Source organism: Caloenas nicobarica, chromosome 3, assembly GCF_036013445.1.
Source record: "Caloenas nicobarica isolate bCalNic1 chromosome 3, bCalNic1.hap1, whole genome shotgun sequence".
NCBI classification, from domain to species: Eukaryota; Metazoa; Chordata; class Aves; order Columbiformes; family Columbidae; genus Caloenas; species Caloenas nicobarica.
The window spans coordinates 121,100,894-121,318,386 of NC_088247.1; the positions used below are offsets into that span (position 1 = coordinate 121,100,894).

The following is a 217,493-nucleotide window of genomic DNA, read 5'->3' on the forward strand; positions in this document are numbered from 1 at the left end:
CGTCCTAAATTAACTTGTAAATACAGGTATCAGTATATATTCCAGGAAGAGACTGTGTTTTGCATTAAGGATCCATAGTGCGATGTCTCTTGGTCCTTCGTCCTAAATTAACTTGTAAATACAGGTATCAGTATATATTCCGGGAAGAGACTGTGTTTTGCATTAAGGATCCATAGTGCGATGTCTCTCGGTCCTTCCACCTAAATTAACTTGTAAATACAGGTATCAGTATATATTCCGGGAAGAGACTGTGTTTTGCATTAAGGATCCATAGTGCGATGTCTCTCGGTCCTTCCACCTAAATTAACTTGTAAATACAGGTATCAGTATATATTCCGGGAAGAGACTGTGTTTTGCATTAAGGACCCGTAATCCGATGTCTCTCGGTCCTTCCCCGTTGCTGGGGTCAGGCGCCGGGTCCTCAGTTACGTAAAAAACAACAGTTCGTTAAACGTTCCTCGCACTGACTGTTAGGAAAAGCGCTTTTCCATAACCCGCAAAGCCGCAGCAAGCGGGCTCTGAGTTCGGTGCCTCCCGGGAGAGCCGGGGACGCGGGGGCCGTGCGGGGGCAGCCGGTACCGCCGCCTTCCGCCGGAAGGGAGTGAGCGGGGCGGAGCGGCCGTGCCGTGCCATTCCATTCCGTTCCGTTCCCCGGTGTGTCGTCACGGCGCGCTGCCGGGTGCCCGTGGCGGCGGCGGGCGCGGAGCAGCGCAGCGCCGGCCATGGCGCCGCCGCCAGCGCAGAAGGAGATCGTGTACAACAAGCTGCTGCCCTACGGGGAGCGCCTGGAGGCCGAGGCCGCTCGTTTCCTCGCCCAGATCAAAGACAACCTGGCCCGGGCCGTGCAGCTGCAGGAGCTGTGGCCCGGGGGGCTCTTCTGGACTAGGAAGCTCTCGACGTGAGTGCGCGCAACGCGCTTTTCCCGTTTCCCCGGAGCGGGGCTTGCGGGCTCGGAGGGTGCGGAACGGCGGCGCCGGGCTCGTCCCTGCCCCGCGGGGCTCTCGGGAACGCGGCGGAAGGCGGGCGGGCTCATAACGGTTCCTCTCGGTGCCCGCACCCGTCCGGCCGAGCCGGGGCCGCTCCGCCCGTCGAGCCGGGGCAGCTCCGCCCGTCGAGCCGGGGCAGCTCCGCCGGCTCCGCTCGGCTGCCCCCGCCTTGCACAAGGCCCCGCAGCGCGTAGGGAACGGGGACAAAGGTGGATTCGTTTCCAAGAGCTCGCCCGCCGTCCCCGAAACTTTCCGAATTCTGCGAACGGTGGCCTTATTTGTTGTTTGCGCACCACCTGTTTCACCTCTTGCCTTTTTGAGCTAGTCGTGTGAGATACCATCTCCGTGTAACTTCTATGTAACGTGGAGGCTTTCCCAAGACAGGCTGTTAGCGCAGCGCCAGCAGGATTAAATTCTGACTTAACACTGTGTAAACACCGTTGCTGCCTTTGATAGTATAATTGCATCCTCAGGAAAATGCCACGAGGGTATCTGAGCATTATGGCCTTTCCTTATCACATTTGGATTTTTCATGGTATTTCTCCTCTTCACAATGTGTTTCAGCATTTAGTTAGCTATCTTAAAGAAAAAAAAAAGAAAAGCAGAGCTAGTTTGAGCCTAAAGATGAGAAAACAGGATTTGTACCATGTACGGCCTGTACCGTGGTGCAGTGTAGTTTATGCTGATGTTATGTGTGCTGGTAAGGTGGTTTTAATACAGATAAAACCATGGTGGTGTCATAGATAGCACATAGGTTTTTCTTAGTGGATTTCGTGAAGCATACTTATGCCTTTTTTCTAAACAGCCACTGTTTTGGACACTGACTCTGAAAACGACATCTTATGACAATGACTCCTCTAGCTTCAATCTGTATTACTGTGGATATTTGTCATGTTTTTTTCTCAATACTCTTTGTGTCTTCATAAATGGTGTTTCCTATGCGCTAGAAACGTGTGTTTTGTACAATTTTGAGATCTTCTCTTACAGTTTTCCTCCTTATATAAGTAATTTATTTTAATTGTGAATTTAATACATATTTGGCAGTCAAATCTGTTTGATACATATGTATTGAAATGTAAGCGCCTTTATATTTGCCAAGAGGCATTCTTAGATAGAATTACATCGGTGGTTGCAAAATGACTCACATGTTTGCGTTATGTGACAGTTTGAACCTGCTTGGAACCAGTTCAACACTGTTTCCCTTCCCCCTCAGCCATCTGCCAACTCATACTGATTTCAGTGCTACCTGTTGACTTTGTACTTGTGCTAGAACTTCACCTACTAGTCAAGTTGAAATAAATTATCAGTTCTTACTACGAGAACGATCAGCATTAGGTAAACAGGCTAATTGTGGCACTCGGGTCCTTTGAAGATGTGCAGGTTTGGGTTGGAATCACCCTGTTACTCTGTAAATTGCGGCTGGTACTAGTTTGGGCTTCAGGGCAGTGAATTCAGCCTATTGAGAGCTGCTGCTCAGCTACTTGATGAATCACAGAAAGGCCAGGAGGCTCTAATTTGCGGTTTTCCACCTACTCTTTGAAGTTTGGATTTACTGTGTGTGTTTGCAACTTGTCTGATGCCTCTGAGTCCCAGGATTTCTTGGTGGCATGTTATATGCAGTGAGACTCTGAATGTGTTTGGATGTAGGCAGGGAAGGAAACAGTGGGCTTGGTTTAAAAATAACCTGGTGTACTTAACGTGAGAGATGTTTTGCTTCTTAGTTTCACTTGACGAAGTGCTTCTACAGGATGAAATACATTAGAAGTAGTTTAGGCCTAGATGAAATGCTTCCAACCACATGGTGTTCTAATGTCACACCTAAGTCAAATTATAGTATAATGACAATAAAATCAAAGTTTGCTATCTGTGGATAGTGAGTGATTCATCTCCATATCAACTCGCTACCTTTTCCCTGCTAGCCAGCTGTAATAAATAGCACGTTTTTTTGATGGGGAAAAAAAAATACCCAGAGTCTTCATAATGATCACTGCTTAGCTTTGCTGCAAATTTCTGAATTATAAAAGCCAGTATTCTCACAATATTCTATGTAATAATTTGTAATTGAGAACCATGGCGGTCATGTCTTTAATCTATTACTTGTACAAATACGAATGTTAATACAAACATTGTATTGTGCACATACATATAAATGAGTAAAGAAAAAAATTCCATGCAGATAGTATATCTGTATAGTTACACCTCCTCAGACACTCACAGCTTTATACAACCTGCATAAACCCTGTAGAGTATGGGAAATGAAAGTGAAACTCAAGGCTTTTTTTGAGTTAAAAATTGGAGTATCGCTTACTGTTTTGTGATGACAGCTGAACCTGAGATCTTGTATTTCTTTTACTCTCAACAGCTGAAAACATGACTTGCACATAGTTATCCTAAGAGCAGCTGTTTCAGCCATCTGATGTCATGGAAGGAGTAGGGGGGAAAAAAGGCAAAATTGGAGGCTATTAGATATAATGTCTGTAAGGTGATCTGCATAATTCTGTTATGCATAATTTCCAGTGGCGCAAACTGGTTCTTGGGTTGGGATGCACGTGCGCAGCGTGGTGAGAGAACTTGCCTGTGAAGACAGGAACGGTGCAGTTTCTTAAGTAACTTACAGCTTAGTGGGACTTCACATGCAAGTAAAACTGCTTGCTTCAGATTGGCATTGAACTCTATAATTGCCCCAAGGTTCCACCAGCTTTGGCGAGTAAAATCTGTGTGTTCCAACGCCCTAATCCAGCTGCGAAGGCAGAAGGCTGGATCTCAGTTGTATAACTTGCTGCAGGGTGTGTGTGTGGGGGGGAAAGCAGGTTGCATCAAAATCATTTGCTTAAATGGGCTTGTGTCATACCCTTTTATGGCCTCTCTGTCAAAAATAGGCTACTGTTTTCATTTTCGCCTCTTCTGTGTTATAGAACATAGCCTGTAAATGAGCATAGTAGTATAATATTAACATTTAATAGTTCCCATACATGTAGTTGACTGCAGCCTGGAAAACACACAAGTGTCTTTCTGTGCTTTCTATTTCAGTAGGCAAGAGTAGAGTTTTTGGAGCTGGGGGACGCAGTTTCTGTTCCTGACAATGTTATTTTGTGTGCTTGTCAGGTATAGGCTTATTACAGAATGACATTTAACTGTCTGCTCGTAAGATGTGGAAAAATGCAGCTCAACTCTTCTGAATTAGAATGGCAGGACATAGAGTTCCAGTGAGGATGAAAACAGCTCAGCAGGACTTTGCAGTATTTTAATATTTTAATCACTGTTGTGTATGAATCCTGTTTTACATCTTTTTCCCTCTTTATCAGAAAAATATAAGCTGTCTTTTTGGATGCATAAGGGCTCTGTGTGAACACTGTGTACATACATGTGATTTTAAAGAGTCTTGTTGGGCACGATTCATTGTTTTTTGTATCATTTGTCAAAACCAAAGTTTTAGACAGATCATAATCCTGTCCTGTGTGTTGGAAAATGAAAATAGATAGGTAGGAATTTAGGAGAGTGATTTATTCAGCTTCACAAGTGACGGCAATTTTTAACTGTAGCAGAGCAGCGAACTTTCTAGGGCAATTTAGAATGTCCACTTGATACGATAGCACGTTTCCTAAAAATAGGTCTATTGTAATTGTGGAGTGAGAGATTGGACACCTAATACTTTTAGAACAGAGAATTGGCTTTTTGGTGTGGTTTTTTTGTTTTGGTTTGGGTTTTTTCATTTGTTTTTTGTTGTTTGGTTTTTTTTGGTACATCTCCAGAGACCTTGTACTCTGTGCAGAAAGGATGGAGCTGCAAACAGAATTTTCACTTTTCAGTCGCATTTTTTAGGGTGGGTGGCTTTGTTTTATTTTTCTCTCCGCAAAGCTGAACTCCAAATCAGAATCCAGTGGACCTGCTCAATAAAGGACAATTTCTTTAACCTTTTTGCCGTTGACTGTAGGGTATGGGAGCTCATGAAACCTTTGATGGTTTTCTTCAAGCAGGAATCAAAAGGGAAGTGCAATTAAGACTTCCAGAATCATTGCGATGTAGCATTGCCTACCTTCATGTAAGACGTCTTATTTTTGTTTTGCAGCAATTTAGTTCTAGAGTTAATTTTTTTTTCCCCAGTAACCCAATTAAGCGTGGTTTGTTGCTTTTGGGTTTTTAAATCCTGAAGAGCCGCCATTTCTGTGGTGAACAAGCACCTGTGTGATTAGTCCCTGGGCATCCTTCAGGATTCATGAGGTTCTGCCTATATCCCTTTATTTGGTAATGGCAATATTTCATCCTTTGTGAGGGGGATTCTGAAAATGTTGCAGTTCCCGTCTGTTACATTCTGCTTGTTTAATCTTGAGGAAAAGGTGATTAGTTCCATTCTAGAAGTAATTATTTTCCGTCTTGTCTTAGTGCACAGCTAGATTAAGAAATAATCGATCGTTTAAAAATCCACCTCCCCCTACATAAAGAAGCTGTAAATATGGGAGCAATTTGGCATCTAGTTCTGCTTCTTGGGCACAGCGACATCTTTGTGTTCAGTACGTTTACTCCTTCTGGTTCTTGATTAAACAGCACTTTGTATACTAGAACTGCTGGTGGCAATTTGCAAGAAAGGTAACCAGCCAAAGATTTGATTTTTTTGTTACGTATAACAATGCTGACAAATTAATTGGATCTCTGGTGCAGCGTTTCTTTGTAGCTAAAACTTATTTTTCAGGCTTCCGCAGTTTCTTTTTAATCATACATGAAGAAATGAAACTAGTATTCTTAATTACTTTATGCCCAATATTACGAGAGTGGAGAGTACGTGCAAGTGCATATGGGCCGCAGGGAAATGAATCGGAAGTTAGGAAAGGCTGAAGTTTATTTCAGAACCCTCTGTCTCACAGTGAAGTGACCCTTTGGTCTTGGATAAAATGGAAATGTTTTAAAATATTGCTGACTCATCTTGTGTTTTGTTTGTAGATACATCCGATTATATGGGAGAAAATTTAGCAGAGAAGATCACGTGCTTTTTATCAAGTTGTTGTATGAGTTGGTAACGATTCCCAGACTGGAGATCAGCATGATGCAAGGATTTGCACGCCTGTTGATAAACTTGTTAAAGTAAGTGCAGATTTATGCTGACCACCAAAAATTTTGGCTCGAAATAGTTAATCACTTCGCTTGCTTCATGTTGTTGTATACTTTAATGTAATAGTATGTCCTATGACAGGTTACTTCACTTAACTCCCCTGTACAGACGATGTTGGTTACAAAGAGTTCTCATTACACAAACAACTTGCCCCTCTCAGAGCTTTAGGACTGGTATCCAAACTGAGAGAACGTCAGGTTTGATTTCTGTGAGGAAAAGAAAACATCTCAGAGAGCCAAGTTCTGAGGCTGCATCTGGAACAGGGAGAAGATGCAGACTGTCTCACAACTTGACAATGTTTGTTGCACTGAGTCAGACTTTTCCCGGAGGCCTTGACAGGTTCTGTTGGTGCAGAACTGCTGCAAGTGGCTTTTTTCTTGCCTGACCTTCCTGCAGCTTGTGCTGAACGCTGGAGATAAGCAGAATTCAGAGCGATATCTGGGCTGTTCTGACATGCAGTGTGGCCATGCAAATGGTTCATGCTAAAGTGCTCATTGATTTTTATTTTTTTTTCTATTAGGAAAAAAGAACTGCTTTCCAGGGATGATTTAGAGTTACCATGGAGACCGCTTTATGAAATGTTGGAAAGGATATTGTACTCCAAAACAGAACATCTTGGGTTAAATTGGTTTCCCAAGTAAGTTTGCATTTTAAAATATTCGATAGGCTATAAGTACCTGTAATGCTTGAGAGTACCTTGTAATTTGCTTTTAATATCTGGAATTTGATCCACAGTAAATATTTTGCTTATGTTTTCATGAAGTGTATTTCAGTAATGGCATGTGAGACTGTACTAAATCACATATCCTTCTGCCAACCAATTGTGTGTGTTACGGTGTTTCTCTCTTTATGAATATGATTGAGTTCATTTCTAAATATGCTGAAACAGGGTCTTCATCAACTTATTTAGGATGATAACCCACAGTTTTAACTGATTTAATATTAAATTTTTAATGATACTCAAGCCAAATGTCTGCTGTTCTGTTTTATAACACAATAACGATTTGGGGGAAAAAATAATGCTGTTCTTAAATATATGTGCTGTAGTCATTCCCAGTGTCTGTAATGTAGGTGTAAATCAATATGCACACAAAGTACCTCCTATAGAAAACACGTATATGTAGTCAAGGTGATGATGTGATACGGACAAATTATTTTTTTCATAGCTAAAATTTTAGAAATGTTCTAGTGATTTTTAAAATGAAGACTTGTTTTCTTTGCTTTCTTTGCGCTGCCAATCCCTCCCCAGCAGTTGAATTTCCCAAATTACAGTTTTCCTAATAATTCCAATTAGAGAAGGTCCTGCTCTATAAATTAGTTTATGAAAAGTATTACATGGGTGACTCATTATGTTTGTTTAAATTGAAACTTCATGTAAAGAAATGTAGGTGAAAATACTTAATTGGCTTTAAAAAACCCATAATTTTCTGCCCAGGGCTTTTGCAGTGCTACCACTGATCCCTTTCACTGGGTGGAAGATCCTATTGCTGATAAATAAAATGAACAGAAAAATATGCGTAGCCTTGTCACTTGTTACAGAGCATTTCATGCTCAATTTCTCTCACGGCTACATAGCTGGAAAATTAATTTTGCTAAATTGCATTATTTTGCAAATTGTAGATATTACTCGTAAGTGCAAATCCAAAAGAGCAGAGCCTTTTTTGGTTGGTTTACGCATACGCCAGCGCCTACTGAAACTGCATAGAAATTACAAGAGGGAAAAAGAGGTTAAGCTGGAAGATATAAATTGTGATGGTCTGTCTGAAATGTTTAGCATTTATTAACTGCGTTAGATATCAGACGCTCCATGTTAATATGCAGTGCGATTGGTTCTCATACGGTGTTTTCTTTTTCTTTTTTTAACATCAATTTTGAGTGGTATCTTTTTGGTGGAAGTCAGGAGATACTTTTAAAAGCTGAGTCGATTTGATTTATAGCTGTTAATTTAACTACTGTTTTAATTTTCTTTTTTTATATTCAGTTCATATCGACCAGGCTTGTCTTCACCTAAAACATTTGTGCTTAATGTATTACATAGGTGGTAAGAAAGACTTTTTGTTCTGTTCAGCTCTGGCCGATGTGTCATCTTGTGCATGTTCTGTTGGATTGTAACACTTGTCACACAGGTGTAATCTTCTGTATAAATAATTGTATTGGAAAACCGACGTTAACCTGACACCACTGTTTATGAGAATGTCGCACTGTATGTAAACCTTTCTAATTGGGAACAAGATAGCGTGTGTGGAGTGGCTGATCAGCGGCTATACGCTAACTCATTTAACCAGCATATGGATTCCAGGGGGCAAAGGAAAGGTGAATTTAGTGTTTGAATTAGTGCTGAATATGGACAAAATCCGCATTGGTGCGGGAGTGGATGTCACTGGCTGTACCTTGCTATTAAAAACCATGAAATCATGGAAAGTGCTTGAGCAGTGAGGTCATAGGGTCTGGAAAATACACCCAGCAACAACTTGGGAGCTGTGAAGTGTGAAACAAAGTCTCTGTCAGGAGAGCTTACTCTCAATTTTTGCAGTGAAAACCATACCAGGAGTTTTGGTGTATGTATAAATGGGAAGTGGAGTTGCAGTGGTTTTTGCTTTGTTTGTGCTTTTTTAGGAAGAAAATTTTAGTTGTACTAACCCAATGAGATACTTGGATCACTGGAGTTAGTAAATCACTAAAATAATTTGTGAAAAGATAGCTGGTTGCTCTTTTCATTGTCTTAATTTCAGCTCTTTAAGTAATGGAGTGGCCACTGCAGGGCTAGAGTTTCGCTGAAGGCCTGAATCTCTCCTGAAAAACTGAATTGTGCTTTTACTGCTTTTTGATAACGTAAGAGTCAACAGTGTCAGTTTATATGTTAATTCTTTTAACCAAAACCTGTTTTTCTTTGAAAATGCATGGAAAAAACCCCAGATTTATAAATTAATACGGTCATTTCCAAAAGAAGAAGAAAATTACGTAGTGCCAAAATGATGACTAGTGACAGAAGTTAATAGTATTTTGGGTGGCAAGATATAATAATAAGCTAATAATACTTCAGCTAATAGGGAGGAAATAAACGGAAAGAAAACTGAATGGGATGAGCAATTTTCCTTGGTCTCATGAAATACATGTGTTTCAGTACTTAACAGGAGATACCATCCAGTGTAAATGGCTTCATTATCTCTCGATTATGAATGTTTTAGTACTTTAGATAAGCGGCCAGTGTCAAGCACCTGAGCGAGGCCGGGAGCACGAACCGCAGTTTCTGTATATAGCTGTTTGCTGCCGGGCTCTGTTAATCCAGAGCAGCATACAGGAATTGTGAGCACGGGAACTGTAGATATTTCTGAGCGATTCTGCAGCCCTGGCTGTGTAGAAACCCGAACCCAGCGTGGAACAGGAGCCGCTGTTAAACAGCTCGTGAGGGGCAGTTCAGAGCGATAATGAAAACAGTGACCAGCAGGGTCGGTTCTCCCCGGTATCGTCCGTGCTTTTCTCACTGGTAGCCATCCAGTGGGACTCTTGCAAGATTCCTTCTGGAGCTGTCCTGTGGTTTAACTGTGTCTCAGGTGGAAGTTGCCTTATGTACAAAATTGTCTGCTGGTGTGGTTTTGTTTTTGTTTTTGTTTCTAGCTTCCATTCTAAATTTGTGCTCAGGAAGGGACATCCCTTCCAGTCTTTCTCCCTTGCTCTCTTCCTCTAACAACCGTTGAGATCTGGCTGAAAACTTGTGAATTGGAAAGGCTTGGTGATCTCTGGCATCAGTGTTTCTGAAAATCCCTCTGTCCTTCAGGCTCTCCTTAGCACTGGTTGACTTCAGTGGGCTCATGGGGTGGGGAGAGCTTTTTGGGTTGGTTTTGTCACACAAGTATTTTTCCTGTTAATGCTCTTTAGGAATGTTGCTGGTTCATGCTCTATTTATCTACTCTTGGAACAACTATTATCTATTTCCTAACGCTTCCAAGGACAGTGTTCACTTTAACCCAGAATCTTTACGAGCTTCTTGCAGAGTTTGATCTTAGTTTTGTTTAATGAACACTTGGCCATTTTCTCTTCAAATTTTAGGTGCTGTCAGTCAGCTGAAAATTCTGGGAAAGGTCGTGGATTTACTTTGTCACTGTTGCATAAAACGTGCAGAATTGTGCATCTTCTGTAGCGCTGCTTGAAATGTGAGGGCTGGGTGGCCTTTTGCTGGCTTGCATTGAATGTTGAGGCGTTGAAGTGAAATAGTGATTTATCCACTTGATATTTCTCCTGCCTTGTATGGGATCAGTTTATTCTGTGTAGGACTAGAGGGGAGAGTGCGTGCATGCTCGGTATTGGTGTGTCTCAACATTAATTGACTTAAACTGATCTTGGGTGGAACTCTAAAGATGATACATTTGCATCATCTTTTTCTGATCAAAACAGCATTTCTGTATGTTAGTTTTTGATGATGAACTAAAGGATGCAATTTTTCTATTAAGAGCACAGAAAGTACATCTGAAAGATATAGAAAGTCCTTCTGCAAAAACTTTTTTTTTCATTCAGGGAGTGTTTTTTAGTAAAAGCGCAATTTAGTCTCGAGCTCGTCTTGTAATAAACAGAAGATTTGAAGAACGTGACAGTTTACGACCTTGATGACACCATTGATCAATCTCTCTCCTCCCCCTCCCTTTTATTCTTTGAGTTTATTCTGAGGTTTAGTCTTTTTTAAGTGGTTTGATGACATCTGTGACAGTTCATAGTTTTCTTGCTACGGATTAAAACACTTTTAAAATCAGCTGTTTATTGTGAGGGAAACTAATGAAACAACCATTGATTTGCAGATAGTACATATTTCTCTTTCTTCGAACCACTGGACCAAAAAACCAAAACCAAAATGAAAAGGACAGATATGGTATTTGGAGTCTAATAATAACAACTTTCTGAAGTCTCTTGCCTTTATTTGTCTTACAAATGTTTCTGAAATCCAGAAACCCATTTTTTTCTGTTTGCGTTTCCAACTTCCCCTAAGAAGTTACCTTGGTCTGCTGGCTGTTCATGGATAAAAAGCAGGATATTATTTGTAAGAAATTATACTAATTCTTCACTCTTCACTTAGACACAGTGAATACTGGAGTGGTATATGGAAAGTAGAACCAAGAGTTTAGCAGAGCAGTTTTAATCATTATGATTAGGTCTGTGTAAAAGACAATTAGCTACTGCATGTTCATGGAAGACATCTAATTGCATCAACGTTACCTTAAGCTCTTGAGGGAAACATCAGCAAATGGTTGTTTATTTCATGCTGTCGTTGAAATTTGGTAATATACTATCCCTGATGTTTCCTTTTTTGTTTCAGTTCTGTAGAAAGTGTTCTGAAAACACTTGTGAAGAGCTGCAGGCCGTAAGTGTTTGGGGTTTTTTTAAGCCTATATATTTAATATTAATTTAAGAGGGAGAAGAAAAGCATTGGGTTTAAAAAAAAAAAAAGAGAGAGAGACAAAAAACCCACCCCACCCTACTAGTTATTCCTTGGCTGATGTCCCAACTCACTGAAGTTTGGGGTGGAGGGTATAGACTTTTCTGTTTTACTGCATTATGATCAATACCTCGGGTTCATAGGTTGCTTAAAATGAAAACTACATGCCTGGCATGTTCCGTGTTGTAATATTTAAACAAAGCGTAAGGTTTTGTGTTTGGTGGTGTTTAACAGCCTTGGTTGAAGATCTGTTAACAGTTAGTTAAGCCAGGATGTCACTGGCTAAGGCCACCATGGCTTTTGCTCTTTTGTGCTGCTGGGAACGTGTGTGCCTGAAGCAGCCTCGCTCTCTGAAATAATGCATATATGGGTTTGTAGCTAAATAAAACTCCTTAGTTAGCACGGTTGATTTTCTGGTATCTGTTATGAAGACAGAAGTCACTGAAGCAGAGTGTTTGAAAAATAAAAATTTGATGTTTGTCTCTTGAAAATTCTGACTTAAGGTTAGGACACTGGTAAGGTTCCTTCCAGTTGGCCCCATATCAACTGCAATAATTACGTTGTCTAAACAGTTGTATCTGGTATGCGTTTTAAATACTGCATTGCATGGACATTTAGTTTCTTTTAAAATAAATTAAATAACCAGTATTGTTGTAATGTTCCCAAAAATGTTCCTCGTGCCTTAAGTAATCTTTTTTTATATTGCATCAAATGGGAATAGTAGTTGTTTGATTTTTTTGACCGGCCTTCACATTAAATGGTTTTGCACTGTACAGAATCTTTTGTGGTTCAACAAGGCAAAAATCTTGTTACGCTTGTGGTGTTAAAATGATGCACCATGGTGTCCTTGGTCTGAACTCTGTTCCGTGAAGGTGGAGTTGAGGATTGCCCCTGGGTACACAGTCTTACTATAAAGCTAAGATTGATGATCAGTTGGTAGATAGTTCTAGATATGTTCTGAAAAGACCCAAAAGTTAAAGCCAAGTCTATGTATGTTGAATGGTTTCCCTGTTTTCAGATACTTCCCAGAAGATGCCACTGTGGAGATGCTGGATGAATGGAGGCCGTTAATGTGTCCGTTCGATGTTACCATGCAGAAGGCTATTGCCTACTTTGAACTCTTCCTACCCACCACCCTTCCTCCTGAGCTCCACCACAAGGGTTTCAAGTAAGTGCAATTGTTGTGTCCGTATAGGGTTCTGCTGCAAATGCAAGCAGTTCTCTTTCACAAGACGACTTGAAGTCATCCAGCAAAATGAATAGTGGCTTTAGCAGCATTTTTGGAAGGGATTCAAGACTGAAATTCTGTCAGCCTTCCTCTTTTGTCAAAGTAACCTGGGGGAGTCTTAGGACCTATTCGCTACGAGTTCTCCCTTCTCTAGGGGAAAGCACACAGTATATAACAAAGCAAACTAAATTGAATTAAATGGGCTTTAATTCTGAAGGAATAGTCTCACAAGTAAAAATCATTAACCATAGCACAGCTTTAAGTCCTACCTTCTATTTAATTTGGGGTATCTTCTGATGAGTCCTTCGTGTAGGTTAAAGTACAGCTGTTACTACAAATTTGGGATTGTGAGGTAGAGGTCTTCAATTCTCTGTCAAAGTGTGGTGGTGCGAGACGGTCAGAAGTCATCCATAGGAAATACGTTTGAGAATTAAAGGAGAAACATTTGCGGGGTGGGACAGTATCTGAACCATCTTTAAGGGGAACTATTGAACTTTGAAACGCAAGCCAGTGATGTTTAGTACTTAGACTGGTTAGGTTAAAAGTATTTGTGCTGTAGGGTTAGTGAAAACTTCAAGGAAGGGACTGAATATAGCTTGTAAAGGTAAATTTAAGTAAGGGACTGGTATGGAGGATTTGCATCCTTGGCTTCAGATGAATTCAGAATAAATGCTACTGACACTTGTAGCTGTTGGTCAATAGGGACAAATTTAAATTTTAAGGTAGAGGGAAATGAAGCGCGAGTTATTTCCATCTGGTTTACCTGTATTGGGATGGCAATATGTGGTGAAGCACCTGGCAGAGTGAGGCATAAATATCCAGTGAGGGGGCTGCGCTCACAACATTATAATTATTTTGATTCTGTTCTCTTGCAGGCTTTGGTTTGATGAATTTATAGGCCTTTGGGTGTCAGTTCAAAATCTTCCCCAATGGGAAGGGGTAAGTACGTACTTTTCACCTACACTAGAAAAAAATCTGTTTCAATATTCCTACAATGTAATTGTAAGGCATTGAAGTCAAACAGTGTTATAATGGCTTTTTTTTCCTTCTGCTTTAACTAGTACAAGAAAGCAGAGACAATAATTTCATGATTGTTAGCAAGCAATTACTGGCTGAATAGATGAGGCTGCACTTGTGCTTGGTGACCGTTGTTTACTGGCCAGCTCAGGCAGCTTTGCTGTCCAGCCTTGGGAATGCTGGCGTTTTCAAACTGCCTGCTGATGCTTACAATGATGCAAAGTGATATTGTGATTTCTATAAAGTATAGTTCTGTAAAGTCTCATCTTTTATATCTTCACACATCTTTCATGATCCCTAATTTTGGGTAGTAATGCTTTGCCTTGACTCCGATGAGTTGTCATCTTTATTTTAGATGCAGTAAAGAACCTGTACCCCCCTTGGCCAAAACTACCATTGCACTATAGCTTTTAAGGAGAATAGTCTGCCCTGTACCTGTCTGCCTTCTTTGGTTGTCTGATATGACTAGGTACAAACTTGGAAAATAAAATTTCATTCTTGAGATGCCACCAGCAGCAGCTTAGGTGCTATTGTTGCCTTGGCTTTCCTGCAGTGAAACTTGGCGCATCACCAGATTTTTCCATCCTTGGTATGAAGATAAGCTCATTGACCATCTGGCTCCCTTTGCTAATCTCCTGCCTAGATACACAAGGAGGACTTTCAGTGTCTTTGGAGAAAGCTGATTTCCAAAAGAATGGTTGAATGCTACCTTTGTAGCACATTCCATTTCTGGCAACTTCCTTGTGAAAGGCTTGTGTGTAGGTCTTTCTGGTTAGAATTATGGTTCATCTCAAATAAAGGCAGGCAGTCTTTGCTCCGGCAGTTGGCAGTTGTCCATATTGGAACAGGGATGATTGCTGAAGTTTTACTTGAGATTGTAGGCACTTTTGCATCTTTTTGATGGCTATCCAAAAAAAATCACAGTTCTGTCTCCTCTTTCTGACAGAAAGATGACAGCCTGCACTTCAATATCATGATTTGGTTTGTTTCTGTCAAACAGTCTAACAAATAATCATCAACACTCCTTCATAAGTTCTCTGTGTTTTTTTTCCCTCTTCCACTCTATTCTGACAGTTTGTTCAGAAGACCCAAACAATTTTATTTTTTCCCCAAAGCTTTCACTTTCTGTTTACTTCGCAGTCTTGTCCACTTCTTAAGGGTAGGCTTGTTCATTTCGTCAAGCTTGGATGAAGATAATTAGACATACGGGTTCTGGCTATGCAATCCAATTCGAGCCTCTGTGTGCTGCAAGCTTGTTCTCAGCTTGCTTTGGCAGGAGTTAATTTGCTGTTCAAAGGGAAGCTATAGAACCAATTGCCTTTGCGCATGGTAAGGGGTTTTTTCAGTGAGTATTTCCTAGCATCAAACAAAAAAGGTAGGTTGTGTAAGAAGATGCAACCCTTGTCTTCAGGCTGTGTCAGATGTGACTATCCTGGATCGAATCTGCGTGTTATCTGTGAATATCTGTCTCTGAACCAGGCAGGATTATTTAAGACCTTTCCTTTTGGCTCCACCTTAGCTTCAGGCTACTGACAGAAGCATCAAGGCTCTTGGAGGCCTGACAGGTATTTCCCTGTTTGGACAAGCTCATAAAAGGCATGCTGGTGGATTATGTGGTCTCCCATGATCAGGATATGAGTCCTTTTTTTTTAGTCCTGATAACTCTTTCCTGAGCACATCTTTCCATTCCCTTTTGGACTCGTGAGACTGTCGCCTGATGACAGTGTCTAATTCTTCACAGATAGCCGCAAACCGCCATCCCACCTCACAGCTGATGCCTGTGACCTTTACAAGCCACAGATGTGTATAAACCAAAGCTTACAAATATGACAGCCCTCAGCACAGGCAAGCACACTTTCCATAGGCTGGATCCTGCAGAAGCTGAATAGGCTTCAGGATGCGTTGGTTGAATTTTCTTCAATGTCTATTTGGAGATGTTATTTTAGGCCAGTATCCACATCCATTCACATGGGAGAACTCAGCTGGTGAGGAAGCACCATGAGATGAGCTGGTGGTAGTGTTGGAGGGATTCTGGAGCTTTCTGCAGGTGCCTTTCTGCAGGATGCTACCAAGAGTCTTGTGCTCTGTGGAAGCCGTTCAGAAACGGGGAAAAGCTCGAAGCTGCTCAAAAGGGGAAAAGGTATTTCTTAGCAAAAGTTAAAGTCTTTGACATCACATAGCTCACGTATAAGTTTGTCTGTTGCTCATCTACTGCTCTTCAGAGTTGTTCTAACAATAAATGGTTGAGAATTAAAATGGTACTGAATGCATTCTGCCTTTCATGTTAATTCACCGAGCATGGGGAAAGGGCGAGCACGAGTATGCCTTCTAAAAGTACTATTAGTACGTCTTTACATTTAAAACCATGGAAGGGCTAGCAGTGTATATTCTGACAGACTGCCTCTCCCAGAACTCAGATCACAATTACCTGCTTTGTAAGTGCTCAGATGGGTAACAAATTGGACTCCTGAAGGTAGGAATTCAGATGCATCATGAAATATGGTATTGGTGGCTTCTGATAAAGTGAAATCTCCCTTTATAAATGCCTTAGTGCCATGGGTAGCTTTTATCTTGCATCTGTAAAGTAGATTGAGAGGTTTGTGCATCTTTATTGTAGATATATTCTAATGAATGTTTCCTTCCTTTATGATTGTTTTCAGCATCTAGTAAATCTTTTTGCACGCTTGGCTACTGACAACATCGGGTACATAGACTGGGATCCGTATGTACCAAAGGTAACATTTCTCATTTTATGAAATGATTTTGTTTACTTTGAGATAAGCCTTCAGTGTTACCATGCTAAGAATAATTCATATGCCCTGTAAGGGTCTTCTACTGCCGTGGCCCAGTTTTTCAAATGAGGTGCATTCATTTGAAGACCTAAGTTTAACTTTAAAAATCTGAGCCATCCTTTGGTACCAGACAACATTGGAAGTTGTTACTGTTATCGCCTGACTCCAAACCAAAGCAACAACGTACCTCACTATACAAGTACAGTCTGGTTGTGCAACTAATCCCGTGTTCTTGTGGAAATGGCCCTTAATGATATTCTTTCAGTAAAGAGCATATATGACCTTTGAATCTTTCAGCTTATGGATGTTTTAAAGATGTTCATAGCAGTTATATTGTTTTTAAAACAAACAAAACCACCCAACACCTTTCAATCAGAAAATTAATTTATGCCAGTTTTATGGCATAATTAATAAAATAATTTATGCCAATTTTTTTAATTATTATTTTTTCAGATTTTTACCAGAATTTTGAGGAGTTTAAATCTTCCAGTGGGAAGCAATCAAGTTGTTGTTCCAAGATTCTTAACAAATGCTTACGATGTAGGACATGCGGTAATGTGGATCACAGCCATGATGGTGAGTAACTTCATTAAGAGAGACTAAACTAATTCAAAGCTTTAAGCAAGTATGTATTTAAAATTAATGTCAATTCTGTTTAGCTCGCTGCAGAAGCATGTTTTTAGGCTATCGTTTGCCCAAGTTTTGTTTCCAAGGACATTGTTTCCCTGTCAGTTTGGGATGTGGGTGGCAAGGCTGATTTCACAGCTGCTGTCCGTGGCGTTCTGGAACGGAACGGCCACTGTGGATCCATGCATGGGGTCTGCTCAAAAGCCGACTCACTCTTTTGGGGTAAACCTCATCCTGTCAGATAGAGAGAACTTGCTTCTTAGTGCTGAGCTGAGGGTGGGGAAAGGAGGGAATTTGCAGGTGGGATTTGATGCTTTGAGGTGTCGCTGTGGTGAGAGTACTCACTTGTACTACTGTGTTACCTCTTCATTGTCACTTAGTCTGTGTAATAAAATTCTGTGGTTTATATTTTACAGGGTGGACCAAGTAAACTAGTGCAGAAGCACTTAACTGGGCTGTTCAATAGCATCGCCTCTTTTTACCATCCTTCAAACAATGGGCGCTGGCTGGTGAGTTGTTTGCATGTCAAGACAATAACTTTGGCTATAATTTAGTGGTCAAACCTATGAAATCAAACATGTTGATAGATGCAGTATGTGCTCCAACAGCCAGACTGTCTGTTGGTTGTGAAATAGCTTGAGGCTTTAATTTGCAAAATACATTATTGTACTGTCATTCAAATCATATTCTGATGTCAGGAACACAGGTAATGGGAGCATTCTTCAAACATCTAATCCAAATGCAGTTTGCAGTCCAAAACTGGAGATCTATTTCATATATATAGCTAGGAAAAAGAAGTCAGTGCTTTAAAGGAGAGTGATATGCAGCATCAGTATTACTTGTGTGACGTAGCTTTCATGTTACTGACCTACTGTCTCCAATGATTAACCAAAGCAAAAAATATTTCAATGCACATCTAGTTTGAACCATAACTTTTCGATGGTGCAGCTAGTGAAGTCCTCTGCTAGACAATGTGAGGGTCTCCCTCTGATAGCTGGTAGAAAGTACAGATTAAAATAGCAAGACTGGTCAAAGCAGTGCCAAAGGAGCTGACTTGTTCTAGAATAGGGTATTTCCTTACACATCAGTATACAGAGAGTGCTCTCAAAAATGTCCCAGTTACTGGTAAATAGTTCTTGGCTATATCCTTTATATATTTTTCATTATTTTTTAAATCATAAGGCATAATGCTGGCAACATAATAGTTAATATTTTGGGAACTGAAGGTTAATGACAAATTGTAAACGTATTTTAGAGCTCTTGTAAGTTTTCATTTATTGCAGTTGTGCAATTTTAAGACACTGGCTTTGTTAATTGTCTGTTGTACACTTAGCAGCTCAGATTCTGCTACTGCCAAGTAACTAAATAGCATTTCTTGTATATTCAACAGAACAAACTGATGAAACTACTTCAAAGGTTACCCAGTGGCGTTGTCAGAAGGCTGCATCGTGAGCGCTACAAGAAAACGACTTGGTTAACTCCTGTGCCTGCGAGTCATAAACTGACTGATCAGGATGTTACAGACTTTGTAGAATGCATTATTCAACCTGTTCTTCTGGCTATGTTTAGTAAAACTGGAAGCCTGGAGGCTGCCCAAGCCCTGCAGAACCTTGCACTGATGCGTCCTGAATTAGTAATTCCGCCTGTACTTGAGAAGTAAGTTCTACAGAAACATGACAATTTCCCTGTTCCCTTCCCAACAAGTAAATATGCAAAGCAGTCATGTACGTGATAAGGAATTGTCTTGCTGCAAATGAATTCTTGCAGTGAGGGCAGCTGCTATACACACCACTGAGCAATCACCTCAGTCAGGAGAGGGACCGAGGGACAACGTCGGGTTTTATTTTAATTTATTTGTTTTGATTTGTTTTTTATAACACCAGGCAAATGGGATAGTTTTGGGAGCTATTCATAGCTTCTGCAGTGTAGGGTATTCCTCAGGTGGTTTGTATTTCTGTTAGCATTTTGTATCAGGTAGTGGGTCGATCAGTTTTAAAGCAACTTTGTACTCTTTATTCATAAGCCTTCTCACTAGCTTTCGATTGGCCCAAATATAAATGATGATATTGCGTCTTTGTAATAAGCATGAGTTTTATATTTCTGTTTTGTGTCAGAGTATGTTACAGTTACAAATTGTTTAAAATTACTGTCATGGCTTCTGACGTTATAAGCAGATCACTAAAGTACGTGCGTATGTAAAATACTGAGTTTGTACTCTTTCTAATGCCTTGGTGCCTGAAATTCCAAAAGACAAATGTAACTGTCCGTCCCAGTGACAAACTTCCTTCCTAGTCCCTGTCTGTGTTCCTCCTCCTGTGCAGTCTTTGGTACTTTAACAACTCATATTCTAGAAACAGTGGAGATACGAGTTTGTCTTGAAAAGCCCTTCCCGAGTTCCATACCTTCCTGACTCAACCGTCTGTAAAAACTTGCTCGATCTGCTCTGGTACGAGACCATTTCCAGCAGAGCAGTTGTAAGCAGGCCGGCCATGGCCGCCGTGCTGGGTATGACTGCTTTTCTGTTCTGGGAGCAGACCGTGTGTCTGCTCGGTACTTCAAACCATCACTGGTATGTTTGCCTTGGCTGCAGTTCCAAATTCATTCCGTTGAGTGAATGTCGGTTCTTTGTGCTTCAAATGACGTAGGGCAGGGGTGGCACTGACTCCTGTTTGAACTGGAGGTTGTTGATAGCAGTGGGAAGTGTTGCTGAAAAGTTCTGAGTGTAAAAAAGGGTTTAAAAATCACAGTAACGTAACAGGTGCTTATAAAAAAGATATGGACGTATGTAACATTAATATATCCCTTATCTATTTAGAGGCACTCAAGGCAAGTTTTCATGCTCGCCACAAGAACCTTACACTTCTAAGTACACAGCTTGCATCGAAGTTCAAACATTAAAATCATCACAGCTTTGAGTCTAGGAGCCCATGCAGTTATTAATTCCTGTGCTGCAACTGCTAAAAAATTAAATAATCCTGAATTCATGTTGAACAAGACTAAACAAATGAAAGGAACGTTTTCTAACAGAGAAACATTAAGTCCATTGGAAAAAGATTAGGAAAAAAAGTTTCGGAACCGTTGATTAGCTTGACATCGTCTTGCAGAAATTTTTTACCTTTTCTGTAGAAAATAACACGTTCGATCCATTTTTATTTTCTTTGAAGATTTTAGAACCGTTATTGCTCCTAATCTGACTGCTCTTAAACTTCACAGAACATATCCTGCACTTGAGACGCTGACGGAACCTCACCAGCTCACCGCAACATTGAGCTGTGTGATCGGAGTCGCCCGCAGCCTGGTATCGGGGGGGAAGTGGTTTCCTGAAGGCCCAACACACATGCTACCTCTGCTCATGAGAGCCCTGCCCGGGGTGGATCCCAACGACTTCAGCAAGTGTATGGTGAGTGGATACACCTGACCTTTTTTTAATATTTTAATTTTTTTTTTAGAAGATAGTTAGCCAACTAGTTCGCTCTGAAAGCTTTTTCTTGTATTTGTACAAAAGCAAGTAACTCACGTTTCTGGAATTTCTTAGCCTGATTTTGTTCCTGCACAATTTTATTTGTAAAAAGTTAATACTACAAGCTGCTAACTTATGATAATGCTTTTGGCTTGTCAGACATGCCAAGTGAATCTTTAACAGCAGGTTGTGATTAGCATTATACTGACTTTTTGGGCAGCTCTAAAAACCAAGATAAAACAGGTGTTCCAAAGCTCCTAGCAAGTATTCCTAGTCTTTTACAATCAGTAGGAAGACCTTTATCACAAGGTTTTCATTAAATTGGATCCCAAAAGCCCACATCTTCAGGAATTCCTATTAATTGACTATTCAAACAGTGTAAAGATTATAGGGGTTTTGTAACTTTAAAGTTCAGCACAAGATAAGTGTTGCTTTGCTCATAAAATTGAGGTGTTTTTGCACAGTGGTGACTGGTAAGTTTTTTGTATGAAATCAGAAAAAACTACCGAAGTTTTGAGGTGGAGGAATTAGGCTCTGGATTTTTACTTTTATGTAATTTGCTTTAGCTCCCATACCTTAATTGCAAAAGCTTTTTATTGTGTAGAATACAGTAACACTTATTAAGGAGCTGTTTGCAACTCTCAACAGATTACATTCCAGTTCATTGCAACATTTTCTACTTTGGTGCCTTTAGTAGATTGTTCATCTGTTTTGCAAGAAAGAGATGATCTTTCAGAGGTAAGAGTGCTGTGCAGTTACTTTTCAATTTAATTTCTAGCACTGTAATAATCTCTTCAGAACTGTAACAGGTTTGCTATACTCTTTTGTACATAGAACTATGTTCAACAAAAATGCATTAAAAAAAACCAAAAATGTGGATCATGTTTGTTTCTGGGTAGTGTGGTGGAGCTGACATCAGTGTGCAAATTGACCGTGTATTCTTAGCATTGCTTCTTACTGAGAAGTCGTCGTAGAGATAATGTTAAATTGAAACAGTTTGATATTTTTAAGTGGAAACTCAGCTGCACAAGGCCCTGTGCAGTGTGATTTGACTCCGAGCTTGCCCTACTTGGAGTAGGACGTTGGTCTCCAGAGGTCCCTTGCTATCTAAATTTTTCTGAGCCTAATAAAATAGGAGCTTTGTTAGCATTACATTTTTGAAACTTCTTGTCACCATCAAACATTAAGGTAACAATTAAAAAAAAAAAAAAAGGCAGATGACTACAGTGGTGTTGTAAGATGTATATACCTCATTTCTAGTTTCAAACTAGTCCAGCTTAGAGTGAGATAAAAGTTAACTCATTGATTGTCTGGGACACTCTGGAAGGAATTTGGTCTCCTGTTGAAACTTCATGTGTTAAAAACCAAAACAAAGTCAAACAAATCCAAACAAAACAAATCCACAAAACTATTTGTATTTATTTTTTGAAAAACAAATGCAGTCTTTAACTTTTCAGGGCTGGTTTCCTCCTATGGGAAATAATTTAACACACTTGCGCCTCTTTCAAGTGTTATCTTTACTGGTTATCTTAACCACTGCTAGAAGACCCTTCGTGTAGCTCAGGGAACAGCTAGTAGCTACAGACTGCACAAATTCTGAAGGCTCAGCTACTATAGAAGGTTAATTTTGTTGCCCCAAATCTGCGGCACTCAAAAATTAACAGAGGAGTTTAATATAAACATGTCAGCAGAGCCAAGGCTGCTGCTGCAGCGTAAAGAAAACATCATAGTTGTGTCATGTGGTGTACTCAAGGTTATTCAAACTTGCATGGGAAATGCACTGTAGTCTACATAATTCAAAAATTGGAAGTGTTTTTGAAGTAGTTAATATAGGAAATAAACTTAATATGAAGTTTGCTTAAGAAAAGCCAACCTGTTGTGCTTCTTTTGCATCGGAAAACCGTAGGTGGAAAGAGAATTGTGCTCTGCAACTGCTGAATTTGAGGATTTTGTGCTGCAGTTTATGGATAGGTAAGTAAGCCAAGGATAGGTGAAAGCTCAGCATGAAGAGCTTAAAAATACTTTGAAGTTCTGCTTACTGACATTGTACTGATTGTGTTTGTGCAGATGTTTTGGACTTATAGAGAGCAGCACACTGGAACAAACCAGAGAGGAGACTGAAACTGAGAAAATGACTCATCTGGAGAGTCTAGTGGAATTAGGGCTCTCTTCTACTTTTAGCACAATCCTTACTCAGTGTTCTAAGGATATCTTTAAGGTACGTGGAGCATGGGCTTTCCAGCTAACTTAAAGGCTTAATTTTCTGTTGCGAATGACTGGTGCATTCAGATTCCTCCTTCCTTCGTTCTCCTGTTATGGACTTTCACATTTAACCAAGGAGAGGGCTGGCGGGGGGGAAGTTTAGGACTTCAAGTCAATTTGATTTATGATTTTTATATATATCAGTACAGAGCACTTAAGTTCTTGGTGCTCTCTTGCCAACTGATGATAAACATTAGGAGAAGTCATTCTAACAGCTTATTTTATCACTTTATTTACTGTTACAGTCTGTTACTATAACCAACTGTTGCAATAAATAAGAAGAAAAAGTGAAAATGTGCAAACTGAAACTATTTTACCAAAGATTTTGTCATTGCTACTTCTGTAGCAGCCTTTATTCTGCTGCTCAAGGCAGTAGTTGCACAATTAGATGTAGGTTTTGCAGAGAGTGCAAATCACATGTACTGATAACATTTAGGATTTTTTTCCTAAGCAGTTACTATTCACCTAAGTTTTGATCTCTCTATTCTGTAGTATTGGCAGCTTTAATTGTGATGGTAGTTATATTTTACTCAGCTTTAGGAATTCTAGGGAGCTGCTTTCTCTGTCTCTCTGTTCTGATTTTTTAAATGTGAATCAGGGTTGCAGTCTTCTGTTCTAAAACAATACAATATTATGTACAGATACTGCCTTCTGTGTAACATCAAACATTTTATGATACCTAGTTTTCCTTTTTTAAAGGAAAAAAAAGTAACCTCCATCTTTTTGTACTCATTTTAGGTTGCCTTGGAGAAGGTCTTTAACTTTGCTATTTCAAATATATTTGAGACGAGAGTTGCTGGTCGAATGGTTGCCGATATGTGCCGAGCTGCAGTAAAAGTGAGAGAAAATGCTCTAACTTCGCTTCATCTTTAGTTTAAAAAAAAAAAGAAAAAAAAGACAATACTACTACATTTTCTTATGTAAGATCTATAATTTTTCATGTAAATACAGGTGGTTCGTAATGCTATGTCTTCTGAAATTGGGTGGTTGCATATAGCAATATTTCAAGAGGTTAATTCACCAAGTATTTTTCTTGCATTTATGTTAAATTTAGCTTTTAATGAGTTTTTAAAAATCATGAAGCTAGGCAGACTCTAGATTGAATTGGAGTTGAGATACAATCTGTTCTTCTCTCCTTTTCAATAAAGTTGTTAGAAGATTTTTATCAATGTGTGCACTGAGTTCCAAAAGGCATCTTTATTTTTTTTTTAATGTGCTATTTATGCTGCTGTTTCCAGTGCCGCCCTGAGGAATCCTTGAAGCTGTTTGTGCCACACTGCTGCAATGTTGTAACTCACCTCACAGTCAGTAAGTTTAGAAGATTTCTAGCGTTACTGGCTTTGGTTTGGGTTGACTTTTGTTAAACATGGAGATAATACTTTAAAAACTTGTGTGTTTTCCCAATAATGGGAAATTAATTCCATCCATTATTTCTTCTAAAAAGACAAACCAACAACTATTTATGTGTAATTTCACAACAGAGCTCTATCAAACTACAGGAGCATGCTGCTTTAAACATGTGGCAGTTAAAAATGTCTCCAGACATTTCTCAGTTTCTCAAAAAGCATTCAAGATGTTACGTTAGCTGCAGTAGCTTCCAGTTGGACCTGAGTGCAATATGAAGGGTCGGGAGTAAACTTTTGAGTGCAAGCGTCTGCTTTATGACTTAGGATGTTTGGCAAAGTTGGCTGCAGCAGAGTTACAGCAGTGTTTGTTGCTTGTTCCTCTAGATGATGATGTTTTACATGATGAAGAACTAGATAAGGAGCTGCTTTGGAACCTTCAGCTTTTGTCAGAGGTATTGCAAAGAGTGTTCTCCCCATGCGTGTTTATCATTGGGTCCTGTTTAGTGCCCCTGAAAGCAGAAGGAATTTAACTTCTGCTGTTAAAACGAAGTAAATGTTGTATGAATGACATTGCATAATGTATTTTTCTTATCTAAATTTAAATGGGGCATAAGTGGCTGCTGTTTGAAAAAAATAAACATATGGTGTGTATGTGGAAAAATATTCAAGTGTTTAATACAAACAATTATTGAGGGATACATGCAGGGAAAAAAATGAGATGCTTTGGGTAAAGGTAAATATTTTAAAATGAATCTCAAAACATATACGAACATCGCTAGAAAATTTTGGGCAGGATGAAGAAGCAGTTGGTAGGTGTTAGTGAAACTTTTCCAGCGGCGGCAGAAGTTGTAGTTCAGGTGCAAGTTCAGTGTGAAACGTGAATTCAGCGTGAGGTGTGGAGGGCAGCTCGGTCCAGGTCGGCTGAGCGCTGTCATCCTCTGTTCCTCTGGAACAAAGCGAGTTCTGTTGACCTTTGGAATGTTTGTCTTTCCTATCAGATCACTCGAGTGGATGGCAAGAAGTTGCTACCATACAGGGAGCAGCTTGGGAAGATACTGCAGCGAACCCTCCACCTAACCTGTAAGCAGGGTTACATTCTGTCTTGTAACCTACTGCACCACCTTCTTCGTTCTGCTACACTTATCTACCCCACAGAGTACTGCAGTGTACCAGGTGGCTTTGACAAGCCTCTTTCTGAATACTTTCCTATCAAGGCAAGGATTTTCATTTATTTAGGATTAGAGGATTTGACTTGCTTTTTTTTAAAAAACAATCATACACTATATGATTTGGTTTTATTTGGAGATTTCTGAACATAGGTAGCAGCAATGGAAAGTGTAATTGAAAGATGCTTTGGGCTTTGAAACATACGGCAAATTACAAGTTACTTTAAATTATAGTGATAGCAAAAACCGGGTACCGAGTCTTGTTTTGAATAGTTTTATAGCATGACATGCTAGTGTTTTATGACGGGGGTTTTACAATGATTGCATGATTACAATAAGCAAGAGTGCTTGCTCATGTTTCTTGATCTTGTAATATATTATGCATTTAATTAAGACATGAAGTACACCGGTATAAACAGTTAAGTTTAGCAGGAGAATTTTGCTGTTCACTTAAGTATCCAGTCATAGGAAGCTTTGTTGCACTGGGACAAACTTGGTCTTTCATCTGCTTTTGTGGATGAGAGCTGCAGCCTTTCCGTGTTCCTCTTCCTATAAATGTGGTTATCATCTGTCACAAGTAGTGGTGTGTGCCTGGAAAAATGGGTTCATCAGTGCAAAACAATTGCAAGAAAGGGGATATGGTGTTTTCCAGGTAGCAGCATAACAAATGAACAATGATTCTACACTCAGCTTCAGATAAAATGAAAGCAGGAGTGGCAATATTACAAATTACTGAACTGTCAAAAGTGATACACTTAGGCTGCTGTTAAGACTTTGAGGTCAGTTTACCAGCATTACAGGTGAACAGTGCAGCAGTTTCCAACTGGCCTTTTTGTATATAAAGCTGCATTTTGCTGAAAAGTGTTGTTTTACATAACTTCACAGCCACAGACAATCTAATTCTTGTTTTATAAACTGTTGGGAAGATCAAGTTGGACCAGATACTCATATAACAAACAAAAAAATCTTAATTAAATGCCCCAACACAAAAATAGATTTTTTTTTTTCATTCGTCCTCTGAAATGGAAAAAAATCACAATTGCTTTGCTGTCAGGCTTTTTAAGAACAGATAGTGAAGCTTTGTATTCAATTACCATGTAAAATTGGACCAAAGAAATGGAAAGCAGTAACTAGTTCATGTGTTTGGGTTTTTTTAGTAATATTAAATGCTATGTTTTTAAAAAAGAAAATTTGGTTCCTAGTTTGATTAATAAGAAATGTCTTTATTTACTCTAGGACTGGGGTAAACCAGGTGACCTGTGGAACTTGGACATCCAGTGGCATGTTCCTTCATCTGAGGAAATAAACTTCGCTTTTTATTTGCTGGATACTTTTCTTCAGCCTGAGCTCACCAGACTAGAGCACTACGCAGCTGGAAAACTAGAAATGTCCAGGTTTGTGGTCATACATAATATAGAGAGAGTGCATTTATCCAGTCGTGTCTGGGTTAAGGAGTTATTGCCAATCACACTTGCACTACAAAAATGAAGGGGTAAAATACAGTAACGTTACACTGTCTTCAAGATTATTCCAAATCTCTCTCCAAGATTTTTAACTCTTAAGAGTACATGGAGCTTAAATGTGCAGTTCATAACATGGATAACACATTATTTTGAACAGAATCACTCTTTTAAAAAAAATAATCTTAAGGCACTGTATTGGTATAAAGACTGTTCTGGAATTTTTAATACATACCACAAGTTACATTTCCATTTAACTATAGTCAGCAATGAACAAAGCTCTTTCTCTAGGCTCTTATCTTGTTACTTTGGCACAACCGTTTGTATTCCTGAGCTGTGACGTGGAACACAGAACCGATTTGGCTTGGAAATGTGCCTCTCTGCTTCCTTCAGGAGATGTTTTCATAACAAATGGGAATGGGGCAAGAATACCCTCCCCAGCCTTGCAAAACTCTGCTGGTGTGAAACTGGCTTCATATGATAGTTCTCCAAGCACAAGATAACCACGAGTTTAGTATGTGCTGAAGCATTTTACAGTATCAGATGGCTAAAGCTGTTTGCAGGCATTGCATCTTGAACATTCTTAGTTTCTTATGTTAAAACTTCACGTCCTTGACGCTATATATACTCCATGTGCCGTTGTAACTCGTGCTGTAAAATCCTGCCCTACAGAAAACAGGCCACGGTGTGTCAGACTCAGATGTTTTTCTGTCTGATCAATTCCTACGGTTGTTTTTTTTTTAATCTCAAAAAGAGAATATACACTTGACAAATCACTAAACTGCAATCAGAAAGCATACTTAGACTGAAAAAAGAAAAGGATATGCTTACTATTTAAGTCTTTGGTTCATGGGTATGTTTATTTCTTTCTTTCTTTTTTTTTTTTTTTTTTTCCTTCTCCTTGACACCCTGTATGTTAAGGTGTTGATTTCTAATGACTTGGACTTCAGTTTGGTCAAGGCTTCACTGTGCTGCCTAATAGGGACAAATGGTGGTGATTTGGGAAAATATAGCCAAGTGCATGAGTTGCAAGTTAAATTGGAAGGCAAGATAACAAAGCTACCAAAATAGAGAATATTATTAATTGCTGAGGGAGTAACAGGTGTAAATAAATGGGATACTAGGTGAGCCTGCTGTTGCTGTGAATTGCTGTATTTCTGGGACTCGAATTCTTCTCAAATGTCTTTTTTTTTTATTCCACTAAGTAATAATTGGAAATCAAACATTTTTAATATGTTTAGGAGATCCAGAGTAAGATTTTTCTATTGCAAAAGATAAAATGCAAAATTGTAACAGCCTTTGACGACATGTATTTAGAGAGCTGGTAAGTAATGCATGAGTACTTAAAACTCTTCAGTTTGGGAACCTCTTAAGAGGGCTGAACAGAATTATTTTACAAATCAGAACTGCTTACCACAACGATGAGAACAATGGGCACAATTGGTAACAAGATACTAAAGGGTGCTACTTTGGATAAGATAGCTTTAAAAAGAATTCCTTAATTCTCTAAAATAACACAGGAAAAAAAAGTTGTTCACGTTGTTGCATTATAACTTATCTCATTATACTGATGTCTCCTTCGCTGTTTCAGAATGTAAAATCCCCAAACCAGGTTTTTCAGAAAGTGAAGTTGGATGTTGGAGTTGTGTAACAGAATTAGGTTGGAGCAGAAAAGCACATCTTGGTTTGAATAGTGCTCCCTCTTGTGTTTGGAAGTGATATAGCTAAAGAGCTTTCGTAAAACTTCAGCAAAAACATGCTTTATCATTTGTGTATCTTCAAGCCTTTAACAGATAAGTAATCAGGTTTTCTTTTTTGTTTAAGAGATGATGTGCAGCAGTGTCTTGCTATCGTGCATAATTGCTTGATTGGATCGGGGAACATTCTGCCTCCTCTGCAAGGAGAAAGGGTGGCTCACCTGTAAGTAAATCCTAATGCCTGGCGTGTAACTTAACTTGTTAAAATGAATTAAATGTCAGTGAAAGTCACATAGTCAATGATTTCCATAACGTGTAGTAATACTTGGTTTGTTTTCGTATAGGGTTCCAAGTCTGGTGTCTTTGGAAGAGACAAAACTGTACACTGGTGTTGAATATGGTAAGTATAAGGCAAAAAATGATGAGTATGTACCTATAAAAGCACCGTCTTCTGAGTGGATAAACAAAAGAAGGCCCTGTGAGAGAACTGCCCTGGAATATCCCAGGATGGTTATTTTTACAGTAGGCCATACTGCCATTTCTGAATAATCTGCTCCGGCTTTCTGCAGACTTATCTATAAATTGCTTTTTATACTACTGTATAATAAAGATAAAAATGTTTAATTTTTTTCTAGATCTATCAAGAGAGAATTATCGAGAAACAATTGCAAGGGTTACAAGGAAATTGCTGCGTAAGTCTAGCCACTCCTCCTCTATCTAAAGTGTTGTGTTTTGTTGTGCTTTCAAGTATAACTTCATAGATGAGAAACTTGTTTCATTTACTTTGCCTATATCCTTAAATTTAAGCTTTGTAGAACTAAAACTATTGTTAATTTTTAAAGCTCTTTTCCTGTCTCATAATAAATTATTTTTCTTCCAATTGCAGGCTATATACTTGATAATTCAGAAGATGATACCAAGTCTTTATTTCTAATAATAAAGGTATATTTATGATTTGTAATACTTAACTCAAGATTACTCATTTTGCAAAATAATGACTCTTTGTCATCACTTTTCTTCTACAGATTATTAGTGATGTTTTACAGTTCCAAGGGTCTCACAAACATGAGTTTGATTCACGGTGGAAAAGCTTTAATCTGGTGAAAAAGGCAATGGAGAACAGGGTCAGTGATTTTTCTTTGTAAAACTTAGGTGGGGGTTGCAATAGTTCCTAATGTTCAGGAAGACTTTTTTTCATGGTTTTGTTAATGTGCTCATCAGTTTTCATACATCTGAAATCTAATTCCTTGATAAGAATATTGTTTTGTACCCTTGGCGTGGTGCTCTGGGCTGCTCTGTTAACTGGGACGTCTCTGGGACCAGAGCTTCTCTTTGTTTTGCAGAGGAATAGCAAACAAAAAACTTCACCAGGGCAAAAAATCAAGGTTGTCTGCCAAGAAGAACTTCGACATGAAATTTGGCTGTTTCTAGGAGAAAAAAAAGACATGGGGAATTCAGTCAGAACAAATTGCTAATGTGAATATTGAAATCTAAAGCCAGTGATGTGTTTGTTTACAGCTTCAAGGGAAGAAACAGCATATCCGAGCTTTGCTGATTGACAGAGTTATGTTGCAGCATGAGGTAATACTTAAATCTTCACTGACCATTTCACTTGAAACATAACATTTGTTATGTTGCCATATAGCAAAAGATGCAATAATCCCACGCTTGTGTTTTGCATTTGTGAAATGTAAAAGCAATCTGTCCTTTATTTGTGTTTTCTCTGCGATTTAGCTGAGAACACTAACGATGGAAGGCTGTGAATATAAAACCTCCCACCAAGAGATGATCAGAGATCTTTTGTGTTTGTCCACAAGTTCATATGGTCAGGTAAGGACAACCCCTTGTAAACTGGAATATATGGATTTTTTTGTTGTTGTTGATGTCTTCAAGTTTTGTTTTCAGGATCTTCACTTTACGATTTATTTCCATGGCAACATGAAATATTTAATTATTTGCAGTAGTTGCCTATTTTGGCATAGTTTTTTCTTTAAATGTAGTCCCTTCTTTGTCAAATAGGGAACTTAACTGGGTGGAGGGGTTGCCAGCTTAGGTTACAAATCTTAAATTTTTTGAGAGACTTAATTCGAGGCTTCTAAATAATAATTCAATTAAAAATGTCAATAAAAATATACCAGGTTGACACTAGTTGGAATGCTGAATCTACTTTCAGGAAGTAGCTATGAGGGTGTCGTAGGTTTTAAAAATCTACGGAACAAGTGTACCAGTAGCTGGACTGTGAACTCTGTGCGTATATAAATTCAGATCCATCCACGATGTCTACACGCTGTTTAGAGTTCTGCTATTCTAACTGTTCGATTTTTCAAATGATCTTAAAAACACACTGACTGGCTTTGGCAACATAAAGAGTTTTCTTTAACTCTGTAGATGTTCTCAAGGAAATGCTAGAAATAAGAAGTAGGCTTTTATGAATGACTGTGGGCAAGGGTGAGGGAGAGCCTGCTATTTACAACCTTTACAAATAATTGTGTTTCTGTGCACAAATACATGGTGTAAACTCTGTGCACAAGGAACCGAAATGGCTAAGGGTGTTATTTTGTGTAGTGTATTTTTGTCTAGTAAGGTCTCTCTTCCCACAGGTCAGAAGTAAAGCTCAGCAAGCATTCTTCACCGCTCTGGGAACTTACAACTTTTGTTGCAGAGATATCATTCCCTTGGTTTTGGAGTTCTTGCGTCCAGACCGGCAAGACGTCACTCAAAAGCAATTTAAAGTACTGTCTCATTAACTCTGTCTCATGTCTGTCTTTTGGAAGTGTTTTTATGGGCCACAGAAAGGCCAGGTGTGGTACTCGATCATTGACTAATCTCCTTTATAATGGAATTTAAAAAATCAGTCAGCTGTTCTGTGCATAAGTTAATTGGCAGGGCTTCCAATCTCATTAAAATGGTTCTTTAGCACAAAGAGAATTCTGTGAAAAATCTTCAGTATTTTGACAGAGGCCACATAGCTGAATGTTTATGGTACATTTTAATTATATGGTAACGTGAAGATTAACTTGTATTCTCTGTGGGTGCATGGTTATGTAGATAGCTGTCACATGTGAACTGTGCTTTGACTTTTTAAAATTGTATCTTTCATTTTACAGGGTGCCTTATATTGTCTCCTTGGAAATCACAGTGGAGTATGTTTGGCAAATCTCCACGACTGGGACTGTATTGCGCAGACCTGGCCAGCAATTGTTTCTTCTGGGCTTAGCAAAGCCATGTCCTTGGAAAAACCATCCATAGTCAGACTCTTTGATGACCTAGCAGAAAAAATCCATAGGCAGTATGAAACCATTGGACTGGATTTTACAGTAAGTGACAGGTTGCTTGGGGACAAAGTCTTGGATTCCAAGAGCATTTCCTTACATAAACACTTGAGACTCATTTATATTATTTGCCTTAATGTTCTGATGTCAATGACGTTCTGATTTCTGTTACAAAGGAATGTAGACCTGTATTTTTAAAACTTGTTATTTGCTCCTCGGTCCCAAATCTTTACGTTCTCTATGGACAGGTTCCAGAGAAGTGTGTTGAGATAGCCGTTCTGCTGCAAAAATCAGAACATCCCAGCTCAGACTTCACAGGTCTTGGCTCAGAGGAGATTCAGTTAGGAATTCAGCGGCAAAAAGAAAAGAATGCTGAGGCTCTGCGGTACGTTAAACTTCCCTTAATACCAGCTTGCACTGCCTAATATTTACTGTACATTAGATGTAATAACCCTAATTGCTAAGCTAAATCTTAAGCTCAACAAATTCAGAATGTCCAAGGATTGTTGTGGTGTATTTTCTCTCCTGACTTGGCAGCCTGACATTTCCTTCCTCCCTCCTTCTCTTCCCTGCCCTCCCAGTTTGTGCTGCGTTTGCTGCATTGCCTTCACCCACCTTTTGTTGAGGAACTTTTATTCTATTTTTAAACAGTTCTCTCACAGTGTTTGGTTGATGATTCCCTCTTTTCCCCTCAGAAACTATGAAAATCTGGTCAACATGTTGCTGGACTGTGTGGAACAAAGAAATCTGTAAGTCTCCCTTTCTGTCTATGAGAATTTTTTGGGGTGGATCAGGGGTGGCTACGTGAATAAATATCAATTGCATCCAAAAGTGCAGTTAGCATGACCAGAACTAAGCAATATTTTTCACCCTCAAAGGGTGAAAGGTTACATTACTGTTTCCTAGGTAAAGAAGTTAATGAGTCTTGAATTGATTTTCATTGGGAACTTGATTTGTTAATATACGGTATCATCACACCTTGGAGTTCAGCTTTGGCGTCCATTAGTTTGACCTATTTTTTTTTAACATTTATTTGTTGTGGGGAAAAAAAGCTCTGGTTCTGTCTGCATAATACTGACATCCAAATAGGTTGAAATTGGTAACATACTATTATGTTTAAAACCTTTGAAAGAATCCCTCTAGGGCTCTGTATGTTACATTGAAATGCCAAGATCCAAAAGACACCGTTAACTGGAGATGTTTGATTGCGCTTGTGCGTTCTCAGAACGTGGAGGTTTCCCTGAATGACAGTTAAACTCGTTGACTATAGCAGTGGCATAGAGTATTATTTATATTAGTCCAAAACATATTTACATCATCTTAATCCACATAATCATTTCTGTGCTAAAGCACTACATGCAACTCTGCTACTTAATGTCTGGTTTTAATTTTTTTTTTAATATATTTTAGTCCCTGGAAGTTCGAGCACATAAGCATTGGGTTTCTGTCTCTGCTGCTGCGGGATGACAGGATCCTGCCCGTCCGGGCCATCAAATTCTTTGTGCAGTGTCTCAACCACGATGCGATTGTAGTTCGGAAGGTAAAAACGACCTAATTAGCTCTGATTTGCAACTCATTAGATTTTTGGATCAACAATGTGAAGTCTGCAAACAGTGAAAACGTGGAACATACCTGTTTGTTCTCATTTACTTCTGAATTTTGCAGAGTTTCTTCTGCAGAGATCTGCTTTTTCCATCTGCGGCTTCTTACTTGGAGGGAGCCATTTACGTGTTCCATTTGTACCGTTCGCTCTGCTTGAAACCAATGGCCGCCTCTTTTTTTTTTTTTTTTTCCCCCTGAAAATGCTTCGTGGAGAGGTTTTTATGGGTTAGAAAGGCCACACTTGAGCCATGTTCTCTATCCCCTGAAATGAGTAAGATTTATTTCTTTTGGGGAATTATCAGCCGCTGGGATGCTGAAGTTCACTGTCATTGTCACTGGCTTTTTAGGGCACCGAATAGCTGCCTTGAAATGTGTCTAATGAGATGATCAGAGAGACCTTTCTGGAGGGAAGTGTGTGGAACGGATAAATTAATGCCCATTTCTTTCTTGCAGGTGGCCATCTCAGCTGTGGCTGGGATCCTTAAGCAGCTTAAGAGAACGCACAAGAAAGTGCCCATCTGCCCTTATGAAATAAGTAGGTTTTATTTAATACAAGAAATATCTTACTGACGTTAATACTAAAATTTTTTTTAAAGCATATTTTTCTGGTTAAATTAAACATAGAATCACAAACTTTTCATTTCTCTCTGGTTGTTAATGCCCTAAGCAAACAAAATAGGGAATATAATCTGTCAGTTTTTAGTTTGGTGGGGGTTTTTTTTAAACTGTGTTATCCTTGCAAGTGTGTTTTAAGCCATTCACTTATTTGAAGTGAGTTAAAGCTTCAGAGAAATGGTCGTTCTCCTTTCAGAAAGCCTTGTAATTTGTGAGAATAATTTGTATACCTCCTTCCTATTCATTTTTTTAAATCATTTCAAATGGCACATTTATATAAATTACTAAAGAAATCTATTACTGTTAGTGTTACTTTTAATCTCCTAGGGCACGTCTCTCTGTACAGGTTCGACTGGGGGGAGGGAGCCGTAAAAGCTCTTTAGAACCTTTGATTAAAAGTAAGTTGTAACATTTGCTGGGGCTGCTAATGAAGAAGTTTGACAGATTATCTGAATAAATTCCTCTGGAACCAGGTGGCAGCCCGAAGCCTCCCAGCATCCAGGCTGGTGACCGAGCGGACAACCAGTGGCTGCACTACGACAGCCGGCGGCTGCCCAAGACCAAGGAAGCCTGGGAGTCGTGTTGTTTTGTGGAGAAAACGCACTGGGGGTACTACACCTGGCCTCGGTGAGTACAGCGCGGGGAGCCAGCAGGAAACATCCTCGGAGGAATTAAATACGGGGGGTAGTTGTATTTCTTTAATTGAAACCAAAAAACCCCCAAACAACTTATCTTGTCCTTTGTGCTACTTGGGGTTTTTTGTTGAGTTTTTTATTTATTTTCTACTTGCTTTTATGGGTAGTATAGGCACGTATTTCATATGGCTATTTAATTGCTGGTTTTAAAATGAAATATGCATGTTTGCATTTTTTGCAACGATATAATTTTCAGAGTATTCTCTCACTAATAATTCTGGATTGCTTGCTGTAGCAAAAATTTATAGCAACAGACTTTATTTTTTTGTCGTATATTTTCTTTTAAGTTTTATTCTTCTGGAGTTGATGTTAAATCCTATTTAATATAGAGAATATAGAAAATTATCATAAGCTATATTTTACTTTGAAAATGTGTTACCTTTTTTTTAATATTCAGAACGATGACAGTTTATGCTCCAGTTGAGCATCAACCAAAGCTGGGGCGAAGGAGAGAGGAGCTGACAGAGGTGAGGCTTTCAGTTTCCTGGCGTTTTTCAATACTACTTTGCCTTTTTTTTTAATATTGTCGGCAGATTGCTGTGGAGATAATGTGGAGATAAATTGGTCTTGCTTGGTTTCAAACCAGGGTGGAGATAGAACTCAGCTGTGCGGTTTTGTGGCAACGTGGTTATAATCAGGTTTTTAACAAGCAATAAATTATAACTATTCTGAAACCTAGATCCCCACAAGACGTTTTTATTTGTATTTTTCTACTTCATTTTCGCACTTACCGTGTTAGTGTACAAAAAGAAATTATTATTTTAATGTATTGCAACTTCTCTGTCAGTGATCATGGAATAATTGTATTAATGAGTACTTTCTTACTCCCTTTCAAATCTTTATCCGAGTTTAGAACAAGGTAATTAATGGCAGTGGGAATAGCTACTTTGTAGGGGTTGTGCTAGTGGAAGGAAAGACAATCCAAAGCCTTGCAAAACATTACCCAATATTTCTTATAAAATGAGGAGGTAAATGGATAACCAGGCATGATTTTTGCCAAGGATAGAATAAAAATGAAAAATGGGACTTGGAAAGGTTGGGATATCACTGTGCCAATCAAGCACCTCAAAGCTAATATCTTTTTTTTTTTTTTTTTTTTCCTGTTACAGGCAGAACAAATTATATATGATCACTTTTCAGATCCCAAGTTTGTTGAGCAGTTAATAAAATTTTTGTCGTTAGAAGATAGGAAAGGAAAAGACAAATTTAATCCTCGCCGATTTTGCCTCTTCAAGGTAACTGGGGTTCAGTAACTAAATCACTTCCATTTTGTAGATAATTATCAAAGCGTGGAAAAGCCACGCACTTCTTGGCTTTTCCCCCCTATTGCAAAATGTTGATTTTTAAAGGAATGCTGCTGTGATTAATGCTATTAATCCTCTCTTCTGAATAACTACTTAGGGAAACATATATTTAGAGTACGTAGGACACTTGTATATAATTCTGTTACAAAAGCAAAGTGATTTCTCTTTCTGCCTATTCAAATCTCAAGCGCTTCACGATCTTGTGGTGTACTTACGAAGCCAATGAATCAGCTGGATAACCCGTTTCCCGTGTTGTTTTGCAGGGCCTTTTCCGAAACTTCGACGATGCCTTCCTGCCGGTGCTGCAGCCCCACTTGGAGCAGCTGGTGGCCGACTCCCACGAGAGCACCCAGAGATGCGTGGCTGAAATTATAGCTGGTTTGATCAGGGGGTCGAAGCACTGGACGTTTGAGAAGGTGCTCAAGTAGTATTTTTGAGCCATTCGTAGAAGGAATAAGTTTGAATTCTTAAGCATAGTAAATGCATGAAGTTAAGGGCTTTTAATGTGTCAACTACGTCCAAGAAAGGACTGGAAAATGTTGCAACTCTTAGTGCTTCGTTGCCAAACTTTGAGCACCATTCACAGCTTGGTTTGGTGCCGATGTAATACCAGGTGTTTTTAAAATGCTTCAAGATTAAAACCAGTTTGCTGGTAAGGAGATAGCAAAGCAGACGTAGTTTATAACTTCCGATTGGAATAAGTCCTTGTGCCCACCTCAGACTATTACATCTTTATTTAGTCTAGACCCAGCTGTCTAGATTATCTTGAAATGAATTTCTATGCTGAAAAGTAATTCTGGGAGAATCAGTTCCTTAAGGAAAAAAAAAGAAATTTTAAAATTGGAGGAGAGACCTTGGGGTATACCAGACTGCTGTCCTACCAAAAGTGAACTGTATGACATCTCTGATACGATTGTACTTAAATCACCGTGAAAATGGTGCGTACGTAGTCCACAGTTTCTAAACGCCTTGTAAACAAAATTAAAAGGATTCCTGAAATCTTACCTGTGAAAGTATTTATTTCCTTTTATAAATATCATAGCATAGCTGCTTCCAGAGTCAGTATTGGTTTATGATTTGATGAGATGGAAGGATTTGGGTTCACAGAGGTTAGACATTCATTTTGTCCCTAAATAGACAAATCTTGTCTTTTACCTTTTTGGTGAGCAGGTGGAAAAACTTTGGCAGCTTCTGTGTCCGTTGCTTCGAACAGCTTTATCCAACATCACAGTGGAAACGTATAACGACTGGGGCACATGCATCGCAACCTCCTGTGTAAGTGCCTGTTTGCAGGCTTGAGCTGCAGCCAGCTGGTCAAGATCTGCAGATAATACGTAAATAAGAGCTTTATGAACAGGCGTATTTGGGTATATTTTATCAGCTAAAACTGAAAACTGTAAATACAGTATAAAAATAACATCCATTTAAAATTTCATAGCTTTTTTTGGGAATTTTGTTCTGCTCTTGGGAGACATATAGAACATTTTTAGAAAGAAAATAAAGTATCTTAGATCAGTAATTCTTTGAAATCACTCAGCAAAATTCAGCATAGTTTGTCAGCCAGAATCATGGCAATTAATTCGCAAAATTCAGACGTGATTATTCATATATGTCAAAAACGAAGCTAAAATTCCTTCTATTCTTATTGTATTTACCAAATCATTGAAACTGTGTGTAGTTTCAGTGGGTTCTCCTCCTATTGAGGTTCATAGTGAAAAGATATTTAACTTTGCACTTGCTTAATAGAATAAACCCAAGGGATGCAAATAAAATCTCTGTCAAAACTTTCCTTGGTTATACAGTATTTACATGTAAAAAATGCCCAGTTTGCTTATATCTCCGATACCCATTTATTTTCAGGAGAGCAGAGATCCCAGGAAACTGCACTGGTTATTTGAATTGCTGTTGGAATCTCCACTGAGTGGTGAAGGAGGATCATTTGTAGATGCATGGTAAAATTTAACTGATTTATTGTGACTGAATAAAGGAGGAAATAAAGCACGGATAAAATGTATTGAGAGCATATTGTGCTGATGTCATTTCTAGCCGACTGTACGTGCTGCAAGGTGGGCTGGCGCAGCAGGAGTGGAGGGTACCGGAGCTGCTGCACAGGCTGCTCAAGTACTTGGAACCCAAACTCACGCAGGTTTACAAGAATGTCCGAGAGAGAATAGGAAGGTCAGTGTTCTCTTCTGCAGCTTGGGTTTTTTTTTCCTCTGGGTTTTTTTTTTTTTTTTGGTGGGTAATTGAGTATGTAAATAATTGCGCTGATGTGGTGCGTGCTTATCTCTGTGTGTGAACACTGGTAATAGAAGTTAGGTAAATTATTGTTAGCAGTCTTGCTGCAGAGACTTCAGCTGTTACAAAAAAACAAACAAAAACCCCACACCCTCCAAAAAAACCCCCAAAACAAAACTAAAAAAAAAAAAAACAAAACAACCCAAAAAACAAAACCCACCCCACCTTACTGCATCTAAGCCCTAATAAGCCATAAATATACAGGGAATCTTTTAGAGAACATCTCAGTGACTTAAGAACTAGTTGCAGATCTGTTTGGAGGAGAGAGGAGTTGTAGCTCAGTGGGTGTCTAACCCTGCTTGATTCAAATATCTACAAAGAGGGTATTTGAAAAACATTTGTCTTTAAATAACTTTGAAGTGAAGAGGAAATTTTCAATAAGTATTAAACTCCAAAGTTCAGCAAATGGATCTCAGATACCTTTTAGCTGTGTTCTCTAGACAGCAGTCATACTAACTGTATGTTTTTGCTTGCTTTGTTTGCTTTTTTTTAGTGTTTTGACCTACATATTCATGATAGATGTTTCCTTGCCAAATACTGCTGCAACTAAATCTCCTCGTGTCCATGAATTTACTACCCGGATACTTGAAAATCTTAAACCTCTCATGGAAGCAGATGAAGAAATTCAGAATCACGTTATGGAAGAGAATGGAGTTGGTGAACAAGATGAGCGAACTCAGGGCATTAAACTCTTAAAAACTAGTGAGTTACTTAATGAGTTAAGAAATTGGGGGTCAGGGGTATATTTTAGGGGGTGATGATTGAAGGCTGCAAATCATACAGTTACAGTCCAGAATTCCACCTCTCAGATCTGTGCTGTGACAAGGCTGAGGTTAATAAAGTCTCCTCTACAAGGTCAAACTTAACTGGTTTTTATCGTCTTAATCAGTGATCATTTCTCTTTATAAAAACAGTTCTGAAGTGGTTGATGGCAAGCGCAGGACGGTCCTTCTCTACAGCTGTCACTGAGCAGCTCCAACTTCTGCCCTTATTTTTCAAGGTATTTGCTTTAATTGCTGCTTTATTAGTCATGTTTGATTTTAAAAAAGCCTTCCATATATAAAGCAAAATCATAAGGGACTTTTTAAATAAAAAGCAAACCAATAATGGTGATAAAAAAACATGCATGCTGAGGAGGTCAAATGGGTTTTTTTATGCTTATGTATGTTTACAGCGGGTAATCCAGCCTGTTAAATGGTTTTCTGACAGTAATCACTTGTAGGTGAATGCCCCGTACATGTGTAATTTGGGAGGAAAAACATTTTTAATTCATGGGGGAGGAAAAAGTGTTTAATTCATGAATGAGTATATGTTGTTTCTGTTCTGATGCTTTAGTTGTTTTCTTTTGTTCCATGACTATACAACTCTTTCTAAATGGTGCTACATATCTTGTTTTTCCTGGCACCTCTAGTCCCTGCATTCTTTTATGAAGCTGGGTCATTCAGTGCTGCATATCTACATTAACACACATGTGCACGCTCCAGAGTCTTTATATAAACAGCAGTCAGATATCCGACAGTAATGTACGTGACCACAAAACAAAGGTTTACTTATGTGAAAATGAACTTGAAATACTGGAATACTTGAAATACTTTCTTTCAGGAGTTTGCAGTTAGCAATGCTTGTTTACTAACACTAGCCCTTCCCCCCCCACCTTCTCTGATCTTGTTCTATAGATTGCACCGGTAGAAAATGACAATAGCTACGATGAGCTCAAAAGAGATGCAAAGATGTGTTTGTCATTAATGTCTCAGGGTTTGCTGTATCCTCAGCAAGTGCCTTTGGTACTTCAGGTGCTAAAACAAGTGAGTATGGTCTGAACAGCTTAAAGCTTCTTGTTACCCACTGCACTCTGTGCTTTGGGTTTGTTTTTTTTAAGATTTTACAGTAGTCGTGATTTGAAGAGAATCGAATACTGATTTTTCTTAGGCATGAAAGAAAATAATTTATTAGAAGTGTTTTGAAACATTCTTAGTAAATGTATTTTGGTTTGTTTCCTACTTCCAAACATTTAAACAATTTGTATCTTGATAAGAAATAGAAAAATATTTTAATAAATTAAAATTTAGTTAATCAGTGGATCAGTTTAAGCCAAACGTGTCTCCTCATGAGCATAACAATTCAAAAATCAGTCTCAAAATGAGTCGTCCCATAAAGAACTGCCCTTGAATCTTTGCTTTTTCGTAGTTTTACAGTATATTTATCAACTCCTACTGCTTTCTGAAAAACTACACAAATAAAGTGCACATATATTTACTCAAGAAGAATGGAATTCCTGGTTTATTTCTATCTGCGTTATGGCTGATGTCAGAAATCAATCAAAGGGAGAAACTTGCCAGCTTCCTTCTACAGTATTGGGTACCTGTTAAATAACAGTACACTTTGGAAGTTAAGCCTGTAATAAATTATCATTTAAATAATAAATGTGTGCTTTGGAAATTGAAGAGTGTATGAAACAAAAATACCTGAATAAGGGTAGTTACTTGCAACTGTCCCCCAAAGCTTTTTGTTAAATACTGTGAGCTTTACATCAGGCAGCTGCTTTCTTTCACATTCTTCCGTTCTCATAGTTGTTTTTAATTTTCACTTGCAGACAGCAAGAAGCAATTCTTGGCATGCTCGGTATACCGTGCTAACCTACCTCCAGACCATGGTGTTCTACAATCTCTTCATCTTTCTCAACAATGAAGCAGCGGTCAAGGACATCAGATGGTTGGTTATAAAACTGCTGGAAGACGAGCAGCTTGAGGCGAGTGGCACCTTTTCTGAAATGCCTGCTTTCACACGACTGCTTTCTTGCCCTTGTTGTGTATTGTGGAAAAGCTAACGGTTCTAAATTACCACAGCAAGTATTTCTAGCGTAGCATTCTTCATAGTTTGAAAACATCACTAGCTTATTTCTTATTCCATTTTTTCTTTTAATACTCCATTCCAGGAAAACAGCTGTTTGGAAAATACTTCATTAGTGATTTTTAAAAGTTCCATTGTTCCTACTTTTTCAACAGAATGGAACATTGCTTTGTTTCATTCTTTAAGTACAGCTGAAATAGGGTTATTATCATTTTACTGTAAATATTAGCATGGCTGTTGGTAGAAGATTCTTCCTATGTGAAAATGGTATAAACCCACTATTTATTACTCTAGGTCTGTTTCCCGTTTAGTCATATCAGCTTCTTAATGACAAAAATACTTTTTTTTTTAATACATCCAGGCCACTAAGGAACTATTTCTTTAGTTATAAGTAGATTTTCCTTAGCTTTGTGAAAGATACGTGCATAATAGGACAGAGTTGTCTAGCAGCTGCTGTTACTAATGGTGTTACATGACTCAGAAAGATAATAGTGAGCTTACTTGTCAGTCTGACAAGTTTTTGTGCGTGTCTTGATCTGGTGATACTTGAGTACATACAAATGGCAGGAGATAAAACCCAAGCTCATGGCTGCGGTACACGCGCTGTTGAAGATCCGTGTACGGACGTGCAGGATGCTCTTGGAAGTGCTGTCGGGACCATAAGCTTGTTCTCAGGAAAAATAAATAAAATGGTGTCTGATGTGAATCATTGAGTCTTGTCTGTCAGGCTTCCAGAAGTTGGGGGGAAATCAGGAAAGTATTTCGTTCTATGTCACTCATTTATGGGACTGAAGGCTTGTATTAGATATGTAAGTACATTTGATGTTCAAGCACAGCGAAGGACCTTCAGCGTTAACCTCCAGTCTGTGCCATTTACCCCACGCCATCCTTTTCACTGCTTTTTGTGCTGTTGGCAAACACAAAGGAAATCCTTCTTTTGGGTGCTTGGCTGCTTTTTTTCTTTCCAGACCTCATAGTCTCATGTCATTTTGAAAAATACCTTTTATTCACTTTAATACAATTTATCGAGTTATTTTAAACATACAAAATTATTCTTCTGCACTACAGAGGTGCAAATCAAAAAAGCTGATCTATGTTCACAGCCACTTAAAATCACATTGTTACCATGGAAGCTTTTGCTTTTCTTTGAGAAGTAATCTTGTTGTTTCTTGATAATAATTGGCAAGATGTAGTATGCTGCAGAATAATTCATATGTATTTTTTAATGCTGGATTTTAACCTGTGCTTTCAGTAGAATCCCCAGCTTTCACAAGTACTTGGTGTCTTTATCCTGTGAAACTGAGATTTTGTTTCTTCATATAGATTTAAAGATACATTTATAATTTTTATTGCTTATTTGGATACAAAAGTGCCAGACCTAATGATTTTGCCCATCTTCTTCTTTGCTGTAATATACAGTTTGCACTTCTAATATTGCTAGCATTGCCATTTGCAAACTGCCTGCTGATTTCAGATTTTTTCATGTGTCAGGAGCCCCTTGCAAGTACTGCACTTGGGTTTTGCTTGTGCTCTTGAGTGGTTTTGTTCTGCTATTGTTGCAGTTTTATAGACCTTGATCAGTCAATTCTGACCAAAGGAAAAAAAAAAAAGCCATACTTGATTGGAAGAGTATTCCTCTGCTGCTACTCTGCAGTTTTTATATTCGATAAGTCATTATGTGAGTATGATGATCTGTAAGTTATTTAGCGTCAGATGTTGTGATGAATTATTAGCTTGTTAATGGCTGGTTTTAGCAGCTTTGCTTCTAGGTGCTCCTCACAGCGAAGGATTCCTTTTAGTTAGATGATTAATTTAGAAATGAAAGTGGTTTTAATACAGCGAGTAGTGATGTAAATGAGTACAGTTCACTTGGGAGCTTGCTCACTTTACAGCCAGGCTTCTCTCTATTTTGGGTCTTGCATTAGCACATCATGTTTCATTTAATAGCTTGGTTCTTCAGAGACTCACAAATTGCTGCTAAACAATACTGACAGCCTGGCGCTCCGTCCGTCCTTATGCTGTTAACAAAGTAGATCACGTTTGAATAATATGCTGTAGAAATTTAAATGGAATGAAGCGAGGTCTCAAGAGCTCATTGTTAACTGACTGTGTTTAATTATTGCAGCACTTGCAGCTAGACATACTGCTTTGTGGAGGTTCAGAACACGATGTTCAAGGATGTGATTTATTCTAATCTGCATTGCATTCAAAGCGCTGGGAGGTGTTTGAGCTCCAGAGACACGTGTTCTGTTTACAGTCGTGTGTAACAGAACGTGCTTACCAACAAATCTGGCAACTCTTATCAGCCTTTCAACAAGTCGATCTGGTTTTTGAGTCTTTGAATGTTGGGAGGTTTTTGTCAGCCTGCAATGACTGAAAGTGGAAGTGAGTTTTGGAGGGACTCCTGTTTAAACATGGTTTTGTAGCTCTGTAACTTGATGGTTTGGGAAGATTGGAGTAGATGAGAGAGATTAGTAAAGCTGATGGGTTATACTTGCTTTTAAAAGCAAATGATTGAATTGTCTCCACTTATAATCCACTAACAATGTGTTGTGGCTGTTTTACGAGGAATGGAAAGGGAGATCTGGGTTCTGAGTGGTTTGGTAATTAGATGAAAACTTAGTTTAGTCTTGTTCTGTGGAGTTTCTGTGCTACTGAAGAGAAGAATACTTTTCCAACTTGGAATTCTTGTTTTTATTCATGTAGTGAAAGGAACTGGAACTCAGAACAACAAAGTATATAACGCTGGAGTGTGATAGAACTGAATTGTTGCCCATGAACCACAGAAGTTAGTTGTCATTGCTTAGTAATCCTGTGTCTGGTGTGTCTCTCAAAGAATTCTTGTGCTATGGGTAGAACAGAATCAGCTCTGTCTCAAGAACTCACCTTCTACCTTGGAAAAGCTCTTCTGCTTTTGTCAGTTCTCATGTCTCCACGTACATTTGAGGGAGAAAACGAAATGCTTTTGAATAAAGTACACCTTTTTCTTGGTAAAACTAATGTTAGTACAGAAACTATTACAAATTTTGTAAAGCGAGTTGATTATTTTGGGTGGCGCATCTTGTTCTCATCTAAAGTCTGTTTTAAAACTTTCTAAAGCTAATTGTGATATATGTCTTGACAACAGAGTTAAATTACCTTATTGGCTTGACTAGTAGGTCACTTTATGACAAACTATGTGCAGGTAGTTTTACAGTAGAACTATCTTTATGAATTTGTAAAGAGCCATATAATAAACTACTAGTAGTTTATGATCTATGAGATAAGAGGATGTTTTAAATACTTTTCTTGGGCAGAGTTTGGTAACTTGGCCTTGCTGGGTGTGCTTAACAGGGTAGTACCAGCGCAGATACGTGTTTGTCGCTCTGTGTGTGTGCTTAATAACTGTGGTGTGTGCTCCCAGGTGCGGGAAATGGCAGCGACCACGCTGAGCGGGCTCCTGCAGTGCAGCTTCCTGGCCATGGACGTGCCCATGCAGACCCACTTCGAACAGCTCTGCAAGATGAGCTTACCCAAGAAGAGGAAGCGAGACTTGGGCTCAGCGGTGGATACGATTCCTTCTGGTGGTAAGAAAATCGCTTTGGAGACTAAAACCGTGGGTGTTGATAGCAGGTTGGGAAGGAATAAATATTTTGTGCTACACCTAAATTGCTTATTCTGCAAGCGCTCCGGATGGAATAGGATTTGTTCTGTGGTCAAGCAGTATTTAGAAAATGAACATCTACCCAGAGAAACATCAGGCCCGTTGCCCATGCAAAGGTTTTTCCCCCTAAGCATTCATAAACCTTAATGGTAAACGACTTGTCCTGTTGTACCTTATTGTTTGTGTATGCAGTGCAGATCCTAATCCTTGTTAAGTGCTTCGAGAATTTAATTTACAGAGTAAATGATGAATAATACACTACTACCAAAAAAAAGTAAATAATGCTTTTTTATTATGTATTCCCACGTTGAACTAATTTATTGCTTTTCCAGAATTAACACTTCAGAGATTTCTCCATTTACAGTGTGCACAGTTCCACATAGCTGAGAACGCAGATAATGGGGGATAGCTGTTTCCCCACTAAATAAACTTCCTTAGCTGCCACAACATAAATTCACTCCTTACCCACTTCACCTGCTCTTTGTTAGCAGTGTGAGGGTTGATTCTAAAAAAAAAAAAAAACCACCACATGCACACTCACACAAAAAAACAGAACAAAAAACTGAGTTAACCTCAGCTGGAAGCTTCAGCTTCTGACCAAACATTTAATGCATCTGAGTCACATTCCTTTGACCCAGAAGGGCTGGATTTCCATATTGTCAGATAGCTCTGGTATTTGAGAAAACATTCTCCATGCAGAAATAGGGAACAGTGGAGATGTAGTTCATGGCCTGTTCGCTGAGAGAAAGATTCTTAGAGAAGGAAGCTCATTTGAAAAGTTTATAAAGTATACAGCAAGTTGCAGGTTATTTTTTTTTACACATTCTTGCATTAGAAATCATTGAATGAGTTTACGATTCTGTGTAAGAAAGCAGAAGCAATTTTGAGATCCATGCACGCATGCGAATTAATTTGACTATACGGTCTGTAGAAGGTAGAGATCTCCCCACTGTGGCAGAGCTGGTTAGTTGGTTGGTTTTAATTCAGGGTCAAAAGTCAATATTAGGATCAGTATGTTATCCTAATTAAATCACCTCTGTTTAATATATAGGCTCATCAGTCATTCCCATCAGTTAAAATAGCCATATTCTCCCTGAGAACCAGTTTGAAGTTTGGCTGTGTGGTGCGGGAACGTCTTAGACGAGGTAGTTGACCCCACAAATGTCAATTAAGGTCCTGTAATTGCAGAGCTGGTGAAGCGCCATGCGGGTGTGCTGGGGCTCAGCGCCTGCATCTTGTCCAGCCCCTACGACGTCCCCACCTGGATGCCGCAGCTCCTCATGGACCTCAGCGCCCACCTCAATGATCCGCAGCCTATTGAGGTAAAAATACTTACAACGCATCTAAAATACGCTTGACTCGGTTCCCCTTTCCTAGAAATAAATAGGAAGCTATTAAGAAACTTTCTGCTGCTTTTTATTAAATGGTTCCAAATACGGTTTAAGTCACGGACTGTGTTTAAGTGTTTTGTGTGGTAGTTCTGTTCTTGCTTTCAAATTTAAAGCATAAACTGAAAGCTGCAGCAATTATATCTATAATGAGGAAGCAGTCTCTTTTTTAATTAAAAATGTCACTTTTGTGCATGCCATTCTAGAAAATACCAACCTGAACCAAAAAATAACTCATTTTTAAAACAAGGTTTTATAAGCAGCCCTAGAAACAAGTTTTTAATTAAAATAGTTGCCTTTAACTCTCTGGGGTATTTTTTTTCCTCTGTCTATTCAGTTTTGTTGAGCTTTGCTGTGTTAACCAGAGTAGTGAGCTTCTTGCTGAAGAATTCCTTAGATTTAACATTTGGCTATGGTGTGCTTTACTGAATCAAGGAAATAAACTGATTGGACCTCTCTTTTGTTAATATGATAATAATCTGAAGTATTTTTATATCAGAAGATAGTTTTCCTCTGATTTGTTTCTCTTACGTGCTTTATGTGCACTATTCCTCGCTGTTTGAGACCCAAACCATTGGTTTGAAATACTCAAGGAAAAGGAAGAGGGGCAAAGCATTGCACTTACGCTTTGTAAGAATCTATTAATTCTTTCAAACTCAAAATTGTAGGTCAAAGGATCCTTTTTATAAGGATAAGGATTTTATACTGGTCAAAAGACTTTAACCAGACTTGTAAAACTCAAAACACTGGCGAACTGGGCTGAATTCTGCAGAACCTTTGTAACTGCTCAAACACGATGCTCTACTCAGCAATATTTTTATTATATTCAACATTTATTTTGCCACGGAACTTAAATCCATAACCGATAGAGATCAATACTGATTGTCTGCTATGCAGATGACTGTGAAAAAAACGCTGTCGAATTTCCGGAGGACCCACCACGACAACTGGCAGGAGCACAAACAGCAGTTCACAGATGACCAGCTGCTCGTGCTGACCGACCTCTTGGTGTCACCCTGCTACTATGCATAAGTAGGTAAGATTATTTGGTTTGACATCAATTGACAGCAACATCAGGCTTAGGAAATCCCTACACCACATGAGGCAATAATCTTATTTTGAATTCTGTCTGTCTTTTCAGGTTTCTCCTGGAAAAATGAGGATGTAGGAACACTTCTGCACAATAAAGGAAGCTCAAAGAAATTTATCGCGTAGAAAACTTTGCGTTGGCAATACTGATGCCTAATCAAAACCACTTCTAAATACAAACTTAAAGACCTGGTTCTATTCGAAAAGAACTTCACCTCCCCAGGGAGCAGCCGTGGGAGCCCCACGGCCTCCTCGTAACTGCGTTTGCAGAGCCTGACCGTGGGTTTATCATGAGCCCCTTGTCCCTGGCCGGCATCACACATCAGTCTCGTTCCTGCTTTCTTGCACACCGCGACTTACTCTGCACATTTCTTACCCTCTTTTCCTGACCCTCCTTCCCAGCTGTTCCGACATCAAAGACGTGCAGACCCAGAGCGTGCTGCAAACCAGAATATTCTCAGTGAAGCTCTCCAATTCTGTTGATGCAACTTCTCGCCTGGTCAGCATACGACACCAGGAACCTTTCTCAGAGTTTATTTTTCAGTACTTGGATTTGAGCGCCCATCGGGCTCTGTATCATTCAGTCCACCTCAGGGCAGGGTTGCCTTTTTGTATCTTCCTCATCAAAATGTAAATAGCTGCTGATCTCTGGGCAGGACAAAGTTTGGGGAGGGAAAGCTCTTGCTGCCTGGCCAGGTCTTCCTATAGACAGCTTAAACACGCGTGGAATAAAAATCGCTGATTATCTGCGTATTTTTAAGTGTGAAAGACTATGGGTGTTTCCACATAATTAGAGCCCACAGCTATCAAATTATGGACTATCGAGTGATGGTTGAATTCACGGAATGAAATGTATGCACAAGTGTGAAAAAGCACTGAGTGGCTGACTTTTTAACAGCACGTTCTCATGCAGGTTGTCACTGTTTGAGCAAGCGCGTCTTGTTCGAAGATTGTGGAAGCTCTGCATTGTTTTGCCTGCAGCTTTGTTCAGAGACTGGTATCTATTGGCTATTTAACAACATGTTTAATATGTGTTACATAGTTGTAAAAGACTGTATAAATTGTAGAGGCATTGCATTGACAAAACATTGTACAGTTTGCAACCTTTTACATAACACCATTGTGAGATTAATTTGTAAAGATTCATACTTAGATGTTAATACGGTAGTAGTTCTGGCTTTTGTATCAAATCAAATGCCATTATTAGTTTTTTAAATTATTTTCTTTAACAGAATATCTCTCTGTGTCTGAAAGGCAGAAGTTTTGTTTTGGTTTTCTTGTGTCTCATTATTACCGTGTCTCCTTCGGATTTTAATGCAACACTTGTGGCCATCTCTACATGCTGACATCACATATTCCGGTGTGATTAGCTCATAGGATGTGAGGTACATTGAAATAATTCATCAAGTGGTGTGTGTTTCAGGTTTTCACGCGATCCTGCAGGAGCACTGACCCATGTGAGTGATGTAGGTGCTGAGTGTGACTCATTCCAAGCACAGCCATGTCCTGGTGCGGTATTTAACGAGTGGCAGCGCGCACATGTAACCACTGTATAGCGTAGTGCCAAAATTATTATTTCAATTGTGTACGTAGTTTAAGACCCAATAAATGGACTGTTTGTAACACCTGCATTTTTTTTTGTATTTCTAAAGCGGGAATTTCTTATTTTGAGAATATCACTTAGGGTGGTTTACTGTGCTTTTGAGCTTTTTGTATGAGGCGTGTGTTTGTGAGATTTGGCAGCGAATTAAGGCAGCACTGAGGATTAATCAAAGATCTAGTTGTAATGGTTGGGAAACTAGCTTTTATATTTACATAAAAATACCTTGTACCTGGTGAGGCTTGTCAAAAACCTTATTAACTTCTGAGAAGTACACTTAAAGTTAGAAAAGCTAATTTGAAGTTTAAGGATTTTTGCTGATAGAATTAAAAAAAAAAAAAAAAGGACTTACTGGAAAGTATTTGCTGTGGAAGAATCATCTTCAAAGGATGTGTTGGCTGGTTACCTGGTGGAACAGATATTATATGTGCCGTTTTGCCTGCACCAAGGGCAGCTACTTGTAGGATCCAGCTCTGCTGCTCTTCACTGTAGCTGGAGTTTCTTTTCTCATCTATCTATAGTTGAGGTGGAGCTGGAATTGGTTGCGATGTTGAGGATCCAGTGCTCCGTACAGAATCATTGCGTAGTCAGAGCTACGATGGCAAATAAGTAGGTGATATTAATTCACAATAACCATTGATAAATCAGCAATAAATCACCTGATCCAAACAGATCATCCAGAAAATAGCGTACCTATTCCAAGTACAGTTCTATAGGATAAAATACACCTACGGTAGTGTGAATAAACTTGTATTAATTGAGTTCTTGTGGGTAAAAGATTCAGCATTAGTCTCTTATGCTGAGAAGGTAGGAATTTGAAGCTTTTCATCAAATACTGCAGCTTGAGAGCTACTTTTATCCCTGAAGTTTCCCCAAGCAATATGACATGTAATGAGTTCTGAGCTTTCCATCACTTTGTCTTGTGCTGTGTCTTCCCTGAAGCCTTGGAGACAAAACCATCAGCCTCGCTCTGCAGAGGGACAAGTTTCTCGAGTGAGAAGGGAGAATTTGTTGGTAGATAAGGTATATTATGACTGTATTCCTTTTCTGTCCAGGTATCTGGACACACGGATGATGTCTCCTGTTCATTTTTCAGCCAGGCATTGCCAACATCCTGCACTCCCTTCAGGCTCAGACTTCTTGGAATCCTGCAGCAGAGACTCCAGCTTCCTTTTCCCCTCTGCTATGAAAAACGCAATAATCTGGTAAGATGGAAAAGGGGGGGAAAAACCCCTTACTAATCAGTAAAAAGTTTTGCTGGCTGTTTTCCTTGCAAGATTTTAATTGTAACCCTGCTGTGAATTGCCAATTAATTTGTTTTATATTCTCGCCAGCATTGTGCCGTAACTTTGAAGGCAACTTGTGTGCATCTCCCCATCACAAAGTGCTTGCTGTACAGTCCCGTTGCTGCTGGAGAACCAGATTCCCAGTACGAGGAGGGAATTTCACCCAAACCTGATCCAAACTTCAGGTAACGCTGCTCCAGGGAAGGGGTTTTTGGTGGTCAATCCAGCGAGGAACCCGGGGCAGCAGTAATTCCACAGTCTGCTGCAAGAACGGGAGACAGAAGAAACTGTGTGGAAGATGAAGAATATTACTAAGCTGTTTAAGGCAATGCACGTGCATTACAAGCAAAGTGTAACTGGTTTGCACTCAGGGTTTTTTCTCTCTCTTGGTCAACAGGTACTTCTCAGAGCTATTAAGAGATTTAGAAGGGAAAATCAGTGGAAAAAAAGGTTAGTACTCTGAGTAAAGCCATCTTGCACCAAGAGTTATCACAGCATCGAGAAAAGCTTAGACTGTTGCATACCAAGATTAGCAAAATTCTCTTTGATTTCTGCTGGATGCGAGCGCAGTGCTCAGAGGAGCTGGCTGCGTCCTGCCCAGGCAGGCTCGGCCAAGGGAGCCTTCCTGGCCATGCTCCTTTTCTAATTCCAGATTAAATGCCTGTTTCCACGGGAGGCTTGGGCAAGTTCAGCCTGCTTTTTCTGCCTGGGCTCTTAACGCCATCACTGCTGCGGGTTTTTTGTATAAATTACCTGAGTAGATGCTGCTGGAGGTGGAGCCGGGCACCCGCCTCCCTTGGGGAACAGTGAGGGTTACTGGGAAACACGAGGCGCAGTCATTTCTGATTGACATCCTCAGGAAAAACAGCAGTAAACCAAATAAATCTGTTTTAGCAATAAGTGTAGTGAGATCAGCAATAAGCCCAGGTAGAAGCTTAACTGAATTCACCCAGAAAGGACTCTTACGAGTATCAGTTAAAAGCTTTTACTTATTCTCTCCTGGCTTTTATTTCTATTTTTCTGGGTTAATTTCCCCTTTGATTATTCCAGCATCTTTCCCCTACAACTGTTTTGTTAACTAAAAGGTACTGTTCTTAGGCTGAGACGGGGGCAAGTTCCCACAATTAAAAGGAATTTCCAGTTTCTTGTGGTAAATATCATCAAAACTTGACACTGTTGTAGAAAAACATCTTGGGAACACAATTTCTCCTTATGCAGTAGGAACTCCAAGTCTGAACAATATTTGAGAAGCTTGATAGTACTACAGAGCGCTGGGTTTTTTAATTAATTAAAGGAAAGGCTTGAGAGTGCTGCAAAGAGTTAATATCCTAGGGCCTCGTGCTGCAGAAGTTGTTGCGGTTGTGATTCTTGCTTTACAAAACTGCGACTAATTTCTTCCCCCGCTCTTCTCCCTGCCCCAGACTTGGGCTGTTATTTTGAACAGGGGCAGGTGCTGTGCCAAAGGGACTGTGCAGGTTTCGTGTTCCCATGGCGATCTGTATTGTCTTGGCTCATCCCCTCGCTCCTGCGCTGCTGGGTGCGGACAAGCAAACCGAAAAGGCTTTGCAGGGGAAAGCAATGCCGAAGTGCAAGCAGGGGAAGATGCAGCGTGCAAAACTCTGCTGATGATCATCAGGTTTTGGCTTGGGGCAGGTGTTTTGTTGGTGTAACACGGAGGGACCTCAAAGCCCTGAGTGCCCAGCTGTTGATTTGGTACCTCTCCATATGGAGAGAAATGGTAGAAACTATAGGAAAAAACGGATTAAACCCAAAGCCTGTGCTGCTCCAGCGCTTTGCACAGTGCAGGTCAGTGCAGCAGCAAATGGGGGTTCGTGCAACTGCAAATCGGGGTTTGCCATTGTCGGTCGCGGTTTGTGCAACCGCTAATTGCCACCCTGGACACGTAGGTGCAGCCCTGGCGGCAGCTGTGCCAGGGGTCTCAGTGCCGGGTGTCTGTCCATGCTGTCCGTGTGTCCTTGCTGAGGGCCTCAGTGTCGTGTGTCTGTCTGCGCTGGCCGTGTGTCTTTGCCGAGGGTCTCAGTGCCGTGTGTCTGTCTGCGCTGTCCGTGTGTCCTTGCCCAGGGGTCTCAGTGCTGTGTGTCTCTCCGTGCTGTCCGTGTGTACTTACCAGGGGTCTCAGTGCCGTGTGTCTGTCCGCGCTGGCCGTGTGTCCTTACCGGGGGTCTCAGTGCCATGTGTCTGTCCGTGCGTCCTTACCAGGGTTCTCAGTGCCGTGTGTCTGTCTGCGCTGTCCGTGTGTCCTTACCGGGGGTCTCAGTGCCGTGTGTCTGTCCGCACTGTCCGTGTGTCCTTACCGGGGGTCTCAGTGCCGTGTGTCTGTCCGCGTGTCTTACCGAGGTCCCAGTGCTGTGTGTCTGTCCGTGTGTCTTACCGAGGTCCCAGTGCCGTGTGTCTGTCCGCACTGTCCCTGTGTCCTTACCGAGGTCTCAGTGCCGTGTGTCTGTCCGCACTGTCCGTGTGTCCTTACCGAGGTCTCAGTGCCGTGTGTCTGTCCGTGTGTCCTTACCGAGGTCTCAGTGCCGTGTGTCTGTCCGTGTGTCCTTACCGAGGTCTCAGTGCCGTGTGTCCGTCCGCGCTGTCCGTGTGTCCTTGCACACGCCGTTTCCCCGGGCAGCTCTTGCCCGGCGGCCGCACCAGCGCTCCCGGGGTGCGCGGGGGCTGCAGCCCCGTCCCTGCCGCAGCGCAGCCGCCGGCCCGGGTTTGATCCGCCGGCCCGGGTTTGATCCGCCGGCCCGGGTTTGATCCGTCGGCCCGGGTTTGATCCGGCGGCCCGGGTTTGATCCGTCGGCCCGGGTTTGATCCGCCGGCCCGGGTTTGGCCGGCCCGCCCGCAGCCCGCAGCGGAGCGGATCGCGGCGGAGCGCAGCGCAGCGGGCCGGGCCGGCGGGCGGCGCCAGGCGGGGCAGCCCCGCGGGCCCGTACGTGCTGCCCGCCGCCGGCTGGGCCCGCCCCGGCCGCGGCCGCGCTGAGCGGGCGGGGATGGAGGCGGCGGGGCGGCTGCCGGCGGGGGGCGAGGAGGAGCCCCCCGGGCCGTCGCTGCTGCCGCCGGGCGGGAACGGCAGCGCGGAGCTGCGGGCGGGGACGCACGGAGCCACCGTGGCGGCCTGCGCCTCCCTGCTGGCGCCCGTCTTCTGCCTGGGCTCCTACGGCAACCTCATCGTGCTCCTGTCCTTCTTCGACCCGGCCCTCAGGAAATTCAGGACCGACTTCGACTTCATGATCCTCAACCTCTCCTTCTGCGACCTCTTCATCTGCGGGGTGGCCGCCCCCATGTTCGCCTTCATCCTCTTCTTCGGCTCGGCCCGCGACATCCCGGGCGCCTTCTGCTTCACCTTCCACCTCACCAGCTCCGGCTTCATCATCATGTCGCTCAAGACGGTGGCGGTCATCGCCCTGCACCGGCTGCGCATGGTGCTGGGGAGGCAGCCGCACCGCGCCGCCTCCTTCCCCTGCACCCTGCTGCTCACCCTGCTGCTCTGGGCCACCAGCTTCACGCTGGCCACCTTGGCCACCCTCGAGACCCGCAGCTCCCGCCTCTGCCTGCCCATGTCCAGCTTCGCCGGCGGCGAGGGGAAGATCATCCTCTACCTCTACGTCACCGACTTCATCTGCTGCGTCGCCGTGGTGTCCGTCTCCTACGTCATGATCGCCCAGGCCCTGCGCAGGAACGCCCGGGCGAGGAGGTGCCCGCCCGTGGTGGCCGTGGACGCCTGCAGACCGCAGCCCTTCGCCGTGCCCGCCCTGTACAGGAACCAGAGCTGCGGCAAGCCGCAGCACGGCCACGCCAAGCCCCTCGGCCAGGCGCCGGCCGCCGGCCAGCTCCAGCTCGTGTCGGCCGTCAACCTGTCCACGGGCAAGGACTCCAGGGCCGTGCTGACCTGCGTCGTCATCGTGCTCTCCGTCCTGGTTTGCTGCCTGCCCCTGGGCATCTCCTTGGTGCAGGACGTGCTTTCCAGCAGCGGCGGCTTTGTTCTCTACCAGTTCGAGCTGTGTGGGTTTACCCTCATATTTTTCAAATCCGGGTTAAATCCTTTTATATATTCCCGCAACAGTGCCGGACTTCGGAGACGGGTCCTCTGGTGCCTGCAGTACCTGGCCCTCGTCTTTTTCTGCTGCAAGCAGAAGACGAGGCTGCGGGCCATGGGCAAAGGCAGCTTGGAGGTCAACAGGAACAAGTCGTCCCACCACGAGACCAATTCAGCTTACATGTTGTCTCCAAAACCTCAGAAGAAGCTGGTGGACCAAGGCTGTGGCCCAAGTCACTCCAAGGAGAGCGTGTTGAGCCCCAAGGCGTCCGTGGGGCACCAGCACTACGCGCAGAGCAGCTCGACCCCCATGAACACCCGCATCGAGCCCTATTACAGCATCTACAACAGCAGCCCTTCGCAGGAGGTCAGCACCCCGAACAGCCTGCAGCCCGTGAACTCCACCTTCGGCTTTGCCAAGTCCTACATCGCCATGCACTATCACACCACCAGCGACCTGGGCCGGGACCGCCACGGCGCGCCCACCAAGCAGATCCCGGTGCCCTCCGTGTGACCGGGGCAGAGAACTCTGCTCTGGCTGCTCCAGCGGGTCCCCTTCTTTCGTTAAGAACTCTGAACTCGGGGATACGGAACTGCCGCCGGTTTAAAAAATGCCGCTAAGGTCAATATCCGGCTATCTGCATTTGAAATGAACGCTGGGATATTACTTCCCTGACGCTTTCTTGAATTTCTGCGGCCGGTCAGAAAGGGCGGTATTTTTAGGTTTGTATTTAGAATTGTTATGTGAGGATGTTTTTGTTGCCAAATTTTGCTGCTGGACAAGTAAAAACCAGTAAGCACTATGAGGCAGAGTATCTCGGAGAACGATCCGAGGTTCTGCCAGAAGTATTACCTGTTAAATTGCATATTTGCCATATTTCCGAGAAGGAAGATTTAGGAGAGTGGTTGGTATTACAATGCTGAAGTTTAAACTCTTTGATTGCAGAAGGTTGAAAGAATCGATGGTAGTTTGTTACAGCAAGCGCCAGTAATAACGAAAGTCCTTTTTATTTGCAGGGTGGAATCCTGGTTCCGTTGAGGTAAATGGCACCATTTCCATGAACTTCAGCTGAAGTTGAGGATTTCAGTCCTGGCTTCCTAAGCCGGACAAAGCGTTTTACGAACAGTGTTATGTTGCCACTTCTGAGAAGTGTTGTGGCACATGAGCCTCTGAAGTAAATGTGTGAATTTCCATTGTGCACTTAAGGATCGATGGCGTTATACATCCAAAAAGAATGTATTTGGAGAAGTATTTTACATCTGGTAGAAATAACTGTGCAATACCTAGTTGTAGGTTGTACTTGAGGATAACGATGAATATTGCAATATTATAGCACCGATACACTATTAGTGGCATGGTCACCTCTGGAATTCTCTAATTGGTGAACTGTTACGCAAAGAGGAGCGTCCCTGGTTGCTTTTCTCTGTATGACTTTGTATAAAGCAGGATGGGGGGTTCGGCTGTGACATTCCTGACAGGTAGAACTGACAGCCGTCACATTTTTAAACACAGAATGACCGCCTAACAAGACGGTTACAAGGTTTTGAGCTTTTCTTAAGAAGTCTAACATCAGTTTGATTTAAAGATTAATAACCCGTTTACTTACGAACTTTATCTGTTGGTCTACACCATGAGCAAATAACACAAGTTAAATATTTTTTTATAAACCCGACCGTTTGTGTCGTGTCGTGTGTTGTGGGAATTCCTTATGAAACGGAGGCGTTGAAATTCCTGCCAATTATTGCTTTGAGTGGCCAGATCTTTTCAAACCAGGCGATCACCTTCCAGCTCCTGTGGTGCCTCGTTCCAGGAAACGCCACATCTTTAGCAAAATTTCTGTGATGGAAAGAGGAATTCTCCTTTCAGAAACAAACCCCATTCACGTAATTGCCGTGTGCGAGTTGTTGTCAGTTTAGGCTGTTTGTTAATTAAACTATTTTCGAGATTTTCCTGGAAGACTATTACATGATGAACGCTGTTCTTTGTTTAACACTCTGAATTTTAATTAATTTTGAATAATTCAAGACCGCTTTCTTGCAATAAAATGGATGTGAACAACTTTCTAATACAAATGTATAACTGAAATTATTTCCACAAGTCTTTTTTTCTCTGCCCAGATGTTTTTCCTCTGTAAATGAATAACATGGTTCTAATTTGGAAGGAAAAATACGTGGGAACCTGACATTTTGTCTCAAACTGGATGTTCTGGGCAGTAATTACAGTTCCAATGGGAGGCGCTGTGGGGCAGGACCCAACAGCGGCCGTGAGGTTGAGGGATGGGCGGATGTGCGTTAAAACTGGTTTTAACATCAAGTAGTTGTAGTTTGGGGGTTTGCTGTGTGTATGTACGACTCCCGCTGTGCCTTTGGTCTGGATCGCTTGAGTTTCATCACATGAGAGAGGATTAAATCCCTCGCACCTTGTTCACAAAAGTAATTTGCTTTGAGCATTTGCGTGGGAGCGCAGCGAGAAGGGCGCGGCTTTGGGGTAGGAGGGGGTCTTACTGCCTTTATGTGATGTATAAAACCCACTCCGATTATTTAACATTAGAGGCTGACAAAGCCAGCTGGCTCTTTATTGTCTAGTTGTTTAGTTTAATCTGCAATTAGGAAAGATTTGAGTCCGATTTCCTCCACCAGTTACTTAAACCAAACGATGTGGCCACGTGGATTTGCAATTGCATCCCTCAGATGACTTCAGCAAGTCGGTCTTTAATCTTTTCTCACCAAACCTGGGTATTGTTGTAGGTTGTGTTTTTCTTACGCGTACACCAGAACCAGAATCTGAGCTACACGCTAACCTTGGAGCGACAGCGCTTTTCGCTGCAATCACCTCGGACAGAGAGTCAGGACACACGGTGTGACCTGAGCTGTTCTTCCTTTCAGGTGACATCCACAGCGTTCTAAGAAATAGCTGCAGAAAATCACGCACCCAGGAAGAAAAACGCTGTTTATCAGTGCTGGGGGCCCAGCCCTTCGGATAACGGATTATTTATCAGACGGAATAACGCGCAGGCGACAGGCGGGTCCGGTCACCCCCCATGGCACACAACAGCCCTTGCAGCAGGTAAGCACAGAAACGCTTTTATTTGACCGCGGACTTTCCGAGCGCAACCTTTGCACGCTCCTGTCCCTCACTCCATCTCGTACGCGTCCCGAGCGGATCCGTTCTCCGCTCTCACCAGCGGCTCGTTGGTTGTTTTCAAGACGGCTTCTAGCTGGCGCCAGAACATTTTCTGTTTGTGTTCCTGGGGGCTCCACTTTAGGTAGGTTTTCCTCTGGAGCAGCTTCCTGAGCTTGCTGAACTTCTGCGGCACGCTGTTGGGCGGGAGCTCTTCCAGCACGATCATGATGAGGGAATCCTGATTTTCGTTCAGGACCCGGTGCTCGGCAAAATACAGCTCGTACTGACACCAGCAGCTGTTCACAAAGCTGGGAGAGAGAACAAAAAGCACTTTATGGCTGTTCTCTATGCAGTAAAAAATGTTCCCGAGTACAGGGTGGCCCGGTTTGAAATCCCTCTCGTGGTAACATATCCTGAATCCATCAGCTTCCAGTTTCTCCAGCAGATACTCCTTGGTCCAGTCGGCGTCTTGCTCGCTGTACGAAACGAAGGCGTCGAAGAGCTTGTTCTCCGGCCGCTTCTCGTACTGTCGGCGCTTCGCCATGCACCAGTACCAGCCCATGCGGATGTACCAGAGCCCGTGGAAGCGCCAGCACAGCGCGGCGAGCAGCAGCGCCAGCAGCGCGGCCGCGCACGCCGTGATGCCCATCTGGATGCCCAGGGAGCAGCGCAGCAGCGTCAGGTCGCTGCGCTCCACCAGCCAGCCCCTTCTCCGCGGGGGAAAGCTGCACCGCAGCGCTCCGCGGCCATTTATCCGCAGGCCGGGCCGGCGCATGTAGACGTTCACAAACCAGTACAGGTCGCAGTTGCAAAAGAAGTGTTTGCCTTGGACGGTCAAAACGCTCAGGCTCATTAACGGGCCGAAAGTGTCCTCCACGATGGTGGTGATGGCGTTGTCGCTGATGTCCAACTCGAGCAGAGAGGCCGGGAGCGAGCCGCGCTGGAGGAAGGAGATCTTGTTCCCCGATAAATTGAAGTATTTCAGCGCGGGAAGGGATTCCCCAAAGTGGTCGGGGAGCTCTGAAATGAGGTTGTGGCTGCTGTCCAGGTTGGCGAGGGCAGAAAGGCGGCTGGTGGGCTCCACTCTGCTGATGAGGTTCCCAGAAACGTTCAGGTATTCAAGTTTCTCCAGGGCGTCCGTTAATGACAACACGGTCAACTTGTTTTTACTAATATCGCATTTTGTTAAAGTTAACGGGAAATACTCGGGATGCATATCCATGATTTTATTATTTTGAACATTAAATATCGTTAAGTTGGCGGCAGATTTAAAACCAGGGGGTATTATTTTAATATCGCTGTTGCTTATGTCGAGGTGCCGCAGGGAGGTGGGTAACTCAGGGAGCACAGAAATGCGGTTGCTGCTGAGATCCAAGAATAATAATTCTTCCATTGTGCCGGCGAACCATTCCGGCAGCTCCACGATGGAGCAGTTGGACATTTGCAGGTGTTTTACCCCCTTGGGGAGGCTTTCGATGGGTGTCCCGGCCTGGTTCCTCACAAATGAAATGGCATTAATGTGTATGGTTCCCGGGGGGTAGTTTGGAGGCGCGTTGGGGATTTCTGGACGCACGGTGTAGATGAAGTGGTTTCCCTGAGCGTACATCTGTTCCAAGTTAATCATTTTTTTAGCAAAATTTCGGGGTATTTGGCTTATGTTGGTGAAGGACAAATCAATTACCTTGATGGTCGAAGGGACACACAGCGTATCCAAGCTGTTGATGGGGTTGTTGCTGATATTTAAAAACAAAAGCTTGCTGGAAGGGAACTTACAGAACGACGAAGCGTCTAGAATGTTAATTGTTAATTTGTTGTAACTGGCGTCAATGGACTGCACGTTTTTCATCGGCAAAAACAGGGAGAACAGCGACAGAAGATCCGTTTGCAGGCCGCTGTGACTCACGTCGAGCTCCAGGATGCTCTCCAGCTGGGCCAGGCAGCGATCCTCATCCAGCTTCGCCATCAGCTCGTCCTCGGAGAGCGGGCGGTGCGACAGGTCCAGCCTCCCGCTCACCGGCGCTCCGCAGGGAGCCGCCTTTGGAGACAGCGTCACGTTCTCCTCTGCTCCGGGGGGAACGTTCCCCGTGCTCCGTCTGAGCCTCGCGGGAAGGGTTTTCGGGACAGACGGACCCACCGAGCGCTGCCACTCCTCGGCGGGTGCAGGAGGCTCCAGAGCAGCCTCCGAGGGTCTGTCAAAATCCTTATGGAGCTGCAAAACCTCTGAGGCCTCGCGAGCGGGGAAGAGCTTCAGGTGGGGCGGCAGAGCCGGTGCGGGAAGGTTCTTGTCGTTAAATGATAAATTCACAGACAGGAGGCTGGGCAGACGCTCCAGCGCGCCAGGCTCAATGTCCTGAATCTGATTGTGGGAAAGGTCTAAAACTTCCAGCGCATCGAAACCTTCCAAGTCTCTCTTGGTTATTTTCTTGATGAGGTTATGTGAGAAATTGAGAGCTCTGGCCGTTTTTGGAGCTCGTGCCTCTGCTACAGAAGAGAGGTTTAAATAGCAGTAGGTGTAGAAGGGGGAGACAGAGGCTGTGGCTGTTCTCAGAGCTGGGAATCCATTTGCTCTGCTGAGTAAGAAAGAAATGAAGTAGAAAGGAAAGCTTCCAATAAGGGTCTTCATCCTGGAGAAAGCAAATGGAAAAATCCATCATTATAACGTGCTCTATGTTAATAAGTACCCTTAAAAAAGAATCCTAGTTTACTTGCAAGGACAGGAATTGTTTAATTAGTTGTACCTATGAATTCACTTTTATCTACATTTAAAAATGTCTTGCTCCGTTATTATTTCCAAGAGGCAATGCTACAAGATGGTGTTGGAGAATTATTTGAAAGCAAGTGCTATTCAGTTCAGATCATTGTAGATGAACGATTTTTCAGTAGTCTGTGTTTTTCTGATTTTCCTGTAGTTTGAATGATTTTCCTATTTTTTTTTTTTCCATTCGTCCCCCCCAGCCCAGGCAGGTCCCCAGCAGCCTTCGCAACAGCATCTTTCCTTTGTATAACCCGAGATGCACTTTCGAAACCGCGGCTGGCGACTCGGGTTTTACGTCTCTATCCCTGGTGCACGAGCAGCAGGTGAGTCCGACCTGTCTGAATCCCCTGCGGCCGCTGCAGCAGCGTGTTCCAGCGTAACGCGGCAGGAGCTCCGTGCCACCATCCCTTGGCGCTTTGCTCTCTGCCAGGGATTTACCAGTGGCTGTTTACTCTAGTTTTGCCTTTTGGAGGAAGGAAAAGGAGTAATTTTGCTTTGAAGATGGATCCGGGAGGCTGGTAGGAGGCAGGAGGGGTGAGTGCCCGTGCGTGGCTCACAGTGGGGGCCACCCCGTGGCTGGAGGTCTCTGCCCAGCTCCTCTCTGCCCATCACCGCTTTCCCGACGCCTCCGCTCCGTATTTATTGCATGAAAACTGCAGGTGAGCAGCCTGGTCTTACCACGCTCCCTCGTACCGCCCGCCAGCCTTGGACTGGCGCGTTTAACTGAAGAGAAGGGACCGCAGCGACCCCCCGGACCGGGACCCCGGCACCCGCGGCCCCCCGAGCACCCAACGGGGGCCGGGTGAGCGAGTCCCCCAAACCGCAGCCCCCTCCCGTCCCCTCTCCTACCCGCTCTCGCCGCCGCTCCCGCCGGGACCTGCGGCCGCCACCGCCGCCTCTTGTAGCCCCGGGACGGGCGGGGCCGCCGGGACCCGCCCCCGGGACCCGCTCCGGGCTGTGGAGCTGCCGCTCCCCTGGAACCCTCCGCGTTCCCCCCGCCGGAGCGGCAACCGGGTGGGATTTGGTTGTTTGAAGGCTCAGCCGCTCGGCCGGTGTCGCCCCGAGGTCCCCGGTGGCTTCGCGCCCGCCTGAGCATCGCGGGGCAGGTCTGGAGGCACCGGGCGCGACCGCGGCGTTGCACAAATGGTTTATTCCCCTAACGTGGAGCGTTCGGGGCGCATTTCCTTAGACGGGGAGGGTTTTGTATTGGGCTCTTCTGTGGGAACACGAGGCCTTGCGTGCCAGACGTGCTCCTGCGAGCTGAGCAGCCAGACTTTTGTGCGCTTTAGGGGGAAAAAAAATAACAGGAGACTTTCTCAGTGTTCGTAGTGTTGCGTTTAAAGATGCACTCTGCAGCGGGTTCGGCTCAGGATGCCAACAGAAGGGAAGTCAGCAGATTGCACAAGGCGTAGAGCTCTGTTGTCTGCTCCACTTTTGCCGCTATTGATTTTTTTTTTTCCCTGTGTTTCGTAACCGCTGGTGACTGGAAACTTTCACGGCAGCCCAGACGCTCCCGTCGCATCCTGGGGGGCTGGAAACCCCCAGGTTGGTTGTGCTGCCGTCCTGGTCTGACTGGACACCTTCCTGCCCCGGCAGGTTCTGGGAATTGCCCTGAAGCCACCGTTTTTCAACAGATCCTGACTTGCTTTAGTGGAAGAGACAGGAAATTAAGAGCGTTTTGGACTCGTCAGGAAGGATTCTCGCTCCTGCTTTCAAGTTGGGGTGATGCCCTGTAGATGGAATTTCTCCCCAACGATTCTTCATGTAAACAGAACTGTGCTGCTCCTGAAGCCCTCGGGTACGATACGTTCAGCACCGGGGCCATCAAACCGCGTCTTATCGGCTGGTTGTGAGAGTAAATCACGGTCAGAAGCGACACAGTTAAAAAAACATATTATTCGGTACAAGGATGGTTATTCTACCAACATGCTGTGCTGGCGTTATTCTAATGTTTGTTTCATCCAGCTTTTTTTTTTTTTTTTTTTTTTAAGGCAGCTCTTGTTATGAGCGTTGTGGGGGAGAATATTCTTTGCTTTTTTATCTGATCTTGCAGCTAATAATTTGTGAGTTTAAACAACAAGAAAAAATGAGCTCTAGAATGAATCGCTATTGTCTGAAGCCATGGCTGCAGCAGTTGAGGAGTGTCTGAGTGGAAATGCAAGTGAAGACATGGCAATAATGGCACAATTCTTAGTTAGAAAATTCTGCTTTAATTTTCCGATGCCTGGTAGCAGGTGTCGGGCAGGAGAGAGTGCGGCTGTCACTACAGGGTTTGGCTTGTGCAGGAGGAGCCCACGAGCGAGTTTTGCACATCCCTGTGCAGCTGATTTGGGGGGTTTGTTAAGTACTCGTTCCTGATGTTCTTTCTGTGCAGGTAAATCCTGCGCTTTGGGACCTAAACCAGCTCGTTCTTGGAACTCGTAGAAGTAAATATCTGCGTGGCACCTTTCACTTTCCCAGATCTGTTTTCCCTTGGTGTAATTCCCTTTGACTAATTGCCGATGATATCAGTGCCTTTGCAAATTCGCTGTCTGCCCTTCACATTATTTTCCGTGTTGCGCTCTTAAAGGAGCGTGGAAACAGCTCTCAGGACGAGGCAAACCTGCGTGACATCTCGGTCATCAATCCAGGCAGAGCAGCACAGAACACGCAGCCCTGCAGTTCTGCTCTGCGCTTTCCGCATACCAGAAGCGGCTCGTTTTTCCCCATTTTTGGTACCGACAGGTTCCCACAGCCCAGGGCTTGTCTGTGTGGGGGTCAAAGCAGCAACTTACTCTCAGTTGTGCATTTATTTTAGATTCAAATGCTTTAGAACATAAACCTATATTGGATTTAATTATTTCTAGCAGTATTGACTCATGTTCCGTCGTACCCTTTGGGATTTTGTGTGTGTCTTTCCTGCTCCCCTCACCTCCAGCAGTTCTTCTCTCCCAAATCAGCTGGTGGTTGGGAAGAGGCAGGAGAGAGTGGAATTAAAGTGCACGTTCTGTATTCTTGTGGATTTGTGTGCTTGCGGGTAGTTCGGACGCAGGGTAGGAACGTCTGCGACCGTGTCGCTGCCTCTGCAAGGGGGAGCAGAGGCCGAGGGAACTGGGTACAGATTTCATGGGTTTGGCAACGGCGCGGTTTGCTCGTAAAGCAGTAAAAGTTGGCGTGAGCGGCGCACGGAGGTGCTGCGGCTGCTTAGTCAAAGCGGTCGCGCTTCCCTGTCGCGCCGGGCACTTCCCTTCTCTGCGGGAAGCGGGATTCTTGACGTTCTCCAAAGTAACTATTCTTGTCTTTTCCGCTGGGCTCATCACCACTCCTGGGGGCTCCGGCGTGTTGCGGTTTCTCTTCCCTTTGAGGTGACCGGGCTAGGCAGACGTTGAGGTTTGGCACCACTGGGGCACCGCAGCATCCGCATCAAAGCCGGCGCTTGGGCGCTAAGGCTGAGTCTAAATTGCTTTTCCTAAGAGCAGGTATGGGGCAGACTCTATTCCAAACAAAACCATCACAAAGGATTGCACAAATCTGACACTTGGCCTACTGCCAGAGCCTTAATGGGAGCATTCACCAGATTAAAACTAGTGACTTTTTGCTTATCCATCTAATGCTTCACAAGGAGACTGAGGGGGAAAAAATCTGGGTAGAAGACTCTTCCCCCTTTTCCAGTGTCCTCTGTCACATTGCTAAGGCATCAGAAATAAGGATTCGACCAGGAACAATGACTTTGAATTTAAATACTGTGTCATCCTGCTGCTGCTGGTTTGGGTTTCTACCACGAGACAATAAAACGGGTTCTATTGCAACAGTCCAGCAGTTCAACTTGGTATTTTGGGTGGTATTCAGCTAGTCATATGCCACATGGTTGGCGGATTTCCGCCTGACAACACTTGTGAAAATCCTACACCTTGCACAATGGTTTTAGAAAAGAGGAACCGGAGCGACCTCACATCCGTGAGCCACACATTAACGCTGCCCGGCTTTGGCCCCTGCCCACACACACAGTAACTATCACACTTTTTTCTTACCTATTTAAAAACTACTATTTTAGAAGTATAATGGAAATCTGCTTCAGGTATTCTTTTAAAGTAATATTTCAAATATCTAGTCCCCCAATTTACTTCTAGGAACATATTTTGCCAGCAGACTAAAACTCATGTTGTACCTTCTATCCCGAGAGGCTAAACAGCAAATCTGACCGATGTCAGTACGAATGTTCTGCAAAATAAATGTATTAAGATGAACCCTGCAGTATCAATAAAAAAAAAAAATAGATTAAAAAAAGTCCTGGAAAGCAGCCCAGGCTGGGGGAGATGTAACAGAGGAGGCAGCACTGGGATATTACTGCAGTCCAAGCAGCAAAACCGAGGTACCACTTGTGCAGAAGAACAATTATTGCAGTGGCAGCTGGAGGCTCCCAAGCGAGAGGCGTTGGTTCACTTTTTCATTCTGGTGGCAGCTGAACTCCTCCCTTGAAGCTGGATCTTGGTTATTTTGCCTTTTTGAAGTTGGTAATTTATACCTGAATGATGACGATGACGCTGATTGTAGAATGTGTCACACACAGGTCAGACGGCAAGTGCAAGACAAGAATTTAATCATTAAAAGTTTCTCGATAACCTCTTATATACACATAGTTATACACAAATGGTTCCCAGTCCCTCGTCCACCGGGATTCTGCTGGTGAGGCCGCTCGCCACCTCCCTCCTCTCAGCGACGCATGTTCACACGGAGTCGCCAGCTGGGCTGCGGGCGCTCGGCTTCAGCTGGGCACGGAGAGGAGCCCGTGTTCATCTGCCGTGTCCAGGATTTTACAGATGACCGGAGACTCCACCTTCAACAGACGAGATCAGAACGTTAAAGACTCTGCAATCATTGATAAACTCGTACAAGAGTTCACAGGATTAATTACAACAGGTTGTAAGAGGCCTGGTGCACGAGCAATGCTTAGTAAGTTTTACAAAGTGCTTTTTGCTTTTGGGTGTGACCTCTGCAGCATATTAGCACTGTAACTAGTGTAATTAATAACAACTCTGTTCCCCTGAGCACATGCAGCTGAACAAAAAGCTGCAGGTCGTTAGCAGTGAGGTGTTTGGGCTCAAGTACAGGAATCCCCTGTGCAGCAGCCCTGGGATGAAAGGGCTGTTTGAAACATGCACCTGATCTGAGGGAATTCGAGCGTTTTTACGTACCCCGAGGATGTATTGGCAAGAATGAGGTTCTAACATGTATATGGTCACAGCGTGAGGGGAATCTGATTCTTTACATCTGAAAACAGAAGAGAAATTTGGTAGAGTTTAGCATGCAAAAAGCACAAAGCTAAAACACGTTATTTCCTTAGTGTCTGTAGCATTTTTACTAAGCTGACAGTCCTGCTTTCTGCAGGCAGCAGAGGCTTTTCCCTCTGACACAGGAAGCAGAGACACAAAACATCGGTTTGCCAAGAAAGTTCACTTACTTCAATTTCACAGTCACCTGCCTTGGCTTGTCGGTTAAGTCGCAGACATCTCCGTTTCCATAGAAGTGAGACACCATCCTGCCACGAGAGATCGGAATGAGAACGTTTGGAAATATCGAACGCAATGCTTAAGCACGCGGCTAACTTGTGATACAGCACCTCAGCATTCTTCCAATATTTAACTCTGATATACAACAACAAACAGTAACATGTCAGTTACTGCAGAAGCAAACAGTTCTTCACTCTGCGTTAAGTCTTAAATTCCCTTTTCTGATGTGCTATGTTGCTATCTATACCCCCTGCTCTTGGGAGTTTATTGAATTTATTTGTAAACTGACTATTCCCGCTGCAGCAGTGGGGCCTGGTGTTTATTTTTCTGTGTCGCAAGCGTGAGCCCAGGCAGGAGCAGCGCCGCGGAGCAGCGATTCCAGTGCCATCCCCGCACCTCACGGTCTGGGTGCCGTCCTCGCGCAGGTAGAAGGTTCGAGCCGCGTTCTTCCTCGACCACTCGATGTGCTCCTCCTTGCTCCAGGTACCCACCACCACGGACGTCTTCCCAGTTTCCTTATCCTAAAAAAGGAAAAACTAATAATTACACCTTGTGTTACACGATTAGCAGTGAGAGTATTTTAATGATGAGTAAATGTCATTTTAGAGCAGGCCTGCTGCTGTCAACAGAACACGTTCCTGCATTTGGGACACACTGTGACTGAACCTCTATTAGGGTTGCAATGACCAGAAGAGCATTCCCAGAAAAAAAAAAAAGTCACATTTTTTTCAGCTTTTATTATCGCTGTGGTCTACCTGACATACCTCATGATACTGATGAACGTATTTGCCATAGCAGAATTCGTACTTCCACCAACCAACGCCCTAGGGAGAGGGATAACCTCAGTATTAAAACAAAACCCTCAGTCCAAACAAAACCCCCAAAACAACTGTGTCCGTTTCTCTCCCAACCTTGAATCACTGGCTATTTTAGCTGTAAACCTCCGTACCTATTATCCTGATATGTTGATTCAAGGTTTGCGTTGAGAGAGAATCTAATTGACATATAGGCAAAGGAATTCTGTCTATTCCAAGATGAGTTTAAACAAAGATCTAGTTTTTTTATGTAGAGCCACATAGGACTAAATTCCTTAAACTATTTGGATACCCCCCATTCATCTTTTAAAGAAATATCTTCCTCTTTCAAAAATGGATAAAACTTCAGCTGCCTTTTCTCTCCATAACTCTTATCAATTTTTTTAAATTCTCATTAAGAAAATTAGCACTGAACAATTCTCACGATCTACTTTCATTTCACTGTCTGCTCAAATAGATTGAATTTCAACAGAAAAGTTAAGGATACCTTTCTAGCATAGACTTTTGTATATAAGCCTTCCCTATATCAATGCAAGGAAAGGAAAGGATTATATATATAAGAATGCAACTATCAGAGTTCACGGAAAAACTAAAGAAATACATAAAGCAGTGTGTGCAATTAAGGATCAGCTATTTTATTACACGGAGCGTTATTTCTCACCCCATGGAAGCAGTAGGAACCACTGAGAAACTCCTTGATGAGTTGGTCGTCGGTCAGTTTGGAGATGTGGGTTGTTCCCACAGTTAATAGTTGGTGGCTGCCAACAGCAACGGGCTTATGGATGGAAGAAAATTTCTCTTCCTTTGTTGAATGCATTTCTTCCTGAAATTAAGGTACGCACAAATACACCCATTTGGATTTTATATGGCACTTGCAAAGTCTTATAAACCATACGAAGTTATTTAATACTAAGTTTTTGTCAGTGTTTTCACTGTCTTCAGCATAGCTGAAAAAAAGACCGAAAGTCAAAAACTTAACAGGTTTGTAAACTGTAGGCAAAGGCTGCTACAAAAGCTTTAAATTAGTAGCCCAAACTTGCTTTGTTTTCCTTCCAAAGAAGGTAAGTCACAGATGATTTCAACAAACTTGCAGACCATTTGAAAGGCTAACATGGCCTTACAAAGTGGGGTAAGAGAACTTATTCTGTGGAACTGTAAGTTCTATGTATTACAAAATGGAAGTTAAATGTTTTTTCTGTTTAAAATTAAAGAAATCTTACTTCCTTAACCCTTCTGAAAGGCATCTTCATCATTTCTTGCTGCTTCTCCAGCTGCTCCAGATTATGGGGTTTGAGCGGGGATCCTGGCAGAGACTGGCAGAAGATGTCGTTCACAGGGGATGCCCTGAACCTGGCCCAACAAGTCAGGAATATGTCACTTATTACGCTTTAAAGCAAAGACTTACTTTTTTTATTGCTCTAAGTTTCTAAGTCCTGTACCAAAGCAGCCTAGTTTTAGATGAATTTTATTTAAACTACATTAAGACTAATAGTTAGAATAGACAAATATTGCTTTTCCCTGCCTTCCTCCCCATCCCCAGTTCCCACCAATTTAAAACCAGCCAAATGGTGCCCAAATAGGAACACCTACTAAAAGCGATGGATGTACTTTTGCTAAGTTAATGCAGGTGCATTTTTGGACAAGATAGTGGGTGCAGGGGAAAAGCACTGGTGGCTCCAGGACAGCTCAGCGCTGTTTCAGGGAACATGTGACAGTAAAACTGCGTTTGCTTAAAGCGAGGTTGGTTTGTTGTTCCCTCTGACACAGAGCAGCGTGTCCGGCCTGTCCCCACCCATCTTTACTTACTACCGTGACTCAAGTGGGAGAATAAAGATCTGATCTGTTTATTTTCAGTATTTCCTGCCCGTGGCCAGGAAGCCTTCCCCTCCTTCCCTCTGGTGGGAGTGGGCAGCTCCAGATTTTCTCCTTATCAAATGGTAGAACAATCTGCCTGTGCACTTTCTGTTCCTCTGCTGATACAGAGGCTTAAAAGATTCGTATAGTAAACAGAAAACAGTGCAATAGGTAAGTGCAACAGATGAAGTAGTGATACCAAAGCCAACTGCGTGAGAAAATTTATACTAAACATTTAACTTCTGTACTCCAACTGCTAAGTGCTTATAAAACGCACAATTGAGGATTTAGTTCTTTAGACTTCGTTGCCTCTTTCAGAACAGCAATTAAATACTCACTTATTCTGATGTCTGCGTCCATGGGAAATTCAGAACTCTGGTTCATTTATTTCCCCCTTAATTTGTACGTCATGCACTGTGCGATTCTCTTTACACCCCTTGAAAAGTCAAAAATCTGAACTACTGCGACTAAGGATATCCCTTAGATGCATGGTACAATGCAGGGAAAGGGAGAAAAAAGAATCCTAAACTTTAGTTTTGGAAAATAACACTGAAATTGTAAATTCTTCAGATGAAAATGACTTATGCAGCTGAAGGTAAGGTGATAAAGCAGAAGAGAGACATATGGGAGCTCCGTAAGTTGGGAATACTGCTAACATAAATGTGCAGGTTATGGCTGAAGAGCATACTTTTGTTTTCTGAAATTAGAGAAGCTGACGTCTATGCACACATACATTGCACATATGCAATCTGCAGTCTTTGAATATCATTAAGATGATCCCCCAAGTCTTTGAAATCGTAAACTAAGAGGAGACAGAGTGTTCTTCATCTGCCTGTGCCTTAACACCCGTGTTCCTCCAGAACAACAGGGCTAGAAACTTGCCTGTTGAAAAGAAAATGATACTTCCCACCTGTTCCTGTACCAGAAACCACAGCTGGATGCGTGACTTGTATAAACGCAGACATGCATGGAGACGGATGAAAATTTGAAGTGATACTGTTAGCCAAAATGTGAGTACCGTACCTGTATTTAGGATGGCTGCATAACAGAGGTGTCAATATAACCACTTCATATTCACAGGTTGTAACTTCTGCTACTGAAAGAATCTCGTGTTTAGCTTCTGGATGACAGACGTACATCACTGTGCTTGACCTGGGCAGGTTCTGTCTCAAGCTGCAAGGCGTGCCGTTCCCCATCTCCACGGGGTAGTAGGGAGTCATCTGCCCTTCTATGTTTTTTGTAGGGATCTAGGTGAAAGAAGGGAAAAGCTAAGAATCACAGTAAAGCTCCTTTGACTCCTCTGAAACAAAAAATATCATTACACTGTGCAGGGCCAGCATTACTGGTTTGAAACCAGCTCCTGCGTAGTTTCTTGGTGTTTCTGCAACATCCAAACGTGTTCTGGTGTGTTACCTCCAGCCACAGCACTGCCCAAACAGACCAAGACATGCGAGGTCTGGCTGCAAACCCTCATCTGACTGCAAAAGAATCTAAAAACGCCCCTCAAAGTCACCCTGACATCTGCACCACACCCCCTGGCACAGCCAGTGGGGTTTTTCCTCACCCAGAGCATCCCACACCCCATGTAACTGCAGCTAACAATGATATGTACAAAGTAAATCCCACTTTTGTAGACGTTTTAAGCTAGCTCTCTTCAGACTTCTTCCTTCATACGTTTCATCCAGCTTCCACTTTAAGAAATTAATTCCCTAAACTGGTAAAAGTCCCTCTCCTGACTCCTGTCTCGGAATCAGCTAAAGTTCTTGGGTACCAAACGTTCTGCTGGTGCAAAGGCCATGCTGGAACCCACAAACTCAGCCTATTTCTGCTCACAAATCAGGCTCTGTGCTAAAAGGCAGCAGCACTTCTGCGGCCAGAACACTAACCCGGGGACCCGAGACCCTTCTTTGGTTTCCAAACCACGTTACCCTGTCACAGGCCACTGCCTCTCTCCTCCTGAAAACCGTTCCATCGTGGATGAAGTGATGAGACATTAATGAGGTTAAAGAATTAACATGCTGAACCGATTCTTCCTTAAAAATTGAAAAATTATGCCTACGCATTTCATTGAAGGTAAATATTGAAGAAACCTGAGTAGAGGTTGCTGTTGTTTGCACACAACTGAAAGGCACCGCAGAAGGGTTTAAGATAAACCTCCAGTCCCAGCAGGTTTTGGTCGCTTTAAGCACTGCCCTGCTGTGTTACATGTTCTTTCCCTTACATTAATAGAGACTCCACACAAATTGCAAGTCTAAATTCTTTATGGACCAAAACCAAGACAGTGTGTGCACACCATAAATACTGTCCAAAAAAAAAAAGTCAGTAAAGGAATTCCTCTGAAATAAAAACAAAAACAAAACAACAAACACCAGAACAAAGTTACACTACAAAGAACCTGGTTTTCTTTAATTTCTAAGAGGCACAACTGCCACTGCCATTAGAATGGGCCACATTCTGATGTGGGGCTGCTCCTCCACTACCTCCCAAATACTCTCAGACATGGGTATTTCCTGAGCACCACTAAGGAAGAAGAACCACCCTGTGCTACGTAAATCGGCATTACAATGAACACATGGACAAAAACTTCATTTCAGAATTAAAACGAAGAATAACCAGAAATAAAGGTTGGTGCACGTCTGTCCTCAGGCCAGATTTGCCATTGCTAATTCCAAACTCCAACATGCTTTGGGTACTTCCATTGTTCTGCTATGAAATTAGCAACTCAGAATGGAGTTTTGGGGCCTAAACAAATGGCAAAGTTCTCTACTGGAAAAGGGAAGCACAGAGTTTTATACGATGGGTCATTGAGTCAGCTAAGAAATCTTCTAGGGATTTGGTGCTGGCAGATTTCATTAAACATTTCTCTCTACCCAAAATGTGTGAAAGTGTAATTAAGGCAATTGAGATCTCTGATGTAGCTGGAAAAATAACTGTCGCTAGACCATAACATGACTTTGTGGTTATGTGTATTGTCTTTGTAGAAGAAGAGTATATAATTAATCTCTTTTACATTTAAGAATAGCATAACTTTAGCGTGAATAAGTAGAAGGGCAAGAACTTTGACTAGCTAAATAAGCTTTCTGAGCTGGGACTGATAATCAAAAGTGAGAAGAGCGCAGCTCAGAAACGGAGTGTCACTTTTTGATGCTCGTTTCGGTAGGGAACTAATTACATAATCTCATCCTATATAAATTGCCTCCACTTTTGACGGCAAAAGTTAAAATAGATGTTTTTCACTTGCCTCTTTTGCACTCTCTTTTGGATTTTCCTTCTCTTCTTGATCTAGGGAATAATTAAGAATGAGGTAAGCACAAAGTCTGAACTTGAAATAAAATGAAATTATATACATAGAAGTTTGTACGTTTTGTGGTTTTGCTAGTACTTTGCGTACACGCTGCCGAGAGCCAATTTCATGAACTTGCAGGTGCAAAAGAGGAAAGAAAGGAAATAAACAGTGGCCTAGGGTCCAGAGCAAACAGAACCAAATAGGACTTAGCGTCATCCTAAAGCAATTTTGAGTGTGTAGGACAGGTCAAAGGCAGCCCTAGCACCACGGGCAGGCCAGTGAGGGCAGAGGACGTGCCACCCTGTCAGCTCCTTCAGGTTTAATCTATCACACTCGTGGATTCAGCTCACAGCGGTTCAGACACCATCTCTACTATTTTTTTATTTTAAGAAAAGCAGTGTGAATTGCTGTACAGGAAGCATAGAAAGAATACGGTCTGCCACCTAAGCGGAGAGCACAGAGCGTCAGCATCCTAGAAGACGCAAATGTGATGACTTGAAGTATCATCACACAAAACTTCAGCATCCAGCCCCACAAAAGAATCGTTAGGTCTAATTAAACACTTCGTTTTCTGTACAACAGCATGTAGGGAGAACTGGGCAGCTCTGTGCAGGATTAATGGCAGCACAAACAAGCACTGGAACTCACAGAAAAATGCCAAGCAAGGCATTTCTGAAGCCGTGTTTGTTTTCAGGACTAAGGTACCTAACTGAAGGAATTCAAAGGAATGGCATTAATAGCGCTAAATCCGCTCCGAGACTGAGGCATTCAACTTAATCATTTTAAAAAGAGAAAAATGGCAGTGCTCATTTTACATACCAGCCTAGAATTTTAAAAAAAACCCTAGATGATGTTTTTTCTATCGTTTCTATCAACTCTGATAAATGAATGCTTAGTCTGTGGATTTTTAGCAGTTCTTTGGACGAATACACTACCAAAGTGCTCACCCAGGAAAGCAGATATCAGCAGGTGTGACCACAGAACCCCCAGCATCTACAATAATTTATGGGCAAAAAATGAAAGTGCTCAGAAAATTAGTTATTCTAAACTGCAATTTGAATTTAGGGCTCAGCAACCTAATTTCCACCAAAGTCCCACTTTGGGCACTCTGAAGGTCTGCACCAGAATCCCTAAAAAAAATATTCTCAGTTCTAAGGATTAAATCTACCTGCAAAGAGTGCAAGTGTTTGGGTTTGCGAACTACGTTTTATTAGAGAATAGTAGAGCCCATGATGGGCTATGAGCTCTGCTCACAGCCTGGAAGACACTTCTCCCCGCTCAAAAAGAGGCAACAGGCCACAGTAACAACAGCTAGTCTGGCGTATATAGGTTCTATTTCTTATACTATGTATTTTCTTTCCCTGGCACTAATTAATTATTGCAGATTAGTTCAGCTAATTAATTAAACAGCATGGCAAAACTGACAGGATGGATGCAATCTAAGGTGCTGAAAAGGAATTAAACCCAATCCATTTTGGTAAAAAAAAAAAAAAAGACTACAAAATTCTATTGCACTGAGAATCAGTTTTCTACAGCATATTTCTCAAACAGTAATAATTAAAAACCAAACAATTAATTAGCATCAGCAAAATGAAAAAATCCAAGACAAACCTGGTTCTGATAATGGGTTCTTTAACATCATATTCCCCAGATAGTATTCTTGGATGTTTATTTTCTACAAACAAAAGAAGTTAAAACAAATTTCAATTACCATTTTCCATACTTTTACAACTGCGCAGGAATTAAGCATGAACATGCCAGTGGAGAAGGGGGTTGAGCCTACCTGTCCCGTCTCTTTCTCCTCATGGTACTGACGGATGTGTTTGCCGTGGCAGACCTCGTAAGTCCAGTAAGATTCGATCTTAAAATATATATATATATAAAAAATAATTTTAAAATTCTGTTTAGAAACATCATCCCACCCCAAAAAGTTCCACCAGAATTTTGGCTTTTGCGGCAATAAACCGTAGCCCAAGCAGGTGGGCTTGGGCACCCTCAAAAACAATAGCACCGTGAATGGTCTCAGCATTCCCCAAATATTTTGATGAGGTTCCAAATAAACGCAACAGGCAAAGTTTCCTTCAATTTCACACAGATAAAACAAAGGAAAAAAAAATATGTATATAAAGACTAAACGTGCCCCCAAACCACCATGGATAAGTTACACAGAAGTAACATACTCTATATGAACAGCTACTTTGCTTAAAAAGCGGTTCCAGCAATTCTCCTGGAGTAGGACCTTTGTAGTCCTTTTCTTCTTCCTAGAACAGAAGGATATTTCATTACATTAAAATAAAAACTATTTTGCTTAGTTAATATTAATTTGCAATAGTTAAAAAAAAAAAAATCCTATTGAAAATTAAAAGATACAAAACCTCATCAAGTCCTGCCCTGAAGGAGCTGTGTGGTGATTAGAAGAAATACTTTAGTTTAGCAAGAAGGGGCAATTAAAAGTCACAAATAAAGTAGTGAAAACAGAAGAGTTTTGTGGTGTTAAAGATACACACGCAGCAGAAGGGCAGGAGCTCTCAACTTGCTCATGTCCAGAGTGGCAGCTTGGGGTGTGAACAGAAAAACAGCATCAAAAATTTTTTAATTTGTTAGTCAATGCTGATGCCACACTGATGCAGTACAATCGGAGCATCACCCAGCTTTCATGTAATCAAAAAAAAAAGGATCAAAAAGGTATATGTAATGCTGTGGAAGTTTATTTTTGTGTAATTTTTGCTATATAAATGTGCAGGTGATTGAAGAGATTTCCACAGAGAGTTCTGCAGTACTGAAGATTTCTCACCTGCACTGAAGCAGTGTGAAAAAAGGAACCATTGGAGGAACAAATAATAAACCTCACCAAAGGCCTCCTGCTTCTCTCGTACAAAGAAATGTATTTATATACTTTGCTTTATTAAATTTACACCGCACATTGTGCATTCAGCTTTACAATTAAGGAACAGAAAATAAAGCTTGTATTACTGGTGGTGGAAGCAGCACTGAGATAATATTTTCAGATACAGTGATCATGACAGCAGCGTTAAGAATCTTTACAGTTGTTTGCTGGCGTAGAGTTCAACAATGTTAATTAAAATACAAGAACTTCCCAATCACTAATGGACCTAGTGATAAACACAACATTAGAGCAATCACCAAAGAAGATTTCAAGATTGCTCAGACTGGCCCCACTTAATAGAGAGCTGGTCTGTAATATATAGTGAAGGCATCTACTATGAACGGTGACATTGTGAAGCATTCTGTAGACTATTTTCCTTTTTTGGGGGGGCGGGGGGGAAGGAAGAAAAAGGAACTGAAAAGACGCTGCAAAGACTTGTCTATAGATTATAACCACAAGAAAGATTTGGCTGAACCCACCTCACTGCCGCTCGCTACCAGCGGAAGTATACATTTATATTTTTCTTTATCCACAGTGGTCATTATAATGTAGTTATCCTCTTTGTACAGGACACCGGTCGTCGGCTGAGAAAACAACCAACCTCTGGATTAGTCAGGTAGCTTTTTTTTTAATGCTACTTTTTAGAAATGTCACCGAATTCAGGAGTGGCTCGTTGGCATTCGCTTGATCCCTCCAGCCACATTCCCGCTCCCCTCACTGTTACACACTTCTGGTTCTTAAGGTTTTTGTTAAATAAACACCCTCCCAGCCACTCCATTGTGCAAACAGCCATCCCCACGTCGATTTTCAGGGCAAATTTCCACAGGATTTTTCCAGATTCAGGCCATGGCCTAAACCGTCCCCCAGGCCCGGGGGTGCGTGCCTGTGCTCCCTGTTGTCACCGCTGCCAAAAACCCAAACTCAAATCCCATTTTGTAGCTTCATAAAATAAATGTGAAGAGGCTTTTGCCACCCAACTGAGGTAACAAACCGAGGGGGGGACCGGGGGACGCTCCAGGGAATCACAGAACCACAGAATGTCAGGGGTTGGAAGGGACCTCGGAAGCTCATCCAGTGCAACCCCCACGCCGGAGCAGGAACACCCAGGTGAGGTTACACAGAAGGTGTCCAGGCGGGTTGGAATGTCTGCAGAGAAGGAGACTCCACAGCCTCCCTGGGCAGCCTGGGCCAGGCTCTGCCACCCTCACCGGGAACAAGTTTCTTCTCATTTTTAAGTGGAACCTCCTGTGTTGCAGTTTGCACCCATTGCCCCTTGTCCTATCGCTGGTTGTCACTGAGAAAAGCCCGGCTGCATCCTCCTGACACTCACCCTTTATATATTGACAAATATTAATGAGGTCACCCCTCAGTCTCCTCTTCTCCAGCTCAGAGCCCCAGCTCCTCAGCCTTTCCTCACACGGGAGATGCTCCACTCCCTCCAGCATCTTCGTGGCTGCGCTGGACTCTCTCCACATTTATTTCCCTGTCCTTCCGGAACCGAGGGGCAACACCCCAACCTCAAATCCCCTTTTTGTAGCTTCAAAAACAAACGTCAAGAAGTCTCCCGCCACCCACCTGAGGTAACAAACCGAGGGAGGGACGCCCCTCACACCGCTCCCCCCCCACCCCGACCCGCGGTACCGACCAGGCTGAACTCGGTGCCGGGCCAGTTCACCCTGAACGGGACGTCGTCAGTGAGCTGAGGGAGCGCCCGGCCGCCCTCCGTCACCACCGCCACGGCTGCCAGGAGACCGCACAGCAACGCCCCGGGGCTGGGGAAGCGCTGCCCGCCGCCCCTCATCCCGGCCGGCGGCTCCCGGAGGGCGGGCGGTGCCGCCACGTCTCCTTCCTGAGGGGAGAGGAGGGGCCGCGCCATCAACATCCGGGGCACCGCGGAGCGGCGGCGGTGAGTGAGGGAGGCGGGGGGAGAGAAATGGCGGGTTCTGTGTGGGAACGGGGGGAAGGTGAAGGGGCCCTTTGTTCCTCGGGTGTTGTGCGTTGGTGCTCGGACGGTAGCGGTCGGTCTGAGCTTCTCGCTACGGCGCTGACAGACCGGGGGGCCGCCGGCGCCCTGATCCCCTCAGAGGCAACGGAGTTGCCTCTGAGGGGATCAGGGCGCCGGCGGCCCCCCGGTCTGTCAGCGGCTTGAAAGCGCCGCCAAATTAACGTATCCTGTGATTAAGTGACAAAAGACGTGCCCATCATTAGCCAGTTGACGTGATCAGTGCTTCCTGACCGCCGTATTTTTCAAGCTTTAGACCCTTCTGCACGACAAGAGGGAGACAGGAGGTTAAGCAACGCAGAGCGTTCGTGTTTAACTAATAATTAGTAGATCTAAGTAGGGGGCTAAGCGATTATTTCTTCGTATAGATGCGTGTTAAAGTTTTTTAAAAGTTGTGGTTGGCCTCTTGAGCTTGGAGGAGGCAGAGGGGCGGCCTCATTAATGGTTATAAATATATAAAGGGTGAGTGTCAGGAGGTTGGAGCCAGGCTCCCCCGGTCCCTCCCTCGGTTTGTTACCTCGGTTGGGTGGCGAGAGACTTCTTCACGTTTATTTTTGAAGCTACAAAAAGGGGATTTGAGGTTGGGGTGTTGCCCCTCGGTTCCGGAAGGACAGGGAAATAAATGTGGAGAGAGTCCAGCGCAGCCACGAAGATGCTGGAGGGAGTGGAGCATCTCCCATGTGAGGAAAGGCTGAGGAGCTGGGGCTCTGAGCTGGAGAAGAGGAGACTGAGGGGTCACCTCATTAATATTTGTCAATATATAAAGGGTGAGTGTCAGGAGGATGCAGCCAGGCTCTTCTCAGTGACAACCAGTGATAGGACAAGGGGCAGTGGGTGCAAACAGCAACACAGGAGGTTCCACTTAAAAATGAGAAGAAACTTGTTCCCGGTGAGGGTGGCAGAGCCTGGCCCAGGCTGCCCAGGGAGGTTGTGGAGTCTCCTTCTCTGCAGACATTCCAACCCGCCTGGACACCTTCTGTGTAACCTCCTCTGGGTGTTCCTGCTCCGGCGCGGGGGTTGCACTGGATGAGCTTTCCAGGTCCCTTCCAACCCCTGACATTCTGTGATGCATACGTAATAATTATGCAAATATAAGCAATGCAAGAGCATCCAGTCTTTGGAGCACTGATGGAGGACGATCCCCAGAGCTCCCCAGCGCTGATAAAGTAAAAAACGTTGCTTAACAGTATCATTGACTCTGCTGTTAAGTTTATTTATTCATTTCAGTAGTGCAAGCTTTTCGGAAAACTACTGCGGACCTCACCCGTTTTTTATCTCTCTTTGCAGAACACCAGGTGACGGTGAGTTGGTTTGCACTCCAGAAGTGCTGGAAGTCACCCCAAAACAGAAGCACTGCCCTGATGAGCCGCAGAGAGCCCAGCACTAGCTCTGCAGCCAGGCTGGTAGGTGGGACCGCAGGGACAGACTGGAGAACTTGGGGTGCTGTGCTGGTGGGACTGGTGCCCACTGTGTGGTGCATGGTGCCCATGGACCTCTGGGCCCGGTTGGGTTGTGTTTTCCTCTTTTTTTTTTTTTTTTTTTTTTTTCCCCACGAGTTTTTACCAATAGTGTCAGCAAGGTTTTTACAGTATAGATTAAGTCTGGAAGACAAAAAAAAGTAAGGAACACCATTTAATATTGCAGTAAATATAACGAAGCACTTCTCCCTTTAATTAAGACTGAACTATAAGTTGAGATACAACTGGAGTGGAGGCTCTGGAGGGGCAGTTTTGAAACGAAAAAATAAACTTAACAGCAGAGTCAATAATACTGTTAAGCGGCATTCTTTATTTTATCGGTGCTGGGGATTATCCTCCAAAGACTGGATGCTCTTGCATTGCTTATATTCACGTAATTATTACATATACATTACAATTTTTCGAAATTTTGACGTGCATCTATACTAAGAAATAATTGATGATGTTAGTATAATTGTTTATTTCCTTTCTTATAATACATCTATTAATTATTAGTTAAATATAAACTAAGCACTCTGCTTCTAAACAATGCTCCCTCTTATCATGCAGAAGGATCTAAAACTTGAAAAATATCCTCTGGTTTTGCAGGTGGTCAGAAATCATTGATCACGTCAATTGGCTAATGATGGGCACATCTTTTGTAACTTAATCACAGTATACGTTAACTTAGCCGCTTCTCTTCAATTTACTGTCTGCTTTGTGATGACATAGGGGATAACAGTAATGTTTCAGCAGTGGACAGGGATTCTTAATAAACCCTAACAAGCAGAGTGAGGGCCGAGATGTTTAATGAGAGAAGTATGTGAAGGCAAAGAGAGTAGATGATAACATGAAAAGTCCCAGTGGCTGCAGAGTGAGATAACTCTGGAGGATGCGTTACGAATTCAGGTGACTGTGATTAAGATGTTATGTTTCAGGCCATTCTTCCTCACTGTTTTGCAGGAGAGTTATGCATGTGCTCACTTTCATGTTTACAGTGGGCAAAACTGGCTGAGTCTCTTTGAGTAAATAGTTTGTAATAATACAGATGAGGTAGCTTGAAACTTTCCTAAATGTCTGCCTTAGGTCTAGTCAATGCTTTTGAGCTTTTTCAAGCTTTTTCTAGCCAAAGCTTTTGAGCTTTGCTACCGTAATTTTCTAGTTTAAGAGAGTAATTTTTTTTTCCTGGTAAACGGGTGCCAAAGCAGATATAGGCGTGCTGAGAGAATTATTCTTCTTCCAGCTCAAGTACATGCACAATGGCTTGGAAATGCTAGGATACCAGCAGAGACGAGACATTAGGCACAAAAGACAAGAAAAACACAGGTGAGACCTTTATTTGAGATAAAAGAGAGGAACAGTTGAAGGGAAGCTACTTGAGTCAAAAGGCAGAGGAGCAAGGAAATGACTTTTAATATAAGAATGCTGAGGGAATGTGAAGTTGGAATAATTGGGGCTGTACTGTAGTTGTTAATCGAACTAAGTGTGTAGTCAATGTCCAGCTTTTGCTGAAGACTGTTAGAGAAGTCTAATTACTTGAAAACCAGCCTCTTTTTAATCTTATGACAATTATATACTTGCATGGTGGAAAATCAAGATCCAGGGCCCTGTTGGGGGCTCGCTATCCTGGTGTCTGTTAGCATCCCTGCTGCCAGTCAGGAGCTTGGCTGAACAGGCTGGAAAACCACCAAGAACTTTTTTTGTTACATGGAACAGACACACAGAAATAGATCAGAAGGGGCAGCAGTATCATTCAGGTTTTTTCAACATCCTCAGCTCCTTAGTTTGAGCAAAGCCTGTATCCAGGTGCATACCAGAAAGAAGGGGTGGGAAGGGAAACAAATCGGAATTAAACATGACAAACTTCAAGTAATAATAATATAAAATAAAATAGTGATATAATACTGATGGGGGATGCTCCAATCAATTTTGTAACTCTGTTGCTTTAGCTTTTAAGGGTAAGTGGTGTTCAAAATGTTTGGGGTTTTTGCTCGTAATGGGTACAAGTCATCCATGATATTTTGAGCAAACAAGTTGGTTTTGGCTGTGATAGAGTTAATTTTCTTTCTAGTAGCTGTGTAGACACACTTTAAACATAACATTTCTGGAAAGTTCTTTCTCCAACACCATTAGTAAATGTGATTCATTTTCTTTGTACTGAAGTTGTATGCACAAACTGGAATGCATCATTACAAATATTATTGCAAGTTTTATGGATCTGGAAAGCAAATGGACCAACAAGGTCCTGGACTTAATTAAAGATACATAATCACAATGCACCACCACAGTGCTTAGATACAGTGTTAAAGAGGGAATCATCACTGATGTTTTTGGATCATTAGTGAGTGTAAGTACCCTCCGCCCTGTTTTAATGAACAAGGATAACCCTTTGAGGAAATAATTTTTAAAAATGCATAGAGTGGACATGTTTTAATTCTACTATAGCTTGCTTAAATCTGAGGTAAGCACAAGAGAGTAAGTGCTGGTTTTGGTTGGGTTTTCTTGAAGGTACTATTCAACACTTCAGTATTCTTGAAATAAACCATACATAACATTTTTAGTAACAGTGAAGTATCTAGTAAGACTTAGGCTTTAAGTCAAGGTGAATTAAATGCACATGTAACGATGTTCATTAATGCTGATTCGGGTGATGATTATCACTGCCCATGTTTGGTTTGTGAAGATGCTCAAACAGCTCCAGCTTCGGGCATCTCAACGACTGTCATTACGTACAGACACCTGAAGTTCTGATTCTACCTCCCTCCTGCTGTACAGCCAGATTCGTTGGGCTTGCTTTTCCACTCAGTTATGTCAGTCTTAAGCCAGCACAGAATCAAGACTTTTGCAAAATGTTTATTCCGTCAGTTTGCAAGTAACTCAGGTGTATTAATGGAAAATCAGGGCCTCAGTACATATGATTATTTTGCTAATATGATCAGAGGATTTGCTTCTGCAGTTTGGAGTAGCCCATCAAGTGATACCCTATCATGTACTCCTAAAATAGTGGCTTTCAACTATTAACAGTAAAGAGTAGCTTCTAAAAAGGAATACACTTTTTTTTAATCCTCAATTAATCAATGCTTCAGAGATGTCAGAGGTACACTAAAATTATGTTATGTAAAAAATAACAGCTTTCTTGCTGAAATATTTCAAATAGTCTAATTATCTCAAATTAAGGTTTGCATTTTACTATTCTGTTTTGTACTTATCTAGCTGCCTTTCTCAAATTTTTCCCATTAACATTCATTTATGTTCTCGTTGGCTTTTGTAGGTGGCCAAGTAGAATATTAGCAGCTTGGTATTTTGATAACCCTGCTATTTTCAAGCAATTACAAATGTAAAACATGAAAGTGTAAAGATGAGAAAGGGACAACCTTATAGTAGAAACATACGGGTTTTGCAATTACTGATGCAAAATATAGGCTTCCAAGATAGTACCAAACACTTATACGTTCTCTGCATGAGAAAATGTGATGCTACGAGGTGTTTGAAATAGGACGTTTCCTATATTAACATACAAAAATATACTTTGTTAAGTTAACAAAAATAACTTAAATTTTTGAGAAACAAGACAAGTCCTTGTTGGGCTGGAAGCTCTGTTTCCCCATGTTTTGCATAAATTAAGCTACCAACCTAACCTGGTGGCTTTCTAATGCTCTTTGTTTGGATCTCCATATAGCACACACAAGTTTACTGAAAACAGGGTTCATTTCTTAATTACCTTTTGTCCGTGAATCCATAAAACAGTGGCTGAAAATTACTGGCTTAAAATCTATCCTAAAAAAAATGGTGAATTTTTAAAGAGATGGGGTCACAGCATCTAAAGGCAAATAACAAAGATGGGAGTTTCTGAACATTCATGCTGCATTGTGGCTTCAAGTCATATTCTCAGTTAATTTTAACATATTGGCTTTATTCTTTTTATTAATCTTAAAAAATAAAATGAGGCACTGATCTGTTGTGGCTTGTTTGTGTCAAAGTATCCCCTGCTTTGGTTTTCAGGGGCTTGACATAAAGAGCCAAGGAAAATAATTATTTCCTTGACAATGAAGCAGTTTATACTCTGCATTTAAGACAAATATATAAAGGGTAAGACGACTACTTCAGTGGAATAACTCATATTATCGACATTCAGCTTTGCCGAAATTAAAAATGTTCTACTATGCATTTACTATGCAGTTTACAACAACTACTTAACATTTATCTCTCTAGCTACACTGACCTCCACACCTGTGGTCTTGAATCAGAAAGAACTGTCACTTAAATCAGTAAGAGTTATATCTGAATGCAGATTTTGATCTTAAAAATATTCTAAAGATTTATTTAAAACCTGAAATAATAATTTTAAAAATGAATCTTCAAGCAAAGAGAAGCTTAAATGGTTCTCTTGAGATTTTCATAAAGATGTAATCTTTAGATAAAAACCCAATATACCAAATTCAAACCTAAACCACTTCCTCTGCTCCCCTTTCTTTAGACTCCTGAAAGAATTATTATTTTTAACAGTATGTTTTAATGACCAGCTACTATTTTGAATGCAGTATTAAAATAAATAAGAGAGCATAGTACTGAGAAACATGCCTCCAAGTCATATACCCATTGTGCAACGAAACCATTCCTCTGAACATGAAGCTAGATCATTAAGACGTTATTTTATAGACAATTTAGGTTCTGATGCTTTTCTAAGAGTTCCTTCACTAGTTTCTCTAAGGAGAAGAGATGCTCATCTACATCTTCTGGTACGAGACTTCTGATAGAATCAGCAAGTTCAAACAGGTACTCTGTGTTTCTTCCACTAGGACCAACGGCATTAAAAATCTGTTCAGCAATTTCTTCTAGCGGTGCTGGACCAAGGTAGTTAGGGTTCTCATGAGTGCCGATGTATAACAAGACATCAAACGGCTCTACTGACGAGTCTTTGGGGTAGAAAACGACAGTCGTAGTCCGGTAGCCTCCTTTCTCTCTGAAGTCCAGGTAGGCCTTCACTTCACATTCTTGCCCAGCCGGCAATCTGTAAGCAACACCCCATACACAACCCTGTGGAAGGATGTAAAAAGAAAAGCCAAGCAGTGTTTAAAAGGATACTTCTGTCCTAGCTGGTGAGCAGGGCAACCGAGAGCTTTCTGGCGGGTAAGATCCCTGAAAATATTGTGGATAGTTGTAAAGATAGCTTCTTTACTGAATTTGAAATGGGTAAAATGTAGGTCTAGGTACTTTCATAAGCAGAAAAATGTTGATTTTCCTATGGCTTACACAACTGTAAGCCTAGGCCTTGTTCCATCTCCAGGCACTCCCTTTGCACCATGGGGGAAAGGTGGAGAGATAAGCAAGAATGATAGTCTTGGGCCAATGACAACTTCCTCTGAACAGGAGCTTATTTCAAAATATTACGCAGAAACCAAAAGCACAGTTGTGGCATTTAATTCCTCAAGCATTTTGTCTGTATAGCAAAAAATAAAGCAAGGGTTTCTCCTTTGCTGTCACTGCAATGTAATCTTGATTGCAGATTTTATTTTGGGAGGGTGAGATTACAGTTCTGACACAACATCTGGGGTCTACTATTGGCATATTGTCAGCAGTATACATATGCTGAATGTAAAATTCTGCATATTTTCCAGAATAGTCACTTCAGCTATACAGTTAAAATACTTGAAAATGTATTTTTGATAATGACAGACCCAAACTACTTTCAGTTTCTTGGTTCAGATGGATTGATTTCTTTAAAACAATCGAAGTAATTGGTGTAACTCCAAGAAGTTTTGGGAGATCTTCTAATTGCACTAAAGATAACTCAATTATTTGCTTGTAGAAAAGCAAAAATTTAATAGAGACTGCACAGGCTGGGAATGCAACAGGACATTCTGTACACTAGAGAGACAGAACAGGAGTACTATACCTCAGGATCTTCAACCAGAGTCACAACTCTTCCAGGCTAAAATTAAAAAAAATTAAAAATCAGTTAGAGGCTTTTACACCAAGTCATAAGCAAAACAAAAGGAAAAAAACTCCAATAAAAAGTAATGAAAGGGTCAGAGAACTAATCCAGAACAATCTCAATAAGGTCTATGTCTTTGACGTCCAGTATAAATATTTTCTGAGAATAGCTTTTGATCTGTATTAGATACACTCTGACAAACAAAAAGTTAATTTCTGAGTGGCAAGTGTCTGCAACATAGAAGTTAAATTAAGGCAGTCATAAACGGGGAGGTTTTGAATGCCCTTGCTTCGTATGTGCTGTTCAGACTCTGTTCTTGTTTAAAACGGTGACAATAATTCATTAATGTGAAACCATCCTCAGCACGCTTTCCTCAGTCATGTCCCTTCTCCACAGCACTGTGCAATTATCTCCAGACTGACAATGAGGTGAATTTCTCACTTGTATTCAAAAAGTTTGTACACGGGCATGGAAGGTAATGTCAGGCTTGCATAGAACTAAGCAAGATATTACCACTGGATTTTAGAAAATGTTAATTCCACACTATGACACGTGGCAGCTCCCAGGTTTGGAAGCTCAGAGCGAATTAGATGGTTTTCAACAAAGTAACCTGCTAGTAATTTTTAGTAAGCACCATGTTATTCAGAGCTCAAAAAATAAGTTTATTGTGCAGAAGACTATTTTCCCCTTCTTTTCCCCCTCCCAGGTCATTTTCCCTTACTAGGCAGAGGGAGGACACCTTGGTAATAATTATTTTTCCAATGCATTATTTCGTGCAGGAAGAGTAAGAATCCAGTTTGTAAATACTGAAAATTGTTGAGATTTGTTGTATAACCTGGAGAAGAAAATTTTAAAACATAAAACCCTACAGAGAACTACATTTGTAGGTTAAAGTTGCTGATTTTGGCATCTGCATTTAGTCTTTTTAAGACCTGTCACCAGTGGTTCCATTGCTATGTCCATGCTTTTCTGTTTGATGAATCTGTATGTGTGTTTCTCTCTTGCATGGCAACAGTGCAGCTGTAAATAACAGTCCTGCCACATCCAAGTCATTGCCTGACTTGCTTCTGTAACCTGTTGTTTCTTCTAATATTTGTTGAGCTATTTAGAATCAAGAAAGGTGACAGCCCTTCTATCGGAGGGTGCTACAGGCTTTCAAAGCAGAGCAAGACTATTCTCGCTCCTGTGGCTTAAAAATATGTTTGCATGAAATTGAGAATGCTTGCTTCTGGAGTTTTAGTTTGTTTTTCTTGGTGGCTTTTAAAAAAAAATGTTTTCCAAATAGTAAGTATTTTCTCCTCCATTATTTTTCATTTGCAAGTTTAAAAAGCTGAAAAGCAGTGAGGTAGTTACTCGGATCAGCACTCCTGGCTTTGATTTATTAACGAGTGTTCCTCTTCCGAGCCTGACTCCCACACTGAGTTACTTCATGGCTGTAACACCTATTTTTGAGCTATTCAGATGGTTATTTTTGTTACTGGAAGTTCATTGCGTTGTCCGGTTGTGCGGCTGCCGGGGGTGCCGGGGCTGCTTCGCTTCGGCCGTGGGGCTGCAGCGCCGGGGCCGCTCCCGTCCCGGAGCGCTCGGGCCGGCGGGGACGGAGGCCCCGGTGCTGGGAGGCCCCGGTGCCGGGAGGCCTCGGCCCGCCCTCCGCCGCTTCCTCCGGCCGCTTCCTTCGGCCGCTTCCTCCGGCAGGCCCGGGGAGTGCCGCCCGGCCCCGTCCCGTCCCGCCTCACCTTGCCCGGCACGCCGCGGTGGTCGGTGCTGCCCTGCCAGAAGCGGCGGCTGTAACCTTGGATGCGCCCCACCATCTTCTCCTCGTAGGGGAAATCCACCTTCCAGATGAGGGAGCCGTAGCCGAACACCCACATGGCCGCCCCGCCGCGGGCCTGCGCAGTGCGGGCTGCCCGGGACAGCCACCGGTCCCGCAACAGCCACCGGTCCCGGGATCCCTGCAGGGGGGTCCCTGCTGCAGCCACCAAGGGCTCTCTGCGAGCCCGGCTTGTGCGCTGAGGTTCGGCTTTACAGTTGTGTCAGTGGGGCCAGGACAATAAATCCCCTGGCTCCTGGAACTTTGTCTCCCGGGGAGACGCTGGGGGAAAGCAGGGGAGCTCTTACCACCCCAAGAGCTTTAAGGTCATTGAGTCCAACTGTCAAGTCCACCTCTGGACCATGTCCCTAAGAACCTCGGCTGTAATGATGTGTAATCTTAAAAATCGATACTCAGAAGTCATTGGAATTAAGCCAGAACACTGTTGCTATGTTACAAAAGGGGCAAAACAGGTAAAATATTAAAGTGTAAAAAAGAAAAAAAAAAAAAAGAGCTGACCGTTGACAAAAACCCTAAAACAAATGCTCTCCCTGAAAACAAAAAAAAAAAACAACCCAAACAAAAACCTCTGCAAAACCAAACCAAACAAAACCAAAACAAAACAAAAAACCAAACATGTACACATTCTGTACTAACAGCTTTTTTCTTTCCCCCGGTCTCCTTCCTCTCTTTTCTCCTCCCTGCTTCGTCTCACACTGTTTGCCGTACGTAAGGATGGATTTCACGGAGTCCTACGACGATCAGTGCTCTGCTGTGGGGATTGCAGCCAGAGCAGGAAATGTTGACCTGCTGAAGAAACTCATGAGGAAGCGGCACAGCCTCGATGTTCCAGATAACAGGGGCTGGATGCCCATCCACGAAGCAGCAGCTCACAGGTCCAATGAATGTCTGAAGATGCTCATTCGTGCAGGTGAGGGGAAATTGATATGAAATAGTGTGATTTTTCTGCTAAATTACCCTGTTACATAGACTATAAATTAAACGGATTTCTGGTATTCTTGTTCCGTACGTTTCTGTGTGGTTTCCTAGATACTGCCTAGCTATGGTAAAGAGGAATTGGCACGTTGTAGTCTGTGAATGACATTTGATTTTACTTTGCCAAGGTGGCTATCTGTAGGGCCAGCAATAACTGGCCCTGCTGTTTGAAAGAGTTGATAGCAGCACGTTTGCGGATACACTGTAGGCCACGCATCTCAAATAACTCAGTTATTTTAAGAAAATAATTGTGTTTTCTAATTCATTGCTCAATATACTTTTTTTTTTTCCTTCATTATTCTCACTTGTAGCTCCATCTAAAGACTACATCCACACAAAGACGTTTGTAGGGATGACTCCGCTGCACCTCGCGGCATACTACGGCTCTTCGGAAGGTGTTCGCATTCTTCTGGAAGCTGGGGCTCGCCCCAATGAAATCACCACCGACGAAACCACCACGCTGTTCCTAGGTGACACCAGCTTTCTTGAAACCTCAGAACACCCGCTGAATGGGGAAAAGCTTATTTGCTTGCTGAGTTTCAACTCAGTAGCGCTCATTTACTGCCTACCATGGTTTATATTTTTGTAGCCTGAATACTAGGCTTTAGACTCTGAGATGGGCTGGGTCTAAAGATTACTTTTTATTTGTGGATAACTCTGCTTCAGACTATGTTTTAAAACAAAATTGTAAACCCAAATGTGTGGGGTTTTTTGTGTTGCCCTTTGTTTCTAGCACAGAAAAGGTCTAGGAGGTATAGGATTGCATCTGTGTGAGGGTGTTTCAAGTCTTTTTATTTTTTTAGTTCTTCCCTGCTTTATATGTGAAAAGACCTCTTATTCTTTTTGTAATTCCTAGTTTAGCAATTAAGGTCCATTATTTTGGTAGTTTAGCAATTAAGGCCCGTTATTTTGGTATTTTTTCTGTGATTTGACATAATTAAATGTTTAAAACTTCTGCTGTAGTGAATCCTCAGGGTCAAAATCATCTGATTAAATATGCTTATTGCTTTACTCACCTCTGCACTCCAGGCAAACATCACGGCTGCCACATTACCTTTGTTTACAAGTCAATTCACATTTTATTTTTAAACAACTAAATAGCTTATTTGCTTAAAGCAGTAACAGGCAGCACTTGTGGGGAAATTATCATTAAAAGCACACCAGATAATGGTAATTACCACTATGTATAAGCGCTTACATAGATTAGACAGCTCCTGCGATTGTGGATCCAAGAGATTTTTTCAAAAAGGAAAAGGTTTATGGTCAGGTTAGTCCAGACTATGTGACGGGGTTATGGCACAGCTCTGTGTTGGACATTGAGTACTACAAGCCAGGGACACTTTTTGGCCAGCTCATGCGCTAATACTTTTAAAATTATTCAGTCAGTAGCAATTATTCACAGTCATTTATCACCATATCAAACTTTTATGGTGACACAGGGAATGTGCCTTGGTAGAGTTGTTGGGGGCAAAAACTTGAGGATGAATCAGGAGGCTTTTCAAGGAATGCATTAGCATAAATATACACCTTTAAAATTAATTTCATATAGGTGTTTAAAAGAGTTTTAAACTTACAACAAATTCCCCCAAACTTAATTTTTTTTTAAGATGGCCACTGGGCTTCACGAGTTTGGGAGGCTATTGCAACTGTCACACAGTTAGGTGCCTGCTGCAGAATTGTCTCCGTGTTCCACAGGAAAGAGGGAGGAGAGAAACCTGCTTTCGTTATCTGTATTAGCACAGTGTAGGCGGAATTTTAGCAAATCTAACTAAAATTTTTGTGGATAAATTTCGATTCTCCAACTCTGTGTTAGGGGTGTAAATGTAAGAGGCAAGTAAGCAAATATAAGGCAAGTTTAAAAGAATTATGATTATTGTGTCAGGAAGTTAGCGGTGAGGCCATTTGAGTTTTTCAACAAGTTCTTTAAATCCAGTTAATAAGAATTTTTTGGTTGTTTTTTTTTACTGTTCTGTGTGAAGCTGTTCAAAGTGGAAAGGCAGACATTGTAAAGATTCTGATCGGATATGGAGCAAATGTTGAAGGACCTCATACTTGGTCTGGATGGAATTCTTTGCACCAAGCTTCTCTTGAGGTAACTTGTCATTGTATCATACAATTTCCATGTAACTGGTGTATTCTGAGTGATAATTTATCTGTGTTTTTGCTTTATATCAGGTAATTTTTCCTACCCTGCCCTAGCAGTCCTAAGGTTGTCTAAATGCCGAAGGGCTTGCAATGCACTGAGCGTATCTGAATCTACACGAGATGTTGGTGTTGAGAAGCAATAATTATTTGAATACTATAAGTATTGCATGTACTTACAAGCTCACGTGTTATATTTGGGAAGTGAATATCTTACTAGATTTTTTTGAGAAAGTGTTCTGTGTAGAATCTCATCATCAGTGAGATATACGACCTATTTCTGGAATAGAAATATGGTAGATTAGTGGATCTAATAAACTAATTTTTATTTGTGTATATTGTGCAAATGAGCAAATGTGAAAAATATGATTTAACTTGTCTAATTTTTTCTACCATTAATTTTTCAATACATCTTTAGAATATTGATTATATTGTGGTTTTTTCTTATTTCTGTTTGGAATGTGTGGGAAAAGTAGATTATGTCAATTCCCCAGTACTTTGTTGGTTAAGAATAAAAATATTTATTTCAGGGACACACTGAGATAATGAAAATACTCCTGGAGGCAGGGGCAAGCAAGGAATGTGAGGATGACTATGGAATTACCCCTTTATTTATTGCTGCTCAGTATGGAAAGCTGGAGTGTTTAAGACTGCTTATAACCTTTGGTAATAATGGTCATTCATTTGTCTTAATGGTTCTTAATCTTGCATCAACCTGTCACCAGGTGCTGTTTTAGTTCTACTTTTGCACTTCATAACTTCCAATTTTAGTGTCTTTAATGTAATTTTAATTGCAGATGGGTATGCTAAACCATCCTAATTGCTCTAATCTTGTTTCAGTAATTTAATGTCATTTTCAGCAAGTGATGGTAGGAAGTAATAAATTGAAACCATGAGAAGGTTCATCAGGTGCTTCTGGAAGCCCTTGGTAGCACTACGTGAATGGTCTGAGTTTGATGAAATTGCTCTTGTCATAAGATATTGCTGAGGCTGAGTGAAGATACAGCTCTCTGGTCACAAAGTGACAGCAAGAGTTTCATTCACATAGTGAACAAGTTTAATATGTGGAAGTGCATGTATCCTCACAAACAAAATCAATTGCTGTAACTCTTCAGCCTGAGGGTGCTGTGACCTGACCAGAGAGATCCTACGAACTGATCTACCAGTTCCTGGGGGAGAATCTCCAATAATTCATGCCATCAAAAGATGCCTAGCCTGCTTTATCTTGTGCTGATCTTTGACAGAGCTCACCTTAATCACTGACTTTTCAAAAAGTTAGCAACAACTGCTGAATGTTTCCTTATTTTGCTGCGGAAAAACTGTTGTGTTGTGAAGTGACTCTGTGAAAACCAATTACGAAGTTTAATTTGTTGTTTATCTTGTGTGCTGGTGTAAAGTACTGGGTTTGCGGGTTTTTTTGTTGTTGGTTTTTTTTTCGTTAGGTGCAAATGTGAACTGTCAGGCCAAGGACAAAGCCAGTCCCCTGCTGATTGCTGCGCAGGAGGGCCACACCGAGTGCGTGGAGCTGCTCTTGGCCAGCAGGGCGGACGCCAATCTCTACTGCAACGAGGACAACTGGCAGTTACCCATCCACGCAGCGGCTGAGATGGGCCATAAAAAGTAGGTGATTAAAAAGGCATTCAGACGAAAGGTTCCGGTCATAAAAACCTAATCAACAAAGAGGAAGTAGGTTCAGCTCTATGAGGAAGAAAAACGAGTTCTCAAGCTGATTTGTAGTGTAGAATTTCTAATTCCTTCCATATTTTAAATGTGTGTTAGTAGGCCCAGTAAAGGAAACAACCATTTTGAATTAGGCATCTAATCTGGGTCTGATCCATATCCTAACGAGTTTAAGGGGTTTTCCGCAGTGCTGGGTCAGATACCAGTTCACTCAATAGTTATATTACTTTCACATTTAAAATATCTATAACAATAACATATGCTTTATTACATGACTTGAACAGCTCTTAATTAGAATTATACTCCTGACCATTAAGTAGCAGTAGTCGTATGCAAATAATGAATTAGCTGAACCAGCTAGAAAATCAAAGCCACAAAACAGTTCCTTTAATTCTTGTAGAAGTGCATTTATAGCTTTCCCCAATCCTGATGATATAAATTGCTTTCACAGCAGAAAACCAAGAGTGGAAGGAAGTCTCATAATTTGTACATGTATGAAAACACTTAAGATCAAATATATTAATGATGATACTAACTGCAAAAATTAGTAGATGCTTGATCTTAACTCCTAGTGAAAGGAGGTCACGAGCTGAGTTGTCATTAAAGTTTGTGTCAAATTGATGCCTCTTCTCAAACTGATGAGGAGGGCAAACTGTAGTAGAGACTTAGGAAGCTGAGTTTGTTCATTTTCTCAGAAACGTAAGACGGGTTAGCAAAGTTGTCAGTACTAGAAGTGTCTTTAAATCAAATGTGGCCTTTATTGCTCTTTCGACAATATTTAACTGGTGACCTCTGGGTAGCGCCAGTAAGTTCCAGTAGCAAAGGAATGAGTGTTTGTCTCTAGTGCTTGTCAGCTGGGGAGGATGTAGAGGTGTGAGCTGTGAGACAGAATGATTTTTTCTGTTTCAGTATCTCAGTGAATGCTGTTGAACAGAAGTAAATTGTTTTATTTGCAACTCGCCTTTTCAGTTTGCTTCCAGGCTTCATGGAAATCTGGATTTAATGTGCAGAGGTATTCTATTGTTGTGAAAAGGATTCTTGGATAACAGGAGTACTCTTTGTGGTTCAGACTAAAATATTTCTTGCCAGCCTAAATCCATGCCAAAGCACAATGTTTGTTATGGGTCTGTGTATGAAATAATGAAGTTTGTTATTTTATGTGAACGCAGTAGTGAAAACCAGGTAGGATTTTCTTCTTAAGTTGTAATGACCACATGACAAATGACCGTACATTTAAAATGAATTATTTCCTGAGATCACCAAATAAATAGTGTTTTAAAATATTTGCAGGATATTAGAGTTGCTAATTCCAGTTACGGATCGGATTTGTGACAAAGGCAAGGGCAAAGTGAGCCCTGTGTATTCGGCAGTATATGGTTATAAGAAAGAATGTTTGGAAATGTTACTTACCAAAGGCTACAGTCCAGATGCTCAAGAGTGCCTTAAGTTCAACTGCACATCACCCATGTGTATGGTCTTCCGACGTGGGTAAGTGGACCTCTTATATTTGAAAGTATTCATAATTGTGTTGGCCTTTGTTTAACTTCTTTTAAAACGTGCAGTTTTCTGCCCTCCTTCCTCAATTCTTGAGCAGACGGAGTTAAACTCTAAGTATCCGAAGGGTGCGTGGGCTTTGAATTGCACGCACAAGCTGAAGAACCTCGCTGAAATCTCCGAGGGGAAGCTCGGCGATTTGAAGAAGAGTTTTGTAGAACATAATAGTTTTTGTGCTTTCAGAAGGCCTTACCAACAAGTTTCTGTCTTCTGGGAGTGTGACTTGATGCTATAATTGGATCAAAAGGACTCTTAAGTAGCCAGATTCTTTTCAGTAAGGATGAGTTATTGAAAAACAGTGTTTTCTGCCAGTCTCGTGCATGAGACAAGCAGAATTAATCAGCTCAACACTGTACCTGTAAGGAGAACTGGGAAACTGAATGATAAGTTCATTTAGATCACGACCCGTTTCTTTTTATGCCTGGTGAGTGATGCACAGCCCTGGTATTCAACAAGGAATAAAACAATGCTTGCTTCATAATGCAAAGGCTATAATTTTAGAGGAAAAATAATAAGGTATAGAAGCCTGGAAGCCTTACTCCTAGGTGTATAACATATGGTATGTCAAGGAAGTGCTCTTCATGTTCTTATTGTTGATGATTTTTTTTTTCCTTTAGTGTGGAGGTTTCTTCTTCCTTTTTCTGTGGGAAATGGATTTGTGGAGGAGTGGGCTATTACTTAAAATATCTAAATGTTGCTGTCTCCAAGCTTGCCTTGTGCTCCTCTCAAACTATTTTAATGTACAAAATAAAATTCAAAGGGTTGAATGCAGACACGGCTCAAATCAAGAGAGAGAATCAAATCTCTGTCATGTCGTGGCAGCTCTGGACTTTGGATAGAGCTGTAGCGTAATGGTGGTTTACATTTTAACTGAGCTGGGAGAGTGGTACCTGATACTCCTTTATGCTTTAGAACAACAGAGAAATTTCATGTGGTAGAGAATACATTTGAAAAGTTTTGTGTTGTGTTTTGCTTTGTTTTTTCTTTGGCTGATTGCTGTTGATCATTTAGTAGAATTATTTTTTATGAGAAAGCCTGTTCTAATTAGAAATTATGGTTTTGACAAGATGCACTTCTTTTCCCCCTGGATAAAGCTGTTGAAAGAACTAACTTTGCTGGGATATTCTTTCCTGAATATGTTTGAATGTGTGTGTTTGTAAAGTGTGTATTAGTTGCATGCTATTAATTCATAGGACTGCACATTCTTACAGTTGGTTCGGGAAAGTTTTTAAAACCTTTACCACATATATGCCATCAAGCTACAGCGCCGTAATTGTAATCAGTAACTCACCAGTCATTTATAATGTTCCCAAAGTGAAAATACTACAGTGCTATTTTGATTGAGTTTATCCTACTTGAACTAAAAGGGTTTACTTCAAAGAGGGAGATCAAGGACAGAATTATTTTTTTTAATAGTGAAAGTGCCTCCCAGTGCCAGTGCCTCTGGTCAGGCTGCAGGTGATTTATCACAGATATCACCACTTCTGTAAAGTAATGTGCGATCTAATTACTAACTAAAAACTAACACACTAATTATTAGTCACAATCTCATTCACTATCACATTACCCTATTATAATTTATAATGATAAAATTATTTTAGTAAAAAACATTTTAAAATGTTCACAGTAGTTCACCAAGTTGCAGAGCTTCCCGCAAGTATAGCAGGATGTAAATTAACCCCTTAACGAGTCTGAACATGAGGCTGGTCCCCAAGTTCTGGGGTGCGGTCATTTGACATTTTCACACACTTGTCCATCTGTTGCATATTTTTCTCAGAGGCAAGAAGTGAAATGATAGGTGCTTTCTAGGGAAAGCTAACAGGATATCCTGTTCTTTGTGTGCTTGTTCATAGGTTTTTTGATTTCGTTGATATTTTCCTGAAATACGGGGTCACCTTACTTGACAGTAATTTGATATGTTGCCTGCCTTGTGGAAAGTTTTCTTTGTTTCAACGCTTCTTGAAGCTGGGCTGTCCACTGCCTTCTGGGGGCCAATTATTGTCGTTCATCCACTGCTCAACCGGCGCACACAAGGAGTACAAGGAATGGCTGCCGTATCTGCTCCTGGCTGGTTTTAATCCAGTGAATTTAATGCACAGAGTCTGGTAAGTAGATAACATGATTTGTTTGCTTAAATATTGTATGGTAATGTGCAGAGCTGTTGCCAATGTTAGTTGAGAGGATGGTGCTTGATAATCAGTTACCCCAATCAGGAATGGTGAGGGTTATGGAAAGCCTGAAATAAGTCATGCACAGGTAACAGCTGGGTTCAGGAAAACAAATTTATTTTAGGAAGAAAGCCAGAATGGAGATTGTTTTATCACTACCCCGGAGAAAGGCATCATTTTGCAATTTTATATTGAAGATCTCTTATTAGCCTCCAAATTTAGTTGCAAATGGCACATCTGTGTGCAGTATGGTAATGGTAACAAGAATTTCAAATCCCAAGAAAGAGGTCAAGAGGGATGGGAAACAAATGGAAGGTGAAGCTGGGCCAAGGCCAGCAGGAAAGGAAACGGATGCAGTTAGAGATTACGTTAAACAAAATAACGTGGCAAAAATTCCAGTCTCTTTTGGTTTTTTTCAATTCCTCCACATACAAATAACAGCTTGGTGATATTTTATGTTTAATTAGGCATACAGAATTAAATTTACATTTAGAATTATGAAGTATTTGCATTTTCTTCTGTTTTTCTTGTCCGTGAAGATGACTTTTCTATCATATGTCTCAGCTGTTAACATAACATGAGACGGATAAACTCATTACATGCCTCACTTAACTGTATGAAAGGAGTAGGATTTCAAGGTTTACTTAAATATTGATTTAAATTTCAGATGCTGTGAAGCTATCTTTGGTAGTTTTGAATGCATTCATTAAGGACTTAGTGAGATTCTGCTGATCATTAGCATCTGTGGCTTTCTGAACTAGTGATAGCAGCATTTATAAAATATAGTGTATCTGTGCTTCTGGAGATCACAGTTATTCATACAAGACTAAGTGACTGTGAAAGGAAACACACCACAAGATTGCAATTCAGTGAGCAAACAAATCTCACTGTCCATGGATATCATACATGATCCTTTCTGATATTTTGTTACATAATCCACAAGTACTTTTATACCAATTACTTCCTTTGGTTAAACACCCACTTTAAAAATAATGCTTATCACCTCTTAATCTACAAAAGTAATGTTTTTGTAAGTTTAACTTCAATATTAACTATTCTGTCTTGGAAAATAACAGGATGGTAATAGGTAGCAAGTGACATCCATGCATATGGTTATAATGCTTATAATGCTCCGGTATTTTGACCCCTTATTAAAATTTAGGAGGAAATGGAATAAGAAACTAGTGCAGAGGAGAATGCTGCCTATTACTAAGGCATTTAAATTTCAGAGCAGATATTTTTATCTTAAATTCTAACTTTTTAAAAAGAAACGGAGGAAGATAAAATTATATTAGTAAAGGCTTGTGCTGTCAAAACTGCTTTAGATTTCTCTTTAATGGTTTTCTGGTTTTGGGCTTAGGATGTAGGTTTTTAAGGATTTGTTAGAAAATAGTAAAGATTTCTATGCATTGTTTCCATTATTATATTTATGCTATTGCGTAAAATGATATTTAATGGGAGTTTTTGTTACGCAGGATTTTCTCTATGAGCGTGGATGCCCTTAATTTTGCCCTGGAGTTCACGGACTGGAAGAGACTTCCTCTAGTTGTACAGCAAGACCTTTTAGACTACGGGCAGAAGACAGCTTGGACTCCCAAGAGTAAGCAATTCAATTAAGATTTTTTTTAAAAGTCTGTGTGTTTTCCTGTTTCCAGGCTGTCCGTGGGAAACTGCTCTGTGTGCTCAGGCGCTGTGGCAAAGAAGGTTCAACAGTTGATAGGGGCGACAGATGATGTCTAGAAAATGTAACCAGGTTGATTTGTTTTTCCAATGAAGTGTCTATCCTGTTCTGTAAGCCTTTGACAGTAATTAAAATACAAACCATATCAATCATCTCATCATATGCCTACAAATTTAGCTGTTTCTTGTTGCTCCTGCCATCAAAATATGGTCAAAAAGCCAAAAAGATTCAATAACCGGTCGTCCAGGAAAGCACTAGGGCTCACCGCGTTCGCCCTTCAGAAAAGCAGCTTTAACACACAGGTTGTGCTCTGTGACCTGCACATTATGTTACTGAAAAATTGCACTCAGATGTCTTTGTTAGTGATTAATTTCTAGGCAAACTCTTCTTTTAAAGAGTCTGTAATATTTTTAATATTTTTAAAAATGTCTAAGTGATAGTATTATTAAATAATACTTGCTTTGGAATATTTGAAGCTAATTAGGACATCTGTTTGGAGAAAAAAAAAAATTAAAGATTTTATTTGGGGAAATTTAGATGAAGTTCTTTCTTTGTTTCCTTTGCTATTAGTAAAAATATTTGTATTGTAATAGTATCCAGTAACTAAAGCAGAAGAGAGAAAGCAGAGAGGAAAAAGCAGAGGGTGGAAGTTTGAAAGTTTTTACTTTTTCATTCTTTCAGCCAAGAGCAGCGGAGGCAAGCAGGGCAGCTTGTGTCGGGACAAGTCGATCTATAATATGAGAGTTTGTGTTTGAGCAAATGCCTGTTTACAGAGGTGTTTGTGTATATTTCGGCACAGCGCTTGTCCTAAGTCAAGTTATTTAGCAACATTTTGGAACATTTAGGGCAACAGAGCTGGGGAAGGGGCTGGAGCACAAGTGTGATGGGAGCAGCTGAGGGACCTGGGGGGTTCAGCTTGGAGAACAGGAGCTGAGGGGAGACCTTCTGATCTCTGAACTGCCTGAAAGGAGTTGGACTTGATGACCTTAAAGGCCTTTCCCAACCTAAATGATTCTATGATTTGGCATCATATGCCAACTGAGTCATGCTCTCATTTAACAGTTATCCTAAAAGTGCTTTCCCTTGTGTTATTTTGTTGCTGTTGTTGCTTGGTTTACTTCTAGACTTAATTTTTCATTTCTTGTAACGTGGCGTGGGCTTCTCTCTCCCCAAGTAGGTAGCCGTTCCGAGCTGGTTAGATCAAACTTTGTGATTAAGGGTAAAATGATACCTTTTTCTAGAAGTTTAAGGTAACTTTTTTAGCTCCTATATAGGGAAATTCCAAAAATGCTGATTTGAGCAGACAACCCTTTGCTCTCGAGAACTCTGCCTTGTTATCTGCCAGAGACACTGGCGGAGGGTGTTCAGCTTGGATCCAACTAAACCAGATAACCGTAGGCAAGTGATGTAATCCCATGGTGTCCTGTTCAGTGTTTGACTTGGTTTTTAATTTTTCAGGCTTTATTCCTCCCCTGTCTCATCTTTGTCGGCTTGGGATCCGGTCCCTTTTAAGCAGTGAACGCCTGCGATCAGACCGATTTATCCGGCAGTTGCCGTTGCCGACTTGTCTGCAGGACTACCTTCTCTACTTGGATGTGCTGCGAGTCAGCGGAGTCCCAGAAGCGGAGGTTTATCTGAGGCAGAGAGCGCAGGGACATCCCCTTGGCAGTGACTCCAGCGATGACGATGAAGAGTAGAGACACCTGCCATGCCTAGCTAGGTGAGGTGACGGAATTCTGACAGTGCAGATTTTGTAATGGCAGTTAGCAGACGCCAGAGAAGAACTGCTGTAAGTAACTGTAGTAATAAATCTTTTCATGCTGCAGATTTGTACTATGTCTAGAAGTTTGTTTGAAGTTCTGTGATTTACTTGTTTAAAAATTCTGCTTTGTAAAGTGGGAAAAAAGGCCTGAGAATCTTCAGGCTGGAAGATAAGGGGAGCTGTGTCCCTGGAGATAAGTAAAGTAACAGAACTGCACCTAGCAGAAGACAAAACAGAAAAATATTTTTGGCTATTGTCAATAACTTATTTTCTTCAGCTGCAGTGACAAAATAGGAACCGAAGGTCAGAGCTTTAACTGACAGCCTGCCCAACAAAAATAAGAGATGCAATGAAGAATGGGGAGACCTCGGACTTTAATTTTGCAGTTGGCCTGGATGTGATGCAAAGGGATTGACAGCTGGGATTGTGGGGGTAGAATTGTCCAAGTGTTTTCCTACTCAGCGTCCCTTTTCAGGAGGCACCTCCTCAAGCTGCTCTACACTGTACCTTGTGAATAAATCATTTTTTTTAGAAGAATTTCGGGAATCCATGCCTGAGTCTCTGCTATGAGAAACCTAGCGAGAAGGAACTTCTCTAACAGGTAGGAAGTTAATGTAAGAAAGGAAACTGTTTACTGAAGGAACAGTGATTTTATTTGTTACCTTTCCTTGGTTGTCTATATTTAGCAGAAAGTTGGAATGGGAGGCGGCTCGGAGCCTGCACCCAGTCCCTCCCCTTGCACGGCCAGGTGCAAAACAGCCCCGCAAGCACCGACATGACGCAGCTGTACAAAAAACCCTTCTTCAATCAAGTGAAAAGGTAACCACCATCCCCACAGGGTGGGTGACATGGCCGTTGCAGGGCCACCTTGGTGGAAGACAGCTGCATCCCTTGCGCTGGGAAAGCCCTCGGCCTCCGGAGGCAAAGCCGGCGCTGCCAGGCTCACTGGTAGTAGATGCTGAAGGCATGGAGGATGTACAGGAAGGTCGTGAGGAAGGCGAAGAACTGCAGGAGAGGAAGAAGAGCAAAAGCTTGGGGTCAGCTGGGAGGGTGAAACCCCATCTCCTCTTGGTGCTTTCGACGTGGGGGAACCTTCCAGCCTCAAAGAAGAGTTGAAGCCCCCCACACTTCCCAGGAGGCAGCCACACAGGGCTGTCCCTGAGCTGCTGGACCCTGACAAGCCTATGCTGCCTCCACAATGGGACAGAGATGAGCTGAAGCTCTGACCAGTGTGACACTGCTGGCCTTGGGATGGCTTTAATACTTGCTCTTGCTCCACGGGAATTGCAGGTGCTCCAACCTGCCTGGGGTTTTCTGGACCGACTCACCGTTGCAGCGCTGTTGAGCTGGTAGTGAAGCGGTGAGTTGGAACTGGTCTCAGAGTTGTAACCGGGCTCAGACACGATGGTCGCGTTGGCTTGCAAGACGGCAGCGCTCATGTACAGAATGGCTGTGGCACCGTGGTACAAACTGTCCTGCAAAACAAGGGAGCGGCAAGGATCAAAGCCTGCCCGGGACTGTCCTCTGATGCATCCTGAGGACAAGGTTCATCCTTGGCATCTGCAAGTGCTTGAAACCCTCGTGCCGCATCAAATCCACCCCCGTAGCCTTGCAGCAGTGGATGGCATCGCATAGCTGCCCAGCATCTCCCATCAGGGCAAAAGAAGGAAAAAAGAGCTGGTTGTTTGCAGAAGTGCCAGCTCACCCGTCACCAGCTACTGTGATCTTGTGCCCACGCCAGTGCTGCCAACATCTGCCAGCATCCCAGCCCTTCCTTACCAGCACTTTCCAGTTCTCGCTGTTCTTGTGGAAGCCAATGAGGTAGCTTAGGAGGAGCAGCAGGGAGATGAGCCAGGAGGTGACGGACACATACATCACCCATCCCTGCAGCAGCGGGGCGGCCACGGAGGTACCAGCGACGAGGATCCATACCCACATCCCGCAGACCTGCCGGGGACAAACGCAGGTGCCTCCGATGAGCAGGATGGGGGAAGCCCTGCCTGCATCTTTGGGCAGCGTGGAACAACCTCCCGGAGTGTCCCGGCACGACAACAGCACCGCAAGCTGGCACGAGTTTCCCTGAATGCTCTTGCGAAGTACTTCAAAACGTTTCATACAAAAGGGAAAGGATTGCTGCCGTGTTTGGCACAAGCAGACATCTCGCCCTGAGGGCTTTGACAGTGTGGGAATATAGCGGAAGATTGGTGAGGAAAAAAACTCTGAACACACTCAAGCAACTGCAGCTGGGGTGTAGAAAAGCACAAATATCATGCAAAACCTCTGCCTAGGTGCTTAAATGGTTCTTCAGAGATCCCCCAGTTAGTGAGATAATGAAAATCAATTTACTCTTTGGCTTGTGGTTGTTCCTGTGACCTGCCTGTGTGGGCTCACGCAGGTGGAGAAGCCAGAAAATGTGCTTTTATCTTGGAAAGGTGAACGCAGGCCAGCCCAGCCCTGCTTGTTAAATGTCCTGGGCTCGAAATCACAGCACGAGGAAGTCACCAACCCAGAGTGAGTCGCTCGCTCTGGATCCACCTAAAATATTTACCGTGCACAAACAGCATGTGGGGTTATCTGGATAAGATCAAACTCCCCCAGATTTGCAGTGGGGAGCTGAGCCCCCTGACACCAGCAGCAGACAGCAAAGCCCAGCTGCAGTGGTTGTGCCCACGGAGTGTGGGTGACGTGGGTCACCGAGGCTGCCTTGTGTCAAAGTACACCAGCGGTTATCTCTGCCAGTCCCACCAGCTGCCCTCTGGACCCAGAAGGGATTGAACGATTCATGGAATGTCACACACTTTCAAGACGGCCAGCTGCCTTCAAGCCCTTGGAAACACTTAATGCAGAGAACAAAATTCCCTTGATTTTTCGAGCAATTTCTACGTGATAACTAGAGGTGCTTCTGCCCTGGAGGTGCCAGCAACTCTGCAGCCTCTCCCAGCCCTACAGCAGCCAGCAACCCCCAGTATGGGCTCTGGGATGGAGCTGGAGCGGATCAACCTCAAGCTCTTCTAAAAAAACCCGACGTCACGAAGACCACATTTGTGCATTCAGTATAAGCTAAGAGAAAAGATGTTATTTCCCATTAATGCTGTCTTCAGGATTGTTCCGGGGGTTGCTCCCAGATTATTTTAGATACGCTAGAGCCATTATTGGGGGCTGTAGGCAGTGAAGTTCGGCATACTCACTATCTCCGGTAGGATGAATGCATAGGGGACCGTTTTGAAGACGGCGGGTCCGGAGGGCAAGGCGGGCTGCGTGGAGGCCGCAGGGGGACTCACCGAGGCCATCTCTCCTCAGCTGACACAGCGACCGCTCCGGCTCAGCTCCGCTTGCATTTGCCTGTGTGCCGCTCCCCTGCGGGGTTTTAACCAACACACCCACAGGGACGTAATCACAGAAACCAGCCTGGGCTGGCACCACGCTGCTTCCTCCAGTTATTGGGGTGGCTTCACACACCCCACCGCCAGCGTCGGGACGGAACAACGGGACCCTAGCCCTGCCATTGACACACAAGAATTCAAGGTCTTTAACAAGAGCGGAAAGAAAATCCTACACGACACCAGGGCAGAAACATTTCCTGTCATCAGTTTTTGTCCTTGGCATGCTTTCAAACCTGAAATATTTTTACTTCCAGAATTGTTGCCTCCTCCCCTTTCTGTTCGAGTTTCTGCTCCATGTTCACATCAGGCTCCCCCACACCCACCAGGCACGTCCAGCTTTCGAAAACTTGCAGCCAAACATTTTTTACAGACAACACACTGTTACGACAGGAGGGGTTGCCTGCCTGCCCCTGAGCACCCGTAAAGTCTGAAGGACAGCTACCGGGACAGCTTTAACTTCTGCCTCCTAACAGACATGGTTTGGATTTGACAAGCACATGCTGGTTTTTTTTTTCCAGAGACTCTGCCTCAACTCATAACTCATGGATAACTGGCGGGATGAAAAGTATGAAGGTGGCATCTCTGCCTCATGGCCTAGTGAAGGAATTCTGTCCCCTCAAACTCGGGCGATATTCTGCAGCAGCAGGATGGTATCCTGGTAAGTTATTGCTCTGTTAGGAGAGCCAAGTGATGCCCTAGGAATTTGGTTTCTGTGCCAAGCTCTTGCACAACAGGCAGAGCAAAGATCAAAGCCATGATATTTCTGATTGTCCAAGCCCCTCCTAGGCCAGGGCTAAGTGCTTTGTGGCACATCTGGAGGCTCCAGTTTACAAATGCTGGCACTGGGAGCTGGATCCATGCGGTGTGCTGATCTTTGAAAGATCTTGTTTTAAAGCATTTCACACTCAACCAAACTAGCGCCTGGCTCGGACTTAAATCCACATGTGACTCGGTGCCTGCCTACCTTGTCAGACATGGCGGTAACGTACCCATCACCGTGGAGAAAGCATCCAGACACTCCAGCACAAAAAAAGAAATCAGATTAATAACATCACCGAGGGAGCAGGCAGCACATACAGCCTGTGGTGACAACGTGCTCAGGGGAAAGAAGCCTTTAATGTCCTGGTGCAGCTGAGGAACACCCACAGCTCTTTAACCTGCCTGGGAGAGTTGGCACAGAGGAAGCGACCGTGTGGCGTGGCCATGCCCCGGGGAAACACCGCGTGCCCCAAATTCTCACCAGCTTTTATTCGTATGGGGTGGGTCAAGCACATTCCTACAAGTAACCCAACCTTTTCCTGAGTGGGAAAGAAAAACAGTAAAACAGTCTAAATACAGAGCAAGCTGCTGTCCGCTGATTGGGCAAGAGATTTTTTTTTTTTTTCCTAACCTGGCTGACCTTGCTCAGCTGCATTCTTAAAGATCATTGCTATTTTCCTTGCCTGTTACCATTCTATGGGGTACTGTGACAGAGAGTCTTTTGTTCACCCTGATTAAAACAAAACTGGAAATTGATTTGAAGCTGTGTGAGAGGAGAAAAGTGCTGCCTCAGCATTTGCTCAGCTTAGGTAAAATACAACACTTGACGTTGCTACAACAGGTAGATGTAGTAAGAGATAACCATAGCCTGGTGTAACATTGCAAAGGGGGAACATTAAAATATAATTTCAATTAGTTAAACTGATAAAATAATTTTAGTCTCTTAAAATGTTAAATATGTTCAAATATTTATTACAATTCAGATAGTACACAGTTTCTTTTATATAAGAATTTATTTATATTGTTAGCCATTTTTATGTAGCATGTCTTGTTCTGTAATCCATTCATACTCCGGGATTGTTTTGCCTCACTTCTCCTAAGAAATCGTAAGCCAGCTCTGAGATATCAAAGGCTTTGTGAGTGTTTTCTGACGACAGCAGATACTGAAGCGCACCGTCGTTCTCTCGGCTCTTTTTCAAAAAGTCGGCAATCACCTTCCAGCGAGGCGCTTCCGACTCCTCCTCAGCCCACTTGTAGTTGGGGAGGGCAGTTGACTGGAGAAGAGGGAAGACGGAGTCGTGGTACACCAGGACAAACTGAGACTTCAGAAATTCTTGATCTCTCTGCAGGGAAGAGTATTTGAAAATACTTCAGTGCAAATATGCGGTGCTGGCAAGCACTTCTACGCAAGTATTTCTCTACTGCCCAGGCAGAGGGTTGCAACAATGCCACACTCCTCGCAGCACTTGGCAGGAGGTACGGCTGCACCGTAAGTACTGTTATTTCACACTCTGACAGCACATCCTCTGTGTGGCGGGAATTCTAACCCCCCCTATAAAGACTAGTTTGCAAACCGCAGAGACTAAGAGTCAGCTTGCTCAATTATCAAACACTGAAGATCTCCTCAGCACCACTTGTGTGCCTCATTTTCCACGCATCCACTAGAAAACCACTTTGTGCAAGGACACACACAGAGCGCTGCCTCCTGGAAAACTCACTGACTGCCCGGACTCTTCCAGAAACAGCAGTGCTACGACTGGCATTGAACAGTTCACATCTCGGCAGACGGTTCAGCAGCTAAGTGTCACAACCATGCGAGAAGGAGTTAGAATTCGCCAGGCGGCAATCCTACCATGGGAGTGGCAATGACAAATCAGGTAAAACTGGATGGTTCTGGGATAGTGAGGAGTTACTAATTCTTTGAGCAGATCAGCTTTCAGTTTGGATGAATGGCCTTGAAAAAGCGATTCTGACTCAACAGCATTTTGTTTTATTTGCATACACAGGGAGATCTCCGTGTGTATCTATTCAGTAGCACGCACAATGAATGCAATATCCTGCTGCTCCAAGTCAAGTGTCTCGGATCAAGAACCAATATTGGAAGCACATCATGGAAGGGGCCACACTTTGGGTAGGAACCTGTAATAGCTTCCCCACTAATAACCAGATACAAACACCAAGACAAGCTAATTTCATACTCCTTCTCCTTGTGTACTGTTAGAAATATTGGTAAGAAATGTTAAGAACTGCATTTAGGCTATCTACATTTTCTAAATAAATATGCTGAGAGGAAAAGTTAACTAGCAGTAACAGTGACAGAAAGCTCGTTCGAATTAGCTTTTAAAAATGTCCAAGAAAAGCCTGTAATTTATTACCTTCTCAGATTTTTTCAGTGTTGTTTCTCTCTCTGCCCAAGCACTCTACAATGAAATGAAATGTAAAATCAGAGTAAGATTGTGGAGATGTAAAACAATTCCATTTTTAGCTTCAAAAATCTCTCTCACTGCAATCCCACAGTATTTAAGCTCCTATTGCAGTCCCACTTTCCCCACACTCCCCATTCCTCCCTTGCACCAATTGAGTTAATTTAAGCAAACAGCCATTCCACTGCGTGTTACAGATGTGAGGATTTGGAGACTTTAACTACCAGAGAAATGAAATCATAGAAATGAAATAAAGGGGATCCACTTTTCAGAATTTTTTTTCTACCCTACAGGCCTGGAGAAATGCAATTGTACTTGACATGATTATAATTTTTCTGCTGTTTGGCTTTTCCATTTATCTTTTCACAGGATAAAAAAAAAATAGCTCAAATTTTGCAAATTATCTGGAAATCCTGACACATCAGATGGAATTGAACGCGATGGAGATAACATACCCGGAGTGCATCCATCAGGTCTGGTTGATCCATGAGTTGAGGGAAAGTTGCTAAAATAGGATTACAGATTAATTCTGAAACAGAAAACCAACACGTTAAAGGCTGAGGGAGAAACAGGATGGTTTTCAAGGTATCAACATGTGGACGTATTCAACATATCCTCTCCCCTCAAAATATTTCAAAGGGAAAATGAGCTGTAATAGCGCTCTGGAGCACAGGGAAAGTAGAAAAGCCCTCTAACAACTGCATTCTCTGACTGTACCAAACTCTCCGTGGTTGAGAAACCAGAGCCACACAAAACATGATTGCTGCTTTATTAAGAGAAACCAGCAAGCAAGAGACCTTCCTGATTTAACGTGGGAGTAGAGCAAGGTGTTTTTCCTCATTTCTGCACCTGTCTTTTTTCATAAACACCTGAAATTGTGCTGCTGGATTTGGATGTTATGAATAAACACACTTGCATTCTACCTTGATCTGGCTTGTGTTGTGTGCCATTTTAAAATAACCACGTGACAAATGGCACAGTAAATTTCCCAAACGGGGCACATCATGCAACCACAGAGGTCTCCTGCTTGCTTTTCAGGTGAGCTACAGGTGATATTAACAGCTGGGTCTCCTGTTTGAGCTGCATCACAATCAGGCAGGGCAGAGCTGTCTCCTGTGGCTGGCAGGAATTGAAGCTCCGGTACAACGCACAGCAAAACTGGAGCCCCCGTAGCGCAGGGGTCCTGTCGTTATTTTAGTTAATGAGATTGTGGGTAAGATTTCGAGAATGCTGCAGGTGACGTTTAGAGGAATTTTGGTTGAAGTGTTTTTTTCTCTTATGATTTTAAGTATTTAATATATGGTGGTGTTTCCTCATGTTGAATTTGATGGAAAGTTTAGTAAACACCAACCATTTACTAATAACAAAACATTTCAGGGAAGCAAGCCAGACCTGGTTGCTTTTGTGAAATGTAACAGGCATTTTAAGTTGCCTATTTCTAAAGTGACAGTTGTTTTTGAAATAACAGAAATCTTTTGTTACACCAGAAAAAAGTAGAAAATGGCTACCAGAACAAGTTCTGAAACGCTGGGGTAAATCCTTTCAAGCATTTCAAATGAAGACTGAATCCAAATGGATGTAGTTTAACTCCAGGAGAGGTCATCAGCCTCATCTGTTGTCCTACGTTATAAAGATCAATTCAGGTAAGTGTAGCAGTTCTCAACTGGCCTTTAAAAACTAAGAATTTTCAGTTTCTCTGTGATAAATTTATTAAATAAGGTATTAATTTATGAAAGGGTCTGAGTTTAAGATACTGAGATCAGTGTACTCAGCATGTATATTAACATTAGAGAAAATTGGGAAGGAAGTTAGGTCCTGAGCACCTCTGAAAGATGAACCTGTAATTCAGATGCCTAAGCATGGCTACAGATTGTAAGTTAAAAACGGCAGTAAGCGCACAAGCAAATTCATTTGCCATGGGAACAGGGGATAGATAATTCAGTGTGGAGAGGAGACACAGGAGAAAGCACAAGCAAATGGCCTTGCAGTATCAATCTAAATTCACCTCTAGTACAGTATAGAAATGTAATTTTTCCATATTTCAAATTGGTTTTAAAATGGAGAAGACTATAAACTATTACAGTTCTGTTGAAGGAAAGATGTGGAAAGAATAAGATACAGAGTTCCAAAATAAGTGCAGGATATTGAGGTCTAATACCAGAACCCTTCCACTTCTGCCTCTCCCTGCTGCACTGCCCAATAAGTAAATAATAATTTTAAAAAGAGGATGACTTGGCCTCAATGACAAAAACATCTGCCTAATCTCTTCTGTAACTCATGAGAACATGCAAATACTAGAAATGAATGAGTAAACCTGTATGCGTGTCTCATCTCTTGGTGTATGGGGTGGTGAAAAGGAAACATTTCTCTTCCAAATAACTCTTCACCTTTATTTACTTATTTATTTAGAAATAACCTTTTACCTATCCACATAGGCTTTTTTTAAATGAAAATGTCACCGAAAGCACTTCATACTTCACAGAAAACAGAACTATTCTTGTGGTTTTTGCGTTCTGCGAGTGAACCCGTGTCAAACAGGGCAACACATTAGATGTGAGTTGCAATATTACTAGTTTGAAATGCAAACACACCAAGCAGTGGTATTCACAGCGAGAGGCTGCTCGCTTTTGTGAGCTTGGACAACGGCTTTGTGTTTGTCCCCACAACACTGAAATCCAACACACGGAGCATGACTTCCCAACCTTGTGAGATGGTACCAGCACCACCAGGGAACAAAATCCTCCGAGTAACCTGTATCAGTGAAGTTGTTCCTGCAGAGCCCGCTGTCTCTGACAAATGGGAGACTCTGGAGAGAGTAATTCTCTTGATAAAACCTGTCCTTTCTCCAACACACTCTCCATCACCAAGTTCTTCTCCACAACAGCAATTCTTACCTGTGCTTTGTGTGCTTATTCTGTCTCTCAGCAGCGCATCACCAAGTATTTGTCGATAAAACACCAAGAGATGGGCATAGCACATGCTGCCAATTAATGTTTCTGGTAGCAAACTGAAAATAACAAGCAGTTGAGATTTTTATTCAAAATTGCTCCTAGAAGCATTGTTCACCAAAATGGAGAGAACAACAGCTTCATGGAGATGATTATTAGCTCCTATTGGCATCTCCATTAATTTCTCACAACTTTGGAAGGTGCACATTGATACAGCTGTAACAGACTCTTGCTGTTGCAGTTTTCAATCTTATCTAAAGACTTTTCGTTTGTTTTCAACAAAATAGCTCTACATGTCAAACAGAGATAGAGTACAATACGCAGGTGACACAGCCCTCAGATTTTTGCAAAGCCAGTGTTCTAGGGAAGGGGAACACTTTCTGGAACCATTCTAGGATATCTGAAATACTTTTCCATTGTCTGGCAGCACACACAGATACTTACTTCAGAGTGTCTTTTGATTGTGCACTTAATGACTTCAGTTTCACTACAAGCACAGGCTGCTTCTTCAGTGTTATGAGCTGATGGAAAACACCACTGCCTGCTTAAGAAATAAATAGCCAATACGAAATCAGTCCTTTTGAAAGAACGTTAAGAATTATAAGAATAGACATTTTAATTTGGCAAGAGATGTTTTGCTAAAACTGTAATGGTTTAAGGAGGGTCTAAAAACCAGGAGGAATTTAATATCTAAAAATATATGTAGGACTTGAACAGCCTGGGTTGGGAGCTCTTTAGACCAGTGCAACTGCTGAGCCTTGGGCCATCACCCCATAGCCAAGAAGTGTTAAGTGCAGGTAAAGAAATAATTGAAGACATTTATCAGAAATAATCGTCAACCTGCAAACACTGGAAATTACAGAAGCCTGAGCACTGGCTGTTCTGAATCCCACCAGCCCTGACAATCAGCTCCCTTTCACGCAAAATGAGAACACGCAAAAGAAAACCAGGCTGTACTGAGTGCTTGCTAATGGGAGAGAATGAGAGCATGCTGTAAAATAGGTACAGCATTTGTTGTATCATTTCATCTACGTAACATTTAGGAGAAACCACACCTCTTCTTGATATCGATGGGTCAACCTCAACGCCTCTCTCATAGGGAGTACCGCCACTTAATAGCAGCTCATGCATCCTGGGAAAGAGCAGCAGCACAGTTAAAATAGACAGGAAAAAACCTGTTATCTCAAACAAAACTGACACAGTGCTCATTGTTATGATGAGTATTGTATGTGAAATGATTATACATAATTACTAAGTAATCAAACCTCAAATGATAAATTTGAAGCTTGTATTATACTGGACAGCTAGTTAATTATTTTGAAAGAAACTGGCAACACTGATTATTTTCTACATCACTCCAATATTTCTCTTATATGAAATTTAGCAATTGTTTCACTAACATGTTTTTGAGGAGTCACCACTTTAGTATCAAGTTTTAAATAAGAACGATTTAAGATACTGAAGAATAATGTAATCCTAGTTCAGGATTACACCTGCCCCTATCAGTGTGTAAGCATGAAATAGGAACTTTACTCCTAGCCTAAAATATATGTATATACACACATATGTATATACAGAAAGGGAAAGAGAGAGAGAAGGAAAACATAAACTTACTTGGGAGGAACAGGCAGTCCGTTTGGAGTAAAGAGCTTCAGAAAAGCCCAGCCACAGCTCAGCTCTCCTCTTTCACCTGTTGACTAAAGAGAAAAGTAAAGAACTTGAGCAGCTAAACCACAGTGAGTAACTGAACCACGATTACTTAGAATAATCACATAAAAATGGTAAAAGCCCCAGATTTGTGGTAAGCAGACAGTGACTCTGTCACATTCACAGGTGTTTGAAGATGTTTACCAAACAGCACAGGCAGTTATGCTGAAGTCGATCATCCATGAACACATTTAAGAGACAAGGATTTATAAAGCCACGAAATATGCATTGAAGAGAAACCCAAGTGTATCAAGCTCCTGGAAAAGAAGAAACGCACAGCTACAAAGGTAAGAACCCCCAAACCTGCACTGATGCTGTAAAGAATGCAGAAGAGAAAGGAGGGAAAAAGCTGACCCAGAGGGTTTACCCATGTGCTTGCAGAGTTTCCGAGGCCGTGACCCTGCACGTGGGAAGGTTTATTCACTCCCTGGGAAAGGAGCCGATCCCGCCTGCCCGCCCAGCCTTTCCAGACCCACAGCACTAACAGCAGGTAGGAACTTGTAAACACGGTGGCCTTCATTTACACTTACTCTGGAAACAGAAGCAGACAACTCTGCATAATCTTCATTGCTCCAATTAGCATGAGGAGGGTCATTATGCCCTGTTAGGTCTGTGTGAACCATCACACAGCCCGGTTCCCTCCAGATGTACGCTCTGCTGATCTCCTGCATGCCAGCTCTGCATCCCCACGCGCTATCGGTGTCTCCTCGCATCGCCACAAGCACTGTGCTCCTGCACCCCAAGTTCATACGGGGGCCAGTGAAAGAGAAAATAGTCTCCTTTGCAACTGTCCATGTTTTCAAAATTCTGTTGTCCACCAGAGACCTGGTCCAAAAAGCCACCCTATCCTCCAAATATTAGTGTTTCTTACACTCCTGCATGTATCTGCCTTCTATTACAGGAGTTCTTACAGGCTTTACCATCTCTTGTGTCACTACCTGGTGTACTTGTCACAAGCACATCCTAGTGGATGGGATATATCTGTATCGCAGCTAGAAACCAGTGTCCATACTATTTAAACAGTTAAAATTTTACTTTCCAAACGATATAGCACAGTAGTCTGAAACAAAATCACAATGCTAGAAAAAACAATGCAGGAGTAAAGAGAGAATTGGTGCTTTGTGATCACATTACATGAGATCTTTGGCAGAAATTATTTCAATGTAAGTAAACGTACATTCATGTCCACTAGTCAGAATGTCTTTTATTCTCTTAAATATGGACTAGAACTAAAAGCTCCAAACTCCAACATCTCTCTCCTCCTTCCCAGAAGCCGAAAGGAAGACAATCTTACAGCAAGCTAGGAAAAGTTCAGCTAAAATTCCCTTTGGATCTCACATTTTGCTACTTGGATACTGCAGATTAACACTGAATATGTAACAGCTGGTTCACTTCATAAACCGGTGCTTGGAACGATTTATATTGCAATTTACACACTTACATTGCGAATATAAGTGATGCCAAGTTCAAATAATATACCAATGTCTGAAGACAGAGAGTTGGACCTGACAAAACAGTCGCCATCGAGCAAGCTGGGTAAAATGCCCGTTACCTAATACAGAGAGAAGCGGGGGGGGGGAAAAAGTGAATGTACATATTAAAAACACCCTCTGATTTTTAAAGGCCATCGAGCACATCACTTATTCACATACGATCTCAGACCCAATGCCACTGCATGTAAAAGAAACTGCTGTAAGTGTGGCTCTGCATGGCACCTGAAACATGGGACAAGGCGTGTGCTTTTTTTTTTAAATGAAATTGAAACAAAAGTGGCTGGTCTGTTCCTGGGAATCAATTCAGAGTTAGCGAGTGCCACCAGCCACATCACCAGTCCCTCCCACTCCTTCTCCTTTCCCCGACTCTTTTCTTCAAAGTGTTTTTGCTACAACACTTGATTTAGTTTGAATGAATGCACTTTGACAAGTCTTGTCTTTCCTGCATGTTCATTTTGGTTGCAGTCCATTTTCTTTCAACACAAATACCAGAAGTACTAGATGCTGTAAATAGATGGTTACTGGCTGTATTACTCCCTGGGCGAGACACCTACCTTTGGAGAAAAGGACCAGGTTTGAGGATTTTTAGGTTGCCATGTAGCTCTCACTGTGTGAATGTTACTCAGCACCTAAAACATTTTAAGTGAAGAAAAAAGCTAAGTTTCTTCTGGAAAGCTACACAGCTTTAAGAAAATGCAGTATTATCCCAGATTAATCCAACGCCCGGCACACACCACAGATAAAAATCACACTTGCTCTTCAACTTTATCAAATGGTTCCAGTTTAAAGGACTACAGAGAAAGTTTTCTCTGAAGCCGCAGAGCACTTTCCAACCATCCTGGCTTCATACACACCAGTAATAGTCCCTTTGCCCCCAAGAGCGTTCAGCGCAGCTGAAGGAAAACTGCCGGATCATCAGCGTTCGATGCTGTTAGAAAAAGCTGCTCTACACATATGCACAAAGGATCAGCGGCAGGTGGGGAAATCTGAATATGACCCTGACTCAGCTATTCCCAGGTCTGTGCCAGGGGAGAGATCGGCCCAGAAAAGGCTCATCGCCAACACGAAGGAGGGAGGAGGCACAATGGCAGGTGGGGGAACCGAAATTAGGGACTCAGAGGAATGGAGCTCTCGCCCCAGCCCCTCCCACGGCGGCCCAGGGGGCAGGTGTGATGCCCATCACCATGAGTCACACTAATCCGAGAGTAAATTAAGCATCTTGGGATTGTGCGTGTATGTCTCTCCGAGAGAGACGACTGGAGGAGCTGGCTACTGGAGGGACCAGAGCGTGAAAGATCCACGCCTCGAGACTTTTTTTGGTAGCCAAACGACTTACCCGATTGCCGTCAAACAGACAGAGTCGAACGTGTCTGCTGAGCACCTGGACGCTCACTCCTGGGAGAGGAATCATTTTACAGCTGCATACAGTAACAACCAGGGATATTCGAGTTGGTCTGGGACAGATCTGAAACACAAACAGAAGGATTCAATCTCCAGGCTCCTCCTGAATGTGCTACCGGTTTCTTTTCATTTACTGAGATGACAAAATGTAGTGTTCATGAGACTGGATTCTTCTAACCACAATGTTTGTGTGGTATTATGAGCAGCAACAAAATTTCTTCATAAGCATTTGTAGCAATCTCCTTAGAAGAGAGTTAAATATTTTAGTGTGACAGAGAGAAGGTCCTATCAAAGTTTGAGAAGAAAGGAATATTCTAAAAATGGTGCAAACCAAGCTTTCTTACCAGTAACACTCACCATATTTTTCTCAGAGTCCCACACCAAGTCTTTGAAAGCCAGCTGCGATGGAGTAAGTTCAGGCTGCAAAAAGTAACTTGCTCGAAACTGATCGCCTACAATAAGAGGAATTTTTTTAATTCTTAAAATTTTTATGATCTTTATTGCCACAAAATGAGTCACACCCAACATTCAGCTGTGGCTAAAGTTTATTTGAATATTTGACTGGTCCAAACAAAACTATGGAGGAATTTCCTACCAGTACCCTTTAAAAGGGTACTTTTACTATTCGCAAGTACAAATGCAGTATTTCATTCCTGAAGCACAGTGATTTAATTAGCAAAAAGAGCTATTGACTGGAAACAGTTTTAAACAAAAAGACTAAGAATATATGAGATGTGTGATATATTCAGTGTAGAGGCTCCAAAAGATCTCCAAGAAAAAGGGAATATTAAAAAACCCCATCATTTTATTCAACAGGAAGTATCTTCCAAGGGGGAAAATCTTTGAAATCACTGGGAAATTTGTCATTGCCTCCATGCAGCCAGGATTTTACACAGATAAATTAAAAATTAATTGAAGAAGAAAAAAAATCTTTTATGCATTATTGGACAAGTCAAATATAGCCTGTACAGATTACCCATTATAATTAAGCAAGACTGATTTTAGGCTGATAACCAGGATTAGAAAGTCGCTGCAGCTATTTGGGAATCCTGCACTGCAATTACTGTGAGACAATCTAACCTTCTTTTAAGAGCTGGAAAAGCATGGACAGGCGGAATCCTGCAGGAACCACTCCGGTGGTGGCCAGTACCTCTACTGTGTCATTCTAGTCCAAAAAAGAAAAAAAAAGAAAAAGGATCTTAGTATTCCTGTTTCAGGTATAAACTCAGCCAGACTCCCATGTTGTGCAGCCTATTTCTGAAGCATTAGGAACATTTTTATAGCATTTCTTGCTACAAAAGAAAACAAAATATGTTAATTAAAAACATTGTTCTGTACTATGAGATACAGTGTTTGAGAAAAGTCAAACCTTGTCTAGAAAATAATTAATATACTGGTAGGTGAAGTTACTGTGTAAGAGATACACCCACCTCTGCGATGGCTCTTCGTATGGCACTCCAGTGAGAATCTGTTCTGGAAGAAAAACAATGGTTTCGGTTTTTTGGTTTTGGTTGTTTTTTTTTTTTTTAATAAAATATCTTCTTCCTGTGGACAAAAATGTAAACACTAAATACAGCTTTGTCTTTAAATACCTGCAGCTTAATAACCATATGTATGTGCGATACTAATAATGGCATATTTCTCTCTACTAAGACTGACTGACTGTCTCAGGAGCTGGAACAGAACTCGATATATGACCCAGTCATTCTTTGATTTTATGGCAGGGAAAAATAAAAACAAACCACAGCAGAACTCGCCAACAAACCCACTCAAGTAAAAACATGTCTGCAAACTGAAAAAAAACAAAACAAGTGTCTGCTGTACTGAAAAGAAAAACGCAGTCACAAAGAACCAAATTCCCTTGTCAGTTATTCTCACAGTAAGCAATGATTTTTAGGAGGAGAAGGAAGAATTTTATACTTATTTGGTTTCACATCACTCCATTTACCTTTTTTTAATTTCAGTCCCATCTGCTGTTTCATCCACCACTTCTATGTGTTCTTCACTTTGCTCTTGGTTTTCTTCGTCTTCATTATGGACCTGTAATTCAGATTCAGAAAGGGAAAGTGCTGGATTCCTTCACAGTTCTCTTCTTAAAACTGCTTTCTCGAATGAGAATGTTAATAGTTTATGAGATGTTAACAGTTTAGAGGAGATTTTCTGTCTGTAACAACTTCTCACTCCATAGCGCTGGAACTGCACAGCACTGTCCTTAGTTCTACAGCTGCAGCAAGGAATTGCCAACAAGCATGAGAATGCATTTGCAAAGTGGATTCTTTAGAACTACATGAGCACTATGATCAGTTTTATGCAGCTGTGTTTTCGTTAATATCTCCAAACCACAGAGGTGAGGCTGGAACAGAAGGCTGCAGCACACTAACCGCGAGGTAGGTTCTGGGAACGAGGCCTCTCTCCCCTCTCGAGTTTTCGGCAACCCACCAGCCATCCGCTTTCTTGTCGTGGATAAGCAGGACTTCACCTTTCTTTGCCATTAGGAGAGACAAAGACAAAAACAACCAAATATTTCAAAATGGCTCCAAGCACAATTAAAAAAAAAAAATAAAACAACTTCATTTTTCCCCCAGCAGAGATCACAGACTAACACAACAGCACTGCGAAAAGCCACTTCTGCCTGAATCCCGCAAGGAACTGCTTGAATCCCAGAAGCACGAGATTTAATTATAGTCATTGCTTAATACCGAATGATCTGCAGTCAAAAAGCTCTACAGAGACATATTTACCGTGAATGTGAGATCCCCTTCCTGCTGCGCACTGAAGTTTCCAACCGCAATACATTCTTTAACATTTGGATCATCCAGCAATTTATCCTCATTGTCTGCTTCTTCACTGTCTTCCTCCTCACTGCTTTCTTCAGCTTCACTCTCATCTTCACTCTCTTCTTCCTTCTCATCTTCAGTTTGAGGATCTTTCTGATGTTCATCATCCCTACCCAAAATAAATAAAACTTTGGGTTTTTATTGTATTACATAAAATTCTTGAAATTGCTGTAAAGCTTTGCAATATGGGCTTATCTCCAAGGACTTTATCCAGCTACAGAACTTTCATTCCTGTGTTTTACTCTCTGTCCTGATCTGAAAAAACCTCCAAAATCCCGACGATGTTTCCTCCCCAAGTGCACAGACCACGTTGCATCTGCTCCTCTCAACACCCATGTTATAATTCAGCCATTAACCAAAACCCTCAGAAAATGGCAGTGAGTTGTTCACGACTGTATCAAGAAAACAAGCCCCAAAAGAGCTTTTTAAACTCTGTTCAGATAATAAAGGAGATGAATTAACAATTTTTCAGGGTCCTTTCCAACCCTACAAGTACAATCCTATTAAAGCGCAGATTGTATTTATTTGTTTAAGCTGCTCACACTGCGTAATTCGTTGTCACCTTATCCTGATCCAAGACAAGAACAAGTTTCTGCAGCTGCTGAGAGAGTTTTAGCAACAGCTTTTCTTCTTCTTCTTTCCTCTGATTATAATTCCCCACAGGTGCAGGCTCATCAGCCTGAGAAAGAAGAACACAACAAATTGCTCAAAGAATCAGAGCTTTCAGACATATCTTACAAGCTTTCACCTTCCTGGGCTGCTGTCGCTCCCTGCTCAGTGACATCTTCCTTGCCCTTTTACTCTGCCAAGAGGAAATTTCACGTTCAATTTCAAATCCATTTCTCCATTCAGATCAATTTCTCTGCTTCCAATGCAATGCACCGGGTTGGTAAATATTTTATAATGTGTTGATAAAGATTTTAACTTGGGCACAATAAAGCATTACAAATGTCCTTTTAAATAATCTGGATGGATCCCGTTGATGCCAGTCGGGGGCCGTGCAGCGCTGGGCATGGCTCTTGTCCTGAGGCACCTCAAATCCGAGAGGGGGTGTTCTCTGAACACTCTTTTGGGGACAAACATTAACAGATTTGTCTCCACACTTACCTTTTTCAAATCACGAAGAGCATTTGCATTCTCATCCACCAGTTTCTTCAGCTGCGTACATCTGCGTGGGAAGCAAGGCGGATAGATGGGATTTTCTTAGAGTCCTGATAGATGAGTGACCCAAATCCCGCACTGATATTGAAACGTGTAGATGTGGATACTCAGACCTTCCCCCTGCTCTGTGCACAGTGTGGCGAACGCCGATAGGAGCCCAAACGCCAGTTTAGCTGATTATTATGTGATGTGCAAGTTCCCAGTTAAAACCACCTCAGGTTTCCCCCACCCCCCGGGAGCGCCTCACCTCAGCGAAAGGGCCTCCCGCTGCCCGGGGGCCGCGGCCGCGCTCTCCGCCCGCAGCGCCTCCACCTGCAACACAGCACAGGCGCCCGTCAGGCCCCGCCGGAGCCCCCGCCCCGCCCCGCTCCGCTCCGCTCCGCTCCGGTACCTGCGCCTGCAGCTCCCGGCTCCGCCGCTGCAGCCGCTGCAACGGGCCCCGCGCCCGCCGCCCCGCCATGGTTGCCAGGCAACGGGCGCCGCGGCGCGCAGGGATGACGTCACTTCCGGGACGCGCGGCGTGCTGGGAGTTGTAGACGCTGCGTGGGGAGAGAAGCGGGGCGGCGCGGCCTGGGCCACCCGCTGGGTTAAAATTACCCGTCTGAGGTTAAAATCACGGAAATCTGCGCCGTGGTAAAGCGGGTACAACGTGCTGAGCAGGCGCCCCATGCAGCTCCACTGAACAGAATCAGAATCCCAGAATGTCAGGGGTTGGAAGGGACCTGGAAAGCTCATCCAGTGCAATCCCCCCCGCCGGAGCAGGAACACCCAGATGAGGTTACACAGAAGGTGTCCAGGCGGGTTGGAATGTCTGCAGAGAAGGAGACTCCACAACCTCCCTGGGCAGCCTGGGCCAGGCTCTGCCACCCTCACCGGGAAGAAGTTTCTTCTCATATTGAAGTGGAACCTCCTGTGTTGCAGTTTGTACCCATTGCCCCTTGTCCTATCGCTGGTTGTCACTGAGAAGAGCCTGGCTGCATCCTCCTGACACTCCCCCTTTCCATATTGATCGCCATTAATGAGGTCACCCCTCAGTCTCCTCCTAGCTCAAGAGTCCCAGCTCCTCAGCCTTTCTTCACACGGGAGATGCTCCACTCCCTTCAGCATCTTCGTGGCTGCACTGGACTCTCTCCACAGTTCCCTGTCCTTCTGGAACCGAGGGGCCCAGAACCGAACACAGGTGCCTGATCCCGTGCAGTGCTGCACACCCGGGCTTTGCGTCTGGAGACCTTCCAAAGGCCTGAAACCTTTCTACCAAAAAGCCACAGGACTAACTTGGCTACAAATTAGCATTTTGTGGTCTTAAGGGGCTCTAAGCAGCATATTCTTTTTCCCAAAAAACTTTTCAAACTTTCCCAGTTCAGTAATGTAGTTACAAACCAGCTGCCTGCATGGCCTACAGCAAATCCTCCAGCACAAGGCAGGAGGGCCTCTGCTCTTAGATCCTGGAAATATATTCAGGAGAAGAAGGAACCTGCCACAGCCACCTCCACAGCTCCTTGTCCAAAGCACAAGAAATTCAAAGCATGAGCCCACTCATCCCACTAGCGCACATTGCCACTTCATTGTCTCCACAGGTTTTTTTTCACGTGTACTTTTATCGTGAGACCTCTCACTCGTTACAAGCACCCATAAGGCCTCTTTTTGCGTTTTGGAGAAATAAACACAACTAGGAATGACACATGGTGATTTTGGCAGGTTTAATGTATCGGCAGCGCAGAGCCGCGTGCTTCAGCAGAGTTAAAGCAAGACAAACACCGAAACCACTCCAAAATACAGAAATTTGGGTCATCGTCCTTCTGTCCTCAGCATTTGGTGTTTGGGCTGCTGTCCCTCTCTCCTCGGTGTTTGGGCCATCGTCCTTCTGTCCTCAGCATTTGGTGTTGGAGCTGTTGTCCCTCTGTACTCAGCTTTTGGTGTTCGGGCCGTTGTCCCTCTGTCCTCAGCGTTTGGCGTTCAGGCTGTTGTCCCTCTGTCCTGGGTGTTTGGTGTTTGCACCGTTGTCTCTCTGTCCTGGGCATTTGGGCCGTTGTCCCTCTGTCCTCAGAGCGTCTGGTGTTCGGGCCGTTGTCCCTCTGTCCTGGGCATTTGGTGTTTGAGCTGATGTCCCTCTGTCCTGGGCGTTTGGGCCGTTGTCCCTCTGTCCTCAGAGCGTCTGGTGTTCGGGCCGCTGTCCCTCTGTCCTGGGTGTTTGGTGTTTGAGCCGATGTCCCTCTGTCCTGGGCGTCCGGTGGACCAGGCTGCCACCGTGCGGGATCCCGGCTCCTGCGGTTCTGCAGCCCCACGATCTCGTCCTTCACCAAACCCGCGACCCGCAAACCCGGGTCCGCTCCCGCTGCGTCCCCGGAGCCGCGGCCGCCGCCGGGGACACGGTGGCGGGGCTCAGGCCGCCTCCAGCCGCTCCTGCGCGGCGGCGAGGCGCTGCTGGAGCCGGCGCTGGCGCCAGCGGAGGAAGCGGCGGCGGGCCCGGCCGGCCTCCCAGCCCACCAGCACCCCGGCCGCGAAGGCGAGCAGCAGCGCCCAGCGCACGGCCCGCGGCCGCAGCGCCGCCGGCACCATCCCCGCCGGCACCGTCCCCGCCGGCCGCGGCTCCTCCCGCTGCTGCGGGGGCGGCCCCGCTAAAGGCGGCGGGGCCGGGGAGGAGCCGCGTCTGTCCGCGCCATGGCGGAGCCGGGCTCGCAGGTAGCGGCTCGGAGCCTCCCGGGGGTGGGTGGGGGGGTGGTTACACAGGCTGGGGGGTCCTGGACGAGCAGTGTGGGTCATTCGGAGGACTGGAGAGAGTGCAGAGGAGGCGATGGAGGTGGCGAGGGTCCTGGAGCACAAGTGTGATGGGAGCGGCTGAGGGTTCAGACGGGAGAAAAGAAGGCTCATCACTCTCTACAACCCTCCTTGGAGCATGGAGGGGGTTGGTCTCTTCTCCCAAGTGATAGGACAAGAGGAAACGGCCTCAAGTTGCACCAGGGGAGGTTCAGATTGGATATTAGGAAAAAATTCTTCATGGAAAGGGTTGTCGGGCATTGGAACAGGCTGCCCAGGGCAGTGGTGGAGTTACTGTCCCTGGAGGGGTTTAAAATGTGTTTAGACGAGGTTCTCAGGGACATGGGTTAGCGCTGGGGTTAGGTTATGATTGGACTCAATGATCCTGAGGGTCTCTTCCAAATGAAATGATTCTATGTGCAAAGCTGCAGCACCCATTGTACTGCTTCCCACCTCCCCTGGGGTGAAAGGGACCCCCTCTGAATATTCGCTTTAAAATGTATTTCAGGCTCCAACAGCTACTGACCAACTGCCTGTTTGTTTTTCCCCTTTCCACAGGATCTGCTGCTGGCAGCAGCGTTTGTCTCCGATGCACAGTACAACAGAAATATTCCTTTCAAGACGTCCCCGGAGGCAGTCAGGTACGGAGCTCTGTGTCCCCACGAGTGACCGTGACATTGTGCTGGCCTCGCAAGCAGCGTGTGGGGCCGTGGGGTGCATGGGCTGGAGGGAACCAACCTCTGCTGGGTCCAAAGAACAACCACCAGCATGGGCTGAGGACTGTGGGGTCACCGGCTGGGTGCTGAAATGGTTGGGTGGGTGGGATGCAAAGAGCTGGATTTAAGCTGAAATGCACATGTAAGGGAGCTTAGCGCATTGGTTTGTCGAGGATGGGAAAAGAAATTAAAATTGGGGTTTGCTGGAGAAAAAAAGAATCAAAATCTTTCAAGATGGAAGCTGTGGGGCTGAAGAGTTTGGGAAGCATGGACACCAACCTGCCACACACCAAGGCTTCAGCTAATCAAAGGAGCGTGTGGCACCTCTGCTCAGGTGTACTTCAGAAAGGACGGTAGCTGCTGGGGGCAGGAGTAATTACAAGCTGGTATTAATTGGCGATTAGTGAAATTCCTCAAGGCTGTTTTGGCTGCAACGGTGACTCTGTTCACTTTTAGCTGATGGTAAGAGGCCAAGGAGCTTTGGTCAGAGAGGTGACTCTTCCCTCAGGCTTGGGCTGCTTTAGGATAACTATTTTCATCTGTAAAACCTGAGATAACATGGCTTGTGTAGAAGGGACAGATGATCCAAAACCTGCTGTAGGGGGTGGAATCCTGCTTAAGCTCGGTATAAAAACCAGTTTACTGAGCAATCCCATGCTTCTCTCTAGTGGCTTGTCTTATCTCTTTGCTTTTTAACCTGCAAAGAAATGGTGTTAGATAACTAATCAGACTTCATTTGTGCGTCATGTGGATACCTGAACTTAGCAGAGGTTTGCACTCAAATTAAGAAACAAGGTAATTTCAAAAAAGAAGCAGCTTTACCCAATCTGTATGTTGGAGTCTTAAACTGAATGGGAGAGTGTCTGTGTCCCACCTTCCTGGTGTTTTGCTCCCTGGAAGGGAATATGGCATCCCTCAGCTATGAGACTACAAGGAAAGGTCAGGAAACAAATTCCCAAATCCCTGGCTGGAAAAAACTGTGCTACTGTCACCCTTCCTCTGTGACTATTTGGGACAGCGTGTGCTGCTCTTCCAAGAGGCGTTTGGTGAGCTCATGGGTGTGTGCACTGCAGCCTCTCTTTACGGTGCCGCTGCCTTCTTTCTGCAGGCTTTATTATCTCTATAATCACTGGATTATGCGAACAGCCACCTACTTCTTCATCTTTCTCAACCTGTCCCTCGCGGTGTTTGAAGAACCTGCTGTGTATCCGCTCCCCTTCCTGGTAAGTTTGCAGTGCGGAAGCAGTGTGAAACTAGTATTGCATTGTTTGGTGGAGCAAACAAAGGTTTCTTGTTTAAAACTAGTTGTCAAAGGTGTCAAGAGATAATTGATGCTGATATTTCTCTTGAAATGGGGACAAAAAAGGGGCATAGGAGCTAAACAGGGACCATGGGAGCTGTTGTGGCTCTCAGCAGTGGCTGCTGTGACTGCAGACAAAGTCATGTTGCTTTTCTGCATCTCGGAGAAAAATTCCAGGCTTCTGTGGGACCCGAGTTCAGTCCTCTTGTCTGAAAGCAGAAGTGGAGCATTGCCCTTAGGACTGACTTCTCTGTAGCCTGTATTTGTTCTACACTAGTGTGTTTGTGAGAGATGTGCTCCTCAAATCCCAAGCAAATACAAATTTCTTGGCTTCAACCTGCCCATGGCAGGGAATTTCACAAGAGGAAACCTGAAACTATTGCTCAGTGCCAGATATGTGAGGCCGTAAAACAGCCGGCAGAAAAACCCACTGGAAAAGCATTTATACTGGCTCTGCCTGTTTTTCCTTTGCCTGTACCCCAGCCTGAGCATCATTGTCTCTGTGCAGAGGGCTCACCCTGCTCTTGCTTGCCCTGACTTGGGCCCTTCTCTCCCTGCAGGTCACTTCTGTGCTCGAGGTGCTGTGCCTTCTGGTGTTCTTTGGCCGACTGACACATTTTGCAAAAGTCACCCATCGCAGCGTGTTCTGGAAGGACACGAAGAACATCTGCATCATGGTTGCCATCCTGGTGAGTTAGGCCTAGGGTGGAGGGGCCAACGTGGAGGTGGCTTTTTCCTCCTCCTGCTTTCCTGGTAACGTAGGCCCTGATGCACAAGGGCTCTACAAGAGCCGTGGCCAAATTGGCCAACAGTTGGGCACGTTCTCAGCTAATCCATTGCCTTCACTATCTAGCCACGTTTCCAACATTGCTTCTGGGAATTGTCCTTCTTTCTTCTCCAGTTATCCCTAACAGACTTGGCCATATACGGGGTCCTCAGGATATACGATGTGAGAAGCATTCGATGGTCAAGAATTGTGAGGCCCATCTTCCTGATCAACTTCGCAGAGAGTCGCCAGGTAAGGAGGGGGTCTGGTGGGATGTACCTGTGGTGCAGGGTCCTATTTTTGGACAGCCTGCTGCTTTCTGAGGTCCAGGGCATTTCGTAGAAAGGGTTTTGTGCACAAATAGCAGAATTTCGTTTCCTGTGAGTGAAGGTTGCTCTCAGAGGTGGCCTGAAGCAATAGTTTGAGATGGAAAAAAGGGTGCTCTGATGATTTGGAGAAGAAACACACGTAACAGCGAGGGGCTGTGCATAGTCCAGCCTGCGTGGAGGAGCAGCCTCTGTCTGCGGGCAGAGTTGGGTACTGTCCTCGGGAGCTGTGAACGGGAGCAGCACCGCGGACGGGAAGACTGTTTCTCCCCAGGTCGGGGCCAGGTTACTTATTTCTGGAATTGTCGTGCTGTTCTCAGAAACCGAACTTGGAGTCCAGACGGGTGATTTGGACTCTGATCCCTCTTGTCACAGAGAGATCTTTTCCCTGCTGCCCAAGGCCTTTCTGGACCTGACTTAAAAACAAATAAACTGCTGTGGTGTTGAGGCCTGGGGGAGGGAGCAGTTGAATTTTCAGGTTCGTAGCATTTGTTTTGTGGCCTGGAGTGATGGGCTTCTGTCTTTGGACAGTCCCCTGCAGCAGGAGCATCTCAGCAGTTCCACAGGGTCCTCTGTCCCTTGGCCAGCTGGGTTTGTGATGGTGTGGAGATGGGGTCTCTCCTAACGTCTCTGGGGGAATGAGGAGGAAAGGCCTGGTATCTTTGCACAGGTTTTAGCAGAACAGAGATGGCACATCTGGCTGAGAATCTCTCCTGACAGAAGAGCGTCCCACTGTGCTGGCTTGTTCCCGTGTAGGTGTTTGATCCAGGTGGGACGGTGAAGAGAGGAACAGTGTCTCTAAACACTTCCCTTCTCCCCGGCAGATTCGGAGAGCCTTCCGTAGCATCCGCAACACGCTGCCGGAGATCACCTACGTCTTCTTGCTCTTCATGTTCAGCCTTCTCATGTTCTCCCTCATGGCCTTGAAGCTGTTTGGCGAGAGGTGCGAACACTTGTTTTGCTCAGAGCTGGGTGGGAAGAATGTGTGGGATGCTTTTGGACAGGAGGCAGCATAGCAACTCCAAACGATTACTAGTGAATACACGCACTGCCGATACGTGCAGTTCCTGTGTTTAACTTCAGATTGTCCTTCTGCCCCTAGGAATCTCCAGACAGCAGAAGGCTTGCCGTATTTCAGAAACTACCTAGAAATCGTGTTTGACCTCTATGTGCTGGTGACGACAGCCAACAGCCCGGATGTCATGTACGTGTGCTGAGCTTGCAGTCTTTTTGTGGGGAACGCTGGTGTCCTGCTCCGAACAGCAGCAGCTCTGGCCAGAACAACACTGTGTATTTCAGAGGTATTTCAGAGCAGCGACAGAGCTGCTCCTTTTCCAGCCTGCAGGAGTATCGTGAATTCTCAACCATCAGTTTTAAAAATGGCTCTGAACCAGAATCTGAGTTTAGGAAGACTTGAAGAAAAGATGCATTAAAATATTGCTTTCCAAATGACCTGGTAGCTGTTGAAGGCTGAAACCTGAGGGACAAACACACACACACTTTGATTAAAACCCTTTCCTGAAAAGGATGGGTATGCTCTAGTGAACAGATGTCTTTTTCCTCTTGTAATATTTTCTCTAACTGAACTAATGCACAGTTTTTACCTTGGGTATTATCTGGCTATCAAAAACAGTACTTAGAAATCCATCTGGAAGACTCTTTTCTTGTGATTTCTTTTATTTCCCCGTTTGTCTGCCTAGCAAGTACCAATCTCTCTCCCCTTCTCTAGGATGCCGGCATTTGACTTCAGCTCATGGTATGCCCTGTTCTTCATTGCCTTTGTCATTGTCAACACCTACATCTTCATGTCTCTCTTCCTGGCTGTTGTGTACAACAACTACAAAAAACACCTGAAGGTAGGGTTTGGAGGGGGAATTGTGATCACGTTATTGCTGTTAGGGGCTTTGTCCTGGTTCAAAAACAATGTCTGTGTGCAGGAGGCTCTTTTCAGTTGGCTGTAAGCACACAGCCCACTTTTTCTGCCGCTGCACGTGCCCTTAAAGCAAAGGAAATGTGAAGGGACGTTTAAACAAATCAGAACTCCTGTTGCTTCTACCCAAACTGAGTAGGTGCAGTTTGGTGCTTGTGATCAAAGGGTGAGAGCTGGGAATTGCTGATCATAGGAAGCCTGTGTGGACACATCCTCTCTGCTTCTGTGACCTCTGGGCACGTAGATCCCGTGATCTTTGTCATCTCCTTCCTGTTGGACGCTGTCCTTTCTCTTTTCTTCCGTTTTTTCGGTGCATCTCCCAGCAGCAAGCAATCTGTTGGTCTTTCCAGGGAGCTCATGGTTGCCTGTTAAATGCCATTTCTCATCAACCCCACTGACTGTGCTGTACTTTGTGTCTAATGTCACTCCAGGTGTGTTCCTCTGAGTCTCTTCTTGCACCTCTACACCATGAAAATAAGATTTATTTATTTAAAAAAAAAAAAAAAAGAGGGGCAGGGTAACTGAATCACGATACTCTCTCTAGAATGAGATCCGTGAGCTTGCTTACATGAAGCACCGCAAGATGTTAGAGGCCTTCAACCTCCTGAAGGAAGAAGAAGGGGCACAGTTTGTGGTTAGAGAAGCCCGGTGGAAGCAGCTTGTCAAGCTGGTGGCTCCTGATACCAGCAACTCCCACAGAGAGCTGCTGCTACGCATCTCAGACGATGAGCAGAAGGGTTTCGTAGGTGAGCAGCGGGGCAAAAGCCTCCCTTGTTATCAGATTCCTCCCACGTAGTCCTCTGGAGCCAGGATATCAGGAGAGCTGGCTCAGCCTCCTCATGCTAGATCATGCCCATCCTGATCATGAAAGGTTTGCATTGGTTGTTGCCCTACAGCTTGAGCCAGTCCCTCAGGAAAGGGGCAAGAGGAGCTGGTTGAGCACCATGTTCAGCCTGTTTCGTGGTGGATACCACTTTGGGCAGGTGTGTTGTCTGCTGCTGTGAGCAGATATCGAGTCCAGATCGCCGCAACTTGTAGCTCTATAGTTGCCAAATGTTGTCTGTCTTTAATGACAGTTGACTGATGTGTTGTCCTCTCTCTACTGCAGACAAGAAGTCCTTCGTACAGCTGGCAGATCTCCTCAACATCCAGGTGGTGACCCTGAAGATCCGCAGCCACCCACTGGGGCAGTGGATGCCTCGTGTGTACGCGTCGGGCATGAGCCGGTTCCTGCGCAGCATGGTCAGGCACAGGTGAGCCTCTGCTGCTTGTGGCGTTCAGAGGGCTGCAGAGCGGTGGTGGCACAAGGAAATCCTCAGCTGGGTGTCACGCTGCTAATTACAAACTGCATTTAGGCGAACAGTGGGAGTTCTGTTTGTGAAAGTGTTCCATGGAGCAGCTCTGCTCTTAGCCTGCCTTCAGTGGTGCAGAGAAACTAGATTTGGCTACTGGTGAGTTCACACCTCTTCCAGTCCCACTTGTTCAGATCTTCTAGAGGCACTGAGTGAAACATAGTTTTTACTGAAAGCAAGAAGTGCTTCATTGCCTGCCTTGCAGGACCAGACTAAATGCTTCACTTAAAAGTGATTTTCTGTCAGCAGTCTCTGCTGCAAAGCTGCACTGTGCTGCTTCATCAGCTCTTACCACATTGGTACTATGAGCTGCTAGTGCTCTGTTTCACACCTGAGTCTTCCTAGGATTAGAAAATCACTGAGGTTGGAAGGAACATCTAGAGATGGTCTGGTGTAACCCCCCTCAGCTAGAGTAGGGTCCTCAGGGCTATGTCTAGTTGGGCTTTGAGTATCTTCAAGGGTGGAGATTCCATAATGTCTCTGCAACCTGTTCCAGTGTTTGACTGCCCTTGGCTTGAAAGATAAGGAAAAGCTTTTTTTGTTTAAATGGAAAATCCTGTATTTCAACTTGTGCCCCTTGCCTCTTGTGCTTTCACTGGATAGCACTGCGAAGAGTCTGGCTTGGTCTTCTCTGCGCCTTCCAGCAGGTATTTCTGCATATTGAGCTCTCACAACACTTCTTGGGAGTGGCAAACTGATTTCTCTTTTTCTTCTTGCAGGGGATTTGTTTGGACTTACGATGTGATCATTCTCATAAATGCTATTTTCATTGCTCTGGATGAGGAAAGCCCTTATATTTCCTATGCAGAGTGGGTCTTCCTTGCTCTGTATATAATTGAGATACTCCTGAAAGTGTACACTTATGAACCGAGGGCATTCTTTGGCAAAAATCAGTTTTGGAACTGGTGAGTGGGATGAATGTTGGTGTTAAAGGTGAAGTGCAATGAGAACTTTGCGTTCAGCTCCTCGAGAACAGAAAGTCTCTTGGAGAGACGAGCTGCCTGACACTAACTCATGTGTCAGGGTGCAGTTAAAACAAATGTGTGCGTCAGATGACACTAGTGTTTTGCTAAACAAAACTTTCCCATCTCCCCCCGGCCCTGCAAATAGTCTGAGATGCTGCGGGGCTGTCTGGCACAGGTGTGAGGGAGAGGGATTGCTACTTGTACGTGTTGCGTGGCAGCTTACGCACCTGTTCTCTGTCACCATAAATCTAACGGCACTGCCTTCCCTCGCACTAGGTTTGATACCCTCATCATCTTTGCTGCCTTGACTGCAACGATACTCAATACCACCCTGAAATCGAGTAAGTGCAGCTTCCACAGCCTGCGTGCGTCTGGGAGACTTGGTGGTCTTGAGTAGCCTTTTGCCGTCACCTTGTGCTTGGGAGGCTTTTTGGCAAGACAATCATTTCCCTATATGGTTTTTATGAACTAAGCAAGTCTTTCTTTTTTATAGCTACCTGTTATAGTATTTAACAAGGACATAATGGTAACAAATATAAGAACATGTTTTATCTCTATACTTCCCTGCTTATATTTCGTAACCAAAAAAAAAAAATCTTTTCTCAGCGGTGAAGTACAACAGCCAGCAGATCCTGGACATTGTCTTCATCTTAAGAGTCCTCAGGCTAATAAGGATTGTCGACAGCATTCAAAGGTAATGAAGGGAGTGGGGTAGCGATATATTTTTTTGGGGGGACAGGCTGTGTCAGGGGTTGGTTGAGACAGTGCCTCGAGTTGCTCTGTGTGGCTGCTTGGCCACGGTCAGTCCAACTCCACAAAGCATCCCCAGGCCTTGTCCCTGTGAGCCCAGTTGCTGCAGCCTCTCTGGAGACTTATTTATGAATAAGGCCATGTGGGGGGCACACGTGGGCTGGAATGTGATGATAAGCAAGTGTGGGCTTTAAAAGAGCCTCCCCACAACAGGTGTTGTCGTGAATCGTTTGCTGTAGGTTCCGGGTCATCATGAACACGCTGATAAACATCGTACCGACCATGTTGACATTTGGTGGGCTGACTCTGGTAAGAAATCCTGGTATCTTAGCTCAAAGCACTCCAGTTTTACAGGAATGCATCTTAAGTCTCACACTCATGCTGTTGCCAAGAGGCTAAATGCAAATCTCTGGATGGTGGGCCCTTGGAACTGTAAGTGTCCGTTTTGATTTTTGGTCATTGCACGAGGAAGTGTGTGCAAAAGAGTTGGGCTCCAGCTGGCTGCCAGGTCAGGACATCATCCCGCTTTGGCCCACGGGGCAGTGAAGATGTTCTGTGCAGTCTGGGCTTCACGTTGTAATGGATCAAACTGTGGTTTGGGCAAGAAGCTGAATGAGAAACCTGTTTCTCGAATCATTTCCTAAAAATAAGTTCCCCTCTTAGGATTTGAGAATATTTAATTTCCATGTATTTTGGCTGTAGTTCTTGGCCTATTATTCCTGACTGGTAATTGCTTTTGAGTGGCTTGGGTCTCTTGGACTCTGCTGCTCCTCAGCAGCTTGCTGTGTCTGTAAAAACTTAAAAACCTGCTGGAACTTCTAAACTTGTCGTGGAGCCTGCTGCTCCTTGGAGAGGCAGGTGATGGGCTTTCTCTTCCCAGGTCGTGTACTGTGTCTTTGCGATTGTTGGCATGGAGTTATTCCATGGGAAAATCCAGTTCTTCCCTGCAAACTCGAATGCTCCTCACGCCCTGGAGTGCGGAAACCCAGCCCTCAAGGATTCTCTCTTTGCCCGGGCAAAATACTGCAAAAACAACTTCAACAACTTCGCCTCGTCCTTCATCGTCCTGATGGAGCTCACTGTAGTAAATCAGTGGCACGATATCCTTTGTGGTGGAAGACCCAAAGTAGAGCTTGGTGATCCATGCTCCTCCCCAACTCTGCTCTCCCCCTTGTTCTGCACACACAGAGGCACATAGTGCCAGAGAACAGAGAAATGGTCCTTGCAGAGGGTTTTGTTCAAAGAATTTGTCCGGAATTTTATCCGGTTCCTCCCTTAGCGCTGCTCAACAGCGAGATGTTGTCTTCCCTGAGCGCTCTTGCCCTTAACACCTGTCGTACTCTTTGCCAATGGGTTTGCCAACGTGACGGTGCAGCCCGCCAAGCTGTATTTCATCGCCTTCCACATTGTCATGGTGATAATAATCGTCAAGTAAGTTTGGGGTCGCTCCCCTCTGGTTCGGAGGGAAGGAGGGCTCTGCCCCCTGCCAAGGTGCTGCTGGTGGTCCCAGGGTCACACAGGCTGTGACTCTTAGACACAGGTGGGATGTGTTGCAGAGGAATCTGCTGCATCTGTTCTTCTCTCCATGGGGTGCTGAGCTTCCAGTCTCCAGCAGAGGAGGGGACAGAGTTCTGGGAATGAGCCTGGGAACACTAAGACTGTATTTGATGCCCAAAATCAGGAGCAGAGGGAAGCCAGTAAGGAAATGCTGCTGTGTAATTGTGCTCGTTGTTTCTTGCAGTATCTTCGTGTCGTTCATTTTGGAAGCTTTCTTTGTGGAGTACTCACTGGAGAAGAGTGAAGTAGAAACAGCCATTGAGCGGAAAATCCAGGAGCTGGGAATGGGAGTTCAAGAGTGAGTATCCCAAAAGAAAAGCTCCTGGGATGGGATGTGAACCCCCCCGCCACCCCGGGGTAACGTCTGGTCCTTCTCGCGTAGGGATGAGCTCCGGGATGAGCAGCTCCTTGATAACATGGAGGGTGCTGAGCATGACCTGGAGGGGGAAGGTGGAATGAAGCCACAGCCTAAAGGGCTGGTGTTTAAAATTGCATCTAAACGTAAGTGCAGCTTTACGACTTCCCAGTCTTTGGTGTGAGAAGCCACATCTCTGAACTGGCCCCAATCTCTGGGGAAGCTCCAACCACTTCTGCTTCCTTTGGGCTATAAAAGCGGCTAAAACCCAGCTGGAGATTGAAGAGAACTGTGGACACTCTAATGTTTCCTGTTTCTTTTTTGCTTTTGTAGCAACTTCTTTTCCTCTCTACTTCGGCCCTTCTCTGTGCGCTTTTCTTCGCTAGCCCGTCTCTGAAGGTGCTGCCTTGGTGGCTGAGGTCCTGCTGTTGCTAAGTCTGTTTTTTCTGCTTTTCTCCTTTCTGTGTGCACTCTGCATTCCTCCTGCCTGGGATCATGGGTGACTGATGCTCCTTTCCTCGGGTGCCTCGGCAGTTCCCCAAGCTTGTGCTGCTCGGCAGGGCAGCTGGTTGGGATCACAAATCCGCTGAAGGACAGAGGGGAATAGAAGTGCTTGAAATCTTAAAATAATGGTATTTATCCTTTACAAGTGCTTGAAAATACCTAGGGAAAACAAACAAACGAAGTAGGGACTATCATTTGGGGTTTTCTTGCCAACAGCAGCAGGTGCTGGCGGTGACATTTCGTTTTGGCCACCCACAGGGTACAGGACGGTTGATGCTCTTCTCCAGCGCATGTTTGAGGCTGAGATACCCCTTGAAGATGAAGGCCCTTCTCTTGAAGAGACCTCAAACTTGTCCCCTGTGCCCGGTGCCCAGGCTGGGGAGCGTGCTGCGTAGCGGGGACAGCCCGGGGTGGTTGATGTGGAGCAGCAGATCTGCAGCTCGAGTGTGCCTGGGGTCCGGGTTAGGCAGCGGAGGGAGCGGCTGAGCCCAGAAACGGCTTTGTCATGTAAAGGAGCTTTATCTCATGTAGAGTCGCGGCTAAATTTTGGAACTGGAACGACCCTCCCCCAGAAAGCGGAGGGATAGTTGGTGTATCTGTGCCAGCTGAGCAACAGGGCCGTGCACGGTATGTTATGGAGTACCCACCTGTAACGGGGATCTTGTATTGCAGCACTTTTATATGCATATCTGGACCAGTGTAAGCTGAATTAAACAGCTCTTTGTACATAAAACATAATAAATGGCTCATTATCAGAGTTAATTGCAGACTCTTAGAATCATTTGGGGTTGGGAAAGACCTGTAAGATCATAGAGTCTAGCCGTTAACCTCGCACTGCCAACTTTATTATTTTAACTTTATTATTATTTACTATTTGACTTTATTATTTTACACATCGACTTTATTCCCGGAGCGGCCGCTCTGGCCCAGCCAATGGGGTGAGGGAGGAGGCGTGGCCTCCCGGCGGAAGCGGGCGCGATTGGTGGGCCGAGGCGTCCAATGGGAAGGCGGTGCGCATGCGCGGCCAATTTGAATCGGCGGCGGTTGGGGCGGCCGGGGATGGAGCTGGAGGGGACCGTGCGGTGAGGGCCCGGGGACACCGGGCGGGACCGGAGGGGACCGGGAGGGGACGGCGGGTGCGGTAGGGCAGGGGGCAGGCGCTGCGGGGGGCCGGGGGTGCGCAGGCCGGGCCCTCAGGGCGGTTCGCGCCGGGGCTGTGGCGGTTTGGGCCTGTGGGGATGCGGAGCAGCCTGACCCCCCTGTGCCCCGCAGGAGCTACGAGGCGCAGATACAGAACTACCAAGGGCCTGACCCGCTGGACCCGTGGGACAGGTGAGCGCCCCCGGCATCTGGAATATTGTGTCCAGTTCTGGGCCCCTCGGTTCCAGAAGGACAGGGAAATGTGGAGAGAGTCCAGCGCAGCCACGAAGATGCTGAAGGGAGTGGAGCATCTCCCGGGTGAGGAAAGGCTGAGGAGCTGGGGCTCTGAGCTGGAGAAGAGGAGACTGAGGGGTGACTCATTAATGTTTATAAATATATAAAGGGTGAGTGTCAGGAGGATGCAGCCGGGCTTTTCTCAGTGACAACCAGCGATAGGACAAGGGGCAATGGGTGCAAACTGCGACACAGGAGGTTCCACTTAAAAATGAGAAGAAACTTGTTCCCGGTGAGGGTGGCAGAGCCTGGCCCAGGCTGCCCAGGGAGGCTGTGGAGTCTCCTTCTCTGCAGACATTCCAACCCGCCTGGACACCTTCTGTGTAACCTCATCTGGGTGTTCCTGCGCCGGCGGGGGGATTGCACTGGATGAGCTTTCAAGATCCCTTCCAACCCCTGACATTCTGTGGTTCTGTGGGTGTTGCTGCCGGTGCTCGGCGGGGTTGGAACCTGGCGGGGTGTGTTTCAGGTACGTGCGGTGGGTGGAAGGATGTCTGCCCCCTGAGGAGAAGCAAATCCGCCTGCCCGGCCTCCTGGAGCAGCTGGTGAAGGTGTTCCTGAGCGACCAGAGGTACCACCAAGATCCCAGATTAGTGAACTGCTGCGTTAAGCTGGTAGGTATTTGCTTTTTGGGGAGTTAAGCTCTGCTAAAAAAAATTAAAGCTGCCCCACCATCCTGTAGCTGTGTGACTGCAAACAGCTGTGGGAGGAAAAGGAGCCCACAGGGGTGTGGAATTCGGATGTGTGGCTCTCCCCAGGAGCTCTGAGTACTTTTTAGTATTGCTGAAGGACAGCATATATTTTTTAAGCTGTGTTATTAAGCTGTTTAGCTTTTGAGACGTGTCTTCCAACCAGTTTTATCTTTAGAAAATAATGCTTTTTTTTTCAATAGTAAATAAGAAATTGTTATTGGGTGGGTTTTTTGCCTGCAGCTTCCTTGGATGTTTTTGAAAGCACTGATGGCTTTTGCACGTTATTCTATGCAGGCGGAGTTCATTGCTCCTCCTGGCCGGTATTTCAGCTACCTGTATGACCAGGGAATTGGTGCAAAGACATCACACCTCTATGTCGCTTGGGCGCAGCATCTTGTCAACGAAGGCAACGTGCAGGCTGCAGGAGCTGTCCTGCAGAAAGGGCTTCACAACCAGGCGCAGCCACGAGAGAAGCTGGAGCAGCTGTACTGGTAATTCTGATGCCTCTTTTACTCATTTTGCTGTTCAGGTAGTGTGCGGTTAATTTTATTTTTATTGTGTGTGCATGCCCTTTGCTGTAGCAGAGACAGACGAATGGTTGTTTTTGTGAAAGGTCGGTGTAAGCTTAACAGTACTGCTTTGTTGTTCAGTATTTGTTGGATGTTTTGGAGGGTGTACTGAGAAAAATTGTAGCCGAGCATCTTCAGCAAAGTAGGGCCCAGAAAGAAAATCCCTTAATTAATCGCTTCCTTTCCTGTCTAATCTCTGTTAAATAGATCCAAATGATGCAGAGGCAGGGCCTGGCTGGCTTCAGGCAGCCTTGGCAGTACTGTGTGCGTTTCGTTACTGTGTGTGCTAATTAATGACACCCGGCTGGTCCAGTCAGGGATGTCTGCGCTTTCCAGAGCGCATGGACTGGCTGAGCTCACCCTGTGCTGCCGGCTGGACGGATCCTTCAGCTGCTGCTTCGCTTGGCCGCTTTGGTTTTGGTTTGTGGCCACGGCTTGAACCACAGTGAGATCAGGTGTCAAATTCCCAATCCGAGCTGGATTTGTTTAGTCCACCTTGGGGATCAGTTGCAATAAGACATGTGTCCAGTTTCTCGTCCTTATTGCGCAGTACTTAGTGGTGCTTGTTGGAGTTCAGCATTTAGCTGCTGGAAGCACCAGAGTTGGTGCTTTTCATGATGATATGTTCCCTCTGGTGAAAACATGAACCCAACTTCCAAATACTGCTGCCTGTTGCAGACTTTCTTATTTTTGAGAACGTGAAGTTACCAAGAATGAGCGTCCTGTACCTAACCTGAGTATTTTAGTGTTGCATTTCAATGCTTGATGACCGTACAAAGGAATCAAAGGTTCCTGGGAGGTGGGGAGGGATGAGGGACAGGTGACTTAATGATAACTGATATTTCTTGCAATTTAGCTGGCTGCAGAATGCTGGTCCACGGAATCCTCCTTTGCAAGGTGAGGCTAAAGATAATCTGCCTGGGAGCTGTAGCTCAATTGGATGAATCTTTCACCTCCATCAGTGGGTTTTGTCACTCAAGAAAAATAGTAGAAACTATTTTTTATGTTTTCCTGGCCATATTTAAGACTCCTAAGGGGAGTGTATTCAAAATGAGGTATTAGTTTTCCAATGCTTACAGTTAATAGAAATTCATACATGAGCAAATTATCTCTGCTCACTAATGCAAACCCATATTGTCTGTCCCAGATGCTGCTGTTACCAAACCACTTCAAACTTCGCATGCTGCTAATCAAATGGCTCCTCAAAAAGATGTTTCCAATCTTAATGACCCGGTGTGTGCTTCTAAAAATCAGGTACAGACACCCCCTGTTCAGGCAGCTCCAGTGTCCTTCTGGGCTGCAGTTTCCAGAACTGCGTCTGTCTCAGTTCTCTGGCATCTTGTTCATTTTCTACTTGTGTCGCTCTCTTTCTGATCTGTTCTTGCCATGTTCGTGGTCTGAATTTTCATCTCTTCGATTAGAATTAAATATTAGCGGCTTCCCAGTTGCTGGTCTTGTCAAAATGTATGGCATGTATATTGGAATTCCTTCTTTCTTTTTAAATTTTTTTTATTTCCCCTGTCTTGCTTTAGGGTCTTGATTGTGCTGGTACTCAGTCCTGCTCTGGTGGAAAAGAAGAAGTGTAAGTATTTGGGATTTTTTTTAAGTTACGCTAGGAAAATTAACAGGCTCCCAAAATAAATCAAATCAACTTGAACAGAGCTTTTTCTTGTTTTTCCTCGCAGGCTGTATGTCACGTACATCTCCAAATCTGAAGTTCTTCCTAAGCCGTCGTCGACTGTTGTCGAATGCGAGCAGGTTGCGATGTACGATAAAAACCTGCTTGTGTGCGAAGGCTCTGAACTGTCGTTTGAGGAGCTGAGAGCCAAGAGATACTTCAAGAAATACGAGCGTCTCAAGAGATGGCGAGAATGGGGTATTCTCTCATCTACCTGTTTCGGAAATATTCTCGTATTCTTGGGAAATCAGTATTTGGCTGCATTAATTTTTTTTTCAAGCTCTCTGTTGAAGCCTGAAAACTTGCTCAGTGAGCGTCTCCACACACAAGCAGGGTGGGGTGATGATGGCTGGTAGCCGGGGTGGTCTCGGGGCAGAGTTTGTAATTAGAGGGAACGCCTTTGTTTGCTGAACGAGGAAATTTTGGAGGAAAAGTGGGTGGGCTTTCAAATAGACAAAGTAGGTCTTAAGCAAAAAACCAAAACCGAGTGCAGATAAAGAGCAACTGCTCAGAAGTGGATTAATTGCCTATCTGACCGTTTATAGGAGGGGGAAAAAAGTTGTCGGGGGGGATAATGCCGGACAAAAGAAATAATTGTCTCATTTGGTAAAGGAATAAATGGATAAATTGTAGTCAGTGGAACAGGGAGAGATTCAGTGAGAAGGTGCTAACGCATTTCTAAAACGTTTGAGTCTGGATGATTATTTTTTTTAATGCGGTAGTTATATGTGATCGTTCCCAGCAGGGGCTGCTCCTCTGTCGGGGACAGCAGGCTCCATCCTCACCCAAACGTCACCAAAGGGTCACATTGGTAGCATCTACACTTTAAACTCAAGCAGCTTGTAACGTCTGTGTTGAGAAACCCGTTTGGACACTGATTAACTCTTTCACTCAATACCGTTGTTTAATCCTCAGAAGAAGAAGAGAGAGAATCCACAAGGAAAAAAGAATCGGCTCTCTTGGAGCTGCAAACCCTGCAGCAGAAGCTGGACCAGCTCACCAAAAGCTTGGAGGAAACCGGGCTGAAACCAGCAACTGTGGCATCAGCCGAACCAAAGAAGACGGCGGTGAGTCCGTCCTGTGGTCGGCACGAATTATCTCACCAAATCTAACCGTACTTTAGACAGTGACCAGAGCAGCTCGTTAACCAAATCTGGAAGCTCAGGCTGCGATACCTGACTAGTGTAGAACCTGCCATAACTTTAAATACTTGATGAAACATATTTTAATTGTTAAACCCAAAAGTTTGGGTTCGCTTCCCTGCGATTCAGTTTCGAAAAGTGCGCTTGAAATATGAAAGTTCTCTTACGCATGAAAAACTGTTCTAGTTGAGGGAAAATGGCCATGACTACACTGGTGCTGGGGGGTTTTTGAGAGCAAAACACTTGTGTTTTCGAGCATAAAATAACTTTTCCTATCTCCAAAGGCGCACCCGCACACGACACCTGGCGCAGCGCTCCAGCAGAGCTGGATGGCGCCTTGTCGAAGCTCGGATGTGCAGAACGCCCGAGCTCTGGTGCCAGACGTTCCTCGATCTGATGCTTCGTCATCCACCGCTCTGACGCTGCCGCCGGGGAGACGCGCTGGCCAGCAGCTGAGATCAGCCTCCCTGCGGGAGCAACCGTGCGAGCCGGGGGCGGCCAAAACGCAGCCCGAGCCCGGGGAACTCCAGAACAGCGTGTTACACCCTCCGTTCAATGTTTCGGCTTGGGAACTCGCACACGCTGGCTCGGCTCTTAGCTGGAGCGCTGGAGAACAGTACGTATGAACAGGCGAATTCTTGCTCTGCGGATTGGGCAGCATCAATATTTACACCTCAGCTGAGAATTAACTAAAATACAAAAGTCTTTTTTCCTCTCCTTAAAAAAAACCCACTGAAATAGCCTATTGGAAACCAATATTTAGACATGGATCAAACTTGCACAACTTACAGCCCCCATTTCACTTTTTAATTCCTTGCACCCTGTGTTTTATTTGTAATAACTAAAGGGAAATTCAGAGTATAACTAAAGCAACTATTCAGCATTGCTGTCCCCAGCATGCCTGGAATAAACAGCAGGATACGCTTAGTTCATGCAGATCCTCCACATTAATTACCTCTTGGCCGTGAAGGTCTTCAGAGAAGAAGAAGAAATGCTTGTCTTTATCTTCTGCCCTCTCGTTTGTGTGACTTGGCTAATACAGGAAACAAAATTGGGGGACGGAGGAAGAAACCTCGGTTGGCAGAGCAAGCGCGGCTGTGTAGGCTTGGCCAACATGAGGAGATGGAACCAGTTCTCTCTTGCCCGTATAATGGGGTTACTTGGAGGCAAACTGTCTCTGAGAAGAGGATTTAATGCCAGGATTTGACCCTTTTGAAAGGACTCTGCTGCCTTTTGGGTTTTATACCTATAGCGACTGTGTGAGAAGCTTTCTGGGGGCAAGCTCTAATGATATTGTAGAGATCTCTCACTTGGTTCAGCTGTGTGACTGAGAAGAGTCATTAATGGGAAATCAAAGCAGGGTTGCTGGTTGCTGTCTGTCTGGGACATTGTCTGTGTTCCAGACTGCGAAAAGCCTCCGTAGTGCTCGAGTGCCTCAATGCTGAGTCCTGAGCTGGCGCTGGAATTTAAATCACAGCTTTTGTTTCAAGCTCACGTTCTTAATCTTTCCTTTGCAGGCACCCGAACAAGAGGTCCGCTGGGCTCACTGCTTCTGCCGACGTGAAAGAAGGTAATAAGCCAAGTTTTGATACAGACCGATGCTGTTGGTATGACCGTTGCTGGCATGTGGCTGCTAGTTCCAAGCCTAGCTAAGCCTTTGGGCTTTCCTAACTCCATCCCTGCATGTTTGGGCAATGTCTCTATATCCCTTCCATGGAGCCAAAATCTGCTCTCCCAAAATTCCAGGTCATCATTCTGCCGCTCCCCTTGTTTACTCCTCTCACTCACATTTCGGTAGCTACTGAAATGTTAAAAAAACAATGCCAGGCTCCTGCAGAGATGATCTCGCTGCTCTCGTTTCTAGCATCTCACGCTGGAAACTCTTCCTTCGCTTCTGGCCACACTTCGCAAGCCACCCCGAACACCTCGCTGGGCGGAGCGACGCAGACGGCGCCGTTCAAAGTGCAGCCCTCGCCCACGGTTCACACCAAGGAAGCGCTGGGTAAGCGCCCGCCTCACGCCGAGCTCCCCGCAGAGCTGGGAACTGCAGACGTTGCTTTCTCAAAATCCTCCAAGGGCAATTGCAATGGGATTTCTGATGTGGAGTGATGATATCCTGATGCTATTTAATCCCTTTTGTACTGTTCTGCCACATTATTTTCTTTTGATAGTAAGTCTGTTAACAGCTAACATGCAACAACCTGCCACCGCTGAATATACATCTATAAAAAGAAAAAAAAAATCTTGTGACAGTCATTAGTTTTCCAAATATCTATCAAGATAAAGCAGAATTACTCCTTTAGGAGAACTTGAAATCTCATCTTCGAGAGAGAAAAAAAAAAACCAAAGGCCATGACAGCAACAAGGATATGTTGGCCATGTTGGATCTTGTGTGTTTATTCCATTGTCTGAGGTGTTTAAATGCAATATGAAGGAATAATTGGCTATTGGCATTTGAGAAATGATAAGAATATTATAATTAATTGACATTTAGTTTCACTACTACATAATGGAAGAACCTCTGAAAATGTCTTTTACTGAAGGTGGTATAATAAAATGATTAAAACCTGTGGGGTTTATTTCTTTTCTTTTTCTTAGGATTTCTCATGGATATGTTTCAAATACCCATCTTGCCTGAATCATCTCCTCTTGAAGAAAGCGAGGAGCAATTTGAAGCCTTTTGCAGAAAAAGTGGTACGTGCTATTTATTTTTTCAGTCCGTGATATTTCACTCCTTTATTTCCCACTTACCCCTCCCAGCAGTTCTGCTAATTTGGAGACAAGAAGTTGTTGGAGTAGGTGTGAAAAAGCAACTATCCTGATAACTTAATTTACTGACAAGTTCTAAATTTTGATGCCCAGCCTGAGAAAGGCAGAAGCACTTTACTGTTAACAAACCTATAAATGTGCGTATTGAACCTGTTGCCTCTCTGTAGAGACTTCTCTGGTGTTTAAACCCTGACTTTACATTTTATTTTGAAGATCCTGATGGAAGTCTGGAAACAAATGTCGTTGCCCCTGTCGTGCCTGCATTTTCTATCTTTGAAGACGAGAATGAGAAAGAGAATGGCGGGTAAGGAGGAAAAAAGTAACAGCTGAGTTTCGATTTGTTAAGAGTTCCACATAGGATTGATTCTAGTCCATATAATTTTGCTGTGACTGTATTTGCAATATCAGGATGGGCTTGAATGCAATCACTAGCAGCTGCGTGGAACGGCACGAGAAAGCTGTAGCTCTTTGTGGAATTGTGCGACTTCCCTGTTTGGACACTGTGCTTGAGATGCTTAATTTTCCAGTTAACTGGGGATAGCTTGTTCCTTTGAGCTGCTGCAACTTCTCTGAGTATCTGCAAATGGGAGTCCTTAAAAAAAAAAATTTAAAAACCAAATAAAACAACAAGTCTTTGTTACAATCAGTGCACCTGGGAAGGTTTCTGGGGAAGAGCTATTCTGAAGTACCTGTTTTGTCAGGATCCCGCAGCATAAAAACAAGGCAGAAGAGCCCAGAACCATTGGAGAACGTCCCTGGCCTGACTGCACAGCAAGTACAGAAGTGAGTGTTTGGTCCTGTTGCAAAAACGAGCCTTGAAAATGGGGGCCGTAGTTACTGGGGATATCTCTTTGGGGGAGGAAAGACAGGTTCTAATAACCACCGAACAGTTTTCATAGCCAGGGAGATGCAAAAAGCTTCAGTCTGCTTGGGTGTAAGTAATGACTAATGAGAGGGGCTATTTCAGACCGCTATGGCAATTTTTTAGTGTGTTATTATTGCCAACATTCCGGTCTGATACACAACTGTGTAAGCCTGCAATTTAGGTTAGATTGCCATTCCTTTACTTTCCTGACATTGTAGTTTAACATGTGCAGACTCAACATGATTGAAACTGCCTGCAGAGGCTGCTGGTAGGTTACAGCACCGCTCTGGCAGGACAGTTTTGATGGCTTGGTTTTAAATCTTTCTGGGTTTTTTCCTGCCTAGGTAGAAACAGGGGCACCAGACTTCTGGAGGGATGATTATACAGTGTGGAACGCGCGAAGTAATGAAACGTTAGCTCCCAGCACGACCAACACAAGAGACTTTGCACGAGCTGCCCAGCTTGCATCAACACCACTTAATTACCTGGCGGCACATTCGCGACAAGCTTTGGAGGACAAAGGTAAAATAATGAATATTTCGGATCTAATTTGGAGCTGCATAACTCCATTTAATCAGGGGAATAAGAGAAAGTGGCGAGGGACAAGAGAGGCTTTGGCTGTGCTGAACGGTTCCAAGGGGTTGTAAATAGTCAAAAACTTGCCTGAAATCCCAGCTCCACCTTCTTCTGGGGGCACCTCTCTGCTTGTTCGTGCCTCTAGCCTTGGTTTAGCCCTAACTAAACCAAGCTGTTGTCTTTCCTTATGTATTTTTAAATGGGCTTGTTCAGTTCTAGCTCTTGTGATACCTTAGCAGCTTTCACAGCTGCAGTGTGACTGAACCTTCTCGTCTTGGTCAGAGCACTCTAAATGCGCTTTCCTTTGGGGAAAATAAACCTTTGCTCTTGTTGCTGTTCCCTTTGTCCAGCCTGTGGGGATGACTTGCCGCAAATGGATCTGGAGTTTTCTGAAGAGCTGCACAAGCAGACCAAAACGAAGAAGCTACGGTACGTTGTGACTTGCTGAGGTTTCCAAGCCCTGGGAGATCTGTGCCGGAGCGCGCACGTCTGCTCTGCTGCTCTTGATTTACATTTTCCGCTAAGCTGGAGCTGAGGTGCTGGTGTCAGACACGTGTCTTGGCACTTTGCGGAGTTAAGTGGACCTGGGTATGGCGATGATGCCCCTGGAAATGCTCCTGCGGTTTAAGTTTTCTGAACGTGTTTAAATTAAAAGACAGCTGTCCAAAAAGTCTCAATGGCTGTGCGTGTAGAACTACTGCTTTCTTTTCAATCTTGGCTGAACTCGATGGCCAATTAACCTGAAAGGTGTTAGACTATGGGCAGCATGATATGAGCAAGTCTTATTTCTTAGGAAATATCCATTTGATTCATCTTAATATTGGTTATGGCTGAAGCGCAGACATCTGATGTGAAGATGCGAAAGTACCATGGCAGTACTGTCAATTAATAATATTTTGTTTTAAATACGTAGTCCTGCCCTTGAACACATCACAGAACAAGGAAATGGCATCCAAGGAATTGCTACGGCTGCTTCTCAAAGATTACATGAGCAGACTGCCACGAGCAGAACTGAATATTCCTCGTCTGTCGGAGCGGACAAAACCTCCCAGGAGAAGCTGCCTGGAGCCGACGCACCTGCCGGTACAAATGTTGACACTCTTTGAAGTATAAGCTTGTGTTACCTTTTTGAAATGACACTTTTAATCTAGCTTAAATATTTTTCTTCTTTCCCTGAAGTCCTTGTGGAGAACCCTTGGGATAAGGACTTGATTTGCAAATTCTTGTCAGAGCTTCCTAAACCGCTCCACACCTCCGCCAACTACTTTGAATGGAAATCTCCTCTGCCGCCCATCAGACCGAAGGCGGAACTCCCCCTGGGTAAGAGCTACTTCAAACATTGCGCTTTAAAGCTTTTCCTGAAGTTTTTCTGGGGACCTCTGAAGTATTTTTCTAATTCGGTTTCCTTGTGCGTGTATCCAGAGAGCTTTATCTAAACCTCGGATCTGAGCGGTGGCGTCACTTGTGTGGAGTCTGTGAGCAGGACTTAACGTTGTTAATCTCTTAAAGGCTCCGGCTCGTTCCACGTGGACTGCCTGCTGGGAGAGGGAGCTTTTGCTCAAGTCTATCAGGCTTCCCTTCTGGATGCGAGTAACCCGAGAAACAACCAGAAAGTCATATTCAAGGTAAGCGGTGGTGATTCGGAAGAGCTCTCCTGGAAAATTCGTGAGTCTTGTAGTAACGACCCAAACCCTGGGTGGATTCTGCTGAGGTTTTTTTATTTATAAATATGAAGCTGAGCACATTTTTTTGAGCATCAGGTGTAATGGTGGGGAACACAAAGTGTCTGTTGCCAGCAGAAACATCCATGCTGCAGAAAGTCTGATGCTTTTAAATAACACAAGAGAGCGTGTAAGCCAGAAAGGGATTGTGGCGTGTAATTGAAGTCTTGATTAATCATTGAGTGTATTGACCTGAGGTTGGTTACTGTAGATACTAGTGTGTTATTTGGTCAAGAGGAAAATTGCCTAATCTGCCATTAAAAAAACAAGCCAAAAAACCCAACCTGAGGACTTCTAATGCTAATAGCTTCTCCTAGTAAATGACCTTTTTGGTTCCAGGTCCAGAAGCCTGCCAACCCGTGGGAGTTCTACATTGCAACACAGCTGGTGGAACGGCTCAGTCCCAGCACACGCCACCTCTACATCCACTTTTATTCTGCTCATTTCTTTCAAAACGGGAGCATTTTGGTTGGCGAGCTCTACAACTACGGAACGTTGCTGGTAGGTGCGATCAGCTTGTGCTCTGAAGATCCATATTCTTTGGAGTGCTGCTATATTTCAGCGTTCAGATGTCTCCTCTCCCCTCTGGAGCTCCCCTGGGATTGTATCCTGCGCTGATCCACGTGGACCTGCAATCCACACCAAGTTGTTTCTGTGTAGCTGAGGAGTTTCCCTGGTTTTGTTTTGTTTACAGAATGCCATAAACATTTACAAAAAGCTTCCTGAGAAGGTGATGCCTCAAGCACTTGTCATCTATTTTGCTGTAAAAATTCTTTATATGGTGGAAGAGCTCCACAGCTGCAAGATCATTCACGGTGACATTAAACCCGATAATTTCATACTCGGAGAAAGGCAAGTATTTCCCTTTGCTGCCTGAGATGCCAGCGTATCGTGATATCATAGATGTGATGCTTACGTGATCGCTTCATATCATCATGGTTGAAGGTTTCTGGACAACGATACGTGTGACATCGATGGTCTCTCTCACGGCTTGACGCTCATCGACTTGGGGCAGAGCATAGACATGAAACTCTTTCCCGAAGGAACAGCGTTTACTGCCAAGTGCGAGACCTCTGGATTTCAGTGCATCGAAATGCTGACACAGAAACCGTGGAACTACCAGGTACGAGAGCGCCCAGGCAGCCCGAACGCCTGGAGCTTCCTGCGCGCGGATGAGTGGTGTATAGAAATGGTAGACTTTAGCACTAGAGCTCCAGATTCAGCTTCTTGACTCCTCAGTGTGTTTTCCAGCTAATTTTTAGTGGTCTCGACATATTTCTAATATGAAACTCGTGTATCCTTTGTTTAGACAGACTACTTTGGCATGGCCGCGACGGTGTACTGCATGCTCTTCGGTACCTACATGCAAGTGAAGAACGACAACGGCGTCTGGAAGCCGGAGGGAACCTTCCGAAGGTTGGTGTCAACTCTTTTCCAAACCTCCCCTTGTCTAGAAGCACCGTTAGCGCCAGGTTTGTTTGAGGTTAGCGTGCCACAGCTGTGTCTGCAGCGGCTCCAGCCTGTAACCGGGGAGGGAGGTCATAAACGTGAGAAATAGCATTTTAACAGCCTGAATTTGGAATTTTTTTGGATGCATTTTTGTTCCTTTGCAGGCTTGCCAACGCCGAGCTGTGGAAGGAGTTCTTTGAGAGCCTGCTGAACATCCCCAGCTGCCACAGCCTGCCTTCCCTGGGCGCCCTGCGCAAGAAGCTCAAGGACTTATTCTGCAAGTCATACGCGAAGGAAGTGAAGTTCCTTCGGAACAGACTCGTCGTGTTGCTCATAGAAAACAAACACTCGCGGAAATGAGCATTTTGTTTGCACAGTTACTGAGGACTGGCATTGTACTGGTGTGAAATCTTTTTGTAATAACTTGATTTTTAAATAAATGTTCTTGGGGTTCACTTTGGGAATGATGACTTGTGTTTTTCTCTGCTTTCATGGAAAAAAAAATTACAGTGAAATTAGTTGTTAATTTAGCTCATCCACTTTGGGAGGCGTTCCCTCTCCTACTCTACCCTTTCTCGCAGGAGCTGCTAGGCTGGAAGAAGCCCTGGTTTGCAGGTTAGATTTAGCTGAGACCGGACTGAAATCACACTTGCTGCTTTTGTGAAATTCACTTCTGGGCAACCACAACACAATTGTTAGAGACGGGTTGAAAACCAAGAGGCAAATCTCTCTCCTTACTAGAATCGAAAGGGTTGTTTTCTGTTTGTTATGAGGTTTCATTTTCCTTTACTGTGGCAAAATATTGTGAAAATCCTCTGGGGAAAGTGCCAGGAAAGCATTCCTTTAAAAGTGCCCCTATTCCTTTTTTTATCTATTTTTGCATTTCTTAATTACTGTGGCCAAATCATGGCTGCCTACGCAAGTCCCTCGCTCGAGTTTGCATGAACTTGGCTGGACTTTTTAGCTGTTTTGTCATTTTTGTTTCAGCAGCAGAGCCCGGGGGCAGGTAAGGGCATTAATTTCATTTGTGGATCCATCCACAGGAGGGAGACAAACAACAGCCTTTCGTAAACCTCTGCCTCCCGCTTCATTTCAGAGGTATTTTTCTTCTGGCAAATTCCTCTCTTTCTCCTTTATTGCAGCCTGATTTGCCTCTCTATAGCGCATATATATACATATACAGTTCTTCATCTCATAGCGTGGTGTCATACTAAAAAGCAGTTTTTTGGAGCGGCGTATGACGTGTTATACGCATGCTGGAATTGTTACCTGTGTGTTTGCCCCTAATTAATGCTAATTTCTTTCTGCCCCACCTGGGGTAGTGGTTTTTTTCGGCAGCGGTGGTACAGATGTGTCCCCGCCAGCTGTGCCGCCAGCTGGGCAGGAGTTTAAATGTCAGCAGAGGAGCTGGCGTAGGTGTAGGAGTTTCACATTTTTGCTTGCAATCGCCTTGATTTTATCATTCTGGGCTTGTAGTTTTGTTATGAATTACTGTAGCTGAGCCCGGGTGAGGAGCGAAGGGCTGAAGATGTAGCTGGTGGGGGTGGCTACAGGGATGCTGGTGCAGGGTTGGGTTCAGGCTGCTCATGCCCCATTATTTTTCATTAAATGGCCTTAAAAAGAAGCCCCTGTGCCAGGGACCTGCTCCTGCCATCCCCACACACGAGCATCCCAATGGGGAGCAGGAGGGATGAGGGTAAAACCATCCAGGGGTGTGATGACCGTGGAAACGGGTCCACGAAGAGAAAACTCCTATTTTCTAACCGATTTTAACCCGAGTTGCTAAAAAAGCGCTTTAAAAAAAAAAAAAAAAAAGTAACCAAAAAAACCCAACACAAGAACCCAAGCCCCAGCTGGCGATGCTGATATTTCCTCCGCGGCGCGCGCCAAATCCACGCTGATGAAGATCTCGAGGTATCCCCAGAGTCGCCCTTTAGAGATAACTCATCTTGGGGCCTCCGCCACCCACACGGAGAGGAGAGATTTCCTGGCGCGTGGGCGGCTCGCCTGTTCTTCTGCAGAAAACCCAGGTTTGCTCACTTTTCGCCCTTTGCCACGGCAGCCGGGCTCTGGGCTTTGCTCTCTCCCGGCTCCTCCATCGCTCGCTGGTGACAACCCATCCCCACCCATGTTCCCTTGGCATGGCCCTTGCTGCTGCCAACATCTCCCAACCAAGGCCAAATTTCTTATTTTTACTTCTTTAAGGCACTAGAAAAAATAAGTCGAGGTTGTTAAAAGTTGCAGACATCCCACTAATTACTTAGACGCATGCTAACGACGCAGTGGTCCTGGTTCCGGTGCAGGTGAGGGATTCATGTCACCCATTAGGGACAACAAATAACTTCACCCCATTCGAAACGCCCGTTGACCGGGTAACAAATTAACCGGGACCAGCAGCGAGTCAAAGTGACGGCCCTGGGGATGCCCCAGAGGCCACTCAGGTCGCGAGGGGACCGTTCTCAGTCGCCGCCACCTCTGGAAGAGGTCACTGCTGCCGAGGGACCGTCCCTTGGTCCATCACGCGTCCCCATCACCACGTCCCCATCACCACTGCGGAGGGCTGAAGAACGGTGACATTCTATCTAGGGATGGTTTAGACTTGATGATACTTACAGGTCCCTTGCTACTTGAGATATTCTATGAATTTGTGATACATGTAAGTATACATATATATGTTATTAAAAGGAAACCACCTTATTTGTATCCATATAACCTTTGCATGTTCGCAGTAGCCACTAGGGACACGGAGCAAGCTGCTGGAGGAGTCATGGCTCTATTTTGGTTTGGGTTTTTTATAAATTCGGTGGCTTGATGCTCACCTGGGATGCAGAGAACCCAGGTCTGGTCCCTGCCCAGCATGAGGGATGTGGACCCAAGGGATGGGGAAGGCGATGCCTGATCCCTCCAGCAGAGTCGCCCCTCATCTGGGCAGGGCTTTGGGGTTTTTTGGGCGCTGACGATGTCACCCGCAGGTGCCCGAGCCCAGTGGCAGCTCGGTGCACGTCCCGCAGCTGCTCTCGCCACATCTGTGCACAGCTGCCGGCACCGGCTGCCGTAACCCACGTGTGCCACCGGCTCGTCCCGCTCCGCCGGGCAACCCGGCCACCCCTGACCCCTTCCTCCCATCCCTGGCCAGGAAAACCTCCTCTTCCTCCTCTCTCCTTCCCGGCAGCCCCAGTGCCACCTCGGAGGTGCCTCGGGGGCTGCGGCTGCTCCTGGCGCTCGCAGCCAGCGCGGTGAGCACGGCGGTAAAGGTCAGGCTCCAAACGCGGCTCACAGCAAGATTTAAGGCATGTGGCTTCGACTTGATTTTATCTGCCAGCGTCGAGTGAAATAACATTTATCACAATGGCTTGGAGGAGAAGAAGAAGTCGTCGCTTTTTTTTCCGTTGGCGTGTTGTATGACTAAAAAAGGGTTTGGCGAGAAGCTGCTTTGTCGGGGGGGTGTTTTGGGAGGGTTTTTTTTCTGCGATACGGGGGGTTTTCAGCTCGCTGGGGCTGTGCTGGCTGGGAGATGCAGCCATCACGGGGGGGACCGGCGTGCCACAGCGGCACGGGGTCCCCACATCCTCGTTATCCACCTCTCTCCACCCCCCCTATAATACTTTCTCCCTCCTAATTTCCACCTGGGCGGTGAGAAAGTGCCTGGCGGCTGGTGGCATCTCTGCGACACGGATGCTGGCGGGTCCCAGGGATGCCGGCGGGTCCCCGGGGAGCGTTGCTAATTGGCCGTTAGTGCTTGCTGGGGCGGCAGGACGAGGGCTGAGATGTGGCATCCCCGACCCGGTGTCCCCGCGGGGCTGGGGGTGGATGCTGAGATGTGGCATCCCCGACCCGGTGTCCCCGCGGGGCTGGGGGTGGATGCTGCTGTGGGGACCAAAGTGGCAGCAGCGACAGGAGGGTTTGCAAACTCCCCCTCTCTGCATCCGTGTCTGCTGACGAGCACCGTGCCGAAAATTAGGCGACCTTTGGGATGTGGCTTTGGTGCAAATACCTCTGAGATGGTTCACAACAATAGGAACGAGGATGAAGTCAAAACAGATTTGTTCCAGGAGGCTGGTGCTGTGATTCACAGGGGAAAAATGCCCTTGGAGAAAGGGGGGCGGGGAAGCTGGCAGCCCTTACAGCCCTCCAAAAAATCATGGGCACACGTGAGCCCTGCAAACGCGCGGCAAAATCGATGGCTTAAATTGAGGTGTTTGAAAGGATGGTCTGTTGTCGCACGACACTTTCCCATCACCTTGCTGCTCACATGAGCCACCCACACAGAAACCAAAACGAACGAGGAGGAGAAAATAGACGCAGCATCTGCCTGGCAGCCCCCCTACTCCTGCAAGCGAACCCCTCGCTCTGCCACCTCCTCGTGGGTCCCCCGGGATGCTCCGCGGTCCCCAACGAAGGGGCAAAGCCTCGGGTGGCTCCTGGATCCAAAGGGAACCGGTGATCGTTCAGCCAAGCTGGTTGGAAGACCCCCCAGCCCTTCCCTTCTGCTGCGTGTCCCTGCCTTCCAATTTTTCCCTAATGAACTTCCCAAATTATTTTTTCCCGCACAAACAACACCCACAGGCCCTTTTCCTTCCCATCCCGTCGGAGCGGCACGAAGGGGATGTGAATACAGACACCGGAGCTGTCTGGAGGGCGGCCGGGGATGCTCTGGCAGCGGGCACGGTCGGTGCGTTGGACCATCCCTGGCCCTTGCACATCAGGGGCTGCTTTTGGGGCTGGACGAGGGGATTTCAGCCCTGGCACCTCCTTAAAGGGAGGGTTTACAACCCCAGGGCAAGATTCTGGGAGCCGGGGCCACCCTCCCGTCTCTCATGATCCATCTGGAGAAATTCATCTGGGCGCTTGGGCGACGCGTGACCCTGTCACCGGCGAGGACGACGCGTCTGGGCTAACGAGCCTCGGTGGGGACCAGAGCCAATTCCCCAGAGGTTTGCGGCGGGGCGTCCCCTGCAGCCGGTCCCCACGCCGGTGGCCTCAGTGGCGCTGGCAGGGCAGGGGAGCCCCGGCCTGGGCTGATAACGGCACACCCTCGCTGGGGGACGAGATGTCCCCGAGCACCGCGGGCTGCTCGCCCAGATCTCGTCGGGCACGGCTCGCTCTCTCCTCGGGGTTTTGCCAGGGCTTATTTTCATTTCCTCGATAAAATTCCCTCCCTTGCAGCGGGGGAAGGCAAACAACACCAGCCACCCCCGGAGTCAGCAAAAGTGTGGGACGTGTGTGTTTTCCTAAGGGTGTTTATTGCCTCACGCGAGCGCTGGGTGTGGGAGCTGATGCCGGTGTTGGCATCGACATCTGCACGGTAGCTGAGGGCAGAGTGTTGGCTGGAGAGGAGAGTCCCCCTGTTTTTGGGCTGGTGAACCGTCAGGAATCGTTGCCTTCTTGTGGGGCTGGGGCGGCGGGATGCTGGATGGGACGGGGGGGCGCATGTGCCACTCCAGCGTCTGCTCCACCAGCAAAGCTCAGCCCCCGCCGTGGGGGTTTATCCTCTGGCTGCTGCTGCTCCGAGAACGTCCCAGGGCTGGGGTGCCCCTGGGGGGCTCCCCCCTCGCTGTGCCCCTCTCCAACCAGTGACTCGATTTGGAGCTGTGTCCCCTGTCCCGTGCCACCCAGCCACGCTCCCCGGCGCGGGCGATGGGGCCGGAGGAAGCTGCGGTCGGCAGCTCCCGGCTGCCAGGGCGCAGGTTTGAGTTGCTCACCACAAAATAATATTGTGATTGTTCATGCAAAACATATCGTACACGAGGCTGCTGGCTTTTTTTTTTTTTTTTCTCTCTCTCTTTTCTTTTTGCTATTTTATTTTTCTTGCGCTGTGAAGTTGGGTGCCGCCGGGCAACACTGATTGCCGCGGGACACCATGCACACACAGCCGCGCGCCGAGGTGGGGAGCAGGGGGTGGCCGGGGGTGCACACACGTGTGTGTGCGCAAGGGGTTGTGTACGGGAGCGTGTAACGCTTGTGTGTGCACAAGGCAATGCGTGTGTGTGCAAGGGGCAGTGTACAGGAGTGTGTAACGTGTGCGCGTGCAGAGCAAGCACGTGGGTGTAAGGGGTGCACGCGCAGTGCGTGGTGCGTGTAAGGTGTGTGCACGCAGCGTGGCAGGTGTGCACAGGGGTGTGTAAGGTGTGTGCACAGGGCAAGGGTGTGTATGAAAGAGGTGTGCACATCGTGCAAGGCGGGAGCGCACAGTGCAAGGCAGGTTGTGTAAAAGCGTGGTTGCACCAGGGGTGCGTAAGGGTGTAAGTGCACAGTGCAAGGGAGGTTGTGTGAAGGTGTGTGCACAGTGCAAAGGGGGTTTGTGTAAGGGTCTGAATGCAAGAGGCATGCGTAAAGGTGTGAGTGCACAGAGCAAGGGGTTTGTGCAAGGGCGTGAGTGCATAAGGGGTGTGTAAAGGTGTGTGCACAGTGTAAGGGAGGTTTGTGTAAGAGTATGAATGCAAGAGGGGTGTGCAAAGGTGTGAGTGCACAGTGCAAGGGGGATGTGAGTGTATTAGTGCTCAGTGCAAGGGGCATATGTGTGTAAAGGTGCGAGTGCACAGTGCAAAGGGGGTGTGTGTAAAAGCATGAGTGCACGAGAGGTGTGTAAAGGTGTGTGCACGGTGCAAGGGAAGTTTGTGTAAGAGTATGAATGCAAGAGGGGGGTGTAAGGGTGTGAGTGCACAGTGCAAGGGGGGTGTGAGAGCATCAGTGCTCAGCGCAAGGGGCATGTGTGTGTAAAGGTGTATGCACAGTGCAATGGCGGTTGTGTAAAGGTGTGAGTGCACAGTGCAAGGGGGGTGCGTGTAAAAGTGTGGGTACACAAGGGGCGTGTAAAGGTGTGTGCACAGTGCAAGAGGGGTTTGTGCCTAAGAGTACGAATGCCAGAGGAGTGTGTAAGGGCATGAGTGCATGAGGGGTGCGTAAAAGTGCGAGCGCACAGTGCAAGAGGGCTGTGAGAGCACAGAGCAAGGGGTGTGTGAAGGTGCGGGTGCACGGGGGCCGTGCAAAGCCGCGGGTGCACAGCGCGGGGCGGGGGACGGTCGCTCGGAGCCGTCGGGGCTGTGCGGGGGACGGTCTCTTGGTGCCGTCGGGGCTGTGCGGGGGGCGGTCGCTCGGAGCCGTCGGGGCTGTGCGGGGGACGGTCGCTCGGAGCCGTCGGGGCTGTGCGGGGGACGGTCGCTCGGCGCCGTCGGGGCTGTGCGGCGCCGGTGCCCGCGCAGGGCTGGGGAACACGGACCGCTGTCCCGCCCGGTGTCCCTCGGTTGTCCCGCCCGGTGGGCGTGCCCGGGGCGGGCCCGGGGCGCTGTAAACACGGGGCGGGGCGGCGGCGCAGGGCCCGGGCGGCGCAGGGCAGGACCGGGCGGCCCCGCCGCTCGCACACACCGCGCCGGGCGCCCCGCTCCGCCGCACCGGCGGGCAGCACCGTGAGCGGGGGCCGGGCCGGGGAGCGGGCGGGCGGGCCGGGGCGGGGGCGGCGGCGGCGGCGCGGGCCGGGGGGGGGGCGGCGCGGCGCGGAGCTGCCGGCTCAGCACTTTCGGCAGAACAATGGGGCCGGGCGGGGGGGGCCGGGCCGGCGGCAGCGGCTCCGCTCCGCCGCCCCCCGCCCCGCCTGACGCCGCGCCGCTCCCCCCGCAGGCAGCCCCCATGGCCAAGCAGCCCCCCGAGGTGAAGGCTCAGCGGCCCGGCGAGCGGCTGCCGGCGGCGGAGGGGCCGGGCCCGGCCGCGCAGCTGCGCCCCGGAGCTCCCGCCGCCCTGCCCGGCTCCGCCGCGCCGGGGCCTCCGCCGCGGGGCCCCCCCGCCAGCCCCGGCCCGTTCGCCACCCGCTCGCCGCTCTTCATCTTCGTGCGGAGGTCGCCGCTGCTGTCGCGCTCCTCCAGCGGGTACTTCTCCTTCGACGCCGCCGAGCGCAGCCCCGGGCCCCTGAGCTGCGACAAAGCCACGCAGACCCCCAGCCCGCCCTGCCAGGCCCTCAGCCACTGCCTCAGCGCCATGGGTAAGGGCTCGGGGGGCTCGGGGCGGGGGGCACCGGCGGGGCGCCCGGCCGCGCCCCGCACCTGGCAGCGGCACCTCCCGCCCCTCGCCCTGCCTGGTGTTCTTCTCGAAGATGCGCAGGACGGCTCGTCCTAGCCGCGCAACGCACCTGCAGCAGCGCATCCCGCACCCCACCGGCTCGTTTTGGGGATGGCCGAGCCCCCCGCTGCCGCAGCGGCACCCCGGGCGCCCTCCCCGAGCGCCCGCCGTACCTGCCGGCCGGTTGCGAAACGCCCCGCCGAGACCTTGAGCCCCCGCCAGGACCAGCCGTGGGGCAGCCGGGGCTGAGCTGGGACACCCCCCTGGTTTGGGACACCTGGGGCTGAGCTGGGACACCCCCCTGGTTTGGGACACCCGGGGCTGAGCTGGGACACCCGCCTGGTTTGGGACACCTGGGGCTGAGCTGGGACACCCCCCCAGTTTGGGACACCCGGGGCTGAGCTGGGACACCCCCCTGGTTTGGGACACCCGGGGCTGAGCTGGGACACCCCCCCTGGTTTGGGACACCCGGGGCTGAGCTGGGACACCCCCCTGGTTTGGGACACCCCCCCAGTTCGGGACACCCGCCCGGTTTGGGGCACCCAGGGCTGAGCTGGGACACCCCCCTGGTTTGGGACACCCGGGGCTGAGCTGGGACACCCCCCCGGTTTGGGACACCCCCCCGGTTTGGGACACCCCCCCGGTTTGGGACACCCCCCCAGTTCGGGACACCCGCCCGGTTTGGGGCACCCAGGGCTGAGCTGGGACACCCGCCCAGTTCGGGACACCCGCCCGGTTTGGGGCACCCAGGGCTGAGCTGGGACACCCCCCCGGTTTGGGACACCCCCCCAGTTCGGGACACCCCCCCGGTTTGGGACACCCCCCCGGTTTGGGACACCCCCCCGGTTTGGGACACCCCCCCGGTTTGGGGCACCCAGGGCTGAGCTGGGACACCCGCCCAGTTCGGGACACCCGGGACTGCAGGATTTTTGCAAACTGGTCAAGCCCGCCAAGCAAACGTGCTGCTGGGGAGCACCCACTCGTCCAGCACTCCGGGGTTGTTTTATTATTATTATTTTTATTCTTCACTGGGATAGGCCAGTCCCTGCCAGGGGAGGAGGGGACAAAGCAGTTTAATCCAGCTTCCTAGTCAGGGCTTGCTCCCTTGCCTTTTGCCAGGGTTTGTGCGCTGCTGCGAGGTAAGTGACTTCTCGCTCTCTTTTTTTTTTTTTTTTTTCCTTTTTTTGCTCGTGTTTCGTTCTCAACAAGCCGCATGGTTTCATAGACACTCAGGTCGCGCAAAACTCCCGCTTGTTTTGGCGAAACCCGAAATCGGTGCTTGAAAGCAGCGTGGCGGCGGGCAGGCGCGTGTTTATGTGTGGCTTAGCAGGTAAGGCTGGGTTCCAGCCGCTCGTGGCGGGGAAGACAGGCCTGCCGGGGCTGCGCGATGCCTTTCCCCGCTCCTCGTTAATTCTTCTTAATTGGAGGCAGCCTTTTGGCTTCGTCCGGGAACCAGGAGAAGGTGGGTGCGTTCCCACGAGAGTGAGGCAGGTACCGCGTCACAGCGCTGCTCCGGGGCTAGCAAACACCGGCTCCAAGCTTTACATGATCAAAACATCTTTTTGTTGTTGTTATTTTTTATTTATTTTTTTTCTTCCCTGGTTAATGGCCGTGGCTACAGCTGCAGAGGGCTTAATGTAACATGCCCTTAGGAAAGATTTTTCTGACATTATTGCAGTAATTACAGCTTAATGCAAGTTTCACAACCTCGTGCGGCACAAACATACGCGGCACGGCCAGGCAAGGATGCTGGAGTTCCTCGGCAGGGAGAGCCCCAGCCAACATTTCACCAGTGACTGACTTTTTTTATTTATTTTTTTTTTTTTTGGTGCTCCAGGAAGAGACTGAAGTTTTCCCTGACTTTTTTTTTTTTTTTTCCCTAAGCTCCTGCTTTTTCATCGCCATAGGAAAGCTGTTGAAACGCCGTTTTTACTGGAGCCTTTGTTCTGTCGTTGTTGCTAGGAGCATCATCCTAAACAACTATAAGCAAATGGAAAATACTCGAGCTGTTTGAACGGGACCCTTGGCTACTCCCGAGCAGGATTAAGCTGGGGCTGCAGAGCAGTTTTATCCCTAGGCTGGGACTAGCTCACCCGGAGGAAGGGCCGTGGCTTTGCCCTGGTCCCCGTGCCTTGGCCGTGTTAAGTTTTCCGCGCAGAAACGGGTCAATCCCTCTGCAAGGAAGCAAAGGGTATAATTTTTGTTGTTGTGTTTTTAAGCTCTGATTTTTATCTGTTGCTGTAAGGGCCAGACCGCGGGCTGGGAGATTGAGTTTTTTTCTAGGAAGCGTAAGCAAGCGGGCTTTAATCGTAATAATAACAATAATAAACAGGCGTTTCCTGTAAGCAGGAGCGGTTTGTGTGCGATAGGTGCTCCCTTGGGCAGCAGGGAACAGTTTCCAAGGCTGGTCGAGCAAAGCGAGCTCACGCTCTTCTAAATCTCACAAAAACTTTCCCCAAAGCTTTCGGTGATGATGGTCCAAAGGATAATTAAGCGCTGGAAGTGCCCCTGCCAGGCGAAAAAGGTGGAGGTGGCCCCGGGGAATGACGAGGTGCCTTCGTTAGCGCGAGCGAGGTTAATTGCTGGAGGAAGAGCTGTTTGGTCCTGGCGTGGGTTGTGGTGATGCTTCGGGGTGTCTCACTTCTGGGGGTACAGCCAGCTGCCTCCAGAGCCAGTTTTTTGGGAAACGAGACCAAAAAAAGAGCGTGGGGATGCTGTGGGATGGGAAGTGGTGCAGGCTCAGTGTATCTGGGATGATGCTTTTGGGGATGAGTCGGGCAGGAGTGGGGATGAGTTCATCGTGCGTGGGCATGAGAAACCCACACTCGGGTGGGACTGTGCGAATCTGACTGATACTGCAAGCCTTTGGCTCTTAATGGGAGCTGATTGTTCCGTTTACTTGGGTTTTTTGTTTGAAGACCAGCTCTGTCTAAAGGCAGGGGAGTGCAGGGCTTGCACAAGCGGGATTTTGGGGTGTGTTTGTGCAGAGTTTGCACAAGCGGGATTTTGGGGTGTGTTTGTGCAGAGTTTGCACAAGCGGGATTTTGGGGTGTGTTTGTGCAGAGTTTGCACAAGCGGGATTTTGGGGTGTGTTTGTGCAGGGCTTGCACACGCGGGATTTTGGGGTGTGTTTGTACAGAGTTTGCACAAGCAGGATCTTGAAAGGTGTTTGTGCAGGGCTTGCACAAGCGAGTTTTTGGGATGTGTTTGTACAGAGTTTGCACACGCGGGATCTTGAAAGGTGTTTGTGCAGGGCTTGCACACGCGGGATCTTGGGGTGTGTTTGTACAGAGTTTGCACACGCGGGATCTTGAAAGGTGTTTGTGCAGGGCTTGCACACACGGGATCTTGGGGTGTGTTTGTACAGAGTTTGCACAAGCAGGATCTTGAAAGGTGTTTGTGCAGGGCTTGCACACGCGGGATTTTGGGGTGTGTTTGTGCAGGGCTTGCACACGCGGGATTTTGGGGTGTATTTGGAGCAGGTGCATGCGAGTGCTCCATAAATGTTTTTTCCTGGTGCTGTTTGGACCTCGGTGCATTTTTGTGCGCTGCACAAGAGAGAAGCAGCGTGAACCTCTCCTTGCCTGTGCTGGAGCTCCTGGGGATGCAGCAGGTGAATTTAAGGGGCAAACCTCGAGCGGAGAGCTAGCGGTGACGTTCCTGTCGCTCTCATTTCGGAGCTGAGGCTGTTTTCTCCCTGAGCTTCGCGTGCAGCTCATCTCAGCCGTTCTCTGCAGAGAATTTTTCCAGGGCGGTTGGGTCGAGGTGCGGTTTGGGGTCGGTTTTCTTTTTTCTGCTAAGCAGGGCCCGCGGCGCGGCCGTGCTGGTCCCGGCTGGAGCATCCCGCGGGCTGGACCGAGATGCAGCATCCCGGGGCCGCCGGCGGCCTCGGGGTTCGTCCCCGCGGCAGCCGCCTCGGTGGCTCGCAGTATGACTGGGGGCACCCCCGAAAGCACCTCTGACTGGTTTTGGGACCCGTTATGACTGGACCCTTTTGACGCCGCCGTTCGGCAGCGCCACAGAAAGTCCTTTCTGAAAACCTCAGCCCGATTTCGCTCTCAGCCACCAACCCCAGCCCTCGTCTCTGGGGCGACGAGCTCTTGGGTGCGATGCTGTGGCCGGGGGAAGGACGGAGACGGGGGTCTCTTTGCATCTTTTTGCCCAATCTCCCCCGTCTTTTTTTTTTTTTTTTTTTTTTTTTTTCCCCGGGGAAAAAGGGCAGCGCGGGGCGGGCTCTGGGATTTTGGATGGTCGCCCTACCCCGGCCGAAGCCCTGTTTGCGTTCCCGGGTGCAGTATCGCGAGGGCTGCGCCGCGGTTCATTCACCAGCGAGGAAAATAAATACTCCAGGGCCGTCCCCGGGTACTCCTGCGCTACTACAGCGTGAAAACAAAACAGATCCGCCAGCCAAGCAGTGCGAGTTTGGCTCGGAAATACATTTTCCAGTCAGGTCGGAGCCAGGCTTTTATTTATTTATTTTATTTTTTTTATTTTTTTACTGCCCCACTAATCCTTTGAATATTTTGAGATTGGAAGCTATTTCTGTTCCCTTGTGATTCCTTCTAAGCTGTCGTGCCAAAACGCTCTGTTTTGTTTTGCGTGGTGTTTTTGGGTTTGTTTTGGTTTTTTTTCTGGGTCGTGTGTGTGGTTGGTTTTTTTTCTATTTGTTTGTCTTTTTTTTTTTTTTTTTTTCCCCCGGAGGCTGTGATTCCTGCTGGGATCCCGAGCGTTGCGAGAAGGGAAACTGCACAGGTACCCAGAGGGTCCTGCCTGGGTCGCTGGCTGCTCCTTCCCCCCCCGGCTATTTGGGGGATCGCACGGTGGTTTTATCACGTGTCTGATAACTTCTTAAACCGGACACTAAAATAGCTGTGTATAGTACAGTTTAGCTCCTTTTTTTTTTTTTTCTTTATAAGCCAGTGCTGGAAGCGCGGTTTCCCGGTGTACAAATCCACTTGTGGCTTCTCGGTGCGACAAAACCCATCGTTTGCCTTTTTCTCCTTGAGCGCTTCAGAACAGAAATGTGAGGATTCAGTTAAACTATCCAGGCTGAGGGGTTTTTGCAAGCTTAGAGAAGAAGCTGCTGCTGTGCCTGCGAGAAAAGAAAATTATTTGGGAAGAGGGGGAAGAGAAGGTGTTTCTAGGGAGAGAAATTGGAGATTGGCATCTTGGTATTCATCCCTGTTTAAGTAAGGGACTGATGCTTAGATGGGCCAGGGATTCTCCCAAGGGAAGCCTAGAGTAAAAAAATAAATGGGTAAAAGCCTAATAATAATAACAACATAAAAATAATAAAGACTAAAAGCTTCTCCTGCCATGCACATCTTAAGGAACAAGTCCCGTTTGTGCCGCATGCCACGTGCAGGCGCTGGCACCTGCACGGCTCCTCGGAGCTGCATTTAAAAATAGTAATAATAACAAAAAAAAACGTCAAGAGTCAACAGACAACTACTAAGCCGAACAGAGTGTTTATTTTTCTGTCGTTCATGTGTTCCCTGCAGCTTCCCGGTGGCCGTCCCCCTCGCTCGCAGAAGATCTACAGCCCGAGATCTGGATCGCTCAGGAGCTGCGGCGCATCGGCGACGAGTTCAATGCCTCCTATTGTCCCAGACGGGTAACTCTCCTCTGCTTACCTTCCATTTCTTTGAGCTTTTCCCCTTTCGGCGTGCATAATCATCTCTGGAAGCCGGTTCTGCGGCGAGCGTCGCGTCCGCTCGGACGCGGAGCGGGGCGCGCGGGTGGCGAGACGTCGCTACATCCTTTAAAAATAACCTTTAAACTGCGGCTTGGGGTTTCTCGGGTCCAAAGTTTGCGGTACCTTTCGCAGCGCTTAGTGCCAATAAAGCGCGCTGCCGGATTGAGGCTGGACCTGGCGATAATGAGGAAGAAACTTCTGGAAATTAAGAGGCGGAGGAGGTTTGGGTGTGTTGGGGTGGTTTTGGGTGGCGTTGGGAAGAGCTGCTTTGGAGGCAGCGTTTTTAGGGGGGAAAAACACCAGTCGGTTTCCCAAATCCGCGCCGCCGAGGATTGCGTGCGTGGAGTCTGCTTGCAAACAAGACACAGATCGGCTGGGTCCGATAACTTATTTTTCTCACAGAGAATCTGCCAGGGCTGTTTTGAAACACACGTGTATTTATAAGGCCATAAACTCTCTCACCTTTTGAGTGTTGCAACAAAAATAGGTGCCGCTAATGCAAAAAAAAAAAAACACAACCCCAAAACACCAAAAACCCAAAACAAAGCAAAGCAGAGCGATGAAGTAAGAGGAGTTTTCAGAAGAGCGACGTTCGAGGGCTGCGTGTTCCTGCATGTGGTTTCTGGTCCATCGCCTCGTCTGTGGGCAGAGGAGTCAGCGGAGCGTTGGGTAGCGGCTTTTTTGTTTAAAGGACATTTTTTTCAGTGAAAAATAGGCACTTAAACTCATCCTGCTGGCACCACAACCAACCTGAGAACCCAAATGCCCAGAGCCGCGTCCCGCTCACTAGGTGACACCAGCAGAGGTTGTCACGCGTGACCCTAAAAACGCTTTGTCCCCGGCTCAGCGTCTGAATTCTTCATCGTGCCCGGGAACGAGGGGGTTTTGGAGCATTTAAGCGATGGGTGTGGAATTCTCACCCCCGATAATGGTGGGTGCTTTGCGGAGAAGCGTCTTTTGCTCGGGCTGCCGGGGGACGAGGGTTTCCCAGCGCTGCCGCTCGCCGGTTTTGCCCTTTGCAAATGGGGAACCGCGAGTCCTGCCAAAAACGGCACCAGCCGGGCAGGTCGGAGCTGTCGGACGGGTCGTTCCCTGGCACGTTCCCCGGCCGTGCGTCACCCCCCGGGACCCTCTTTTGGGCAGGACGATGGGGAATCGGGCAATTTGCCCTCCGTGAGGTTTCTGCTGGCGGGGGGTGCATCCCTTGGCCACCGTCGTGTGCCCCAAGTTGCCCACAGAGGTGGAAAATGCTTCAACTCCCTAATTTTTTTTTTTTTTTTTAATACCTCTGTGTTTTAATGAAAACCTAACTTTGGCATTTCTCTTGCCTCCTTCCCTAAGCCTCTTGGGTGGTTTTTTTTTTTTTTTTGTAATTTTTGTCTTTTTTTCTGGGTGCGTTGGTGGTCGTCGTGCTGCGGGGGGAGCAGCTCCTGGGTGGGTAAATCCCCCTCGTTTGGGGACCCGCTGATGCCCCGGGGTGCAGGGGCGCCCGGGGGGGGGGCGGCAGTTCGCCTATGGGTGTAAACAGCGCGATTTCGGTCTCCGGGGCGTGCACGGGCGTGAGCGCGCCGCCCTAAACATAACCCGGGTCGGGGCGCTTTGGGACAGCGCGGAGAGCGACCTCTGGGCTCTTTCGCCATAGGAAAAAGGCCAAAAAAAAAAAAAAAAAGTAAAAAAAGTAAAAAAAAAAAAAAAAAAAAAAAAGAAAAAGAAAAAGTAAAGCAGCCCTTGGAGCGTGGCCCGTTCTTGCGGCGGCGCTCCCGGAGGACGGGTTTGCTGCCGGGCTTGGCGGGTGAGCTGGTTGGCGGCTGCGCCAGGAGCAGTCCGAGCCCAGATGGGTGCCCTCGACAGGCGGGACCTGCCCGCGGAGACACGTGCTGCCCTCCCCAGGGAGGCAGCTCTGGTTTCAGTCTTTTCACTTCATTTTTATTCTTTTCATTTTATTTTTATCCTTTCCCTCTTCCCTTCTTTCCCTCTTTCCCCCTTTTTATTTTGTTATTTTTTTATTCTAATTTCTCTTTTTTTCCCTCCTTTTTGTTTTGTTGCTTTTATTCTAATTTCTTTTTTCCCTCATTATTTTGTTATTTCTTTTCTTTTTCTTTTTATTCTATTTTCTTCTTTCCCTCCTTTTTATTTTTTTTATTCTATTTCCCTCCTTTTTATTTTTTTTTTATTCTATTTCCCTCCTTTTTATTTTTTTATTCTATTTTATTTCCCTCCTTTTTATTTTTTTCTTTTTTATTTTTATTCTATTTTCTTTTTTCCCTCCTTTTTATTTTTTCTTTCTTTTCTTTTTCTTTTTCTTCTATTTTCTTTTTTCCCTGCTTTTTATTCCTTCTTTTTTCTTTTTTAATTTTTATTCTATTTTCTTTTTCCCTCCTTTTTCTTCTCTTTTTTTCATTTTATTCTATTTTTCCCTCCTTTTTTTCTTTTCTTTTTTTTATTCTATTTTCTTTTCCCCTCCTTTTTCTTTTCTTTTCTTTTTCTTTTTATTCTATTTTCTTTTCCCCTCCTTTTTCTTTTTTCTTTTCTTTTTTCTTTTTATTCTATTTTTTCCTTCCTTTTTTCTTTTCTTTTTTCTTTTTATTCTATTTTCTTTTCCCTCCTTTTTATTATTTTTCTTTTTCTTTTTATTCTGTTTTCTTTTTTCCCTCCTTTTTATTTTTTCTTTTTATTCTATTTTCTTTTCCTCCTTTTTATTGTTTTTTTTCTTTTTCTTTTTATTCTATTTTCTTTTTTCCTCCTTTTTATTTTGTTATTTTTACTCTCATTTTCTTCCTCTCCGCTCCGCACCCCGTGGTTTTTACCGCCAGCCCTCCTCGCAGGGCTCGCGGCTCCTTTTCCTCATTTCAGACCCGCCGGCAGCATCTCGTTCCTCCTGCGCCCACACCCAGGGACCCGTGTGCGACACCCCCCTCGCAGCCGCCTTCGAGGCAAACGTGGCTTCGACCCTTTTGAATATTATAAAGTTTTTTATTGAGGGAGAACACGAAAAGTTGCAGGGTTTACCTTCATTCTTCGCAAAACACTTGACATCGCACCTCTGAAATATCCACATGCAAGGTGTCTGTAGCACGGGGGCTTCGCGCTGGAAGTAAAAGTCACCACCTCGTTTGGGTTTATTCCGTGTCGGTTTATTTGTTTCCTCCTCTTGTTTCAGGGCTTCTTGGACCCCCAGGTCGTCATTCTGCGCCTCCTGCGTTACGTCGTGCGGCTGATGTGGCGGATGCAGTGAGCGCGTCCCCCGGCTCCGGCGCGTGGTCGCTCCCCGGGACAGGGCGGACGGACAGACGGACACGGGGCTCCCGCCCCGCCGCTCCCCAGGACACACGGACGGGGACGGACATCCCCCACCAACCCACGGGGACCCTCCGGTGCCAGATTTGTTCCGAGAGTGGTGTTTACTGCGTTTCTCTCGACTCTTTACTATTTTTTATTATCTTAATATTTTTTCCAAAAGAGTCTCGGAGAACATAACAGCGACGGAATATTATTATTTTTTTTTTTTTTGTCATCGCTTCCTGGAAATCAATCAGCGTGTTGGGCAGAGCCGCCTTTCGGGATGGCAGAGACTGGCCGAGCCCTCGCCCACCAAAAAGGATGATGCTGGCGGAAAGAGGGCAGAGGGATTTAAATCAGCACTTCTTTTACCTGTAAATACCTAACACCGCCCCAAATCCACCCTCGTTTGCATCATGCAAATAGCCTATTTCCTGCTGACTGATTTAATTTTTTTAAAAAAATTTTTTTTTTTTGTCTGAATTTCAAGACTCAGCTGTCAGATTTCCCAGGGTCCAAAATATCACAACCGACCAACCAAAAAAAGAAAAAAAAACCCAATCCACCAGGTTGCCTTTTTCTTTTTTTTTTTTTTTTTTTTTTTAAGAAATCCTTTCTATAAAACGTGTGAAAACGCTTACGTATTATATGATATTATATATAATATATAATGTTGGCGACTGAGGCAATTCAGCAATAACCCCTTCTGGGAGGCAGGAAAAACCGCAGCTTTGCACCGGGAGACGGCGGCTCCTGCTCCGCGTCACGTCGGGAACTGTTGGAAGTCGCAGCTTTTGTACCTTCCCATGGAACCCGGGGCGGTTTGTTAAGGCTGGATTTTTGATTTTTTTTTTTTTTTTTTAAAGACTTTTTGATGGTGGGATCCTCTGTGTGGAGGAGAGGGCAGGAAGAAGCCCGTGGATGCTCGTGCACAGGGATGCAGCTGCAAGAGGCGCCCGAGGATGCTGCGACCTGGTACGGACCCACCCGTGGGCTCTGCTCACCCCCGACTCCCCAAAAAACACCTCCCAGCCCCAAAACCACCCTCCAGCCCCCGCAATCTCCCATCGGTTCGTCTCGGCTGCTGCACGGCAGGCGCTTTTTTGGGGGGGGGGGGGGCGGCAGCTCCAGCCTCCCCCTTATCTATGCACAGACTCTCTGCCTCCCGAGCTGCCCCTTTGGGGCGCGTGGTCCCCAAATCCACTTCCAACGTCACAGTTTTAGTTCTGGTTTCGCCAGCACCATAGGAAAAAAAAAAATTTAAGAAAAAAGAAAAAAAGAAATGAAAAAACAAAGCAAACCCAAGCCCCTGGTAGCGTTTTTTCCACGTGCAGGGGGAAGCTGTCAAGTGCCACGTATGACAATTAGTGCTTTTAACCATGGCGACGGAGCCATTTTTAACTTTTCTTTTAAATTTTTTTAATATCTTAAAATTTTTTTATTATCTCTTTTTGGACCTGTAAGATGAGCAGCGGTTGCAGGAGTTGCCTCGGCTGCCGGAGCCGGGGATGTTTTAGGGAAAAAAAGGGTATTTTGGAGAGGCTGCGACGAGACCTTTGCACCGGTGGAGCGCGAGCGGTTAAAATACTTGGTGAGCTCGGCCAGGGCAGGTTCCTGCCCCTTGGTTTTGGCTTCACCATCCTCTTGGTTTTGGCTTCACCGTAGCTGTTTTCTGTAGGATTTATATAGAAAAACCCCGGCAGGGAGCCGGCAGCTGCGCGTTTCCCATGGGGACCCATGTGGAGTTGCATGGCTGTGGATAAAGTTTAAAAAAAAAAAAATTTAAAAAAAAAAAAAATATATATATATATATAAAATTGGCAAATGAGATTTTTTTTCCCTCCCAGTTGAGTTGAAACGGTGCTTTTTGGGTCTCGCAGCCTTATGGCATCGCCACACCGCCCAGAATGTGTCCCGTAGAGTACACCAAAGAAATGCCGAGCACTTTACCCCATCCTCCCCGCCGGGCCGCCCCGGAGCAAAAATATAGTCATTTTAAGGGAAAAAAATCAAGTATTGGCGCTGTCAGCCTGGGATGTCTCTGCAGGAGACCTTCCTGGCCAAAAGGTAGGAAAACAGCCCCCCAAAAAACCAAATTTCACCCCTGTGGAGCTGTGACATTCAGGGGGAAAAAAAAAAACCAAAAACCAAACCTCAAAAAAAAATATCTCTAAACAGAATGATGTTTTAAATATCGCATTAAATAAATATTCAGTGTATTCCGCCTGTTGTAGCCGCGCTGGCTGCTCTGGGTCATTCCCAGCGTGGCCGTGGTCTCTGTTCTGCCAGAAGGTGTGGATAAGAGTTTTGGTGGGGAAAGCAGATTTATCCCCGGGCGATCTCACACGACGCGTTAACGCTTCTCTGTAAATACCTGGATATTTATTAGAGTATGGCACCGTATTCCTTTCATCATCTGAGCCAAATATCTGTGTGCAATGTATTTCCTTTCCTTTCTCTCATGTAAGTTTTGTACAGCTTATAAATAAGAAAAAAAAAAAAAAGGAAAAAAATTTACTTTTTTTTTCTAAACTTTTTTAGAGTTGAACTTGGTAAATACTGTAGATTCTTTTTTTTTTTTTTCCCCTTGTGTAATTAATGCACTCTACTGTTCCATAATGCTGTAACTTGTAGAAATGTTGTATATTTATTTTCTGCTTATTTAAGTTCCTGTAAAGATTTGTTGTTGTTGTTGCCCCCTTCTCCCTGCCCTTTCAATAAGCGATGGATCCACCTCCCAAACCACCGTCTTCTGCCAGTGCAGCCACCGTGGTTTGAATAATGAGATTATTATTAATTTTTTTTTTTTTTTTTCTCCAAGTGCCTACGTCCCACTTCCCAGTAGTGATTTAGGCACCTCAGAGACTTCAGCATTAATGAAATTCAGTGGGAATTTGGCTTCTCCACCCCCGTGATTTTTTTGCCACCCCCCTTTTTAAAACCACATTTTTTTGGCCACTTTCCCCGTAGCAGCGTCAGCATCAGGTACCCCTGACAAATCACTAAGTCATTTCACAGGACCCAGCATATGTAGCATTTTTACTGCAATTTCCCTGCCTTTACTTGTGTTTTGCACTGATGAATTTTTTGGACAGGGTAATTGCCACTTTACTTGTGCAATACTGCTGTAAATAATTGCAGATCTTTTTTTTTTTTTTTTTTTTTTTTTAAATGCAATCTTTTATGTACTTAATAAGTTTTATATGAATAAAAATTTTCAACTATTTGTCACGAGCGCTGTTTTTCTTTGGGGGCTTGAGGATGCCCTGAGGAAGGGCTGGGGAGGGGAAATACGCTGCTGTAGCACCGGTTTTCCCTGGTTATCACCAGTTTTCCCTGGTTATCACCAGTTGTCCCCCAGATCCAGGATGCGGCTGCACACCCAGAATTTCCTTCTGCTCCAAAGTCGAGTTCCTGGGACACGAAAAAAATGCCTGTTAAATGAAGCTGGTTTGTAAGCTGTTGCCCTGCGCGGTTCCAAACCCACTTGGCAGTCTATTTTATTTTATTATTTTATTTTATTTTATTTTATTTATTTTAATTTTTTATTTTTAATTTTTTAAATTTTTTTTTATGTTATGGTATGTTTTATGTTATGTTATTTTAATTATTTTCCCCACATTCACGGGTACAGGTGTATTTTTTGGGCTCAAACTCAACTGCCGGGGGTGGCAGGAGAAGGTGGGACCTGCAGAAACGTCCCAATATTTTAGGAGATGATCCTACTTGAGCGCCTGGGCTTTTGCTGCTTTACCCCCCGCTTGACTGTCATCCCATTTAATTCACATTTCATTCCCATTTTACAGTGATGCTGTGGGCACAAACCAAGCCCTTAGACATGTTGTTTGAGCTTGGTACTTGGTTTTTTCCTCCTTTTTCTCAAAGGAGATGAGCTGCTGACCCATCCCAGGCTCTGGGTGCTGCAGGGCTGGATATTTTTAGCCGCTTTCTTCCGAAATATCAGCTGGGGTTTGGGTTGCGTGACGCAATGCGGTGGGACCGTGCGTCAGCTGGAAGAAATCCGGGACAAGCAGATTGAGAAGTCCCGGAGAAGCCACCAGCTGAAAACGTTACTTAAAAACAAACCCCAAAAGTCCTACTTGACAAACAACTTTTAAGAAAAAAAATTCTGGATTTTTTTTTTTTTTTTTTCTTCTTGTTGTTGTTCTTTTGTGTGTTTCAAATTACAGAAGTTCCTGAAAGGGAAGTTTATTGGTTTCAGGTGCTATTTTGGGGGCTTCTTTAACACAAAAAAAGGGTTTTATTGCCCAGCCGAGGCTCCGGCAGCTCCCGGCCCCACTCTGCCCATGGGCTTTTTGGTCCCGTTGACATTTTGGAATCGTCACAACTCCTGCTCTCCGTTTATCTTCACCGGGACTCACGAACCCGGTGACCTTGGTGAGACAACTGGCAATAAAAATGCCAATAAAAATGCGGTGAGGATGTGTTTGGCCGTCACCCGGTCTGTGTTGGCCATGGCCAAGTCAAGGGCGATCACGGCCTAGGTCCACCCAAGCCGCACCAGCTGGGGCCTTCCCAACAGACAGGCCCTTTCTTTCTGCGCTCTTCAATTTTTTTGCTTTCGTAACTAATTAAAACCACAGGCGATTTTGTTTTAAGGCTGACAAACTTCCTTTATTCCTTGAAAAGAGAAGAAGAAAATACATTTTCTCATGGAAAAAGCTGCCTGCAAGCCTCAGCATGGAAACTCCTGCCTTGTGTACACACTGGTGAGGACGCACAAGACCTTGGCCCATCCAGACCAGCTCCAAACCAGCCCTGGGCGTCCCCACATCTCTCAACCCCACCTGCCTCAGGAATGGGGGCGACCAAAGCCAACGTCGAGATCCTGGTTGGGTGCTGACGGTGTCTTGCACTCATCGAGGGGCTTGGGGTGGTGAACACAACCCAAAGCACCCATCAGACGTGGGGCTGAACATCGCGGCTTCGGCCGAATGGTCAATGGTTGCCAGGCCGTGGCCGTCCAGTGCCACAGGGGTGACACCACCACACTGCCAGGCTCTCGACATACATATATATATATATATATGCATATTTTTTTTCCAATGACTCGCATCTGACCTTTCAAACACCTGTTCAGCCTTAAACGGCTAAAAATACCCACCCAGCTTTGCATTTGATTTTCATATTGCAACAAAGCTCACTGTTTCCAGCGGGTTTTCTCGTCTTTCTGGCAGGTTCTAGGACGGTCGACCTCTCCTCCGGTCAAACCTGGCGCGGACGGGGATGGCTGCGGGCAGGGATGCTCCAGCACGTGGCCAGGGAGGTCCCTAGAAGGAATAAAAGGGCATTACAGATGCTATAACCATATATATTTAGATGGTGTAAGACAAGCCCAAGGATGGTAGGACCAAGGGCACCTTCGCTGCCCACCAGCGAGGGCCCCACAAGGTGCCCACAAGCCAACACTCACCTTCCGCTGCCCTCCCCTGGCATCCTAAACCTACTCTGGGTCTTATTTGTTTTAAAGCTAAGACCTTCAAAGCTTAAGCTAGACTGTAAAAGCGAGACTACGGGGTTATTCCGGTTGACAGCACCACTGTACCTACAAAAGCTGAGCTTAACGCCGCCGAGAAGCCCTCGGATGTTGCGGCGATGGTTGGGTGAGGTCAGGAGCCCTCATGGGGCCACGGGGCCTTTTCTTCCCCGATTTTGATGAATTTCTCCTCGCCGGCCTTTTGATGGGCTCATCTGTTCATTTTTTTCCCCAGAGGAGCCGCCACGTCCCAACCCGGCGGGTCGCTGCTAATTAAAACGCGCTTCGTCTCGGCGTAATTACGGCCGTCGTGCGCCGAGAGAAAAATAGTTTGGCAAAGACATAATCGTCTTGGATATTAATTAGGGGAAATAAAGTGGGGAGACGGTGCGATGGCCATTCCCTAAGGGCAGCAAACCACAGTGTCCCCCAGCATCCTCTCCACTGCCCGCAGCTCCGGCGCTAATCGGCGCTAATTGGCGTCTCTAACGATGCAGACTGGAGGAAGGATGCAAAGGGGAAAGTCAAGCGGAGCCGCATCTCTGCCTCACCACATCCCCGCCTCACAACTGTGCGTGGCCCTATGTTAAAAAAAAGACAGAATTCACTGAAATTTGAATTTTTTTTCTTTTTTTTAAACACGCAAATAAACCCCCTGAGCATCAGAGGCGATGCAGCATCCCAGCGCCCGTCCTTCCCCCGTCACCCGGGGAGCGGGGGGAACAGCCACGAGCGGCTGACATTGACATTCAAATGACTTATTGGCAGAAATGGGTTTAAAAATAGGGTTTTTTGTGATAAACAAACTAACCTCATACAGGAAGTGAGCTGCAAATACTAAAAACTTGTATGTTGTAAGAGAGCTGGTAGAACACAGAGTTGCCCTGCAAAACCAAAAAAAAAACCCACTAACCAACAACAAAAGAAGCAGCCGGGGGTTTTTTAAATATTTTCTTGCTTTTTTAAGAATCTACACATGGGGAAAAGGGGATGATTGAGGGCAGGTGGACCCCATGCTGCTGGGGGGGGGTGAGATAATTTCATCCCTTATTCATGGTCCCTAAAATAAAGGCAAAGCCCGGCGATGCGTCGCGATGTGAACCCCGGGACTTCAAAAAGCTTTTTCTTCTGCTGCTGCAAAGGTTAAAGCAGTTTTCCTACCGAAACCCGAGTGTGGGCTGTGAAAGAACATGTTAATGAAGAAAATTTCCCCGGGGGCTGCTCTTTTATTATCACCAAAGCCATCGAGTTTCAGTTTGAGTTATTTGTATTTATTTATGAAAACAAAGATTAAATAAGTAGAACGAAAACAAAAACCTCATCCTAATTTCTGAGCGAAGCCCGGGTTATTCAGACAAAGAATTTCTCCCCCAAAAGCAGGTAGATGCAACCTGGTTTCCCCTTTGCTCTGAGAGAAAAAAAAAGCAAAAACAAGCACAAAATGTGAGTTACCGGCGAGCTGCATGTGAAATATATTAAAGGTTAAAAATAAAATAAAATAAAAAATATTCAAATGCCCTTGTTGGCTGCAAAAATGAAGCTTTAAGAGCCCCTGGGGCCGGGGGATGATGGTGCAGGTATTTCTCTTTTCATGTGTTTTCACTTCCATCGCGAAAGAACCGGTTGAAGAACACACACAAAAAAATCCCTTCAGTGGTCTTGCAGCCTCTAACGTGTTGTTTTTCTACATATTTTATGTTGTTGGCTTTTGTTATCAGTCTCATCTGCAATTTGTGGCCAATTCTGTCATGCTTTAGGCAGACATCTTGTTCCCAAAAACTGTTTGCAACCTTTCGGTGGCGGCACAGCCCCGAACGCGGGCGAAGCCACGGCGCAACGAGAAAAAGGGCAGGTTTCACCCCAAAATGATCCCTGGGCCTGATTTCTGTCCCCACGGCAGGGACGAGCCGCGGGGCAGCCCCAGCCCACCCCTCTGCCCTGCCCCAGCATCCTCGCTTTCATTCAAATTATTTGCATCTCCCCGTCCCCAGAGAAGCCAAACCCATCCCTACGCAACTTGTTGGATTTTTCCCCATCCCCAACCACCTTTTCCGCCGTATTTTTCCCAGCCGCGGGCATGAAACCGTCCCATCCATCCCGCCCGAGCCCTCCTTTTTTTTTCCCGAAGCACGGCATGGATTAAAACAGTTGAGTTGTTATTTACCACCGGAAAAAAACCCAACCCAAACGCCGCCAATCTGGCACCTATTCAGTATTAATAGCGAAACCAAAATAAAGCAAATTAATACCGCAAGATTAAGTCATTCTTTGAAAATTAAAATGAAAGTCATTAAGCGCTGGGGAGCGCAGCCTGATAGTGAGAGCTGGTGTTGGCCGCGGCCAGATCTTATGGTCCGGGGGGCTTAAATTTGGCTTTTTTTGGGGGTGGTTCAACTGAAAGGGCAGTCTTGCAGCCCCCGTTTCGTTGGGGTTTACAGACAGAGCAGCGCGATGCTCGAGCGGAGTGATGAACCGCATCCCCGAGCATGAATCCCCTCCGGCCCGGCGCTTCGAAATAACCAATTTTGGGGTTTTTCAAAGAATTCGCCCGCCCCGGGGGGGGCAGCCCAGCCGGGGGAGGAATGAGACATTGTGAAACCCAACTCCTTTTCCTGAGGCTGCCGGCAGCGCCCCGAAGCCCGGCCCGAAATAAAAGCTCAAACGGTTTCGCGGAGCGGGGGTGCCAGGGGCTGCCCCCCTCCCGCCCGCAGACGGGCACAATTTCGGGGTCCCCATTGCGGGGTACGGCTGCCGCCTGTGCCCCAACACCCGAGCCCCCCAGCCCCGAGTGTCCCCCCCGGCACCTTTGGGGACAGCGGTCCCACCACCCCACGCACCCCCATCCAAATTTCCCCCTTATTTATGCCAGCTACAAACACCTTTTTTTTTTGGCCAAAAAAAAAAAAAAAATAAAAAAAATTATTATTTTTTAAACTCGATCTCTCAGGGCTCTCCCAATGCGCTCTCCACTTCCTGTGACAAAACAAAACACGCTTCGTTTGAAACTCATTCTTCCTCTATTTAGCGCCGAGAAATAATGACCAAAAGCACCCCCAAAAAATACGCCTCGCGCCCCCATCGTCCCCCGCTGCCCCTTCTAACCCTGCGGAGAGGATGGAGCCGAAACGGCATCGGCCAGGCGAAAAAAAAAAAAAAGAAATCACTTATCAAGAGGTTTTAATTGAAAACCTCGCCCGCCGAGGGCTGGACGTCAAAGCTGAAGGTGAATTTCCACTTCACTATTTTCGTCCCGCTGCTGTTCGAGTCAAACGCTTCCCCCCCCCGACACCTCCACGTCATCGCTTCAAAACCGAGTCAAAAAGCGGCTAAATTGGGTAAGGGTTCCATAAATTCCGATTTTGACTCATGCATTTCTCTGCGGCGTGATTCAGTAATATTTGCCGCTCGGCGAAGGGGAGCACTAAACCCGCCGGTAACGCCAGAAAAAAAATCATTTTAGTTTGACTCATGTGGAAAGAGTGAAACACAGAGAGTGCCTTGACATCGGGCCGCGCACACGGCTTTTACTACACTATTTACCGCACGCGAAGAAACCAGAATATTGGACAATTTCAGCTCTGAATTTGCAGCGTTTCGGGGCAGCCGCAGGCTGAGGTTTCCCCTCCACAAATACACGCGATTTTGCTGCTTTTTGAGCATCCTCGGGCAGCCGGACTAAAGAAGATGCGAGGGAAAATGAATTTGTGGTTGATCTGATTTTGCTTCGTCGTAATTTTTCAAATTCGGGGGAATCGCCTCGTACCGTGGCGAGAAAAATGGGTTTTACCCGAAGCCGATGAAACAGTGACAGCTGGCTCGAAAACAAAAACCCACCTGAAAAAAAAAATCGTACGGGGACTTTCAGGTGGGTTTGGCAATTTGCCTTGCTGAGAATTAAGCTGAAAAAAATAATATATAGAAATAAAAAAGCCGTAGGAGGCATTTTTGGGGCTGGTCGCTACAATGCGCTGGGTGAAACCTCAGCCTGGAGAGCAAAAAATGGGATTTTTCTGCGCCCTGGCCCCAGCAAGGGGACAAATCCCGTCCCTGATCCGGGAGGATTTTGGGGCTGCGTTTTTGGGCTGAATCCCTCGCGGATGCTGCCGAAATCCCTGGCTCGGCCTCGCCGCCCCAGCCAGGCGATGCCAATCTTTTCATCAAAGCTCGCTGAAAACAAAACTGAGAAACAGCTTGTGGTTTGACAAGAATGTATTTACATAAAAATATATATTTAAAAAAAAAAAAAAAAAAAAAAAAAGACACGCCGAACCTTTTGGGGACGGTGAGAGAAGGCGTTCGTGGTGTTTGTGAGGTCCCTGACATTTAAGCAAGGCTCAAGGAGCGTGGCGGCCCCACATGTTACTCACACTCCTCCTTAGGCCCGGCTTAAATTTAGAAAGGGCTTTTTACTCTCTCCTCTCCGCATCCCTGCCAGACCGGACAAACAGGGGCCATCCAGAGGAACGAGGAATTAACTCCTGGGCATGCATAAGATAAGGGAGCCCCATCCATTTCCTGGCATTCCAGCCCCAAAAAACCAGGCACAGCTGAAAAACCAAACCAAAAAAAGAACAACACAAAGCTGCATTTTTGGCTGTTCCCCGTGGTGCTTTGCTCACTTGCTCGGCCCTGCGGTGGTACACATCACATACAAGTGTACTTGTATTTGTTTGCAAGGCTTGCGTTTGCTTGCAAGGTTTGTATTTATTCACGGTACCGTATTTGTTTGCAAAGCTTGTGTTTGTTCGCAAAACCTGTGCTTGTTTGCAAAGCTTGTATTCGTTTGCAAAGCTTGTACTGGTTTGCAACACTCGTATTTGTTTGCAAAGCTTGTATTTGTCTGCAACACTCGTGTTTATTTGCAATACTTTTATTTGTTTGCCATGCTTGTACTCGTTTGCAAGGCTCGCTTTTATTTGCAAGGTCGGTATTTGTTTGCAATGCATGCGTTCGCTCGGGAGCACCCAATTCTTTGCTCTCCAAAATTAAAAGAAAAGAGGGTGAGAAGGTGCCGCGGATCCCGGTGAGCGCGCTGCCCCGGCTGCGCGGCCCGGCCGTGGTTTCTCTCGGCAAGTCTATTCCCTTTTTTCTGAGTCATTCTGAGATCACTCGACATCTCGAGCACGCAGCAGCAAAAAAAAAAAAAGACGCTTTTTGAGCGCAAATCGGCGCCGGCAGAGCCGGTCGGTGTCGCGGCACGCACCGGCTGCTGGCGCCAAGCCCTTTGCCCCCTGTCCCGGCAAAGCCCGGCCAGGGAGCCTCGCCAGCAGCACCCAGCCCCAGGAAACACAAAATCAGCTTTGAAACCCTCCCGTCCAGCAGCTCCCCTGAGGTCCCGAAGCGCCAAAGCTCTCAAGATGTGCGGCCGTGGCTTCGTGCTCAGCAGCATCCCCCCTGCACCCCCAAATCCCTCCCGCACCCCCAAAGTCCCTCCTGCACCTCCAGCATCCCCCCTGCACCCCCAAAATCCCTCCTGCACCCCCAGCATCCCTCCTGCACCCCCAAAATCCCTCCTGCACCCCCAGAACCCCTCCTGCACCCCCAAAGTCCCTCCTGCACCCCCAGCATCCCTCCCGCACCCCCAGAACCCCTCCTGCACCCCCAAAGTCCCTCCTGCACCCCCAGCATTCCCCCCACACCCCCAAAGTCCCTCCTGCACCCCCCCGCACCCCCAGAATCCCCCCCGCACCCCCAAAGTCCTTCCTGCACCCCCAACATCCCCCCCGCACCCCCAGAACCCCTCCTGCACCCCCAACATCCCTCCTGCACCCCCAGCATCCCTCCCGCACCCCCAGAACCCCTCCTGCACCCCCAACATCCCTCCTGCATCCCCAGCATCCCTCCCGCACCCCCAAAATCCCTCCTGCACCCCCAAATCCCTCCCGCACCCCCAAATCCCTCCTGCACCCCCAGCATCCCCCTGCACCCCCAAAATCCTTCCTGCACCCCCAAATCCCTCCTGCACCCCCAGCATCCCCCCTGCACCCCCAAATCCCTCCTGCACCCCCTGCATCCCCCCCACATCACCTGCATCCCCAGAATCCCTCCTGCACCCCCAGCATCCCCCTGTGCCCCCAGCATCCATCCCACACCCCCAAAATCCCTCCTGCGCCCTCAGCATCCATCCTGGATCCCCAGCACCCCTCCTGCACCCCCAGAACCCCTCCTGCACCCTCAGTATCCCACCCGGTTCCCCAAAATCCCTCCTGCGCCCTCAGCATCCCTCCTGAACCCCCAGAACCTCTCCGGCATCCTCAGCATCCCTCCTGGACCCCTCACAAAACACTTCATTTCGGCGATGCAAATATATGGTATATCAGGATTAAAACCCTCCCACCTGGGCTCAAACCATGGCCCGGGGGGGCTGGAACGGTGGACCCCCCAAATCTCTGCTCCGGAGCCCTCCCGAGCTTCAGCTGCGGGGAAAAAGCGCTGGCTCAGCACTTCTGGAAGCTACAAATCACTCCCGTCAGCCGGGGAACGGGGCTCGCCGGCCTCTTCCCTCCGGTATTTATCATTTCGGCAGCATAGCGGCGCTGCCAGCAGCAAACCGGGCACTAAATCCCCGCAAACCCCCCCAAAATCCCCAGTCACAAGCAGGTGCTGAGGATCCAGCCGCCCCTTTCCACCCAGAGCCGCGTTCCCTTCGCGGCGTCGCTCCGAAAATCAGCGTAAAACCAGCGCAAACAGCCCGAATTTCCATTTCCACAGATCCCATCCCTGCCAGCCCATCAGTGCCGGGGGGTCCTCCGGGCACCCATATTAAAAAAGAGATTTTATTGGGGGTGATGAGAGAGACCCCGACCGCCCAGGCAGCCCCTGAAGGATGCGGCGGCAACGGGGGGGAGAAGATTTTGGGGTAATAGCCAAGAATTTGGACCCCAGGAGTCCTGAGCCATCAGTGTCTCAACTCTGCCAACACAAAAAGCTCAAGCGTAGAAAATATACAAAAATTATACACATATATTATATATTCGTATCATATATATCCTATTTAAATATCATATGTATCCTCTATATCCCATGTGTGTATCCTATCTATGAGGATAGATAAAAAAATATATTTTATATAGAAAATGTATAAAATATATGGGATGGATGGCAGATACCTGGAAAGCACCCACCAAATCTCGCCCCACCCTCCTATTTCCCAATTTTCCTCCTATTTTAAGAGCCGCAAGGGCGAAGCTGAATGTCGGCCCGGGCTGGCGTGAGCCAGGGGGCTGGGACGGCTGTGTGCTGAAAACGGTGACCAAAAAAATGGGAAATACCTTAAATGCTGAAAACTATTAAAAAGTTGGAAAAAAAATTAAAATATTTTAGGTGCTGAAAATGCTGAAACAGCTGAAAAAGCCGGAAGATACTAAAAATATTGAAAATATTGAAAATATAGAGAATATTGAAAATATTACAATATTTGAGATGATGGAAATGGTGCAAATGCAGATGCTGTTCGATGTCGCGGCTGCTGGAGGAGCGGCGGGTGTGCAGCCATTGCCCTCTCGCCACCCCCTGCAGCCCCCCCCGGGAACCGCTGGAAAACACCGCTTTGCAGAAAACAGACCCTAAACCCCACCAAATAACCCCAGAATGGCTTTCCCCCTTTTTCTCCGTTGTCAAAAACAATTTTTCTTTTTTTAAATTAAACCCCCAGCTGGCTTAAGCTATACATCTATTTATAAGGACGCACGCCACCTTTGCACGTGAAAAAACGCCTAATTGTTTTAATTAGTGACACTATTTGGGGCAGAGGTCGCGCCATCAGCAAGGTCTAACAAAGCACAGCTTTAAACGGGATTAATCGAAACTTTTCCCCCGTCTAAGCTGCTGCTGCAACTTTTGTCCAAGCTGCCCAAACCCCCTTATTTCAAGATTTTTTTTTTGTCAGGAGAAAATAGAGTCGCTGTGTGTAATCAAACTAGTGGGGAAAAAAAGAAAGAAAATGAAAAGGGGGTGTTTTTTCCCCATTTCGGGGGCGAGGACGCGTAGCCCGGGCTGGCCGGGCTTTGCTGAATCATGCGCTTCGTGCGCCTGGTTTTATTTTATTTTTTTTTCTTTTTTTACGAGTGATAACGAAAGTAAGAAAAGTGCTTTGGGGGTTTTGCAAAGCTGACTCGCTGCTCCGGGAATTCCTTCAACGGCGGGGGTGAGGAAAGAAATAAAATATTGTATTTTTGTGCTTTGCTTTACCAGGAACCTCCCCAAAGCCCCAGCCCTGCTCGCGAACAGCAATTCCTCCCGTCGCGTTCAAGTGGTTTAGTTTTGCTTGGCCCCGCACTAGTTTCAGACGAGCCGGTGTGACTCGGATGTCCCGATTTTTCTGATTTTTTTTTTTTTTTTTTTTTAATCCGAAATTTGGACTGAATTTCTGCTGCACGCCCAAGGGGACGCCAGCCACCCCCCGCCAGCCCAGCGACTGTGCCGCTACAAAAATGCGAATTTTATTACATTTAGAAACCAGAACTATGGGCAGGATTGAAATTATCGAAGCTCCCGGGCGCCAGACCACCAGAGCTCTTGCATGCGGGGTTGATAAGCGTAAGTTTTGAAAATATGGCGTAAAATAGTATGATGAAAATGCGGAAAATTTTCTATACGAGTGGAAAAGAAACGTATTTAGGCGTTGCTCAATGCCTAACTACAGAAAGGGAAAACCCTGCCTTGTTTTAATGCTGTATGTGCAGCTGAGCAGTGAGTAAGGGGGACGGCGCCTTCGTGCTGGGATTTGGTCCAAAACAGTAAATATTTAAAAAAAAAAAAAAAAAATTAAATGAAAAAGATTGAAATGTGGAAGGGCCGTGGGCAGCATTGGCGGGGGCAGAGCTCTGACGTGCGGGGAGAAACCCCCACCCACGGGGAGCGGTTTCGGTTTTGAGGCGCCGCAAACGACGGGGGACGAGCTCCTTCCTCCGGTGCCGCCGGGTCCTGGGGGACAGGGGAGGGGACAGCGGGGACAGGTGGCTGCCCTGGCGGGGATAGGAGGTGGCATCTGGTAGAGATGGATGGTGGCACTTGATGGGGACGGATGGTGGCACATCCAGGGACGGACGGTGGCACTTGATGGGGATGGATGGTGGAACATACAGGGATGGATGGTGGCACGTGAAGGGGACAGGTAATGGCACATCCAGGGATGGATGGCGGCACATGGAGGGGACGGATGGTGGCACATGGAGGGATGGATGGTGGAACATGGAGGGGATGGATGGTGGCACGATGGCGGCACATGGAGGGGATGGATGGTGGCACATGGAGGGATGGATGGTGGCACATCCAGGGATGGATGGTGGCACATGGAGGGATGGATGGCGGAACATGGAGGGGATGGATGGTGGCACATCCAGGGATGGATGGCGGCACATGGAGGGGATGGATGGTGGCACATCCAGGGATGGATGGTGGCACATGGAGGGGATGGATGGTGGCACATCCAGGGATGGATGGCGGCACATGGAGGGGACGGATGGTGGCACATGGAGGGATGGATGGTGGAACATGGAGGGGATGGATGGTGGCACATCCAGGGATGGATGGCGGCACATGGAGGGGATGGATGGTGGCACATCCAGGGATGGATGGTGGCACATGGAGGGGATGGATGGTGGCACATCCAGGGATGGATGGCGGCACATGGAGGGGATGGATGGCGGCACATGGAGGGGATGGATGGTGGCACATCCAGGGATGGATGGCGGCACGTGGAGGGGATGGATGGTGGCACATCAAGGGATGGATGGCGGCACGTGGAGGGGATGGATGGTGGCACATCCAGGGATGGATGGCGGCACATGGAGGGGATGGATGGTGGCACATCCAGGGATGGATGGCGGCACATGGAGGGGATGGATGGTGGCACATCCAGGGATGGATGGCGGCACATGGAGGGGATGGATGGCGGCACATGGAGGGGATGGATGGTGGCACATCCAGGGATGGATGGCGGCACGTGGAGGGGATGGATGGTGGCACATGGAGGGGATGGATGGTGGCACATGGAGGGAACAGATAATGGCATATCCAGGGATGGATGATGGCACATGATGGGTATGGATGGTGGCACATGGAGGGGATGGATGGTGGCACATCAAGGGATTGATGGTGGCACATCCAGCAATGGATGGTAGCATGTGCTGGGGACCAGGTCTGTCACCCAGGAATGGCACCATAACCCCAGCCACACAACATTCAGACTTAGGTCCTTGGAGGTGCTTTTTTTTTTTTTTTAACCCCCCCATGAGCCAAAATTCCCAATAACTGTTGGGTTTGGATACCCAGCATCACCAACCCGCGCCCAGCCCTGGGGCTGCAGTGGGACAGGGACAGCAGACAGAGCTGTACCCCCCATCGCCACCCCCTGCCCCCCGAGCGAGGGACGGGGACGCCAAAATCCAGACACGCTGCTTCGGTCCCACCAGCACCGTTAACCCTTTTGCCAGCACGAGGCGACCGCGCTCGGGCTTCAAAGCGGGGTTTGTGGTCGGGGTCAGGATGCCGAGATTAACACTTGCTCGCCTTCAAAATAAAACCATTTTTCTTCCTCTGCCGCGCCACAACCAGGTGGGCAAACCCGGGCAAGGGAAAAGCGGGGGGATGCTGCACCCCAGCAGCAGAAGGGGAAGAGCATCCCAGTGCCGGTATCTCCCCTGTCCCGCTCGCTGCTGACTCATTTTTGGCCGGCGAGCCCACGCGAGCCGCAGCACCTCCCACCCCTCTCCGTGGGGGTTTTTCCTTCCCTCTTCTTCGTCAAACGGGCGCCAAGTTACCAAAAAACCCTCGTCACGTGGCCCCGCGACGCGGCGGCCCCGCTCGCGTTTACGGGAACGGCACAACCTCCAAAAAAAACACCCGTTTCCAGCCGCCGAGCCCCGAGATGATGCTCTCGGAAGGGCAGCGGGGATGGGGGGTCCCCGCGGCACCCACCCGCAGCCCCCTCCCCAAACCAGGCACCCGGGGCTGCACAGGGAAGGAGCTCCTGGGATGGGGGGTGCCCCATCTGGGTGGTCCCCCCAACATTGGCGCTGGGCACCCCGAGCCACCCGCCCCACGGAGACACTCACCCCGACGGCGGCTCCTTCCACATCTCCGGAGCCAGCGCCTGCGACGGGGCAGAAAACAGTACGTTTGCAGGGGAACGGGTTAAAAAACAACAATAATCCTGGCTGCACAGGCACAGATGTCACTTATTTCCCCCCATTAAGTGGTGACGAGCAAAATAATTGGAAAGGGAAAAAAAAAAAACCAACACATCCCAAACCCCACCTTGATCTCCGCTCCCAGCCGTGCGCCCCTATGGACTCACCCGCCGCATGTCTGAGCTCCATCAGCCCGGCTTAACAACACCCCGGGGGAAAACAGCCTTTTTTTCCATTTATCCTGGTCGAAAAGCCTCGTCTGCTGCTTCTGTTCCAGGGCACCACCTGCGGAGCAAGGAGATCTTCGTTAGCGGTAACGGGAATGCCGGACGCGGGACTCCGCGTGCGGATGTTTCACCCTCTTGCCTCCAGGTTTACGCCAGCTCCAGGTTTACGCCAGGATGGTTTTGTGCCACAGGGTGGAAATCGGGGCTTTGTGCTGTCGGGGCAGGATGCTCAAGCACGGGGAATTCATCCCTGCGCTCCCCACACGTCCCCTTTTACGGGTGTTTGATGACGAGGGTTTAATACCGGCTTCTCTGGGGGAAGCTCAGACCCGCACAGAATGCCGTCAATGCTTAAATATTAAAAGTTAATGGAAATATTAATAAATAATATTAATAAAGCGGGGGAATGTCGGGGAAACAGATGAAAGCCGGGCTCTAGCATCCTTCCCTGGGCTGCGAGGATGGTCCACAGCAGGGAAAGGGCAGTGCGGATAAAAAATGGATGGATAAGAATTCCACCAGCTGGGGCAAATCGCAGCCTTCCCAGTGCAGCCCCGGCCTTGCAGCTGGGGTACCGCAGAGCCCCCCGCTTGGGGGGCAGCTGCCTCCTCCCATACCAGCCCCGTGCAGCCCAGTTTCCCACACCACCCCAGTTTCCCACGCCAGTACCTGCATCCCCTGCACCTCTGGACCACGACAAACCCATCCCGCTCCTACCTGGCGTCTCCTCGCCGCAGCTGCCGGCCAGGGACGTGCCGCGGGGTTTATAGGGGTTATATTCCCATCACTCCCCCCCCCTGGGATGCGGGAAAGGGAGATTTTCCCATGGCCCACGGGCTCCCCCCGGGAGAGGCTCAGGGGTTTTTTCCCATCGGAAAGAGAAAGGTCTCGTTTCCCAGGGCTCACAGCCAAACCCACACAGGTCACGGTGGCAGCAGGGGACTGGGGAGGGGACAAGACGCACCAAAATCCTCCATCCTGGGGCTGGGGGGAGGCTCTGCCTAGTGGCCCCCGAGATGCTCACCCCACTCCGAGCCCTCCCCATCCCCAGCTGAGGGACCTGTCGCCCTGTTTCTGTCCCACCCCCTTGATTTTTCACCCTCAGTTTCTGCTCTGCGCGATCTCGCCGTGGCCGGGACGACGGTTCTGATGTGTTTCAGGAAAATGAACCGACCCGAAAATGGCTTTTACCGGCAGGTTTGTGCCCCCTGATTCCGCCGGAGTTCAGAGATGAGTCAGGTGGCAGCAAACAGCCCGGGGGGGGGCGGGGGGGAACACTTTACTCAGCCTTTTGCAAATTCACGCTATTTGAAAAAGAAAATCAGATTTGCCACATGGTGGTGGCTGCAGCGGTGGCTCAGCCCCCTCCGAGCATCCCCGGGAGCATCCACATTCATCCCTGGATCCTCCAGCGTCCCCACAGCTCAGGGTGGCTTTAACCCTTCTGCCCCCGCCACCACCAGCTCCTCATGTCAGTGTCACCGCAGGCACTTTGGTGACAACCCGAAGCACTGGGGCGAACCCACCGCTGGCCACCGGCCGTGCTTGTGGCCCACGGGTGATGCTCTGGCTTATCCGGTGGATGCGAGCGCCCGCGGGGCGGCAAAAAACACCACGACGGTGCTTATAGAGGGAATTCAGGGGTTAATGATACATTTCTACGCGTTGCCTCATGGTGATCTGAACTGCTCCGTCCCTCTTGGGCTGTTTCACATCCCGCCACCGAGCCCCACACTGTTTATCGGCGAATTTATCAGCACTAAAGCAGCGATGCTGCCGGCTCCTGCTCTCACCGGGGGCTTTGGGCTTTCCCCAGCCCCTAAAGTTCGGGTATTGCCCCAAAAAGCAAAGGGGTGGGGGGGTCCTCCTCTCCCACTTCCTATTGCAATAAAAATGGAAAATGTGCTGGCGTTCACGAGTATCTCTCTGGGAAAAGCTGGTTTCTTGGCTCGGCTTCAAAACCCAGTTCACCAGAAAGCCCCGGCCCGCTCCAGCGTGCAGCCGCGAGCTTTGCGGAAAGCCAGAGGTTTCTGCAGAAAACGGGCCGCAGCGTTTCTTTGGTAAACTTTTCTCACTGTCGAAAATCCAATTTTCCTTCTAAAAAGAAAATAAGGAGCTCCGAAGGGGTGGAGAGCGTTCCAGCTGGGCGGCACGGGGAGCGGGGAGCATCAGCCGGCACCAGCTGCTCAGGGAAACCGCTGGGTTTGTGGAGCCTCAGCCCTTGCAGCGGAAAAAAAAAACCAGACAGAGAAGAAAAATTGCAAAAAATAAAAAGAAAACACACCTAGAAATGCTGCCTTGGCTTCGTTTTTCTGCCAGACCCCTCTGCCAGGGAGCAGGATGCCGGGGGAGCGTGGGGCGAAGCAGCAGCAAGAGGTTTGGGTTTGCCTTTCATTCCGGGCACCGGTGGGGTGTGAATTTGGAGCACGGAGCCCTGCAGAGAAACTCGTTTTGAGGTGGATTTCCCCGGTGGGACTGACCGCCCGGGGGATGCTCGGTCCCCTGGGGAGATGCAGGACGGACCACGTGCCGCGAGATGCCACCGCCCGCGCCGCCCGTGGGGTCCAGCTGCGGAAATCGGTACAGGCCAAAGCAACGACCCCAAAACGTCCCCGCGGGACAGCCGACCTGCCGGGCATGCCGGCACCTGCCTTCCCACACGGCACAAAAACCCCGAGGCGCTAAGTCACAGCAAAACCATGAAAGCAAAACCACAGAGCCCCAAAGCGCCTCTGAGTCACTGCCCCGGCCGCCGCCGCGGCCCCGCAGCTCCCAAAACTCGCCGCCACCTGCACCCCCAGCTGCGCGGCACACGTCGCGGTGACATCTGGGCGCTGGTGGCATCTTCCAGGGGACGAAGCCCCTCTGCCCAAGCGGGCGGGGGCACGGGCAGCCGCCCATCCCATGACCAGAGCCGCGGTGACCGGTCCCACCGGCTCAGCATCCTCCACTCAACCAAACCCGAGCCGGCGGCCAAAACACTTCCTTCCCCTCTCTTTCTTGTAAAATCTCCCAGCACGGGGTTTTTTTTTTTAAACTATTGTTATTATTTTAAATCGTGAAAAATACTAACTTGAAACGTGAATGGAGATGAAACATTTGCAGAAAGTGCTACCGGGATTAGTCACCGGTTGTAACATCTCTATTTACATGAGTCACGGGAGGCTGGCCGCGCGGCTCTTAAATTAAATCCCTGCCGGGTTTTCGGTTTTTGGGCTGTCCTCGGGAGACCTTTTGGTAACTTTTCGCCGGTTCTGAGCAGAGCTGGCAGCTGCCTCCCAGCACGGTGCTTACCGAAACACCGGCACTACCTGCAAGGGCTTTGCCGGGGGATGACGCAGCAGCCGGGGCTGGAGGTGGTGCTGGGAGGGCAGGATTTACCTGCATTAACCGAGTGATTTCCCCATTTGTGACGAAGGTGGGAAGAGAGAGAGGCGGCAGGTGGGTGATGGCCGGGTGGGATGCAGCCGGGTGACACGAGGACCAAGCCGGTGACACCGGGCCCCGGCAGCGGTGCCGGCAGAGGTCACTGTCACCAAAAAACTGTGCGCCCCGGCTGAAAAAGGGAACTGGGCAGGGAAGGCGATGGGGCAGGCCCGGGTTTGAACAGGCGCCGCGCTCCAGCGGCCACGAGGCCACCGCGCTGGGGACCTCGGTCCCCAGTGGCGATGGCATAAGTCCGGGGGTGATGGATGGGGCGGCTGAACCAGCATTGTGGCTCATGGGATGGGCTGGAGAAGCCACAATCTCCCCCATGGCCGCGGTGGGGACCTCCAAGGGCACCAACCAACTGAAGTTAAAAGCAAAAAATGACCAAGCAGGACCCTGAGTGCCCACAGGCACCCGTGGGGCTGTTAAATCCTTTGTGGAGCCCAAGCGAGCATGGTCTGGGTTGATTTGGATGGATGGATTCACTTCCCACAGCAAAACGCAGCAGGTCCCGGGTGGTGGGACCCTGGGAGATGCAGGAGGACACCTCAGCGCTGCCCCTGGTCCCCCAAAGCCCAGGGGAGAGCCCCCAAACTGCTTGTGAGCACAGCACAAAAATAACCCCCCAGGAAGGTGATGAAGCGCCCTGGGTACCCAGGTGTGACACCAGAGCAGCCCGAGCTCTGTCCCCAGCTGCACCAGGAGCTGCCGCCCGCAGCGACCCCGGCAGGGCACCCCAGGGTGCTGCTGATGGGTGGCAGGAGCCCCAATTTCCCCCCCGTCTCCCTCCATCTCTGCCTCTGCAAAGCCCCCCGAGCGGGGATGCTGCGGGCCACCCCTCAGCCAAGGCACCCCCCAAAGTCCTCCCAGCGCCCCCCAAGCAGCTCCCCCCCACGCGGGGACAGCAAACGCTCCCGGGGTGCCCAGGGACCCGCAGCAAAAACCCAAACCCAGCGCTGGCAGTTTAAACGTGCAAAATTCAAAATATTCACCTTGGGGGAGCCCAGCACCAACTAACGCCCAGCAGCGCGCAAGGCGTTGCAAAATCTATTAATTTTTGCAATGCACAGCCAGCAGCTAAAGCAGCCAGCTCGCAAAAGCAGCAGTAAATAGCACCTTACCCTGGCAGACAGAGGGACCCCGGGGCCGAGGCAGCCCCCCCAGGACCGAAGCAGCATCCCCAGGGTGGGGGGAGCCCCCCAGGTTCGGGGGAGCCCGGGGGGCTCCGCGTGGGGCCGGCAGAGCGGGGCCGGCAATTCGTAACGGGCGCCCGGCAGCCGGAGCCGAACCTCCCCCGGGGCTCTGCCCACACCATTGGTCCAGGTCGCGGCGGCGGCTGCTTTCAAATTCTGCTAAAAGCCTTCAAAAGGAAACAGGAAGCCTCTCGGCAAACACAAACGATCGGCTTCCCCCTCCGCACCGGGCTGCTGCAAGGGCAGGAGCGGGGAGGACACAACCCCGGGCACTGCGAGCGTCCCAGCCCGGGGAGACGGAGCCCCCGACCCCGGGGAGACGGAGCCCCCGACCCCGGGGAGACGGAGCCCCCGACCCCGCCAGCTCCCGGCCCCGGGGCGATGATTCCTCCGGCCCCGGGGCGATGATTCCTCCGGCCCGGGGGCGATGATTCCTCCGGCCCCGGGGGCGATGATTCCTCCGGCCCCGGGGGCGATGATTCCTCCGGCCCCGGGGGCGATGATTCCTCCGGCCCCGGGGGCGATGATTCCTCCGGCCCCGGGGAGATGCCTCCTCCGGCCCCGGGGGCGATGATTCCTCCGGCCCCGGGGGAGATGCCTCCTCCGGCCCCGGGGAGATGCCTCCTCCGGCCCCGGGGGCGATGATTCCTCCGGCCCCGGGGGCGATGATTCCTCCGGCCCCGGGGGCGATGCCTCCTCCGGCCCCGGGGAGATGCCTCCTCCGGCCCCGGGGGCGATGATTCCTCCGGCCCCGGGGGCGATGATTCCTCCGGCCCGGGGGCGATGATTCCTCCGGCCCCGGGGGCGATGATTCCTCCGGCCCCGGGGGCGATGATTCCTCCGGCCCCGGGGGCGATGCCTCCTCCGGCCCCGGGGAAGCTGCTGCACTTTGCAGCTCCTTCCAGGGGTTCGCTTAAAGCCTGGCTTTGCTTTTTCATTTTCTTCTTGGTCAAATTCACGTTCAGCTTCCCAAGTCACCATGGTCACAGTGGAGCCTGGACCATAAACCACGTCCGCAATTCTGATCGAACTCCTCTGACAAAACCCCATTCAACTGAACACCTTCAGTCCAGGGTTCTTGGTTTTTCACCCCGAATGCAGCATTTGCGCTGGTTTGTGCTGTTTGCTCTTTCCCTCTTGCAGTATCGACAGGGCAAAAAAACAACAAAGAGAATTTAAAATAAATAAACCTGTGCAATTTGTTCTGTGTTTGTGGTTGGGCCTTCAGGAGGCTCAGAAAAACATTCCATCTTGAGAAGAGTTGGGGTGGAGAGCTGGGGAAAGCAAGAGTTTCATTCATTTTGGGAAGTGAGTGTTTAACGCTTTGCTTTTCCCCAATCGAGAAGGAACGACTTCCCCAAGCTGCACCGAGGGCAGAGGAACATGCACAAATGGTCAGATACGGCTCCAGAGCCTTTGAGCTCTTCATCCATCATGCTGGTTGAAGACTTGACCTCCCTCAAAACAAAACAGCAACTTGCCAAGGAAATTAGATTAAAAAAGGGGAGGGAGCTGGGATTTGTCCTGAGCTCCGCCTGCTTGGAGCTCATTCCTTACTTCAGGATGCCTTAAGCTGCTGAAAACCTTGGTTAATACATGTCATACATTCTTTTTAATAACATTTAGAAGGCCTGTAAGATTTTTCTACTTTTGCTTTCTTCATACTCAGTCCATCACTTGTCCCCTCCCTAAAATCCTTCAGCTTCCCTGCTTGAGAAAAAAAAAAAAAAAATAGGGGCCAGGATCAGCCCAAATCCCACAGCATAAGATCAGATTTGAAACTTCAGAATAAGCAGAGTCCAAGAGCTCAGCTCTGGCTGCTTTTCTAGGAGCAATCCTTCAACCTCCGGCTGCTTTTATTGGAGAAACTCCACCTGTTTTATGAAGAATTCGGTGCCTGGCCCGCCCAGAACAAATGTGGAACCAGCCCCGCTCCAGGCTCAGCGCTCTGGGGAAACACAGAGAGGCGGCAGAGCGGAGATGAAGGAGACACAAACCAATGCCCAATTATTTAAATTGCCTGTAAGCAGTTTCAGTTCTTGCCCAGACATAACGTAACGTAGTGGAGGCAGGTGTTTTCTCAGCAGCCACTGACTAATTGCAGAACACAGACTAGAAAAGAAGAAAAAAAAAAATGATGTAAACAGTGCAGTAGTGAGTATGTCGTGGGTGAGTCGGAGCAATTTATACTTACAGAGTGCATGTGCTTATGTAAGAGAGACACTGTAGCCCTTATGAGACCAGAAAAAAAAATAAATGTGGCTTGGATGAGGCTGCAAGCCGCTGGCAGTTCTTGGAAAGCACGCTGGGCACGGTGTGCCAGCCCCGCGGCCAAGAGGAAAAGCAAGTTGGGCACTTTCGGGGTTGCCCGTCACCTTCAGCACCTCGTGGAAGAGGTTTAAGATACCTCACAAACAGAGAAGATATAAAAACAAGGAAATTTTACAGTTCCCAGCCAAGTTCTTCTCAGAATTCACCGCAAAAAGACATTCGTAAACAACCCTTAGTTACAAAAGTAAATTTATTATTAGTTCACTTTTACAATTCTTCTTTAATCCACTGTAACAATTTATAAATAACTCCTGGCCATAAGTCACCGCACCTGGGGACAAGTTCGAAGCTGACGTCACTTGGGAAGTTCCAAAAGCGCCCTAGAGCACCATGGCGCGCGGGTTCCTGAGCAGCAGCGGCGCCAGGCGCAGCAGCGCCCGCACCGGCACGTTCCACTGCCGGAACTTCAGCAGCAGCTCCGAGAACCGCGTGCTCCCTAAAAGAGATTAAAGCAAGGCGGAAAATGAGAGCGTGTCGGCATAAAGGAACCGCCGGTAAGGGAAGGAGAGCCAGCCGGCATGCGGGGACGCGCTCGCGCCGCTCGTTTGCTCGCAACGCTGGTTAAGAAGTTGTTATATTGGAATTTTAATACATCCTAAATTCGAGTGCGGCAGGAACTCCCAGAACAGAGGGCACAGAAAACCAGGATTTCCACGCAGGTCTTTTGAGCCGAACAGAAATCCAGGCACCTGACTGGAAAATGTCCACGATGAGACACATTAACCTGCAGTGAAAGGGCCCAGAATTTCCGCAGGTCCCAAAGAGGATCACTGCTGGAACCTCCAAGAGCAGGCAATTGCTCTCATCATGTACGTATAGAAATAAGAGATTTAAAGGATATCTGGGATATGGCTAGCTCCAAAAAAAGAGAACATTTTCCCCATTACAGCCTGTCTTATCCCATCCTGCTGCCTGCAGGAACATCCTTACCCACAGGTCAGGAAAAAGCCAAGACTTTTTCTATCCAGGCTAATTCTCACCTCTTTAGTCTTGCATACAGTCTCTACTTTTTACATCCAGATTCAAGGCAATTAAAGGATATAAACAGAGGGAACGGCTTTCCGAGCAGACGCACGCTGTCACGTAATTCACGGGCCAGACTCCCCAGGCTCACCTTCCAGGCCCCCGGCCGCCAGCTGCCCCGGCGTGGGGACCGCGTGGTAGACGAGGAAACACGCCAGCATGCTGCGCTGCGGCCCCTCCGCCGCCCGCCCGCTCAGGTACGAGTGCAGAGACGCGTCCCCGCCGTCTGCAAAACACACGAGACATCTGTGACGTCCCCGCTGCGCTCACCCCTTGTTTCTGCTCCTTGGAAATTCTCCCTTTGGTTACTGCTTTTCAGTACTTTTGAGGCAAATCGAATCAGTAATAAGAATGCTGAACTGAGCGGGATTAACGTTATTGTCTCTACCTTGCAGCCACTGATCCAAAGTGTTGTCGATCGCGCACTTCATCAAGGGCAGGAACTCAGAGCTCATGAAGAGCCCTCGGTTTGGATTCCTGCTCAGCCTCTCCTGGTGGCTTCTGGAACTGAAGAATTCTAACACCAGCTTTATCTGCCACAGCTCAAACGTCTCGGACATTTCTCTTCTCTCTAACCTCCTCACGGCCTAGCGAAGGGGAATACAAAGTGTCTATGAGAACGGGAAAGAAATGCTGCCGTCATAAACATGACACACATGAACCCTAAACCCCCTCTTGCCAAGGGCTGCCCTTCTGAGAACCTACCGAAAAAAACTGCTGCTAATGTTTCTGGTTAAGTTCAGTTTTCATTAACTTAGGTTATTTTCCAATTTGCTTTTAAAAATCTCTGCTACTGCCCTGTTAGGCCACTAACATGTCTCCCCTCCTTCCTGTCTTCTACAAAAAATTGTGTCACCTACACTGAACTTATGCCAAAGCATAGCTTTAAAAAAAGAAAGGAGCGTTCACCCCACCTGATCTATTGCGATGTACGTGGGCAGCATCTCTGGATTTTCTCGGGTAACACAGTCGTAAAGAATCAAACAGAAGAGATCCAGGATTTCCTGTTTCTGATAAAAGACGCATGGTTAACAACACACATACGCCAGATACAATTTATTTCAGGTTCTTGCACTGCTCGGATTGCCTTCCATTGAAGTTAACCCACTACATAAATTAGCAACAGCTAACAATGCTACACAGTTTGCTTTCATTCTTGGGCTTAGTAAAACCAGGTATAATGGAGCTCTATTTTACTCCCTCCTTCAAATCATTTTGTGCAAAGAAATACAGAGTGAAACACCCGAACCCTTCTGCAGTGACTCCACCTAAATGCTTCAGGACACTGACCAGGGCTCTCAGTATTTGTTAAACACGTTCTGTGATTAATGCAAGCAGTGTGGACAAACAACGGCAACTGATAAAACCAATGGTACAAACACACACAACAAAAAGTGTAGAGTCAAACCTGTTTTACACCTTTGTATCACAAAACAGCCCTTAGAATATTCCCTGTCCCCACTACTTGAAGGGCTGAATTCTGTTCCTCACTTTATTGCAGGATTTCCCCACCTGTTATTTGTGCAAGGATAAACCACGCTAGTCCACATCTGGGCATCATACCTGGCCCATGTTCACGGTCGGTTTGCAAAAATAATCAGCGAACAAAACCAGCGCAGGATCAGAAGTGAAAGCTGGAATTGCTTCTGGCTGAAAAAACAGATTAAAATGCACTCTCAAAATGAGCACTTTGGTTTTACTGCACAAACGTAATAGCAATTTATACCCAACCCTTCCTTCCCCAGTACATGAGAAGACCATAACCTACATAGAAAGCACATCACGGGCAAAAAACATGCCCGAGGCTCCTGCCTGCCCACGACAAACGCTCATCGCATGCCCTGCGAAAGCCACCCGACTTCCTTTCCCTCCAGCAAAGCATGTAACTTCAGTTCTTGTAACCGTGGGGCAGAGCTGGGCGCTGGAAATAAATAACCACCCTTGGGGAGGCAGAACTCCCGGCGGGGAAGTGGTTTGGGAGCGATACCTTGAAGGCCCGAGCTTCCGAGCTGCGGTGGGTCACGGTCTGTGCCAAGAGGCTGCGCCAGCCCATGGGGTCCTCCTTGTAGGAGCGCTGCCCGGCCCGCAGCTTCACGTACAGGACACCCCCCTTGGCGAGGATCGACCTGACAGAACAGCAATTTACGGTCAAATCCATTTAGATTGATGCACACACACAAGGAGGCAGAGCTGGAAAGGGAACGTGAACTCCAGCAGCTCATACGTGGCAACATCCTCGTTTAGGCTTGTCCTGATTATTTAAACCCTGCCCTACTTGTGTATGTATAAAGTCTTGGTGTCTTCAGGGCAGGCTGCTGTGATGGCCACAATCGGCCCTACAAATATAAGGAATTTAACTTCCTGAAGCCATTGCAGGTTCTTGTGAGACTCAAGGATGAGCTCCCAGCACCACAGAAAACCAGGCAAGTTGGTACCCACAGCTTTAAAGGGATGATGTGATGGTTTTTTCGCCATGTAAAAAAAAAACCAAACCACCACCCCAAACCAAAAAACGCACCACCAAAAAATCCCAACCAACCAAAAACCACCAAAACAACCAAATGCTGCTATTCCTGCCCAAGCCTGCAAACAGAAACGTGCAGCAGTTCACGGTGGCACGACTGCAAAGCAGCTGTGTGTTTGCCTGATTCGGAGTATCGGTTGCACTGTTAAATGTAGGCACTGGGCATCCTTAAAATAACTAAATTATCTGTACTGAAATTAACTGCTTAGCATAACAATATAGCAGCAATTCACGTGTAGTGAGACAAGGAAAATCGTCGCTGAAGACACAGACTGATAGATGCTGCAGCGTCATGTCTAATTAATCTCAATAGCAGTGCTTAAAGTAACTAGAAAAACCATGTTATTGATGACAGATGCAGCTCGCTTCTGTATGGCAGCAAGTCACACCGTAGGCTGTTCAGTGTGAAGATGAGAATGATTTTACCCACTGATACTGTATTCCGGTAAGATTTCTGTTTTTCACGGTTGCCTGACGGAGAGTTAAAATGCAGCAAGCAGTGCTTTGTGTACTTCACGTAACATGAGAAAAATAGTATTTCACAAAGCAGTAACAGTTAGCCAACTACTGTATCAACAGGCTGGGAAACGTGACATCACGGCAACTCAAAACTAAACTAAAACCATGAGTTTAAGATGGTTTCTGGTAGCGCTCAATCCCGCTGCCAATATCTGCGGTTTTTACTATCAGGTTTTCCCCTGCCCTGTTTTTGCATGAATTATTCACATCAATAGGTGAAACCAACTACGCAGTTTCTTTCTTCAGCCTAAAGTGCTGTCAAATGCACAACAGTGAACCGATCAAAACCAGACTTCTTTCCAAACCGTAGGTGGTACAAGTGCAGGAGGTTTTTAAAAAAATATTACCAAAAAATATTACTACAAGGTCGTGGTTCAGTTAAGCATTATAAAGTATACTTACTTTAGATGACTCGTTCCCTTGCTTAAATCTATTAATAGTTCCCAGTACCGTGGCCCCTTCACTCTGATCTGTCAACGTAAACATTTTTATTATTAGATATAAGCAGAATCATAAAATAAAAGAGTTTTCCATACAAGCCTATAGCTCTTTCTGGGCCCTGACAAGAATATGTGCCCTTTTACACCACTACCCACCCAGAAAAGCCAGACGGAAGAGCCCTGAGCTCTGTCTCTCCCACAGCAAAGCTTTCTGGCGCAGGGAACTCCCAGTTCTGAAGAACTGATTAAGTTATTTATGAAAACGGAGCCTTTACCTGCTTCAGTAAGTGAAGCTCTGGAAGAAGCATGGGCGCCATCAGTTCCTCGGTGGCCTCCGCGTACCACTGCGTGCCCTTCAAAACACCACCAGTGTTCACAGGTTAGTAAAGCTCATTTTCGTGTGAAAAGGAAGAAAAACGTGCTCTCATCCCCAACAACTCCATTGGCAGAGGTCAGTGAGTTTCTGTGCCTGAGCTCTGAGTAAACTCAGGACTTAGCGCTGCCTTTAATGTCAGGAAACTTCAGCCTAAATTAAAGATATTTCCCATGGATGGGTCAACATGTAACACTGCACAAGTCAGGCACACTGTAACTGAAATCTGAAGGTTTGAGAAGTAAAACTGTATTATGAACATGCAGAATGTGTTGCCAGAGCCACAGGGGATCCGTGCCGCACCTCTTCTGCCCCCAGAATCCCAGGAACTCTTTCTTTAGTCCTTTCATGAGCATCACCTGCCCCACGTAAGCCCATACAAAATAAATCCTGCAGAAAGGACTCTTCCCCAAAAGCCACATAATGCAAGCACCCAAGAGAAACACCAAACTGCCCGTTTCAGCAGAATTAGGAGAAGGTTTTTAAAACCTCGGATGGTTCCAACCACCTCTGTGCCTTTCCAAGTCCTTTCTCTTCAGAAAGAGAACTACAGCCCTGGGCCAGTCACTACACATGTGATTGTTCGAAGACTATGGTGTTTTTTCCTTGTCCCGTATTCTGCTCTCAAGGTGACATCAAAGTCCATGTCAGATGTGAGTGGGCTGAGCACAACCCTTCAATTATTTGTGTAGAATTTGGCTCGTCTCCACCACAATTTGAAAACAAACCCAAGGCTGCCAGCCACAACAATGAAAACAGCATGAAAATTTGATATATTGGAGCTTTTAGGTGTCTCCCACACCTTCTCAAAAGCCTTTTTTTTGCCTCTCCAACACGTTACCTTGTACGTAACCTCTATCAGCGCGTAACAAGGAGTGTTGGAATCCACGTCAACAGGTGTTAAGAGCCGGGGTTCTGCCGCCAGCACATACAAGTGGCGCAGAGCCTGAAGGTGGTACCTGCGCCAGGGGATAAGGAGTCAGCAGGGAATGATCCCAAATACCAGACCACACACAGCTCAGGATCCAATAAACTAAAGAGAAATTTGTACTAACGTAGGAGGCTTTATATTTTTTTAATAATGTATGAGTTAGTTAACAGATCACTACCATCATCTTATATCTTTACTTACTTCTTTTCCATTTTTTTTTCAAACTTCCAAAACGTTATTTACATGAGCGCCTAGGTAAAAATTCTGGATCATTTTCCTCTAGATAACCTCTTTTGTAAGATGATTTAGCTTAAAAAAATACAAACCCTAGCGAACCCTTACCGATTGTCCGTGCTGTGAACAGGGAAGTGCGGGTACAGAGCGCACAAGAGGGCAGCAATTGAAGAATTTGAAGTGCTCAGTGAATATCTGTAGAAAAACATTATCTACTAGTTTCCATGCTAACAAATACAGCTGTTCGAAATATTTTTGGCGTCCCAGGGAAGGGAAGGATAGTAGCAAAGTGCACGCAGGCCAGGAATTTCTAGTACCAATGTGTTCCTACAACAGTCAAAATAAACACATAGTGGCAGGGAATAAACACCAGCCAGAAACATTCCTGTGGCATTTAAGTAATGCAGTGTCTAGAAGACAACGGGAATTTCATTTGCAGTAGAAGACGTCTTTATGTATCTGTATGTTATTAAAAACAATAATAAAAATCAAGTAAACTGCATGCTGCTCCAAATTGTACAGGAGAGGTGAAAGAAGGAAAAAAAAAAAAAACCAAAAGGTTTTTGGAAGTGACAAGTTACCTTCCTCCTCCCAGAAAGAGCAGCCCCAGAGCCATGTGGTGAGCCAGGTGGAACCCGTAGTTCATCTCCCCGCCCGTCTTCTTGTGCATGAAGCGGCAGAGCTGCAGCACTTTGAGGTTTCCGGATCCAGCCATCACCATGGCCAGGGCCAGCAGCAGCACGCTCAGGCATGTCTCCAGGTTGTAGTGACCTGTCTGGGAGCAGAAGATGGGACGTGCGGTTACGCTTCTGTGCTCAAACGCACGCGGCCGCTCGGTCTAATACGCTGCTTTCAACCCCCGAGTTCGAAAAACCACGTTCCACAGAAAGAGGGAGAGCGGAGAAGCTTAACAACAATGATTCACAGCCCTGCCACGTTCTATAAATAGTCTGTGATATTGAAAAGTAAAAGGGGACGGTTTTGTTTCCATCAAGGTTTTGGTGAGGGTAATCAGAGTACATTACAGCAAAGCCTCCTCTCTGCAATAGAAAGAACTTACTATTGAAGCTGTCGGTGCTGACAAACACTTCAGGAAATCTGTTGCATATTTGTACTGGAAAGAAAAGAGATGCCCAGTAAACATAGATACAAAAGATGAGTTATAGTGCTATGGAAATTGAAGGGAAAAAAATAAAAGCCTCTTACCAAGCACTGAAATGCCGCCTGATTTTCTGAACCAGCAAATCGAAATCCCAGTGACAAACACGCTCCAGCGATGATGTAGACATGCGCTTGCCTAATAAGCGACATAAACAGGAAATGACTAAATATTTCTCTTTTCCTCATCTGAATATGCATCACAAACTCCTCTAAAATTGAAAAAAAGGGAAAATTGAAAAGAAACACTGACTTATCCAGAAAGCAGAGAATTCCCTAAATATCAAGGGAGAGATTTTTTTCACACTGGTATCTCCATAAAGAGTTCAGCTGCATTTTTCAGAAGAATAATTCTTTACGTGTTACTTACGCCAGTGTTTCTAAACTCAAGTCTTCAGATGAAGGCAGCTCTGTTGCATTAAGAGATATACTGTTCTCTCTGATGATCTACAAAGAGCATAACAGAGAAAAATTAATCCAGAGGAAACTGGTTAATTAACTGAAACTTTAAGAGTTCGTAAGTGATACAAAACAGCTCCGTTTCACAGGCATATACAAGCTGATTTTTCTTCCACGTGCTCCATTGTACTGCTGATCCACCTTTCGATGCACTTGGATCTGGTCCCATAACAATAAAATTATTTACTTCTGATGGATACGATGGGATGCGAGTCCCCAGTGTTCTCATATCCATCCAGGAATCCAACGGAACTCTCACCTCTGCCAGGTGAGCATGATTAGTGTAAATTTTCTTGTGCAGTTCACGCGACTAAGGAAATGTTCACATGTAGAACAACTCAGCCAGGTGTAAAATTGGGCAGTAAACACATAAAGTGTAAATACCTACTTGAGGCACGTTGCTATTCACCCACTTGGAATTGGGCAAGATGTCATCCCACAAAATCAGGCATCGAGCCAAGGTCTAAACAAGCGAGAAAGACAAAACGTAAGGAAGAAAAAACCAACACAAACAAACATCAACGGTATTTTTTGATGTACTAAATGCATCCAGAAACGCAGACAATCCAGCTACCCACTAGCAGCTCCTTCCCTGCTTCTCAGCCTTCATATCAGAAGTTACTAAATAGCTTTTTTTTTTTAAAGAGATGCAAATTCTGCTTGCAGAAAAAAGAACCACAGAATAAATCCTTGCAAGGATTTATCTTTAGCTGGTGAATTGAGATGAAAATTCACTACGTACTGACAAGAGATGCTGAGGCCTAACTTATTTTTTTATCTGTGAAATTAAATGGGGAAAAGCTATAAAAACTTACCTAAACATTTTAACATTCTACATAAAAATGTATCATTCAAATACTTCTCCCTAAATTCTGTCCCCAATGCTGCATGACAAGCACACTAATTTACTACAAGCAGAAATTATTTGAAGGTATGAGTTTGGCTGGCAAGTAACAGGGTTACCAGCTGTCTAAAGGATTTTGCAGGACAGGCGCGTGGGCTGGATTAGAAATTTTTTAAAAAATGGTATTGTTAAATAGACTGAAAATGAAACAAAAGAAAACCTTACCCTTAATAAAAGGAATTCTGGTTTTACAAAGTCCAGCAAATACATGGTATCTGGTGCCTGCAGCCAGTCAGCAATGGATCTGCAGGGCACGAAGGAACAGGGTTTCCAGATCATGTTTCAGCAACGCACAAAGTTGAGAGTTGAGTAAACCACACAAGTAGAGCCAGCACAACTGCAGTTTAAACTGCGGTCACAAGTTACTGCAAAAGGTCTGAGGGATTCCACGGTTAATACCTGTTATTAGTCTTTAGGTAGATCATGGCAAGCGCAAGGGTGGCACCCGGACAAGTGACGTCCACGTTTATGGTGTCTCCCTCCTGTGAAAACACAATTCATATTTCAAACCAGCTGACTAGGAGAGCAACAGCTTGCAGCGATGCGCGCTGGCATTCAAAAAATCACTCCGTGCATCAAGACGCGCATCTCTCAGACTCCTAATCCATTGGTATTTTCAGCTTAAAAGAGCAAAAATCATCACCGCGTACCTTGATTTGGTAACTGGGAGACTTGTGCTTCTCTCGGTGCATTCCCGCCTGGAATCGCCGGTGCCCGCCCACCATGTACTGGTAGAGCTGCTCGGGGACATTCAGGTCCGACATGCCGATCAAATTACTGCCGTGCTAAGGGATGAACAGGAGAATAAATAAGTGCCTTCCTATATGCGGAAAAAAAAAACCCCACGCTTTTGGCCCATTTGGAGTAAAGGATGAAACAGGTCTCGTTACCCCACCCCAATATATAATGATTCTCCTGCTAACTGGCGCTGAAATGAGGAGTGGCGCTTACCCCCAGGCACACCATGCCCAAGGCCAGCCCAGACGCAAGGGAATAGGACTCTCTGTCGGTGCAGTATTCCATTTCGGGGCCGGGGGGACGTCCTGCAGAAAAGGAAAAAAAAAAAAAAAAAAAAAAAAAAAATCACCTTTTAGAATTTCAGCTTAGTAAACTTCGTTTAATTAAGCACTACGTTCCTAATGAAATGAGAAGAAAAAAATAACTGTCCCTTATCAGGAAAGTTCTCAGTGGAATTACACGTAATTGTCACTTAACCCATCTAACACCAAATGCAAACCCCTCCAGAAGCAGCAAATATCGCTAAATTATATGGTTGGAGTCCAGAGAGACACTGCAAATGCCACATTACAACTGCGTATACTTTAACACCTCTGAACCCATCCAAATGTTTCAGCAGAGTTCAAAAGCTGTTGCTAGAAAAGATTGCACATGTCAAATTACCAGAAACGTAGCAGATACAATTTCACCCTTAAAATTTATCCCATTCTCTATTTAATAAAGCATACAGTCTCTCTTAACTAAAGTTACATATAAACATGAATAAGAACTTGACTGTTACAAATAAAATCAGCAGAACCGTGACAGTTCAGATCAGAAATTTACTGTTCAGAACCAGCTATCAAGATTAGTGTTTTAGAAAGCCTTAAACCAAATTCAGAACAGGAAAAATTAGGACGAAAAAAAAGAGAGGTGAATATTGTGGTTGGAGATGCACAGCTAAAAGAAACGTTAAAATTCTCAGCTCCCTGACGCACCGTGTGAATCACTTACGCGTTGTGACCCTCCCAGGCCACATTCCATTTATCCCAGCGCTGGCACGTACCGATTTCGGCCAGCAGCACCTCAGCCGTGTGCCGGTGCGCCGTGCCCTGGTACACCAGGCCTATTCCCACGACGGCCGCCACCTGCACGTTGTGGGGCACGTCCAGTTCCGTGGAGGTGGGCGGCAGGAGGGCAGGGATGTGGATGCTCAGGAGGCGCGTGATGGCCATGTCCATCGTGCCCAGCTTGGCGGCAGAAACGCCGAGCAGCAGCCCGATGCTCGTCATCTCGTGGCCCTGGGGAAGGAAGCGCATCAGCCATCGGAGCGAGCAGACGTGTTCAGAAAAGGAAAGACACTTGGCCAAATATCTAACACAGGTCTGACATGCTCAAATGCAGCAGCTAAACTATTTTGATCCACCTCTTCAGGAAAATGAATGCTGGCTGTAAAAGTATTTCATATTACACACGGGTGTAAAGGTATTTCCCAAATGTAGCACCTTAGTGCAGAGGCACACTTTGATCCAAATAGAAGTTTTCATGCCATGAAATACTAAGCATGGTAAAAATGCAGATGTTTAGTTTCCAAAACAAACACCCAAACGCTTGGGTTGTTCTTAAAACAAAACCTTATATTTTTGCTTTAAAAAGATCTTATTTCCTTAGTAGTTCTTGACCAATCTTTCCCCTAAGCCACATGTATCATTTCCCAGTGTTTAAGTTTGAAAGTAATTATTACGGCTTCTTACAATTTAAGGTGAGATTTCAAGAGCACACGTGGTTTTCAGCCTTTTAATGCAAAGTCCATAAAATCTGGAGTCCCTAGCTCTAACTCTGTAATGCAAAGATTAACAAGAACATTTTGATAGAAATTGAGCAGAAGTAATTCAGAGCATTCATCTATGACAACACAACATGGACAGATCCAGTGACAAAACTGCTGAAAATCTTTTAAACAGAGCACTACCAATATTAATGAAGCAACTCCGATATTCTCCCACACAAAGAAACTTCCGATTCAGCTTTTAAAACAAATTTGCTGACTTCTCTTTCTTGATTTGATTAAAGAATTCAAGTCCTACAGATATTTTTCTCTGCTTCCCATGACAGGAGGCCTCACCTTTGTTAGGTAGTCGTGTATATTGAGAGTCGCAAGTTTGGTGAGATGCCCGTTGAGACCCAGAGCCATGAGGAAACCTGCGTATTCGTTGGCCAGCTCGGCAATTTTGGGCTTGTTATAGACGATCCAGGCGGAGTCAATCTGCGAGGCGGGCGCAATCTTGAGGCCGGCGGCCACCCCGTTGTGGAAGCTGGCCCAGCAGGCCATGTTGGGAGGCACATCGATGTTCCCACTGTTCAGATCCACCGTGGTGTTCCTGGGAGGAGCGCGGCCTGCGCACCACAAAAATCATTAAAAAAGCAATTAGGTGAATCCAAACCGCTTTGGAAACAGCTCTCAGCTTAGTCAGGTGGCAAGTGAACAAAGGCTGACAGCGTGCAAGGTCATGCTTCTCATCTGAAGACAGCCCTGGGGTCTTCAGGCGTGCCAGAAGATAAAAGCACAGCAGAATCAATAAACCAGCGACATGGAATTTGCAGTATCTGTGTCCTGTACGACACCAACATCAACCGTCTGTGTGCCCTTAGCAATTTATTTCACTTCTCTCTGCTTCTCAGAATGCACCTGATATAAGGTCTCAGCGTCAGGTAATAACATCAGCCTAACAACAAGAAGCTTGTAGGTGACGGATTCCAAACAACAAGAGCTACTTCTTCACAAAAAGCACACGAAAGCTATGGAACTCTTTCCAGAGAAGACACAGAAGATGCTCTAAAAATTACAAGAGGTTCAGAAGGAAATGGGGTAACAAGCAAAAGAAACTCCGACCAACATACCGGTCAGATTCAGCTTTGGGATGGGCAACTGCTCTGTTGGAACGGGATGATAGGAGAACAAAGTGAACATTCCTCGTCCAACAGGTAGAGCCATGGTTCGCTGGCACAGCTGCAGCAGCCTGGTGGGGAGACAACAGAAAAACCAAGCCAGTTGTTTAATACAGACTTTTTTTTCCAAATCTATGATGTAAAATGAACCAACAGACAACAGACGGCTTTTTCCTATGAGATAGCATATCGTCTTTCCTTTTTTTTTTTTAGCAGGCTAAACTTTTGAACCGAATCTTTGGTGCTTACAAGATGAAGCTCAAAGATACACTTTAGCTGACATCATGTTGAAACTTGTCTCTTTTTCCCCTTAAGCTAGGTGCTAGTTAAACAAATCCACGCTACGGACAATTTAGCAGCCATATCAGAAACAAGGTGAAAGGGGAAAGTAAAACAAAGCTGATTGCCATACGGGATCTTGCTATGACTGGTGATCGCATCTAGTAATAACCTGTGCAGAGAGTTAATAACGTGCTTCCAAGAATGCTGACCACAATTCTCTATGATTTACTCTGGAAACACTTTCTAGACTCGTTAGATTACTCAGTCTGTTGGGTCGGACAATAATTTGGTGCATCCCTTTAGTTTCTGACTTCTGCAGAGTGTTTTGCGTGTCAGTGACGTTCTGAAGTTGGCTTTTTCTTTTGCTTTTTTTAAAAAAGACCCTTTTAACACCCTCGAAATAAGTGAATAAAGAAGCAGGATGGGGGCAATTTTAAGACCACTGGGGGTATAATGCTGCCAACAGGAGATTTCAAAAGACAGAGGCACGGGACAGTGAATTTGCGTTCTGTAGAATTAAAGAGGTCCCCAAACCTGAGCCTTGCTTAGACCTAGGATCAGCCCTGAACAAGGGGCTCTCCAGTTTTAGGCAGGGGATGGATGACGCTTTGTCCCCTACAGAGCTATTTTCTCTATAGAATAGGTTGTGCTTGTATTTTGTAATTCTTAGATAGAAAAAAAAAAGCTACAATCTGCTTTCAAACCTTAACTGATCTCAACATGCTGTCTGGGGCTCAAACGAGCAGTCCTTCCCATCGGCTGCTCCAGCCCTGTGAGCCCCAGCTCAAAGGCAGCGGAGTTGTGATGTTCACCGAGCTTCAAAGACTCGGATTATGAAATCCAACCTTCTCGTGTGTGTCCTTCACCCAGGCCAGCCTACTTTAATGTGAAGTTCAGACTGAAATATATTGCGCTGTTTGGTTAGACACACTTAACTTTGAAGCCACCAAAAACATTCAGATGGTTTTTCACCCGAGTGAAATGCTGATGAAATAACTGCTAGAAACAGAGACAGTTTCTACCGGTTTTCTTTCTCTTCTATGTACTCGTGGTCACTGGCTTCTGGCATCTGCACCACGTTGACGCGCACGGGCCGGGCGCTCTGGAGGAGCCTGCGAACCTCCTGCACACGCAAATCCTCGCTCCAGATCAGCGACATCACCTCCTCGTTCATGTCGTTCATGCCGTCCTCGTCCTCTTCCGACTCCGTGCCCGAGGGAATGTCGGAGGACAGCACCGGGCTCACGGACTACCAGGGAAAGAGAAAGGAAAGAAGTAACATGAACGACACGGTTCACACACTTATATTCACTCAGAAGGCCACGAGGATTGCTGAACATCGCAATCAACGATTTTTGCACATCTAAATGTGATAAATAACTATTGAGACAGGAGGAGCTGACACCTCAAATACGTGAAAGACGTGGCAGGGACTGACGAATGGGAGCGTGGAGAGGCAACACATTAAATAGTCGCCTCCTTTCAAAACTCTTTCTAGTCTCAGAGCAGTAGTAGGAAAGGGCTTTCCCCTCCCTGCCTACACAATTGTCTATGACAGCTATGAAAACACGTGTGCTTTTTACTTCAGGTTCAGCATTGAAAACCAAACCCAGATGAACATTTCAATGTCTATTAAAGCAGCGGTTAAACTCCAGAATAAGCTTTCCAGCAGAAGATACAGTTTCCTTATGGTCTGACAAACTAATTTGGACATTAACCCTAAAGTGGGCCAGTATATTGCTCTTTCTTTTTCATCTTCCACAGAAGAGAGATTCGTTTAAAAAAACCCCACAACACACACAAGGAAGGCGATGAAAAATATTGAAATAAATCCAGGAACAAAAAATCCCCACCCCTCTCTAAACTGGCCATTTTCCCTGTTCTATATCTCAGAATTTCAGCAAGCTGAAAGATGCAGCATCTCACAGACCAGACTGAACACAGGGTCTTCCTAAGGCTCGCCAGTCACACACAGCACTGGGAGTGCAAGGAAATTAACAGCTGATGAATGAAAACCGATTTCTTCTGATAAATAGGCGCTAAATGTCAATACAGAACTGCTCCACCCATATAGCCAGCGTCCGTTCTGAAACAGGAAACTCCACCCTGCCCTCCTGAGAAATGACAAACAATTTGGTGTTTGAAGATCACTTTATCCTTTTAAGGTAACATACATTCGAGGCATTGTCATAAGTAAGTGATAAAAATCAAATTTATCATCATTTTAAGATTCGATACTGTTACAGTTAGACAAAACTTCACCGGCAAAAAATAAAATCGATTTTTAATGAAGGGTGGCAGATGGGATTTGAGCATGCAGTGAATTCACTTTTCTGCTAAATTAATTTTAAAAAAACCCCACTTTTTGGATATGTAGTCATGAAGCCTCTGTTATAAAAAAATTGGAATAGTTTTAGTATCACTTCCAAAGCTAAGACCGCAAAATGAGCTTGACTGAGGTGTACTTGAGACTGCAAATCCCTCTTCTGATCTCCGACCAGGCTGCGGACAATTTCTCTGCTACCCTTACGTGCTTTTGTACATGCCACTAGCCAGCTTTCGAGAAGAGTTTTGGATTCCAGTGTCCTCAACAAGACACGCAAGTGAGCTACAACTTAGTGGGAATCACCAGCATTTCACAATCAGAAGACAACGTCTAAAAGAAAAACACAACCTTTTTTTTTTTTTCCATTTTACCTCAGGATACAAATAACTAAACCCTTTTTGAGAAAAAAGTCTATAAAAAGCATATTTCAGAAAGCAGCCTGACAAATAGTGACTTCCTTCTCCCTGTGCCATTGCTGTTTGAGGACAGAGTCTCCATCCTGAGCACCAAAACCTCTCCAACACCTCTCAAAGGCGCAGTTGTTTTGGGGAGGACGAGGACTCACAGGGACAAACGGCTCTGTAGGCAAAACGTTTGAGGCCCGTGTCTAAATCGAGTTCAAAATCTGTTTTATATTGACAGTTTCCACAGCGATGCACGTACTCTTCCTGTGCCGGATGCTGATTTTTATACTGAAACCCTCACACGCGTGTAAACCCCGTGTCGCCCTTTCTCGAATCCTGCACCTCCTGATGTCCTGAGCAGCAGCAGACGTGGGGAAGGTTCTGAACAGAGCGCCCTGCCCAAAACCCGCTATTGTAGAAATCCATTTCTGTCCATACTCACCGATTTGCCCTTCTGCAGGTTCCCTTCACACGCCTGTTTGGACAGATCCTGGCGGCCGATCAAGAGACAAACGGCTTCTGGCCAGTCGGAGGCGGGCTGCTCTCGGCAGTGATAGATCGCATCTCGGATGGGAAGAGCTGCGCCAAACGGGAGAGACTCCAGATCCCTCAGGGTGAAACCTGAAAATTAACAAAGAACCAAAAAATCAACTGTTTTAGCAAAACTAGATAAAATGTATTTTGTATTAGGCAAGCACAAGGCTATTGCTTATGACAGCTGCCATTTTGCACAACAATAAAAAGCTGCTCTTACCGACATTAGTCATCCAAATAACTAACTTTTCAGCCAGGCTGGAAACAGATGTGCTGCGTCTGAAACTACATCTGTAAAATGAAGGGGAATAAAGAAGAAAGCCATAAAAGCTACTAAAAAACTCAGCAGAAAGGCAAAACTCAGAGTTTAAAATAATACTAAAAACCCCATACCGGTCGTCATCCTGTTCCATCTGCTGTTTTCGTTGTCCTAGGAAAGACAAGGCCACATTAATTCATTAATTCCGTGTTCTCCCAGCAAAAGGACAGCACGTAACAAGCACAGGACACCAGGAGATCCTATGGTCGCACCAAAGCATCATTACCTGACGTGATCTTGTACAAATAGTTGGAGGCTTCATTAGACACAGCGCTCTCATCACCCAGTACGTACAGAGCCACGCTCTGGAGGGGAAACGGAGACAATAAACCAAAGTCACTGAGTGTGTGGCTGTTGCTGTACTGCCTCGTAAACCAGGCAGGGATAACTTCAATAAGTTAACCAGTGGGACAGGTTTATTAGAAAAACATCATTAGTAAATGGAGATTGAAACAACTGAAGCAAGTAACAAACTCTTATAGATTCCTATCTTAAAGCTTGGAAAAAAATAAAGCCTGAAACAACTAACTCAATTTTCCCTCATAATTGTTTTCAAAGGTAAAAAGAGAAAGATCGTCTCAACAGAAAAAACATGTTCCAAGTACATTTCCCATGTTTCTCACATTTCATTTAATTTCTCTTGCCAAACAGACACGTCACCTACAGACACCATTTCTCACTCAGTTTCCTCCACCTTTGGAATACTGGCTGCTTTGTGAAGGTTTCAAGCGAGAAGTTGTTCCCCATTCAAAGCAGGGTGCACTTCAGGTGTTTAGCCAGCAAAATCAACGTCATCTCTCACCCTCGTTACTTTTCGATACTGCCAAACAAGCTGGTGTGCCAAAGGCAAAAATCACAGGTAAAAATCTGGTGTGTTTTCCATTAAGATTTTTGGATAAGACATGTCAGCTCTGACTTCCGCACAGGAGGCAGGAGAAAAGACAGAGCTGGACAGACACAGGTGACAGCCCAAGGGAAGGGCTACAGCTCTTCAAAATTTGAATGCAGAGGCAAATTAAATTAAATTAAATTACACTTAAGTGTATCAGCGCTCCAAAGAACCTCTGTGCTGCTGCTTCAACCCTCCACACCCTGAAGCAGAGGACAGGCTGACCCTGGCAGAGACTCCATGACAAGTCCTGGACACTTGGGTCGGAGCAGAGTCTCTCCTCCCTGTCCTGCTTTCCATCCCCATCCCTCTCAGGCTCCAAACCCCATATTTGCAGGATTTCCCCATGAACGCTTCGCCAATAAGCGAGCAAGGCTGACCAAGAGATAACATCAGCACTTACAACTACTCATGCGACTAAATGTTGATGTTGCTACATGCCCAAGAAGAAAGCCGGGAAATTCTCGCTCGCAAAATACAGTTAACTTGAAGTTACATTATGACTTTGCACATACCACTGCTGCAAACCACAAGAAAAAAACATAAGCAGCGAAGCATAGGGTACTCACGAGCTCTCCTTCCCAACCTCAAATATCTCCTCCACCTGCTGAAACCCATCCACACCCTGCAGTAATATTCAAGTAATAGAAGAGGGGACTCACAGGGATTCCTCTCTGCTAAATATCTATTATTCTCCTGGTGGGGAGGCCGCCACTGCACAGTTTACTATATTGCAGGGATACTCAGGAGAATTTAATGCAGACAGATGAGGTTTACTTAGAATGGAGCAGCAACACTTGGAGATGCTGAAGTCTCACTCGCAGGACACGAAGTAGCTGACAGAATAAAACATCCTTTTTACCGAAGTACGTACCAGTACTACCAGTTTGCTCCTCTCGCAGATTCCCGGTAAGTAAGGGTAAGGCTGCACGCCTCCTCCCGTCAGACAGGAGCTGAGCCACTGGAAGATACTGGGAGGCTCGGCAGAAAAAAATGAGGGATGGTGCATGAAACCTGTTTGGACTAAATCATACAGACAGCAATGACACTGTGTTCACAGCAAATGCACAAAAATGCTCCACTACTCCTAAAGCAAGACCTACAATGCTGCTTCTGTTGCATTTGGGGGAAATACAGTATTTTTGTTGCAAACAGACCAGATCTCCCTCCTGTTAGATGGAAGTTTATCACTAGATGGTAATGACAACAAAAGACACTTGTCTTTCAAGAACAAAAATGATCTCTCTCAGCCCAGGGTGAAAAGGAAAACATAAAACATTAGTAGCTCTCAAAAACCTCACTGGAACAGTCTTGTAATTCAACAACAATAAATTGCTTAAGCGAGAGGACAACCTAACTATAATAGCCTCTGCCTTCCCTGACCACAAACACGAGTAGCAACGCCAGACCGATGATATATTATTTTTCTGGTCAGGAGAAGCAGTAGTTTATCTTACATGACTAACAAATCTCCAGCTCGTTGACTACACAATACTGATTTCACTACGGTCTTCTCAGGCGGCCATGAAAAACAAGGCAACCTCAGCACAGCCAGCGGTTTTGCATGTGGAGGTTAAGTCCTGACCAGCTTTGAAGAGAACAGTTAGCAACAGGCTCAGAATTAGTGATAAACTGCAAATCATCATCGCTGAATATCCAGCTTTGCACAGTCTTAAACTCACCTTGATCAATGATGCAGATCTGTCTGGAGGTGTTCACAAGGGCTGGGTAGTCTCTGTAGTAATAATCTATATAAGCTTCAAGTTTTAAATCTCTAGAATGAGAGAGATTTCAGTCACGTTAGATGGAGAAAAACCCACCCAACCTTTCTGCATTTCTGTGACATTTTCTTGTTGATTTTTAAAAGTGTTTAAAATCTTACAGATTTCATGAGCTGAGCCAATGCAGTAGATTAAAAAAAAGAGCTGCAGCGTCTAAGATTTGTGAATCACACTGATGTTGGGGAGTGGTAAGAACTGTATGAGATTTCCTGAAGCAAATCTCTATGCTCAATAAGGTTTTGAACACTCATTAATTTTCTTCACAAAGTCTGCTTCAATTTGTGCAGTCCCCAAATTCTCCAAAAAAATAACACGCGCCCACCATCAAGAGACACCACAAAATATATACCTGCAATTTGTCTGCATACCTGGCCAGCTGAACCAGAAGAACAACAAGTGAACGAATCCCTTCTCCCATGAGACAATTCAGTTTGAGCTCCTCGTAGATGAGATGAAGAACAAAGAAAATAGCAGGAATGTGGGTGAAAAGGAGGGTTGAGGAATCCAGACTAAGGCTCTGTGCAAAGTCCTCCTTCGGAGCTGAAACTTCCAGAGGGTCCAGTCGCAAAGCTTTGGCTATAGGATGAGACTCGAAATTCCTGTGGTAATCAGAGCTTAAGAGATATTCCCAGTCCTAGACCAAACAAAAAGGAAAGAGATCCATATTAAATTTATTCCCGAGTCCAACCTACTTCTCTGGCAGCAAGAATCCTGACAAGCAACGTCTCGTGATGCAGTCACCGCACAGGGCAAAATAACTTTTCTTCCCCCAGAGGTTTGTAATCTCAGATGAGCTCAGATGAAATGCGCTACTCAGAGGGTGTTTCCTCTGCTTTGCCTTTAAAAAAAAACCAAACCAACCACCCACCCCCAATGCTCTTACTTCTAAAAGAAAACCATTTCTTACTTCATCTGACCCTGTTTCTGAGGGTCTAGCCTTCTTTGGAGCAATAACTGGTGAAAGCGATCCTTCAAGATCAAGCTGCGAGAAATAAAAAGATCAAAAGTAGCTCAGAATTACAATTCGCAAGGTTGCACAAGTAAATCGCCAATCGTGACACCTGAATTCAAACTAAACATTACATGGCATGGCTTTAGGAACTTCTATACACTTTGCTTTCATATAAAACATAGACTGCAGTTTGATTTTTTTCTATCCACAGCTAGTTAACGTGGTGTATGGTGCATGAACGTCACAGTTTGACTGCTGAACATCTGGGAGGACAGAGGAAATACTGCAGATGAGCTAAAGCTGGTGATGTACATATAGTCATTGCTTTCACTTCAGTTGTACAAATAACCTTGCTGGTGATTTTTTTTTCCTGAGAGTACTGCAAATGTACTTGCTAGCAGGAAACCCGCTCACAGAAAACTCCAAATAATTCAGTAAAACGGTTTAAAAAAGTAGAACTTTAAACATCATACTTCAAAAACTACATGGAAAAATCCTCCTTATGAAACAGGAATCTGAGTTGCGATCTGTGTTTCTAGCAAAAATTGGCTTAATATGGGTTAGGTGAATCAAATCTTTAACGCATCAGTGTTGATCATGAAATGGAGTCAAATCTTCATAATCTATTTTTATTTGACCAAGCCAGTTGGTGACAAGTACCACATTTCATGATAAATACAGACTAAAATGTTGCCCTAAAATTAGCAATATGAACTGATGAGATGGCCATCTTGTGACTTAAGACAAGACACAGTCTATTTCTGACACAATTCCGTGTCTCTCTAACCATTTTGAACCTTGAGGATTTACCAGTAGCATTAACACAAGCTATGACAAACAACACATGAGCCTGCTTACGTTCCGTGTCCAGGACAGTCTCTCTGTGTTGTAACCCATCATGTTCATGAGACACGTTACAAATAAATTCCATTCCGAGTGGTAGTTGGGTCCTCCTGGCGCATTGTAAGCACTGTACCACTTGACAAGCATCTGCACCGCTATCTCCTTGGGCAGGATCGCTTTGATGCCTTGCAGACACCTTTTCACTGTTGGAAAACAAAAAAAGAAAAAAAAAAAAATGAAGTATGTTTTCTGTCTTACCTCCTGGTACTTCTTCCAATCAGCGCTATAAATCTCTACAGTTCTTGGACCTCCTTTCAACTCTCGGGCAGCTCTTTCACTAAAAGCCACACCACACCACTTCTGAGAGCTGCTCCTTTAGTTCAGGCTAAGCACAGCCCTTCTGATTCACCACGCAAAGGGGAAAAAAGTTCCTTTTTGCTCATTACTGAAACCAGCTTGTGTCTGAACTGGCATCTCAGCCCTTCCTCAAAGAACAACATACACAATGGTGGAGAGCAAAGCACCCTAAAGAACAAAGGAAGTTTTAAGAGTGCAGTGAGTGAAGCACTAAAAGCAACAAAGAACATCTAAATAAACGGTAGCAGCTCTAGAAGGTAAGTTAATAGAGCTTGGAACACATGGTACTGAATCATTACAGTCTAAGCCATGCAGAAACTTAAAAATGAACCCTCAAAAATTATGGAACATTTTTTTGTGAGGGATTCTGAATCATACCTAGTTCCGAAGTGGCGATTTCGGGAATGGTAATCCGAACCATTGTGTTATTGCTGAGTTCCTGAAAATATAAAACCAGCAAGGGTCAAATTATGAAATGCATAAAGTAAAGCCAGAACCCTTTTCTATCAGCTCAGAACTCATTTGTGTACTAAGCATATTCCTAATTCCTGGCTATTTGCAACACTACAGATTTGCGACCTCGGACGCTAGCTCCACGAAACAGATCTTCAGCTGAACCGCTTGAGGGAATCAATTAAATTCTGTGACTTCTAGAGAATTCTACAGGGAAGAAAATGTGGAGCCACCAACCCAAGTGTTACATTTTGCTGTTGATCAGGAGCTGCTTCAATGTCTCACTATACAGTAGAAGTAAATTTGACCTTCGCTTAGCTCTGCTAACAAAGCCTTGACTCCAATTATGGGATAATACCTACCAAAGTTACTCTGTTGTGGACAGGATCTCTCAGAGCATGAACGAAAGTCCCGAGCTGCTGAAAAGTACAGTCTTCAACATAAGTTGAGTCGTGAAGCTTGGCAGAATCCCTCAGCTCTGGAACTGGTGACAAAAGCACACTCTGAAAAGTGGTAAAAATGATTGCTTAGAATTGTTGAAATAAAAGGATCTGAGCAAAGGACAGCTAAAATTGTCACTCTTAATGTACTGGTAAGTATTTTGGAAATAACTACAAATATCTTTCCAACCTCTGCCTCAGACGTTTTACAGAAATCATAAATAAATAAATAGTGCAGCACTAAATAGATCTTTAAACACTGTTTATTCAGGGGATTTACAGAAGAAAAAAAAAAAAAGAAAATATTTAGCCCCAAAAGATACCTTGAAAGTTAAAAATCAAGCAATCATTTGAAGCTGTTACAACAAAACCCTTTTTTCTTACCTCTTCCAGGGGCCCCAGGTGCTTGTTCGAAGGTTTGGCCGGGGTGCTGGCACTGTCCAAGGGGGTGCTCGGCCGAGGCATTGGGTTGGACATTGTCAGCGATGGAGCGGGCAGACCTGGAATAAAAACCTTCCCCACCTTTTGGGGAACAACATATGAGAAAACAAATAGTTGGTTTTCACGCCTGTTCTTCCACGAGCTTGCTTACAGACACAGACATCATCAGATTTTAACGTCTTAAAGGAAAAGTTTTAAGAAAAGTGGGTAAGTACTTAAACTAAAGTGTCTGAAGAGATTGAAGATTAGTTCGTGTAATTACTCTCTTCAGATGAGGACACAATGAAAACACCACCATATATGGTCAGTATTGTACATTATTGCTACAGGTCCACTCCCATGAAAAGCTCTAGCAGGGCTTCCCTGAGAAAGTTCCACTTTCAGAAAGTATATTTTTTTTTCATATACATACACATGTACAAATTGCAGTGTTCAAGGTTTCTGCATACAGAGAGAACACATTACACCTCTGTAGAACTTAAGAAAAAGTTTTAATCATTTTGGATGAATCACATCCATCCTAATAACAGCCCCTTGTAAGGCAAAATAATCTGACATCTAAAACTATCTGGCATGCTATACAGAAGTTGGAAAGTTTTTTTTCTTCAGGAATTATTTTTTTCCGTATTCTTCAAGTTTTCTTTCTTTGAAAGCATTTTATTACGTTAGTATTTTACTATTGCTGAAAATAAGCTCAAGAGATTCTTCAGAACTATCTTTCCAGCGCTGCACGCAAACTACACTTGGTACGTGAGCACAGTTGCCTTCCCGAGCGAGTCCCCAGCCAGCAGCAGCTTAAAACGATCCCTTGTAAGGTCTGAGGCTCACAGGATCCCTCCGCACAGCCAAAGATTTAAACATTTATGTTGGGACAGAAAAACAGTTACTCACCCGAACCACTCCAGAATAAAGCACTAGAGTTCCACTGCCCTCCAGAACCAGCAGCATATCGATGCCCTGCCAGAATCAAGCAGCACGTTCAGCTTCTTGTAGTTAAGTAAGAAGATTCACTTAACTACAGGGGTTGGACAACAAGCAACGAAGCAGGAGTACAAGTCCACGCAGAGGTACATACCTGCACCGGAGCTGCATCCTTCGCTTGAATATTGGTAATAGAACCAAAGATCAGCTGCGACTTGTCATTGCTCTCTTGAAATTTTACACACCTAGAGATTTGAGAAAACAACAGGAAACATAAAAGGACTGTGCTACCTGTTGGTACAAAAAAGAGAAAATTTAAACTCTGCTGGACGGTGTAGTTACTTTTATTGTGGTACATCTGCTTGCTTCCTCCTTCCTTTGCTTGTTTTGCCCTTCTACTCGACTTATTTTTACTCTGGTGGTCGAATTAAAACCCCAACATACTTCTAAAGGGTAAAGATGAGGATAAAGAATTCCATCCAAATTACAGTCAATATTCTCTCGCAATTTCAGTTTTATTTAAATAGCCCAAATCTTCTATGCCACCAGAGTTAAAAACATGTCATACGAGAGCCAGTGATGTACCACATGTTGTCATAACAGATTCCACTGTCTGGAAGAATAAATAAGTTAAACCCCATATTTTTAGAGTATTCCTCCTCATTCACCTGTCCCCAGGACAGGGATTCTCACCGCAGCTGGAGCTGGGATTCCACCAAAAAGCACAAGAACTTCTGCCCACAAAGGTCAGTGGTAATAAACACTTTTGACGCTTGGGAATTCTTCTCCCTGTAAAAGAGACACAATGATCAGCACGTGTTTGTCTGCTGTAAACATTTTAGTGAAGGAAAACAGTGTCCCCAGGCTGTAGAGTCTCACTGGACTTCAGTGCGCAGTGCATCACGGTGCTAGAACGTGCCAGTCTCCGTTTCAGTCATTACTCTCAAAATTGATTTTCTAGCACTCCAATCTTCCCATTCCCCACTTTTTGGCACACAGAGCACAAGCTATTTGGCTTTGTTCTCCTGTTCAATCCTTGGGTTTATGCTGTGTTTTGCCCATTTTGATAGTAACACAGAAAGAGACACTCCCCTAGAAGATTAAAAAAAAAAAATCCACCCCAAAGCAATGACCAGGTCAGAACCTACTTTGCTTTAGAGATCTCATGAAACCATTCCCCAGCTCACAGGGTTACAGATAACACGGCAGGTAACACTGTTCCAAGTGCCCAATTCCCTTTGGCAAAGAGCATCATTTTCCAAAAAAAATTAGGAACTGCAAGTCCACAGGCCTATTCTAAGGCAGCGCCATTTGCAGAAAGCACACACTGAAATAATAATTTTACTTTATTTCCCTCCCCGCAATGAAAATCCAGAACTTCTCACACCCCAACACAAGCACCTGACCTCATGTTTGTGACTGTTTCTGTCCACAGATGATCTATACACAGTTCGGGGATGATGGGCTCCGTTTCTGGGATGAGGAAGGAATCGCTGGCAGTGCTGTTTGGCGAATGGGTAATACTGTGCCTCTTTGGTGACTGGACGTTACCGGAAAAGTTGAACCTCTGCACTCCCGAGAAGGAATGAACTCCCAGGGCAGGAGAGTGAGAGCGGCTGCAAGCAAAGACAGAAGACACTCGTGAAAAGTGCATTTTCAAAATCAGGTACAGAATCCCCGAGAGCTCATACACCAGTAGAGACTTCAAAACCAAACCCAAACCATCCTAAACCAGAAGCTAGTTCAGTATTAGGTCACTTTAGAAAGAACACCTCAGCATAGGATAATTATTATCTAATTAGTTTCCAATCATCTATGTCAGAATCTAACAGGTGGGGTTTCAGAAGAAAGAAAACCAACAATTTGGGGTCTCTTCCAACTGAAATGATCCTATGAGTCTATTTTAGGTAGTGTAGGTGATTCCATCAGAAAATCTCTCCCAACCTGTTCCCTCTAAATATGGTTTTCTTTGGAAAAATCTAATTAAAAACACTCAGGACTCAGAAGACCTGCAGACAGTCCCCGACTCCACTACCAACTGGCTGTGTGATGACAGAACAGCCTCTTCTGTGGCATAAATCTTATTCTACAGCCTGGGTTCTTTGGTTTTGTTCAGCGCTCACCTCAAAGCAGCCATGTTGGAGATGGAGGGGGAGCGGGACTGCACGCTGGGCGACGACGCAGAGCGGCTCTGGCTGTGCAGGGACGAGTAGTTCTGAAAAGGGGAGCCCACGGGCGAGTCGCCTTTGGAGAAGCTTCTGAGGTGGGCGGTCAAAGAGCTGCTGGTGGCCACGTGCTGTGGCGTGCCCATCTGCTCCGAGAACTTCAGCACCGTGTTCTGCTCCTGCGAGGGAAAACAGAGGTGTTAGTGCAAACAGCACATGGGCAATAACTGACAGGAAGATGCTCAAATAGCTTGTTTCATCAGTTAGGTGTTAAAAAACCCCCACACCAAACATCTTGCTCTCTTATAAATAAAATAAATCACAAATAACCAGGCGTTTCTAACACATACAGCCATAATGGGATATAAACACACACACAAAGTTTTTGATAATGATATTTGGTTGACAATTAATTTGTACCTCTGGCTTCACTCTCCGGAGAGCCCAAACAGTGTGTAAACTCTGCACAGTGTCGTAGGTCATCACGATGGAGGGTTCAGCACTGAGAAACACGATCCTCATGGTGTGATCAGCGACGTACTGCACTCGGCCAGAGCCAAACACGCCTGCTGAAGAAGCGGTTCACTTCAGTTAAGGTGAAAGGATCATTTCTACAGCTGCATTATCAGTTCCAGCGTTAGCATTCTTTCTTCTGCAATCTGGGTTTCTTTCCTGAACAGTTTCCCTGTTTGCAAAGCAGCTAAAACACCCCAATTCTGAATTCTTGAGAGCGATCATTTGCCAATTTTGTAATGCAGAAAACCCTCAAGTGACACCTTAAACATTTGATGCCGCACTGATGGACTCCAAGTGACAGATCTGCAGATGTCCACCTACCTCCAGACTTACAGACAAGAGGTGTTATCTCATCCAACGGGTGCAACATGCTGAACATCGTAGGCAAAGGCTCCCTGGAAAAAAACAAGAAAAAAAACACGTTCAAAAACCAAACGCTAACAAGCAGAATTGCTCTCTTGTAGCTGGTGCATGTGCTGCGAGCCCAAAACAGCTCCTCAGACATTAACGAACCAGAGCCTGAAACAGCAGAGACATCCATCCCTTTCACAGAAGTTTGTTTGATTAACCGAGCAGAGCCAGACAAGGCTGGTGTATCAAACGGAATGATTAGGTCTTGGTTTACCATCTCAGATCACTTGGGAATGACCCCACCTGCTGGCCACAGGACGGGCTTTGGCCTGAGTGAACAGAGCACTAACCTCCAACATCTTCAGAACCTCTATTTATAATCCTAACTCTTCTGCGAATCACAAGTGTCAGGAACAGACACATGAAGTCCAAGAGAGAATGAGCAGCTGTATTAAAGCTGCTCATCAGCACGACATCCAGGTCCTTGCTCTGCTCCTCAGCTGTGTGCTGCAAATCTGGGCTCTGGGATCCTCACCAAGCAGGTAACAGGATGCTCCAGACATTTACAGCATCCTGCAGTGGAGAGCAAACCTCTCCCTGACAACCCCTCGGTGATCTCCCAGCTGTCCATCACAGCCTGGGACCAATTGCCCCACAAACCTTCATGAAATCAGGCAGGAACACCCATATCGTGCTTCCCATACCCTATTCCACCACCACTCCCAACCATTAACACAATATCGGAGGAATATCACGGATTTTTGGTATTCAGCCCCGTTCTGCTCTTCAGGTTTCACCTGATTTGATCTGGCCCCATCCTGAACACACAAACACACACACACCCCCTTCCATTATTGCTCTTCAACTCTCTCACTCCTGTGTTATCACAGATGAGCAAACAGTCTATAATAAAACTACTAAAGCCACTCGTTACACACCTGGGTGGACTCGGAGGTACTTCGTGCGAAGAACTGCTGCGCTCAAATAACAAACCATATTTTGTTGGCCAGACGTTTGCGACCTATAAAAAAATTACAAATATATCTATGACCAAAAAAAAAACCCCACCAACAAACAAGTACTTCCTATACTGATTATGTTTCACATTCGAGTATCTCGTTAGAGCAAAATAAGATGTTTAGGCCTTTTCTTGAGAGCAATGTAAATCAGAGCAGGTTCTCAAACTACAAAGCTGTCAGACCCACGCTGTCCCACACGATACAACCAGCTGCAACTACTTCCAGAATATTCTGTGCCCTGACCACATGGCCACACTTTCATCAGCTTCATTCCTTTCACCTACCGCGCGAAGAAATCCAGCAGCCACCACCAGCACAGTGTGCAAACAGATAACAAGCCCACTTGAGGACAAAAACCCAACTAAACAAAAGGACAGCACTTACCTGAAAAGGTAAAGCAGCAATGTAATCCTTTCCCTCTATGCTATGCACATTTATACAAGAATTCTGCAATATGCAGATACATTTCTCTACTATTTCATCACTGCCTGAAACTGGGGAGAGAAAAAAAAAAACAAAACACCACCACACAGTAAAGTTTCTCTGTTTCTTTAGACATTCTCTACACACAAAATGTAAGCTTGAGGGGGGTGGATGTCTTAGCCCAACAAGTCTTGACTAAACTCATGCCAAGAGGGCGGAACTCACAGCATTTGTTTGGCATTACGGTAAGCGGGAAACTCACCCTCAGCTTTGTCAGATTTTTCCTGGGGTATCGTGAAGTCGCACCATAAGGCCTAAAACCAAACACAGTGCGATTATTTCCAAAGAACGAGCTGATGCTGCTACACAATCTCATCTTTCTGCATTTCCCAAAATAACTCCACCTCAGAGAACGGCTTGAAAACAGTCACTGCGGATTTTTTGAGGTCACATATTGCCCAGAGAGGTGGTGGATGCCTCATTCCTGGGGACATCCCAGGCCAGGCTGGACGTGGCTCTGAGCAACCTGAGCTGGTAAAGATGTCCCTGCTCATGGCAGGAGTCGCACTGGGGGAGCTGGGAAGGTCCCTTCCCACCCAAAATATTCTACAAGTCTATAAAGTTGTCATCTTTCCACTTTTTTGTACCTGCAGGACAGGGCTGTCGACAGTGAAAGCTTTATAGACAGCAGACGCTTGGTTTTTACTCCCTTTGCTCCAGATGACCACGTTGCTGGCCACGTACAGCTCCTCGTCGTAGTCCGCCTCCTCCCCAACATCACTGACGCCTTTCCTCAGCTGCCAGCTCTCCTGAAAACCAGAGAATCATTTCAGTTGGAAGAGACCCTCAGGATCATCGAGTCCAACCATAACCCAACTCCGGCACTACCCCATGTCCCTGAGAACCTCGTCTAAAGGCCTTTTAAACCCCTACAGGGACGGTGACTCCACCACTGCCCTGGGCAGCCTGTTCCAATGCCCGACAGCCCTTTCCAGGAAGAATTTTTTCCTAATATCCAATCTGAACCTCCCCTGGCGCAACTTGAGGCCGTTTCCTCTTGTCCTATCGCTTGGGAAAAGAGGCCAACCCCCTCCGTGCTCCAAGCTCCTTTCAGGCAGTTGTAGACAGCGATAAGGTCTCCCCTCAGCCTCCTGTTCTCCAGGATAAACGAAGAGAAGCTGCCAAATTCACGTATACTGTGATTAAGTTACAAAAGACGTATAAATGCTTTCTGACCACCTGCAAAACCAGGGGATATTTTTCAAGTTTTAGATCATTCTGCACGACAAGAGGCAGGCAGGAGATTAAGTAAGACACTGTTTAGAAGCAGAGTTCTTAGTTCATATTTAACTAATAATTAATAGGTGTATTGTAAGAAAGGAACTAAAGAATTATAACTAACACTATCAATTATTTCTTAGCATAGATGTATTGTATGTCAAAATTTCAAAAAATTGTAATGCATATGTAATAATTATGTGAATATAAGCAATGCAAGAGCATCCAGTCTTTGGGGCACTTATGGAGGATAATCCCCAGAGCTCCCCAGCACTGATAAAATAAAAAACGCTGCTTAACAGTATCATTGACTCTGCTGTTAAGTTTATTTCTCCGTTTCATAAACACCCAAGTTCCCCCAGCCGCTCCTCATCAGACTTGTGCTCCAGCCCCTCACCAGCTCTGGTCCCTTCTCCGCACTCTCTCTAGTATTTCAATGATCACAGAATCCCAGAATGTCAGGGGTTGGAAGGGACCTGGAAAGCTCATCCAGCCCAATCCCCCCGTCAGAGCAGGAACACCCAGATGAGGTTACACAGAAGGTGTCCAGGTGGGTTGGAATGTCTGCAGAGAAGGAGACTCCACAACCTCCCTGGGCAGCCTGGGCCAGGCTCTGCCACCCTCACCGGGAACAAGTTTCTTCTCATATTTAAGTGGAACCTCCTGTGTTGCAGTTTGCACCCACTGCCCCTTGTCCTATCGCTGGTTGTCACTGAGAAGGGCCCGGCTGCATCCTCCTGACACTCCTCCTCTGTATATTGATAACCATGAATGAGGTCAATGACGAGGGGGCCAAACCCGGACACAGGACTCACCACTGCCCAGACATTCGCAAGGCAAAATTACCACAGCCCGGGGCTCACAACAACCCGGCCTGGGCCGGCCCTTGAGGGGAAAGCCCCGGGGGCCCAGGCCTCCTACCCGCTGCCGCTCGTGGATCGTCACCTCCCGCAGGGAGCCCACCAGGCCGGCGGCGCCGTCGGAGGAGCAGAGCTCGGAGGAGGCGGGCTGCAGCCGCCGCAGCTGCAGGCTCAGCGCGCTGGGGTGGCGCCGGCACCGCTCGCGGCCCCGCGGGGCGAACTCCGACAGCTCGCCGGCCGCTATCATCGTCGCCCTCTCGTCAGAGTGGTCCGACATGGGGGCCCCGCTATCCTCATTATTTCTGCGGGGGGGGAAAGGGGAGGAACGCGCGCCCGCGGGGCGGGAAGCGGCGGCTCCTCACGCGGCGGCGCCTCCTCACACGGGCGCCGCCATCTTGGCGCTGCCGCCGCGCGGGGGATGCCGGGAGCGACATGGCGGCGGCCCCGCCCCCTCGGGGCCCTCACAGGAGATTGCTGCCCGCGGAGGCGCCTGGCGCGGGGGGTGAAACAAACAAAAATAAACAGCGGAGTCAATTATACCGTCAAGCGGCACTCTTTATTTTGAAACCGAAAAAATAAACTTAACAGCAGAGTCAGTTATACCCTTAAGCGGCATTCTTTATTTTATCAGCGCTGCGAATAAGTGCTCCAAAGACTGGACGCTCTTGCGTTGCTTATACTCACTTAATTATTACACATGCATCACAGTTTTTGAAAATTTTGGCATGCATCTATACTAAGAAATAACTGGTGATGTCAGTCATAATTGCTTAGCTCCTTACTTACACCACATCTATTAATTATTAGTTAAATACAAGCTGACCACTCTGTGCTAACCTCCTGCCTCCCTCTTGTCGCGCAGGAGGATCTAAAACTTGGAAAATATGCCCCGGTTTTGCAGGTGGTCAGAAATCATTGGTCACGTCAATTGGCTAATGATGGGCACGACTTTTTGTGGCTTAATCACAGGATACATTAATTTAGCCACTTCTCTTCGGTGGTGCGGTCACGCCGAGCTTTGAAACCGAGTCTCTGGTATAAAATCGGCGAATTAATAATCTCCTAAACCCGCGTTTTTGGGTTTTAAAAGGAGCACTTCTTTGTTAGGTAGCGGGGGTCTCCCTCCATCGGTCCACCGCTGATCAGTTGGTCATACATAGCTTATACTGACAGAAAAATTACGTATTAATTACAATTCTTGACAACCATTATCATATTCCACAGCTATTCTAACACAAGCTGTTTTATGCAATGCTAAGCAACATTTGTATGTTTCTCAGTTACTTCTCAGTTACCTGTTTTAAAAGCATATGTCCTAAATCTATGTCAATTTTAAGAATAAGGTAGGACTAGAAAGTGCAAAGATCCTATGGTTACAAGGTCTGCTTGTACAAAGACTCTGTGGTTACAAGCTTGGTCGATCTTTAAAGTTTGCTGCCTTAATATTCTCCTGAACTATGAGTTCTACGATTCCTTAAAATACAGTCTGACAATCAGAAATACAGGTATCGCGGGCGGGCAGCCAATGTGAGGAGCCATAGAAGGAGGAATGTTGTTTCTACAGCTGATCTGGTGCCTGACCCCAGCGGGGGGAAGGACTCGGAGACATCTGACCATGAGTCCTTAATGTAAAACAAAGTCCCTTCGAACTAATCCCAGAATGCGAACCGATACCTGTATTTTTAAAAAAAAATTAATCTATGGGGAAGGGTAGCCAAAGAGCCAGGAATCCGTATTTTAAATGAATCGATAAGGGGAAGGTGGTCGTCAGAATTAGATGAATGGGACAGGTAAACTGAGGCAGGTGTCTGTAAACCCTGCAGTACCAACCAGTGGGGAACAGGGGAGGGAATCTGGGATTTTGGGGGGATATAAGCAGGGGCTTTTTGCCCTATTCTGTGTGCCTACCCTTAGGTAGAACACCCAGTCTTGCAAAATCGCTAATAAAATATGCTTTGCTGAGAGATCCTGCCTGGGCTTATTCTATTGGCAAGATTATTGTTTCCTGCACGAACAGCCAAAGGGCTGTCCCGTCGATCTCAGAGACCTGCCCCCCTTCCAGCCAGGCCTGTATTGCTGCGGTTAAATATTTTAACAGCTCCTACACGGACGCTTCGGTGCCTTTTTGCCTCAAGGTGTAAAAGTTACACAGCGTGGAGTTAATTTACCTGCATGGTTTGCACGGTGTGTATGAGCAGGAACGTTCCAAAGGCAGGCACGGTGCTTAGGAAGCAGAAAACACAATATATCTCTGATTTTTTCATAGCCTTGCAGGGGCTTCCCAGGCCCCTGTCGCTCTGCAATCGCGAACAGGTGCATTGTACAACCCTCTGCACAAAATTCCAGGTCCTCGTGTGATGTAGATTAACATAACTCCTGTGAAATCTGGGCTCTGCTGACCTACGCCAGCTAAAAACGCAGCTCCTGACGCACCTGCGGTCGGTGCCCAAGGCGGCTTTTCTCCTCTCTTGAGAGCAGAGAGGTTGTATCGCCCACTTTCTCTCCAAAACGGGTGCCGAAACCTTCGCAGCTGCATGTCTGGCTGCCAGCAGTAGGTGCCGGGCAGTCAGCCTGCCTTTTCTGATGAGAACTGCCAGATTTTGCCAAAGGAATGGCACCATTTCTGCGTAACCAAATGCCACCCGTGTGTAATCGCGCCCTTTGCGTTACAGCATCTGCTGTTCTGCCTTGGTCGCGGCATCACGGCGGAACACGCAGAAATGGTGCTCGGGGATGTACTCAGCTGCCGAAATCTGGTGGGACAGCCAGATTATTCTTTTAAGAGCGAGTCTCAGTGGTGAGATCAGCCCCGCGCTGTTAATCTGCCCATCTTGCGGGCGCTATAGCACACGGGCATCCGTGCCGGGGGACGTGTCGGCAGCGGCAGGCTCCTCCTGCGGTCTTTGCAGCCGCGCAGACCTTGCAAAACGAGCTCTTTTCTTTACCTCTCACCTTTATAATTGCTCACCTAAACAAGAGGGTGGTGCTGGCTACAGACCACAGCCGGTTACCACCTTTCGGCGGCATACTTTCTGCGTTTGTGTGCAAGCAGCAAACTAGAAAATGCCTTTTTCTTTTTTTTTTCTTCTTTTCTTTTTAGTTAGCGCCTGTGGCATGGAGCCCAAAAGGAGCCTGCGTTTGTGTGAGAGGCAATCAGCCCAGAACAAAACTTGTCCAAAGTACCCTGACGGGAACTGGAAGTGTGGATGAGGATGATTTGTTTTCAAAATATTAGTTTCACATGAGAAATCAAAGGTGGAGGGAGAAGCTGTGGAAGAATCGAAAGCACATTTGAAACCGTGATTCCAGCACGTGGTTTGGGGAATCCTTGGTTGAAACCGTGACAAAAAGCACTACCGTTTTCTCAGAAACAAGGAGAAGCCTGCTGGCAAAAGCCAGATTTAGGAGAAGCAAGAATTCACCAAGAGGACAAGCGTAAAAAATGGGAGCTTGGATCTACAGATCCAGCCAGGGACCCAATTTCCATTTCGATACAAACGGGCATTTACACAAATAATACAAACAGCAGTTTGCGAGCAAAGTAAGAATACCCGGGGCTCAAAGCGAGGAAGGCTCAGGCCAGCGCCAAACCTTTGGAGATGGTTTTCTGCTTTTGTGAAATAATCTGCAGAGAAGGAGAAATTGTCCTGGGAAGAAACAGCCGAGCCGAGGGACAGAATGTGCCTGGTAGGAGACGTAGCGTGTACCGTGTGCTCTAAGGAAGCAGCACGGGAAAAAGGCATTCTGGTAGTGACACAAAAAGTTCCGTTTTCTCTGCAAATGGTTTGTGAGGTGTGCCCTGTGACCGGGGTATCGCATTGAACACAAACGGGCTGAAAACACATTGCCAAAAGAGTTTGGTATTCAAAAGGACAGGAGGTCCTGCAAATAGAAATAAAAATAGACACAAAGAGGAAGCAGAAATAAAGGAAAGAAGAGATTTAGCAAAATGAAAATAAAAATACAGAAATAGCAAAGGGGAATGGTCCCATTTCACAAGCATTACGTTGCCTCCGAATAGTCTGGTGAAGAAATGGTGTCGATGCTCTGAAATGGAACTGCAAAAAAAACCCCAACCCTCGAGGGTCAAGTTGGGGCTGTGGCACCGCGGCAGTGCCGGGAGAGGTGGGAGCTGCACGTCACCAAGGGGCAGCCAAAGTGCTCAGGGTGTCTCCTGCCTTCCAGAACTTTTCTGTCATGAGCCCAGCCCGAGAGTTTCTCCCCTGGTTTCTCCTCTCCCCATTTCTTCCTCCCCCTCCATGCACCGGCCTCTTCCTCACCTCAAGCTGCGCCCAAATGAACCGCAACAAACCCTCTTGAGCTGCAGCAAAAAAACCAACCTGCTGTAAAGAAATGACCTGAATTCAGGGATTTTAGAGAGCTGCTTAAATCCTCTTTACCTGCCCACGTGTTCTCATTGTTTGGTTTTGTTTGGTTTTGTTTGGTTTTGTTTGGTTTTGTTTGGTTTTGTTTGGTTTTTTCCTCCTTTTTCGTAGAAGTTGCTCCTGCTTCCTCGCCCCGCGTTATTGGGGCGATTACATGATGTGGTCCCCACGCGAGGGGCTCTTTCCACTCTGCAGCCCGCAAAACCCAAAGGCTTTTTTTCCATTGCTTTGTTCCCAAAAATTGCCAGGCCAGCAGCGACGGGGAGCGGAGCCAGAGGAAAGTGCACCCGTGCAGACAGACCGACCGCAAACGGCAGCCGGGAAAGCCAGAGGGACAAATGCCTTTCCCTGCTCCCCAAGTGATGCTGAATACAGGGGGAACGCACTCGAAATTTGGCAAAACCCTGGCTTTTGGGCACCGCCAGAGATGCTCGGTTTTCTTGCAGGAGCTTTAGTACGTTTTTCTTCTCCCGTTTCATCTGGGCCTCCAGTGACATGTGCCCTCCCTTCGCCGCTGATCGCTTCAAGATGTGAGAGGTGGCG

The 217,493-nt window shown here is 45.6% G+C and overlaps 14 protein-coding genes and 1 long non-coding RNA gene across 22 annotated transcripts; 7 read left to right on the forward strand and 8 right to left on the reverse strand.

Moving 5' to 3' along the window:
• Window positions 1-647: 647 nt before the first annotated feature.
• On the forward strand, window positions 648-48,955 carry PSME4 (proteasome activator subunit 4). 3 transcript variants are annotated; one of them, XM_065633081.1, is made up of 48 exons: window positions 648-898; window positions 5,925-6,065; window positions 6,614-6,730; window positions 8,075-8,134; window positions 11,402-11,446; window positions 12,540-12,689; window positions 13,625-13,688; window positions 16,427-16,501; window positions 17,012-17,134; window positions 17,602-17,694; window positions 18,576-18,841; window positions 20,399-20,585; window positions 21,294-21,383; window positions 22,552-22,616; window positions 22,713-22,863; window positions 23,646-23,744; window positions 24,146-24,215; window positions 24,638-24,705; window positions 25,252-25,467; window positions 26,656-26,813; window positions 28,704-28,799; window positions 28,921-28,976; window positions 29,212-29,268; window positions 29,463-29,518; window positions 29,602-29,700; window positions 30,095-30,157; window positions 30,311-30,406; window positions 31,177-31,308; window positions 31,684-31,893; window positions 32,097-32,233; window positions 32,544-32,597; window positions 33,259-33,388; window positions 33,904-33,985; window positions 34,539-34,692; window positions 35,158-35,227; window positions 35,870-35,995; window positions 36,328-36,480; window positions 37,235-37,339; window positions 37,925-38,016; window positions 38,111-38,242; window positions 38,856-39,064; window positions 39,277-39,362; window positions 40,039-40,167; window positions 40,956-41,111; window positions 44,616-44,778; window positions 46,044-46,177; window positions 47,141-47,279; window positions 47,385-48,955. In XM_065633081.1, the coding sequence occupies exons 1-47, from the start codon at window positions 723-725 to the stop codon at window positions 47,273-47,275; spliced, it is 5,526 nt and encodes a 1,841-aa protein (XP_065489153.1). In that variant the 5' UTR covers window positions 648-722; the 3' UTR covers window positions 47,276-47,279; window positions 47,385-48,955. The 3 variants fall into 3 exon arrangements, with proteins under 3 accessions (XP_065489153.1, XP_065489154.1, XP_065489155.1); XM_065633082.1 differs by having other exon boundaries at window positions 47,141-47,275; XM_065633083.1 differs by lacking the exon at window positions 8,075-8,134.
• Window positions 48,956-53,217: 4,262 nt separating this feature from the next.
• On the forward strand, window positions 53,218-54,981 carry GPR75 (G protein-coupled receptor 75). The gene has a single exon (XM_065632363.1). The coding sequence runs from the start codon at window positions 53,218-53,220 to the stop codon at window positions 54,775-54,777; it is 1,560 nt and encodes a 519-aa protein (XP_065488435.1). The 3' UTR covers window positions 54,778-54,981.
• Window positions 54,982-57,397: 2,416 nt separating this feature from the next.
• LOC135987354 (toll-like receptor 2) lies at window positions 57,398-60,028 on the reverse strand. The gene has a single exon (XM_065632198.1). The coding sequence runs from the start codon at window positions 60,008-60,010 to the stop codon at window positions 57,398-57,400; it is 2,613 nt and encodes an 870-aa protein (XP_065488270.1). The 5' UTR covers window positions 60,011-60,028.
• A 4,677-nt stretch (window positions 60,029-64,705) lies between these two features.
• On the reverse strand, window positions 64,706-76,355 carry ERLEC1 (endoplasmic reticulum lectin 1). Its single transcript, XM_065632433.1, has 14 exons — window positions 76,119-76,355; window positions 74,953-75,057; window positions 73,767-73,847; window positions 73,370-73,447; window positions 73,198-73,261; window positions 71,542-71,582; window positions 69,324-69,547; window positions 67,667-67,796; window positions 67,108-67,269; window positions 66,396-66,455; window positions 66,028-66,152; window positions 65,583-65,660; window positions 65,317-65,392; window positions 64,706-64,958 (listed from the first exon to the last, which is right to left on the reverse strand). The coding sequence occupies exons 1-14, from the start codon at window positions 76,353-76,355 to the stop codon at window positions 64,887-64,889; spliced, it is 1,533 nt and encodes a 510-aa protein (XP_065488505.1). The 3' UTR covers window positions 64,706-64,886.
• ASB3 (ankyrin repeat and SOCS box containing 3) lies at window positions 76,340-97,725 on the forward strand. Of its 3 annotated transcripts, XM_065632430.1 has the most exons (12): window positions 76,340-76,379; window positions 77,763-77,878; window positions 79,176-79,258; window positions 86,412-86,608; window positions 86,985-87,143; window positions 88,653-88,765; window positions 89,346-89,481; window positions 90,258-90,435; window positions 91,786-91,983; window positions 93,903-94,154; window positions 95,693-95,817; window positions 97,357-97,725. In XM_065632430.1, exons 2-12 carry the CDS (start codon window positions 77,837-77,839, stop codon window positions 97,593-97,595), a joined length of 1,722 nt encoding a protein of 573 aa, XP_065488502.1. In that variant the 5' UTR covers window positions 76,340-76,379; window positions 77,763-77,836; the 3' UTR covers window positions 97,596-97,725. The 3 variants fall into 3 exon arrangements, with proteins under 3 accessions (XP_065488502.1, XP_065488504.1, XP_065488503.1); XM_065632432.1 differs by lacking the exons at window positions 76,340-76,379; window positions 79,176-79,258 and having other exon boundaries at window positions 77,762-77,776; XM_065632431.1 differs by lacking the exons at window positions 76,340-76,379; window positions 79,176-79,258 and having other exon boundaries at window positions 77,791-77,878.
• On the reverse strand, window positions 79,243-85,744 carry CHAC2 (ChaC glutathione specific gamma-glutamylcyclotransferase 2). The gene is made up of 3 exons (XM_065632435.1): window positions 85,604-85,744; window positions 83,829-83,864; window positions 79,243-82,969 (listed from the first exon to the last, which is right to left on the reverse strand). The coding sequence occupies exons 1-3, from the start codon at window positions 85,736-85,738 to the stop codon at window positions 82,586-82,588; spliced, it is 555 nt and encodes a 184-aa protein (XP_065488507.1). The 5' UTR covers window positions 85,739-85,744; the 3' UTR covers window positions 79,243-82,585.
• A 699-nt stretch (window positions 97,726-98,424) lies between the features above and the next one.
• On the reverse strand, window positions 98,425-100,950 carry LOC135987487 (MAL-like protein). Its single transcript, XM_065632436.1, has 4 exons — window positions 100,849-100,950; window positions 99,440-99,607; window positions 98,989-99,135; window positions 98,425-98,665 (listed from the first exon to the last, which is right to left on the reverse strand). Exons 1-4 carry the CDS (start codon window positions 100,948-100,950, stop codon window positions 98,603-98,605), a joined length of 480 nt encoding a protein of 159 aa, XP_065488508.1. The 3' UTR covers window positions 98,425-98,602.
• A 776-nt stretch (window positions 100,951-101,726) lies between these two features.
• On the forward strand, window positions 101,727-113,536 carry LOC135987488 (uncharacterized). The gene is made up of 7 exons (XR_010606017.1): window positions 101,727-103,679; window positions 103,809-103,933; window positions 104,595-104,698; window positions 105,713-105,868; window positions 109,007-109,167; window positions 109,262-109,370; window positions 110,151-113,536. It is a non-coding gene; the product is annotated as an uncharacterized LOC135987488 (long non-coding RNA).
• Window positions 102,771-116,247, reverse strand: NPHP1 (nephrocystin 1). Of its 3 annotated transcripts, none has more exons than XM_065632429.1 (20): window positions 116,164-116,247; window positions 116,020-116,084; window positions 115,719-115,779; window positions 115,154-115,290; window positions 114,516-114,720; window positions 114,156-114,257; window positions 113,723-113,814; window positions 113,205-113,247; window positions 112,855-112,939; window positions 112,132-112,226; window positions 111,710-111,838; window positions 110,928-111,002; window positions 110,322-110,432; window positions 108,788-108,870; window positions 108,229-108,305; window positions 107,618-107,717; window positions 107,120-107,232; window positions 104,681-104,754; window positions 104,178-104,222; window positions 102,771-103,145 (listed from the first exon to the last, which is right to left on the reverse strand). In XM_065632429.1, the coding sequence occupies exons 1-20, from the start codon at window positions 116,230-116,232 to the stop codon at window positions 102,867-102,869; spliced, it is 2,040 nt and encodes a 679-aa protein (XP_065488501.1). In that variant the 5' UTR covers window positions 116,233-116,247; the 3' UTR covers window positions 102,771-102,866. The 3 variants fall into 3 exon arrangements, with proteins under 3 accessions (XP_065488501.1, XP_065488499.1, XP_065488500.1); XM_065632427.1 differs by having other exon boundaries at window positions 107,618-107,714; window positions 116,164-116,232; XM_065632428.1 differs by lacking the exon at window positions 110,322-110,432 and having other exon boundaries at window positions 116,164-116,232.
• Window positions 116,248-117,458: 1,211 nt separating this feature from the next.
• MTLN (mitoregulin) lies at window positions 117,459-118,377 on the reverse strand. Its single transcript, XM_065631974.1, has one exon. The coding sequence runs from the start codon at window positions 118,329-118,331 to the stop codon at window positions 118,155-118,157; it is 177 nt and encodes a 58-aa protein (XP_065488046.1). The 5' UTR covers window positions 118,332-118,377; the 3' UTR covers window positions 117,459-118,154.
• A 56-nt stretch (window positions 118,378-118,433) lies between these two features.
• On the forward strand, window positions 118,434-129,739 carry LOC135987229 (uncharacterized). Its single transcript, XM_065631990.1, has 19 exons — window positions 118,434-118,454; window positions 119,088-119,170; window positions 120,354-120,468; window positions 121,106-121,234; window positions 121,447-121,563; window positions 122,462-122,580; window positions 122,740-122,841; window positions 123,367-123,493; window positions 124,112-124,313; window positions 124,676-124,820; window positions 125,639-125,824; window positions 126,161-126,225; window positions 126,491-126,578; window positions 126,874-126,943; window positions 127,515-127,734; window positions 127,975-128,065; window positions 128,376-128,489; window positions 128,574-128,692; window positions 129,309-129,739. Exons 1-19 carry the CDS (start codon window positions 118,434-118,436, stop codon window positions 129,443-129,445), a joined length of 2,250 nt encoding a protein of 749 aa, XP_065488062.1. The 3' UTR covers window positions 129,446-129,739.
• Window positions 129,740-130,049: 310 nt separating this feature from the next.
• Window positions 130,050-142,305, forward strand: BUB1 (BUB1 mitotic checkpoint serine/threonine kinase). Its single transcript, XM_065632386.1, has 25 exons — window positions 130,050-130,132; window positions 130,323-130,382; window positions 130,954-131,098; window positions 131,471-131,667; window positions 132,602-132,642; window positions 132,893-132,999; window positions 133,278-133,327; window positions 133,431-133,621; window positions 134,339-134,490; window positions 134,850-135,181; window positions 136,083-136,135; window positions 136,430-136,567; window positions 137,164-137,256; window positions 137,548-137,638; window positions 138,036-138,117; window positions 138,544-138,721; window positions 139,126-139,204; window positions 139,689-139,858; window positions 139,955-140,095; window positions 140,285-140,400; window positions 140,836-140,997; window positions 141,191-141,348; window positions 141,442-141,619; window positions 141,806-141,912; window positions 142,110-142,305. The coding sequence occupies exons 1-25, from the start codon at window positions 130,050-130,052 to the stop codon at window positions 142,303-142,305; spliced, it is 3,300 nt and encodes a 1,099-aa protein (XP_065488458.1).
• Window positions 142,306-146,925: 4,620 nt separating this feature from the next.
• On the reverse strand, window positions 146,926-149,573 carry LOC135986958 (basic proline-rich protein-like). The gene is made up of 3 exons (XM_065631516.1): window positions 148,966-149,573; window positions 147,199-147,254; window positions 146,926-147,104 (listed from the first exon to the last, which is right to left on the reverse strand). The coding sequence occupies exons 1-3, from the start codon at window positions 149,571-149,573 to the stop codon at window positions 146,926-146,928; spliced, it is 843 nt and encodes a 280-aa protein (XP_065487588.1).
• BCL2L11 (BCL2 like 11) lies at window positions 149,557-159,535 on the forward strand. Its single transcript, XM_065630459.1, has 3 exons — window positions 149,557-149,920; window positions 155,499-155,611; window positions 158,853-159,535. The coding sequence occupies exons 1-3, from the start codon at window positions 149,572-149,574 to the stop codon at window positions 158,925-158,927; spliced, it is 537 nt and encodes a 178-aa protein (XP_065486531.1). The 5' UTR covers window positions 149,557-149,571; the 3' UTR covers window positions 158,928-159,535.
• Window positions 159,536-182,985: 23,450 nt separating this feature from the next.
• Window positions 182,986-212,969, reverse strand: ANAPC1 (anaphase promoting complex subunit 1). 2 transcript variants are annotated; one of them, XM_065631144.1, is made up of 47 exons: window positions 212,627-212,969; window positions 211,075-211,236; window positions 210,690-210,741; window positions 210,389-210,498; window positions 209,924-210,006; window positions 208,956-209,029; window positions 208,539-208,684; window positions 208,077-208,297; window positions 207,360-207,569; window positions 206,647-206,742; window positions 206,108-206,198; window positions 205,924-205,989; window positions 204,976-205,113; window positions 204,514-204,654; window positions 204,077-204,137; window positions 203,357-203,544; window positions 202,454-202,528; window positions 201,915-202,180; window positions 201,448-201,539; window positions 200,640-200,788; window positions 199,103-199,181; window positions 198,951-198,987; window positions 198,778-198,848; window positions 198,466-198,644; window positions 196,316-196,542; window positions 194,964-195,082; window positions 194,188-194,459; window positions 193,129-193,363; window positions 192,297-192,388; window positions 191,996-192,130; window positions 191,745-191,827; window positions 191,511-191,589; window positions 190,830-190,904; window positions 190,353-190,429; window positions 190,031-190,121; window positions 189,885-189,938; window positions 189,406-189,599; window positions 188,933-189,019; window positions 188,501-188,618; window positions 187,562-187,639; window positions 187,249-187,316; window positions 185,791-185,929; window positions 185,367-185,453; window positions 184,718-184,813; window positions 184,192-184,390; window positions 183,895-184,029; window positions 182,986-183,216 (listed from the first exon to the last, which is right to left on the reverse strand). In XM_065631144.1, the coding sequence occupies exons 1-47, from the start codon at window positions 212,840-212,842 to the stop codon at window positions 183,101-183,103; spliced, it is 5,859 nt and encodes a 1,952-aa protein (XP_065487216.1). In that variant the 5' UTR covers window positions 212,843-212,969; the 3' UTR covers window positions 182,986-183,100. The 2 variants fall into 2 exon arrangements, with proteins under 2 accessions (XP_065487216.1, XP_065487215.1); XM_065631143.1 differs by having other exon boundaries at window positions 208,539-208,687.
• Window positions 212,970-217,493: the final 4,524 nt, after the last annotated feature.

Bases quoted from the DNA above. Each gene is read 5' to 3' on its own strand.
- GPR75 (XM_065632363.1), top strand. From the start codon at position 53,218: ATGGAGGCGGCGGGGCGGCTGCCGGCGGGGGGCGAGGAGGAGCCCCCC.
- LOC135987354 (XM_065632198.1), bottom strand. From the start codon at position 60,010: ATGAAGACCCTTATTGGAAGCTTTCCTTTCTACTTCATTTCTTTCTTA.
- CHAC2 (XM_065632435.1), bottom strand. From the start codon at position 85,738: ATGTGGGTGTTCGGCTACGGCTCCCTCATCTGGAAGGTGGATTTCCCC. The intron at 83,865-85,603 runs GTGAGGCGGGAC...TTTTAATTTTAG, and splicing joins ACCGCGGCGTGCCGGGCAAG to CCTGGAAGAGTTGTGACTCT. The intron at 82,970-83,828 runs GTATAGTACTCC...ATCCTTCCACAG, and splicing joins CTCTGGTTGAAGATCCTGAG to GGTTGTGTATGGGGTGTTGC.
- LOC135987487 (XM_065632436.1), bottom strand. From the start codon at position 100,950: ATGGCCTCGGTGAGTCCCCCTGCGGCCTCCACGCAGCCCGCCTTGCCC. The intron at 99,608-100,848 runs GTGAGTATGCCG...TGTCCCCGGCAG, and splicing joins CATTCATCCTACCGGAGATA to GTCTGCGGGATGTGGGTATG. The intron at 99,136-99,439 runs GTAAGGAAGGGC...CTTGTTTTGCAG, and splicing joins GCGAGAACTGGAAAGTGCTG to GACAGTTTGTACCACGGTGC.
- PSME4 (XM_065633081.1), top strand. From the start codon at position 723: ATGGCGCCGCCGCCAGCGCAGAAGGAGATCGTGTACAACAAGCTGCTG. The intron at 30,407-31,176 runs GTAAGGACAACC...CTCTTCCCACAG, and splicing joins CCACAAGTTCATATGGTCAG to GTCAGAAGTAAAGCTCAGCA. The intron at 39,065-39,276 runs GTGAGTTACTTA...TTATAAAAACAG, and splicing joins CATTAAACTCTTAAAAACTA to TTCTGAAGTGGTTGATGGCA.
- LOC135986958 (XM_065631516.1), bottom strand. From the start codon at position 149,573: ATGGGGGCTGCCTGCGGGGGGAGCGGCGCGGCGTCAGGCGGGGCGGGG. The intron at 147,255-148,965 runs GTCCCCCGCCCC...CTCTGCCCTCAG, and splicing joins CCCGACGGCTCCGAGCGACC to CTACCGTGCAGATGTCGATG. The intron at 147,105-147,198 runs GTGAGGCAATAA...CCCCGCTGCAAG, and splicing joins CTCCCACACCCAGCGCTCGC to GGAGGGAATTTTATCGAGGA.
- ANAPC1 (XM_065631143.1), bottom strand. From the start codon at position 212,842: ATGTCGGACCACTCTGACGAGAGGGCGACGATGATAGCGGCCGGCGAG. The intron at 208,298-208,538 runs GTACAAATTAAT...TTTCCCTCGCAG, and splicing joins TCCGGAGAGTGAAGCCAGAG to GAGCAGAACACGGTGCTGAA. The intron at 193,364-194,187 runs GTGAGGCCTCCT...TTCCTTCCCCAG, and splicing joins TACACGACTACCTAACAAAG to GGCCACGAGATGACGAGCAT.
- LOC135987229 (XM_065631990.1), top strand. From the start codon at position 118,434: ATGGCGGAGCCGGGCTCGCAG. The intron at 121,235-121,446 runs GTGAGTTAGGCC...TTTCTTCTCCAG, and splicing joins GCATCATGGTTGCCATCCTG to TTATCCCTAACAGACTTGGC. The intron at 124,314-124,675 runs GTGAGCAGCGGG...TCTCTACTGCAG, and splicing joins TGAGCAGAAGGGTTTCGTAG to ACAAGAAGTCCTTCGTACAG.
- MTLN (XM_065631974.1), bottom strand. From the start codon at position 118,331: ATGGTGCCGGCGGCGCTGCGGCCGCGGGCCGTGCGCTGGGCGCTGCTG.
- ASB3 (XM_065632430.1), top strand. From the start codon at position 77,837: ATGAGCCGCAGAGAGCCCAGCACTAGCTCTGCAGCCAGGCTG. The intron at 79,259-86,411 runs GTGAGACCTTTA...GCCGTACGTAAG, and splicing joins AAAAGACAAGAAAAACACAG to GATGGATTTCACGGAGTCCT. The intron at 95,818-97,356 runs GTAAGCAATTCA...TTAATTTTTCAG, and splicing joins GACAGCTTGGACTCCCAAGA to GCTTTATTCCTCCCCTGTCT.
- BCL2L11 (XM_065630459.1), top strand. From the start codon at position 149,572: ATGGCCAAGCAGCCCCCCGAGGTGAAGGCTCAGCGGCCCGGCGAGCGG. The intron at 149,921-155,498 runs GTAAGGGCTCGG...TGTTCCCTGCAG, and splicing joins CCACTGCCTCAGCGCCATGG to CTTCCCGGTGGCCGTCCCCC. The intron at 155,612-158,852 runs GTAACTCTCCTC...CTCTTGTTTCAG, and splicing joins CCTCCTATTGTCCCAGACGG to GGCTTCTTGGACCCCCAGGT.
- ERLEC1 (XM_065632433.1), bottom strand. From the start codon at position 76,355: ATGTTGATGGCGCGGCCCCTCCTCTCCCCTCAGGAAGGAGACGTGGCG. The intron at 75,058-76,118 runs GTCGGTACCGCG...TTGTTTTCTCAG, and splicing joins CCGGCACCGAGTTCAGCCTG to CCGACGACCGGTGTCCTGTA. The intron at 66,153-66,395 runs GTATGTCAGGTA...TTCCTTTTTTAG, and splicing joins ACGTTCATCAGTATCATGAG to GATAAGGAAACTGGGAAGAC.
- BUB1 (XM_065632386.1), top strand. From the start codon at position 130,050: ATGGGAAGGCGGTGCGCATGCGCGGCCAATTTGAATCGGCGGCGGTTG. The intron at 133,328-133,430 runs GTAAGTATTTGG...TTTTCCTCGCAG, and splicing joins TCTGGTGGAAAAGAAGAAGT to GCTGTATGTCACGTACATCT. The intron at 136,136-136,429 runs GTAATAAGCCAA...TCTCGTTTCTAG, and splicing joins TTCTGCCGACGTGAAAGAAG to CATCTCACGCTGGAAACTCT.
- NPHP1 (XM_065632429.1), bottom strand. From the start codon at position 116,232: ATGGCGGGGCGGCGGGCGCGGGGCCCGTTGCAGCGGCTGCAGCGGCGG. The intron at 114,721-115,153 runs GTGAGCAGCTTA...TATTTTGGGTAG, and splicing joins GTGACAACGAATTACGCAGT to GGATGATGAACATCAGAAAG. The intron at 107,233-107,617 runs GTAAGTATCTGT...TGTTATTTTCAG, and splicing joins CAATCAAAAGACACTCTGAA to TTTGCTACCAGAAACATTAA.